Source organism: Caloenas nicobarica, chromosome 6, assembly GCF_036013445.1.
Source record: "Caloenas nicobarica isolate bCalNic1 chromosome 6, bCalNic1.hap1, whole genome shotgun sequence".
NCBI classification, from domain to species: Eukaryota; Metazoa; Chordata; class Aves; order Columbiformes; family Columbidae; genus Caloenas; species Caloenas nicobarica.
In genome coordinates, this window is record NC_088250.1 from 6,585,556 (window position 1) to 6,857,859 (window position 272,304).

Consider the following 272,304-nt stretch of genomic DNA (forward strand, 5'->3'; position numbering starts at 1 on the left):
TGAATGAGAGAGTTGTGGGTCCCAAGTGAACGGTAGAACCTCCCTGCAGGCCTTAGTGATGAGATGTATTTAAGACTTGCTCCTGTGCTCAGCATTCCCCACGGAGCAGCCACAGGCATCTGCACGGAGAACACGCTGAATTCAGGCCACTCGCCAGGCTGCCCATGACGGATCCCGTTCTGCCACATCCTTTGCCTGCGAACCTATTTGCACACTCTCCCATAGCGCCCTGGGTCTAAGAGTCCTGAATTCCCTTCCTGGGACTGTAACTGTTGTCTCGGCTTTTTATTCAAGCTTTGTCCCAAAGTAGATTGGATTTGTGAAAGGAAAAGCTGCAAGTACAAGCTCTGCCAGCTGCTACTTGTCTGTGAAATCTGAAAGTTGCTTCTGCTTAAAGGTGGTTGCTGCTCCTACAGCCAGACATTTTTATTTGCATGAGAAAGCTGTAACCGACTGTAAGACTGACTGTGATCTTATTTTAAAAGAAAAGGGTAAAAATAAGTTTAAACGTGTTCTTGCTCTGCCTCAATTTAGCAGCTAGCCATTCTCCTTTGTGTTCCCCACGTTTTTGGAGAGCTGGTTGACACTTATTTAGGTTGGCACAAACTAAATATAACCAAATGTGTGTGAAAGAGTGAGCACTGGGTCCCAGCTCCCGGAGCAGCAGAAAGCAGCATTCTGCCTTTCATTGCAGAGCAAGGGTGTTATGGGCAAAATACAGCTATTCTGAGACAGCTCAATGAAACACACACAGCCTGAACAAAAAGTAAGTATTCCATTTGACTTGTTAATCTTTTTTTTTTTTTCTTTTTGCCAGCTTTTACCATCCACAGCCTTCTCATTCAGTCTTGAATAATAGCTCTGAACTGAGCTGTAAAAGCTTCCGAAGTTTGAAGTCTTTTGACAAGTTAATTTAGCTGTATGGTAAAAAGTTTTTCCCCCAGATAGAATAAAGCCATCATATCATGAATGTAGTAGTCATCCAAGGGAAAGAAAACACCATTAGGATTAGAAATGATGGGCTTTATGGAGATAGTTTGTGGTTTAGTGTAATCTACTATCAATATTTCAGTAGAAAAATATTCTACCCATCATTCAGCTGGAAGTCAATATCTTCACTTAAAACCAACACCCAGGGGCCAGACTGCATATATTTTTTTATTAAAGACGTAACTTGTTGCTTTTTTGTCTTTTTTTTTTTCCTTTTATTTATATTTTAATTGTTTTTCACCCTGTATCATGATGCAGGAGGGGTTTTTTTTTTGGTGGTTGTGTGGTGCTTTTTTGTTGTAGTGGTTTTGTTTTTTTTTTTGTGGTTGAAAGAGACAGAATAGAAAAAGGAATCAATATTTCCTCTAAGCTTCCCACTATAGAGATACGTGTTTTTCTCCCAGCAGCTGCCATGGATGGCTTTTTTTTTTAACATTAAGGACCAGAAAACAATCACACGTAAATTAAGTGTATTCAACAATTATAGCCTCAACTTCACACAGATTCCATATTAATTTTAGGCTTATTTCTTGTTTATGTCTAAATTTAAGCCTTAATGTGCCACTAAAATTGACTGAACCAAAAAAACAGTTGAGGGGGAAAACAGATTTCTTTCGTACTCTTAACTCTTCAGTTTAATCAAGAGGGATGGTGACACTGAAAGAACTTTGGGACAAGGGTTTGCAACAGCTGCAGAACATTTCTTGTCTTGAACATAGCTGTTATTTCTAAATAAATATGGAGTTTACAATATCCAGCAAAAAATGTTCAAAGCAAATCATGGCAAGAAAACTTAAAAAATGTATTGTACTTAGGATAAAATGACTGCGATAACAACCCTATGTGTCTTCACTAGCAGTCTTCATATGCAAACATTTTCTTTTTCATCTTACATCTTCCTTACAGTTTTCAAACAGCAGCTATATGACTTTCCTTGCTGCAGCTCAAAGAAGCTCCTCCAAACTGGGGACAGGGGCTTGAGTTTGTCCAAGACAACAGCAATAAGTTGTTTCTTAGAGACTGGATCTTAATGCATCAGAATTTAAGCTTTTCAGTCTTTGAAGGATGAAGACTTGATGAACTGTTTGGTCTGCAGACAAGCTGGAAAATAGTTTCTTCAGCCAAATGCAGGCTTCTTCAGCCTCAACAGGCACCCCCTGAAGTGGAAGAGAACCACCCTGTTCTCCTTTACTGCTCGCATTAAGCCAGACAGGACTGCTCTGCACAGAAGAGACATCTCACAGCACAGCAAAAAAGAGAAGTCTCTCTCTGCAGGAGTATTATACAAAGGTACAAGGGGTCCCAGCTGAAGCAAAATTCACCGAGCGGGGGGAAAAAGGTTCTGTCAGAGGAAAACACAGGAGTGGGACAATGTAAATTTAACATTCTCTGTTCCATTACAGTCTGGTTGGTGGTGTGTTGTGCTTTGTGGTGTGGTTGCTGCTTTTAATTTTTTTATGGCAGAAAGGAGTAAATAAGTATGATGTAGGAAGGATGCAGAACAGATGGGAGTGGGAGATTAAGCAATGAAGGGTGGCTGTCAGGAGAGAAATATCAAAGGAGAGCAATGATGGCAACTAACTGATCGAGGAAAGAGGAGAAAGTGATCACCAGGTGGGAACTTGTGTCCAGGCTTGACCTTCCAAAGATGCAAGTGGCACTTGCAGCAGGTCTTCAGTGGCCAGGCTCTGGAGGAAGTTTCTGCTGGTTTTCTTGCTAAGTCAATACTCTTTTTCTCTGTCTTTTTTTTTTTTTTTTTTTTTGGCCAAGGAGGTGGTGGGAGAGGCAGCATTAGAGCAGAAAGCTGAGGCCCCTTCTTTTACTTTCACCAGATCCATGTGACTAGAGAGGGAAATTAGCTGGAGTGTTGTGATGGCTGTTTCCTGCTTAAGAACATTAACAAATGGAACCATTTCTGACAAACAAGACATAGAGTTCAGCTAAAGATGAGATGGATGTAGGCGGGAAGTTCTGTAATTGCATTTTATTTAAGTCTTTATGAATTAGCTCTGTCAAGTGGTTTTTTGTTGTTGTTTTTGTTGTTTTTTTTACTTCAAATGGCTTTTGAGTTAACTTTTCACCTGCAATCACAGTAAAAACAGACTATGCTATATACAGTTGGATTTAATATATAGAAAGAATACTTTTTGTTGTTAATCTGAGCTCTAATTTATATGAACAATGACAAGGTTTAATTTTCTGTCATTATGCACAGGTTAGCCTAGACTGGATATTAATAGATACGCATATTCACACCCACAACCACTAGTACTGCATCAATCAAATGTTGAAGATAAAACTTACGCTCCATGGCAACTTTTAAGGCACAATTTTCTGCTCTTGTTTCCTCTTTTAAAACTACTTCAGCAATGCAGAGAGCAGTGGCGGCAACTGACAGAGCCAGGCAAGCGGCCTCTGCAGTTTGTAACCAAGAAAATGGGTCCGCAGCGCAATGTTCAATCCTTAGCGTTGCGGGTAGGGTATCGCTGGGCTCTGTCATGTTCAGAAGTTGCACTGCCTGCTTAGGAAAAACATTATTTGTAACCCACATTGGTGACCAAACCATCTCCCAGCTGTACCAGAAAAGGGGAGGTGCAGGAGAGGGGCCACAGGTGGGTCCAACGCTGATAATCCATCATTAGATCCACCGAAGAACTTGTAGACTTTGCAACTATCACCTTGTCAGCTATGCAGTCGGCATTAGTAAACTTCTAGTCCTAAAGCACTTACACCCATACGCCTCTTGACACTTAAACGTAATTTAGAAGCTTATTTATACGCGCATATATGCACACAAATTGGCCCCGAAGAAAGATAGCAGAGCAACCATACAAGGAAACTTAAAACCTCACTGACCAAAGAGCAACAAATGAACAAGCCCACAAGCCAATATAAGGTAAAAATGTAACAAAAAAGGGCTTCAGCTTTATGCAGACGTGGTGCTCTTCGTGCCAGTGGTGTTCTTAGGTGCATATTAAAGGGAGAACATTCCAAAATTTCAGGCCTTCTCCAAGGCGGGCCGTGCTGCCTCTTTGCGCAAGCTTAGAATAATCAAAATGGAATGTTTGTTGTAAGTTGATGGTAATAAACTAATCTCTTAAAAATAAAGAGTGGAAAGCTGAAGTTAATGGGCTGCTACTGCTGATGGAACTGTCAGAGTAATTCTGACCTCTGCCCAGACCTGAGCATGTTGTTCACAGCATGGGAAAAAAAGCAACTGTGGGGGTCAGATCAATATAGCAAAGATTTTTAGGTGGGTGGCCCTTTCAAATGGAAATGTCATCTCAAAAAGAAAAAAAAAAAGGAGCAGTGTTTATATACTACCATGTATATGTAAATTTTGAGGGAGAGACAAAGTTGTTAACGATTCCCATCAGGTCCCAGAATTTATGTAAATCCAGATGGCTGAACTACAGGACTTCATTTTTTTTTTCTTTTTTTTTTTTTTTTTAAAGGAAAATCTGGAAGTTTAAAAACAATTTAGCAAGAGCCAATTAATCAAAACCACAAGAAGTGTGCTGGGATGGCTGCCTACAAATAGAAATGTTATGTTTCACATTGTCTTAGTTGAGGATGTCAAGAAACTCCTTGAAAGCCAAGTGGGAAGTCCCTCTGTTTTTAATGGGCCATGAGTGCGGTGCAGGACCCCGAGCCCAGGCTGGTACCATCAATTTTGTGCAAGCCAAAGATTCCACCGGCGCAAAGTCCAAGAACTACTCGGATGGGAGAGGTTTGGATGCCGTGCAGAGACCTTCACCTCAGACAGAATGTAACTGAACATGAAAGGGGTTTTATTCCTAGGACTACAGTGGTGGCTTACCTTCAAAAAAAAGGTGAACAGTCATCACAAGAAAGGGAGTAATATAATTGTATTTAATGTTGTGGCACTTGAGCCTTAGGCTCTCCTTGGGCATTGGGCATCTCTTCAGTGAAGCCTGAGATGGTTTTTGGTTCCTAATGCATATCAGATGCCTCACAGGTATCCCCCCACTACTCTATCTTCCACCAGCTAATACAGATGCTGAGATATTTTGCTTCCCATGATAAGCAACATTTGCAGTGTTGACTTCTCAGTTTCAGGCGTGGCGCTACTCAAAGGTAAACCAACAAAATGCAAGTGAAATGAGAATCATGCCAGCCCTGGGCTTGGCCAATGGAGAAACTGCAGCTAGAGGAGACTTGACAGTTCAATAGGGTAATTCTTTAGAAAACAGAAAAATCAATTAGATGTTGAATGGTTGCTAGGAAAACACAGGTAGAGGTGAGTATGCTGAACAATTCCTTTTTTTTTTTCTTCTTGGTAATTCAAGCAAAGATTTGGAAAGATTCTGAACTATGCTCTCCCGTTTTCATTTTTTGTATCTTGATTCAGCTCTGTGCTATTAAAAGCGGTGCATTCAGCAGCCACTTTTTATAGACAATACTTGGTGGATAAAAGAAATAAGCACTTCAGGGGTGGGATCTTGGATGCAGAAAACCGACAAAGAAGTTTTATATTCTATTAAAATACTGTATGTACTACAGCTTGCATTTTCTATGGTATATCTAGTCAATTCGTCTCCATTATTAAAAATCAAAAAACCTATAGTTTGGGTCAAACTACCTAAGAAAACAAAATAATGCACAAATTTGTTGCGAGTGAGAGAATTGACTTTAAAGGAATGCAGCACCACAGTCACCTCTCCGCTAGATCTCATAGAAAATTGATCTGTATTTGACTTTTTCCTTCCATCGCATCTCCACCTCTGAGTAGCTACAGGTGGAACTGTGGAGGAAACTATTGGCACCAGGGGGTCGGAAGGGGAAAAGGATCTTGTCGCACTCGCACGACTCTTCTAGAACCAGCAGGCCCTCAGACACACGGCGTTTGTTTGCGGCGCTGAGGTGAGGACACGGTCGCCAGCTGGGAGGCAATGGTGCTGAGCGAACGCTCCATCCCAGCCCTGGCTCCTCTCCAGCTGCTGGTGCGGGACTGAGCCCGCCTGGGCCCCCGGGGCTGAGGGGACACCCCGAACCCCGCTCCGGGTCCCACCCCGGGCGGGCAGGCCCAGCGCAGACATGGCGGACGCGGCCCGGACCCCTCGCGCCGTCGCCTGGGCGATGGGCCGCGGGGCGGGGCCAGGGGCGGGGCCTGATGGGGCGGAGCCAAGGGGCTGGAGGGGTGGGAGAGAAAAAGAGTGGAGCTGCGGCTATAAATAACCCGCGCTTCCTGATTGGCCGGGGGGAAAAATGGTCGCACCACGTGACTCGCCATTAAAAATTCCAAGATGGCGGATCCCGTCACGGGCTGAGTCCGTTGGTGGCGCGCGCGCCGCGGTGTCCGCGCCGGGGCCATCGACGTGCAGCTGCCTCCGCCGCGCCCGCCGCCACCCAGGTCAGTACGCGGCGCCCCCACCCCTCCACACACCGCCTTCCCCCGCCGGGCAGCGCTGCGCCGCCCTCGCCGCTGTGCACGGCTGGCCGCGGCGCGGCCCCTTTAAGGCTTTTCTGCCCGCCGGCTTTGAGTTGCGGCGGGGCCTCACCCGGCCGCCGGGCTCTTTAAGGCATTGGCGCCGCCGGGCTGTTTTCCGCCGCGCTCAGACCGTGAAGCGCGGAGGGTTCCGGGGGGGGGGGGGGGGGGGGGGGGAAGGTGATGGGCAGCTCCCGGAGCCAATCCGCTTCGCTTGTGCCGCAGTGGCGGGTGGATTTGAGCCGCTCGGCGGCTCCTGCCTCGCGCTGATAGGGCGGCGCGCTCAGCGGGGCGGGGCCGCCGCGCGCCATCACTCGGTATGGGCGTAGCGGCGGGGGTGGGCGGGGCGTGAATGGCAAGCGCTCCCGCCCGGTCCGCGCTCGCGTTTTTGTGAATGAGGAGGGTGGTGTCGGCGCTGCCGCAAGCCCCGCCCCCTCCCTCGCCCCGCCCCTCCTCTCCCGGTCGGCTGCGGCTCCTCCCCCTTCCCCCCCCCCCCGCGGCGAGCAGCGCCGCCGCCTCGGTGCTGCGCGGGGCTCGGCGGGGAGCGATGCGGGCGGCGGTGAGTGCCGCGGGCGGCGCCCGGGCCGAGGGCGCGGGCTGCGGCGAGGGCGTGGGCCCGGCCCCGGGGGCGGTGGCGGCGGCGGGGCGCGGGCGCTGGCCGGGGCGGGCGGGGCGGCCCTGCGGCGGGGCCCTGCGGCGCCGAGCGGGCCGCGGCTCGGGGTCGGTTCTTTCCTCCCCCCGCCACTCCCCGCCCCGGGAATAACGCGGGACTTGGGGAAAGTTTGTGTCGGGGCCGACTCCGCCCGCGGCCCCGCCGGAGCGAGCCTCCCGGGGCTGCCTGGCGGGGCAGCGGCCGCCGGGCTCGGCCGAGGAGGTCGCCGCGACCCCCGGGGCACCAACCCCTTAAAAAAAAATACTTAAAAAAGGGTTTATTTTTTTTTTTTTTTTTTGCAAGTAGGAGAGAACAGGGGGGATTCTCCCCAGCATCCCCGCGCTGTTCGGAAGTCCTGGGGTGACGCTGCGGGGACACTGACAGGTCCGAGCCCCGGCTGTGCCCGCCGGGCGGCTGCGCCCCCAAAATGTGCGATTTGGGGAGCTGGTGTTGGATAAAGTGCGTGTGTCGCTCCGAGGTACGAAGAGTGGGTTTGTGCAGCGATAAATGAGCTTATACCGCGTTCGGAGCAGCGCCAAGGGAGGTGTTGCCGAGCAGTTGTGTGTGGGTTTTGCTGCAGGAATTTATCAGGAAGGATGCTGTGCAATCCCTCGGCTCCTTAAATGTTATCTTTTGAGTGTTTGTGGCGTGGGGAACGCAGCGTGACATCTTAAGCAAGCAAATGTATTTACATAACAATCATTTGACATTTTAGCTCGGTGCTGCGAACCATTTAAAGGGAGGTAAACCTGCCCTTTATTGAAAACATTTGCGTAATGTTTTGGTGCAGGCATTTCATGATAGTGTAAGGTTTTTATTTTTGGTGGTTGTTTGCTTGTCAATAGCCGGCTCTGGAAGATTTGCATAAATTAGGCTTGTCACTGCAAATGCTTGTTATCTGGCTATGAGAGCAGATTTCATGTTACAGGCTTGCTTGATATTCCAGGCTGGATTGCAGCTCTAAAAATGTTCCTAAGAAGTGGGATCTGTGTTGGAAAGGTGTGGGTGGATTCAGGATGTGAAAAATCGCTGTAAATCTGGGATGGGGCGTGCAGCTCAGGGTGCTGGAGCGGGCTATAGATGCTCTCCCGTGTTCTCGATTTCTTCTCTAAAGGAATATCCAGGCAGCTTTATTTCATGCTTTTTTTTTTCCCAACAGCTGTATTCTGTTCTCTTCATAATGCTAATTTGAGCCTGAAAAGATGGAGCAAGTATTATTTTGGCCCTCTGTGCTACAGCGAATTTCACCGTTGAGTGAATAATCCCCTTGCCAATGCATTTTGATTTACTGGTATTATGTACTGTCAATAAATGGGACTTGCGCTGTATTTGCTGCTGTCAAAGTGCTTTCGGTTGTTGCCAAAAGCTACCTGGAGTTAATTATCTGAATTGGACTTTTTTTTTTCTTAACGGCAACATTTTTAAAAGCTAAGGAGCTCTGAAGTTTATATAATAATCTGGTTCTTGGCAAGGTTTCTTTTTCTTTTTTTTTTTTTTTAATGCAGTCTGTCGCGGCACTGAGTTTTAATCGTTTCTGATGTTTCCACCGCTGCTGTATGGAGTTTTCAGTCTAAAAGCTGCTGTTGTCGCTCTGCAGCCTCTCTGAAAGAGTTAAGAGGGCATTGAATTAAGAAAGCTCAGCTGCTGGTATACAAATATACAGCAATTACAAGGCAACAAAGTTATTGCAGAATCCTACTGTAACCATGGCAACATGTTCACTCAATTACATTTGGAAATGTAAAATGCCACCCAGTTAGAGTAAGTTTTAGCGACTGCAGATTTTCTGTATAAAGCAAAATGCGTAAGACGTGGCTTTCCAGGATTATATACTTCGTTTTTGGTCGGCATGTTTTAGCATGCGCATCTGACAGATTTTTCCCTTGCTGATATTAAGCTGTGCCCTTGGTTGTCCGAACTTAAGATAAAAAAAGAATCCAAAAATCCTGAAATGTTTAAAACTTAACTTTGCTATCTTATAATTTCCTTGGTTTTGCTTCAGGAGTTGGCTTTAGAAAGTTGAACCGATTAGAAAATGCATGAAATGCATTTTGAAAATTACCTCAGAATACCAGAGGAATTTGTCATTACCGAATGGGATGGAGGCATGAAGGAACAGCAGACGTATGGCACGAAAGCTTTTATTCCTTTGGGAGAAATGTTTGTTGAACAGTCTGTGTTCAGGCAGTGCCATGTCCAGCGGGCTGTCCTAAAGTAGAGGAAAACTGGCAGGTGTGAGCTACTGAACTTGTGGTTGGCACCAAGAGAGAGCGGTGAATAAGTTCTGGAGAAGCTCAGGGAGCGTCCAGCACCCCAGGGTGAGGAGACACCAAGGTCCCAATGTGCGACGCGGGTGAACTCCTTAGTGGAAATTAGTTTCATTTATTGCTTGCCTTTTGGTGGTGACTTACTAGCAAACAGAATAAAACCGAACAAGTAGTTTCTTGCATATGTTCATCTTTGTATTGGTCAAGATGCAGCTTTCTGCTTTGCTGTGCTGGTGTTTCACAGGCAGCATCCCATTAATGTAGAAAAGGGAAAAACAGCAACGCACTTAAAATGAGTTTGGTTTTTATTATTATTTTTTTTAACTAGGTGTGTTTATAGAGACCTGCAGGTTGTTGAATGTCTGAAGATGTTACCTAGTAACAGGAGCTGATAAGAAATATTTAGATTGCATGGGTTGTCTTGAAGAAGTTAATGCATTTTGCCCAGATCTTCAGTGCCGTGAACTCCAGTCTGCTTCCCGAACCCTTGGAGTGTCTGGATTGGGAAAGGTTTGCAGGTCCCATGGACCTGTGTTAGGTTCTGGATGGTTTTGGAAGGAAGCTCTGTCCAACCCATCTGGTTTTTCTGCTTTCACCATGAGCAGATAGCTTGCCTGCCACGTGGCTTGCACATCCCTCAAAAGCAGCAGCTTGAGCAAGTGTGATTTTCTGCTCCCATGGTGAGTGCTCGTTCTTCTCGTTGCATTCTACCATGGACAAAGGTGGAGGCCCAGGAGCTGGAAAGGTGGATTTGATCTCAGTCTCCAACCCTAAATCACATGTTGACCTACAAGGGTGAGGAGTAGGACTTGCTAAAAATAAAGGTTAAAATTGAGCAGGAGTCCATAGTTTTAGATTAAATTGCCTTCTTAGTCTCTTTTTGAAATGGCTTTGTGCTTTCAGGGGAATAAGAGTTTTTAAAGCCATCATAAGGTGTATCTGGGATGCAGAAACTTGGTGCAATGCCTGAAACTTGCCCTCTGCGATCATTCGTACGTTTCAAATCTGAGGAAGCTATGGACTTTCTATACATGAATGTGCCCAAACACATTTAAAACAAAGTGTTGAGACAAAAACTTGCCACCAATACGTAGTACATGATAGGGACAAATATTCTAGGCCAAATTTCTTTCATCTTCCAGAGCTGAGAATAGGCAAGAGCTTTTACAATGGATTGCTCACAAATGTGTTTATCAAATAACTTGTGCTAAGAGGAGTTGGTATATTGAGTGTCTCTTAAAACTTGTTGTGCAGCCTTACCTTAAGGAGAGCAAACTGGCAATTTAATGTGGGGTGTTTTATGTTCTAGATCAGCTAAATATTGGGCATGCTCCACAGAAAGACTACGGTCTTCATTTTTGGCACTGTTGATTGCTTGAAGCTTTCCTCTAATGCTTGTGTGCCATGCTGTGCCTTTGTAAGGTCACCGTAACTGGTTGTCCTCGTATTTTCTCCAGGGTAGCATGTGGCTGTCGGGGTTAAGTGGCGTAAGTGCGCGTTAACGTGACGTTCTCTTCAGGGTTTGAAAATCAGAATGCGTGTGGCCCAGCTGTGCCAATGTTATCTTGGGGTTAAAACATTTCTTTGATGTCCTCTTCCAGTTAAAGAAGTGATTGTACTGCGCTCCTTGATGTTGAATGCATTTGTATTTACTGGAAATAAACACTCCTTGGCATTGTGTGTGTGTATATATATATGCATACTATAAGGCCCCAAACCCTTGGGGACCATATTTTTCGTTGTCTTTCATCTGTGGTTGAGCGCACATACTAATATTACTAGAATAGTTTATTTGCTAGCCTGTTCCAAAAGGCAAAGCTTGTCACAAACCTCAGAGAAATATTAATTGGACGTGTTATTTGGACACTGGTAATGACATTCATTAAAAATTTACCAAATATTCTCAACTCTTCTGGATTTCTTCTTTGCTGGTGTCATCTTCATTGCTCTTCCAGTTTACCTTTAGCTTGTTTCCAGTTATCCCATTGCTTTTCTGTAATCTTTTTCAATCCTGGTATCTAGTCTACAAGGCTAGCCATTTGGTTTAAATTTTATCGGACTCCTTCTGGAATCCTTTGAGTTTGTGCTTTTGTAAAAACTTGTACTGGACGGCGAAGCTGACCAGGATGTGTCTTGTCACTGAATTCCAAATTCCTTTTCAGTTCTGAGCCTACTTACCTCATGGATAGCTTTTGTTTTCCATTTACCTTTGCTTCAAGTTTCCTCAGGTCCAAGCAATGAAAGGAACCTGGTTCTCTTCAGCTTACTTGCTGATCTCAGAGGTCTGGGTAGGGGAGAAAAAAAAAACCAAACATGAAAATATGTGGTTTTACCTCAAATTGTTTAAGCTGAGAAACAGCAGAAACACTAAAGCTGTCTGCTTTAATAATTAGAAATGTGGCGATATTGTTACCTAGTAAAAGGGGTAAACAGTCTCCTAAAAATTTAAAGTTGTGTGTGGTGGGGGAGGAAACGTGTCTTAGCGTTTTGATTTGATTTAGATTGTCTCATATGTTGTCTCAATATTTGAGTCCTTGGATGAGGGAACTTCACAGGCCGCGCTAGTAATTAATACCACTTGCATTTTGATTGCGTTATGCAAAAAAAAAAAACCTGGAGTGGGCCAGGTTTGCTTTGTCCTGCAGTGGACCGTGTTGATAAGGCAATATATAACAGATGATTCATGAAGTGATGCTTGTCATTGCCAGGGCTGCTTGAATAGCAAGCAGATTTTGGGCAACGCTGCTTCACCGGAAAGACTTGGGCAGTTTAAACCGAGAGGAGGAGAAGAGACAAATATGCGCTGTGTTTCTGGCTGTCTTACAGGAGCTGCCTCACAAAATGTAGAAGTCGGGAGAGGAGGGGGAATGGGTAAAAGAAGGGGGGTAGAGAAGCAGGAAAGCACACAGAGGTTGCATAATGATGTCGAAAAAAGGGAACAATTAGGAAAAAACCTATAAAATCTCTTGGAAAGCTTCTGTGGTTTTTTCTTTGCAAGGAATTGCAGCTTGGCCTTCCTCTATAAAAATTCAGGCTTTTTTTTTTTTTTTTTCATGGCATTCATTACTGGGCACATCTTGATCAACTTCATTTTTTTTTTTCCTTCATGTTTTCCTATTGGCTGCTACCTCAGAAAAGTTTGATTAAAATCTGCTTCAAACTGCCATGTACTAGTGCAGAGGAGTGTGTGTTGACTTGTGGTCACGGGCACACTCAGCCATCTGCCCTCATCAAATGGTGCAGCCTTTGTTCCCCGCACAAGAACTGCCTGAAAACCCAAACACTACCATTTCAAAATTGGATCTTAGGCTAGTAAGAAACCTCTTTCTGCTTTGGTCAAGTTTAGGTTTATTTTATTTATTTTTTTTTTTTTCACTCTGAGACAGCCATTTAGTTTGGTTGAGGACCAGAAAAGACCAGTGAGGTGTTGGGAGGAGCTGGAGGATGAAGAGTTGTATTGTAAGGGTTTTGGTTTTTTGCAATCATAGGATAAAATAATGTATAGGAGATTAACATCTCGGATTGGGCACTAGCAACGTAACAATGTCTTGTTTTAAGTGATCTTTTTAAGCTTGTCACTCATTCTAGTGAGCACTGACATCCAGTTGAACTTAACTCCATTTATCTTTTATGAATAGTGAAGAATTTTGATATTTCCCACGTAGGAAATAATTAATTTTATTAATTTTTCTGAAGAACTGTTGCTTTAATGAGGTGTCTGTCAGTAAGGCTTAATTACTGTTAAATTCTGTGAACATTAGTATACTGTGACTTGCTCTATGTAAAATAAAATTCCATTTGTCAAACGCGCACGACAGCATTAGTTTGCCGATACAATTTGCGCTCGCTGAAATTTGAGGAATAGCGGTTATTCATAACCGACCTGTCACTAGTACTGGTGTGCGTGGTTTTGTAGGGTGTCACACTTGCCCGACGTGCTGCTTTGTCCCCTCCACGGTTGCACGGGAGGATGCTGGTAGGAAGATGCAGCATCACACCTGCATCTGCACTAATGTCTTTGAGCGTTTCACGTCGAATAAACAGTTATTCAAATTTGCTCTTCAGGATTAAAGGTAGGTGAGCACATTACACTGTCCGCGGTTTCCTGCGTGTTTTCCAGGTTGTCTTCCCATTTGAGTTTTCATTTTATTTCCATAAAAACCTGTAGCTTTCACAACGTTATCTCTAGTCAGCGTGCTTGCACTGTGTTGCGTTTTCCTAATATGCTAAAACAGCTTATGTTGCATTTGCTCAGTAGAAAAACGTTCAAGTTCTGGTGTTGTGTTGACAAAACTTTCCGTCTTGTGTGCGTCGCTCCAAGAAAAGGATCCAAAATGTCATCCTGAAACAATGAATTAATTCTGGTGTGTGCCGTTCCCAACAAGTATTCAGAAAAGGCATGTTGTTCAAAGTATTAGGAAAGTTACATTTTTCCCCATGGGAGCTGCAGTTATCTAGTTTTTGTTAGTGTTTGTTCCAGAATCTGTTAAAATCCTGAATACATGTAGTTTTTGCAGTGAGCAAAACAAATGTCCTGCCTGCTTGCTGCAGGTTCATATGAAATGTAGAGCAGTGATATTTGCTTTTCTGCTCGAATAATGTGTACAAAAGTGAAGTGTTAAGCGAAGAAAAGCTGCATTATTAACACTTTTAAAGTGAGGAGGATTCTGAAAAATGGAATAGTCTGTGAGGTTTAACCCTGAGAGCTCGGTAGCTCAGGGCAGTGAGAAGGGAAGAATCTCCACCCTGGAAACACAGCAGGAGTGGGGCAGCTATTTGTGAATTTTGGTGAGTTGGGAAGGAGGTGGGTTGAGATGCAAGATGGGCTATTGGCCTTGGCTTTGCATGCGGTGGCTCAAACTGCAAACAAGTAAGGATGTAAAGTTTATTTAATTCTCAAGGACCAGTGGAAAGGGAAGACCTGTGGTGCAGATGGTCAGGCAAGAGGGGTCCTAGGAGGAGAATTTGTAGGTAAAACTGAGCTTTCCTGCAGGCCGGATTGTATTTTAAAGCACCGCATAGACGGAACTTGTTTCTTCAAACAAAAAGAGTTGCTTCTCCATCCAGCATGGACTTTAAAAAAACCCCTAAAAATGCCGTACCCAGTGCTTTGGCTGAATCTGGAGGAGACTTCTCCAAGTGATGGTATGAACAAGATTGTAGGACCCTGACACAGGTTGGCCTCTTGCAGCACAGCGGGACATTCACCCTGTGGGGAAAGCCTGGCTTGTTTCTTCAGACCATTTGGGGAAAAAGGGAACACAGGTATCTTTCTGGAATATCCCTGAAGATATCGGGTCATGTTTCTTGCAGGGGTCGTGTTGGATGGGATGAATGATGGCAATTCTAATAAAACTGAAGAAGGCAGAAAAGCCGTGAAATGCAGTTTTCCTGCTGCCTTCCCAAGGAGACGATGCAGTTTCCGAGTTTGGTTTGTGCTACTGTAGCGTCTTCAGGGGCAGTGAAAGACACGGTTCTGTATGATGCTAACAGCATCTTTACTGGGTTGGTGCCAAGCACAGCCCGTTCTTGCTCCATGTGCAAAGCAGAAAGCCTGGGCTGTTGCTGCTGTTTTCTGCTGTTAGTCAACAAACCAACCCCTGGGTTTCTGTAAACCTCACCTCTGCTGTAGGGGATGATTACTGTCACTAATTAACTCAAGTTCTCCAAGTTTAGTTCTGTTGCTGCTGTTCTTATTCAATGGCAGTGTGATGGAGCAAGGCCCAGATGTGTTTGGTAGTGAATATGCTCAGAACCTTGTGTCTTGTCTTTATTCTGTGATGAAGAGGGAAGGAAAGCAAGATGGAAGAGGCCACATGCAGCCAGGTGTGTTTGAATCTAGTGTTAGATATCCTGCTGAGTAACTGATCCTTCCAGTGGACTGCAACAGAAATTGGCTACAGTGATCTCCATTTGCATTTCAGTTTTTCTTCACCTACTTGACGTGCACGAGCCTCCTAAAAAAATTATTTTCTATATGGATTCTGTTGTGCACGTCTGTCCGAGATTGATTTTTCTGTTTGAATCTAATGGCAGCGCTTTGCTTGGGAGAAAATTGTGTTTACTTATTTATTTCCCCCAAATCTTACCTGGTGGAGGCTGAAGGAGGCATTTGAGTGAAGATGGCCTCTCATAGGATTTTTAGCCATGGTCAAGGGAGGAGAGAGAAGACTAGAAGTGAACAGCAGGATACTTATTCCATATCGAATGCCTTGTTGGGGTCTGTACTCAGTTGTCTTTCTGTTGGCTTTTTGTCATCCCTGTACGGAAGCTGGTGTTTCGCACTGCACTGGGGACGGGCTGCCGCCTCATCTGCTCCCTGTGCTTTGAGTGGGGCGTTCGATGGTGGGCTTAATCGTAATCGTGAGTGGAAATCTTAGCGTTAGGAAAAGAATTTCTTGCTTGAAGATCCGCAAAAACTACGAACGTGCGACAGAGAATGGTGCTCTTTTACATGGTAAATTATCGAACCTGGCACAGTGCAGAAGATTTCGATACTTCTGGATCAGTAGATGAAAAGGCTTATTTTGATGTACTTATTGATGTGATTTCAGGGCAAACTGAACTCTGTGTACAGTATACCTCGAAGAAGATGACTGTTTAAGTAGGAATCTTGTCCATGAGCACACACCATGAATCGTTGAAAATAGGAAAGACTTTTACTATGCAGTTTTATGAGAAATCTCTGGTGGTTTTCGGTAGATTTACACAGATTACATGGTCTTGTTCACCTCTGTGGCTGTATGTGAGTATCTTTTGCTGATGTTTCCTGTACTAGGTTTTGCTTTGTAAACAGAAATAGGTGGTGTTGGTACCTGATTAGTCTGATCCTTGTGTCTGGTTTGTGGCACTGCAAGTGTAAAGATACCTGGTGTTCTCTTTATGGGGGAACATCAAACCGTTCTCAGTGCAGAATGCTTGCACGTGCATGAAAAAACAGAGCACAGTCCATTCTTTTGATGGAGAGGTGAATGGTATGAGTTACTTTTGGGCAATTGTCAGTGACCGTGAAACTAAAGCGTCCTTAACGTCAATTATTGACAGTATTAGAAATCTCAGCTGAATTCAGTTTGGCACTGAAAGTGTGCGGTTTTCTGGTCTTTGCTATAAAAATGCTGGTCTAAAAATAAACTGCCATACAGGGATGCTGAAGGCAGGGGAGCAAATGAAGAACTCGTGCGCAGAACATAAGGCAGCTCGCTTGGCTGATCGTGGAGATGGTACCGTGTAGTAATGCTAACCGTGGCGTGAGCGAGGTCCAGGCAGGAAAGTTCTGCGCAAGGTAATAATTCCATTGTAAGAGGAGAAGGAAGTAAGAAAACTGAGACTCTGAGATAGACATCGACCTCTTCCATAAGTGTACTGGTGGCTGGACTGCCACACTTCAAAGGGTACATGCTATAAACTCCCAAATAGCAATTGGGTGAGGAATTTTACACTCCTGTAGTGTAGTAGCTAAACCGGGCTGTCCTTGTGCAGGGACTGTTGGAAATTTGAGTTAGGACTGCATAGGCAGCATAAGGAAAATTGCGTTCGTGTTTAATTAGGTATTTACCTCATTTAAAACGGCAGAAAACCCACGCAACTTGAGACGCGGCTGCCTAATGCTAGAAGTTAGAGCATCTTCTTTGCATGGGGCTTATCAGCCTTCCTCATGAGAAGGATATCCAGTTATTGTATACTTGCAATTCCTAGGTCTTCCCAAGTGCCATTATGAATGACATTCCCCACATTCTTTCCTTTGCTGGAAGGAGCTGATCAAGCCGGGAGGTTGGGAGCTGTGAGATAGCCCAGCAAACTGGAGCCTGAGCTTTCTGTTCTTCTACCGAGGGTTATTCCCAGCGTGGTACCCACCCCAGTCCGAGGAGGTTGGTATGGATGTCTCATCCTCCTTGCTGCCTTTTTGCCCCAGCCAGAAAAATCTCCAGTGTCTGCATTCGCTACAGCAACTTTAAAGAGCAAGTTAGGCTATGTTTAAATAACAGAAATAAAAAACAAGCACCACATTCTTGGCAATAATTTAGACTTTTGCTGTAAACCGTCTACATTCCCTGGGGGATGAGGTCTCCTTTTGTGAAAATCTGTTCTGGATTCAGTATGTTTGACAATTTCTCTGTGCGACTACCTTCAGTTTTTCATTTTGGTGGTGTAAATGAGCAGACTAACGTGTGTGCTTCTAAGTACTCAGATTGTTTAAAAAAATAAAATCAAAATAACCTCTTAAGTGTGCCGGGGACTGATGAGGCTTGCATTCCTAGTATTGCAACACAAGGTGTTCTCTGTTCTAGACTGTAAATATTTATCTCTTGTCAAAGCTGAACAGTTACTATTGGGAACTGATCTGGCATGTGAAAAGGTTTTCCTTTAGGAATTTGTTTCCTTTTATTTACAGTGTTATCGTATATTTAAATTCCAGGGCCTCAGTGTATAGCTCTGAGGCTCGTTCTTAACACCGGCAATGAAAATCTAAATTATCACAGGCTCTGAATACAGATAACTGAACTCTGGGCACATGCTGTAGCCAACCAAGAGGTGTGGGTGTGAAATTCAAGCAAACATAGGGAAAGGTGGGACTGTTTTCACGCAGGTGCAGGACTAAGGAATGAGAAGGACCGCAGGGAATTGTCACCACCTGCTTTCTGGGCAGCAGGGAACTGGTTCCCAATGCGGTGCCTGGGATGGAGAGAGCACGGATTGACCGTAGGCTTGTAACAGTCTGGCATTTTGCAATCGCTTTGTCGCAACCTTTCTTCAGGAGCTTCAGCGCTGTGAGTTTTGCTGGGTGATCTCTTGTTAAATTGCTATCTGTTACGTTTACCACAGGTGTGGGGAGATCTAGAGATGGTTTCCTGCAAGTGGTAATATCTGAATCCTCACTGCAAGTCCTGCTTTTGGACAGTTGTAGCTTGCTTAAATCTCTGCAGTTGCTTATATCTCTGGGTAAATTGTTTCTGTTGTATTGTGCCATCTGTAGGAAGCTTATTCATCCTGGAAAGGTCTGGGGATTTTTTTACATCTTCCTAGCTTTTGTATGTACTTATTTTTTGATACTGATAGTTGCTGAACTTCTCTGTGCTTGTTAGGTTGCTGACTTCGCCATGTACTTTGTCTCAGAAGAAAAGCCAAGGGCTGTCAAGCAGATATCCTGGTTGGAGTACTTTTTTTTTCTTCTTTTAGGAAGCAGGCTTGTTGAATGAAATAAGTTACTGAAGCCGAGTTCGATCCCTGCCATGGCAGGGAAGAGCTGCTTTTGCTCTTGCTTATGAAATGTGCAAAATGCATGTCCCAGGCTATATCCAGCACTGGCCTTTGAGCTGGTCTCTCTGATTCAGAGGTGGTAGGCATATAAAAGAAAATGAAAATAAGAAATGCTTTCTTTGGCTCTGGTGTCTTCATATGTATATATTTATTTCACATACATGTATTTCATATAAATATAAATAATTCATGTGTAGTTCATATTTTCATATATATATGTTTCTGCTTGGTGTGTCTCCCTCTCAAAACTTCAAGGACAACAGATGGGTGTCCAAGTATTGCCTTTTGAAACAGCTTTTGACAACTAAGTTTATCATCTGCTATCAAGTCACGGAAACTTCAGTTCATGTTCTGCAATATCTGTCTTTGGGAATGTGTGGTTGATATAGCCTTTATTTTCTCCTCTCCCTGAAATCTTGCGTGAAATTTGCTGTTTGTGACTTCTGGGCAACAAACTCTTTCCTGTTTTGTGGGAGGGTTTGTAACTGGTAATTGATGCAGCGTTTTCAGAGTGGTTTACAGCTTTATGAAGAGTTTTTTTGTTATAGTACTTCCAAATTAGACTGGTAAAAGGTAGATGTCCAGAGTTATTATAAATACTGTGCTATTCAAAGTTAAGCCATTTTTTTGGATAGAAACCTTTGTTTGGCATTTCCTTGAATGAGAAGTAAAGCTGTCTTGGCCAAAAGAACTCTTCTGTATTGTTCCGTGCTGGACTCGTCTCTCGCTTTAATGCAATATATTTTAGCAGAATGGCAGTGGATTCTTGCATTCTTGGTGGAAATGGCTGCCTCTTTGCATATTTACTGGCTTCTGTGCATCTAGATATGTCAGCAGCCTCTGCTCCTTTTCACTTGATCTTATCTCCCAATTCCATTGCAGGAAAAAAATCTTAACAATCTCCTTCCCCCACCCCAGCCTTGGAGGACACTTTGCATGTTTTGAGGTAACAGGGAGGCACGTTTGCTTTGCAAGCGGCTGCGTACTGTTGCTCGAATTTAAAATTGGTGCCGAAATGTAAATTTTCAGAGGTGACTGAAATGCAGAGAAGTTGTCTTTTGTAGTGCACTGTAGCTCTTTGCATTTTCACTGATTTCCTACAGAAAGGTGGTTGCCAGCATTGGCTATCAGGCCATTTTTTTTTCCTCTGGCATAATGTAACTTGCGTTACCATGAACATAATGATAAAGAAGATTCGTGCAGATCAACATTTAAAAACAACAAACCCAAAGATTTTGGAAGTATCTTGAATTCCCTCCTGTTGATTTATTTTGAAGCGTTGCAAGTATCAGGGGATAAAGCGAAAGGAGATTCTGCACAGCAGAACTTCGGTGGCTCGTGGCCGCTCATCTTGGAAGCCGAGCAATTCCTCCTTGTGTGGTAGCCAAAAATGTTAGCGTGAACTTTTCAGGAGGATATTTGGGAGCATGCAAAGGTGCAAAATCTAGGAGAGTGAATAAAAGACCCTAAAGTTTGGCCTATGATGTTTTAATAACGGAGAGAAGGCTGAAGATGGACAAAACCAGGTTTAAATTACTTCACTTGACTCCTACCCTGAAAGAGGAATGCCTTACAGGGAAGAATATTTTATCCATGCTGTTTAATGTGTAAAGCTGTAAATGGCAAAATAAATTTTAGTCTAGATCATAGAAAGTTAACAGAATGGGAATTGTTGAGTATTTAAGCTGGGGCTGTAAGGCTTCCTTGAGGATACAGAGTTGAAGTCTCTTCAGCTGGTGCCTGACAGAGTTTTAAAATCTACCGAAAAAACCCCCTTATAGCAGATACTGTATCAGTCCTTGAAATATGTCCCAGTTCATGTGGCTTTACAATCCGCTTTTCGTATTTCAAGAAACAATTCCAGTTTGTCTTGCTGTGTTCATGTTGTGCAAGGAGACAAAATGGGCTATATAAAATGTGGTCTAAATCATAAAGTAAATGGGGCTCTTCCTTCACCCCGGGTTAAAAGACAGCCCTGGTGTTGGAAGCAACACCTGGTCAATGAACTCTCAAAAGTTTGATGGCTTCTGTCTCTAAAGGTGACCTGCAAGTGCTGCTTAAAGGGTTTTGTCCTTTTTTTGCTTGATGGTGTTATAAAACAAATAAATAAAAACCAAGCCCAAACCCGCTGAAGTATGAGTAATGTCATTTGTTCCTTCCTTGCTTTTCTTGCTTGTCAGCTGCAATTTTGAAATATTTGACAAACTATTCTAGTTTTTATTAAAGGATGATATTGGTCATTACAGATTTAACCCTACTTAGAGTGTTTCAACATAGGAATTTACATTTTTCTGGCGATTGAGCTTATTTTCTATTCCAGCCGTGTTTGTGGTTTGGGAGCGTGACTTGTAATTTAAGAATGGAGTGAGGGGAAAACCTGGAACCCCCGTGAATGTAAAGGCATATACGTTTGTGTCAGCTTCCCATGGGGATTGTCGCCTGTTCAGTTACCAGCAGATTTGCGCTCTGGCAGATAATCTGGGGACCGCGGAGGTGCCCAGGGCTGCTCCGTGTCCCGAGGGCTGGGAAACCTCCATCCCAAAGCAACCTGTGTTAGCAAAAGGGGTTCTCTGGATTTTTCCAAAAGGAAAAAAAAATAATAATCACTGCAAACATATCACATATCATTTAAAGAACAAAAATCTAGCCACCATTTAAAATTCTTTACGTGGCAAAAAATAAATGTCGACTTAGCTTTTAATATTCTATCAGTTATCTGGATTTTGGTGTTTGACTGTCAGCTCTGTCACGCTTTTACAGGTGTATGTCAGCATCACTTTACATATGCTGCTGATAACAGGAGAAGAGGTTTTCCCAACAAATAATTAAAAAAAAAAAGTTATATTGCACTTTAAAGGCAAAGTTGTTGTGTGGGTGGTGGTTTTTTTTTTTTTTTTTCCTTTTTAATGCAATATTCTTTATGCTCGTATATAGAACTTTGGTTTAAGTGATGGCCTGGTTAAGACCCTACAAGTAAGAAGACAAACAAATACATAATGCGCTACAGTTATATGCTGTAACGTTGTTTGGCTGTAGGAAAACACGTACATTAAAAGGAGAAATGGAAGAGTGACACCACAAGTCCAGGAGGACCAGGCTCTGAATTAACTGCATTGCTGTGAGAAGTGCCGTGTTTTGGGAACAGTATTAGCACTCAGTGTATGAAAGAAGTAATAAAACACATTTGGATTTCTTTTTTACTTTTTTTCCCCATGCCAAAAAAATTTGGGTATCTGTGTTGCGGACTAAAAAAGCACAAACTGTTGTAATATCTCTCTTTCTGTGTTGCTGTTTTGCAGCAAACAGCAGAGGGCTAAATGTCTACTTGAAAATGATGCAACTTGTTTGTGGAGACCTTGAGGCATGTTTCTTTTCTGCAAAAGGTCAGAACTTAAAAAGCAGGGTGGTAGTCGGTGGGAATGGCAGTGCGGTTAACATCGAGTGTTTGAGAACATGCATAACGAAGTTTCTGGTTAAACTTAATGCTGGTTAAAACTAGAATTGTAATGTCAGTTCCAAGAGAAACTTGGGGAAATGTTTTACTAGACAAAAGAATTGCAGGAGTTATGTGACACGGTTGCTTTAGTGTTCAGACTAAATTATTTTCTTTTGGTAATCAGCATTCAATTAAAAAAAAAACCCACTAGACTAACTTTAAACAATGTTTGTTCTTTAAAAAAAGTCAATATTCTTTTTTCCAAGTTAATTAAGTAATTAACAGTGATTGATGAGACATGTACTCAGCTATTTTATGCTGGTAGACCAGATGGGTTAGGCAGAGCTAGTGACCAGTAATTTTGATTCTTTGTCAGAAGGAACAAGAAGTTCAGATGTGGGCTGTAACAGCTGAAGTACATAAATAGGAAAGGTAAATGTTTTTTTCTCTCTGCCTTTCCCTACCTATATATAAGGATTTGAAAAACAACCCCAGGTAAAGAGTTGTGGGTTGGTTGGTTGTAGCAGTTGAGAAAGGGTGAAAATGTGGTCGTCAAGCTGAAGGTTTTCAGTTGTTTCCCAAAGCTAATCACATAAAGGCGTCAGGATCCTTTTTTTTTGGCTATATCAAGTTCTTCTGAAAGAGAAAGGAAGATTGTGTGTGCGCGCACAAGCAGGTGAAGAAAATAAGACTGTTTGAAAGCTTCGCTATTGAGCAAGTCTACAGAAAAATGGTGGTTGGATCCATGAACTTTCTGTCATGACCTGATTTTTCCCCTGAGGGAGAGGGTTTGGTGAATATCTTCAGTACAGCACACTGAGGGCAGAGAGACCTCAGCGCTACTGAAATGCTATAACGGGACTTTAGCGATGCAACGGTAAGTTTTAAAATGTTGGGATACGTTACAAGTTACCCGAACTTTAATTTGTGCTAATTGTTGGGGTTGGTATCTCCGTGTTGAAGGGTTGTGTTTAGATCAGAGGCATCGACAGGCAGCTTCAGCTCTTGTGGGGTTTGCGTGGGGACGCTTCGGTCAGTGCAAGGGCCTTTCTGGGGATTTTGGTTAAAAAGAATATGCCATTTTTTTATAAGTTCTCAGTCAAGTATTTAAAAGGAGGTGGGGTTTTTTTGTTTATTTGTTTGGTTTTTTTGTTTGTTTGGGGTTTTTTTCGGTGCTTCTGAATTGTTGTAGTGAGGGTTATCTACAAGGAAGGAACGCAGAAATGAGACAGATGTTGTCCGTAAACTCCCAATATTCATTTACCTTCTGTCAAGCACTGCTTTCAGCTACCTGATTTGAACTCTTTCAAAGGCTGAAATGCTAGAATGGAGGAAAAACATGGGATGGGGGGGGAAAGAGGGCTTCAGAAAAAGCCGAGACAGTAGATTTTTATAGGTAACTCTGCCCAATTTGTACCGAGTCCTCCAAGGCTTTGGTAGCAGCTGGAACAGGCTCCCGAGGCAGACTTTTATCCTTTCTCCCTCCCACGCGGATCCATCTGTGAGACTGCTTGTTCTTGCTGCTCTTGCTGAGAAACTGGATCGAGCTCAGAAGCATCCTGCTCTTTCAGACCCTCTGCCAAAGTCTTGCTAGTCAAGGAGGGCTCTGTAATCCTGCAAATCTACATATTCCCAGGTTTTACACGCAGTCAGTTGCCTTTCTGAATCTGCAGCTCTTCTACAAGCTGTGTTCCTGCTTGACTCTGAAAAATTTTTCCAAGCTGTTGACCAGTTTAAATTGGAGCTCCCGCAGAGCAAACATGAGGTGGTATTTCCAGATTTGCTCAGGTTTCCGAAGATGATCTTTTGTTCAGAGTCTTGGATTGTGCATGGGAGGGTTTAGGCCCGCTCGTCATCCGCTTGGTTGTTCCCAAAGCCTTGGTTTTGTTTTGCTGCTGTTTGTGTTTGAGATACCTGCAATGCTGCCTCGACAGCAATACTTGTCGAGGTCTAATAATAGAGGAGATATCAGCAGATCCCCTCCTCAGCAATATTACATATTGCTATTGGTGCGAAATCTGTGGAAATAGAAATAATGTTAATACTCTTGTGTAGCAGGAGAAGGGCCACAAAAACTTCCGGGGTCTCGTGGTGTCCACCAGAAGCTCCAAGGTTTTACTTTTTAGGATGTGGAGGCACCTTCAGCTCTCAAAGCAGCTGTAACTGTTGATGGAGCTGGTGCTTGGCACTTCTACTGAAACAGCCTTGTACCCTTGTGTTTTCGGTTTGGGCAGGTGTCTCAGAATTTGGGTTTACGTGACCAAAGTGCAAGGGCTGCCACCAGGGATCAGCTTGAGCAACAGATTTGACTTTACACGATTGAAAAGGATCTGGGAAAGGCAACCTTACTTAAGGAATCGGCATGCCGTGGACATTAGTAGTGGTCTGTTTCTTGACGATAAGAAACAAAAGGGTATGAAACCGTAGAAAGCAATTTTCCTTGATTGTTTTTGTTGAGAATTTCTGCTACACGTAATTAGATTAATTATTTCTATATGAGTTTGCTACCCTTGAATAGCTGTGGGTTAGTTCCCCATTAATAAAGTAGCTCACAGTTAATAGTGTCTTGCTATTTGTTGCTGTTGTTCTTTTTATTTTTTTTTTAATGATGTCTGATGGTGACTTCAGTGCATATATAGCACTGCTTATATTGTAAAGGCTTGCTTAACAAGCCACTGCCTGAAATAATAGCAGGATTGCTCCAAAAGCGACTACCAGTGACTGTCTAGCAATGTATTATAGCCTTCCCTGAAGAAACTGGGTAAATACAGAGTAGGTATCGGTTATTCTTGAAGTCTTAATGTATATATACTGCAATTTAACACTTAGGACAAATGTGGTTAGAGATTGAATCTCTTTCCAAACGTTATACCATATAAAACCTGTCACAAAGTTAGAACGTTTAGTGTGAGTATACAAGCAATAAATCTTCACAGCATGTATTTGAAAGTGGAAGTTTAAGGGAGAGGCGGAAACATAATATTTGTTCTACTCTAGGCTGCCATGTGAGAGTAGCACTTGTAATGGCTGGCATTGAAATGTCAGCATTTGCTAAACAAATGTACTGCGTTTTAATTCCTTGAAGTGCTGGGTAGTGCTTCTGTATTTCTTACATGGTTAGTACATTTGAATCATCGTGTTGAGCTTCTGGTCTTAAAGGTAGGTACCTCTGGTTTTGCAAGATACGAGTATGGAAACAAGGATTTCAGCAAAGATGGGGTGCTCTGGTAGTAAGGGCTACACTGGTCAGTCCAGATCGGTACTGGCTGAGATGGGTACGTACCTAAATACGCTGTTGGTGAGAAACTATTTGTAACAGCCGGATTATCTTGGGTCTTCTGTTTAATTGTTAGTTATACAGTTCTAGCTGTAAAGAAGGCTTCAGATACTCAAACTGATTTTGCTTTCCGTTCTTCTTCCCTGTGGATACCCGAGTGCTGTGTAAATACTTCCACCTGCCACTTCACCCAGGTGTTTTCTTCAGCTTAATGAATGCAGGTGTGCTCACCGCTTGTGTTGTAAATAATTAAGAGTTTGGTATGTGATTTCAGTGCAATACAGAAAGTTAGAAGGAGTAAACTTTATATTTTGGAAGATGGGACTGTCATGTCAGCGTAGGGCAAAGAGTTGATTTGGTGTGGTGACTCTGCAGGTGGTTGTGGGGATGGGCCCTGGTGACTATTCTCCGAAACACTTTCTTGTGAGCCAGTGACTTGTCTCATGGGTTTCCTAGCAGAAACACTTAAATGTTTGTTCTCTTTTCTGAGAAATTTGTCCACTTGCTTTTGGAATTCGGGAAGACTTTTGTTTTTTCCTGCACCCTGAGTCAGATGTTCTTAGTGCAGCTAAAAATGAGTATGTAATGCTCTCTTCTTCAGCTTGCCTCTCGAAGTATATTGTATATTTGGAAATGGAGGGGCAATGTCTAGATTTACACAAAATAGTCCAGGTTCCTCCAAAATCATTAATAATACGGCAGCACATTTGGTGTTCTCTTTTTATTTTCTCTTATTGTCATCATATTCCACTTTCTCTTCTGTCCACAGCTGGGCATTAAGCCGATGGTGTATCTTGCAGTGCAGCCTGCTACTCCTGCAGCATGTGTTTAGAAACAGAAACACTGTCTACAGAGGCTTAAAGCTCTTTGACAGGATGCTTGATTATGTTTGAGGCTTGCAAATATGTTTTCTGGGAGATCTCTGTTTCAATCACTGAAACTGTAGGAAAACCAGCACTCGTGGAAGTGGACAATGCTTGTGAAACTTGGTCTCTTGGGACAGATTCAGCAAAGGTGTATTCTGCTTGAGAAGCAGGAGTTGAAGTGATGCCGAAGGATTGTGTGGGTCCTCGGGACTCCTGCCGCTGTTTCTGTCATCTTGCAAAGTGGTGGCTCAGGAGCCGTGGTCCCCAGAGAGAAAAATCAACCCAGGAGACTGTTTCGCACTGCCTCTGCTCTAAATAAAGATGCACTAAATAATTTTGTGGTCACAGTAAATTATTTTTTGTTTTCAATCTGCTATATGCCTCTCCCTCGTCCCCTCCTCCTTTCTTCTATAGATCCTAAATTGGCCGTATTTTATAAACAACCCCTCAAAAGCAAAGGCTTTTGCTTTGTATTTTTTTTTTTTTTCCCCTGCCGCTGTGGGTAAGATTCAGGATCTGTTGTCAAAGGAGAGATTTAATCGATACGCTCCAGAAGAGGCACTGCTGGAGGTCTGTGGGTCTGTGCAAAGCATGTCCGTGCTGCAGCATCGAGTCCTTTGCAGGCTGCGTTGCAAGTAGGAGTCCAAGCAAGCATCGAGATGATGTTGTCACTGTCTTATGTGGAGCACGCGGGATTAAACTTAATGCTGTTTGCCTGTTAATCTTTTCTTCTCCTGCTGCAAGGCAGCGTCTTCTGCAAAGCATTTTAACATTTAGGGGTATGAAAGACAGAGCAGCTTTCACTGCACCTACAAATAAACTTCACAGCGCTGTGGATCGTACGCCTATGGCTTACACCATGTTTTGATAGAATGAGTCAGCAGGCAGCAAAGTTTTGTTTAACTGAGGTTTTCAAGTGATCTCGTCAGCTGGCTGGAGTGTTGCCGTCTGGGGATGTTGATGGTATGTGCCCGAGAGGGCCTGCAGATGAAGTGAGGTCATCGATAGCTGGATATTCTGAAGCAATCAGACTGACTTGGCTGAGAACAATCTTGAAACTTCATCCTCAGGCCAAGATTTTTATCTTGGCTTATGTACCGTAGCAATTTAAGGTCTGAAAAATAGAGCTTCGTAAATAAAGCTCTACCATAACTGTAATTACTGGTTACTGCACATCTGTACTCGTGACTAGTAGAGTGGCACATCTGGAATGGGCTGAGAAGAGGAAGGTGAACATTCATACCATCAAAACGTTCATATGGCAAAATGTACGGAAATGGGAGACTGTTGGATTACTTACATTTCCTGTGCATAGGTGGTTTGTTGGCACATGTATTGACCCAACCTGTTGACTAATTTGACCCTTTTTTTTCTTTATAGCTTCTGGAAGAAGCAATTGAAGCGTCACAAAAGTATTTTAAATAGACTCATACCTTTCTTGGCATAAATGACGAAGGGTCTGCCTGCTGTATGGTTGAGGACCAAATGTGTTGTGTGATGAACTCACTGCTAATAGATGAATAAGAGAAGAGCTAAAATGACCAATAGCACCTTTAATCTAGGGAGGGCGTATAGTTAGAGGTGACAGTTTGTTCAGGCACCAAAACAACTGAGAAACAAGGGGCTTTCACTGAAACCGCAGCTTCTCAGTCTATCTCATACTGTATGGTGACTGCAGATATGGAGGCTTGTTATCAGCTGGTTACAAGGAGGTGACAGCACACTCAGGCTGTGGCTGCCTTCTGGACCTGGGGTGTGACGAGGGTACAGCTGCAGATGCACCAGCCTGCATGGTTTTAGGGAGCATGTGCTCTCAGGCATACCCTGGTAGAAATAGGCTGAAATAAATAGGCACTAATTTGCTCTTCGTGCTGGCATTCCAGAGTGTTTTAAACATCTAGCAGGGACCAGACTCTGAACAATTATCTCGCAAAGCTCGATCACACCACTGCGGATGCTCTTCGGCCACCCTTAACGCCTAGGGAAGGGCTCCATGTGAAGTGCCAAAGCCGGCACGGTCGGTATGCCACCGCTGCTTGTCTGCCAGGAAAATTCACCGGCAGGCAATCCTGGGGCTCATTCTGAGACAGCAGGCAGAGCAAAACACTCCCGTTGCAGCCACTGTCTGTCTCTTGTTCTGCTCAGCGCCTCCGACCACGAGCATGGGGCAGTGGAACCTGCTGCACCCGTGATCCCGCTCCCCCCAAAAAAGGAACGTGAGCTCCCTGTCTGGCCAAAATACTTGAAGTTACTCATGAGTGGATCCTGCTGCTATGAACAGGTGCTCATCCCCATTGTGTACGGCGCGTGTCTGGGTTAGCAGATGATGCCTGGGGTGGATTTACTGTTCTTACAGCTGAGATGTGCAGGCCAGAGGTGATCGTCTTTGTCTGGGAAGGCAGTGGAGTAGAACTAAAACATGCGCTTTCATCATCATCGTTGTTGTTGTTATTATTATTATTATTATAGATAATTTGCTTAGCAAACCCTGTAGACCTCCGAATACCCTAGGCCTAGGGGTAGGCAGCATTTTGCTTCTCTTAATTTGGGAACTGCTTTTGTGCGATAGTGGCAAAATGACAGACTTGCATGAGAATCGTTGCAAACAGGGTCTGAAAACAACTCTTGACCACTTTGGAAATGTCTCATTGGACTGCATTGAGATCCATGCAAGCGGTAACTGAAAATAAGATTTTGGTGGAGAAATAAGTTGGGAAATGATTGATGTCTATATCCTGGGCCGGTCTGTCTTGCTTATGCTTTATTCGGTCTTCTAAAAGAAATGTAGGAATTTTATTATTTTTTTTTAAAGTATAGGTGAACTGAATCTGTAGCTTGCCCAATGTGAGCATGGTTATTTTGTTGTCTCTCCTCTTCCCAGGCACTAGTGTTGCTAAAGCATGCAGAATTTTAATGTTCTGGAGGTCTCATGCCTGACTAAATTTAGATAGACCTTTGGGGGAAGAAGCGGGAATAGGTAAACTGGTGGTACTGTTAAATGGATTTGCTGCTAATGTTTCTGGCCTGTTTCTTTGGGAAATACATATGCGTCTTCTCACCGTTCATGTTCTATACGTCATTCTTGCACTGTGAAAATGAGTAGACAGAAACCTGTTAACTCCATTCCAAATCCTTCTTGTCGACAGCTGAGGTTGCTTATGTCATAACATCACCTACTGCCTTTATTGGTGATAAATGATGTTAAAGTTTTGCTAATACCTGGTCTAAGCTGACCTGACTCTCTTCAACAGGATGTGTGATTTAATGGAACTGGAAGAACTTGAACGTTTGGGATGGCAGAGACCTGCAGGGATTAGAAATGACACTTAAGTAATTTCCTCTTGAATTTGATGCATAACATGAAAGAGTGTGCCAGATCTCTGAAAATGCAAGATATGCTGAGGAACTTGGAGAGTAGTAATGCCGAGACACTTGGGGTAGAGAGAAACAGCCAATTAAATATATATATACACATATATATATATATGTATATTTTAATTAGTGAAATACAGCAAGAAAGGCCTCTGTTCAACAGCATCTGCTTGGGCGTTATTCTGCAACCTGGGCAAGTGCCATTATAAAGCAGGGCCCATCATAGTTGTCAGTGGTGGTTTTTAAGTCTTAGACCTGGTTTTGCTGCTGTATTGGAAAGGAACATGAATATCAGGGCATGGTAAGAGCTCTTCCAAGGATAGATGGGACTACTCGAAATGTGATGGCACAGATAAATTGTGGACAGATGCTGATTGTGCAAGCGGCAGTAGGAGTTACTACGATAATCATCCCCCTCCCAAGGAATATTGCTGTCTCTTTGGTCACCACACTCTCAGATCTGATGATTTTTTTGGTGCAAAGAAGGGAGATAACCTGTGGCTATGAAATATTTCATGTAAAGGACGCAATTTAATGTGCCTCAGTAGCCCTAGCTGGTAGCATGTATCAGTGGCAGGTCTTTCTGTCTATGTGTGTTAAAACATAAATCTCCCTGAGACACCTTGCCTGTAAAACATGGCTATTTAAAAATACTGGATGCCACTAGGTGTAGTGCCAAAAAAACCCCAGAACCCCTCAAAACTGACCTTCAGGACACCTTGCAGAAGGTTATTTTGGTGTAAGTGTTGCTGGTTGCATCAGAGTCACCATCTCTGGGGGCCTCTGAGGTGGGAGTTCCTATAAGCTTTCTAGTGTGTCTATTGATTTGATATTTTTATTTTTTGGGGGAGGGAGGAGGTTGCTAACTCCGTGTTGTTTTTTTTTTTTTTCCCCCCTCTCTTCTTCTTCCCTCTAATACACAGCTTAAAAATAATTGGGAACGGTGGATTTTTTTTCCCCTGGAGCAGTATGAAGTTGCTTCTTAATAATCTGTTGGAGGCTTGGGCAGAGTGGGAGTGCAATTGATTGTGTGGAGTTTTTTCCTTCCTGGTCCAAGAACCACTTCTTGGCACCAAGGCATTTTTCTTTGGACTTCTTTGGGGAACAGATGCGTGAAGTACAGTTACCACTCATACATATGGCTTTTAAAATATGGAAGTTGTTGGACTGAAGTGGCTTCATATGGTGCTGTTGAAGGATCAGAATTAACATGCAAGTTTGGGTTTTTAAGACTTGTATAGCTGCAAAGTTTTTTTTTTTTTTTTTTTTTTTTAAATTGTTTCTTTATGCTGTTAAATATTAGTCTGCATTTTTAAGGTTATTAAGCAAAATTACATCTGTATCTCTGAAAATTACTCTCTTTGCAGCCTTTAATGCCTAAAATAGTATTCTAGTTTAATCTTTTCTTCTGGGGACAAATATGTTACATAATGTGTAATTTAAAAGACTGTAAATCTTAATTCTCTAATGTAGACATGTTTTTTCTTTAATTGCAGGTTCCCATTTTGAAAGCCATTAGAAGATATTCTGCCACCCTATTGGATTACTTCCTATACAACTCAGCATGTCACTGTGCCCTGGATTTTATAAGGTGGCCATGATTTAATCCCCACTTCCAATTTCCATGTATTGGTGAAGCATTGGAGCTCTTTAGAGCTGCTGTTACTTGCGTGGAAACTCATCTGTCTCGAATCCCGTCTCCAAAGGACTAGACGTTACTAGCAATGAGCTCCCAAAGCCATCCAGGTAAGGGCAAAACCACTTTAAAATCTAGTAATGGCAGCAAAGCACCTTGTCTTTGTTGCATGAACGGACTTTTTACTATGTTGACGCGATAATCCAGTCCCTCTCGCTATACTACTACTTTGAAACCAAGACTTTGCCTGAAGATGGAAAATTGTGTTGCTGTGACTAGAGATCGAAGGAAATATTGCCATTTTAGGTTTCTAATTGTCGCATTACATCTCGCTGAATGTTGTAGGTATTTTCTAAGATGTTAAGCAGACGTTCAATTTGTTAAAACTATGCTGATAAGTCTTAATGGTATGTAGTGTACTTCTGAGCAATGCTCATGGTTCTGCTGGGGTGTCTTTATTGATACTTAAGAAGACTCTGACTTTTAAAGTACTTTTTAGTAGGAAAGAATAGTTTTACTGGAACAAGAGTTAATTGATCCATCTCAATGTTGTCTGGGGGATTATCCCTAATGTGCCTTGTAATTTAAGACATACGATTCATCACTACAAAATCACACGTTTGTGACTGTCAAGAGGGTCTGTAGATACTCAGTTACCTGCTTTCCAGCTCAAAGTTGTGTCATACGTTAGTGGGTTTTGGGTGTCTTTGTGTTAGGCAGAGCTTTGTGAGCTTGTGCTTTGGAAGAGGGATTTTAATAGTGCTCTGATCTGGCTGCTTTGACTGTTTGAGTTTATGGTGAAGAAAATGACTGATGGGAAGCAAGTAATCCAATGACAGGGCACGTGAAAGTACTTAGTTAACTATGCCTTTGAGAGATTACTTTTGTGACTTCAGTTTATTCAGTATTGGGTTAACAGTCAAATAAGACCGAAGTGCTAAAAGCCAACTAACAACCCCTAAGACTTCAGGAACTGCATATATGTGGGGTAAGAATTTTACATTTGCTTTGGAGTTACTTCTAGCAGCCCGCTTGTGTTTCTGAGGCCAGGAGCAAGAAATGCCGCGGTAAATGGGGATGCAGCAGTGTTGAAAACCTGACCCTCGCATAGGAACTGAAATGAGTTTATAAGTCTCTCAAGTTATTGGTGTTATCAAAAAGAAAAATTCTGGTTTCTACTTCCGTCACGTAGCATTCTCTGAGATTTTGAAACTTGCTCCTGGTACCACGGGCAGCTGGGAAGCTCACTGTGTTTGTGTGAGTCGAGTGCATGTAGTTAATCACCTGTGATGCATTTCTTGCAATGTGATGTTTTTTGAGAGATCTGTTCTTTGAGTAAGTGGATAGTTATTATTTTTGAATACTTTCCTGTCTCGAACGTGAGACTGAGGAGCTAATGGCTGCCTGCTTTTTTCTCATTTTGGTGGGGTAGGTTAAATATGTGCCTGCATTCAAAAACCAACAAACAAACCTGACTTGGTATTGCTTTAGTTTGTAAGGAGCAGCTCTCTAGATATGTGGGAAAAGGGGATGTCCTCCATAGAATTATAGAATTGTTTTGGTTGGAAGAGACCCTCAGGATCATCGAGTCCAACCATAACCTAACCTAACTCTAGCACTAAACCATGTCCCTAAGAACCATGTCTAAATGCCTTTTAAACCCCTCCAGGGATGGTGACTCCACCGCTTCCCTGGGCAGCCTGTTCCAACGCCCGACAACCCTTTCCGTGAAGAATTTTTACCTGATACCCAATCTAAACCTCCCCGTAGTTGGGCTGTCTGATGCTGGAGTGTTGGAAGCCCACTGCTGATTTGTCTTGTTTTCCTTTAATTCATCTGCTAACTCCGCCTTTTTTTGACTGGTTCCGCTACTTTTGCTCAAGTTCCGTGCTGATGGTGTACCAGGGAGTCACAAAAGAAGGGCTAAGGAAAGAAAACAAAGCAGCTCCTTGTGGAAGGAATGTTTCTGTAACGCTAAAAATTGGTTTGCACTGACCTCTTCTACCAGCTGTGTCTGGAGTGGCTCTCACCGAGAAGGCTGGTCTGAGCAAAACCTGGGGAAGTGGTGGCTCAGCCGGGTGGCTTTGGATGGACTTGTGTCATCTGCTGCTGTTCCTACACCTGCTTGACCCTTCTCACATAAGACCTTAAGAGTTGAGGGGTCTGGGAGGGCTCAGTAAGAACTGAAGTTGTGACTACTATATGAGTGTTTGGTAGAAAATAAGACAACTAATAGGGTAAAGTTTTGTCTACTCTGGTAGTTAGCCCTTTCAAACATAAACAAACTGTTGCAGTTTTATTATTTACAAACACAGCTTAGACTTCCTATTGACATTAACCCTTGAAGTGAAGGACATGTCACAGAAACTCAGGGCCCATTGTCAGCTGGTTCACTGGAGATCATTTAAAGGGTGGAAAAAAAAATTCATAGAACTGAAAAAGTGAAGGAGATGATCTTGTGCTATTTTTTACAAAGTGGTGGTTTGCAGTTAGGCTTTGTATGAAAACATTTTTGAACAGTGTCAACATCCACGAAGTCTTATTTCTTATCAAATGCCTTTTAGAAATTCTCCCTGTGCCCTTCCTAGGCATTGGGTTCTTATTTTGGTTGTATTTTCAAGTGTTGGGTTGAAATTCTACAGTGTGTCATGGTGGCTTTTTACCCTGGCTTACGCTGTGGTTTTCTTACTGCTCGTTTCTCTTTTTGAGTCAGTTTTATACTAATTGGTACAAATATTTTTCCAAAGCTTGCCAAAGATGACATCTAGACTTTTCATGTCAGTTATGATAGCTGTTTTGATTATATGGCTACAGGTAACTATTCCTAATGATGTGCATTGTTTAAGGGAAGGCTCTGGCTTAACTCAAGAGCCTATTAAACCTTGCTTCAGTGGATACGAGCTTTCTTCTCTAATCTTCTCCAAACCTATCACTAATGGGGTGTTTAGAAACAGTGCCATAAAATTGTTGCAGTGTAGATGAGTGAAAGTGGTTTGGTGTTTTTCCTTTTGTTTTTCTTCCACTTTCCAAAGCTCTCTTGTGAGAAATGTTGGGTACTGAAGGCTTCTCACCGAACAAGGTGAAAAATTTGGAGAAGACTAAGTTGTCTAAGAAAAGTATGACTTCAACCCCATCATTCTTCTCCCATCACTGCCGCTTCTTTTGTTCTATTTTGGAGTAAGCTTTCTCAGAGAATAAGAAATAACTTTTGGAGAAGTAAGAGTACCCATGTGGGAGAAGTTAATCCTCAAGAAATTTGAATGTGTAAGTCAATCTGTCTTGAGCCCTAGATATAGATTAAAGACCTTGACCTTTGTTTTCTGGGTCAAAGGCTCTCTCCGCAGTCTCTCGCTTGAGCTTTGGGTTAAGACCGGCAGCTTTTGTGAGCTTAACTTGCCACAGAATCTCGTGTTGGGCGCACAGTGTGCATGAGGAGCAGGAGGAGCAGGTGGGCTGACGGTGCTTGTGGCAAGAGGGACACCGTGTGCCCATGGTGGCAGGATACCCACCGCTCTGGAGGAACGACCGGCTCCCTGGGGGTGTCGGTAGGTTTTGTGGATTCCTGGGCAGGAATGAGTCGCTTTGGGTGGAAATGCAGGACGGGGAGGGTGGGGTGGCGGGAGGACCGGCTTTCCCTGCAGTGGCAGGAGGATGAAGCTGCACAGACCTGGTCAAGACAAAGCTCAGGGGCATCGCATGCCCTTTGGCTTTGGGCAGAGGAGTCGCCGCTTCTTCCAGTGCTGGAACAAAGTTGGAAAAAAAAAGCTGAAATGGAGCTATAAAAGAGCAAGTTGCTGCAAAGGATAATTAAGAAAATTAGGCTAATTAAGATAACATGTAGGATTATGACAGTGCTTGGGGAGGGGCAGGGGAAAGCATGTTTAGTTTCACTTCTTAACCTGTTACGTTGCCCACAATTTAAAGCTACTGTACGTAACCTGTGGTGCTGATGCTGCTCATCTTACCCAGGCTGGCTGGGTTGTGAGTATGTCTGGGGTTTATTTTTTTCTTTTATTGACCCTAAAAGATTTCTTGCCATCACCTTCTACCTTCCACCTTAATTTTCAGTGGCTTGAGTTTTGCTATCACTTGGTTCTTTAATCAGTAAATATTGTTCTGCTGATACTAGTTATCCATAAAGATCCATTTAAAAAAACAAAACACTTGAAGTTAATCACCCAACTGATTTGTATTTGTTTAAGGTTCACTTTCCTTTGTAAAAGCTGAAAATCTCCATGTTCAATGAAGCATTTTGTTTATGAAATGTTATCTTACAGGAATTATCCAGTCTGATTGCGAATGCTATATTCTTTCTTCAGAGCTACTCTTGCGGAGATGCAAATTTTATTTACATTTTGAAATGCTGAATGTTGTGATAATTAGGAATATTGAAGTTTAAGAATGAGCTGGAAAAATCTGTAGCAGCATCATTAAGACTCAGAGGAGGTACCAGAAAAGGCAGAAAGCTTCGTGATCACATAGCGCTGCGAAAAATGAGTTAGCAAGTCATGTGCTGTGATTTGCTAGATTGATAACTACTTTTGTACGGCGTCTTATCTACCGAGTGCAAGAAGCCGCTCTCCTTTCACGCTCCATGGCCCAATGAGGCGTGGAAAGCCATTTCGTGCAGTATATGTAAGAGCTTTCCCTGTTAGTCTCTCAAACATTTTGCACCATCCAATAAATATTTGATGTGTTCTCTTTTTAAAGATTAAGAAGTTTCTGTGGAGACGCATTTCAAACTGGCTTTAAATGACACTGACCTACTTTCTAGCGGTAATGAGTCTGTTTCTGTAAGTTATCTTGGGGGCAAGAGCATTCTATCAATAAACATAAGGACTAGAGGAGTAAATTCCAGTCTTCCTTCAGCGGGGCTGGGACACAACTGGTTCTGGAAGAACATGGTGTATCCCTGCTTCCTCCTGCCCATGGCTGAATTGTTCTAGGCTGGGTGTTCAGGCTCCTGTTTACAAGTAAAACGCTACTAGCGGTGATCCTTTCCAGCAATAGGGAAAGCATTGAGCTCGTGGAGTAGGAACTCGGTAGCAAGAGCTACCACCGTGCCCTGGAGCTGTCGCCCTGAGCAGTCTGGTCTCCCAGGTTTGGGGAAGACTTGGACGTTGGTTGAGAAGTAAACACAGCAACAAGACCCGGCAGTAAGAAGCTTTAGTTAGAAGAGCTGCAAACCCTTGCGGATGGGAACTGGGCATGTCTTCATTTTCTTTCTTCAACCTATGACAGGATCCCTACTCCACCTGTGTTCCCATTCTTGTCCATGCGTGAGCTGAGCCTGTCCTGGATTTCCTCTAAGAACAGTATCATTTTGAAGACTTTGAAAGTTTAAGGCCGCTACCGTGAAACCTGTGAAGTTTTCACTTTTTAGAGCATCAAATAGTTGAGGCTTTCCGTACAGGGTTTTTATTGTACCCTCTAAAGAGAAGAATTGTTTTGTGCTTCAACTTGGGGTTCAAGTTGAAGTTCCTTCTAGGTCAGTGTCCCTGCTAAGTACGTTCCTCTCATTTCTACTTTTTCTTTAAATGCAGTTCTTGCACTTTGGAATTCTTTAAAAGCCTGTTTCTAAAGTAAGTTTTTTAGCCTATGATATATCCTGCAGTGCAAAGATGAGAAGCAAGTACTTATAATGAGAGGCAGAGAACTCTGAATTATTTTGAATGAGGTGCAGGGTAGGAAAAGGATATAAAAAGATTGTACTTTTAAAGACTTTAAAGTTTGAGATAGTTCCAAGTGAGACGCAAGCTCTCAGGGACAGAGAGAAACCTTTTTCTATATGGTTACTGCATTTTTGTTATTTGCTTTGAGTCAACCTCAGTTTGACCCATACCGTATCTCATGTATACTTCCCTAAATTAAATTTGTTACTGGACTCCGACGAGGAGTATATTCTCAGCTTTTATTTTGAATTATTCAGCTTGTCTTATTCACTCCAGGCTCTCACACTGTTGAGGCATGTTTGCGCGCCTTCGATGTGGTCAGATCAATTAGGACAGAGCTGATGTTGAAGGAATGTTTCAGTCATCCCACTGATTCTGAAAGTGATTCAAGAGCAGGGACAGAAAATCCATTTATTCTCAGATGGATGTCAGCCATACATGGCATTTTTCATCCTTTATGTCTAGGAATTAGGCCGTCTGGATACCTGTGCTTTGACAGGTACTGCTTACCCTCACTGCAAAAGAAGAAAATTGCCTTATTTTTCAGAGCTCTTGGGCAAAAGCTTTTGGACGACTTTTTTTTTTTTTTTTTTAAGAAGTTTTGATATTGTTGGGTTGGGGATAAGAGTAGAGAAACAACTGCAATCATGTTTCTTCTTTTAGGGTAGTCTTTAGTATTTTTTTTTCATCTCTTAACATCAGTAGAAACTGACCTTACAATCAGAAATTAGCCAGGAGTGACTGAACATGGAGTACCTGACTGGAGAAGGAAGGAAAGGAAGGAAAAATTGTGGACGCTTTAATTCTCTGATCCTTCAATAAAGGCTTGACAGGTCCTCTTCCCCCCATAGGTTGCAATATACCATGAATTTCCCGTCACCCTTTATTCTTTTCTATTTAGGCTGTTAAGCAAGAACGGGCTGTGAAGTGCTCTGACACCTGCAAGGTTTGAGGTACCAAGTGGAGCGGTCAAAAAGTCTGGGTAAAGTCTGGAATACTTTTCTTGGCCAAACTTTTTTTTTTTTCCATCAGTTACCGGGAAAATTAGATGCTTTACCTGCAGGGCCCTTGTTTGCTTTGAAATATTCAAGAGCTCTTGGTGTCCCTCCCGGGAACTACTGTCACACTTTGGCTAAATGATGTGTGATAGACTGATGTGCTGAAATGTTGAAGCAAATTTTCATCTTTTCAAAAGGATGAAGCTAATATTAAACTTTCCACCTATTGAAAGCTGAATTACATACAGAAAAATACTCGTGGGCTTTTTTGAGATCTTTCTGTCTCTGATCTTTTTCAAACCGAACTAGATCGAGATTACTTAGTATCTTCTTTCAAACAAAAGAAATATGTGCTGACTGGCTCAAGAACAATTTAGAGATTTTTTTTTTTTTTTTCTTGGAAAAAAGGATGATTCAAGCTTAATTTTTAAATGGCTCAAGAACAGATAAGCGGTCTTTAAAAGCCCTGGAGGACTAGACCATATCCAGCAAAACTGTGGAAAGCGCTTAACTTCCCTAAGGGTGGTACAACGCGACCCTCTGACTGTGAATGCCTTTCCCTGTCCACCCGCATCTCTGGAGAAACTCCGCTCGAAGGTACCGCTGGTGCCACCGGTTTTTCTGGATGTTATCCCAGGCCCGTGAATTGGGGTGCAATGGAGCATCGTTAATCCTCCTTTGAACCCCAGCAGCACAGGCTTTGCCAGGGAATCCACAGACTAAACTTAACCTTCCCCGTGTTCGTACCTGGTCCGTGCAACTTTGATGTAGCAACATCAGATTTATTTTGAAGGTCTGAATTGCGGAGTCTGGGTGAATTCTGCAAGGATGGCTGTGCAAGGTGAGCCGGGCATCTAGCTGTGGGTGCTCGGGAAAGAGGATAAGAACAGGTGAGATCATGGCAACAGCCATTAATATATCCTCTTAACCTCTAGTCACGTGTGACTCGGAGTGTTTCGGGGGTTGAACATGGTCAATTTTACTCAGTGGTCCTTTTTTTGTTTCTGTCATCTGCCCGGTTGCTTTTTGAAGCTGCTTAAGCTTAGACATTTGCAGGGAATTGCACAGTTGGACCTTGCTGCGTGAGGATCATTGGGTTGTGTTCTTCCTCTTCAGAGCTTGTGCGGCTGAAATCGATGGTTTTTTTTGAGGGTCTGCTGCTTTCCACACCACTGAGGAGTGGAGTGGTGGCATCTGAGCTCTTCACTGTAAGCACCAGAGCTGGGTTCTGGGATACTAGTGGAGATAACTTGTATGAAACTCTTCTGTCAGTTCTGTTTTGCGGTTTTTTGGTTGTACTGAAGGCCTCATAATCCCAGCACTGAAAAATAAAATAAAATAAATCTTTGTGTATTGATACTTGTTGACTTGAACATGAGCATGTAGGATTTTGCCAGTGGCACCTTCTTTTCCAGGAGGAACTCCTAAGGATGGGAAACTCTCCCTTGTGCTGCAGCTGGGCTCTGTGGTAGGGCTGGGATCAGGATGTTGGAGAAATGACAGATGAATTCAAAGAAATCATTTAAAAAAAAAAAAAATCCTTACCCTTTCACTATTCAAGAATCTATGTACTCATTTTCTTTCTAGCTGTTGTGTTGCCAAACCACATAAATAGCTTTACAGGGAAAACTGGAATAGGAGTGAGGTCCAGTTTGTGAGCTCTGAACTGTGGGTCTTGGCTTCGGGTACCCATTTTGTCCTAAAAGGCGGCTGCTGTAGTTGTGTGACCCCATCAGCCTTCATGTAATAGCAAGGAGCTTTGGGGTTTGCTGCCTTCTCTTGGCAGTATTTTGGCTTTTTTTTAATAGATGTTGCTGTCCATGAACTCCTGTGTAATGACACTTTGCTGTCAGGTTTCACCTTCTGATTGATAGGCCGGGATCAATGCAGTTATTTGTATGTGTGGTCACTTTAGATACACAGCTGGTCAAGCTGGGTGCAGCTGGGAAATAGGTAATGCCCCTTTGGTTAGTTTATCTGTTGAGACATCAGAGGGGTTTTTAAATTTTTTTTTTTAATTTTTAATATTCTTACAAAGTTGATTCCAGTATTTTTGATCAATTGACAGTTTTTTAGGCAGAAAACTCTTAAAACCTGGTGATTTTAAGATAATCCACGGAGGAGGATTTTTTGCTATTCTGTTTAGGTGTTCAAAACTTGGACTTTCCAGTTAATTTTCCCTTTAATTGTGACATTTGTTTTATGCTGGCTGTTTTACACATCTTAGTTGAAAACCTTTTTTTCACACTAGTGTGTTTTGTACAATGCTTGAGCTGTCCTTGTGGGAAAACATAAAAGCCTGAACTAGTCCCAGCTAATACCCCTCTCTGGTGAAAAATAACCCAGAACAATAAGAAGACCAGAGCTCATATACCAAACTCCGATTGTCCATCCAAGCATTCAATCTTTGACATCTGTCACTTTAGGAAAAAAATCTCTGAAACTTCCAAGTACTTGCTTTATTCTAAATAAGGTACCACTGGTCTCATACAACCTTTGCCAGGAGAAGGCATGTGATCCTTTCAGCTTAACAAACCGAGAAGAAGGGCTTTGGCATCTGTTCCCTGCCAGCAGCAAGTATCTGATTGGCATTAGATTTTTTCTTTTTTTTTTTTTTCTTTTTTCTTTTTTTTTTTTCATTTTTCTCCCGTTTCCAGCAGGTGGAAGGCCTGTTCTGCAGGCTCGTAACTCTTGACAGGTTTATCGTGATGGCTTCTTGGCAGGTAGGGGTGATGCTGTTCGTTCAGTCTGCCTGGAAGATTTTTGGCTTTTTTCTTTAAGGTGTAGCTTCGTGCAGTAGTTTTTTTCAAATAGGTCCTACGACTTTTGCCTCTGGTTTCCTTATTTGTATCCAGAATTGCAGCAGGTAAAGCCAGTGACCAACTCGCAGGGTCAATACACCTTAATCATCGCGTCCACCTCCCCAAATGCGTTTGAGACAGGGTGATCTGAACAAATGTAGCATCAGTTTATGTTGACAAAAGTTTGGGAACACTCTGAATTGGTCTTCTCATGTGTTTTCTTTTTTACAAGGAAAGGTATGTATAATAATTCTGTTTGGGCACTGGCCTCTTGTCATTTCCAAAGTCTTCTTCCAAAGCTGCTGTGTGGAAGTTGCCATTTTAATTTTTGTTTGTTTTATTTAGCATTTTGTTTTATTTTGGTGTTTGTTTGTTTTGATTGCATTTGTCCTGCAAGACTTCAACTTGTTTTTAGCCGTTCACTGAAGCACTTTCTAACCGGGTGCTTAAAGAGAATTCCTGCTTCTCCGCTGATTAATTTCTGGCACGAAGCATGAAATAGCTCCTGCATCAATAAATCGTCACAACCTTTGCTTGTCTCTGTCAGCGTAAATACAGTTGGACTCTAACATGCCCAAAGTAGGCCAGAGATTGCTAATTTTGCAGCTACAAAGTGGTCATGTCCAGGAGAGCACTGGTGATGTGTGTGCTCAGTGGGGTATCAGAGCTGCTGCATTTCAGGTTACAAGTTGCACATCTTTCCCCCCCCCATTAATGTTTTAGCTTCTGGAATTGTGAAACAATATCTTTTTATATAAAATACAACTTAGAGCATAATGCTTTTAGGTGCATTTGTGTAATTTACTAGAACAAAAGTACGTGTTTTTAATACCTATGAGCAAATGCCTTTCTTGCTGTACCTCTGTCGCTTGGGTGATGTCTGTGCTAGTTGTGAAACACCGATCGCCAACCTGTGTCACCCTGGTACACCAGGCTTTGCTGATGTCTTCAGTGAACTCGAGTGCTCCTCACACCTATTTACCTCTTGCTGTGCTGGTATGTATCAGCTGTTTCCCAGCTCGGCTGGTGCAATCCTCTGCTACCTGCAGCTTGTCACATTGGAGACGCAGCCAAGCTCAGAAGAGCATCTGTGATGGTTCACGGCTCTTCCTGCTCCAGGATCTTCAGAGGGGCTGCTGAGAGAGCCTGAGACCTCGTTTCACTTCATCTCTGGTCACTTGGGAAGGCTCGCTTTGGAGCTGGTTGCTTTTTTTTTTTCCTGGTAATCCTGCAAAGCAGAACTGGTGTTTGCTTTTGTAGGGAGAATACAGATAGCATTGCACAAAAGAACAGGATGTTTTAGGGATAGTTGCTTAAAGTAATTGGGCAACAGTTATTTGATCTTTAGATATTCTTGCAATCTGATGAAAGAAACTTTCTACAAAGCCATTTGCTTGAACAACTGTAGTTGTGCAAACCATGCACTGAATGCTTCAAGAAATGGAAGGTAAGAAACCTGGTAAATGACTTAGCAGATTTTAAAGATAGGACAGAGCTTAATTTTGGGGAAATGTCTGTATTTATTAGGTAGGAGGAAGAAAACTTGGATTTAATTGCAAGGATGACAGCACATTTCAAGAATGGCATTCTTGAATTCTTGAATGGTGTTCTTGAAATGTGCTGTCATCCTTGCTATCTGTGTGTGATCCAGTGTAAGAGATCCAGTTGTAAGCCTGGGCTCATTTTAGAAGCAGGAAAGAAAGAATTACAACAGAAAAGTAAAGCAAATACTCGTCACCCATCTTCAAGTTGCTTTTCTTTTGCAAGAAGCACTGAGGTGTTTTTGTTTTTTCTCTGAGTGAAGTAAAATCCTTCTTTCCATAAGCTTACTATTGGTGGTATAGTAGAAATGACTCAGTACTATGAAATGTTGTCCTGCTGATTAAGGCACACTAACAAAATGTCTATAAGAGATAGACGTAGATTTAAAATCTTTTTTTCCCCCATCTCACAGAGCAGCTGCAGTCTGACTCTTTAGAGTCAGTCTTTCTGCGTTTTGGTTCTTGTAGAGAAGCTTGAGGGAGCTGCTCAAGAGGCCGAAATGATCCATGTACAGCTGCTCGTCAGCGTGAATCAGAGGTTTGGATGAAACCTGCTGGTTCCCCGACACTCCGTCGGTTTCTCCTTGGAGAATGCCCTCATGAAACAGCCTTTTGGGTCTTTCTGGAAGCATCTTCCTCCTCCCACTTGCATCACTGTACCAGTGCCCCCGCAGCTCCCTACCTGTAAATCGAGTAGTTGAGCAGACATGATGGACCAAATGGCAGAGAAATGTTAAGAATATTTCTGCGGTTTAGGTGTACGTTCTTTTTTTATTCTCATAATCTGTGTCTAAATACAAACAAAGCTGCTGGGGCCGGGGCGGAGGGAGGAATTCCTAGGCATCCCACTCCTGGATGGAAGCTTTTGAAGTTACTTTTGCTGATTTTTGAGAAACCACCTGTAGCAGCTATCAAACAAACTGTTCGTTTCACAATAAACTTGTGTAAATATTATTTCTGTCCTTTGAAAAACAATCTGTTGATCCTAATGCCCGTGTCAGCCAACTGCACGCAGGAGGAAGCCTGAAAGGGCAAGCCCTCCTGTGATTTGTACCTTTAATTACTTCCAGAGAAATAATACCTGTCTATTTGATGAGAAAACTGTCCACTTAAAGTCAACTTTCGTTGCCAGAAAGGAGAGTGTGGCCTGTTCTTAGCTCCAAGTAGGGATTTGACAAGCTCTGTCTTTTCTAGTACAAGAACATTGATCTTGTGCCAAGTGTTGGAGTTATAGCATCCATATCTCCCCTTTCTCTTCCTCTTCCTCTCTTTTAGGTGTAAAGTAATATTCATAAAGAGTTGTACATGTTTTGGTCAAGTTTAATGTGTATGTGCAGAGAATGTTCCCCCTCCCTCCCATTTTTCCTATTGGAGCTTGAGTCTTGAGAATGAATATATTTCTTTAAAAATACTTCACGATATAGTTTGTTTAGTCCTACATCTGAGATGTGTCTGGTGGCGCCAGAGAAGGCACAAGTTGTTGAACGTTGCAGGAAAAGGTGGTAATATCACCGTGGCTTTTTGACAGCCGCTTGTCCATACCTGTATTGGTGTGCAGACTGCGTGTGCTTTTCCTTCTTTTAATTCTAAAGTCAGCTGTTGGTAGTTATGCTTTTGTGCCATTCCTGTACCGAGAGTTGTGTCTAGCCTGAATTGGAGGATCTTGGCAGACAGTGTTTGCTCAGGAGTGCATGATGCTGTTAGGCTGTAACAAGGTGGTTTTGAGTTGGATCAGGGATGTGGGGTTATGTGCATTCATGTGTGCATATATATATGTCTGTCCTAACTCTGCCTTTGTTGTTAAAGTTTGACTTTGTCAAGGATTCTTTTGTTGAAGTTGATTATGGGGTCACCTTTTGGTTCAGATTCCACCTCTGCAGTGGGTGCAGGTCGGCTCCTGTTCACTAGTGCATCTGATGCTGCTGCGTGGGTACTTGTCTGTCTGTCCAGGTTCCTCCTGTCCGAACCGGCGAAAGTTTATTCCTTAGGGCTGTGTTCAGCTCAGGCTGTGCTTTTCTGCAGCATGATGTTGGATCAGGGTATTGTTCCCTGCTTATCATCACGCATGCACTCATTTTCCCTCTTTCAGGTGTCTGACATACCTTTAAATAAGTGGGGCATCAGTGTGGTGTGGTATGGATGATAAGTGATGCTGGGCTAAATACAGACTTCCTAATTGTTGAGTAAAGCTGTATGTTAAATCAAGGTGTGCTTTTCTTTTCCTTTTCCCTGGGAAATGGGCACTAAAGAGCTGGAGATTAAATACCCACACTAATCGGGGTGGGACATGTCATGGTTGTTTCCTTCCAAGGAGGTGAGGGTTGGTTCTGGGAGCTTTCTGGGCTGCTGTTTGAGCAGGGATGGAAGGTCCCCATGTCTGCCCATTACACGTTGAGTTGTCTCCGAGTTCCTTCGTGCCTGAGGTCCCACAAGGTGACCTCTGAGGAGTTGCTGCTGCAGCATCAGCTTCACCAATGCTTGTTCTTTGAGCATCCGACCTCTTGGTAGAGCCCATCACAGCATGCACAGAGCGTGGCAGGTTGCATCTAGCAACGTTTCATACATTTTTGGGTTTGGCCAGCTAGACACCATCTACAGAAACGCCAGCCTTGGTAAACTTAGACTGGAGAAGCAAGTTAAAACTGGACACACACAGTGTCGCCTTTGCGTAGCCAATGAGTTAGTAATGCTCTGAGTGTGCTGGTGTCCGAGTAAGGTAGATGATGCTGCTGCTGAGTAGGCGCTTTCATGCAAAGCCAGACCTTATTCTCCTTGCCGTTGTCCTGTTAAAGCTGTGATACCTGTCGGACCCTCAGCAGCTCCTCATCAATACCGAACTGGAGGGAGGGCAGCCCACAGCAACCCACCCATTGATCGGGACTTTTAGCAGGGGCAAGGGGCCTTTGTAGCCTAAAACCGTATCAGTTACCTTCCTCTGGACGAGCCCTTTCTCCTGGGGAGGGTGAGCTGGGAGCAGGGCTGGCACAAAGGACTGTGATTGCTGTGTTTTGCTTCGCTTTTTGAGCTCCTGAAGCCCATGGAGCTCTGCAGAACGAGCTTGTTTTTATATTGAAATGATGATGCTTGTAGTTGGTTTAGACACAGATGTACTTGTGGCTTTAGCGAGGGAAAGTATGAGATGTAGTTGTGTTGAAAGTTTTTTGTTGTGCTAGAAACTCCACTTTTGCTATTGTAAGAAACAAATATGGGATTATTTCTTTTGAACTGTAGTAGCTTCCCTCCCCAATATCTTAAACAGGAATTATTTTGTGCTGAGAAGTAAGTAATGTTTAGAAACTGTTATCAGTGAGATTGTAACTGGCTCTTATTTTATAAGAGGCAGAATGCTCGGTATTCACTCTCTTAATAGTTGGAGTTTTTTTACTGTTTTCCTGCAAGACCGTATTTTCATCATCTATGAGCTTGACTGTTTTTGTCACATTTGCAAGTTGTTAATAACATCCTGTTTTGTCAATATATTCATCATATTGGCAAATTTTAAGTGATTTATCAGCTTAGATCCACTTTATTTACCACTCTGCTGCTTCCAAGTTAGTAATTTTGCTGACGAAGCCATGCGGAGGGTACTTTTGTGCACAGGGAAGATGCGGGGAGGAAAACTCGGACCAGGGTGTTTCTCCTCCCTCCTCCTCCCGCGCTGAAATTAGCGGAGCCTGCTGGACACTTTTCACTGATCGCCCGCTGCTTCCTTTAGTTAGAAAGTTTCTGACTTGGAGCTTCCACAAAACGTGATTCATGCGTTAGATGCAGTCAGAGGTGTTTGAGCTGTGCGGCTCTTCAGCACAACTGAAACAGAAAATAAATTCCGCTTTACTTTGGGTGTTTTTTTTTTTTCCCCCCCTGCACTAGTATTCGACTTGTGAAATGCTGCTGTGGACCTCTTTCCAGGATAACGACCACTGAAACATCTAATTGTGGATGAGTCTCTCATTCCAAGCATCACATGCTTTCTGATGCGTGGTGCAGATTCTTCAGACCGCTGACCTTTGCAGAGCGCCCTTGGCTGTGCCAGCAGAGAAGCGCGCTGGCAGCTTAAAGATGTTTTGTCTGGCGTTTGAGCAGAAGCGAAAACTTATTGCTGGTGGAAACAGATGAGAGGGCAGAAAATGCAGCGTGCGCCGAGGTTTTGGATGTCTGGCATTGTCTGATGGTGATCGGCCGTGGCAGTTTGTTCTTCTGTGTTGAAAGGTGACGTTAATGTTGAAAGCTCGGGGGGGTTAAGCACAAATCGGGCAGTCGTTTTGAAAGCTGTGTTGTCAGTCGTGGTTTGCTGGCCGCATGCAGCCCTTTATTAATTGGACCGTCCTATAAATAAGCAGTTGTTTGCAGCCTTACACGCGCGACTGTTTGCAGTGCTGCTGCGCTGGGGCAGAGAAGCCAGATGTCACAACTCGCTCCCCATCGCTCTCAGCACGTAAAGCTACGGGAGGAAAACACCTACAGCTCTGGAAGACACAATAGCTGAGTGGAGGGAGCTGGGGGTGATGCGCGTGAAGGATGTGTGATTTGTGATACCGGAGGCTTAAAGGCAAAAATAGCATCATTTGTAATAGTAAAAGTGAAGGCTTCTGCACTACGCCCTTGCATTCTGCCAGTCTGTAATGAATGGAGGAGTAGTTTGCTTACAGATGACAAGCAGGAATGAATAAGCACTTAAAATTTTGGTGCTGAAGAAACAGCTTTTTCATCTTGGCCTGCAAGGAAGTCAGAGCTATGTAGCCCCTTTTCTCACACTGCTCTAAATAAAAATGTCAGGAAGCGTAAAATTAAGACTCTCTCTACATCCTTCATCCTCCCTGTGGAGTTCACTGTTCTGCTCTTGGTGCGCTCGAGGATTTGTTATGACTAGAGCTGTGTGCTGATTTCTTTTTTCTTTTTTTCGAGAGGAACCTTTTCCTCCCTTTTTTTTTTTTTTCTGCCCCCCATCAGCAGGAGGAAGTATTCAAAGAACAATCCACTGCTTTGAACTTCTTCACCAACTATAAACATCTCGTCAGCATGGGCTAGGAGATGATGTAGGCACGGTCTCATACTGGGAGTGAGTTACGGTATGCAAACCAGATTTGAGCTGGAGGATAACCCAAGTTAGGGACTGGTTTATCCACATCGAAATGTGAAGCTGTTTTTCCTTTTGGCTAGAGGGTAGTTGCCCTCTTGTCAATGCGACGGTTTCCCCTGGGAGTGCGTTGTGTGTTTGTCTCTAGTGTGAAATGTTTCACACAAAGGAGAGCGGGATCCATCATGGATTTTGCAGTCGAAATAGCAGGTAGTGTAAATGATGCTTTCCTTGCTGACACAGGGTGCTGGGAACTGGTTGTTAACTTTTTCCTACTCCAATAACACGTTTTTACCTGGATTACAAATTCCGCCTTGCCTAACTACCAAAAAACAGGCTACCTTTGAGTAATACACCCAACTGGTAGGATTTCTGAGATTTCTGTAAGAAAGCTCTTGCAGTTAAATTGTTTTAGGTGTGTAATTGCGACCCTGATGTGTTTTAGTAGATTGACATCTAAAGATCTTTTGAAGGTGAAAGAGAAGAATAAATACGTTAATTTTGATACTTCAAGAACTAAGTTGGGGGGGTGGCTTGTGTTAGGTGTAGGCAAAGCGCCAGAATATGCCATCCCTTGCAGTGTCCTCTGAAGGGCTGTTGGCTGGAGCAGCTCTGCTCCTTGCTGCTGTCCTCCGGGCTGATGCATCTGCGCTTTGTTTTCATGGGACCTCCTTAGGATGCCTTAGGTATCTTAGTGTTTGGTGTTTTGTAATGGGAAGTGGCATTGCCTTTTTGGTTTTTTCCCCTCTTTCCTAAGCTGCTGCTTCAAATACTTCTTCCTGGGCTTGCTAAGAACCTAGCGGGGAGATGTTCAGAGGGGAAAAAGCACCTCATGGTAAGACGCTGAATACAGCTAGGTACTGTCTTTTGTGTTCTAAGATTAATACTATTAATTACTTGCTTGGTGCTTCATGATAAACTTGTTAAGACATGGCCAGAAGTGATTCTTCTTCACTGGCAAAATACCCTTTTTGCTTTTGTGTTTGCCAGAGCTGGCAGTGGATACTTGTAGCACCTGAGGGATAGGCTTCTTGAAAACTATGGTATTTTGGAGTGTTTTTCCACTTGTCCACCCAAGACTAATGCCTTCAACATTTTTTCATATCATCTACACACCACATAATGTAAATGTGTGTGGATTTATGTAAGAAGAAGGTGGGGAGAAAAGCCATAATTGGCCTTTGGAAATCAGAAAGCATTAAGGTGATATCCATCAATGCTTTTATTATTTTTCATATTTGGCTCCAACGTAAATGTCATTAACCTCCTACTTGGAGAGGTCCCATCCGCAGGGAGCCTTGGCAGGCTTTTCCCAAACAAATCCTCGGCATCTTGTACCCGCTCTTGTTGGTTTGGTTCAGATGTCTGAGCTACCTGTTGGCTCTTAGGGCTTTCAGACACTGCAAGCTGCTTTTGTAGAGTACAGAAACTCTTTTATTTTTAGAAAGTTGCAATGATTTAAAGATGAGATTTATTCCATTTCCACTAACAGCAGTGTTAGATGCCTGCAAGCCTGACTATAGTTAGGTGTGTGAAGGAGTTAGTCACTGCATTTGTTTGAACGCCTTTTAGTAGGGTGAATGAAAGAGGAGTTGCTTGCAACGCGATTCACTGAAATCTTTAGGTATCAAAAGGATACCCATCCTGCAAAATTTCCTGTGGGTGGGTTTCTCCAGAGAAAAATGATAATTACTTCTTATAAGTGATTGTGCATGATACACAGTTAAAGGCTGCATGATAAGAATATGTGCCTGGTTTTATGCAATCTCTGCTGCATGTTAGGCCTTCTTTTCTCCATGCCAGACCCCTTGGTCCCCTTAAGGGACAAAACTGACACCCTCAAATTGTAGTGGTTGTTACTCTACTACTTTTATTCTTCTCGTGCAGGGTGGGTCCCATGTTCGCTTCTTTTAAGGACTTGCGGTGGGCCAAAATGGGAGGGTCTCTGCTGGAATTGGTCTTTACAGAGGCTATAATCCCATTATCGAGTGCTGTTCTTGAGCAGGCTGAAGGCATATCTAGCTAGTGTCCTGCCTGATAGCGAGCAGCAGGACATGTTTAGGACCACTGAGAAACCAAACAGAGAACCCAAGATAAGTATAGAATAATACATTACATTAGATGAGGATATAATTCTTGCCATTACGGTGCCTGAGAGCCTGGATACCTTTGTTGGCCCGAATCTTCTATCTCTGCTTTGCAGGACATGAACATGTGCACAAGTGCAGGTAAATAAGGCCACCATGACAACTTAAATACGCAGAGGGAAGCCTGGGAGCGACTTGCAGTTTGGGGTCACTTGCAGCGTGTTCTAATCACGGAAAATATTTTGTGGATGTGGATTTGCTGTGGATATGGGGTCTGTCAACGATTTGGAGTTGTTCCACATAAAACTTGAGCATCCCATGGAGAAAAGCAGAGGACCGTCACGAGCTGCAGAATTTCGCAGCTCTTGGAGTGTTCATTGCTGTGTTGTGTTTTGGGGAGGCAGGGATTCGTTTGAACTGGTAACAACGAGGTCGGGGGATAAAATTGCATGTTTGAACACATGGTTTAGAAGCTTTAGAGATGGTGTTGTATGTTACCATAACTCCACAACTGCATTCTTATGTCCTGTTTCTGAAATGCAGTGTACTCAGATGCAACTATTCTGTTGCACCTTACAGTGCTGAGGAAGGAAGCACGTGCAGGCACGTTCTGCAAAGAAACCTGCAATCTGTTCTGTTAAGTTATGATACATGTTTTACGTAGGGAAGACAAGACTCAAACCTTGCCAGCATGTGAAGATCACCTGTATTGGGCTGGATCAGCTTTATAACAACTGCACGGCTTCCTGAATTGCTGGTGAGGAAGGATGTGCTGTTGACTCAGAAGAAAAGTTTATAACGTGTGTCTAGGGACAAGGTCAGCAAGTAGGTGTCCGATTTCGGAAGTTACACATTTGCCATATGGCCTTAAGACTGGGAATCACTGCGATGGCAGAAGTCATTTTACAGGCCTAAGTTAGAAGTTGGAGGGGGGACACAAGTGATGTGGAGTTGCATTTCACTAGATAACGGGGCAGAGTGGAATTTGTGTTTGCATCATTAAATTTGGCACTTCGTTACCTAACTGTTATACCTGGGTGTAAACTCATGTGTTCCCTGTGGCTTGTTCCTATAAACTTTGTCTGCACAGCTGCTGCTGTGTGCAGATTCAATTTCTGAACTGGATTGCAAAATCAAATATTTTCTATATCGATTTAAACACCCCCACCCTCACCCCAACCCCCCCCCCGAAAAAAAGGGAAGAAAATGCAGTCTGTCTCTTTTTCCTTTGAAGACTGCCCGTTTGTCTTTGTCTGCCTCAAACACGCCTGTGTGTGTGGCATAGCTTAAATTTTTATGAACAAGAATGTAAACACCAAATCCGCACAAGACTTGCAGAATAACTCCGTAGCTCCAGTGCATCATCTGCTTGTTATGTAATCTGATATAATGGAAGCGAAATAGAAACCAGATGTCGAGGCAGAGCAAGTACAATTCTTCATCTGTGAGTATTACAGTAAATGTACTTTGTATTCTTTCCCCCCCTCCCTGGATTTGGAGTTGTATTTATTGGGGGTTGGGAAAGTGCTGCAGGGGACTTCAGAGCTCTCAGCGTGGTTCTTGCTTAAAGACTCTGTTATTCTGTGCTTGTGTTCTTTCATGTAATTAAGGTCTGTGTGCTACTCTGGATCTTTGAGTTAGAATATTTCCAATTTAAAATGAACTGGACAAAACTGTTTATCCCCAGGAGACCACCTCTGCATGTCAGGCTCTGTAGGTTATACAGTCAAGCTGCAGACTTACACTAAATTTGGTGTTCAAAGTGAAGCTGTTTTACTTACGATGTTTGATTAAGCTTCGTAAGAAAATCTATCAAAATGAGTTTGGTGCGGATTCTGCCATGGATTCTTTAGCTGAAGAAACGTTGGAGGAGAGCAGATGGGAGCTGCGGTTAGTTCATTTTCTCCAATTCACGGTGTGACTAGGAGGATAAAAGGAGAAATGGATAATCATTGATCCTTTCTGTTGGGGAAATGGATTCTTCCATTGCTAGTTTATCCAAGAGTTTTATCTCTGCTGCCTTCCATTAAATATGGCAACCCCTTGGTTGAGAGAGAAATCAATGCACATCTACTTTCATCTTCATATGCATCTTCACAAGTCGAGGCATATATATGATCTCAACGAGAGGCAGCTGATTTTAATTTTTCTCTTCTCTCTTGTTTTTTAACCTCCTTGTTTTTCTGTTGTTGAAGATATATATATATATTTTTTTTTTTTTCCCCTTCTGTGTCACCCAGTCTGGTTAAGCTCAGAAGCCAGCAGTGCCTTGCTGGTGGGGTTTGTGTGTGGAGAAGCCCATGGGGGCTGGAAATGCAGTTTTTACATGGGAGCAGGAGGGCGCTGGGAGCCGCACTGGGTGTCCTGGCTGCATCCCGGCACCGCTGATTTATGGCTCCCCTCGACACGCCGTTTCACTGATGGCTGCGAGTATATTATAGATGAAGCTTTCATGTTCTGCTGAATAAAAATCTTTCTGTTCTGCACTGACAGCTTTTTACTGGGTGGCTGCTGTGTAACATACCTTAGATGCTAAACAGGCTTTTACTTTCTGTGTGTCTGTGAGGAATAATAAGTCAGAAATCTTTCATGAAGCTGGTATCTTCATTTATCTGTTAAGTACAGATAACTTCAAGAAATCCTTAGATCAGTTGTATGTTTCAGCTGAAGCAAGCGCTGGCAGTGAATTAAAGATTCTTGCTCCTTTTAAACAGCAAGTTTCTTCTTTTAAAACCCAGCAAAGAATGAGGATAAGAGATCAATGTGAACACTTGTTGCCAGCCATTACAAATAGCTTCCAATCCGTACCGCCTCTCCTTTCAAGGACAAACCAGTAAAAGGGGACTTGGGTCCATTATATGTGGTTACTGCACAGCTCTACTAACACCAGGTAATGACTTTGGCAAGTTCCAGTGACAAGGGCTGTAAGCTCACCTGTGAAGAAGTTGTTAATATTTGTGAACAAACCACCCTTAGAAAACAAAATGGGGGATTCTTGCATTCCTGGAAAACCAGTAGCAAGATGGGCTTTGTCTCAGGGAGCGAGGCTTTTGTAGCTGGCACTCTGCAAGTTGCTGGAGTGTGGGAGAGCGATCTTTGGAAAATGAGACCATGACCATGTGAAATGATGATGAGCCTTGATAACAAGCGCTGGACCTGGACTCCTAGAGAGAAAGACAGAGGGCTCCAAGTACCCTATGGACATACGTGCTCAAGCTTTATTCTGTGTTGAGTCTGTACTGAGCGTGGCTTGAAGAGGGCAAACGTGAAGGAGACTGGATGGGATGGTGTCCTGGTTTTGACTGGGATAGAGTTAATTTTCTTTATAGTAGCCGTGTTTTGAATTTAATAGAGGAATGTTGATAATACACTGATATTTTGGTTGTTGCCAGGTAATCAAGGACTTTTGTGGCTTACCGTGCTCTACCAGGTGCACAAGAAACTGGAGGGAACAAAGTCAGGACAGCTGGACTAAGCTGGCCAAAAGGGGTGTTGCTTACTATATGATGTCATGCCCAGTATGTAAACTGGAGTTGGCCAGGGGGCAGATACTGCTGTTTGGGAACAAACAAGTTAATGGTGCTGTAGGTGGTAAGCAATTGCATTGTGCATCACTTGTTTTGTATATTCTATTATTATTATTTTCCATTTTCAATTCTCTCCTCCATCCCACTTGTGGGGGGAGAGTGAGTGAGCAGCCGCGTGGTCCTGCTTGCTGGTGAGGCTAAGCTACGGCCGATGAAAATGTGAAAAATGGTCTGTATTCCTCATATGCTCTTCAAAAAAAGAAACACAAAATCCTCTGAAAAAGTTCTGATGGGAACAGGGATTTGGCTGTTAAAAGGTATGTTTTTTTTCCTCCTGTAGTTTGAATCTGATCTGAATATTTAGATTCAACCTCAAAATACGAATTTGCCATGTGGATTGTATTGTAACTTTGTGTAGCCTGCCTCTCCTGTCCTTTGGCCAATTGTCTCCTGCTGTTGCCTCCAGTAAAGATGAGGCTTCATGACTGAGCCCATTCCCCTAAACTGGAGATTTCACTATTGAAGACACTTTCTTTCCCCCCCACATGAAGCATTTATAGAAAACTTCACAACTGCAGGGGAGCAGCAAGGCCTCTTGCACCTACGAAGTCCTTGAGATGGCAGTGAAGCCAAAACGAAAGGCAGCATCGGGCATTCCTGGTGGAAATTGCTTCCTTTCTGAATGGAGACTGCGGAGCCCAGCCTGAGTCCCCAGGGTCACCAAGGAGAACATTGTCCTCCAGTTAGTTATGGTGGACATTTGGCCAGCTCACTTACAAAGGCGCCTTTCTGAAGGTTATAATGTTCTTCTCTCTAAGCTGGTGCTCTGCAAGGCCAGAAGCTCTGTGGCTTGGTCCGTGTAAACGCTTCTCACACCGTGCCGACTCTCACGTTATTCCAACTGGACCCTCTGGTAATGGGGCTTGAAACTGTGGAAATGCGTAACGGGAATGTTGGCCAGAGAGTGCTGGTAGACAGAAATGGCTTTTTACAACGCGAGTCAGCGGAGGGTTAGTCTTAAGAAGGAAAACAAGTCAATCAAGTAGGTGCTGGGCTTGATGTCTCTGCTGTGACACTGCCGTAGTGGTTGTGACCAGCCTCCGTGACCTTAATTCTCAGCCAAGGGAACCTGGTTGTGCTGCGCGTTTTCTGGGGACAAAAATACCAGCAATAGCGAGTCACATGTCGCCAGGAGCTCTTACTATAAAAACAGCAGCTCTGCTGGAAGCGACCTTCAGCATGGCTGTGAACGTTCGCGGGGTTATTTTTAACCTGTCTGGGTAAATTTCCAATACAAATGCTAGTGCCAATCTGATGTGTGTGCGTGTGGTTTCCCAAATCCTTATCTTCTGCTTTCTAGTGCAGTGACGCATCGGACGGAACAGCCAGTTTTGGCATTGGGTGTAGCTTTGCTTTTATGTGTGCAGTACCAGGCAGAAATCAGCCCTGTTTTACTGCTGTATAAAATTTTTTATTTTTTTATTTTTTGTTTTTTTAAAGACAAGCTTTAATGATATGTGTGTTTTGTTTTGTGTTTTTTGTTTTTTTTTTTGCTAAAGAAAGATACATTAACTAGAGTTTAAAAATAGATGAAGGTTGTACTTTGATTAGCTTGCTGTGGCACTGACGTCAGCGTGTGACATTTATCTATGTACAGATTTGTCACCCTGTTGACTAAGGTTGTATTTACACAAACGGGGAAGGTTTCCACAGTGAGGGAAACGAGGAACATCTCTGCTCAAGTTGTGTCCTTACCCTTAGTATTTATTCTATGAAGCCTGGCTTTCTCTGCTGTTGCTTGATTTTTTTATACTGGGATGGCAGCAGGGTTTTTGTGCGTGTTGGGGGGTAGTTTCCTACCCAGCCCATAATCACACAGTTCATCAAATGACTGTGCAGCCCCCACATCAGCTCAGAGAAAACCTCTCTGTCTGATCACAGCTTCCCCACACCTTATTCTTTCTAACTGGAAGCGTTAATTCAATAGTGTCTTGATATTTGCTGGGGTGTTTTGGCATTACCTTTCTAGTAACTGTGTGTGGGGTAAAGGATTCAACACACCTCCCGCTGTGAATCTGTGCACGATGAGCTGTCAAAATGCTGCTGGTTTTTTTTCCCCCTTCCAAAGCAGCCAAGACATACCATGCATTTTGCACACAAGAACATACAACCTCCAGTGAAAACAGGCAAGAAAGTGCAATTTGAGGGGTTGCATTTGATCTGATACAGCTGGTTTTCTGTCCTTTTCGTTTATCCTATCACAATATCTGTTATTATCGTACAAGATCTTAAGGAGACTTAAACTTACATCAAAAAGCTATAAAGGATTTGTTAAATATCAAGGAAATGTACAGAATTTTACTTCTTTAAAGTAGCATCGAGTCAGCTCCTCTAATAATGAGGATGTATGTTTGTTATCTGCTTTCGTAAGTCTTGGCCTTCAAGGGAGAATTGTAGCTGGACTAAGAAGAAACGTCGAGGGGGAGCTGCTTCGTGCATCGCTATTGAAGGGAGCTGTTAACTCAAACTGCTGATTCAAGTGAGGCAATTTTTCAAAGCCGGTGTCTCCGGCGGATGGTACTTTAAGGCCTGTCAGGTTCTGCCTACTCAGACTTTAAGGAGAGCATTAATTTTTGCAGCAGTCAGTCTCCAGCTCTGGCTGCCAGTCTCTTACCTCTGGACGGCATCAGGAGAAAACCCATGTCCACAGGCAGCAGCTGAAATATCCCACAGGTAGGAGAAGCTTTCGTGTATGCGTTATTGAAAGGCGATGGCATTATTTGTACTTGGATGTACATCCTTTGCTTGTGTGTTTGTGAGCTGTGCTGCAGAAATGCAGAGATACCAGTGGTGATGAATCTCAAAGATGCTCGTTCTTATGGGGATGCACTTGGCATCTTTGTCGTAACTTTTAATTTGTCCTTGACACTGAAAGAATAATAAAGGAAAACCACTAGAAATGGTCTTGATTAAAGGCTGATACAAATTAACTTGCAGACTTTGTCAGTTTATCGTATTATTACAGTTCTGCAGCAGTCTATTTTAAAATGAAATGGGGGTTTAAGTCCATAAACCTTTTCAGCCCTACAGAGGAGGGGGTAGCTGATGTCTGCTCAGACATGGAATTTGTTTCTGTCTTCTAAAGCTGTGAAACGAAGTGTTTCGCTCCTTTGTAATAGGCACTGAGTCACACATTTAGCAGATTAATTGCCCTGACTTTTGCATAGCTTTCACCTGGCCCTTGTCCTTTGGCAGGAGAGAAGGGAATACTAACTAATGTCCTATAAACAGAGCCTGCTGGTAGAGGAGTAAATTTTGCTGCTGGTTTCAGACAGTGGATAATGTGCTTGTGGAATATTTCCCCCAAATTTCATAGTGGATGAAGCCCGCTGAGTAAAATGCCATTATCTCCATTGCTAACCCTTATACGTTTGGGTTTATTTTTTTTTTCAAATAGCAATTCTTAAGCCTGCACTCACCTGCAGGGTTGCGGCCGCTGCGAAAGATGATGTTTTCTTTGAGCCGAAGCATGGCACCGTCAAGCTGATCATTGCACATCTTGCCCTGAGGCAGCTGCTGGTTTCTAAAGCTTTGCAATCTTCCCCCAAAAAGACAAGGGAGCTCAGAGGAACTCCTCTCCCATGGCATCCATGCTGGGGAGGGGGCTTGTTCTCATCCCTTCACCACCTTCCCCCCAAAATCCAGCTTCTCCAGTATCTTGCTTGATAAGTGTCTGGATGAAAGCTGTGAGATAAGTCAATAACACACCATTTTGGGGACGTTAGGCAGACTAGCATAGCGGTAAATTTTTATGATGCTGAAGAAGGGGTTGGGGCCACATATTCCAGACAGCTCTTAAGGATACAGGGCTTCCCGTACCACTGTCTTTTGCTTGAGGATCCTCGTGCCTTGGGCTTGCACGTGGTGGGGCTGTCATCTGTGCTTCAAATACCTGTGGCACACCTGGAACAGGATGATTTTGGACTGTGGTGTGTGCTGACGGAGTATATTGGGGAGATGTCATAGCGGGGGAGTAGCTAGGGATATTATCCTGTGAATTTTAGAAGATGAGGTAGTACTGTCTTGGACCAGTGCTTGTTTAGGCTTTTGTCCTGTTTTGCATCTCATGGGGTTTGTTTGTTTGTTTGTTTTTCTTAGAGATATAATGTATTGCCCGTGTGCACAATCCTTGTATTTATACATTTCTTACTCTGAGCGTGCACGGAGTGCACGTGCTCATAAAACAGACATTCACGTCTTGAAAACTCCGCTTGCATGTGGTGAATGGGAAGCTTTCCCAGGTAAGCTAGCACTCGCTGTAGTTGGTCCCTGAATAAATGAACCTTTCATCGTTTACATGAGGAGAGGGGGAAACACCACCTTGCCGTGATGAGTGCAAAGAGCATCTTCCGAGCAAACGCGGCTCCGTCTTCTCTGCCGCCGAGATCAGGGGCTTGAACATTTGGCAGCTCCCCACAGCAGCTCCTCGGGGCAGGTACCAGGAAAAAGGTGTGGGATAGAGCAGTTTGTTGGTGTCTGTGCAATCTGTTTGGCAAATGCAAGAGTCTGTCTGAATTGAGGCATTATCAGTGGCTAATGGGGTTTTCGTGATAAATGGGAATTATTACTGCTGTTAAATACGCTTATATATTAAAAAAATGTATTGAACATGCATATATACAAATGCATATACACATCTCAGGTGCAGAAACAAGCATTTTGTCTCTGTACCCCGTTTGCCCAGAGGGAGACAGCAGTCATCGGTGACTAGTGCAGGGACAGCACTGGTTAAACAAAAACCTTAAACGAAAAAGGTATTTCGCATTCAGTCAGCCGGGGCTGGCTTGAGCTTGTTCCTTTTAAAGGAAAAAAAGCCTCCTCGGCACTTCTTGTTCAGGTAAATGCTGCGAAGAGGCGAATGACGTCTCACCTGCTGAGGCTGCAGCAAAACCTTTGTGGAGTCTGCGTTAGCTTGGAGGTCGAATGGTTTATGGCTCGTTGGGAAGGCAGCTTTCAGGCTCAGAGGGTGTAATAACAGATATTTAGGTATTTCTGTTCAAGCAGGCCTGCTGTTTTAGTGCCAGCTGGTCCGCTAAGATCCTCTCGGTTTTAAAGCAAATGCTCGGGTGAGAACCTTGTGGGGCCCTGAAAGACATCAGGGGAGCAAATGTATGTTCCTGAGTAACGCAATGCTCTTAGTTTAGTTATTGTGTTTAAAATGGATGAAAAATAGCCTCCAGCTTTTATGGGCGATTTATGAATGTCCAAGTGATCACATGGTCCCTGTAGAACGTTGTTCTTCCCTCATTCGTTCAAAGGCACTTTGGTGTAACTCTGACATTACTGACGGTGGGTTTGGGCACCGGACCTCGGACCCGTCCTCTTCTCCATGGCCTTGCAATTTGGCATCTTGGAATAAGCTCCTGTTGGAAGGTGTTTGCATTTGGACTAATTGCAAGAGAGCCTCCAAATTTTTTTCCTCCGCTAAGCTAATGTAGCATACTGCTGCCTTGACTTGAAGAGGTGAATTTTCTCTAGTAATAGCCAGTATTAACCTTCCCATTTGGTTGTTTGCGAGCGTTTTTGTATGAATCCCTTAGAAGCTCTATCAAATACATGTCTCAATCAGCCGTGTTGCCGCAGGGTAGAACCAGGACTTGATTTAGCTCTGTGGGATGGTCGTCCGGTCTCAAGGCATAGCAAAGAAAAGATGTTCAGCTCACTCTCTCTGCAACGTTATTTTGGAGCAGTGACGTCCGTGGAGTTCTGCAAAGGCCGGTGCGCTTGTTGCCAGGGTCGGGCATGATGTGTGTGCTCATCCCAAAAGGAATATTCGCAGTTAAGGACCGCAAAGCGATTCCATAAAGGCAGAGAAATGAGTGGCTAAAAGCAGAGCTGAATGCTGGTGCGCAGGGCTTTGTGTTTATTGCGTCTGGCCCTGCAAACGGTGTGTTCCTCGCTTCCCTTCTCTGGTCCTGAAGAGCAGAGTTGGGTTATCCGAGCTGAGCCAGGGGGAGCTTATGAGGAGAGGGGTATTCCTGGGGGTGTCATCCCCTGCTCTCGGCTTTAGTTGCAACATTTATAGACCATATTGCTCAACAGGCAGGGAGCTCTTTAGGTAAGCATTGATTTTGCAATGCACAGCTAGCAAAATTAAACCAGGTAAATCACTGATGAGAAAGCAAAGGTTTGGTGTTGGTTTTCCCCCTCTCTTCTAGCAGCTTCTACCTGTGATGAAAGCGAGTTGCAGAGCCCCAAGCTCTGAATATAGGCTCACCAGGTTCGAGCCTTGATTCTCTTCTGCAAGTTGTCATTAAATTTTAAAACTGAAAGGTGATAAGGAATCTTTGTGCAGGGGACACTCCTCATACTACAGAATTAAACTGCCACTTTTGGGTCCTGCCCTGATGAAGCTCTGAAAAATCTGATTAACCTGAAAGAGATGAGGTGTTCCCTGGCTGATGCCATATAAAACAGAGCGCTCATATGTGCGGTCAACAACTTGATTGTTTAATCTCGATCTGTTTATAGCAGCTTCCCAGCTTTCATTTGCTCTGATATTGTTGTCGGAGAGTGCAGAAGGGTCACAGCAGCAGGGGCAGGTGCTCTGCAGAGCTGTCCTTGCAGAAGATGCATCTCCAGCTCCGTGTCCTGCTCCTCCTGGGAGGATGGCCATGGTGGGTAAGGCAGCTGCCAGCTCCGCGTCAAGCTTGGCGTGATAAATAGGTGCAAGAAGACTTGTTTTTTATTTCTAGAAGGGCTGGCGAGGAAAGAGAGGTTGTCCGCAGTTCATTTTGTTTGGGGGCTGGTGTTAACTGCTTAAAGCAGCTTTAGCTCCAGTTTGTGCACATATATTCCAGCACTAAACGTGAGCTATTGCTGCAGCGAGCTGTGTTTATCACGTACCTTTGACCACCTCACCCATTGATCTCTGCCCGGTCGGTCGCCAGCTATTTCTGGCACTCCCAGCCCGAGCGGCAGCAGTTCCCAGAAGGACGCTGTCTCGCATGCGGTGCTTCGTCTTCTCTCTGCCACAGTGGATTTTCCACGGTCCTCAGAAGCGAAACGCTTCTCTCGACGTTCGAGGGTTGGTCCTGCACAAGACTGTTCAAGGCAAGCTGGTTCGCAGCCCTGCAGAGCGATATGTTGCAGTCCTACAGCTCTGAAAAGGGAGAGGTGGTCGGCTTCAGACATGCTGCCCTTGCTTCCAGGGCACGATATAGCTGTGTCTTCTATGCAGAGATGCAGAAAGGTAAGAGTAAATTTACAGAAAATGGTAACCTATTGAAGTAGAAGTAACGGCATTAAAAGAAATTGGATTATCTTTTCCAAAACCGGAATCTGGCTACCCAGTCGCCAGGAAAATATTCAAAAAGTCTAGTGCAGATATGCTTAAACAAGGATTTCTAGCGACTGAAACTGAGAAAATTGGCTTTATGGGTGTGTGGTGTTTTTTTTTTTTTAAAACTGCAGAAGAATAGCATGGAAAGAGATTACCGCTCTCTTCTGTGTCTGCATACAGCTGCGTGCCAAGGCTTCGCAGCTGTATTTTGTGAACATCTTTCCAAAACTCACCTAGAGTTCCCGGTTGAAGACCTCGCAGCTGCTCACAGTTCTGCCGCTTGAGAGCAGCTGCCGTACCGCCGAGCGCGGTTTTATCATGGGAGATGCCGGTGGAGCGGAGATGAGCAAAAGAAGCAACTGTTTGTATAATCTGCGCCGTGTAGATCAGTTCTTGTGCAAACGAGCCCTTTGCTCGTCTGCACCTTGAACCCCGCTCACCAGAAATAGCTGCAAGGCCGAGCAGCAGCGTCTTCCCAGAAGTGCCGGCTCGAGAGCCTTTGTGCTCTCCTGATGTGAGCAGGGACGTGCTAAACTGCTCTTTTAAATGGGAGTAGTTCCCGCCGTGGTGAAAGCAGGTGCTGTGGGAGTCTCTCTACTCCTGCTTGTTTTTCTGGGGTGGTTGAAAAGTTGCCCCTTCCCTACCTGTAACTCTGCTATACTGAGCTTGATGCATATGCAACCCTTCGTCCTTCTTTCTTCCCTTAATTGCCAAACTGGTATTCAAGCAATATAAGCAATTTATCAGCCAAAACTCTTCTGGGACTCTTGCGGCAAGTCCTATTCCTAGTGCATCTAGAAAACTCTTTCCAGTTTGACATTAAATATTTGGAGCTGGTGATTCTTTAAGTCACGATTAAAACTGCATGTGTCAGGAAAGTGCTTGAGATCAGCTCTGGGGATATGTTTCTCCATGGCGTGGGCAATATTTGCTTTATTTAAGTGGTTGATGTCTTTGTTTTCAGTCAGACAATTGTTGACAAGTGTGCAAAAAAGAAACAAACCGGTACTAAGAGTTTCGGCTACATGAAGTGGGGAGGAGTGAAGGTGTTGCAGCCTTGAGCCGCAGCATTCATGGCGATCCCTGATTTTTAATTGCTTCATCCTATTGCTTGGGTAATTTGCCTCCCCAACAGGACTCTGGCGATTTAGCAAAACCAAGTTTCCATTCCATAACCGTGATTTCTTATTCCTTTCTCTGTTCCTTCTCCTTTCTGTTTCTAAAGCAGAAGTTCTCTAATGTCAGAGAAAAGGGATCAAGCAAAATCTGTTTGCAAGGTTTTTTTTTTTCCCTAAATCTTTAAAGGTTTTCAAGCATCACTACTTTGGATTTTTGAAACAAAACCAAAACAGCAACCCATACCTCTGCTTCAGATCTGATGATTTGAAACAATCCATGTGCAGGTCTTGCAGAGGTGTGAGCACAGTTCCTTGTACCGGTGTCTCTTTCATCTTGTTTGCTGTTCTGAGCTATCTCATGTGGCAATAAATCATCTAGTGCTGCCCTTGCTGCTTAACCAGTTCTTGCCAACTAATTAAGGTGTGTGGGGGGGAACTCCCTAAAAAAGATCCGCACTCTGAATATGCTTCTCATATTTATGTAGCGTGCGTTTTATTGACTTTAGTTTTTTAAGTGTGTCCGTTATTCACAAGTGGTAAAGCTGTAAGAGCCGTCCTGGTCATGCTAAACAAGTGTCAATAAAACCTCCAACCACATTACTTGCTAGGTGCTGTAATTTTTTTTTTTAACATTCAAAACCGTTAGAAAAAAGATATTTGGGAGAGAGGAAGGCAGGTTGTTACTGCGCAGGATTTAAAAAGAAGAAAATCTCTGCGAGAAATGAGACCCTTTCCAAAGAAACAAAGACAGCTTTTTTTTTTTTTCCCCCAATTGTAAACTGAGCTTGTTGCCATAACCTTATTACTGGTACCGAGCTTTTTGAGTGGCCATGGTTGTGAACAGTGATTCTACAGCCTTTATTTTTTTTTTTTTTAGTGTGCAAAGCAGCTCTCCTGGCAAGAGTACCAGGATTTGTGGTGAGGGTAATGGGAGGTGTGGCCAAGCTTGGGAGAACTATTTTTGAATTCTATTCCTCAGCAGTGTTAAACTCTTGTGGTGTAAGCCTTCAAAAAAAAAAGAAAAATTCAGGAGGAATCACCTCAGTTTGTACCATGTCTTTTCTCTGTTGCATAGTAGCTATTAAAACAAAAACAAAAAGTACAAGGTTTTAAAAAGTGAAATGAGTGAAGTGGTTTTAGGCCACTCTGAACTAGTTTGTTTGCCCAATAATCCTTCCACATACTTTAAAGAGAACAGCTGCAGCTAGCAAAGCTTTTAGCCTGCCAGGCATCCCTTAAACTTTTCTTGTTTTTTAAAATCTCTCTGCAAACAATGTTCCCTAAACTGTTCTTTGTGGGGGCATGTTCAGTGGGGTCTCAACCGTAGAGCTTTGGAGGTATCTGCATATGCTTTAGATGGTTCCGTAGGAAGTTCCCAAGCTGGACAATGTTGTGGATCCCCAATTGCCTCTGGCTTCTCAGAGGGAGTCTGGGGTAGTTCACAGTAGCACTAGAGCCCCTTGAAAAGCTGATAAAGTGAGATATTTGACGTAAGAGTAAACAAAATGTGCAATAATAATGCTCTTGACTGGGAGGGAATGGGGGACAAAGTCATGGGGTGATCCTGCAGAAACTGTTTTAGACTGGGGGTAGGCAGGACTTGAGGTCTTGAAGCTTAAATCATTATATTAATGGTATCTGGACTTCCGTCACTCCCTGTCCATAAGCATAAATTGTATGGTGTTTAGATGGCAAATAGGGGGAAAGTGGTTTAAATCAAAATCACTTCCCATCCTATAAAAATCTTCAATCTATTCAGATACTTCTTCTAATGCTTGTAAGTGGATTGCATCAAATCCTAAAAATGTTGAGCAAAGTCAGAATCATTATTGCCCAACGATATTCCTTTTGAGTGTGTTCTTGCTGGTTTTCTGAGTTGGAAGTCATAATTTTATTTGTGATATAACAATACATACTGCCCTTTATGACAGTCATTTTTCACAGCAGTTAATCTTGATGATGAAAAATCTGTGGTCCTGACTGTACAAAGTATGAAACTTCTGATGCAAAATACTAGGAAAAGCTGAAATACAAAAAGGTGATGGAATTGCTTTGAAATAATTTTTTGGTCTCTTTTCATGAGGTGTCAGTGAATGCTTAAGCATTCTTTGCAGCTGGGAAAAATGTTTTGTTTTTAATTTTAGCCCTGCTAATAAAGTCTTGTCATGTATGTCAATGAAGCAAGAAAGAAAATTACTACAGAGCTAACTCTAGGTTGTCATTAAAGCTGATTTCCTGCATTAAGCCAAAAACAACGCAAGATTTCATTTCTGGACTTCCTAAATATGTTAGTCATGCCGATGGTTTCCTAAACCCCAAACCCGAAGAGCTATAGAAATTTATCATGGGGACTATATTTGGAACTATTTATTTGCTCTTGTCTGTCGCCTTGTCCTGATCTTCACATGTTGATCTCCTGCCTTCTCTATTTTTAAGATAATGTGCTTTGGCTTCCAGCTGTTGATACTTCCAGACAGCTGCTTTGGAGGGTCCTGCCTGAAAAATCCCGTCCTCTCTTCCTTTCGCCAGCAAAATAAGAAGCGATCTGTTGTTTGGAGAGCACAGCTGAAGTTGCATCCTGCCAGATTCTTGGGCAGCAATGTAACGGGGAAAAAATCCTGCCATGGCTGCATGGGCACTTACTAGTTTGCAAAGAGTAATTGAGAACTCAACACTACTTGAAAAAAAAAAAAAGTCTTCCAACCAGATAAGTTACTATAAACAGAGAAAGAGGAGTATCCTGGGAGCTAACTATAAAAAATAGCAATTCTTAGGTTTTTTGAAGCTCAGATTAAATACTTTATTCTAGTGCTGTTCCTTTGATAGCACCTCATTGTCTGCAGTCTTACTTGCATTTTTATGTACTCTAAAGTATGATCTGCCAGAACGTTTTTGGACATCAGTTATTTTAGTGGCTTGTGTTACCTGGAGCTCTAGAATGTATTCAACTCTACTGGCTTGTATATTTGACATAGTACTTAAAAACAACATGGGACCTAATGTGTTTACAGTGAAAAATATCAAGTCAAATTAGCTTTTTAATTTCCTTTTCAGCAACACGCTGCAGTGCTTCATAAACCAACTTCTTGAGTGTTTTGTGCTTTGAGTTGTGGGTTGTTTTTTTTTTTAATGATGACTAAACCAGAAACCAAGGAGTGGTGACAACTGCGGTACTGCAGTATTAAACTTGCTAGAATTCACTCTTTTGTGATAACGTGTTTCTGAGAAATCTTCTTTCCTTGTTTCCTGCCTCCCCTCTCTCTGTTTTCGTCCTGGCGAGTTAGATATGATATTCTCATGTTGGTGGAATGACTTCCCCTTAGGCTCATCCTAACTGCAGTAATGCACAGATGTTGAACTTGGGTGCCTCCAGCCTTTTAGACTTGTTCCTTTGGAGTCAGCTGGAAGGGGCGTGTTACACTGAAAGCTCTTCTAGTCCATTAGATGTGCTCCTGGAGTATCTCTCCTGGGTTAATTTTTCTGCAGAGAAATCTCGTTTGTGTGCTGAAATGTCTCCGAGATACAAACCAGAACCTGTTTTAAGCGGTGTGTCCCAGGAGATGCCCTTCTGAAGTGCACTGGCCCAAACTGAAATGCTGATGTGGAGGTACCCTGCGTCTGAGGTACTTGCTGGTTTGATTCCGTTTTCTCCCAGGATCCTGGATGCTGCTGCCAGCTTGGCTTAGTGTCTTTTTCCGGCTAACTTTAAGAAAATGGTGGAGGAAAAGTGAGCCTTGTGGGCTTGTGGTGGCGGTCACTTCCATTGCTCAGCCTTTTCTGTACCCACTCCTGAATGGAGCTGGTGGAGCCACTTTCCCTGGGTCATTGCACGGCAGCAGGATCTGGGCTCCAGCTGGAAGGAGAAACGAGGGGCTGGAAAATGCAGGTGGTGATGGAGGAGGCCTCAGAACACCAGGAGCTGCAGGGCTGTGGGAGACACGTGGATCAGGAGGTCTCTTTTGGGAGCTCAGGTGCAGAACATAGGCTTGTACCAGCAAAGCCAGCTCAGGATCCAGAGGCTTTGGCTTGGACTGCCATGCTCGGAGAACTGGAGGTTGGGGTGCGTAGGTTTGGTGCAGGCCATGGGGTAGATCTTGCCACCTTTTTCCAGCCCCTCAGAAGGAAAGATGGTACCTCATTTAGGGAGACTGCTGGAGAAGAGGTCTGTGGTGTTCCTAGGTACCTTGGCAACCTGAGTATCATCAAGATGCGTCTTGGATTTAAGAGTTGCTTCAGAAGTCATGTTTATATGTATCTTCGTACTTACAGTCACGTTTGTCTTGAAATGGTTTACGAAAAGATTAGTGTCAAACAATATCTTGGTTTTGTGTTGTCAGCAGGAACTTTTTATATTCTCTTTTGTTTCCTAATTGTTTGCAGCAATATAACGGTGTCATTTTCATGAGTTAACTGTGGCAGAAGTTTGTGTGCTGTCTCTGTGTGTGGTGGGGAGAGCTACAGCAGCACAACCCCAACCTCCTGCTGGTGGCTGGGACCCTCATTCCCTGAATTCTCACCCTCTTCCAGCTGGGAGGAGAACTGAGCTCTTTCAGATCTATGCAGTTTCTCCCAGATTTGCAAACCCAGGTGCTAGTATGAAGTTCTGACCTGGTTCAGTGCTTTTGTAAGCCCTGTGGGTGCAGTGGCAGGACACCCATCTCAATTTTTGGGGCAGATGTGGCCTTACTGAAGTAGGAAGTGTGCTTTTGACTCAACCCTCTTCCTCCAAAAGTGTGTCAGCTCCTTGACGAGAAGGCTGCAGCTGTCTCATGGCTCCAGACTGCACACCTTCCGATTGAACCGCTTGGAGGATGAAGCCATGGAGTCAGGTCCTGTGCTTTTCATGGTGTCTCTTCTAGGTAAGTTGGACTGAGATGCGTGGAGAGTATAAAAGGATCCTAGCATGATCTGCATCTGCGAATGCCCTATGCAGAGCCTGCGTGAAGTGCAAGGAAAGTGGGACCAGTTCAGGGTCAGCAAGAAGAAGAGCTGTAGCTTGGGGTTGGGTCAGATGCTGCTTTTGGCTCTTTCCTGATGGCATCCTTATGAAATGGGGCAAAAATGTTTCTGTCCCCAGCCACAGACCTGTCTGGTCCTGCTCTTCATGTTCCTCTGAAACTCATGGGAAAGAAAAAGAAAACATAAAATGTTTTTGCCATAGAGAGAGAGGGGCTAGACTTAGGTTGGGAATAGAAAGGTCAAAATACGTGGCTGGCAGTGGGGCAGCCCTGCTGTCAAACTCCAGGAGATCAATGGGGTCTGGTTATGGGTTATCCCTTAACTCCACTGGGATTATGCCTTAACTCTCTTTGACATACTAATCTTTCCTGCCAAGCTGTGGGGAAGTACAGCAAGATGCCAGTTACACATTTATGCCTGAAGTTTTATTACAACTCTGTTACCTAGGAAAATCCAAAATGTCTTTGGGGGCTGGGGGGGAGAGAGAATAAAAGAAGACCTTATCGTGAGTGGTCTGCGTTTGACTCCACTGTCTTTCATGACAGTGCTGAGCGTTTGAGTGCATCAGCAAGTTTGTCCACATGCTGGTTTTTATGCAAGTGTTACGGTCTGACAACTATGAATCACCCGCTCAGCTCCTGATTTGCGTCAATCAAACCACATTTAAGAGAGGCTTTGTTTGCAGTTTGGAACACAAGACCGAGGCGGGTGTGCGGGTGACTGCTTCGAGCAGATCCTCTTGAAACTGGGTTCAGTGGTCCAGGCTCAAAACGCTGGGGAGAGAACCTGTGGTTCCAGTGGGAGATGAGAAGTTGATGTTCTTTTCTTTCCACTCCCCTAGACCTCTCCCACTGGTATGCTGAGCTATTACTGAACTCTTCGAATCTGTAGGTTTGGGCTGGTGTTTGAGAGACTGATACATGCAGGTTTCTTTGTGTAAGCACAGGGTTTACCTCCAAGATTGCTGTGATGAGTGTTTTTATGTAAAGGAGTACAGGTTTGTCTTTTTTTTTTTTTTAATAAGAACTTAAATTAAACTCATAACAGAATAATCTTTCAGTATCTCCAAACATGGAAGTACTTTCTAGCAGAATTAGCTATACTTTTATACGGTAAGTCTGTACTTTCTGACCTAGAAACTGGGACTGCAGCAGGATTGCAAGCCAGGCGGTGTCAGTGCCGAAACGGAGCTCTCACCTTGAAGCGGATTGCAAGCCCACAAATAATTCTGTTTGGCAAACTCAGCCTTGGGGTGGGACACAACTTGATGCTGCTGATGTGCAGAAAGTCTTTTGGAGAGGTATTACAAAAAAAGCAACAACCCCAAAACCCACAGGCATCTTCATTTAAGATCTTTGGTACCTAGCTAGAGAACTTTAAAATAGTTACAGAGCTGTTCCTGGAAATACACCGAGGTTTTATTTATTCTGTTTTGGAGCCTTCTTGCTGACGCTTTGCCGAGCAGCCAGGCAAACCGTAAGGTGCATGCTGTCTTGTATGCAAGGTCCGCTGTGAATCCTCCTCCTTTTATTCCATCTCCTTTCACTTGTAGGTGAGAGCAACCGTTTATCTCCCTTTCATCTCCAGCCTTCAGGACCTATATCTGAGGTCCTTCTGAGCTCTGTTCCTGTGCAAGAATGCTCTGCTTTCGCTTGTCCTAAACCCACCCTTGACCTAGTTCATTCTCAAACCACTTCCCTGCCTCCTCCTCTCTCCGCACTTTCAGCTCACTGAAATCTCTTCTCCTCCTTCCCGTCCCCCTCTGGCACCAGTCCTCGTGCTCATCAAAACATTGATCTCATGGGCTGTAGGCTTGCCAGCGTAATAAGGCCACTGCTCTTCCAAGCACGTTGTTGGTTTTTTTTTTTTCCCCCCCCCTCTTATAAACACAGAAACAATTTTTCTTGACTTCATTGGCCTTGCTCGCACTATTTTTCAGACTGAAATTAGAGGATTAATTCTTGCTATCCTGCTGACAGTCGTGGAAACACGCTAATTTCCAAGTGTCGGGATGCTGATCCTTATCTCCCTCAGTTCCCAAAGAAGGTAGTAAAATAACCAGGAGAATAAATTGCTGTAGCAGATGCAGTACATGGGCATATGGCAGTCTATTAATTTCTTGTGTTCTACCGAATTTTTAAAGTAAATCAATAAATGTTGGTAAAACACTAGAGACTATGCAGGGTCTTCTTTCTCATATTTTCCTCCTCTGGACTCTCCGATTGTAAATTTTGGCTGGTTTTAACTGTCTGATTTTTTGGACAACCTTAGTGTTTCCCTGTTGAAATGAACACTAACAGGCCTGCTTGCCTCTTGTTCCAGACTTGGGGATGTCATTCCTAGCTGGTTTTAATCCTCGGGGTAGACTAGCAAGGAGGAGGTAGCTGTTCTATCAGTCCATTACATCATTTGCAGTATGGTAATTCATAGCGTCTATGAAATTACTTGGAGGTAGAAAGGAAACAGTCTTCCTGAATGTTGAAAAGAGCCCTCATGTGCCCAACCATTATCACTTTTTTCCTTCTGCAAATTATTCTTTTTGAGTTGTTACAACGCTCGTCCCCATGTTCTTCCACATCCTTATACTGGTCAATGTGATGGACTTTTCTTGCCCATGTGTGTGGCAGAGGAGAGTTCCATGCACTTGCTTACTTATGAATTACATGACTGAGAAACCTGCTGTTCTTTATATACTATTAACAAAACAGAAGTAGGTTGGTTGAAGAGCCTGGTCATACTACTCTGTCTGTTGGTCCTCCAGGTCTAGTGATGGCAGAGCTTTGACGTGGGCAATGTTGGTGCTTATTGTGCTGCTGTTGTCCAGGGACTTGTTCCCTCTGCAGCATTTCTGCTACTCAGACTCAATTATTGCATATAGGAAAGGTGAATGTAAAATGGGTAAAATTAAAAATTAAATAAAATTTCTCTTGAAAGTGGGGGAGGTAGGTCCTTTCCCAGTTTGAAGTCTTGTATTGATCCCTTCTTGATTAAAAATGTGTCGGAGGAAGTGTTGGGGAGTGCGTGGGAACTGTATCCTATTTTGAGGCTTTTAGGTGACAACATCCCATTTAAATATGCTTAAGGAGGACAACTTTAAGGGACCTGTTCTATCGTTGTGTTTTATCGCAGACAACCACATAGAGAGACAGCTTTTATATAAGGAAAAGAAAGTGTGTGCAAGTTGCAATGTTAGTTCCACGTTGGTGCTCAGGAGCACTTTGGGGAGGTGCACTTGTAGATGCGTGGGGTGGGATACATGACAAATGTCAACTGGAGTCAGGCTGTACCCTAGAGCAGAAATTTTCCTCTGGTTTGTGGGGTATTTGACAAATTCCAGTTGTTTGATGAAGTAGAGGGGTGGATTCCTAGCGCTTTCTGACTCTCCTCGTCATGCAGGTCTTCACTGGGTGAGCACTCACTCGCTGAGGGGTGGCTGCTTCATCTCTGGTGCTTCCATGGGTACTTGGCCACCTAAATCTACTTTTGCTGGGTAACAAAACTCCAAGGATACAGCCTAAATACAAAGAGCAGCTGGTGATACGCCTAGACTGATGCTGCAGCTAGAAGGCTATTTGCCCGCTAAGAAGTTACTGAAGTTGTAAAGATCATCGGTCACCAACCGCAGCAACTAAAATTGCTTTTAAGCGCCTTTTGAACTTTGATTTATGAACAGCTGCATTTCAAACTTAGGAAATGGCTGCACTAATGAGTGAGTACAAGGGCTGTGTTACAAAAGAATTTGAGGAAACTCCTCTTTGACTTAGAAAAGGGAGTACACACAAAACCAGCATAGTACGGGGCTAGATTTTTTTCAGGCTGCATGTGACTGGTTCATTGGTCTGTCTCCAAATGCCTTTTACCCACGCAAGCTTTCAGATGTTTAAGAACGCAGGTCTTAACCCGGCAGCTGCTTTATGATGATGTGTATTTCTGATTTGGCAAACGGTAGGTGCAGTTGCACAGCGTCGATCCCCTCCTGAGTGTGTTTCGGTGTCTCTGCACTGTGAGCTCAGCTTTACCGGGAGGTGAGACGATCCAAAAGCAAAGGGAAAGCTGCAGTCAGTCAAACCATAGTTAACTTTGGCACTTTGTGCTTCGTCCCCTTTCCTAACTGTATCCTGAGCAAGCTGAAAAAGTAGGAGGGGAAAAATACTTTTTCCTTCCTAAACCAAAGGAAAGCTTTTGGTAGTACTTCAGTGGAAATTAAAGTCAGATCTTTCTATTAGCTTGACTTAAGTGGAAATTGTGAAGTACTCCGGGATGCTGTCGTTCTGTAACCTAAGACTGCAGCTTGAAGTTTTTCAGGATGTTTTTGTGCTTCACCACCTTTCTGAGTCCTTGAGTTGCTCATCAACTTTTTGAAGATCTTCGCAATGAAAAGTCTTCATGTTGTGGTGGTTGGTTGGGATTTTTTTTGACTTTTCATAAGTAATACTTCTGGGCTGAACTGTCAGTGTTAACACACAATCTATAGGCCAGTGCCTCCTGGTTTGTGCTGTCTCAGTGAGTGAAGTTCGGTTTTATTAGATAATTACATAAGTTTCAAACCCCTTTTTACGCTTTGGCAGCGTAGCAGCCGAAGTGCTTTCAGAGTGCGGTGTCGAGCCTGGCTCTTTGATCTCCTTGGGGATTATGCAGACAGAAACAGGTAGAAATTGTACGCGTGTGTGTATGATGTGAACTTCTCGCTGGGGTTTTGACTTTAGCTGAAAGTGTTTTATTCTGGAATAAAGCCTGTAGAAGCTCGGCCCTTTGGAAATATAAACTTACCCTCAGTTGACTTATTATCAGTTAGTAGTGCCTCAAAATATGGGTCTTATTTCATATTAGTGTATATTTTGTTTATTTAATCCACTTGCTGGTCTGTTTCATGGTGTGTCTGCAGGAACAGTTGTGCTTCAGCCAACAAGGTAAGCGCAGAGGCAGGAATGAGATGCAGGATCAAGATGGGTAAGGAAATGGGACCTGCTGAAGCGGGTGCTGATGACAGAGGAGATATTGGTGGTAAAGCCAGTCAAGCAACTCTTGAGCTTTCTGCTCTGGGGCCCTGAGCTCCACGCATGCCTTGAGCGTGGCTTAAAGGGTGGCTGTCCTGTGGGGGAGAGGAGGCTGTAGCTTGGCTTGTCATGCTGGCTGTGGCCCTATGGTAGAAAGGGTTTGCAGTGGGGCAGCTTTCATTCTGCCTTGGTATTTATTAATGACGATAAAATCTTAACCCTGAATCTTACTAGGAACTCGAGTTTCCCCTCTTAGGCTTGAGTACTGTCAAACTTCAGGGTGAGCATCTTTTTATTCAGTCCCTATTCGTATCCGCATGCTTCCCCTCCCTTTCTATGGCAGTCATTGTCTGATAAAACACTTGGTGACAGAAACGAAAGAAACTTCTCTTCCATACCACTCATTGCTCTAAAAGCCCCAAGTGTTTAAAAATCTTCCTGCTGTGTTTTCCTTATTCTGCAGTGCTATTTTTCAAAGCAGGTCTTTGTCTCCGCAGCAAACATGAATGCATGGCTGTGAATTTGTCAGTTATGTTGTGCATACTGCAGGGTTTTTTTGGATGAGCTTTACGTAGTTGCATCCTAGGTTATGCACACATGTGGATATGTTCGGTGGTTTTTTTTATAAGGGACAGCACTGCGGTCCCATATGACAAGTGTGTGTTGTCCTGTGCAGAGGAGCTGCTGCTCAGCGATGCCTGGTGGTACCTACATAAAAGCTTGGTAGCATAATGCCAGCACCAGATTAGTGCAATGTCTCCTTAAGAGGGAAGATTCCTAAACTACGAGTAAACAAGAGCCCTATTGATCTGTGTGTTTCTAAACTGCAGGTTCAAAGTCCTTTTTGATGACTTTTATATATAGCATCTACTCTCGAGGACAGATAATAATGTTACATGCGTAATAAAAAAACCCACTGTATTGCAAGAGATGGCTTACATTTCTGATGGTGTCCATGAGGGTAAAAATAGCTTTGCCTTACTTTTTCTTATGAATCGTTTGAAAATCCCTGCTCATGCAGTCTCTTCCTCCTGGTGTTTCTTCGCTTTATCCTTCCTCGCTTAGAGAAATACAAGGCTGCTCTTTTCCAGTGCCCTTGGTCGTGGTGGTGCCCACATGGTCACAACTGCCATCGACACTTACAGAAAACGAAGCCACAAGTTTATTCTGCCTTTCGTTGATCCCAAGTTGCTACTAGAGGTTTTTAGTTGCGGTAGTTCAGCTCTCTGCCTTGCTAAAGCTGCCTGTGGTTCTGGCTTTCGAGTCTTCTCCCATGGCAAAGCTCTGCTGATGGCTCTCACTTCTTTAGCTACCTTGCTCAAGAGCTTACAGATATTGTAAACTCCGCGTTTCACAAGTAGAGCTTTCTAAGAAATCCTAAAAGCAAGCTGGCTTTTAGCCCCAAGCAGGGTTATCATGGTGTTTTTTGTTTATTTGTTTTGGGGTTTTGTTTGTTTGGTTTGACTTTGTTGGTGTTTGGTGGTTTGTTTTTTTTTTTGGTTGGTTGGTTTTGCGTGTTTTGTTTGTTTCCCCAGGTGTATCCTGTTTTCCTGCTTCTTTGCACCCTTCCCAGAGTCTCGTGCTGCCCATCTCTCTTCTTACAGTAATTCTCTGTGCCCTGTGAGCTGTCTCTTCTGCAGCCAGCTATCAATTTCTTACCGCTATCTTTACCTTTTTGCTGGATTTTCGTGGCTGACACTGACCAGTAGATTTTATTGATGGAGGACAAGATGAATAGACTGTGCAAGGTAGTAGTAGTTCAGGGAAAAATTGCTGAAAACAGAGGCAAGTGGTTCTGATTTGTAACAGCGTTGTGTGTGCAAATTTGTGTCTTTTCTGTGCAGTGTACAGTGCTGGGAATATCAACAGGTAATGTAATATATTTTAAATCTCACTGTTTCTTTATACATTGCAGATGAGTTTGTTTTGAGAGAGAATTATTTTGAGACTGAGCGTTTTTGTAGGAGGCCGATCATTAGCAGGGTGTTAAACTACAAAGTGAGGTGGCAGGTCCAGGGTGGGCAATCTGGAGCAGGTGCTCAGGGGATGCTGCTGTTCCTCAAAATTAGCCCATCTCTTCCTCTTCATGCTCTTCATTTTCAGTGATAAACATGTTAAGAAATGAAGTGCGTAAAAACGGTTAACTTGTTATTAGTAAAGTGACTGACCAAGAGGGTTTCTCCCCGCCCCCCATGAAAATTCCTTCATGTCATAACTTTAATATTAGTATTGATGGTGTCTTCTCTTTTGCGTTCTTGGTGGAGCCCCTTTGGATGTGGATGCTTTATACCACCGAAGAGCATTTAGGACTGAGAAGGCCTGATTTCGGTGATACTTTGAATAGTCCTGCCCAAAGATCTTGTTCATCTAAGAGGGTTCATCATTATCCAAAGCTGGTCATCCTTACCCAAGAGCCTGCACTACTGTGCAGCAGATACGGTCCCGTAGGGTGGGAGCACTGGTAAATTCAGTGTTTTGGTGTATTACAAGGGGTCGATGCTTTAGGAAAAGTGTACATGCTTCCTGCTTGGGGCTGAGGGAATTCACAGCCTGGGAATTCACTATAACCCTGTGTGGTATTGAGGCAGCTGGATGGAAGGCGTCTACATAAATTCAATATGCCATGAAAATAAGTACGGCATGTGCAGCACAAAGAAATGTGAGGCTGGATATGTGATGGGATGCTTATGGAAGTAAGTGCCTGGCTGTTCTTTGCTTGGAAATACAATTGCTGGTCTGCATTTCATTTTATTTTTCTGCTGCACTCTCCATTTGGAGCATTGTTTGTGCTCCCCTCGAACATCAACTGCTGAAGCCTCTTCACTTTGTGTGGGCAGCTGTGGAAGTGTGTTTTCCATCTTTTGGAAGATTCCAGCTGGTTAGGTTGCTTTTGTCATTCAATTTTCTCTTGTTTACCATACAAGCAGTGTGTGTTTTGCCCTAGGAAACATCAGAAGTCTAGTCACCATTCCAGAAATTCCTCTTGGTTCATTTTTCTCTGTAACAGAGCTCACAAAGGTTCTGAATGCTATAAAAGTAAATCCGAAAAGGTCAAACCTCCTGTATGCCAGAGACAGCAGTACAGGATGACAGCGATGCAGGGGCACGGATGAAATTTTAAGTGTGAATTGAGAACAATATGCTTGTGGAGAACTGTCAAAGTACATGGCTTGGGTATTGAAAAGGAGTTCAAGGTAAAGCAGTGAGGGTTTGTCTTGCATTACTCGATGACTTCTTAACATAGAACAAAGAGGGATAAAAACACAAGATGTCTGGCTAGGAAAGGGTAGGAACTGCATGAACTGGGGTTCTTCTTTGCTTCCACTTGCTTTGCCTGTGGGATCCTGGTGGCAGAGCAGATCCTGGGGAAGCAGCACGTCCAGGGGTTTTCCCGTTGACCCAAGTTGTGTTGAACGTGCCCTTCTGAGTATGGCTTGATGCAGAGCTCACAGCTGAGACACATTTCTGTTCTGTGGGGTCCATTCACATGTAAGCTTGCTGGTTTTGTGCTGAAAGCCTGTCCGAAGTCTTCAGTTTGGATGAGATCTTTCCTGTGCAGCACTTCACTAATGGTGGGATTGGCTTTGCCTTGACGCATCTCCAATTCGGGAAGCGAAAAACCATACACAGTGCGAGGAGAATCTCATAAAGAGTAATAGAATTGACAAACGTCAAGCGTTTTCAGCTGCTCCTTTGCATGTGGCGTACAAAGGATGAACAATATCTGCTAGCTGGGCTTTCGGCATATGGAAATGTGGGCCAGAATTGATTTTTCAGGGAGGCCATTGATGTGCGCTGTGGGTTTGACGGGGCTGTCACGGCAGCGCTGCCTGCGAGTGCTGCTGTGCCAGCAAAAGGCAGCACGGCGATGTATGAGAGATGGACAGGGCTGCTTTCTCCATCACTGGACGGAGGAAAGGAAAACAGAAATAGCTGTCAGTATAAAACACTGAACGAAGTAGCCAAAGCTGATAGAGACAGTTGTCATTTAGCAAACCATGGAATAATTTTTTTTTTTTTCATTTTAAATAACGTACACATAGGATAATGTGCTCAGGATAATAATGTGTACTATAATAGTTCCAGGAAACGAGAAACCGAGAATATGAATGTTTCCTTAGTTGGGGAATGCTTTGGAGCCTGGGACATGTCGTCAGGCTCCTCTTGCCCTTTTACAAGGAGGAAATCTCATACTTAGGGGATTTGAGTCATTTTGGGGAACGACCTAAGCTAGAAATGAAGGGTAAAAGGTGCTGGGGAGCGTCGTGACTACCGGGAGCTGGCTGGTGCCTCTCCGGGCAGAGGGATGGGCGCGCTCCCCAAATGTGATGGGAGATCGCAACCCTGCGCCCCTGCCTCAGCTCCTGTTCATATGTGGGTTGTTTTAGGGCTGTTTGTCTGTATTTGGTGCCCACCTTGGGCTTTCCTCCCACAGGCTGTGTGCCGTGCATAGAATTAACGTCCCTATTACATTAGGGAGAGGCAGCTCCTGTGGGTCACCAGTGAGGAGGGAAGGCAGTTTTGTAGTGGTAAACCAGGAACCCACCCTCTAAGGAAACTGCCAGTTTAGTCACTCCTTCCCACCCTAAAAGAGTGAAGGATGAAGCTTACAGGAAGGTATTTCCAGCTGAAACACCTCCAAATAAATCCAGGTCCTCTTTATACTATTTTTATTTTTCCTACTGTTTTTTGGTGCATGGTGCATTTGCCGAAAATGCCGTTACTTGATGTTCGTGTAAACTAATGGAATATATTATTCTATTAGGACAATAATCGTATATGTAGAATCATAGAATCATTCCAGTTGGAAAAGACCCTCAGGATCATCGAGTTCAACCATAACCTAACCCAACTCTAGCACTAAACCACATCCCTAAGAACCTCATCTGAATGCCTTTTAAACACCTCCAGGGATGGAAGTGCAATTACATGCATGTAATAGATACGTATACATTGATATATATAAATGTGTTAATTGGTGTGATAACATTGTCTTCTATATAATAATCCTTCTATTTTATGATCTTCAATATATGTAATATGAATTTGGAAAGGCGTTATGAAGAAAGAGGCATTACTTTTCAATTTATTTAGAGAGAGAGTAAGTTCAAGGGCCATTATGCATTAAACAAAAATGTTCTTTAAAGAAGATATTAGCCCGTAGCTCCAGGCAGCATCTGTCTCCTCTCCAGAGAGTCCTACTTGTGAAAGCAGCATCCCTTGTGAGGGAGAGAATCACTGACTTGAAAAGGACTGTTATTTTGTCCAATCTGCCCTAGTTCAGAGCCTTTTCATCTTCGTGGCTATTTAGCAGAGCCAGAAGCATAAGCCAGACACTCATTTCTGTGTTTTCTGCCGAAAAAAATCATCTCACCAGCAGCACAGCAGAGGAGCGAGTGCTCGGCCTTGGCATGGACACTTCTCGTTGCACCGGTCTGGGGTTTCTCCATGGTTTTTCTAGCAGCTCCCAATTATTATTGAATTATTATTAAACTTGCCGATTTCAAGCTGCCATCTTCCTATGTGCTTCCCTCCTGCCCCGAGAAGCCTTGAATCAGTTTTGTGGCTTTCCCAAATGTACGTGTAAAGTCACTCTGGCCATTTTAATGTCCATAGGGCTTTGGCACAGCTACCCACCAAATCAGAGCAGTGGGATGGCCCCTTCCACGCGCTTCACCTTGCTCTTTGAAAACTTATTTCTTAGTATTATGAGACATTAATTTTGATTTCCGCACTCCCCGATTTGCTGGTGTTAGTTTTTCAGTGTCTTTCCCCTTCCGTGGCAAAGAGGGAGCCCTTGGCCGGGAGAAGCTCTGATGGACTTGTGATGGCTTTCTGGGAGGTACCGCTTGGCTTTTGGTTGAGGCACAGGGAAAACTGGGAGGCTTTAGGATGAGAAACGGGAGATAAAGAACCTCAGATTTAAAAAGGAAAAAAAAAACCACAACAACAAAAACCCAGAAAAAAACACAAACAATCCTTAAGCAGAAAAACAAGTATCTTAATTTACACTTTTCTACTTGCAGTCATCAAACAAAAACCAATATAACAAGCCAGGAATGGCTTAAAGAAACCCCTTGACTTTTTTTTTTTTTTTTAGATATTTTTTGGTTACTCAGAATGATTACACTTCTTGGCATCGCTGTTTTTACAAGTTGGCTCATTGCGTTGCTTGCAACTCTTGGTCTTTGTTTTATTTAGCTGTGGTTTTTAATTTCCTGCTTGTGGCAGGGGACGTGTTTGTCAAACACGCTATAGCGAGTATCGTGTGGTTTCCCTTTCCACTCACAGTTCCTGGGTTTCGGCGGCGTTTGCTTCACAGACCGTTGGCGTGCGAATTGACAGCACGTGGCCGTATTCAGCGTAACCTGCAGCATCTCCTGTCAACTCGTATGCAACTTAAAGCCTGATGTTTTCAGTGGTCATAAATCAGTGGTTAGTTTTGCTTGAACTTGGGAGTGAGCTTTTAAATCAAAACCGTATTCTTACTAGTGCCTTATCATCGTTGGGTCAACTTGGTTTTGGAACTAATGTATTAATTTCATTTTTAGAATTTCTTCTCCTTCCCCGACAAAGAAGAAAGAGGGTTGGGAAGACCCTTAGGGCAACATAAGGAGTCTTCCGATGGTACATGGGCTGTCGGGCTGCTCTACTCTTCCAGACTTTCCTCACCTGGGAATGGGGACTTCACCATTGGTCCCACACAGTTTTGGTTGCATGATGTTCAGGTGCCTCACAATACGTTGCTTGCAGTTCATCTGTGTGGTTTTCCTGCTTATGAAGGTGAAACCTGGCTGCTGAGTAGTGCCTTTGATTGATAAAGCGTACAGTAAACCTTCCACCTGTTGTGGTACTTGGACACCTCTACAGAATATTTTTTTAGAACTTTTTTTTTTCTTTTGTAATGTGGGAAAAATATTTCATCATGCGTGATGACTCTGATTCTGCATTCAGAGAAACCCTCATGGATTTCACACCTCACCTAGGTGTTAAAACTCCTGAGATTTCTTATTGTGCATTAACGCTGTCTCCGGACAGACCTTGTGCGCCGTGCACATCTGGGTGCCCGTGGTATTTACCTAACCGTAGTCCATGGGGTTATTTGGTGCTTTTTAGTCCCCTGTGAGACTGCATGTTGTGGGTGAAAAGCCTACATGCTCAAAGGTGAATGGGCAAGAAATAAGCAGGTGGGCGTTTAGGCTCTGTGCAGTCGCTGAACAACGTTAACCTTAAAGTAAAAGGGAGGGAGGATGGTGGACAATATTATTTTGCACTTCCCTGACAGTGAGGGCCTGATGTTATTTTGAACATGTGCAAAGTCCAGCTTTTTGGGTTGGCCCCGTGGCGAGATGGACTCACTTCTCCTTGGCTTGGAAACAAGAGTTGCTCCTCAAAAGACCAGGAATTAGAAATTTCTGTTTCAGAATGTGCAGTTCTCATGTTACTGTGTAATGCAGTTTAAAATGCTTTTATTACAGCAAATCTATATTACTAATATTTTCTAATATTGGCACAGAAAAGTGATCCATTGTGGTAAAGTGATAAGAAAAATGCTATAACATGAGCATTCCAGCTCATGTTAACCACGTATTTGCAATAGAACAGGAAAATAAGAAATGTTGAGTGCCAGGGAGTTGTCAATTGTACTTTTCTCGTGGCGTTGGCAAGTTTTTCCTCTGCCAGAGCTTTCCGTTGCTTTCCATTGTCTGGGTAAGTCAAAGCAGGTGCCAAGGTTGGGTGTTGGGGCCTCTCTCTGGGTGAGTCACGGCTTTTTTCCCCAAGGTGCAGCTGAAGCTGGTTTCTGTGAGCAGGCTCAGTTTCAGGAGAAGAATACTTTTACTTTCCTCAACAACGAGTACTGACAAAGTGTAAAAGGGCTTGGGTTTCTCCTAGACAAGAAAATATATCTAGAGTCATCTCAGGCTTGTGAGGAATGCAACAGTTTGGAGACTGAGGATAAAGATTTTGCACTGTTTGAAATGCGCGCAGTTTTTCCAAATGGAAGCTTGCGTCCCAGCGTCCTGGGTCCAACTGGTGCGAGTGGAAGAGACGTTCCTTGTGAAGAATGCGGGGAGCAGAGGGAATTGCTGCAGCCTGAGCTGGGCAGTCAGAGCTGGAAGCATGCAGGGTGAAGCCCTTGTAACCTTGTGGATGAAAATCACAGGTGCCTAGGGTATAACGCAGAGGAATGCACGGCAACACCCTGCTTGTGGCATCCAAAAACCATCTCTTTGTGCTTCTGGTGCCTTTGGTTTTGTACCTTTTCAGTTGGCTATCGTCGTAGCTCTGCTTTCCTTCCCATTCGGATTTCTTTCTTTGAGTAATTCCCAGGACCTTCTCCAATGTCCAGCTCTACAGCCCGCTGTTAAAATAGTGCATTTTGTTAGGAGAAGAAAATCTGGAAGCAAGCTGAGCACCTTGTTCGAGGGAGCTCCTGGATACATTCCTATGTGATCTGCTTTAGCAGGTGGGTTGGACTAGATGATCTCCAGAGGTCCCTTTCAACCCCAACCACTCTGTGATTCTGTGAGCTTGTCTTTGGGGTTGGTTATCAAGCTGGGGGAGCAACCTGGGCTTGCAGTGCGAACCATGTTCAACAAGAAGGTCAGGTACTCAGAAGCTTTCTTGGCCTTCAGTGGTTGTGAGGTCATACAAGTTGCACTTTTTGTGTTGGTAAGTAAGGTTTTCAGAGTGGTGATATTTATCTTCCTTACTTGCTGGAGGACCTTGCTCTGAGTTAATGGCACAAGGCTGGAAATGACTGCCTGATGCATGTGCTGGTGACTAATGCAATAAAAGAAAACATTAGATGCTTTCTTGGAACGGAAGTTCTGCATGTTGAACACTGCTTAAAAACCAAAACAAGACCTTCCATAATCCTGGAAAGATCTGCAGCAGCTGTGGTGTGAGCTGGGAAGAGTTCATTTATCAACTCCATTGATGGACTGCTACCAAAATTCCACCACAAGCAGTTCAAGGAGTACATTGATGCCTTTGGGATTTCTGCCGTTCTGACAAGAAGCAAAAGGCATGTTCTTGCTGTCAGTGATGTCCTGACAGCGTAAGGAGTCCTTTGCCATCCTCCTCTCGCGCGATTGCAGACACGTACACCCTTACTTGTCTAATTGGCTTCCATGGTCTGTACAAAGCAGGTCCTGAGCACCCTGAATTAGTGTGCTGGGAGAGGAGATTTTGACCTCCGAATGTTGGTAATTTTTGGGTGCCACATGGCAGCTTCACCCAGAGCAGCACCATCAATCCGGTACTTAAAACCTTGGAGACTGACACTTGTGCCTTTCACGTGGACTGTCCCTTCACATGCTGATCGTATTGCAGCTCTTCCTCACTGGACTATTTCTGGTAGCGACTGTTTTGTCTTGATAGTCAATTATATGACTGCGCAGAAATAACTGGTCCAAACTTTATACACCAATTTCTTAAATATTGATGTGCACCTACTTGAAATACGAGCAAAGCAAGGAAACAAAACTCTCTCCCTCTTTGAGAGAGAGGATGGCATTTTTAACGTGATTGCTGTCTTCAGTGGGCTTAGGCTGATTTCCAGTTTGGGCTGTTAGTAAGCATGGTCAGCTTGTCTCTAATCCTTAAAATGTTTGACCGAAAGGATTTTTCACTGACGAGCAGCAGATTTTTACGCTGTTAGGGTAACAGGCTTGGATGCAAAGAGCATACCACACGCGAAGACGAGTTTCTTGGGAAGTTATAGGTACTGCTGGCTCCTAACCCATACAGCTGTACGAGCTGAAATGAGTCCCTGCCTGCTGTAGTTCAAATATATATTTAAATCTAAGTTCTTAGGATGAAGTATTTGACCTAATGGATAAAACAGGTAACAGGTACAAGGAAGCGAGGCATTTGCTTTCACACCCAATCGAGGTAGCCCTGGCACTGGGTATAGGGAGCGGGCTGACCTCAGGATGGGTTATAATTATAAATTCTGCCTATTTGGATTTATGTGAAAACAGAGGGAGCTGGGTTTTAAACAAATAATACTAGTGTCCTACATGATCCAAGCCTGAAGGAGAGGGGAGCTGTGGCTACTGCAATACGTGGGCGATAAAGATGCGAGGCACCAGCACCTATGGAGCTGTTATTGTTTCTGAGTGTGGTGTCCTGATGCACATTGAAGAAGGCTGGTGTGACAGCAGGGAGCTGGTAAGAGCCCTCTCTGGGGTCTCGCTCAGGCTGCTGGAGTTGTAGGTCTCTGACCAGCTGTGTGTAAAGCGGTCCAGCTTCCCTGACCATGCTGTTTGGTTTTTTTGCCTTTGATTGGAAGCTTTCTTAGATCTGTGAAGGATATTTTCACTTGTGCGGGCTTTCCCCGCAGTATTTTAGCTCTTGTTTTGTAGAAAAGTGGCTTGGTGGAGCACTCTGAAAGGTTCAAACCTGAAGCCTTGCACTCTGACAGCCACCTGGGACCGACCCAGCAGCTCCATCAAACCCAAGTCCTGCTCTGTTTGCTGCCCGTTCTGTTTCCATGTCTCCGTATTTATTTTCCTCAACGAAAAATTCTCCCTTTTTTTCCCCTCTGCTCTTTCCAATTCTCTCATCCACTCAAGAAGCTGCAGCTTGTAAGGCGAGAAGGCGTCTGGTTAGTAGTGAAATGGTAGATGGTTCCCATTGCCAGCAGTGTCCAGGGAGGAATCTGAGCATCAGTTTCCTTTGCCCCTTTTCTCCCTGCCCGCCCCTTCATCCAGGAATTTTCCCTAGTTTAGCCTGCTTTCTGAAAGCTTTACTGTAATGGGTTGCTAAGTAATTATTAGCGCTTCCTTTTTCTGCTATGGAAAGGATCGGAGCCTTTGGACACAGCCTGCGCTGGAAATAGTTTCATGGACAAGTCTTAATTTAGCGTGCACTAGCAAGATGCAAGGCTGAGGTAAGGAAGGGAACTCATGCCGTTTGGTTCATGTAACGTGCAGTTTGTTCTCTATTTAACGAGGCAAGTCTTTTTTCTGCTTGCTATCTTATTAGCTTGAACACAGTGTCCTGTGAGCGCGTGGGCAGGAGCTGGAATCTCGTTCGAAGCTGCAGAAGATCCAGGCTATCTTTCAGTTCTTTCAACTGGAGAGAAGGGAAAATTAAGCAGGTTATTCAGACTTCTCTCCTGCCTTTAAAATGTGCTTCGCAGGTCTCCTCCTGCTGACAATTGCAGATAATTTCAAGGTTTTTTTTTTTCTTTCCTCGGTTCGTTTTTGTATCACCAATCAGTTTTTAAAACCTGCTGAAATATTAGTTTTGATTAAAGAGGCATTATATCTGTGAATTTGTAGCTATCAAACGTGAATTCATGTGTTCTGAATAGTCGGTGATTGTGAGATGGCTGGGTGCCAGCAGCACCTCTCCTGCTGAATGCCAAGGGAGTCCTGGGGAGTTTGTGGCTGGTTTTCTTTTTTAGTGTGCTGAAGTTCGTGGGATCTGTCTCAGCAGATTAGGCACCTCGCAGTGATAATGCTGATCTCCTGTAGGAATATTTGTCTGTGGTTGTGGAATATTGGCTTTACCCCGTTCACCTACCTAGAAGGATGGAAAGTTTTATTCGCTTTCTGTAAAAGGTTATATTAAAACTTAAAAAAATACAACACAGCATGCCGTTAGCAGGGAACAGGAACATTTTGCAGAATGACTCTTGAAAGACTCTGTTGGTTGAACATGATATTCCAGAGTTAAGTTTAATGCTCGGACTATGCTAATTTCTTGAGGACAGTCACCTTTTCAGATGGATCGCACCCTGCAGATGGTGGCAGATTGTACCCTCCTCCACTCTTGCCAGGAGCCTGTGCTCACAGACAGAATAAAAGCAGAAAGGATGAAGCTATCTGTAAGAGCTGATGAATCTCTTGCCTTTAAAATTGAAGTGCTTTGTTTCAGGGAAAGTATCTATGAATGTATTTATAGTAATAAACAGCGTAGTCTCTGCTCCTTCATTGCGAGCAGGGAAATTGCTGTTCCACCAAGTCTGTGAAAGTGGAAGCTACTTCTAGATGCCTTGAAATGGTAGTTGTTTTTTCTCCAGGATACAAAAATATTTCAAGTCCAAATTTTAGAAATCTATACATTGACATGAAGCTATTACATACTGACTATCTGAAGCTGGTAGATAATGGCTGATGTTATATCAGGAATAGGTAGACTGGGACAATTTTCCTTCTGCCAGGTGTTGATGTTCTATCGTATAGGGCTGGATAATGGGAAGCGCTGTGCAAAGTGCCGGGTGAGTTCTGCTTGCAGCATCTCACCTGGGACGGCTTTAGCATCAGGACGTGGTGGGATCCTGCAGACCCCACTCTGAGGAGACAGGGCCATGGTGATGTGTTTATTCTCCATGTGGTGGAAACCCTGAGTTCTCCTGTTGGGACTCGAGGCAGCGCTATGTGGGAGAAGGTGCTGGATGCCCACCACCAAATACCTTCTGATGTTGGCTGCAGAAGAGAGACTGCGGGAAATGATTGGGTAAGCTAAGCCTAAAATAGAGCCAGGTCTCTGATATAGTACTCCCGGGGTATAGCATGCTTCCTGGTGTATGTAATACGATAGCAGTTTTTCCTGCCTGTAAGTGGAGAAGTAAAACCGTCGGGCATTCGGAGTGACCAGCGGCTGCATGCAGGAGGAGATGGTGCATGAAAAGTGTTGGAGAGCTCGGCTGGAGGCTGAGCCAGCTCCTGCCTTAGGAGTCGGAGTACGTTTGGGGATGATTGGGATGCTGGTGTTCAATGCACCTTCGTGGTTGGCTGTGTTTGCTGGGTAGGTGTTTGGCGTTGACTGGGAGCATGTGTATTTCTTGGTTTTCCATCTTGCCGTGAGTAGGACTGAGTGATCGCTCAGACTGCCAAGGTGTGTGACGAGTGATCGGGACATAGGATACTTGTTTTGCTTCTACTGCAAGTGCATGTTCGAGCTTGTCTGTAGTTGGACCTTGTGCTTGTTTTCTGCATACCAAATGAGCTGATTTTGAAACTTGTTGCAGAAGAATGGAATGAAAAACACAATTGAATGTGGATGTTTTTGGCTTAAAAAAACACAGAAAAACACAGATCAGAAGTGTACTATACATGCTATTTCTTTCATGTGGTAATTCTTTCCCTTGTATTTTATTTTTTCTTTACTTAATGCTTTGTCTGTCCAGGTGATGTTGGAAAGGGTGGATGTTGGGGGTTCTGGCTTCCCTTGCCCAAAGTGGGAGGCAAGTCTGCTGAAATGACCAGCTCCTCCTTTTTGCTGCAATTATATCAGACCATTTTCAGTGAGCTTTATCTCTTTGATCTAATGGGTAGGTTACCACAGACCTTAGGTTACTTGCATTTACGTGTAGAGGGTTATTTTATTACTGTGGATTTCCAAAATGACATATCTTTCAAATTTTGTGCAGATGAAGTTGAGTCTGCTGAAGAGACTGAAGATTGTCATGTTTAGTAGGAGTTGCATTATCCTCCCACTGCAAAGAATTAAGGAAAATAATGGTGTAGGAAGTAGAACGCAACGCTTTTACGATTAGGCATTTGAAAAGTAGTGTATTGTCACTTGGATATCAATCTGTAAACACCTTGAGGACCACAGTGGTTCCTGTTTAAAGCATTTTTGGTGTTTGGCTTCTAGGATAACTTCCTAGTAATATATTAGTGGTTGCTTTTATTATTAGCTGTTGCTGAGTGTTACTTTCACCTTGGTGGTAACCAAAGTGGAATCTGTTGGATTTATCTTTGTTCTGGGTGGGAAAGCAGTGCGAAGCTCCTGTAGACATTACGCCTGAGTATTGTCTGACTCTTGTGAAATATTCATGTGGGTTATAATGCAAAAGAAAGCTTTAAAACCCATCACAGTTCTCGCGAGGCTTCAGCAGAACACTGTGCAACCTCCGCCTGGCATCTGGACCTGCGAACGTCTCTGGAGGAATCACTGTTGTCAGAGGCATGAAGGAGGTTCGCGATTCCACATATGTCAACCTCTTCTTGTAACTGAGATGGACATCAGCCTGACCTAGTTTCTGTTGCATCGAAAGTAGGAAGGCAGAATTATGGCATGCTGAGTGTGTAACATTATGCATTATGGCACTCACTGGCGATGGAAGGTGGGTAACTTGGGTATTAGAAGTAGTAGCAATAGTAGTAATAATGATAAGAAAAAAAAAAATTGGATTAGCTTTCATCTACATGGATAGTTTCTCTTGCAGGCCAAACGCCAGCATATTTAGAGCCCAACTTATATATATATTTTCTCCTCTACTTCAGTCTCCCATTCTGCCTGTGGATATCTGCAGTGTTTTATTTTTACCATCCACCTTTAAAGTATGAGTAAATAGTGCTGACATACTACATTTGTTTTTGTTGAATTCTATAGGCTGTTGCGATGCACTGTTTTGTGTGTTGTTGTTGGTTTTTTTTTTTTTTTAATAGCAGTCACAGTTAATTCCAATTGAAACCGTAATTGGTATTTCGACTTGATAGCTGCTGTAAATCTCAAAGAAGGGAAGAGAAGGATGCTCTCATTTTGTTAGGCTGCTTCTCTTTCGGATGCATAGTGCATCTTCCAGCTCTCTGGGCTAATTAAAATGCCATTACAGTACATGTGGTGCTACAATACAGTCTAGGGAGACTTCCAAAAATAGATTCTTGAGTGCAGACAAATTAGAGAGGAAATATGCACTGAGCATTTTCTCATAGGTTTAAAGAGAAATAATCCATTTGCAGCCTTAATTGCTTTCTTGTAAATGTTGAAGACTTTTTTTCCCTGTAAATTTCAAATGAGTAGACAAATAAATAATATGTCCGTGATAATAACTGTTCTCATTACTAATATTTTAACTTGTTGTTACACACCATAGCTGTTAATATGCAAATCAGGATGGTTTTTACTGGACTGTGCTTAATGGTCAGGGACAGAGACTTTTATTCCTCAGCAATCCTATTTTAGCTGCCTGGTATCCCAAGGCTACATGGTTAGTGCTTGGTCTGGTTTTAGAAATACAGCAATACAGTTGACCAGAACCACCCACTCACCCACCCCAAAACCTGCCAAGAAGTAACTCTGATAGATACTGTTTGCACATTGTTCTGCAAAACAACCCCCCCACTTGTGTATAAAATACAAAACACTTTTTATAATGCGACTGCAGTACGTATATGCTGATAGCAGGGGAAAAAACTAGATGTTCTTGGGCCTGGAAGAGGTCCATGAAATTGCTGTGGGCTTACATGTGGAAGGGAGGCAGTGCATGACTCTGGGCAGTGCCAGCAGGAGTGAGGAGATCTCACTTCTGGTGTGGACCTCCCCATAAGCTGCTGAGAGCAGCCTGGTGACAAGGGATGGGGCTGGTGCTGGTTTGGAGATCTCCAAGCAGTGAAAGAGCTGGGAAAAGGTGAAGGCACGAAGAAGAACAGCTCATGACTGTGATGGCAAGTACCATGCAGAGGATCAGCTCATTGGAGCACAGCAGATGATGCTAATGAGCTATACAGGCTGTGTGGGGTGGTTTTGAAGCTCGCTTTAGGACTGAATTTGGTCCAGTCCCCAGACATGAGTCCCCATTAGTGGTTGGAGGGTGTTAGGTGAACTAGAGGGTGTTTTGGGTTGAGTTTGAGGTGTATTTCCCCCCTAAAAAATCAGTCTGTGTACTCAGACTGCTCCGTGATGCAACCAAGATACGCAATGTGGAAGAGTATGGGAGGCGGGGTGGCCAGGGTCTCGCTCCAAGAGCCCACTCGGAGTGTAAAGCGAAAGCTGAGCCTGCCAACACTCCTCTGCATATGGGCTTTGAACCTAGCCCTGGTCAAGTGCGCAATAATCATATAACAGAATCATAGAATACGAGGTTGGAAGAGACCTCAAGCATCACCTGGTCCAGCCTTTCTTGGTAAGAGCACAATCTAGACAAGATGGCCCAGCACCCTGTCCAGATGAATCTTACGTGTCCCATGTTGGGGAATCCACCACTTCCCTGGGTGGGTGATTCCCCAACATCTCAAACTCATCTTTTGAGTGAAGATGGCTGTGAAGCTGATTCTGTCTTCAAGCTTTTCTCAATCAGTGTCATTGTGTCTAAGTGTCTTTTGATTGTACCCCGAAGCAGATGGGGAAGGTGGAATGGTTGGAGAGAAGGGGGTTGGATCTCTCTTCTTTGTGAGACAAGTTCACAATTGTTTTACTAGAAAGCAGTGAGGAGAGTAAGGTAACTCAGGAATAATTGATCCAGAAACATCCCCTTCCTTTATGTCCTTAGCAAAAGCTTGATTTTAAATGTGGATGGATGGAAGGAAGGATGTGGTTGGGGTGGTTTCATAGATGCCAACCGATCGCTGTTTATCCTGGGCTTACTGTCAGCTGCCTTGTTTTGCCTGAGGCTTTTTATCGATTGGGTACTGAGAAATTAGAGCTTCTTTCCCTTTTGGTTTGGAAGGCATGGGGGCAAGCTTTTGAGCTGTATCCTTGTGGGGAAAAAATAGCCAAAATAATCTGGTAACTGCCTTGCCAAGTGGTTTGATGCAAAGAAACAGTTATCAAATTCATCACCAGTCACTTGGACTGTTGCAGATGTCTCACTGGGGTGTCTTATTGCTCAACAGTTTTCTTCTTTGCTCCATTTTGTTATCTGGGAGGTGGAAATATATAAACAAGAGGCTCTGGTTCCTGCTGTATAACTGAGGTTTTGCAATTTGTGTGCCAAGCCCAGCCCAAAACCAGCTGTGAATGGCAGTAGCTGCCTCACATGGACAGCACGAACGTGGCAGTTCAATAGCAAGGTCTTTGCTTTTGGGACTTGTTGCCTACAGAAGGCATGATTCCTTGCCTTGTCAGAAATATCCAATTATTGCTCTGTAGTGCCATATTGTCCAGAAAGCGTATGACTAAAGTAGGCCAGAAATGTATTTGGTTGAGCTCTCAAACTCCCTGTGTTAGCTGTTAATTGCTCATCCTGAAAAAGCCACGGAACCACTGTATCGTCTTTCCTCAGCAGAAAACCGGATCATGTTGGAAAAACTACCAAGTTCTGCAGACCATCTTATTTTTTAAAAAAATCTTTTCTCAGAGGTTTCTCCTTGATTGTCTACAATTCATCTTCTGGTGTTGAATCTAAACCTAAGGGCAGCACTTTGGCCATGGAGGCTGTCATGTCCCTTTGCCAGATATTTCTCATCTTGTAATTGTACATTTGACTATTATTATTATCATCATGATTAAGGTGATAGGGTTTTACTCGTTTGTCATTGAACCTTGCATCCATCCATTTTCCAGCTTGTTGAATGCTGCCTCTCGTGCTCCAAAGGGGCGTCTCTGTGGTGTGAGGACACACCTGAGTTTTAAATAAGTCTTTACTTCTTTTACCAGTAAATGGTGAACTACCACAATAAGCTGGATATGACAGATCCAGAAGCAGATGATGACTGAGTGGGCTTTTTAAACCAGGTGTCTGCTTGGTTTAGGGTGATTTATGCAGGCCTGATTTTCTTACTGATATGCCCTATGTAGCCCCTCAATTTTTTTTTTTTTTTAATAAAACTTAGGTAACATTAAAACTTTTTTTTTGCGAGTTTGGCAGCCAGATATACTGCCAAATAAATAAATCAGTTGCCTGCCTTCAACTTCACCTTGATGCATCTGCCTTGCTTTTCCTGTTACCTGGTATTTGTGCTGCCTTTTGACTATATTTGAGAAATTACATCCTAGTCAATAATGGCTATTTTGTGTACCTCTCGCTCCTGCCTTTCTCCCCTACCTCTCAAAGTTTTACTTCTATGGCTCTGTGGGACTTTTCCTCTACTCTGGTTGTCCTTTAAAGGTACTTGTTGGTTCGTCACTTTCCTCAAGGAGTTCGAGTAGGCCAGGGTGATTTGCATCAGGTTGAAAGATCTGAATACATGGAAGACTATTTAAATAACCTCTTCGTTCCCAGTTCTGCCCTGCATTTTTAAGCTCATCAGAGTTAATTATAGTAAGGCCGCTTGCAGTTTTCTGTAAGAGCTCACTGAATGCTTCCAGCTTCTGTTTTTGTTCATTATTTGTCTTGGTTTTTTTTTAAGAAAGCTGAACTTTTGTCCTCCAACTTTTTTGGTTTTGTCTTGGTGATGATGACGTTCATTTTGTTGCTTTATTTTTTCTGAGGGTTTGTTTCTGTGCATGTTTCTGTCTTATTCTAGAGTGTACTGTAGCCAGCTTGTCTTTGTTTTGCTATTTTCAACATGCTTAAATCCTGCAAACCCAACTACTTCCAAACCTGTCCCGGCTATATTTTTCAAGTAACTTAAACAACTCTTTGGAACAGACCATGCTTAAAAATTCAAGTTCTTATCAATGAATAATGGCTTCATCTTATTAATTAATGAGTAGGAATACCCAGATCTGTAAACTAAGCTATACTGACTGTTCTCTAACTTGAAGCATGAATCAGACGGGCTGGTGTCTGCCTCCTTCCAGGCTTGATGGACGGTGCCGTTTGTATTTTGTAGGCAATCTGGTTTGTCTCAGTACTATTCAAAGCAGGGTCTGTGGCTTATAAGTCAGATCGTGACTGCGTGGTTTGACCTTTTTTGCACTTTCTTTGCCTGTCCATGGCAGTGAGACAAGGGGCTTCCCGTCCCTGTCTGCTTTTTGGGGACTGCAGAAGCACCCCTGGGATCCCTTCTAGGCAGTAACAAGGATGAAACTAGAAAGCACAGATAATTTTAGTGTCTTCTGAGGGTTTTTCTTAAATTTTGTAATCGCCAAAGTTTTCTCTGTAGATACATGGTGAAGTGTGCAGAGGAAAGGTAAAGGTAGGAGGAGAGGGCAAAACTGTTTTGTAATGGAAAGTGGTTGTATTCCTTTCGGCATTTGCAGAACCAGGCTGCTCTTGGCGCTTTCAAAGCACTGGCAAAAACCGTTGTGCTTTTCCCTCGTCACACAAAGGTCAATTATAATATACATCAATTGATTTAGGGGAGAGTCTCCAGTAATGTTTGTTAGAAGAAATCCTCATGCTGCAGCAGCAGAAAACACGTTTTTCTTGAGGCTTAGATCCCCCAGGTGACCAGTTTATTTTCAATGTGATGATGCAACAGGACCTGTGAAGCAGCGTGGTTGAATATGCGAAACATGGGGGTTTTGTTTTTCTATTTTAAAGTTGTATAGAGCACATAATCACAGCCCAGGACTCCAAACCCCTCCAGCTTTCAGTGGTCAGTTCTCAGGGCTGTTTGTTTGTTTTAACAAATAATTCTTTAAAAGTTTGACATCAACTAAAGGCCCCTGTTTGAGAGGAGGAATCAATCAAAGCAAGCGCTTTTGTGGGCAGCAGTATTGCTGAGCAGTATCCTGGCATATTGGGCGTATGGATTTTAGTACTCGATCAAAGTTTGATGTAGCACAGTGATGATTGTAAAGCCTTCCTTCCAGTGTCCTTTCGGAAGATTTAAGGTTTTTGGCTGGTTTGGGGTTTTTTTGGTCAGGATTGTGGTGGCAGTAGGTATGACGCTTCATTAAATGCAGTGGTACTTCAACTCCTAACAAGCTGATCACCTAGTCTTTTGAAATGAAAGGATTTCTTTGCTTCTTTGTAGCATTTTAAGCTTCTTGTAGGAAGCTGAGGAGACTACAGGAATGTTTAACTGCTTCAAGAGGTGAACGTGTGTTTGTTTGCAGCCACTTTAACTTTTTTTAATCCATGCTAGTAGCTTAGGAGAAGAGGTGCTGTGTACAAAGGTACAAATATCTCCTTATGAAACCACCTTTTATTTTTTTAAATAAAGATTTTTTTTTTAATCACTCAATACAGCAAATATAGAATCTCAGTCTTACGTAGTTTGGTTTCACTTCCAGTGTTTAAGGTGTCAGTGCTTTAAAACATGTTCTTAGATGTTCTTCTGTGATGAATCTGTTACTCATTTTGAAACAAAGATTGAAGAGTGGTGTTTGTTTTTAATTAGTTGAAAAATGTAGGTACTTTATTTCTTAGAATTAAAAAAAAAGAAAGAAAATAATCCCCACTAACTGACAGTTTTGTTAGTGATCTCTGATGCACTGGAGGGACTGAAAATTCAAGTCCACGGGCAAGAAAAGGCTTATATCTGTTTGTCTTCGAAGCAGGTGAACCTGCCGAAATCGCTGCTGCTGCAAACTCGCGTTACAAACCAGTGGGCTCTTGTGAGTTGTTCTGTGCCAGCAGCTTTGTACCGCTGGAGATGCAGGTTTGATCCGTCGCTTGGGCAAAACTGCTGGGTTTAGCACGAGAAAGGGCACCTTTGCTCCTACAGCCTCGCTACAAGCGGGTGTTTCCATCAAAACTGACCTGGATTTGTCTCGCGGAGCACCTGGGCTGCTGGTTACAGGGCTCTGTTTTGTTCCTTCTCTGAAGGCACAACTTGGTCTGAAATAGCTCGGCGGAGCAGGGCGGCCGCTGCCTCGTTGCTAGGAGAGCCCAGCAAAGTGACATATATACAGAGACATATATACACATATATATATATATTTTTTTAGGCCGCTGACAGGCTGAAGAGATGAGTTGGGAGCTTCTCGTGGTCCCTGGGTGATGCTGGTGTGTTCAGCACAGAAGCACAGCAAAGGCTTCAGCAGCAAGTGGGGTTGCAGTTCACCAAATGAATTAAAAAATTACTAATGAGGGCTGAGACAGCAAATGCCTGTCTTGTAGAAAAAACACCACCGTAAAACCCAACCTAACCAGGGAGGATCGTATTTTTTTGCTATCCGTTTATGCTCTTTGATCTGCAGTGACCGCTGTCTTGTGAATCTGGAGAGGCTGATGGCTGAATGTTATGTAAAATAGCGATGTTTTGCTCTACCCCTTGAATCTCTTTGCCTCCTCATTTATTGCCATTTGCTGCTGCTTGTGCAGGTGAAGCTGAGATGGCCAAGTGTCTTCCACCAATACTGTAGGGTGGCCGCTCCGGTATAGCAAGCCCAGCTGCTCTTTTGGCTCTAGAGGTTACAAACCAAAAGCCAAGAAGATTATATTATGAATAATCTATATTACTTGTTTGAGAAGGAGAATTCAGCATGGTTATAGTTTAATTTATTGCCATATTGTCTGAGGCTTGGGTACGGTGACTGGAGCTAAACCCACACGAGCAATGGAGAAGACCCAACTTTCTCTCCAGAAACCTGGAATAGTGAAAATAAGGAGAAGGAACTAAAGCGTATTGGGTTTTTTAATTTTTATTTTGTACGGGTTTTAACCTTCCACTGACATCTTAACATTTTTATAATACTGTCCTTTGCTTTGACTGAGATGGGGTGGCTTCTTTGATGTCTCCAGACAGGGTTTGTCTTGATCGTATCTGTGCTGCAGAAAAGCGTTAGAGGAAAACAAGGGAGAGAGAACTGGCAAAGGTGGAGATATTCATGGTGGAACAAATGGGTTTGAGGTGGATTTTCTGTATTCAAGTATTTATAATCTAAGTACTGAAAATCTAATTTAGCATTTTTTGCTTCAACTTTTATGGAGAGGCAGATACAAGGGGAATGGGTGACTAGAAAAGCTGGTCTGGCAGTCTACAGCAGTAGGTATTTTGTGCTGTTTCAACTCTACCTGAATGCAAGATACAATCTTAGAAAGATTTTAAATAGAGAACTGCTTCAGCAAGATGGATTTCTGCATATCATTTACAAAGTATGTTTTTAATGCCTTTCTGAAATCCAAACTTATGCAAAATGGGGCTTGTTATGCATGTCTATGCATTTTAATCTCCTGCAGTGATTTGCCAGTTTTCCTTAACGTCTCCCTTGCATATTACAGCCATTCTTCAACTTTGCTTCACAGGGCTGTGTTTCTGTCTTAACTCACTCAGTTCTCCGAGCAAGGAATGAATTGCAATTTAGTTATTTTATGGTAAGGTTTATAGGCTGATGTGCCTATTTCCTTGGGTTGGGATTACTACCAGTTTTGGATATAAAGACCCGGAAAGCCTGAGTGCGATTCGGGCTACAGTATCTTTTATGCTTTAGTGTAAGCAGTTGTTATGCAGCTGTCCTGTTAATGTTCTTCTTTCTATTGATTTGTGCTACTTGTGTGTTTCTGTTTTACATTGATAATTGGTTAGATTTTTTTTTTTTTCAAATTTCTGTTTGGAATGTCTAAAATAGCTCAGCTAACCAAAGAGTTGATGTGATATTTTTTTTCTCTTTCCAGATGGGCTTTCTGGCAGAGACCAGCCAGTAGAGCTGTTGAATCCACCTAGAGTGAACCACATGCCTAGCTCTGGTAAGAAGAAACTTTTATTAAATGTTATTCCTATTCTGGGAATGCAGTAAAATATTCTGCAGCTCTGCCTTGCAAGTGGGAGAGCAAAATGCAAATGTAAAATGCTGGAACAAAGTGTGTTAGAACTTGCACGCCATCTACTTTCCCAGGCTGGGTGAGTGGGATTTGGGAGTGGAGGGAGGATGGAGCAGCCTCAGGAGTCCAAAATATCTCAGCCCTTACCCTTGGCAGGGGGCTAAAGGGAGCCTGACCTGTCTAGAGCTGCCTATTTTTCCTCAGAAAGGAGAGGACAGCAGAACAGAGCAGCACCTTACGAGTCTTTTTCACACTGGGCTCTCGGCGACTTGCTTTTCTTCCCTCTTCTAATGGCCCTGCTACGGCGTCTCTTGGGTCTGGTCCTTCTAGCATGGAGCGAGCACAGCAGCCGGAGTGTTCATCCCGAAGACCGTCTGCTCCTCGTGCAGCTGAGAGAGAACTTACGGCTCACAATTGCAGCTCTGCAAGTGGTAGAAACCAAAGTTCTGGTCACAGTACTTGAAATGCTACAGAAAGCAATCTGCTGCTGTCTTCTGTATTTCCCCCTTCTCTCTTCCAAAAGTGTTTTGTTTCCAGGTGCAAACAGATAGAGATATTTATACTAGGGATGACAGGATGTATGAAGCATTATCTAATTTCCAGGTAGGAGCTCGAGTTTTCCAAAAACCCAACTTTCCCTTCTCTGCTGCCTTCCAAAATGCCTTCAGGTCCTTTTATATTAAGGAAGAGATCTTGCAGAAGATCTAAGCGCTTTTGGTAATGGCAAGTTGGAAAAATGTAAATGAAGCTTATTCAAAACAACTTCAGTAGATTAGGGGGAGGGGAAAAATGGGCTGTGACCCTACCTAGATTTTTGTGGACTTAAATGCGTATCTGGGGAAGGAAACTTTTAAGGGGCTAAAGCTATTGTGCTGGAAAAAAAGGATGAGATCCTCGTTTACTGGCTACAAGCGTTTGGCTTTGGATTCTGAGAATTCTCTTCTCGCTCTGTGTGTTCCAAAACTCATTTGTCAGGTAAGGGAGGTTGTATTTTCCTAACCCTGAGAGAGATTCTTATTTTAAGACTACTGTGGTAACACAGGTCAACTTTAAGATTTTATTCCCCATTTGGTATCCCTGTGCTAGGTTGAATTTTGTGGCTCTGCACAAGAGGGGTCTCAGTCCTCTTTTCTGGCAGTAGCTCCATGGCCAGTATTGGGAATGTGGTGAGTTTGAATCTTTTACTGTTTCCTTTTGAGATGTTTCAGGACAAAGGCTGATGCTGGTTAACAGCTCGAGCAACCTGATGGTAGAGTTCTGCGTGCTCTGCTTTCCCCCAGATTAAAAGAGGCTTTTTTTTAAGGTGTTACGGACTCATCCAGGATTTATGAAATTCTTACTGTTTGGACTCCATTTTCAGTGTTTTTAATAGCTCACCTGTATGGCTGCTGGACAAGTAAACAGCCAGGCATTGCTGGGGAGCTCTGTTCATGCTAAGAGGGAGGGATGTGAGACACACAGCGACATCTCTGTCAAATTACTTCTGTCAGCCTTGTAGCCGTGGGAATTCCTGTCTCGTGCTGCAAAGTTCAGGCTGGTTGTGCATGTGATAGGCAAAGGGTAGGACTGACTAAAATATGAAAATGTGACCTTATGTGAGAAACAGCATTGGCTCTAGGCAGTGGTCACCCAGGTACTTGTCACTTGAGACCCTCCGCTTATTCAGTTTCTGCTAAATTTTGGAGAAATCTTTTCAGCCCTGCAGTGCATACACAGGCTGGAAATGTCTATCTTATATTTTGGTTTACAGGACAGTAATGAAAACCTGGAAGCACAGCGTTTGGCAAAAAGCAAAAAGATGTTTTTGCATGTTTGTAATTGCAAGCAAATCTCATTGATCTTGGAAGTGGCTCAGCAGCTGTCTTCCAAGCACGGCGCCTGCCTATACCTATGTATCCTGATGGGTTGTTAAAATTACTGTTAGAAGCTGCTGTCAGTTTGAGGGAGTTACCCACTCAGGCAAACCATTGTGTCTGGTTTTTATCACTATTACCTTTAGGACTTTGCTGCAGATCCTTCTGAGAAAAGAAAGGAGTAGTAGTACCAAGTATTGCTCTGGAAAAACAAGTTATGTGTGGGTTTGTGGGGTGTTGTTCCAAGTCTCAGGCATGGCTGAAATAATGGTGTTGAAAAACAGCTTAAGGAAAAAATTGCTTAATCGTGTCCTGGGATATTCCATTTGAAACCTTATTCCATCCTGGTTATGGTAAAGCGGCTCATTTGTAGCCCTCATGATGAATAAACTTAGGTGGACAATGAGCCTTTATCCCAGGAACTACATTTCTAGTTAAGATAAAAATCATTGTGGTGTACTTGTAGGAAACCAAAATGTTTTCTCTTTGCCACAAGCCGAGGGAAGAAGTTTTTTTTTTTGATCCTTGTTGGTTGTTTTTCTCTGATGTAAAAATGTGAGAAAGGGATGTGCAATACCCAGGTCCTAGACATGCTCTGTCCTGTGGAAGCATCTCTAGTACAAAATATAAACGTTTAGAGCGTTTTCATGAAATGGTTTAAGGAGTGAATTGGATTAAGTAGAATGGAGTTCAGTCATTGGCAAGGTGTGTTTTTAGGAAAATTATTCCTCTCTCATTTTTGAATAAATTAAGGATTAATTTGAGGAAGGGAAACATTTTCTCTTTGCAAAACTGTATCACCCATAACTGGTGCTTCTGAGTGTCTTAGTTGCTTGTAAAACAAGACAAGACCCTGACAACCCACATCTCGCACAGGAATATAATCATCTGTTTGATAATGCTGCTTTCTCTTTTTCTGACTTCAGAATATTACTGCATCTTTGGCCTGGGGGAGGAAGAGGGTAAATTGTTGAGTTTATTGCGCAACGTTGCTTTTACTTGCTGAATTCAGAGATCTTCAGAGCAAGGACCACACAGATTATTTTTAGTTAATGTTATATGGAAAAAATCTCATTATGATTAAGGGGGCATAGTTAGCAGGAGAGAGAACTTCCCAGATACGGGAGCACAGAGGTGGCCACTGTTTGGTTTTGATGGGTGGCAGCAGATGGCTTGCGGAATGGTGGAGGAGTTGTCCTGCAAGGTAGCATACTGGTTTTAAGTATTTTTTGTGTTTTGCGGTATTTTTCTTCTTTTTAGCAGCAAACTTAGCTGCAGTCTGCATAAAGAAGACATTTATATGTAAGGAGGGAAGGACAGAGCTCTCTTGTCCCCGTACTTTTTCTTCCTATGCTTTTAAACTAGAGATGCTATGCCTTAAAGACCTCTTAATAACACCACCTGTGTACTGTTGATGCTGTCCTTAAGATTTATAGAATAGATCTTCATTAATCATACTTTATAGAGTGAGTTTTCTTTCTTTATAAGACTATGTTTACAGTACTTCAGATAAACAATCTCCTGTTAGCCTTTTCAGTTTCTCTTGTCAGTATCGAGGTGGTAATTGCTCCTTTTGTTACAAAACAGTCTTAAGCGATTTCTTTAGTATTAGAAATGTGAAAACAGCGTGATATCTGTGATATATAAGTAAAATTAGAATTAAATAAGATGGAAACTTGTCATTTTTAAACTTAAAAGCTTCAAGTAATAAAACTGCAAATTTGGGGGAACAGTCTCAGCCGACCAACCGTGTTCCCCAATATGCTGGTCGTGGCCTCATGTGAAGCTCTGGGGATATCTGCGTACAGTACAATTACTGAATTAGCGTAGAAATTCCCCTTCCTGTAGCATTTCCATTGGCTTTTCAGGAACGCGTTCCCAAGTTGTGATAAAAATAGTAACGAAATCATATAACTTATTGCTGTGGCTGAGGGCAGCTGAGAAATAGGTTGCATTGGGACATATCCATTGCATGATAGATGTATAGAGAGGTCGAGGAAAAGAAGTTGGGCTTCTTGCCCCTAAGGTGAAGACCCTTCCTCTGGCTGCTGTTGCAGATCAGATGGGAGGCTGCTACACGTGCCTTCTTGGGGCTGTTCTCCGTGTGTCATCTGCCAAACCGCTGGTGGTCTGTGTGGCCATCGGGCACATTAAAGAAGTGGCTGTGCCCCTGCTCTCCATCCAGGCCGCGGTCTTTACCGTGGCGCTGCCGCTCAGCCCTTGGGACCAGCACCGTACCGGGCTGCTTGGGACCCGACGCCGGCAAGAGCAGGGGCAGCCGGAGGATTAATATTGCTAGGACTAATATCGTTACACGATTTTACAGGCTTTTGAAATCGGAGATTAATCCCCGTCTCTAAGAAGGGAGCGTTAGTTCAGTTGGTCTAACAGAGCCGAGTACCGTGCCTTTGTTAATTTATCCCTTCAAAGGAAGGGGATGCCCTCTCACTTCATGTTTTCAGATAACTCGCCTGCTTTCTATAGTGTATCTGCTTCAAAAGCTCCTTCAGAAAGGGACCAAATCAGCGTGGCACAGTGCGACTTTGAAGCGGGTTCAGGTCGCTGGCCGGTCAGGTGGGATTCGGGGCTCCCCACAGTTTCGCGCCTCCCCAGACAGGAGCCCCTTCGTCCTTGTTCACGCTGGGACATATTAATACGGGAGCCGTGTATGGTTTTATCGTGCCCCAGAGCTGTAGCTCGCATGCAGAAAGGCTAGGCCTTTAATGTTAAAAATATCCTGATCTATTCTCCATGGAGTCTGGGGCAGGGGGGACTCACCAAAAAAAACCCCAAAAACCAAACAACAACAACACCACCCCAAAACAACCAAACCAAACCAAAACAAAAAAACCCCACCCCAACAAACAAAAATTAAAGTGAGTTCTTGAGAAATCATTTTAATGTCACAACCATACACCAAGCAGATTAAATCATTGTTTTGCTTATTGTCCTACTGTTAGCTTATTTAAAAGCTGCAGCTATTTTTGTCAGGCTTAGCGTGTTAATTTTACCACCGTTTAGATGCTCTGGCATTAGATAGCGGAGAAACCACAGGTTAGCGTAGCTTAGAGCTTCAATAGTTAAACTCAGGTTAACCTTATATTTACTGCAACAGGTATTATTTCCAACCCTAAGCTAAACATACAAAATGTAGCCCATGTAATGATGATAAAAGAAGTGTTTTACCAGCTAGAGACACTACTAATGCTCACCTTTGTAACTTGTTGCTCAGCAAGGACAGCCTTGTAGAACGATTCAGCCAGCTCCCCGATTTCCATAGATGATTTGTTGTATTGTTGTGCTTGTATAAAAAGCCCTTTACAGCACGCCCAGAATATGATCAGCAAATTTGGGGTTATTTATGCAGGACAGGGGAGGGAATTGACTCATCTAGAGACTCTGGGCAGCTCCCTGCAGAGTAGCGGGGAAGTTCAAGCTTCAGGACCTCTTTGCTGGGCTAATATTGCACCCAAACTCAGGATTTGTCATTCATAGTCATAGGACAGGTTGATGACTCTCTAAGTCTATGTAAGCACGTGCCCGTTGCAGGGTTGTGTGCGTGTGTAGGGACGTATGCAAGAGGGATGAGCTTTTTGGCCAGCCTGGTGAGGCACCATCTCTTGCCTGAACTTCAGCGTCTGCGTCCTGCAAGGAATTAAACCACTTCTCTTGCTGAGCTGGGTTTGCTGGAGCAGGGACCACTTTGCCATCTGTCCAGAACATGGTCCGTGGATGTCCTAGTGCTGTGGGGTGGGAAGAGCAGGAGCCCACGGCTCCTAAACTCTATTTTGTTGTGTTTTGTCTCAAAAAATATTTAGCTGTCACCTCCTTTCTTACCCACGAGCAAATGGTTATTAAACGGAGGAGGTGGGATGAATTATTAATGATTTGTTCCTCTTTTAAAAGCTGTAAGCAGCACTTAAATCTTAAGCACTTGAATACAGAGCTGTTTTCTTAGGTGAAAGGTAACTGGCAGAAAAGTTTGCTTTACTGCAAGACCCAACTTGCTGTTTTTCTTTATTCTTCTCTTACCTTGTTTAGTTTATTAATTCACACTGATCAGCTATAGATTTCACTGGATTCGCTTAGTCCCGACTGTTCACAAAGTGTTATTCTCAAAATAATTATTCTGCCCGATTTGCCAACCAAAGGAAAGGTGGTTTTGTGCTTTTGCTTTTATATAAAAGCAGGTGATGGAGGGAAAAGCCTTTGAATGCACGGCAGTATTTACGTTCAACTTTCTGACTTCTTAGGGAGGGAGGAGATGGCACGATATGAGCAGACATTTAAAGGCTCCCTTGAATTGTTAATCAGTAAGCTGTTCCCATTGCCTCTGACTCTTCTAAAAATAACAGTACCGTGCGATGAATGAAAAGCCATAAATATTTCATGAAAAGTTGATCATGGATCGAGGTGTTTCTCAGTAAAAATATTCTGTGTGTCTCAGATGTGATGTTTCAGTGACTGTGCCATGTCCTGTTTGCCATGTATGTTTCCATTCTGGGTGTTTTGCCTGGATCTGCAACCCTAAAGAGGTAATCAAGATGAGATCTTTGTTGTTTTGGTTTTTATTTTATTTTTAATTCCCAAGACAACGCTTGTCTTGTGGCTGGAACGGTCCAACACACCCTGTACTCGACTCCTCTTTTCCACCAGCTTTTCCTGACGCCTGGTAGATGGATGTGAGTGTTTGCCGGAGGAGCTGCAGACGCCTGTTTCATCAGGAGCCTATTTGCTTTGGTCCGCGTTCCCTTTTTATTGGTGTGCTCTGTACTACGGAGCTCTCTAGAGTCCTTTATGCCAAAATTAACTTCAGTTTATCGCTGAAGGTGAAATAGATGCCGTAGGTCCGTGCTCAGCAGCCACCTGCATTCCTAGGATTTTAGGAATTCCTCTTCTGACACAAGGCACGTTTCTCAAGATCCTAGAGGCTCTTCCCCAGCCTATATTGATTTTCAGGGCTATATTTGGCTCAGTGGAGGGAATATCAGGTGAATAGCTTGTGCAATGATGCCTAAAATATTGTAGTAGTCTCTAGATGCTGACCTGGAGAATTGCTGTGAATTGATTAAATAGACCTTTCCTCTCCCTTTTTGTCGCTTCCCCTCCCCTTTCCCCCCTCCCACTTCTTCTGTCCCTCAAAAGCCTGCTCCAAACCCTAAAATTGTTCGGGCTGAGACATAATTCACCTAGTATACAAATAAAAATTGTAAGCCAGCTACTTCAAGCTGAAAAGCCCTAGTAGCACCGACCTGCCGAGTTAACGCGAGAGTGCTGCCAATGCGTGATGGTTTAACTTTGTTTTGACTTCTCTAGTCGTTTAGGCCCTGACAGATGGGACGTTGCCTTCAGCAAATAGGGTCTTTTGAGAGCTGGATTGCAACGCGAGCACGTCAGCTTTACTGGTGTGGTTTTCTTCTGTGTGCACGTGCTTTTTGAAATCACAAACTCTCCAGGCTTCTGGGAGAGGGAATGTTCTCCTCCGTCCTCAGCTAATTCCTCTCACCACCAAGCAGAAGTGAAATGAGCATTTTCTGTGCCTCGGATGCAGCAGTAAGTGTGTTCACGCTACAGCCATCTCGTTTACATTTATGGTTAGTTCTGGCTTGGTGGTTGAGTCACCATCTCTGGAGGGCTTTAAAAGGCATTTAGACAAGGTTCTTAGGGACATGGTTTAGTGCCAGAGTTAGGTTATGGTTGGACTATATGATCTTGATAGTCTCTTGCAACCAAAATGATGCTATGATTTACGCCTTGAATGGCTTGATTTGAGGTCTACCTTAAACCAGTGTCTCCTCTAACTTGAAACAAGTGGTTATAATTAAGTATCTACTCCTTTGACTTAAATCTTGTGATTTAAACCACTCAATCGTTACTACTTTTCCATCTGTTTTTCATTCAAGAAATTATGTCATATCAGATGATTCATTCATATTTGATTAGAGATTTCATTATAAGCTGGTCTTAAGTTTTTATGATCTAATAAAAGACTTTGGAGTCCTTGACTTGGAACTGTAATTGTAATATACAGAATAAATGTACTGTACATTTTAATGATACTTTGCTATGTATTCTTTAAGCTGTTATAGTTCTTGCTAGTGAACTGTAAGGTGAATTTGTGTAAAAGTTCCTAATGAAATTCAATGACTGACCTTTTCCGCTGGAGAGAGGAACTCTTCACAAACTATTGTAGCAGTTCTCCAGGTTGCACAGAAGACCAAACTGTGGGTGAAATTTAGGTCAAAACCTGCTTTCCTTAGCGCGTTTGTAGACCTATTCATAGCCGGTCTTGCCCTAATGATATTAATGAAGGTCTTGAAGATCCTGAGTTGTCAGGGTATCATGTACATTGGTTAAGTGACATACGAAAGGCTTTTATTTTCACTAAGGAGAGTGATCTGCCACCTGTATGTAAATTGTTTCACAGATTAAATAAATGAATACATTTTTTTCTCAGTTTCTTCTAAAAATAGATTCAACTGCTACAGTAAGGTAGTTGGGGAAAAAAAAATATTGATGGGGAGACTACCTTTATTCTCTACTTTTTTCAATTCTAAAACTGCCTTAAGCTCTTAAATATTTTTTTTCAATTGCATGTAATAAGAGCTTATTTTTGTACTTAAAATATTTTGGGAAACTGTTTTATTTGAAAAAATATCAGACCAAGTTATTTTTTGCCGTACTTTTCTCAACGTTTGCCTGCCTAATGTGTTAGAAAAAGAATATATAATACAAAACTAGTCAAAGCAAGCGTATCTACTTGATAAGGTACTTGCGAAGGAAGCATATCCATGTTCTGATTGAATGATTTCCATTAAGTTTTGCTGGGTAAACTGAATTCCTCCAGTCAGGGAATGTAAAATCTCTCACGAATGAAATTAGCAGTTTTAGTTTGTTCATATGTTTTTGGGGAGGAGAGGGACCAGGGGAGGGATAGACAGACTTGTGAAAGTTTTGAGGTGTGTATTTTCAAGTTTATTTTGCATTTGAAAAATAATGGCACCTCGTGAGTATCATTCTGGGTGAGCTAGATCCTGTCTTAAATGTTGCCAAAAGCTTTCGTTGAAATCTTATACAGTAGGATTGATTTTAAATTGGCTCTTTTGACTTTATGAGGGTAACGAGAGAAGCATCTTGTTCAGTGATGGTGCTTTTGTGTGACTGTTCTTCTTGTTGGGAGTGGGCAAATAACATACAGAGGTCTTTTCTTGCACATCTGGCTGGGGATCAGGCCTGGTCCCCAGATGTACCAGTGGTCGCAGGGATGGAGAGAGCTTTCCAGCTGATGTGCAGATGATTAGGAGGTAGGACGTGGTATGGTTTGCACCAGTAAAGATGAATTTGGAGATGATGGAGCTCGAGTGTGGGAGGGTTCTCTGCAGTCATCTAGGATTTTGTGGTGCTTTGTGTTAAAAGGTCAGTTCAGAATCACAAACAAGCAAGACAGTTCCTTACCCGACTTAGAAGACACCCCTGATTCATCCCAGTGGCTCATTGCTCAGGAATTGGGAGGCTCTGCGTCTGCTGCCAGCTTACTCTCTGACCTTTGGCAAATCGCTTGGCTTTTCTTCTCTGCCTTCCCTTAAAATTGGGTAATAACTGTGTTTGCCCATCTTCGCAGTGATGTTTTACAGTGGTCACCTACCTGCTCAATACCTGCAGTGGACAGCAGGAAATTAAAAGGAATTTGGTCAAAATGAGGTCCTAGTCATGGCCAGGTGATCGTCTGATCCCTGGTGACCCCAAGATAGAGGTGATAGCACGTCAGTCTGCTTTCCATCTATGAAAACTCAGTATCTTGATTAGAAATCCAAAGCTTAAATTGTTGGTTATCCGACAAAATCAATTATTCCTTATTAAGCTTCATATTAGCATCAGAGTTTCTGTGCAGTAAGGACATTTCCCTTGCCTTTTTTTTTGCAGGCTTTTGCTTTAATATAATACAGATTCTGGTAAACTTATATGTTGACTATTGCGTTGCACAGTTGTATGCACCTACGGAATGAGTTGCTATTGAGCAAATAATGTTTTGTGAGAGTGAATGAGTTGGATGGAGGAAAGAAGAATTTGCAGGAGATAATCTGGCTTCTGAAATATTGGAGATACCAAAAGCAGGAGAATAACAAGAACTGCAAAAACCCCCTTGTACGGGGATGAAAGCCATGACAGCGTTTGGATGACGTGTAGAATATCTTCGATGCAAAATCAGCACCATGGGAGTTTTAAATGGGGAAAAGTTGAAATGGTGGAGGTGAAGGAGAAGTGTCAGCGGTTTCCTGCATTTCAGTGTGATGATGGGTTTGTTTTATTTTTTTTTTTCACTTTTAAAACAGGCTGCCTGAATTCCTTGTTCTTGCACTCTCTTTGAACTTGGAACATTTTGACCAGAGCTCTCCTGATAGTCACCATCCTTAATTGAAACAGCCGTAACCTTGCTGCCGTTTACGCTTAGGCCCTGGGAGACCTGAACCAAATATTGTGCTTATGCATTATTTTGGCAACTCAATAAGAGACTAAAGCTTTGCATCTCACAACTGATTAATCATAACTAAACGCAGTGGGTGCCATCCAAATTTTATTCTAATGCCCCGGGTCAACCACTGCTAGCGAGCTTTTACTTTTTATTGAGTTTCCAATAAGCTGCCCTGTTTATAGCTGGCCGCAAGGAGGACACGGTGTTGCTTTGCTGCAGATGGGTGAACATCTGGATTGTACTTGCACTAAGGGGTGCAGCAGCTTAGTGCTGGGCATCAGGTATTGAAGAGCAGACATCCCTCGTCCGTGCTGCTCTTCAGCGCAGTTGGGGTTTTTCAAAGAAACACATGAAAGTCAAATGTCAGAAGTCCTATCTGCTTGATTATCCTTTGCTCTCTGTATTGATGATAAATATTTATAATACAGAGCTGCTTGCTTTCTTTGCCACTGCACACAAAAATAAAACATTGCTTAATCCTCATGGTCATGAATGATGTTCTTGTTCACTTTTGACCTTGCTAATCCACGACACCTCAAAGTGAAGGCACTGGATTTTATTCCGTTTTGCATGCTACTGTCATAGCTTTTAAAGCTCTTAATTTTTAAACTGATGTTTTCTCTCATTCCCTAGGAATACAGAGAGGAATGACTGAATTGTAATAGAACCCTTCAAAAATTCAGTTGCAAAATCGTTAGCATAGGTATCATTATGACCCTTTTTTAATTTGTAAGTTGTCTTTTACTGGTAGGAAAGGGGACAAAGGCAGAGCAGGACCCTTTCAAATGTCATGCGGATATTGTAGAGCTTGCGGGATGGCGGAAAATGGGAGCAAGGTGCTGCTTTTGTCTTGTTCCGAGCAGAGATCTCCTTTTAGGAGGAGACAGTACGTTGCCATCACGTAACACAACTTTGTCTTGCCAGGTCTCGTATCACAGCAAACCAATTAATGTTTCTGCTAAGTGGCAGACAGAGTTGAAGGCATTTGCCTGGAGAATGTTTGGACTCCAGTGCCCAAGATACAGATCTGGCCAGGTGGGGTTTTGTTCTTCCATTTCTGAAATCCTTCTCTGATGAACAGTGGGTTTTTCTGTTTGTTTTCTGTTAGTAAAAGGTGGTGATTTCAGGTTTTGGGACCAGCAATAGGTTTGAGAAGGTGTTTGTGAGGCACTGAGAGGGGAAAAAAAAAGTGAGCAAGACTAATTCTTGTTCTTTCGACAGTAAGCTAGTGCTTTTCATTTAAATTAGAAGTTTCTTAAGATGGTATTAGACCTGCCCCATCTGTCTCAGCCCAGGTTAGATGACAAGGGATTTTGCTTAACCGAGCAGTAAAGTTCTGCTGATAAAACCCAGCTTCAAGAGTGACAGTAATTCCCTTCACATAACGTGCTGTTGCACTCAGACATGTTACCCTCTTAAAACGTGGCAAGTCTCGGTCCTGGGGTCCAGGAACACGTTGACTTGATAGCTGCAAATATTCAAAAAAGATCATGATTAAACAAGTGGCAGATAGCTTAGAGCATCAGTGAAACATCCCTTTTTCTGTGGGATTGTGTATGCTCATGTACCCGCACTGAAACACAGCCCGAGCTGGAAGCGCTTCCTACCTCTGAATACACACAAACAAAATAGGAATCCTGCTCTCAATTATATGAATTTGCTTAAAATATTTATTTGGGCAGACTTTGTTACTGTAGATGCTGAACAGGACCGGCCACGCTGTGTAGACAGATAGAAAAAAAAATTCTTTCATGTTATGTGTAAATCCTTGTCTTGAAACAGTGCTAAACAAAATTTCATTCCCTGTCCTCCATCCCTGGCTGTGTGTTCAGGCTAAGGAGCTAAAAGCCCGTAGGAACTGGGGGGTTGTAAGATAACACTGTGAAGAAGCCAGAAGGAAAGGCTGGAGGGGAACAGGACTGAGTCAGGGCTGGGTCAGACATATCTTGGTCCAAACACAAACTGAGAGAAGCCAGAGAATCATCTGTCTTGTATGAAGTGGACAATACACGGTAAGGGTGACTTTCCACCTTGGCCCAAGCTACCGGAGTGGCAAAGCCCCAAAACTGCTTCCAGGTGACATTACAGAAAAAAAATGGGCTGGATTTGATACGTCTAATGGAATGCGAATTAACATAAGTAACCCTTCATGGCAGGGCCTTTAGGTGCAGTCCTTTGGAGCAATCAGCATTGTATAAGAAAAAAACCACGACACCTCTTTGCTGGATACTTATTATGTGCATGTTGCACTTCAGACCCTTAAGTGGGGTGAAAAAAGTACTTTGGCTTGAAGCTGCTCTGTTGTGACAGGGTGAAGATGAGTAATTTCCACCTGCAGCTGATACAGAGAGAGCATCCTGAGGATCAGAGCCAGAATTCTTTGTCTTTAGGTACTTAAACGTAATGACATTTAAACTTAAAATTACCCACATTCTCACTAGTGATGTGTTTTTTTCTGAAGCGCGCTGTCGTTAGTGGTGTTTTGGGTAGGGGAAAAAGTTCGCTGCAAAGAGAGTTGAGTTCCCAAATTATTCCTTCCTTATATTTCTTGTGATGTGTTGTCTGTGCTCCAGGGCGCTCCGTGTGGGAAAATCAGGTCTCTGCGACTGACGCTTATCTTCACGGTGTGGTGGTAGCCTGTAGGCCACGTTGCGGGGTTATACATCTGTTGTGATTATTTTTGACTAACAGAAAAGCCTGTTGGTAGTAGGATTAAAGATGCTGCAACATATTTTAACAGAAGAGTGTTTTGGTGGCCATCAGTGTCTCCTCCCGGTTCTGAGTTGTTTGACAGAGAACTCGTTTACTTAAGAAAGCGAAGGTAAATTTGCAGAAAGTTAATAGCACCTTAGCCGATACTGAAGCAAGTATCTTTCCACATGAACAAAATGCAGGTCGGCTGTTACACCAGCACTAATTTCTTTCCAAGGTAAATATGAGCTGTCTAGGGGCAGAGTACATTTCAGACATGCTACCAGTACACCATCGTTTGTATTATGTTGGTGGTAATAGTAATTAAAAAAGGTATGTATCATTAGTGCACTATAAATCACGGTAAACACACAGAAGGATATCTTAAGCGTTTAGGGAAAAACCTAAGAGGTGCTTTGAGTAACGAGAAGCATGGTTTGGGGCTGCTCTGACCTACCACTCCGTGCTATTTCAGATGGGTAAAGGTACAGGTGATCATTGGTATTCAATGACCAAGTTGCTGACCCTCGGAGATGATGCCCCCAAAATTTCTTAGGCCGTGTGGAGCACTTGGGACAACTGAACTTTACTTGGCGACTGGCTGAGGTCTGTCTTACCTAATGCTGCTAAAATTAAATAAATCGATTTTGGGACCTTGAGGACTGTGGTGGCCATACCCCAGGTAGGGAGGCATCGTCATTGCCTGGTCCAGGCTGCAGCACAAGGATGGTGGTGTCTACTGCGAGTGGGTGAAAAGCATAAGGATTTATCAGTTTGCGGCATTTTCTTTCCAATGATTTGTTTGTTTGGTGTTTTGTTTTGTTTTTAGGGAGTAGAGGATGTAGTTAAAATGGGTAAATTAGTAGTGAAAAAGAATAAAGTAATCCTTGAAATTGCAGAGAATGAAATTCTCTAGAATTTCCTTCCTAGAATGACAGCATAGGAAAAGGCTTAACTTCTGTTTAGACTATTGCTTCGTATAAGCCTTGATACATGATATGTCAGTGTCCAGACGCTGATAAGAGATGGAAATAAAATAGCAGGAAAGACATGCTATGTTGACATAAATATCAAGTATCCTGAATAAGCGGCCAAGAAACTTCATCTAGTTTGATGTGAAGCCAAATATGTATGGTATCTGTAATTGGATTTCTCTCATTCTGAGGCAAAGTGAGAGCCACAGGGTCGTTTCACTTTGTTTAGCCTAACAGGGAGCTGGGGAAACCACCACAAAAATTGCCAGTTTATCTTGATTTGGGAACACGTGGATTAATCCACTGTGCTTTTAATTATGCGCTCCTGAAGCAAGGTAATGGGGACCCACCGTTCAATATGAAAAATAAAATAATAGTAAAAGAAAATAGCCTGCAAAAAGGGTAATTTCCCTTTTGCATAGGACAGATACATTCACAGTAATGGCACAGAATATATATCTGGGGCTGTTTTCCAGAAAAGTGTTTGTATTTTGAGCAATAGCATTCAAGTTAGATCTCAGGAAAAGGCTTCTGCTGTCAGACTCTGGATTTTACATCTGCAGATGCTGTTCTGCCTTCCCAGAGCATCTTGGTGAACATTGGCTTGGGAGACCCACGGCACGGCTCAGGCTTTAATTACAGCATTGTGATTAGCACCTTCTACGATGCATAAAATTTGCCAGGGTTGGATGCCTGGTGGATTCCTGTTTCTGGCTTTCTTTTTTTACTCCTTGTGCTGTATCCTTTTCTCGTACCATCTTTGCACTTCTTTTAACAGCAGCAGCGCTTAGCGCTGCTTGGAAAGGGACACGAAGCGGTACGAGGGCGACTGCCTGACCCGCTTCCCAGCAAGTGCTGCTGCCACAGGTGGCAGCTCAGCAGCAAAGCTGTGAAATGTTCTCCTGGACTCATCAGCAGGTGGGAGATCGCGGGCTTCCTCGAGATCTGCCCCTCTGCAGACCTGATGCCCTTGCAGAGATAAGGGAGCAGCAAAGCCAGCCTGAACTGGGAGCCCGGTTTCCCTTTGGCTCCCGTGCCAGGGTTCGGCACAAAGCTGATGTTGCCACCATCTCTATTCTCAGCCATGTTGCTTTCCGTTCAAAGTGTGAACCAAAGCCTTCAGACTCCATGCGCTGAGAGTCATGTTGGAGCATCGTTCCCACCTGTTTTTCACCAAGTTCTTGCTCAAAGAGGGTTTCACTTGACCTCTGCAGCTGTGGCTCAACCTAAGTATGACATTTGATAGCTATTGCAAGAGCATCCTGGAATTCAGTTCACCTTCCTGACAAGCTTTCTGCACCCGTTTGCAAAATCTTGTATGTAAGAGAGCCCTCTTTACTGAAGCTTCTGAACTTCTTCGCAGCTGTCTGGATATTGAATATCTGCTGTACAAGCGTTGTGTGGCCTCTGTGTGCTGTAGAGGTGCCATCAGGTTGCTGCTGACAGCCCTGAAAGCCATTTCAGGTAGGCAGGGCAAACCAAGCTGTCCTCTGCCCTAATCTGAACGGGAGATTTCAGGACAACTTCATTGAAGTTGCCATTTCCCTCCTTTCCCCAAGCATTCACTTACAGATGCCAGTTGTAAAACTTCAGGGTCAAAAATGTGATTTACTCATATTTAAGGAAAAAATATTTGTTGGATAAACTCTTTTTTTCTTTACGAGCACCCATTTTCACCACAAATTGTGTTCTTTTGTGCAAATGGAAATTGCTGATGCTGGTCAGGATAGGGTGCAGGAGCCGCATCGTAGTTCTGTTGCACAAGAGAAAAATAAGTTTTAAGTGAAGTGTGTGAGGTGACAGGCGAATAAGGATTACACGCGATGTAAACGTCACCATAATACTAAGAAAAGTTCTAGTTCTTTTAAAGCGGCTTTAATCGGTTTTTTCAGACAGTCCTAGAGCACGTTTGATATTAAGTTGGTGAGTGGTTTAGAATGCGCTTTACCCTTTATCCCAGAAAATAAGTTCTCGCATACGACAAAAATTTCATCTTCTAAGTAGCCATTATATAATACACAGCATTATTTTACACCTTTGAATTATAACATTAAGTGCTATTTTATACCTAAATGCTGCTTTACATCCAAAAGACTAAGCTGTGCATCACTTCGTGACTGTAGCTGTCTGTGAGTATTGAGGACATTTCTAACTGCAACATAGATGATGATGATGAAGGTTAAACCCTTCTTAAATGTGCTACCTAGTTAATGGATTCAACACCATCAATATTATGATTACAGTTGTGGGTTTCTGCCTCATTACCTGCCACTGTCTATCCTGTTGAGTAAAGCAGAGCTGGAACATCACGAGTGTCCGCGTTATCTGTCTGCCTCAGGTGACGAGCATCTGGAAGAGTTGCGGTCAGAAAGCCGTTTGCCTTCCGCAAGTGAGATAAACTGGGTTATTGTTAAAGCAAATCCAAGCATCCGGGTGCTGCATTAAGGCTGTGCCCAAGTGCGGCACTCACGGTTTTCAGCACTTTCCTTTTTTCCTTTAGCTACAAACAGGTTTAGACTGCCTTGGTAAAGCAGTCTTGGAGGAGCAAAGGATTTTAAATTAAACTGAACTTTTTTGTACTTCAAGATATTGCAAGCCAGATCTTAACGAGTATGCTAATTTTAAGACATTAATTTACACAAGCATCAGATATTTAGTTTTGCATGCACCAGATGGGTTTCCTGCTGGCATCGCTTGTGAGATTATGGTAAAAACAAGGACAAATTGGCTATAAAATTCCAAGACCTTACTGAACAATTTTGTGTTTTCCTTCCCAAGGACTAGCTAGTTGTCGTATTGCCTTATTTTTGTTGCTGTCAGTAGGGCTGGAAGAGCATCTTCAAGCATCTGAGAGGAGAAATCTTGCAGTGATGGATCTCTCTGACTATGGGTTTAGTTTCGTATCGTGTGGTGGCGCATAACTGCACAGGCATTCTGTTCTGACATGCATTTTCTGATTAAAAACTGATTTACGGCAATAAACATGCAACTGCCTATAGAAGACTCACATATGCTAATGCAAAGGTATCTCCAGTTGTTGTCTTAAAGATTTGGGGGAAGCAGGCTAATAAAACTGGAAGCAAATACAGGGAATAGATGCGTATAGTGGGAATTGGTTAAAATTAATTTTTTTTTTTTTAAAAAAAGCTTTATTTTTAAAAAAGTCCTTGTAGGGCATTGCTAAATTATTGTGTCGGCTTTGTCCAAGTCTACCTCTGTGCCCTTTCTGGAAGCAGAGGGTGGTGCACGTCACTGCTCTTCTGCCTGTGTCCGTATGCATAAGCGTTGGGTTTAGGGTAAGCTGCATTGGCGTCTGGTTTTATTTATAGCCCAGGACTAATATTTTCAGCACGCCATGATGATGCTAAGCTTTTAAAAGCTGCATTTGTTGAAGTTCTGAGCACTATTAACGTAAAAATGACGCTGCGTGTTTCTTGTGAAAGGCTGAGGGTGTGCAAACCTCGAAAGTATTTTCTGGGAGAAAACGTTAGATTTCTGATTTTTGTTTTAACTTGGGGATAGTCTGCCTATGTCCTCAGTGGTGGGGCTCTCCAGGGATGGGTGCAGCAGTGGTTGCATGCAGGTCATTACGTGCTGCAGGAGACGGTGGTGGTGAACAGGACCCTGGGGTGTTCCCTGGTGAGAGACTGTCCCCAGCGCTGGCCCTGACCTTCAGATGGTCCCACACCGGCCTTTCCAGGGGAATTTGTAATCATACCCTCACCCCGTGAGGCAGGCACCACTAACTGCCTTTGTACACCTCTCGCGCAAGCTTTCAATGGTACCTTTTTCCATTAACCAGGAGTGTTTACGTTGAGATGGTACAAAATCACAGCGCTGCTGGTTACGACATCTTCACAATCGTGTATGACACGAGGGGTTTCAGAAACAACGCTTTTCTTAAGAATAAATCAAGGCAGATGGTAAAACCAAGTGACCTACAAAACATAACAAGTTTGCTCACCAGAAATGTACAGTACAAACAAATGTACTGTCACCTAAAAATACCGAGATGGCATTTCTGACAAAGTGATGATTGTACGAGGAAGTCAAAGTTTGTTTAAGGCCAAGAATGAATTTTGCGTCCTCTAAATACACACTGCTGATCAAACCGACTGTAAGGTGTTTCAGCCTAATGTTTCTTCGTTCCTGTAACATCGCTTGACTGGATTTATCTAGTTTTGTTTTATCTGTAAACCAAGTTAACCTTCTAAAACTGCCAGAACACGCCTGGTAGGAGCTCCTTGACCCACCCAGCCATTGAAGACATGAGGGAGCCTCATGCTCCTGCACCTTCATCCCTCTCCCATTTACTGGGCCCATTTCTGGCCCCGTCAGTGCTTTGTGCACGAGCGGTGAAACCTTTAATAAATTTCCCAGGTTCTTTGCGGGGCTGGGGATCAGTAGAGAGGAGCATGTTAGATATTAAGTTAGATATTAAGAGAGGAGCAGGTCCTGTCTCCCAGTACCCACCAAGGCAGAGCTCTGCAGTTCAAGCCCACTATCTTGAGCGAAGCAAACTTGAGGCAAATTGACTGTGAAGTGGAAACATGCAAATTAAAGCAGGCTAAATCACGGGAGGATTAGGCTGTAGTGATTTAAGACAGCTTTATTTCGGTATGGAAACATTGACGCAGGATTTAACATACTTTTAAGTTCTGCTCGTTGTCTTTGTTGTTAAGACGGGTGGTCCGACACTCAGGCAAACACAGAAATCAGTCTCCTTCTAGACCGTTCTGTATATTAAAAAAAAAAAGAAAAAATTGTAACGATGGCATTTTGGTGCTGGTTTTTGGGTGGGCTGTTGCGGCTGATCAGCTGGGAGAGCAGAGGGGCTTTCGCAAGCTCGACGTCCTGTGCGGCACCGGAGTTTCGTGAGGCCTCCAGGCCCGGGCTTCTAGCACGTCAGGAGACGCGTGATCTGGGATTTGTCCGGCGGCTACAAATATACACAAGCAGCCTCTCACAAAATGCCATTAGATCACCTCGCCTGGCTTTCCACTGCCTTTTAAGCTAAATGCCACCCAGAAACATTTAGGTCAGTACTTTGTGTTTTGCCAAAGATCGTCGTCTGGCAAGACGGAGTTGTGAAATGAGAGGGGGGGGAAGATCCGCCGCTTCTCTCGGTGGTTATCGTGGCCCTTAATTATCTTGACAATTAGCTTGGCCTCGCTTACACTTGCTTCCCACAGCTGAAAGAGGGGCCTTTTAGCGCAGCCCTGGAGCCCACAAGCACCTGATATTTCCTTATGGTTCCGTGTTGTAACCCAGTGGTTCTGAGTTTTTGGTGGACTCATCCAGCTGACATACTTTGCGGTGTTGTATTCCCTGCTGTCTTCCAGCCGCCGTGGCCTTACTCTGCGGTTGTGCCAGTTTGTCAACGCACGTCTTAGAAACCCGTTGCTGGAACTTTAAGTTTTTATCAGTGCTATTTAGAAGTAAAATTCACTCTATGCCCTCTGTTTTTAGGACTTATGAGCACAAATTGCATTTTCAGAGGATGATGCTGTAAAGAGAGCTAAGCGGTTCGTTTTCACACATGCCATTGTGTTTTATGAGTATTTCAAATGGTCTGGCTTTCCTTGCACGGATGACTTTTTTCTGTAATCTTTTGGGTATACATTTTATTTGATAAATTCTGTGCTCTGTAAGAAAAACGAAACAAACAAAAAACAACAAACCACATCATAGGTTCAGAATTTCTTTAAATGACTTAGCTCATTAAGATAACTACACATTAAAGAGAAGTAACTTTATAAAATATTTACCCCGATGAAAGAAGATGTTCCTGACTTAATGTTTCCCATAACTTGCTGTGGTTTAGAAACAAAAACTATGGTGTTGGTAGCTTTAAAACAGAATGACACCACAAAGGCAATAGGTACAATGACCCCCAAGCGAAGCGAGGCCCCATACGAGTTGCAGAGGTGCTGTTTGCCTCTTCAGCAGCATCAAGTGTTTTGCAAATTTGTGTTGCACAAAAGAATAATTACGAAAAGTGATGGCGTGCAAATGGATTTCTAACATTTCTTTAAAACATCAGTTAAGGATGGGCTCAGACTTGACAAATGAAGTTGTAAAACACACACTGCTCCATTAAGGTGACCTAAAAATGAAATACCGTTTATGTAAGATGTGATTCTCTTGATGGAGAAGGGATTAATTGTGTATTGGTATCAAAGAAGAATTTTATCAAAAGAAGGTTTTGGTTTTCATAGTGATTATCTGTTTAGCTTTGGATACCTTATTTGAAACAATTTTCTGCATAGGAATGTTTGAAGTGAACGCAAGAAGAGTGTCCCATTTTGGTCATGTTTCGGTTTTTGTAGAGTGCTGTAAAAAGAGAAGAGAGGGTCTGAAGACAGACCTTCAGGAGCCACATCATCATCCCTGTGGCCCTTTGTGCATTCCTTAATCTGAGGAGAGGTGCCTTCCATTAATTTCCGAGATGTGTTGCTACCTGAAGTGTTTACCAATAAAGATGCTAGTTTTGAGAACTCACATAGAAGGCTGTGCTGCCTTCTCAGTTTCTTTAATCCAGAGGTGTAGATTTGGGTGCTGTCGTCACAACATCACACCCTGGCAAGGCACAACTCCAACCACTGATGGTTTTGTTTAAAGAAGCGGGAGAAGTCGTCCAGCTGGTAAAATTCCAGCTGGTGATCTGGGGTTTTCCGAGTTGTGCGTCGTGCTGGTCGCGCCATGGATTGAAATTGCTGGGAAAGACTTGCCATATCCACAAAGTCACTGTGTCGGGCTGGTTTTACTCTACCAGTTTTGCTTACGTGCCCTTTGCCTCCTGCTTCAGGCTGGGACCTTCTGTGCGTGTACCCAGCTTTGCTCTTCCACCACCCTGGCTTCTCTGTTTTCAAATGGTTGCAAATGAGAAAGGGGGCGTTCATACTAATCTTTCTCCGAAGTTTTTAGGTAAAAGGGGATGTGAAGGGAGACATCAGTGCACGTTCTGCCTCGTGGTCAACCTCATCCTTGTCCTCCTCCTCGAAGCCTCTTGTTGTCAGCTGAGAAGTGTTTCAGGGCTGTTGTTGGCTCCAGCCAGTTTTGGTGTCTAGCACAAACGTGAGAGTTTCTGGAAGGAAACCTAATGCAAAAATGAGTGTTCCTTTGTAGCCCTATTTCTTGATAATAACAATGGTGTGTGCTATTTCAGGGAAGCGATAGGCAAATCGTTTCTATCTCTACTTGTCTCTAGTTATCGCTAAATCAACTTTAACCTTCTTGAGCTGGCTTTTAAAAGCCTTCCTCTTCGGCTTACCTCCTGTAGTTGCTCCTCAGTTGCTTTCCTGGGATGTCTTTTTAATCTTTTTCTTCCAGTTTTCTGAATACTTTTTGTCCATATTTCCCCTTCATAACCAGATGTCTTCTTTAGCCTCAGTCAACTGAATCTCTGAATCTTCTCCAGGGTCTTTCCAAAGTTCTTTTTTTAAATGCTCTGAACACTCAGGCATTGTTATTTTAGATAAGGATACGTATAAGATCTCTATCCTTATATACATTTTAAGTCTCTGACCTTTGGGCTTCTTACAGCATCCCGTTGGTTTTTGTGGAAGAGTCAGGCTACAGTCAGCCCCCAGGCAAAGAAGTTTGTTGCTTGAAAGCCTTAGAAAACATATGTTTAATTTTTCCTTGGTTTTGCGCAATAGTGTTTGGTAGCAGTGCTCCTTAATCCAGCTGAAGGACAGTCTTTGGGGAGACGGGAATAGCCATCTTGTGCTCCATCTTATAATTAAACGTGGATCTTAACTGCTGCATTCTTGTGGATCTGTTACGTTAAAACTCACGTGTTAAAACTCCTCCCTATGTCACTGTGGCTCTCCACACGTGTAGGAAGCGGTGCCTGATACTGATAAAAGAAAATGATGTTCTGGTCTTCACAGGCAGTGATATTTTCAGCAGAATGAGCGCCGTATTTCTGTTCCGTGTTTAAAAGGCCGTGCTGATGTCAGGGGTTTGTGCATAAATGCCAAGAAAAAGCTTAGTTTGGGTGAGAGTCATCGCTGTGATGTTGGGAAACCTTATCGTGCGTGGAGTGCTGCTGGGATGGGGGATGCAGGGAAAATCTGCCGTCAGCCTTCGGGGTTTCGGTACTAGCGGGAAAATGCTAATTCTACCTGTTAGCCCACACCTGCATTGATGGGCTTCCCTAAGAAAAGAGGTTTGTGATTATTCTTGGTCTTTATCAGCCTGCTATGTTTAAAAATGTTCACTTCATCTGATGCAGCTTTAAGAAAAGAAAAGGAAAAGTTTGAGGTGTTTTAATAGAAATCTTATGTGCGTTTCTCATATTGTTTGTGTTAAGGAACTGAAAGGCAACACCTGCGTGCTTTGCAGAAATGAGAAAGTGCTTTAGTGTAATTTCACTGTGCTATCGGGGAATCTGAATATTTTGAGGTTATCTGAATTTTTCTAGAAAACTACTTGTATTTAACATTCTCTTAAAATAGCATTTTTTTTTCCTGTGCATCTTAATCATTTTGAATGGATAACAAGTAACATCCTGGGTCCTCATGCAGTTGAGGTACCTGAGTATACCCGTTATTTCAAAGCAAAAGCCCTGAGAGAGGGGGCTACAGAAAGCTGCTTCTCATCTTGGATGTGAGTCTGCATTTCTAATAAACTGCTGAAAATACTGCAGCCTTTCAGCAATGCATGAGATTTTTTGACAGCTGCCGAACACTTTCCTATTACAGTTTGCTATTTAGCTGCTAGGTTTGCTGCTTTTACTTTTTTTGTTTTCGTGATGGAGGAGATTACGTTGTATCTTTTGGGACATTTTGTACAGCTGGGAGTCCCTTGACTTGTGGCAGAAATGAGTTGATTAGTCCGTTATTGATTACCATCCATCTATTTGCTGTTTAAAATGACGAGACTGTGTTTTTTCAGTAAAACTGTGGGACGGGTGATTCCCAAGAATATTGTTTCACCTTCTCTTTTGATTTTAGAGAGTTACCGTAGCATGGCTTAATTTCTCAATAAATCGGTCCGTTAGATCTCGAGCTGTTTGTTAAAGCTCCTGTTCTCCTGGAGCCGCTGAGCCCAGACCCTGCCGGCCACCCCTGCTCTGCCGTGCACTTTTCCTCGGTGATGCCCAGACCTGCCTGCAGCAACGTCCGTGCTGCTGCTTTTTCTCCCTTTAACAATGACTGTTCCCTTCCCTCGCCTCACAGCAGGGGCTGGCTGTGGGTTCTGCGCGTGGTTTTGGCAGAGGACCAGCCTTCCTTCTCAGCAGCAGATAGGTGGCTTCGATCTCTCAGCTCCTCTCGAAGTCTTTAGGAAGCTGACGGCGTTTCCTCGCAGCCATAACTGCTTTTATTGCGCGACTCCTTTTCGGACGACCTGGCCGTTCACCACCTGGCACCATCTCTACTCGCAAGCGAACCTTCGCTTTGGTTCTCATCACATCATCTTGCCCACTCTGCCCCAGGATCCCCTCCGTCTACGTGAACGGCACCACTGTGATTTGATGGGAGTTATAATGGGAAAACAATTCTTCCTTGATGCATCTGAGTGAGGAGGAGATGTGATGCCCTCACCGTTTAACCCTTGGCACTCCTGTTCCATCGCTGGTTCATTTATTCTTGCCAATGTAGAGGTCACTGCTTTGCCAAAAGATCCATCCAAGATGCTCATTTGCTCCCGAGAGAAAAATGTAAGAAGGTCCAGGCATTTGTGGAACCCCAAGTTTGCAGTGTATCCCCCAGACTCACCCATGCATATCTTGCTGGGTAGATTTTTTTTTTTTTCCCCCCTCATGGGGAGTTTTTCATGTGATGAGACTTGCAGGCTCCTGCTCTCTTTTCTAAAGCATCACTTTCCCTTGAAGGAAGCTCATGGTGAGATTAGAGAGAAGCATATGAGAAATCCATGTGGGTTTGTCTCTTCAGAAGTATATCAGATCTTCCTTCAACCTACCCTTCTGTCTTGGGTGTCTGGTAAGGTGAGGAGTTTCTTGTACCAACAGCAAGACAGATGGATCAAAGAGGTTCAATTACTGGATAATGCTTGAAACAAGGAGGCAGGGGAAATTATGTTCCCAGGAATGCCTTTTAAGAAGGGATATGTATTTTTTGGTTTTGTTTCCTGGTTTTTATTATTATTTATTTAAACGCTTTTGCCTGTGGAAACTCAGGTGGATTTTGGTTAGCTACCCCCCAGCATGCAAGGAAAGTCCAAGGAACACATGAAAGGAGAGGCTTGCCGCAGCTGTATGAAGTCTGAAGTGCAAAATAGTCCAAGCTGGCTCTTGATTCCATTATCTTTAATTGCAGTAAAAGCACAGGCATCATCCAAGATGCTCATTTGTTAAAAAGTCTTTGATTAAAACAACAAGACAGAGCAGGATAATGATTGAAAAGGAGGCGGTGAAACCGGAGTGTCTCCCTTTGGAACTCCGGATCCTTCACAGGCTCATCAGCTGGAGACAGCTGCGCAATCAAGGTTTTATTCCTGGCCTTCTCACAGGTGCTGTGAAATGAACTCTTCCCATTCCTGTTGAGGGCTTAGAATATATTTTGTGTGTTTGGCAGCACCCTGTTTTATCTGAGAAGTGTTTGGCTTCCCTGCCATAATGCCGAAGGTGCTCAGGAGATGGGGCTGATGCTCCAGCCCCTGGTGCAAAGTGTTGAAGTCTTTTCTAGTACTTCAGATGAGACCATCAGAAATGCAGCTGGCTTGTAAGATCCAGATATTTAGCCATGAAAGTTTGTATTTTTTCTAAACACTGTACTGCTCTGAGGCAGGAAAACACTATAAAATGTTACTTTCTGTCTATCGTTGATGGAATTTGGTGATTTTTCTTTTTCTTCAAGTAAAGAGACATTTTTTAATGTTTTAAATCTAAGATGGAGAAAGTAGGGTAAGTGGGCTGCTCTTCAAGTTTTGGTTTTCTAATAGTCCTGAATAAAATTTATGTGTAGGTCTCTCAATAAATGCTAATGAGATCTTCTTGGGGAAGGTATTAGAATCAAAAAAGCTGGTTACAGAAATCCAGAATCACCGCACCCTTATTATGTCTTCAGGTCTCAGTAGTAATCAGCAGAAACTTCCTCTGCAATGAATGAGTGAGTGACATTTAAAGCTCCATCTGTTGCCTACGGTGTGATGTGTTTCAATGGGTGATGGGATGATTAATTTTCGCTCCCATTCATGCTGCGTGAAATATCCTCGTAGCGGGGAATGACTCCAGCCCTGGCTGAACTGCAGCATGTGCAGTGCTTGGAGGAAACCTCAGCTGCTGTTTGCGCACCGAGAAAGGATCCGGGCTGCGTTTGCATTCAGCCGCGCAGCTCTGTAGCGGGCTGTGCAAACATATTGGCGACTGCCCCACTGTCCCAGCTCTGCACAGCCCTTTATTTTGCCCTGGTGTGGTACAAATTCACGGAGGAGATTGACAGGGCTGTGCCGTGCCTTCATCCTGCCCCTGGATGATGCTCAGATGCTGCAGAGGATGTTGGTGTCCCGGCTGCTGCCACATCGACACCTCCCGCTCCCACCACCTTGTCCCGGACAAGTTTTGGTGCTTCTCTGGTACAGCCCGGTGAAATCTTTTTCAAGAGAATAGGCTGCATATAGATGGTAACGTGTATTTTTTTTCCCTCTTACCTGTTAATTTCTGCTTATATTTGGGGCATCTAGCATGCTGTAGATTAAAACCAACCAAATCTCAGGCGCTCCAAGGGTGCTGTGATGCATCTGCCTCTGCTTCATGCCGCTTTACACACAAAACACACTTCTTTTATCCTGGCGCTGCAGTCAGATACTGCAGTAGCTCGTTTCTATTAATAGCTCTGATCTCACCGTCTCGTAGTGTTTTGGTGAGTTTTGACATTTTTGGAAGTGGAAGCCTTTGCTGGAAAAGAGTGCCACGGCTGGCGGAGGGGACTTAATTCATAATAATCTAGCGCCACTGAAATAACACGAGCCTACTTTCCAGAATAAACCACCGCAAATGCTCCCTCGGCTGCGCCTGGAGTGAGTGGTTGCTCCTTTGCCTCCTTTCCAGGCTGATTTCAAGCAAAATGAAGGCGACGGGTTTTAGAAACTACGTTTCGTGGCTTTGAAGCCCGCCTGTGCCGTGCTCCCGATGCACCAAAGTCATCTCTGCCAGCAACAACCTGGTATTGGAAGGCGTCGCAAAATACAGGAAATCTTCTAAAAATCAAAAGGTGTTGCAGGAAAGTGGGGGCAGACCCTAAGAAACAGAGTTGGTGGAATGTTTTTTGCTTCTGCCCAGGGCTGAAAGCAGCAGAAAATAATGCTTAGAGGGGGCGGTCCGTGCACACGCTTGCTTCGTGTCCTGCGAATCGTAGAATTGTAGAATCATTTCGGTTGGAAGAGACCCTCAGGATCGAGCCGTGCTGGGATGGTGCTGGTTCCGCGGGACGGAATGGGGGTGTCTCCGACGGCCGCGTGAGGAAGCTGAGTGCCGGCTCTTGCTTTTGTATTTATTTTTTTGTGCGTGCTCAAAGGCTGACGTGCCGCTATTGGCAGAATCTGTCCGGGGGGCAACGCTTGCATGCCAGTAATTAGAAAGCGAACTCGCTAGTTAGAAAAGCACCAGGGACTACAGAGTTACTATAGGAGCCGAAATGCTCTTTTATTGGGGTTTTGCGCGCTCTGGCTGTGTCACAGACACGTGGTGGTATGTCTGTCCTTTCTATACTATTTGGGCTGGTGGGGGGTGCTGCTTTTCTTCCTATAGCCTTGACCAGATGCTCATCCCCAGCATTTTGCAGCAGGTTTGGGGAGGTCGACGCGATTTATCCCTTCGAGCCGAAGGGAATTGCCAAGGAAAGAGGAGCAGGGTGGCTGGGAAGAAGCCGTGCAAATTCAGTGGGAATTTGCTCCGTTTCTTGGGGAAAACGTTTTATGCACTTTCTGTTTGAAGGTGCCGTTCTATTTAAAATGTGAGGGAGGCAGCTTTCTGTGCTGCTTAAATTTAAAAAAAAAAAAAAAAAAAAAAAAAAGGTCTTTCTGGTAACAGCTTTTGATTAAAAAAAAAAATGTTTGAGAAATATTTTTAAAGTTCAGCTTAAGTAAAGGTTATGTTGAAACAAGATTTGAATTTAAACCTTTGCTTCAAATATCCCATGTCAGTCTCATACTGAAATTTTGTTTTAATGTACATTTCAGTGTGTTTTCAGGACTGAGTCCTTCTGTATTTTAGCCCATTAAGGACTAAAATGGAAATGCTGCATCAGAGAAGAGGAAGAAAAATACAGTTATTATTGTTAGTTTTATTTAAATAAGGTAATATTTAAGTAGCGTCACCTTCCCCTAATCCCATCTAAAATACTCAGTACTTGTAGAGAAGTTATTTGCCATTTTGGAGCATGGAAAAAACTCAACGTATGACTGATCCGATAACGTGTTTCTCTGCAGCCTTTATGTGAAATGATTTTAATGTCGCACATTTTTTTGCTTTCAAGTTTGAACTTACAAGTTTATTCACAGCAAGTGTGTTTAACAACTTAAATGTATCTAGGACAGCTTCAACCCAGCGGTGTTACGGGCAGCCTGCGAGATGTCGAGTTGACAATCTCAACCACGAGGCCGCTCTGCGCCTGCAATCGATGGGGATTAGAATGCTTTAGGTCTTAATTAACGTACAACACGCAGGCAGTCTTTGATGCATTGCCTTGAGGGCAAAAACCAGCAGAGTGTTTCTAACTTGGTATAAAAATAATGGTAATGTGACTGTGAAAAAAAAATCCCTACATGCCTAGGTTTAAAAAAAAAAAAATATATATATATATATATATATATGTATGTATGTATGTATGTATATAAATTTCCTCCTGTTTCTCCTTCTGTTCCTACAGGGAAGGAAACTGCAGGCAGAACATGAGATAGTTTACTATTCATAATCGCGATCTTGTCTTCTAATTCATGGGTTTGGCATTTCTCATTAAAACTCTGAATATAGTCTTTGTGCTTTTGCTAACGTCATGAATCTGATTGTATTAATATGTTCTCAAGGCAGAACCTATAAAAGCAATTTTCTAGTCTACCATAAAATATTCATAAGAATACAGGCTTTTTTGTGTTGATGATGTGTTCATTAAGCAGAGAAGGTTTTATTGTTTTCGGGAGGGCTCTGTAGGTCAGAAGCACTCGCCGCTTCTGTCGGGAACTCATGGCATTTGAAATAGGGAGGGGTTTTTTTGAGACTGAAATAGTAAAAGTCGGGGATGACGCAGCCTCTGCCGAGACTCTGAATGGGGATTGTGGTCGCGGTCTCTGCAGCTGGCGCCCTGTGTTGGGCGTTTCGGGGGGGACGAGTCCTTTTGGGTGGGAAATGGGATGTTTGTCAAGTTTTCTCGGGACCATTATCCAGCACAGTGCAAGTTAAGGCTCTTATTAGGGAGTAGAGCAGGAGTCGTGTATCGCAAGACACAATCACAAGTAGTAGCGATCGCAGATACCAGTGTACACCTTCTGGCTGAAATTGGATTTATTTTAACAGGCTGGAAGCTTTTGCATTCTACTTTTAGGAAACGCGGTGTTTGGATCATAAAGGTGGATGTAGGAAAATGCACGCGGATTTCAAAGCAAATTGCGTTTAGCCTAAATAGTGTTGACAAATTCCGCGAGCTGTATTGAAGATAAACAGATTTACGTGGAGACCGGGAGTGAGTAACTGCTGCCTCTGTATTAGTAACGCTGACCTTTAGTCCACATGTATAAAAGATGGGAGATGTTATTGCCAGGTGCTCAGAAATCTTTGGCTGGACATAAAAATAGTCAATGCATTTAAAAGGCTTGTGATTCACAGAGCCCGCCGTGCTGTTTGGTTTACTGACTCACTGGGCTTGATCCTCTAGGATTAACTGTTTCGAGCTCTCCTGGAGCCTTGGGTGGGCTATAAAGTTGCATTAAATCATACTTAAGATTATCTTTGGGGGGGGTTTTGGAGCTCTGGGGTATTTCTTCATAAATTTAGGAGGGGGAAGTAATAGGAGAGCTCATGTCCACTTGCCTGGACTTCATTTCCATGTGGATCCTGTGTGTTGCTGATGATCAGGTGTGTCTGCGTCCGTATGTTGGAGTGATCACTATAGGTTTGATTCAGTGGGGTAAGACCGAGCCGAGTTGTACAGTTCTGTTTTGGCTTCTTTTAAAGGTGGATCTAATTCACATTGGAAAGCTGCTGCCCCTGGTAAAATGGTTCAGCAGCCTGTGGGGTTCCCATGGATTTGCCACCTGATAAAACTGCTGCTATTCCAGGAATAATCACTGTTCATCTTTTGTAATATACAGTAATTACATTAGTCATACTCAGGGTATATTATCCATATGCATATGGCTGCATTGGATTTTTGATAGCCATGGTGCATCACATTCTCGAAGGGGGATTGTTTTGGGGGGTTTCTTTTAGGTTTTGACCAAATAGCTGCAAACACCTGGATTGCATTATTATTATTATTATTTTTATTTTTATTTTTATTTTTATTTTTATTTTTATTATTATTCCTCTCCCCAGTTTCTTTAAAGATTCAACATAGTACTGGGATTTTTGCTGGCATGGAAAATTTACTCTTGTAAATTTACTCTTGTAAATTACTCTTTACCTTTTCTAGCACACATCACAGTTTTCCACAGTCGCTGGGACACACGATGGTTTCACATCGCACCTCTTGCCCCGTACACTGCGCTGCTGGGGCAGGTACCGTATAGATATAGGGCCCTTATGGGATTGACTGAGCTTAAGCAGTGCCGGAGGAATCCAAGCCATTCTGAAACACTGAAATCCTGGCAAAGCTGGATCTAATTTAAAGCGTCGCATCTGAGATGAGAAGTTTCTGAAGCGATAGTCCGCGAAACGAGATATCCTCCACAGGGCTGGCTCCGAGCTGTCAGCTCCTACTCACTTGCAGGGAAAACAGACGAAGGGTTTTATTTCTGTGCGAGCAGTTGCCATAGGGTTGCTCTGTGGGCAGGAATGGGAAGGGGTGACCACGGGACCAGCCACGCAGGAGAGCATCGGCCGTTCCCAAGGAGGGTTTGGGAAGACACGGAGGTGAGTTTGAATGGTTATCTATAGGTGAGAGCCTATAGAGCAAGGAATCCCAGCTCTGGTCCTGTGGGGGAGAGAGGGGAATGGGGAAAAGGCCACAGGAAGGAAAACAATAGGGAAACAGAGGGAAGAGCTTGTGGGTTGAAAAAGAGCAATACTTCCAGTAATGTGACCTTTTGCAGAAAATGTTTCCATCCTCCCCGGCACAAGCTCTCTTTTTTCATCCTTATTTTCAAATAAAAGCAATGGTGTGTGTGTATATATATATTTTTGTTTGTTTGTTTTACTGCGCTTTCTACTTCCTACACTAAGCTATAGTTCTCTGCTAAACCATATTTCTCTGCTTTTGAAGAAGTGATGATGTTCTCTCTGAAATTGATCTCGTGCAGACCGGGCAAAATTTCTACATTCATCTCATGGTATGTGATTCTTGGGTTGTTTGTTTGTTTTCTCCCTTCAGCTTCAGCAGCATTGGCCTGGCTGTGGTTTGAAAACCCCACAACTTTACTCAACAGCCCCGTTCCCAAGGAGCTGCTGTCTAGGATGGAGTTGCCTTTCCCATGGTCCCTGTCCCTGCATTGTGACCTTGCCCTTGGCAATGCATTTTGGTTTAGATGGGGCCACCTTAGAAAACACCCAGATCTTTCTAAATTACTCCTCTTTTTTATTTTTATTTCTTTTTGCTGCGCCTCTGTGTTTCATTAAGCTTCAGATCTTACCAGCATCAACTTCTTATGCATCAGTTACTGGCAAAAATAAATAAATGGATAGCATTTGGGGAAAACCCTATTAAAACTCTTTCTCTGGGACTGATGATACTAATGTCCTGATGGAGTTTGTAACGTTACGCGTGGCTTTTTGCCACGGATCGCTGTGGCTGGGGTTTGCGTGACCAGGGCTGTGCGCCACGTTCAGCACAGGGTCCTCATTTATTTCTAGCAATTTACAGTTGATTTCAGGTGACCTCTGAGGACAGGCTGCTTGGAAGAGCACAGCTGTGCTTCTGTCTCGCAGAAGCCACCTCCTTGAGGAGGTGGCTGAAATCAGACCTATGGTTTAATGATCACGGTTGAAGTGAAATACGAGTTGAATTTTGCGTAAGATGAAAGTTCCTCTTCAAGTAGTGTTTCCACGGGCAATGTGACAGGTGGTGAAAGCTAGCGGGCTGTCTTAGTAAAACTTTTCCTTAAGCCTTTTGCAGTTCCTAAATGTTTTCCATGCTGTTTCCTTTTGAATTGGAGTTTGCTTCAGCAGCTAGTTCATTTGCAGATGGTGAGAAATTAGCTTTTGTGTAGTAAAACTGCCTTTGCTTTTCCTTTGGAAGGATGTCTGTCCTGCTGGGACTGGCCTCGTGGTGGCTTGTACTGATGGTTTTGTAGTTGGAGGGCATCTCTACCCCCCTCAGATCTCGTAGCCCCGTGGACTCCCCAGCAAACCCAGGTCACCCTTTAACTTGGGACAAGTGTCCTTTCAGATGTGTGACTGATCCAGCCTCGGTGATGCTGCTGCCAATCCCTCCCAACCTTGCACAAACTCATTTTAAACGTTGAAAAAGAAAAACACTACTTAAAATAAAAACCCCAACCAAGGGAAAAAAAACCCAACAACAACAACTTTCTTTTCCAACTTCGTTGAAGCTGTGTTTTTGAAGGGTTGGCCTCTTATTTTACAGATGATGTTCATTGAAAGGTATCAGAAGAATTATTGACTGATTGCCTTGGAGAGTGAGGCATTCAACGTGGCAAACATACAGAGTACATGTGAAACGCAGAACTGTCATTCAGGTGGAATTTAGAAATTTTTAGTCATTCGTGGGGTGGCAGTATGCTTTTTTTAGCAGAAACAAGCCGAGTTCAGTTATTGCAAAGATGTTTTTTGTAGATATCTCTTGCTGCCCTGTATTGTGACAAACCCGTTGTCTTCAGGGAGACGCTTTCTGCGTAAGCAAAGAATTGATCTTTACTACGCAGATAATCAAGGTGATAGCTTTCCTTTTTTTCTCCTCTTAGCTTACATCTCTTGCAGTGAAGCTGAGTTACGGGTCCTCTTGGTACACATTACTGTTCTCTACCTTAGTCTTGGCTGTGCTTCAGGTTTGTCCCACGTGGAGTCCGAATGACAGAGGCAAGTCTTGGCATGGTCACCGTTTGGGCGCCTGCTCCCTATTGCTGCCCACTCTGCAGCGTCCCCGCGACACCTGCGAGACGCCTTTGCGCCTTTCTGGTGGTTGCAGCGCGTAATTCTAGTCTATTATCAAAGCACTTAACAATTTTTCGTAGATACTTTGCTACCCGTTTGCTCGTGGCTAAGCTCCTTATAAAGTATACAGCACACAGTGTTTTTCTGCATAGGCTTTTTAAAGTGGGAGCCTCATGTTCCTGTCCATAGGAGTCCATCAGCTGATCCATTGTAATTCAAGATTGTTCCTTTCTGTGAAGTCTTAGATTAGTCTTTATCCTTCTCATTTCAAGTGATACTAGAAGAGAGAAATGGAGATTTATGTTTTGGATACCCAGATGTGGAATGGGTATCAAGAAGGGTCATGCGCAATGTGTCGAAGTCTTTGCTTTTAGAAAACACATGTATTTGTAGAAGGTGATAGTTGGAGGAAAACCGCTTGAACTCTGAATTCCTGTAGTGCATTTTACAGTTAATAAATGTTGCGAGTTTAATGGTGCTGTTCCCGATTCAATCCATGGATCATCATGTCTTTGCTGGTGGACACTGTATAAAAACTAGATCCCTGTTGTGAACGAGGTACACGTTAATCTCTACTGTTGTGTTTTCATCTTGCAGTTGATGTGACCACAGCACTGCCCTTGCAAGTTGCGCCGACTTCGGTCCCGATGGACCTGCGCTTGGACCACCAGTTTCCCATGCCCGTGACGGAGCCAACGCTGCGGGAGCAGCAGCTGCAGCAGGAGCTCCTGGCGCTGAAGCAGAAGCAGCAGATCCAGAGGCAGATCCTCATCGCCGAGTTCCAGCGGCAGCACGAGCAGCTTTCCCGGCAGCACGAGGCTCAGCTGCACGAGCACATCAAAGTAAGTGACGTGTTGGGTGGCGCGCCAAAGCGTCCCCTCGCCAGGAGCAGATGCGCCAAGTAATTTATTTTGGGGGTGGAGATGCGGTGCTGGACGTGGTAACCCCTGTTTAGAGAGTAATCTTTTGTAAAGGGGCGCGAGCACCAAAATTAAAAGGGGAATAACGTGGAGGAGAGGAAGCTGGGTAAGCCGGTGTCACGTTAATCCTCATCCACTCATCTGTGTCCATTGAGAAGTCCCGTGCCCCACTGCCAACTGGTGCCTTGTAAGACCTACATCTGGATTTGGAAAACTTACCTAGCCTGATTTCAGTAGAATTTAACACAACAGGAGGGCTTTTAGGCTACCTTTTACTAATATCGCATATTTGTGAGTCAGGTGGCATTTAAACTGCTCGCTTGGACGTATGTTGGCGGCATAAGATGCCAACCAAACCTTTGGACCTCGTTGTCTCTGCATGAATAGGGAACGCAGATGCAGCAGGTGCAGGTAGGTCTGCACGTGGTGAGATTTTTTCAGAGTCACACGGTGTAAGTTGAGCACCGACCGGGCGCTTCGTGCCGCTCTGTTGCACGGGAGGGAGAGGAAACGTAACGCACAGTATAAGTGGGAAGTATAGTTTAGAAGATGGCTGTTGCATAGTGAAAACGTTAGACATTATATAAATATTTCACAGTGATAGACTATTGCTATGGTAACATAAGCTTTCAGAATTGCTAATACGCTCTCTTTTCAAAGGGGGATTAGCGCTGCACATGGTAAATAGTATTAATGTAATATTAAAAAGCAACCTCAATTCAACCTTATATAACTTTCATTTTAATACAAAATACATGTCAGAGTGGGGAAGATGGGATTAAAAGTTAATGGTGTATTATTTACAGACTTTTCAAACAGAGATACGAACCTGGGTTTGTAAGAACAGTTGCTGTTTTTAGACTGACAGCGTCTGCGTCCTTAGTGGGTCCTCTCATGTGCTCTCTTCAGGACAAAGGTGTGGGGAGGTGTATGTGTGCAAATACATTTATACATACACTCATATGTAAGCATAATAAGTGCATATATGTGTGTATATACGTAGTTATGTATTTATAAACATGTTTCTATATGTACACATTTGTGCTTGAATAGCGCAAGAACAGTTACAGCGTCTGTGGTTCATGTAGTACATTGAAGAGGAAGGGATGGGAAATATGTGACAAACATTTAGCTTATTTCCTTGTAATTGTGTGTGCCTTTAGGTATTTGTCTGATAAAAATAAGGAAAGGTTGTTTAGATTAGTGGGCAAGCCCAAAGCTCTGATGATAGGAACATATTTGCTCTCATTTACATTAAAGCTGTGACTGATTCTGGTCAAAGTCTGCATTAGAAGGAAGTTGAGATCTAATTTTGAGAAGCCTGTTAGTAGCATGCACAGTATGTCTAGACCATTAGGTAATGAAGTTCTTCCTCTAATGTATAAGCTTGGCTAGGTGAAAAACTTAAAATAGGAATTATATAATCCTGTATGAAAAAGGATGAACTGCAAGATGATCTCCCATAGTAGTAAGTGTGTCATCGTGCCCAGATTTGCTTTAGAAGTAAAACAGCACATTATTGAAATAAACCCCGTGATACCTCACAAAATAAACCCAAACCCATACGCTAACATGTCATTATGATGCACTTTTTTGGGGGGAAACATACTACTTAAGTTTGTGGTCATAAGTCAGCCCACATTTAGGTGGCTCTTATATTAAACCAACTTTCAGAAACTGGCAGCTGCGTTAAGTGCGGTGACTGTAGGTGCAGGGAAGCTATTGTTTGGTCCAGAGAACTAAAATTTATAACCTTGTATGTGGACTTTGAGCCATTCAGCTCCTTTATGGCTCATGGAAAAAGCAGGGGGGATATTAAAGCAAATAAAAGAAGTTTCATCCTTTGTAAGTGGAGCATTAGGGTTGGAACTGTGAAATTTGGAATAGAAGTAGTCCCTAAATGAAGATGCAGAGCATTTCTTGGAGGAATTCAGGCGTTTTTTTTTTAAAGACCAGCTGCTCGGGGTGCATAGTACACGTCCCACGTGCACATGTGCGTGCGTGCACACCCGCTGCAGAAATCGTTTAGGCTGAGCCACGTAGTAGATTCTTCAGCTGAAAGTGTTTCATTGCCTGAATTTACAGTATTGTAACGAAGGTGTCACGATTCCATCACTTTTACAAGCTTTTATTCTCAAGTTTCTTCCTCAGGCTCACTTAGGGTGAGAAAAGGCTTGGGAACTTAAACCTACCTAGGTTTTTGTTGATTGAGATTATATGTGACGGCTAGAGTGAGCTTGCAGTGCACCTTACTGCCATGCCAGGTTTGGTTCCTGGGCATCTTCAGTGTCTTCCCTGACATTGGGTTTTAAATTCAGAAAGCAAACTTCCAGCAGCTATTGCAAGGTGATTGGTATGTCTTGCAAACTTAGTTCCTTTCCAAAAATTTGGAGCTCCTGCAGTTTGGTTAGAATTTTCTGCATCAGCATGGCCTCAGAATGTAGTGAAACAAACTAAAAATTAAAACTGCAAACATCAAAGCTCTAAACTTACTCTGATGTCTAACAACATGGCAGTTCTTTGACTTTCTCCCTGGCACTGGTTGCCTTGAAGGTGATCAGGGCATTCGTTAATCATAATATTAAATACTCCAATTGCTTTGTAGGCTATTGCTGCCAAGCAGGAAGAATTTCTGCATCTTTCTGTGTCTTGTGTATCTAGTACTACCTAGAATAAATCAACTTGGCTTTTTTCATTACAGCCTAGCATCCACCATTTTAATCAACACGTGCAAAGCATTTATTTGTTTGTGTACCAGAGCAGCAATTTCTGCGCTTTACCCAGTCTTATGCCTTTTGCTTATAATTCCTGGATTGTAAGCGTATTTTGGATATAGCAGACCAACATCTTCATATAGTTACATACGCAGAGCAAACATTGCATTGGATCCCTCTTTTGTCAAGACGTTCAAGTTTAAGTACCTTTGCATTCTTATGCTTATGGATGTTGAATAGTTTTGTCGACAGGAATTCAGTGGTTGAGCATCTGCTGATAAAAGTTAAAAATATTTTTGAGGCATTTCTTAAGCGGCTCTTCTGTATTTGGGGCAGGCGTACGTATAGCAGCATTGCTAAGTTAAAACAGACAGCATTTTGAAGATTTTAAAGAGCTTACTCATTTTAAATGTTAAATCGTTAGCTGGTACAAGAGGAATCAGATTTTGTGTTTGTTTCTTTTATTACTGTGGTGTCAGTGTGAACAGAGGAACTGTTCTGACTCAATGTGAATTAAGAGGGGGGAATATCTCTCCCTCCCGCTCCCCAAACAAAGCACTTCTATAAGAAACTTCTTCTTAAGTAAATGAAATTTGAAAAATGCTGGTGTGTCTTTCTTGTTTTTCTATTCAAGTAGATAGCTCTTTCCTGTTGAAATCTGAAGTTTGGGCATTTTCCAGAACTTGGTTTTATTGCAGCAGCCCAGTTTTAATCATCTGATCTAGTGCAAGAGAAGACGACGGGATGGTCACGGTGCTTCTGCCTGCACATGCAATTCCTTCACTTACGTGTCCCCTCCGCCCCGAACAGTCCTTGCTTTCATAGATATTGTATTTTGGAAGAAATGGCCTCCACATAAGGATGGCAAATTCCAGAAGATCGTGCAATTTGGAGAACCAGACTACGAGCGAAATAATATTTGTGGAAGTATAGTGCACTCGGAGCTCAGCGCATGGAGGGAGCGGTATCGTCGCACGCGGGGAGTAATGAGAAAACCCTGACATGTTTAGGGAAAATAAGCCAAACCTTATGAAGACTTCACACCATATGGAAATAGAGAAAACTGTCTTTCACAACTACAGCGCAGCTTTGCAGATTGCCGAGGCTTGACATCCGAAAGCGGCACGGGAAAGGGAGCGGAGCTGGTTGGAGGCAGAGATGGTGGCTCCTTTCTCCTGTAGCCTCTTACCTTCAGCGAGATGGATTTTCCACTCAGACGTGCCTCGCCAGATGCGCGACAATATTTATAGCCTTCAAATCTGCCCTCCTAAACAAAAACAAGGATGGAATAAGGAGCCTGGCGCCCAGGCCGTTGCTGGTGAGATGGTAGAAAACCTCTCCACAGGTCCCTTTGCTTGACCTTTGATTGCGGAGGAATCAGCAGCGAATTTTTTCCTTTGTGAGTCACTCATTCCCAGCCAAGATCAGCTGGAAGTTACCAAAAGCTTTTCCATTTGCCTTCTGGTCAAAGGCCGGAGCGAGATGATTGAGGAGAGGCAGGATCCGTGCTTTGGCAGGACCTGGTGGGTAATGCAGTTTAATCTCTTCCGTCCCCGCGCTGCCCGAGCTCGGGGGAGGACTCTTCCCAGCTCTTGCTGTTTTATAGCTAATGCCAGAAACTTATTCAGGATGCTGACGCATGTCAGCGTTAGCACGTTACAGCAGTCACCAGGGCAGTCGTGATGGCCATGGGAGAGCAGCTGAGTCTCACATCTCCCTGTGAACCCGAAATCCTAACCTGGAGACACGCAAAGGTGTTAGTTCTGTCATGCAATGCTATTTATTCCTGATTTTCCAGTAGTCTGAGAAAAGAATATTTGTGTGCATCAGTAGCAGAGGGAGTGCCAGGCTGTACATGCGACGTATCCAAGGTGGTCGGAGAACTCATGGGCTTGCACATGAGCAGCAACAGCGAAGGGAGCTTTGTAACCATGTTCACTGAGGGGTGATTCTGGATATTTTTGGTTTTATCCACACAGTGATTTCCTATGCTGACAGTATGCAATGCTGCTTAATGGCTTTATGCCAATAAATAAAAATATGTGGAATGTTTTCAGATATTGGCTACATATATGTATATAGTAATGTTCAGATAAAGCCTGAGGAGATGGTTTCGTTAGTTTTTGGTGGTTTCAAATGACATTTTAGTTATCAGTGTAGTTTCTGAGCCCTGATTGAGAGGTGGTCACGCATCCAGGGTGTTAGCCACTTCTTTGGAGACATGGGGTTAGACTCTGGCCATTCCTTATTTTAGTTTTGGAGGATAGAAATCTTTCAGGGAATCTTCTGGAGAGACTTTGCAATGCTGTAAAGACAAAGTAATTTTTTTCCTAAAGATATCTACATTTAAGGTATGTCATGTCGATGCTGTAATAGGAAACTGCTCTTTGCTTTCATTTGGAGCCACCTGCTCTTGGAGCGGCAGCTTTGCCTTCAGGATAGCTCACTGGGCACAAATGATATTGTCCTTCAGTATAGCCCCTGATAATGCCTAGAGCCTCTTTTTGGTAGTGTCAATTCCTACATAACAGGAGAAAATGTGCTTGTTTCAAATCTGCCGATGGGGTTGGTGTCATCTGCTTCTCCCTCGCAGCCATGCTGGCTGACACCTTCCCCATGCCCCTGGGCTGGGGACACTGGAGGTGACACCTTGGTTTCTGCAAACCATCCCCTTCCCCCTGTCGTGCTCCTCACGTTGGACTTCGGGAGGACAAACTTCCATTTTACACCCCTGTGGGGACCGAGGGACACCCTCCGCTCAGATTTGCGCCTCCATTCCTGACAGCCGGCATCATTTTCAAGACAAAAAGCCCGGAGATACCAGGCGTCCTCCTCTGTCTGTATGCTGACATGATAGGATTATTCATCTTAGAAAACTGCAGCTGGGTACAGCCGGTGGTAAAAAAACCAGACGGCACATTTTGTGCCTTTTTACTACTTGAATGCATTGTACTGTGCTCTCTTGCTGTTTCTAGACGGCTTCCTGTTCTTTTTCGGTGACCTTGCTTCGTTTTTCTGGTACACAGAGCAGACTCTCAAGACTTAGACCTGGATCCTGCAAAACTTAACTTCTGATGGAAATAACCCTGGGGAAAGCTTTTGCAAGATCAGAGCATTTGCTCTCTTTGAAGGGTGGGGGGTGACTTTCCTTATGCTCAAAGTCAAGATCTTTTCCAAGAAGGATGAAGACAAATCTACACATAGAGGGGTGGGTATGTCAACAAATTCCTATAGCAGCTTGGACACCTGTAAGCCTCATCTCTCGGTTGAACAAGTCATGCAGCAGACCGGGTTAGTTTGGGCATCTTACCACCTAGCGTTGGTGGTTTCTGGACTGAAATTGGATTGTTCAGCCAGGAAGGTTGTCTGCACTGGTCCTTACGTTAAAACTGATGAAAGAAGCATGTTTCCTGTCGGCTGCTTGCGAGATGGACCACCGTTTGTTGTATGGAAGGAGCAGAATGAGAACTCCAGATTTTTCCAGCTTTGAGATGCATAAACCAGCGTTTGAGATGGAAAAACCTCAGTCAAAAGTGAAGTCACGGATCTCACTGTGGTTAGTGGATGTGGTGGTTTTCATCTGTAAGTGCCTGTACCGGTGTCCCTAGAGTCTGCTGGTGACAGTCAGCCTTGTCCTCCTTATACCATTACTCAGTTTCTTTGCATTGGGGTTCCCAGCTTTCCAGCAGCATATGGAGATTTTCTGACCCATCAGCGGTGGGAGATGAAATGCCTGTTGCCCCCGAGCTTGACTGCTCCACGTTGCTTTGGCGAAGCCAAGGAAGAGATGCTTACCCAGTTCATTTTCTTGTTACTTTAATCTCCTGAAGTTGGACTTAAATTTGGCTGACCTTTGGATATTCTGAAGGCTGAATGTCTGATGTAAATGACAGAGTTCGCTGGTTGACAGGTACAGGATCTTTTTTAGTGGAAGCACATGCTCGCTTTTTCTGTAGAGTCCAAACAGCTTTTGAAATGGCTAAATTTGCATTCTGCCATCTTTTATAGCATGAGTTTGTCTCCCAGTAAAATGTGTGTGGGGCACAGTGAGAGATATATATATATATATATTTTAAAGCTAGAAGCTGTATGGGTTCTATTCAATTTGGAATTTGAAAATAAATAGCAGAAGAAGGAATGTTTTGCATTTCACACCTCTAACTTTTCAACTCCAACTTTATCTTATTTTTGAACTAGACAAAATAGAATGGAACTAGTCAAAGAAAACATGTAGAGAATCAGGACAGGAGTAAAGAAATACCCAGGTGAATTCTGCTGTTACGTCAGGAATATTCACCCATTAATATAGACCATCACTGATAGATTAACATTCATAAACTTGTAATTCCTGTTGCTGCCTGTGGTCTCTTAAGAAACTTTAGCTGTTGAATGGAAGAATGAAGTTGCATTTAAAACGTAAATAGTGTTGTGAATAACTTCACTCATATACAAACAATACAAAACAACTCTTTGGATTATTCCTGTGTCGGCAGTCATGCTGTGGATGCAGGTGCTCTGTCCTCACTGCTTTTTCCCCACCGTTTTTCCCTCGGTTGTTGGAGAAGCCCGACAGGAACGCTCCAGTGAGATCTCCCTTTGCTGCCGCTTTCTGGTTCGGTTGCTCTTCCTTCAAACAGGTGATGGGGAATGGTGGGTCAGTGGACACAGCCACACTCCTCCTTTTCTTTATTCGTATTTCCTCCTTTGAAATGACCCAAGCCCAGTGGTGGCTCCTCTTGCTGCTCCCATTTACAGGATCACTTTGTCCTACATCCCTGCTCCTGGCGTTGATTTTAGCGTAACGTTCCCGTTCCAGCTACTCTGCTCCCTGAAACAGTTCACTCAGGACATAATTATCTGCCAAGGACTGAAGTCTGATCACTTATGACATGATAATGTGTAATTTAGCGTTAAGCATCTGAGGTTTATGTTACTTGACAGTTTATATGGTTCTTCGATGCACAGAGATCCCCTGTTGCCATCCGTGGTCGGATGGATGTTCCCTGCTCCTGGTGCAAGGTAAATGGATTTGTCCTCCCCTTCAATAATAACCATGTAAAACACAGCAGAAGCGAATGCAAAGGAGTTTTCTCCAGCTTTAGAGGGGAAAATGGCAGAAGGAACTGGAGATGCTGGATACTACAGATGGAGCTCACTGTGTTCTATAAAGGCCCTCAGATACTCTGCTTCTGGAGAAAGGGTCAAAACTAGACTGGAGTGGCAGCCAGGGAGGAAAAGGCACATACAAATGCATCCCAGCCCTATACCTTTGTAGATATTCAGGGCTTAGAGGGCCGAAGCTGCTGTGCAAACTTTCAGCCTTTTGGGAGAGATGAGCAGTAATGGGATGGGAAGGAAACTGCGATACAAAATTATATATCCATATATAAGCTGCCAAACTAATAATGTTGGGATCTTTTCACCTAGAGCTGGCGATCAGGGAACATAACCATCGTTCCCTTTCCTGGAGACATTTGAGCCTCATAAACTTGAACACCAGACGTTCTCAGCAGGACATGTCTAACCAAGGTCAGTCTCTTGCCCAGGAAGCTGTCGGCTGGGAAGGATCATTTCCCTGCGTAGCAAAGAGGTGTTGGCACGGGAGCTTCTGGCTCTCATATCCCGGTATAACTGATTAATTCAGACTAGCCTCCGGTGCTCCAGGAGATATCTGAAACACGCCGCGATGGAGCCAAGAGAGCGAGTCCTGAAACTAGAGCCACAGCCCGAGACTTCAGTAAACAGGATGGGGAGAATATGAAACACAGAGTCCGGCCAAAGGAATGGCCAGCTTTGAGATTGCTCTAAAATAACCGAATACAACAGTTATCCCAGAAGTCTGTTGACGTCTGTGCTTTGCTTCCACCCCTAGCTAATGATTTTTCCAGGGGTGATTTGATGCGTACATGTTTTGGCGAGTTCTTTTGTGATCATCGCTTCTGATTTTCCTTTATTTTCACATAATCTGAGCTCCAGATCCTTGTAAATACCTGATTTAACCCACTAAAACTGTAGAATTTTGCCAAAGACAGTGGCAGATGTTTGCCTTGAAAACACTATTTGCACCAAAACCCCGGCCTTGCTGCCTGCGAGATGAGAGGAGAATTACACAAAACTTCTGAAAGTATTTATTGTATCATGCCTTAACTCAGCCTTTAACCATTGTTCCCTTGTTCAGGGAGTGCCGAGATCATCTGCTTTGGGTTGGTTTTTGTTTTGTTTTTTTTAGTATTGTGTAGCATTACATTGTCGCTTTTGAAGTTCGTACCTTTTAATCTGTTTCTTATCCCTGCTGCCTTGTGCTGGAAGTAGGAATCGCCTGCAAACACGAAGAGCAGCACAAGTGCTCAGGCCGATGTCCCACCATGCTGGAGCACCTTCTGTAGATGATCTCGGGCATAGATTGAGATGCAAGTTAGGAGCTGGACACGACATTAAGCTGCCTTGGATCCCAGGAAATGTTTATCGGAAATAAGCATGTCAGATATTGTTCACCCAGACTTGCATGCGTGATTATCTGCATGACTAAGGGTGAGCTGTCTGGGTACAGATAGTCTTACGCTGCCTTCCACTAATTGCAGTAAGGTATTCAAAATATGTATGATAAAAACCTAGGAGCCACAGTCAAAGCTTCAAAACTTCTCCTGCTTTTCAGATTTTAATCAGTTTTACTGCAGCGTGTGAAGTAAATGGCAGAAGCACCTTTAAAGTGATGGTTGTAGGGGAAGGAGGCAGCAGAGAAGCGTGGGCAGAGAGTGGTACCTGGCTTCAGAGGAAGAATTAAGGCAGTGTCTGCAGGGAAGGGCCCGCGTTCTCGCTACTCATTTAGCAAATTGAGGAGGGGTTATGGAAGTCTTAATGCAACGCGTGTCCATGAGGTACGTCCTCCTTCTCTCCGGTCAACGGGATCTTTGCCGTCAGCACCACGTGCTTCCCGGGAGCGCACCGGCTGCTGGGCTGAGCCTGCTGGTGGATTTCGGAGCGCTGCCTTTCTACTGGTGTATTATAGCAACTAAAGGAAACCGGTTTAGCTCCACTTTGCCTAAAAAGAGGTCTGTTTGTGCAGTGGAAGTTGACAGTGTGCTCACTGATAGGGTGTCAGTCTCTGTTCTACATTGACCTGCTCGAGAGCTGAAGACAATTGAGGAATGTGATGGCAAAATCCACTGCACCACTGAGTCCTGGTGGCTAGCCGACAGTTGATAAATACCTGGAAGTGCTCTACATTCTCCTTATTGCATGTATTAATATTAATATATGCTAAAGGAGCACCAGCAACACTTAACTACAGGTACAGTTGAACATTTGTGCAGTTTTCGTAAAGAGTGGAAGCAGTGACATTAAACATATGCAAGAATCCCCATAGTTACAAATATTTCCAAATATTTATTTTGGCAAGAGCACCTAATTCAGACGTTCCTAGCTGCACTCCCTAATACAGTGTGCTTGGCTGTCACACGGCATGCACCTCAAATTGATAGTTGAATTAGTCGGAATGCAAGGGATTTCCCTTGACACAACCCTTTGTATTTCTCAAATATTTAAATTTCATTACATTTGGGGGGAAAAAATACACCACTTCAGCTACTCGTAGTTAACACACGGGCATTGCGGAGTCAGAGTTGATTCATTTCCCAGCAAGGGAGACCTAATGTATTATGTGGTACGTGAACACGGTCTTGCTCGATAATTAATAATCCTTATCAGAGCCGCCTAAGCGTCTCTTGGTACGCCGTGAATTGCCGTTCAAGAGATGCTTATGAATTCCTAACTCGGGCATTTTCCGAAAGTGGGAGATTGCGTCCCACTCGAATGCGGCACTGAAACATTTTGCTTTTAGACGTCAGTAGGTTTTTGGTGGTGGGTGGTTGGTTGGTTTGTTCGTTTTCCTACAGAGATACTCAAGGGTTTTACCTTGGCCAAAGTCGTTCAGTGCGTGGCACGGGAAGGGGTAAGACCACATTGCAGTTGACCACACATGGGTCTGAATGCTCCCTACCTGTTAAGATTTGCCTTAGTTGCTTCAGCTGAAGCAGAAACTCATATTTTTCTGAAGTTTCAGTTTATTTTGTGCACGGGACAGCTGTTTTGCATGTTACCAGGTTTCCTGCTTCTCCTGATAGTTGCTGGTGGGTTCTCTTGGTGCTTATGGGTCTTTTTTCACAAAGCAGAAAAAGCCATTTTAAAATAAGAAAATTAAATTGTAAACCCCCCAAAATATAAAATCGGGGCACAGAGCAAGCTTTGAAGCTTACAGTTTTCAAGGTAAAAAGGGCCTTGTTGCACGGAAAAGCGTGGTACTTATCTTCCCTCCGGCTCTAATATAACAAGGTGGGTACCAGTAGCAGGACGAGCAACGAAGCCTCACCTTGGCTCAGCACCCCAAATTCTTGAAACTTGGATGTGCAGCGGGATGGCCTGAGCTGGGAAAGTCACCACGTCGCCGCTGCCTTTTGCTGAGCCTGCACTGTGTATTTTCTGTTTGTGTGGTTTGTTTTCAGCCCTAAGCATGGAGAAATATTCCTGCTCTAAGGAGACATCGTGATTCAGACAGAGCACTCTAATGGGTTTTCTTTAGTCGTTTTCTGAGGCCACGACAGATACCAACAAAGTAATTTATTATCGCTTTTCATGGGTGTGATTGGAGAGGTTGCTTCGTTATTTATTTTTATTTTTTCGACTTTGAAAAGATTTGAAAACTATATTAAGAATAGACTTTGTGGAAACTGGAGTCAAAATCAGCAGAAACAATACATCTCTAATGAAACTTCTATAAGCCATCCAGATACAAATTGGTCTTTTCATTTACATTTCACTACAGATGTCAATGAAAGCACAGTTCCTTCTAAAGCATCCTAATGTATGTAAACCATTGCAGGAAGCATAGCATGCAAACTTAGGAGACTGCAGATGGAGAGAAAAGGCTCCTGATTTCATAAAAATAACAAAACCTGTTTTAACATATTGTGCATTAAATATTGTTCATTTGCATACTTTCTATGGCTAGGTTATAAAAGCCCACCATGTGGTGGACTTGTTGGAAGTCTGAAAAGATAGTCTTTCTCCAAATGGAGATGTGTTAGTGGAAGCTGCTGCTTAATTATAAAACAAAAATAACTAGTTTTCTGCAGTTTTTTTTTTTTTTATTTTATAGGTTTTTAGAGTCTGGATTTTTTTGTTGTTTACATAAAATTCAATAGGATTAGGAAGGGAAACATAGGTGCGATCACCGCAAATTCTACTAACTGGGGTTTGGTGTTTTACAACAATCTGCCTGCTTGGAACCGGCAGCAGCAGGGACTCCTCCATCAAGAATTTCCAGCAGATAGCCAGGCAGATTGTAAAGTACCTCTTAGATTTTTTTTTTTTTTTCATCTTTATATAGAATGGTATAATTTTATGTGTATCGTCTATAATGTATCCATGGCTGAAGCGTTGGGTAGTACAAATGTACAGTACCACAAACTAAAATAAGAGATTGCTGTCAAAAGCATAAATAGGAAAACGTGCAAAAGGAGAAGGAGAAACCGGTGTACGCGGGGCGGGAGTCTTGCACACAGACATGCTGCCAGGGTTTGGAGAAGGATGGAGTGAGACACGTTCTGGGAAGGAGCAGGTTCCCTGTTTTCAGGAGCCCTGATCCCCTTCCACAGACAGGATTTGTGACCCCGGAGCCATGGGTGGTATCTGAGCACAGCCACCCATTAAGCCCAGTCTCGGAGAAGCCTCATCTATCACCAAGAGCAGTAAGGGGTTTGGAGGTTAACGTTGCCAGCTTAAAAAAAATCAATCTGCTAGTTTATAAGCTGCCAACGTAAAGAGTGCGGCGTAAGGCGATGGGGGCGGCGGGGAGCTGGCGTGCTTCTGCCTTCAGGGGGTTTTCAAGGCTAATCGGAGCAGCCCAAGTAGGTGGCTTTAGCACGTATCTCACTGGAGAGTGTGCAAATGAAATTGGGAGGTGGTAAATCTTAGTTTGAGCTTTTTTTTTTTTTTTTTAAAGACAAAGTGATTTTCAGTGGAACTGAAGGGAGAAGCCCTGCGCCAGGGCAAGCGCCTTTTTGCAAGCCCCATGGGGATCCACACACACACATAGCCAAGTTGCTGAGACTTGTCATTTGTCATCCGCATTTCCGCAGCCCAGCTTGTCTCTGGCCAGCTGTCCAGACATGAGATGTTCTCTGAGCACCGACAGGTACTGCCACGGGACCTGGCAGATCGAACACCCTCTGCAATCCCCGTGAGAATCACCCCTGGACCCAAAAAGGATGTTCTGGGCTGGGGAGACCCACCCCAAATATCCCAGGAGGTTGGTGCGTCCATGCACGTCTTCCAGGTACCAGGATTTGGAGACCCAAGGCGGGACTTGCACAGTAGATGTGGGCAGGAGCCTTTGGTGCTTCAAGTCTTGAACACCCCATTGGATGGAAGCTTTGCAAATCCTGACCTTATTTAGGCAGCCTGTCTCTCAGTTCTTCCCGTGAACATGTGCAAGTCGAGAGGTCCAGGGTAAATCCTTCCTTGAGAGATAATTGGAAATTTTTTTTTATAATGCATCAATTCTTTTATAATTAGGCTCAGAAATGGGTGATGATCATGCCAACAAGAAAGCCAGTGCTTTTGCATTTAGCTTAAGGTGTGATATTTGCACAGCAGACGGGAAGTGACCAGCGTTTGGTGAAGTTAAAAAGATATAGTTGTCCTAGTCCATGGGAACTCTACTATCTAGACAGAGCAAGAGAAGGACTTTTGGAGAAACCAGAGTGCAAAGTCATATAATTAAAGGCTTATGCAAAAAAGCATAGGTGCAAGGGAACTGAACTGGTCTTGCAAAGCCCATGTTGATGATTGTGTGTTTTACTGCAAGTGCCTGACTTGATGAGCTCAATGATATTCCTTCAGCACAGGATTTGTACAAGGTAAACATATGAGTATTCATAATTAAGGTGTCCTAATGGGGTTGTACTTAAAACAGGCGATGGAGGGAAAATCAAGGTCCAGCTGGAAAAGCGGTTTGCACTGGCTCGGCACGGGATCTGGGCACCGAGCGGCGGTGGCAGTAGACGGCTTGTGGAGCAGAAGTGGGGACCCAGCAGCACTGGTTCCTCCAAAGTGCTTGGGGAAGCTTGGGCGGGAGCTTTTTGTCACTTTCTTAATTTAGATGCTTTCTGAACAGGATGCTTGTGCTTGTAAATAGACCGTGCCCTGAAGCCCGGAGCATATAGTGCCTGTGGTTTAGCATAAGTGCTGTCCTGAACTAGAAACGGGGCTACACAAAGTACCGGTGGGTCTTAGTGCAGGAGCCTCTAGACAAGGAAAATGCCACTTTTCCTTTTTTGATGAATTAAGCAATGTTACTGTCAAATGATAGCAGCTTCTGGTTTAGCCCTGGGAAGTCCATCTGTGTTAATTTGCTCTTTTTCCCCCCTGTCCCTTCTCCGCAGCAGCAACAGGAGATGCTGGCGATGAAGCATCAGCAGGAGCTGTTGGAGCACCAGAGGAAGCTGGAGCAGCACCGACAGGAGCAGGAGCTGGAGAAGCAGCACCGAGAGCAGAAACTGCAGCAGCTAAAAAACAAAGAGAAAGGAAAAGAGAGTGAGTAGCAAAAGCTCACTTGTTTCAGTGATGACAGGTAGAGCAGATGAATGGAAGCCCTAAAGCAGCTTTATAAAGCTGGAGAAACCTACATGATCACCTCTCTCCAGAGCTCTGCTGCACAGGGAGCTTATTATGTAAACTGTTAGGAGGTATTGAGGGTAAGAGAGAAATGTATTTCTATGCTTTATCTTCATTTTTGTCTGACTAAATGCCATTTTAGTGTTTTTCAAAAGGAAGCGTATCGCTTTTTTACTTGATTTAACATTTTTTGAAGTATTTTTGGCAGCATTCCTAATGGAGGCAGAATATTAAGCCCATAAAATACACCAGATGCACACTGCATTTCTTTCACTTTTCTTAATTTCACTCTTTTAAGATGTAGCCGAGTTCTCAGTTCTTAGCTTTAGAGTGTTTTCATTCAGAAAGAACTTCTTTCACGAGGTTACAGATTGTGGTTGGCTTTCCCACGTGTCATTATGCACTTCACGAGATTCAGTAGAATGATTATGGCCTCACAATTTCCCTTATCAAAGACACTTTGGTTGCTTGTTCGGTTTTCTTTGGGAAGTGAATGGGAGGAAAAATACCTCTCCAATTTGTACTATCAACTCATTAGGTCTTAATTTCAAATGAAATAAAGAAGATTGTGATGGAAGGAGTGGGGAGAGCTGAAGGGTAGCAGGAGATGGGATGCTGTCTGAGGACCAGGAACAAGATAAAGCCCCAAGGAGAATTTTTCTAGTAGGAAAGGACTGGGGTCCAGGAGACTAATAAAAAAAACATCTGAAGGTTGAATTCCCCGCTCCCTGCATGTGGCAGACATTAAGCTGCAGCCAAAATGAGGGAACGCACAGACCTACCCCAGTATCTTGGCAAAGCTGTTCGTAGGAGGTCAAATGTGGCTGCGTGTGTTTGGTTTGGGTTTCGTTCATTTTAAATACTAGGAGAAAGACCAAAGGATCAGAATCTACTTAAAAGAAGCAGTTTGACATTCAGGAGCAAGCAAAGGTGATGGTAATGCAGGTTTGCTGCTCTGGTGCCTGTCTGGCTACCACGTGCAATGCTTTTCCCTTGTCCTGTGGCTGCTTTGTGTTATTTTCCGAAGTAAAGGCAGTCGGTTTGGGCTGGATAGAAGCTAATAAGCACTTCCGCCTCACCCTGCTGTTCTTGTTAACTGTTGATATTGTATCAGTGCTTTGCTGGGCCTCTCTGCAAAATTGGTATCTGGCTATTCTCATTAAAGTAATTTGCCAAGAAATAAAAATGCCCGAAATCTCTGTAAAATGGCAAAAGCACCTTTTGGATGAAACACATAGGTGTAGAGGAAAGAACAGAATTTGGGGATGTTAAGTTGAAGATCCTGTTCCCATGGATACAGTTTTATTTTTAAATTACTTTTTATTTGAGAGGTACTATGGTGTATAATCATTATAGCACCTCAGCTCTTAAGAATACTTAAGTTATTTTTCTCGCATCAGAAAATTTTGCTAAGCGCAACACAGCTAAAATTGTCCTGATCTGAAAAATGAAGAGTGCGTAATAGATGTATAGTTCATTCTCCTTCCTCTATAACTGTAAGCCAAATGATATTGTTTTGTACCTTTTAGTAGGCAAATCACAAATTGGTTTAGATTAGTGTAATATCAGGTCCTTGTGTTCTCTTCTCAAGAGCCTTAACTGTCCTGCATTAACTGGTATCTGCTGTCACAGAGCTTTTGATCGAAAGCATGACTTCCACAAAAGGAAAGTGAAGGTGGTTTTTGTGCAGGATAAGGAGCAGCGGGTGGTCATCCTGTCTTTCCACGGTTAGGACTGAACCTAGAACCTTTGCATCGGTGTTTCCAGACACTTCTGGGCGTGGACCATTCAATTCCTTGCTGCTCGGGCAGCCTGGAGCCAAGGCTTGATTTGGACTTTCTCCGACAAGTTGGCCAGATTTGACCAGCCCACACTAGCATTAAGGGCTTCCTCTCGTTAACTTCCATTTGTTCTGCTCCCCTGCTCCTCCTTCCAGCAGGAGCTTGGTGCTGCTTCTTCCCTCCCTTATCCTCTTCCCCCTACCCCTGCTTTTTCCTATATTTGGATACTATTTGATCCTGGGACAATACGTGACTTGGTTTTGCCTCTGTGGTAGCAAACGGGCTCAGTGTTTTGACTCTTCAGAGCCATCCTCTCTGCGGTACTTTGCTCATCGTGGCTCGCTCCTGTTTGCAGTCTCTTATCAGTTGATCTGCTCTTTGCTCCCTGCTCTTCTCAGGTGCTCAGGCCCTCTGAAACGAAGGGTTCCCCACCGCACCCAGCTGCTCCCCCAGCCAGGGCTGCTGCCTGAGCAGCTCTCTGGTTCCTTCTACTCTTCTTCTACTCTTCTTCTACTCTTCTTCTACTCTTCTTCTACTCTTCTTCTACTCTTCTTCTACTCTTCTTCTACTCTTCTTCTACTCTTCTTCTACTCTTCTTCTACTCTTCTTCTACTCTTCTTCTACTCTTCTTCTACTCTTCTTCTACTCTTCTTCTACTCTTCTTCTACTCTTCTTCTACTCTTCTTCTACTCTTCTTCTACTCTTCTTCTACTCTTCTTCTACTCTTCTTCTACTCTTCTTCTACTCTTCTTCTACTCTTCATCTTCTTTGCTTATACCCCTACCTGATGTATACTGTCACACATGTGACAGGTCATCCCTTTCTTCCTTTGGCACCCTCTTTAACATCTTTACTGGATATTGCGCTGTGCTTCTGCCTGTAACAATGTGACTGGGTCCAAAATAACCCAATATAGTATAATAAAAGTAAGATTTTTGGGTTTTTCTTCTTTTGATCTTTCAACTCAAGGGTCAAGAGCTGTAAATGGTCAGAACGTCTTGCATGATGGCTTTCTCCATGGCTCTGGCGTTGCCCAGGGAAGAGGAAGCCTACACATTTTTATCTTGTTAAGCATATATGGGGCCTTTCAGCTTCTAACTAAGGAGGAAAATGTGCCAAGGCAGCTTTTGTAAACCTCCAGGTTAATTCCAGGTCTTCTAAATCACGTTAGGTTTCTCCAAAACTGAGAGAACACAGCCATGATTGATTATTTTAAAGGCATTAGTAGATTAAAGATGAGACTACTTGGAGAGAGAAGGCATTTAAGCATGAATTTGTCACCTGTTCTTGTCTAGCTGTGTGTCTTGCTACACTCGTATGAAATTGTCCTGAGCTCCTCAGTTGAGCTTCACATGAGGGTACACACCAAACCTATGTTTGCGGAGCTAATGAGAAAGGTAGGGCTCCCAAAAAGGGGATTTTCAGGCTTTTCAATGCTGCTTTGGTGATCAAACAATATTACATCTTCAGGCAGTGCTTTATAGAAATATTGCAGTTTTCTTCTCTTGCAGAGATTTAAAAAATTGTTTCCCTGGTCTGTCAAATGTCATTGTTGAGTGGGATCCAGGAGACAAAAGATCACTCTGTCATATTTTAAGTTTTTATTCCCAGTAGAGCAGACAGTTTTCCTGGCCTTTTCATTTTCTCGTAGCCTAGATATTTTCCTTTGGAATTCTTTGCTTTACACCGTGGTATAGATGAAGCATCATTTTCCACGTGTTCTGCTTGCCAAACTTTCTATGCGTTACTCCATCAGGAACTCTGCCTGCGAATCTGTTCTGTCAACCAAATGGTAATTTTAATCCATCATTGCAGTAAAACAGACTGGTCTCTATTGTGGAGGAAATAATGATTAGAAATTACATAGTTGACATTTTAACTCTACGCTACAAAATTACTGACTTTCTTCTTTAAATGTTAGATTTTCTATTTGAAGAAATAGATTACACACTTGTAAATGAATTGGAATATTATGTAGGTCTTATTGTACACAGATACTTTTGAACAAAGAGGTCCCTATTTACAAGAGTTTTCAAGACAAAATCTACATATGAGACATTTGTCTCATTCCCCTTCTGCTTGCAGATGTGACATTTAAAAACTTGAGTGTACACGAGACCCTTTTTCTTAAATACCTTTGATTAAAAGCAAGCTGGAATACCTAGTCCAAGTGCTTTATTCTAAATGTACTTTTATGCAAGTGTAAAAATCCTCTTCAGAAATCTTTTACAGTGAAATGATAAATCTCTGATTAAATCTGTTTTTGAACATATGTTGTGATTATATGCAAAGCTAAAGACAAAAAATAATAAAAAGAGCTCCTTACTGAAGGCGCTTTGTTCTTTTCTCTTTGAAAGAAAAGTTCTTCTTTTGGACTGGAAATCAAAGATTTAATTTGGACTCTTTTTAGAAATTTAAATTCCTTAAAGGATGTGAATTGATTAAATAACCTTTTTCTTTTTTGACATTTCAGGTGCAGTGGCAAGCACAGAAGTAAAGATGAAATTACAAGAATTTGTCTTAAATAAGAAGAAGGCATTGGCACACCGGAATCTCAACCACTGTATATCCAGTGACCCTCGCTTCTGGTATGGGTAAGTGGTACTGGGCTTATCTTTATGATTCAGCCGGTGCCACCTTTTTTCACAGTTGCTGGAGAACAAATATGTGGGGAATAAAATAAATATGTGGGGAATAAACCTCATGTTTACTGGATGAACCAGAACAGTGATAGAACCAGGGTTTGCTTTTACTGTACATGACCAAAATGTGGTTTTCAGTGTGAATAATTTTCGTGTCTTCTGTGATGGTCACAATATTTTTGTGAGTAGAGGTCTTTGTAGTCATCTTTAATCCATGATTATTCGAACTACCATCAAGATCAACCCTAACAAGTTCTCAAGCTTTTCACCCAGGATTTTGTTCCACCAGGTGTTGTAAAATGTGAACTTTAAGAACATGAGGAAATTACTTTTCATGTTTAGTGAAGTACAACTCAGGATAGTTGAGCTACCATTGCATTTTTAAAGCCTTTAATGCTCATCTTAATCTCTCAAAGTTGGAAGTTTTGTTTACTCGTCTCTTCTCTGTAAACTGTGAGAAACATGAAGTGCATCCTCTCTGTACTTCTAATCACTATTGCCCCAACATTTGTATTTCAGCTGAAAAATTTCAACAGAAAACCTAAGTGTCATAGGGAGTGAGACACAGGAACAGAGAGCAACTTCGATTAGTTTGAATGCACCAAATAGCAAATATAAGCAACGGTATTAGAATCGAGGTCCAAGTATCAGTTCCAGAAATCCACTTCTTCATTGTATAAATGTAAATCAGAAGCTTTGAGATGATTTGAAGAATTTTCACTGCTATAACATTGTAAATATAGATTGTATGTTTTTTTAAAGATAAAATGTTTTGGATGTTGTCTTTAGTTACCCTAAAATTAAAGAAATTTTGAATGACAGAAGTCAAGGAAATTTTGCTGTTAAATTTGTGTTTAAGTTAAGTATCTGACAGTATTTTAAGTCTTAAAAAATAAACATGTATACAGGGATGATGAGGTCATAGCCAGATGACGTTTCCAAATTCAAGATATTAAGCTGAAATTCAGTTTGAAAGATACTGCAGCTATGCGCCAGTACAGAAATGGTGAAGTGTAGTTAGCAGAAAAATTCAAACATTATTCCACTGAGGTGAGATTGAGCAGTTTTAATACATCTCTGAATATCTAATCTGAGAGTTGAAAATTGTGTAGTTATGGCGTGGGTTGAAATAGTGAAATGTTGTTAGTTTCAGCAAAGATAATATTTAAGGTCCACTAGGTCAGTATCAAGGATAGTAGAAGAAATAGGAGAAACTGAAGTTCAGTCAAGACAACATAAGTATCTTTTTTAGATAACTGGTTCTCCACTGGTCGTAACTGAGACTCACCAAGAAATTGGAGTATTTTATTAAAAGCAGTTGAAGACACTCTGAGCCGCTATGTTCTCCATTTTTTCCCAGTTGGTTAAAATGCCTGTTAATGCGAAAGTACTAGAAAGTCAACTGGAATTAAGGATAGTGAATAAGCGCTTTCTTCCAAAACCTTTGATTCTTTGGCCCTAGAGAAACCTGGCATAGAATTCCCATCACAGGTAGGTTTAGAAAAGTGAAAAATAAATTTGGGAGTGATCTGAATTCCTTACGTTTTGCACAGTTTTCAGTTAATTGCTTTTCCACTGAGAATCCAGCATTCAGAGAGGAATCGGAGAGCAGTTTCAGTGTGTTTCCTGCTTTGTTTTAAGCTAATGCCGAGAACTTTCTGAGCACAAAGAGATTAAGTTTATTATGGCGTATGTTGATCAAAACGTCCCTTTCCTGTGATGTTCCAGGGATGCCAACAGATAGAGACAAACTGTTGCACAAGGGCCCGTCCTTTTTCGTATGGATTTCACAGACCCCTCGTCTTCCCTCCGCTTTGTGGTGGGGAGAGGATCAGTGTTCTGGCTTCGAACACAAGATGTGAAGAGGGACGAAAGCGCCTCCGAGGCCCCACAAATCTTTCTGAGGGTCTGTCTCGGTGCGAAGCTGCCGGCAGGAGCTCGTTCTGCTCCGTTTTGAGGAGGGCAGATGGCACCAGGGCTGCGTCACTCTGGTGTCTTGTCTTGCGGTGGAGGATTTTTAAATTCACCCTTCGGTTGCTAAGGCAGAAGTTGAAGATTTTTTTGCTCCCGTTCTATTTTTTTTTTAAGAGAAAACCTTTAAATTAATTGCATATTAGCATCTATTTATATGGCATCTCATAGGTTACCAGTTCAGTTATAGAGATATTTATGCACGCACATACTTCTAATGTGATTCAGTTGGGTAGTGTTTGGATTTAACACACGGAAACGAGGTTTGCAGAAGATAGACGAGATGCTCCTACTGCGAGCAGGCAAGCCAATTAAGTGGTAACAGATGCTGAAATAGTCTTTTAAATGACACGCCTGCTTTTAAGCACTTCCTTTGGTCTTATTAAGGTTTGTGAATTCCTTTTTTTTTAAAATTAAGAAAAAAGCATTTATTGGAAAAAAGAACAGATCTCCTAAGAGTACTGAACACCATAGTGGTTCTACATTAGTGGCTCTGACATGAAATACATTCCACTGACATATGAAATAGCTGTTGTTGCCCTGGGCCTTCGGGCCAGGCTTTGGTTGTCCACTGAGATGTCCAGATGCTTTTAGCTTCAGTATCTTGTGTCTGAACTTCATTCGACACTGTTGGTTGCTGGTGCAATATGGAGTGTTTATAGTCAGTGAATATTTTCTAATTGATCACTGATGTTAAAGGGCATTGTCACAAGCGCGGATCAGCCCTTGAAATGAAAAGGGACCAGTTTTGGAGGCTTTGAAGAATATAGTCGTAATCCCAAGGATCTGCTAAAAGAAAGAAAGGAACTTGGTAATACTCAGTAATGTTTCTTAGGGGCTTTCACAGAGGCCTTGCTTAGTCTTTAGCTCTACGGTATTCAAGCCACTTTGTAAACTCTGTTTAATATATACAGCTCCAGTCTATATGTAATTGTTTAAAATAGCTTTGCGGACTATAATTTTCAGATTACGTTGATAGGCAACAACAGAAGAGGTTCTTTTGAATTGCGCTGTCAGACTGTCCCTCCCGTGGGTTCCGAAGCCGCCAGACAGCCCTGCTCCCAGGAGGTTTTGCTCTTGAAGAGACTTAAGAAAGAGTGGCTTAGCAGGAACACAGACAGAGCACCTCGGGCTTAGCTAACAGGGCTATTATTTCCCTAGGAAGTTGTCACAAATGCACTTAGGAAGTAGCCACTCAATCCAGTAGCAATCATGAAAGAGAGCTTGAGTATTTGCCTGGTGAGGAGCTAGAGAGATACAATTATACATTAAATTATTCCAATGTACATAGGTGTCTGCAGTCTCTGTACACGAAACATTCTAGCACAGATACATATGTTTGAATACATATTCAGTTTATGCTGCACGAATATGTTTGAAGTATCGTGCGTGCTTTGCTGCACGCGTGGGTTTTCGAAGGACCTCGGAGCTCAAAGAACAGGGGACGTGTTATGCGAACGTATGTGCTTCCAGGAATGCCTGCAAACTTGATTTAGTATACAATTTCATTTCTTTGAAGACCTCTGAAATTCTTGAATGGGCATGCAGACTAGTGCATTTCACCCGAAGCAGCGTAGGTTGTCGGATCCCAGTCCTCGAGCAATATAATGTATTCCTGTTTGCAGAGTTAAATATCTGTCATTCAGCAACCCCGAAGCACATCTAAACAGGCCCTTTGAGTTCCTGCGTGTTCCCTGACAAAGTGATGAAAATAGCTTCAATGTACATGATTGTGCAGCTTAGGTCACGATTTTTTAAAAAAAAAAAAAAAGCCTGTTGCCTTTATAGGCAAGAGCAAAAAATGTCATTGTGTGACGTGGTGGGTTTGAGGGCTCTTGACTTGCAGGGTCCTGGCTGTGAAACATCTCTCTGTGCTGCCTTCCCATGGTGCGAGCAGATGCCGGCAGAGAAAGCGGCTTCTGTTTTCGGGAGGGCTTCAAATATTTTTCAGTTTGGTTCTGTTTTGATTTCAGGTGACGATTAAACTTTGCGTGCATGTGGGCATTTATTGGTGCGAATGTAAAAGAGTACACGGTGTGCGAGAATGCTAATGAAAAATACAACTGTGTAAGAACCTGAAAAATCATTCTGCCTGTTGTGTGCGGAGAAGTTTGGAATATAAAGGGGGGAGGATTAGGAAACCACAGTGAATCATACTGCTTGGTAAGAGGGATGGGTATAGAAAATTTTGATGTTCAAATAAACTTTTCAGAGGTTTTCTGTAGCAAAATCATGTAGAAAATTTGATGTATTTTTCTGATGTTTCATTAGCCTCTTATTCTTTGAATTATATAACTTGTAGTGGAATTTATGTTGTGTATCTCACCAAACAGCCTACTTTTGATTTGAGCTTTCAAAATGTACCGCTCAAGGAATTGGATGAATTGGTGTAATTTTCAACTGGGAATGGCTCATTTTGGTTCCTTTAAGAACCTTTTGTAGGAGAATATTTTTTTAACCAAAGTCTCCAAGAATGCCTGGTTATTAGGCCATGTAAAATTTAAAATCTTCACTTCTTTTGAGAAAGTGTTCAATTTCTGTTGTCTCACAGAAGTAATCCAGGGTTTAAATTATGTTCATTTAAACTGAAAAGGTAAGATTGTTTGATAGCCTCACGGCTGTCACCTGCATGGCTAAATCAGTCATTCTGTTGATGTAGCTGCTCTGCAAATGTGTACAGTCTGGAACCTTCCCCAAGTCTGTTCTCGTCGGGGTTGGGAGAGCTCCTGAGAAACAGCGAAGCTGGGCACAAGTCATTAAGTAGGAAAGATGCAGCCAGCAAACTGGTAGGAGGCTTAGAAAACTCATTCATTATTTAATATCCTTAGCAAACAGACTGTAATTTACTTCCAGCAGCCTGCTCAAACAAAGCTATAAATCATTGGCTTCGAGAAGTTAATTTGGAAAGGTGTCGAGGACTGTCGCCCTTTCTCTGCTCCGCACTTGGGTCAGGAGGCAGCGAAGCAAAAGGCAGAAGAGCACCTGTGCAGCATGGCTGCTGTTAGCCAATTTAAACATGTGGCACCTAATGTGCTCGTCCTTCAGTTTTATTTCATCCTTAGACTCTGTCTGCTATGTCTGAGTTTTATTCAGTGGAGGGAAATTGTTCATTTGTGCTACGGCTGCGGGGAGTAATGACACCCATGCTTAGCTTCAGGGATATGACTTACCAAATCCAGCCCACGTACGTGCTTCAAATTATACTTATGGTTAAATAACTTAATGAGTTGAGCCATGCTCGACAGGCAATTCTTATACTGAAAGTTAAGTGTATGTTTAGTTTAGATTTCAGTGTCTTTTTTGCATGAGTGCCTAGAAGGAGAAAGCCAGTACCAAGACCTTTTCTATTGCACCGTTCCCCACTAACTAAGGTAACAGACGAGGTGAAGCTGTGCTCGTTCCCTTTGTGTGTCACTGGTGTAAAGCTTCTTCCTTCTCTTTCCCTCTGTGCAGGAAGACACAGCACAGCTCTCTGGACCAGAGCTCCCCACCCCAAAGTGGCGTATCCGGCACCTACAATCACCCTGTACTGGGGATGTACGATTCCAAAGATGACTTCCCGCTCAGAAAAACAGGTGATGCTCACGTTCGTTTTCTTTGTTACCAAAAAGCTGTATTTCACGAGGTGATTTATTTAACAAGCATCCACTCCGTCCTGCTCCCCGTTCATCTGTACACACTGTGTTCAAGGGAGGCTGGAGTTGCTTTGGGTGTGCGGGCTTGCAGAGCTGCAGGCAGGAGACAGAGTTGTGTGTCAAAGTTTGTGAGATGTTTTCACAAAGTCAAAGTTAATACAGAGATCTGGGTGTCTGAAGTCGAAGTATGTTTTGCTGAGTGAGAGAAGTACCAAGAAAAGTTCATTTCTTCTGGGATTTGCATTTTATATACAAGTTTATACTTAAATAAATATGTTTCTGCCAGTCAAAGCGTCGGGACTTCCTGCAAGGGTTTTGCTTCACACCTAGACAGTTATTTCTCAGTTAGGTTTTTCCCTGCACGGTGGCTAAGCAGGTCAGTTATTTCTCAAGTATATATTATGTAAACCAGGTTGTTTGGGTTGGCTGTGGTCCTCAGCTCCATATTGCATGCCTAAGCCAGCACAGCCTCAGCTTCTAACCTGGCCAGCTCCTGATCCTCGGCTGCTTCGTTCGGGGAGCAGCTCAACTTCAATGAGCTTGTCTCGATTTGGGGACCAATGCTGCTCACGTGGATGGTGCAGACAATGCTGCGTGTTGGAAATCGCTTTAGAATAGGAAGAAACTTCTCTGAAAAGATGGATGGGGTGTAAGAGGAAAGCCAGAAGTGTGATTGAACTTCATACCTTCTGCAGGTGCTGCCGAGCTCGTTTTTAGGTATGCTTTGTGGATCTTCAGATGTGGAGGGATGAGCATCGGTACTCAACAAGTGTGACATCCCTATGATAAGGTGTTTTAACCAAATCTCCCTGTGGGTTTACTACCGTCTTTGCTCAGATCAGCTGCCCTAAATCAGTTCCCAAGAGCTGGCAGCCCTTCCTTTTCCTTCTGGGAGGGATGTAAGTGTTCTCATGGCAGTTCTTCTTCTGATAGAAGTAGAGCAGGCCTTGGGTACAGTGAGTGGTTTAACAAAGTTCTCATTACCTTTGTAAACTTCCTGGTTTTTTCTCCTTTTACCATCTGATGAGAGAAAAATACACCTCCACACTCTGTTGCCTTGTGCTTCGTGCCTCCCGGTTCTGTTCACCGCAAGATAGTTTTGGGAACTTCTCTTTCTGGACCGTAGCACGTGGACGGATCTGCAGATGGATTCCTATCTGCCAAGTCTGTCTCCCCACTCCCCAGGCACGGTGGGCTGGCTGGAAAGTGCTGAACACTTCAGCTGCGTAAGAAGTCGGATTCCAGGATATGGGTTTTTTCCTGGGTGCACCCTGTACCTTTGGTTGGTATAGTTTTAACTGCTTCCTTTCTGGAGGACTCCAAAAGCAGAGCTTAGAAAACTGGATTTGCTGAAGAGTGGGCCATCCTCTAATCTTCTGTCTCTAGATAATGAAAGACCGAATACCCCATTAGGTGTGGTAGAAGCTTCTGCACCGTCAGTGCCCTGGGACAGCCGAGGTGATGCTGTCCGGGCTTCAGAACTTGGCCTTTCGTAGAAAAGGTGAGCGCTGGTGGAGGGCTGCCCTCAAAGCAGATTTCCTTCAGCTCTAAAGCTGGCAAAATGCAAAGATGTGCTTGGTGTAGATGTCTGTATGGGAGGAGGAATGCAAGCTGGGCTGCTAGCAGCCTTTGCTGCAGTTTACTTCTCCACTGCTGAAGGCTTTCAGGCTTCTCTAGGAAATGGCAGCGTTTCCAAGTCCCTTGGCATCGTACCTGTCACTCAGGGCCTGTGGGCAGTGTGATTCCAAGAGATTTTTAGCTCTTTCCTATACCTTTTGAAACCAGGTGATCCATTTCTGGTGTGTTAGCATCCCCGCAGCATAAACGGGCTTTGACACGCTCCAAAACCTCGCTTGCTCATCACTTCAGAGGACCCTCCTTGTCAGGTTGAGTTTGTGGATCGGTTGGCCTTCTTGCTCCCCGTGTTACAGAAGGGGATTTCTGCAGGAGAAGGAAAGCATCCGCACGTCTCGCCCCTTGGCTGCTTCCCACACCAAGCTCTCAATAAGACTCTGGCTGAATAAAAGCCCTGTCAGACAGGGCGAATTAAGGATGATAAATGTATCTAATCACATCATTAAAAATGGAATAGCACCCAAAATCATTGTTTTAAAACAGGAAGATGTTGAACTGATTTTGTTTTTCCAGAACGCCGATGCTTGTTCTCGTTGGGCACCAGAGTTAATCTTTTGGGAACTGGTCTGGTTCACTTGCCAGGTTCAGGGAAGAATTTTTTTGTTGTTGTTTTATTTTCCTTTCGATGCAACAGCACGTCAGGCTCTGGCATAGCGATATTCTGCAGAAATCCCATTGCCAAGAATGTTAAGTTGCTTGGAGAAGAAAGGCTCCTGAACAGTCTGGTGTAAACAAAAGACAGGGAAGGCTGGAGCCCATCCTAAATAAAGTTCTTTATTACGAGTGAGCTTTTCAGATTTTTGGCACCAGGCGAAATTCTGGCTTTGTGTTTGTAATTTAAAACCACCATATTGTGTAGTCCAGTTTTATTAAATTTGATTAAATATTTGCAGTTTAAATAAGAGTCCATCACAATATAGTTCTGATTACCAGGGCTGGAATGTGACCAACATCATCATCAGGGACAGGGTGACATAGGGGGCCGCAGGAATGCAGTTTGAACGATCCTTTTTTGCTAGGCTGCGTTTTAAGCGCTCGCAGCTCGTCCTGCGTGTTGAGAAATTTTTAGGAAAAATAAGTATGTCATTGGGCTGGATTTTAAAAATACTGCCTTTCTTTACTCTTACTTAAAGCATCATGATGTGGTAACAGGTTTTCCCTCTGCGCACACTTGAGATAACTTGCTAGTCGAAAACTCAAGTCTGAATGTTATGAGAGAGACATGGTGAGCCGGCCACGCTCGCTTTGGTTAGAAGGAGACGTGTGCGTGAATAATGTTTGCAGAGTGCTTGAAAATGTTCAGCATGGGAAACAGCGCTTGCAACGCGCTCCTAATGCATCCTGTCCCCTGAAATCCTACCCGGTCTGATTTGTTTTACTGAATTATGTTCCAGTTTCTTGGCTGCTTGGTTTCTGCATGAAGTTGTTTTGCTGTCAGGCTGCTGGCTGGTGCAGTTACTAATTGCTTGAATCCTGTTTTTAGACTGGCTGGGGGATGCGTTTCACTTGGTTCCCTCTATCTAAACACTTTGCAGCTCTCCCTTTTTTAACTGAATGGAGAACAATTCAGTTGACGCTGCTCACGCTTTTGATGTTAAATACCTGGATTCACACAAAAATTTTTATTTCTCCTTTTTTGTAGTTTCGTATATTAGAAGTATTTTTCCTTTAGTGTACACATTTTGTTGACAGCTTTTGAGAGAGGAAAATATAAGTGACCTTTTCTGCCCTTAGATCAAGATTAGTGTCTTCCAAATTTAATGAAGCTTCATTATGTTCTGTACTGGGACCCTCTAAGAGTGATTTTAGAGGCCAGGTTGGGGCAGCCTTTTGTAGCCTGTTTTGATAACCCCAAGAGTTGTTTGTCAACAGCTTTCTTGGAAGTTATTTTTAACATAACTCTTCAGTTTTGCCTTTCTAAGGAATATGATGTCCTCATTTTCTCCCCAGGAAAACGGTTGTTCGTGGTGGTCTCTGCTTTGTGCAATTGGAGCAGTGGACATATTAAAACAGGCACATAATTAGAAAGCTGGCACAACCACCGTCATTGAGATTTGTAAAAAGAGAAAATTTTTAACTTTTTAACGTGCTTTTCCTCTTGCTTATGTAGGGGTTTTTTTGGGTTTGGGGTTTTTTTACATCCTGTGCAGGGCTGGACCGTGTCCTGTCAGCCAGTAGCTTTCCCACTTGCTCCTGCATAAGAGGTAGGGTAAGGATTCCTCGTGTTCATTGGGACTTGACAGCTAATCAGAATTTCTAATGAAAGCCACAGCATTTCAATTACTTGTCATTAAAATCAGGAGGTTCTGCCAAACTCGGCACCTGCTAAACTCGCCCGGCCAACACACATTCAGCTCGCTGGGATGCATGAACTGGAAAAATTTCCCTGTATCTTTGTTTAAACCTGACCCCAAAGCGAGAAAAAAACCAGCTCGTTTCTTTTGAAATACTCGTAAAAGGCGTTCTCCAAAGTTGTAAAAATGGCTGCGTCTGTAGGACCTGTGTGGGATGTGAAGCAGGCTCGGATCTCCTCGTGGTCTTAGTCCTGTTCCTGAATAAAGCAAACCTTTCCCCAGACGGCTGCTCTCCTTTGACCCTCCTTGTGCCCACGCAGGAGGATCTGTGCCTTTCCTGCTGCTTAGTTCCTCTGCCCGGGGCTGGCTGCCGGTCTTTAAACCTTTCTCCTGACAGAAGAGGGATTTTTGACAAAACCGATGTTATAAAAAACGCACTGCTGTTCCGTTTTGTCCTTTTTTTGCTTGTGCTTCTCGACCCTCTGGCGTTTCCCAAACCGCTGTGGTTTGTCGCGCACGAGAAGGCCTCCTGCATCCATCAAGAGCAGCGGACGGGTGTTTTTTGGTGTCTTTGGCTCGATTCCTGGGGCTCCTTGGCCCACGGCTGCTACAGCCACGATCACTGTTCTGTGAATTGTCGCTGAGGCTCCAGGTCCTGCCTTTTCCTTTCCCTCCGTTATCACAGCTGGCTGCACTGAGGAGGTGAAGATGAGAAGGACGTTGATGGGCGTGAAGATTTTAAGGAGGCGAAGGATTCCTGTGGTCCCAAATATGTGTTCACTGCAGAGCTGTGGGATAGCATCTCAGGGTTGTGAGTTTCCACTATTTCCAAAGCTAGACTGAGTTGAGTGCCAGACTGGGAGCTTACAAAGACATCTTTGGCAAGTATCTGTCTCTGAATTTCCTGCCTAGATAGTAAATGAGTGTGTGTGTGCGTGTGGTATGTACTTGGGGAGAAATGACAAGCAGAAGGTGTCACAGACCCCTCTTTCAGCTCCTTTTCTCTGGGGACCAGGGGAGATCAAGTATCCTACCCGAAAACCTCCCATCCCAGCAATATCTCTTGCCTTCTGCACAAGTCATAACAGAAGGAGAACTGGTTATAGGTCAAGTACTGTGTCTTCAGGCTTGTGGTAGTGGAAAAAAAAGAAAAAAAAAAAAGCCATCCTCAGTGTTCTCAGCCCACACAGCTAAGAACTGGCAGGAAAGGTCCAAGGAGAAGTTTTTTGCTCAGCATCGTTAGTCCATGGCTTGTGCACCTCTTTGCTGCAGTGACTTCCCTCAAGGAGTAAAGGAATGCAAGGAAAAGGAGGCGTCTCCTTGTACCTGCCCGTATGGGGTACAAACAGGCAGAGTCCAGCCCATCTGCCACTTGGAGGCCTGCCCTGGCCAGTGGTTTTGCAGAATTTTGCCACCATTTTAGGACCTACTGCAGAAGGGATCTGGCAGATACGTCACTGGTGCTGATGGTCCTGGCAACCATTTGAGCTTCCAGCCCACCAGCCTCCTAAAACAAACAGAAGAGATCGATGTTGTTCTTCTGGCTGAATCAAGCATGAGCAGATTGGGAATGATGACTTCTAAGCCCCAGCTTGCACTTAGATGGGCGATGCTGAGATGTACCGAGGCTGCAGTAGCCATCTCGTTTGCTAATATTCTTCTTTTTACACGCAAAAAAGAGGAGCCCGAGGGAGGAAAGCATCCAGCATCCCATGATTTTGTTGGTTTCCTCGCAGTGTTGCAGAAGCACAGGCGTTGTTTGACTATTATTTGCAGCTAAGCAGGTGAAATTGTTCTGAACTTGTTGTGTTTAAAATAAAGAAAAGGGAAAATGAAAGGATTTGTCAATAATTAAAATGCCGCATTTGTCAAGAAAGGCATAATACCTCTCAGAGCTGGCTCTCATTATTGGAATGTTTTTAAGTGGTTTGTTTTGTGACAAAGGTTGTTTAGAGGAAAATAGAGTAGGCTGAAACCCCGGTGTAGTGTGGGAGTATAATCTAGAGAAAATCTTTGAGCTTTGTACGACACGGAGTGTCACTCAAGTTCGAGAGCGTCTTTGCTTTCCCACCCCCGTTGTCCTTCCAGCTGACGTGGTTAGAGGTCTGGCTTCCCCGGGTGGCTGCTGAGAGGGGCCGCTGCCCCCACTGAGAAATCCTGATTGTTATAAATACCCTTTCGTGCTCCAAGGGGAGGACGTCAGTCTCTCTAATCCAAAAATAACTTATTAAAGATAAAAATCACTTTATTACTGTGATGTTGTGGAATAGCTCTTCAGAGCAGCCCGTTGAAATTTCAGAGAGCAGCAACAAACCGAAGTGAAGCTGGAGGACTAGCAAATGCTCGCATGAGTCCCTCCGTTTCTTCCGACAACCAGGTCTAAATGCACACTAGGGAATTCTTTGCTCCTTCGTTTTTCTTTGGCACAGGCAGTGGCTGTGAACACAGCCGGCATTTGTGAACCATGGTGTGTGGGTGCTCCTCTCTGGCGCTGAGGAGGCAAAAGGAGGGGGCACCCACTTTCCTTGCTCAGGGCTCCGGTAAAGCTCATGCATTTTTGGCACGAGAGCTGGGGATCCATGGGGGAAAAGCTGGCACGTCCCATCAAAACGCTTCTTGAGAAGTGCTGTCAATGGTGCATCGAAGGGGGAACCTCTTCCAGTAGAAGCCTAAATGAAGTCTTCTGGTTTAGTGCCACCTTTGGGGAGCAGGGACCTACCCCTCAATTGCTCAGTGAACCCACCCTTCACCTTCTTGGCCCTCTCAGCTCTGTCTCTGCCTCACAGAGACTGAGTGTGCACAGTTTCACATGTGCATATATATATTGATCTATATGTCTCTATATGTACATGCCCAGGTTTGTTCTGGCCAGAACTGAGACACTTGGCATTTGGGCCACTGCATCTAGCAGAAAGGAGAATCAAGTCTGAGCTAGCAGAGCATGATAAGTGTGTGCATGTCCTCTGTGGGACAGCCTTGACCACGAGCACCACCTGAACATCATCCAGGGTAGTAACTTGGAGTGATTTCTCCAAACCAAAATGCAACAGCCGAGCTCTAAGGAAACCGTGCATCGCTTGAGCCATGTCCTGCTGCCTTCTCAGTGCACTGTTTCCCCCCTTCCAGCTCTCAACGATTTGCAGCTGTGTGTGACAGTGTGAGGTTGATTTATTTGGTTTATTAACTCTGATACAGTTCCTTGGAAGAGCATCCAGGACAGGGGGAGGCTGGAGGGAACGCTGGTCGCTCCTTCCCATAGGAGCAACCCAGCGACAGGCAAGGGGACAGGATGTGCTTGTGGGACAGGGCAAGGAGGAGGAAAAAAGGGCAAACTGCCCTGAGCTGGCAGGGCAGGGCATAGACTCGGTCATCACGGCCGTGGCAGGAAGGTTTCTAGGTACAGAACAGGTTGCATCTCATAAACAAGTGCTTGGTTGGTCCATGAGACTCTGACAAAGGATGGAATGGACACCACCGTGCCTGTTTTGACCCATCTTGGCCTTTCGTATATTAACAAGTTATATTTCAGTAGAAATCAGTGCAGTTCTTGAGTTTAAAATGCCTGTAGGTGTTTTTGGGAAAAGCTCATTGTAATGTAAGGAGATCATCACCAAAAGTTGTGGCCACCGTGAATGACTCACTAGAGTCTCCCTGATTTTTGTAGCTGCTCCTTGCCCTTGGGTTCAGGCAGCTGGTACTGCAGCTTTTTAGTTGCTATATGGAAATTACACATTTTTCCTACCTTCTGCATAGCTCAGTGCTCTTTTAAGCACTTCATTGGAGAAACTTGCTTGTAGGACCTCATTTTCTCTTTTCTATTCCTTATCCCCTTCCACATGTCTCTTATCTTTCCTCTCAGATAATACTTTGAATTGTGCAAAGCTGCTGTCTTTATTTAGGCTTTGGAAAGGGAAGGACAGAGATGAGATGCAGCATTTCCACGTGTTTGTTTTTCTAGTCCAGCTTTGGCTTTTCACAGCGGAAACCTTTGTGGTGCTCCGTCACGCCGTGATTTTGTGGGGTTTTATAGTCAGGCAAGCAGATGATAGTGAAGCTGTAAAAAGCGTCAATATTGCGTGCCCAGTTTAATGGGTGCTAAAGCCTTCTTTCTAGTGCTGAGATGCTGTGACTACTAAACTTCAGCATGAAAAGCACCAAATACTGGCCTTTACTAAGTTTTCATTTTAAGGATACGGTCTTCCAGAAATAGCCCTTCTACAGAGCTCTTACACAGTGCTCATGCCAACACAGTTAGGAGAAAAGGAAGAAAATCCAGCAGATATCTTTATCTATCTCTTTCTAATCATGTACCTATGTTCCTAGATGTATTATTTCAGGTGATGCCATCCAACATGGTACCAAGATCATAAAAACCCATTTGTTTCTGCAGAAGAGCAGGATGTTCTCTTTTTATTCTTGTTGTGCTTTCTAGTTTGGGAATTTTCTGCTCCCACTTTTGCCCTGTGGTACCTGTCTCAACTGGTTACACTTTTGGGCTGCTATTCTTCTTGTCCTCCCCTGTGCTGATGCCTGCAAGTATTGAAAATCAAGAACTTCGACTGCTTAGGCTTCAGAGCGATAAACATGAAACAATTTTCAATCTTTTTGTTTGACTGTAGGGGAACTTTGCCGTGTCCAGCTTCACCAGGTCCTCCTGACTACATAGCTCACAATCTAGAAGCTGCAGTGTGGGGAGTAAATGTGCAATTGCAGAACCTGCAATGTTTCCAGCTTAAGCAAAAAATAATTTATTAAAATTTTGAGTTGTGCAAAAGGCCGGTTTCAGACAGCTGTCTCTCTCCCTCTCCCACGTGTCCTCATGGGGTGACCTGGACGTCAGAAGAGAGACAAGGTAGTTGTGTTGTCCTTTGCCTGCTGGGTGAGGCTTAGTATGTAGCTTAAAAATAATTTTTAAAAAGGAATAACAGCCTTTTTTTCAGTCCCCGGCCACCAAAATTAAGATGTGCATGGACTGGGATTGGGGTTTTCATGGTGCATTGTTTGCGCTTTTTTTCATAAATGTAGATGGGTAATGGGAACGGGGCAAACTCTACCCAGGACTTTGTGTGTTTTGACTTGCACAGACTTAATGTCGCATTAGTTCAGCAGCTTAGTGGATGCAATTCTAGGAAGAAAACAATGAGAATGACATAAATGTTGAAGAATTGGATTACATGGGTCCTGCTGTAATAAATGACGTACAAGAGGGGTAACTTGGGTTTGAGCCTGTGACAACTAGGGAAGCTTTTGGCTTATGTTCTAGTTATTAATTTACTTGGAGGAAAACAAAATATTCTTTGTATAAATCCTTATTATAGGCCAAATAAAGTATGTCACTGCTTAAGAAATCCCACTGGCTTTGTGGAAGCTGACTCACACTTGGGCATGAGCTTCGTTTGTTTGCTAAACAAGAATCAAACTGATTTTTCGATAGCTTCATAGCGTTTGTTTAAAATACTTCACCTTAAGATGTAGAAGACCAGTAAGTTTTGTAATTTAGTCTTCAGTTCTCTTGGGTTTATGCTTGTTAGCAGTGATGGGGAGCAAGGCTTTGTTTGGGCATGTTGCCTGACAGGTAAATATCGGGAGATTTTCAGTGGAATTGGTGTTCCTGAGAGAATATTGAACCTGTGTTGACTGGTGTAGATAGTTATGTGTTGGTTAAACTCATATTTCATACCTTTGAAGGACAGCTCTCTTAAGTTTAACAATTTTTTTGTTATATAGTAGTTTTAAAACCATCTGGATAAGCTTAAGTTATTGTTCTGAGTTTTGGAAATGCTTCTGTTGACAGCTACATCTTTTATTATAAAATATGCTATATGTAATTTTTTTGAATTTGAGACTATTCTGTGTTGTCTGTGCTGAATTTTAATTCACCTACTTTGGTCTATATAGCACCTAATTAAATGCATGTAGGTATTATGCTCTCTTGAAGACATATTAGATTTGGGATTATATCTGGGGGATAAATAGAACAAAATCAGAGTGAACGGAATAAATGTAGTTCTTTAAACAGACTTTTGGTGTTTCAAACCTTGATCCTCCAGCCAAGGAAGTGAAGGAGAAATATACGGAATAGTTTTGCCTAAAAATAGTCTTATCTGAGAAATTATAATATGCTGCTTTCACCATAACTTATTCTCGAGGTGTTTTTTAAGGCTGTAATTTTCTACGTTCTTTCCCTTCTCGTTACATGGAAGGATGTTTTTATTGTGGCTTTACATATGGGATGTATCTTGTAGTGTTGGGTAATCTGTAACCCCAGATCTTTTGTTTCCCTGCTTATTTTAAAGGTGTTTCTAACCAATTTGTTCTCTGTATTTGAAAGCCATGCAATTACTTGTCTGCTCCCAGCAGAAAACATACTTCAGATGAGCACCATGCAGGGTATAAATTGCGTATGAATAAAATTTGCGCTGAAGTACAGTTTTTATTGTCATGTTTTTCTTAGTCAGAAGACAGATCCTTTCAACAGCTGTGGCATAGGCTTATATTTTATTTGCTGGTTGGCAGCGCAAATGTATCTAAAATGGATGTATCGGCATCTAGCTGTGACATGTTCCCATTTGTTCTATAAAGTCTTGACCAGAGCATCTAGACAGTTACTAATACTCAATATTTGGAACAAATCTAAGCTGTGAATCAAAGAATGTGGGATGAGGTACCGAATGTTCACATACCCAGCGACTACTTTTAAAATAGTAAGTCAACTTCTGTTTAGAAGAGAACTTTATAAAGTAGCCGGCTGGAGCTGCTTGTATTTTAACTAGTCCACTCTTCTAATATTGCCCTTTGAGCAAATGACGGATTCGCATTCAGTCCCCTGACATTTTATATGCAAATGCCCTATAAGATGATTCTTCCTTTGCTAGTGCACTTCATACTGCATTTTAAGCATCATCTTGAGGAGCCTGACACATTTTTTTAGTGTTCCCTTCATCTCTTGCTGGCATTTTTCTGTCCAAAACATTCGTGAAAAGCTCTTTTTTTTTTTCTTTTTTTTTCTCACAAAAGTTTCATCAAAGAACTGTTTTGATGGCTTAACTTGAAGCATTTGATCTTGAATTCATCAGCCTTCTGATTTTTGAGCCCTGCAATTAACGTTGTCAGGCTTGATCTTTTACATGACCCAGTGGTCAAAGCCAACTGTAGGGAAATGTATCTGTAGCCAGACGTAGTTAATTCAAATCAGTTTGTAAACCCTACTTTAATGCTTCTAAAGAAATGCAGATTATTGGCCCTGGAGTGTAGGGAGCCGAGTGTATCGGTAGTTAATGGTAAGAGCACAGGATTTGCTGGTTCAAAGGGATTAAACTGCAGAGTTGTTAAGAGGTTGAAGAAGGGAAAATATTGGGCCAGTTCACACATCTCATAACTGTCAGGAGCCCTCAAGCGCCAAAGCAGATATTTCATGTATACTCAAGAGATGAGAAAGTTTGCAGAGAAAATCATCTTGCAGGAGGAATCTTGACTTAAGGCTTCATTACCTGTATAAAAACTTGATAAGCTATGCCGTGCAAACGTGTTCGGTGTTGCCAGCTGTCATCAGCCCAGAGGCATTAGGGGTTCACAGGAGCTCTGCTTTGAATTCTGGAGAAATTAACTCTCAGTGTTTGGTACAGCAGCAGTTTTTAAGGGAGTCTCTCAAAGGTGTGGTGTATACAAAGCAAGTCAGACTGTGGTCTCAGGAAATACATGTGCACCTCCCCTTGGCAGCGCTGAATTTTCAAAGTATTCGATGTGGGTTTAGATATGGTCTAACTTTGTGGCTGTGATGATGTGAGTAAGTTGCTCCCCAAATAAACAAACCTTCTCCTCCCTGGCGTTGGCTTTGACCTTGGCCACACTCTTGTGCCTTTTCTCTTGAGTTGACACTGGCTCCAGTTGACACAGACTCATCTGACTCCAAGGTGAGTTGCTTCAGGGAGGTGAACCAGCAGGAAAACATTTACCTGTGTTCATTGTGGGTTTTGATTTTCAGAGTTTCTTTCCCCCTCCCCTGGGGTCGGATGACTCCAAGGGTGTGGAGCTGCCCGTTTGAACAACGCATCACAGATAGCGTCTCAACCCCGTGGTGATGCTCCATCCTGACCAGATGGCACCATCTCGGCTGTCTCACCAATTCCTGGATTGATTTTTTTTCGATCCCATAAGATAGGTTTAACCACTGGTTTGGATGCAAGTTTGAGTGGAGGTGGGAAACCAGGGGGTGAGATTGGTGCTCTCTGCCCTAGTCCGGATACTTCACAGCAGATTAAGTCTGTGTCTTCACGTGAGAGAAGACATTGCAGGATGATTATTATTTTTTAATTAAAATGCTGTTGACTTTCATTGCCAGTGAATTCAGATATCACATAGGCCAGGACCTGTTCATTATATTAAGAAGTCTTTGTTCCAAATATATGGTATCAAATGACTAATTTTGTTTAGGCTTCTGCAAATGCTGAACTGCAACCCAGCCTTTCTGTTGACTAAAAAGCTACTGAAATAATATTAACCAAAACACTGTTCGCTTTTCCTTTTTCTGTTCAGCGTCTGAACCCAACCTGAAGTTACGATCCAGACTAAAGCAAAAAGTTGCTGAAAGACGGAGCAGCCCCCTCTTGCGCAGAAAAGATGGTCCGGTGGTTACTGCTCTTAAGAAGCGCCCGCTGGATGTCACAGGTATGTCGGGTAAGCGACAAATCTGTGCTGGCAACGACATAATGACATGTCCCTTTGCAAAATGAACTCCTTCATCCGGCTCATTGTGCAGTCTGGATCTCTCCTGTGCCCCTCTGTGTTGGCAAAGCCTGGATGAAGTTGGCAGAATTCAGCAGTGGGTGGTGCAGGTTGGTCCCTTGGGTACCCATCTATTGACACAGCATTACCGACTCAATGAGCTTTTTTGTGGTTTAAGACTTGCATAGACAGATGTAGATGTGCCACCAGAGTGCTGGTTGTTTGCTTGTTTTTCCCAAGCATTTCTATGATCTTCAGCAACAGGTTGTTGAGAAATAAAGTTTCTCAAAGGTGATCCTGTTAATATCCATGGGGAGGCCATAATTCATGGCTGTCGTCCTCCAGCAGTAATGCTTTACAACCCCTGTTTGGTTTAGGCTTTGGGCAGGCTGCCATAGCTCCTTGTTAAGTAATTACGGCAAAGTTTTAGAACATGTAAGGCATTTTTATATATATATATATATATATATATATATATATATATATATATATATATATATATGTAGCTGGTATTTCTGACTACTTATTTGACAGTTTCTTGTTGAAAAATAATATTCTTCTGGGAGTAGAGTTTCTAAGGATGGATCAGAGTAAAGCAGATTATATAGATTACCGTAAAGTTAATTCTTAGCACCATCTAGGGATGCCTCTGTGTAAGTACCGCTACATGACAGCTTTTCCAGACCTGTCTCGCTTTTAAGGCATGTTACCATCATTCAAACAAACTCGAAATGAGCTCTCTTTAGAGAGCCAGGTGGTTTAGGGGCAGCTGTGCACCACTCTGTGTCAGAGCCTCTCAGTTTGCAGAGGGAGTAGATTAATTCAAGAGCTAAGCATAATTTTTATCAGATCTGAAAATCAAATTTGCTTCACTCCTCATATGTTGCTTTATGACACGCAGCTTTGGGGATAAATCAAGCCCCAATGGCTGGCTGTTTGGTCCCAGTAATGCCTTCAGAAATGTCAGTGAAAGCTCCAGCTTCTTACTGAGCATGGACCTGGTTCAAGAAGCCAACCTGGAGCCTGGCTAGAAAAATATCTGACTTGTTACAGTAAGAGGGGGCTTTTGAATGGAAAATTTGAAAGAAGTCTCCCTTGAGGGAACAGAAGTTGCATTTAGTCCTTGAAGTATACATCTTCACAGAGTCACAGTTTGAATGTGCCAGGTACTTTTCCTCTGTCTAGGTAGTATGCATGAGATCTAATATGTTGCATTTAATGACATGGTCCCAGAAAAAGCACATATTTTCCAGGCAATCAGAATATTTTTTCAAAACACCTAGACTCTCCAAAGTTGTTTTCCATGGAGAAGTTCGTTGTTAGGTGCTCAGCTGGGTGTTATTCAGTGCTGAATTTCCTGATAGCGAGATGCCTCCCCAAATGCACAGCCAACAAAAAGCAACAAAGCTTCCTTCTTAAAAAAAAAAAAATAATAATCTCTTTGCTACTGTGGAGTATTTGCAAGGCTCAAAATAGCAAAGTAGTATGTACAGAATAATGCCACAAAAGAAATTATCTTTAAAAATCCCCCAAACTGTAACAATTGGCTTTTATTTCTACTGGGGCATCCTGGAGCATTTATGAGACTGCTGCAGCCTGAACCATTGCAGCCGCTGGGAGATTCTTCTGGCATTGGGCAAATGCTGTGCTTGGGGAGGAGGAAAATTCAAGAAAAAAAAGTTTTAATGTTATTTACCTTCCAAAATAAAAGGAGAAACACTGGAAGCTGTACCATACACCAGGTGAGAAATCTTCTGAGGAAAGTTTTCTGCCTGTCGCCATTTCATGCACTCTTTCTGTTTGTTATTATTTCTGTATCATTAATGGAAAGGCTTTGATTTCAGGCTGGTCTCCTCTGTGGTTTTGGTTAGCGAGTTCATAGGGAACATCTTGATAAAATATACAAAGCTGAGAGGATTTTCTGAGTGGTCAGGTGATAACAGAATTATTTTGGGGGATTAACTCTGCCTTGGGTCTTTCCAATGAGAAAATTATTTACTCCCTGAGTGGAGAAGACTTTAAAAAAAAAAAAAAAAAGCAATGATTTGAAACAGATTTACTGTTTTGGACCCTGTAGAGTTTTGCCTGATTTTTGTAAAATGTGCTCAGCTATGACCATGGCCAATTGTCTGTCCCATCCCACGTCACTCAGGCAGCTTTTAAATCTCTTAAAATGATTTAATTTGCCATCCTGGCAAAATATCATCCTCGGCAGTCGGTCCCCGGGTGCTTTTTGGGAGCTGTTGTGCTGTGTGAAGGGCAGCTCAAGACAGGTCATGTTTCTCGGAGGACCCAGCACGGTGTGGGCACTTCCCAAGTGATGGGGACAAGACCATCACACGTGGCCACTCGCCTGCACTGGAACATCTTGGTGCTTTTTTGGAAAAAGCAGAGGTCAGCTCTCATACGCGATCAGCGTGAGGACTCAGTGCTGGCGGCGAATTTCCAGTAAATCCAGATGCACCAGAGGCCTGCATGGGAAAATGTCAGCGCTGAGATGGTTCTCTGGTTTTTCTAGCGTGGAGTCTGATGCAATACGTGGCGAGAGGGTGTTGTTAGGAGGGTTGTAGGCTAAAGAGGGTGAGAGAAGGACTTCTAGAAAAATGAAGCAGGACAATCCTCCAGTTTGGCCTCTTCAAGCCTTCCATGTCTTTTATTATCTTCCAATCATATTTAAATTTATTAATACACTATAAGAGAAATCCCCTTGAGGAGAAGACATAAATATGGTAAGTAGGTACTTGGACAGACCATTTGAAAGTGTTTGTTAGTTATTTAAGAGCCCTGGGAAGATTTAGGGGGGACAATGGGGAGGAGGAGGATTGCTTTCCTGCAAAACAAAATTCTCGAGGGGTTGTTATCTCTCTAAATACCATCGCGGAGATTGTTTGTAACGCTAAAAGTTGGTTTTGGATGTGTTTTTAGACTCTGCATGCAACAGTGCTCCTGGATCTGGTCCCAGCTCTCCAAACAACAGCTCCAATAACATAAGCGCCGAGAATGGAATTGCAGGATCAGTCACGAGTATTCAAGCAGAGGTACAGAGCCCTTCCTCACTCTGATTTTTTTAGTGCTTGGGTTTCTCATCAGTTTTTGCAGTGTTTTAGGAATTTAGGCTCACAAACTGGCGCACAACACACTAAAAAAAGAAAGACGAGATCGTGACTTGGAGAGGACTTTGGGAATTACCTCTCAATCTGGGCTGACAGGATGCATTATCCGTTTATTAAATCTAGTTTGAGCCAGCTCACAAGCTGCTTGTGGTAACTTGTAGTGGTTTTGTTGTGAGGAGAGAGTAAAAATAAAGTGATTAGCAAGGTAAAGCATGAAGATAGTTTCCTGGTCAAATGCACGTATTTTAAAATTTGGGTAATCTGTTGTCATATATCGTATATAGGATGAATTTGTTCTGCACAGTAGGTTAGTCTAAATATGACCAAACCAGAACTGGATTAAAAGGGACCAGTTTAACCTTTTCCTCTCCACTTAGGGATTTGAAAGGTTGGTGCCTGATGCCATTTGCTAGTTTATAAGCTTATGAGCTTTCGCCATCACTTGAGGCATCTGCTATGGGTGTCAAGGGCAGGGTGTTGGGCTGGGTAAACTGGGGTTTGGCTCAGCACAGCAGCTCCTGTGTTCAGGGTTACTGACGCCCACCTTTTTCTAAGGGCAGATTTTGGGGTGTGGGCCGTGTTAACTGACTCCCACTATAAACCTTGCATGTAGAAAACCGGTGTGGTTGTGTAATGTTACTGGGGCATTTCTTTTTATCCCGCTTACCATTAGCTGTTCTCCCCATGAATGTGGTGTCTGTCTTAACATCAGGACTGTAAAAACAGGCCTGGGCTTGTTCTCCCCAAATTGTCATTTAGAATTGAAAAGGGCTTCTGATGATATAAATGTAAGCCCTTATTGCTTTCTAGTTTTGTAAAGATTTTCACTTTATTTTTATTTCTAATGTAGTGAAACAGCATTTAATATGGGGATTATGCCTCTACTCCACCCTCTCCCATGCCAAATTTTCCAACACACGTCTCTATCCACTCTAGTCTACTGTAGACCTTACAAGATTTAGGCAATTATTGTAAAGATTAAGACGGTGTAAGGTGGAGTCTTCGCTTGGCACTGACAGCTGAAGCTGCTGCAAAGAGACGTGGCTTTTGGAGCAGACCTGGGAAGAGGTCTCTTACGTACAGGGTCATTTATTGGGTTTGCAGAACTGAAGACCGGCTGAGCCGAGGGCACATCTTGGGTCCGTTTGTGTCGGCCCCAGGGGGACGAACGCTGAGTTACCGGTTTTGCTGATCCACGAGCTGTCAGTCTTGTCTATACTTAGCAAACTGCAAATCCCCAGTTACTGCTGGTGGAAAAACTAGAGGATTTGACAGTTTATTGTGGTGGTATAAACAGAGCAGGCAGCTTTCCCGCAAGTCACTGTTAGCTCATGCAGGTGAATGGGAAGCTATAGTACTCTCCTTAACCATATTATTTTTTGGCTAAATAATTTGTGCTAATCATCTATGACTAGACCACCAATACCTAATAAACCAGACAGAGAATATAAGAAAAACTCTTTTAATCAACTGCTCGTAATGCAGCAATTTTGTAACTTGGGCTGAGGTGCGAGCGGTGCAGACAATTTGGAAAAAAAATCCCTGTACTGCCAAAGCTGTTCCCTGGGAGTTGTCTTTGCCTCTTTTTCAACTGTACTGCGATGTGCAATTCACAGCGGTGCCACAGGAAAGAAGCATGTTCATCTGGAATTTTTAAAAGAGCAACATTAGATGCATTATCTCCAAACAACCTATGCAAAAGGGAGGAAAAAAAAAAAATCTAGTTTGCATTTCCCTGAAAATAATGTCTAGCCTTCTTTTCACCTTTTTATAATTTTTGGAAAATAGGAAAAATACAACATACAAGTGATTGTGCCGTTCCAATTTTAAAACTGCCCAGGACTGTGTCAAGTATATTGGCTCATTGCCATCACAGAGCAGAATGAAACATAAATCACTGTGTGATGGCAAACAGAACATTGATAACCTGTTGCACAAACTGTTCTCCTCCCAGCGTTTCAGGCGTACTTGAATGGCTTAGCAAAATGTCCTAGTCCTTTGCATTGGCTTTTGGGGAAAAATAACTCTGCACTTTGTTCCAGCATTTCATGCTGTGTAGTACTGGCTGATCCATTTGCCTGTATAGGTTCATTTGGTAAAAAAATAACTGTTCAAGGTAGGGGTTTGGTTTCTTTAAAATCTTCTTCAATAGAAGTTGTATTACCTGGTAGCCCAAGTGTTGGAGATTTCTTTAATACCAGTTTACCGGCTTTATCACATTCCTACTTCTAAATATTTAGAAGTATTTAAACATTTGTGAAAAAATAATGTTGCCAGCTTTGTGTTTCATCTTACCTTCATATTTTACTTCAAATGAGAAATATGTCTCTTTGCTTCTTAGTTTGCTAGGTCACCTCTAGAACCATTTCAGATACATTGGAAGATGTTATCTGAATTCATTAAGTTTCAGTGCTTGACTTCAGTGTGGAAAGACTACAGCTCTCTGCCTCTTTTTAAAATAGACAGTATCTATTTTTAAATACTGTTTTTTTAAATCTAAAGGTTTTTCCGTCTCTGAAAAGTACATGATATTCATTGCCGTTGCAGTTGATACAAGAGTATAAAAAGTACTTGACTACAGACGAAAATTGTACATGCTAAAATTGTTCTCTTCTGTGCAATTTAAAAAAATGTTTGTGTACCAACTCCTAGATGGGATCTATATGTTTAAAGTGATTATAATGCTCTTAATACTATATGCTGATAGCGTCAAGCTGCTGCTTCTCTGTTTTTAAAACAAATCCCCAGGAGATAGTTTGAGGCACAACTATAGAGTATTGATTGCTCAAAGAGAAAATGGATGTAGTTTTGTTCCATTTATGATATCAGTAAAATATTTCATTACTCTGCTGGCAATAGCTATCTTATTCTCAATGTGGCATGCTAACATTATGTAATTTAAATTAAAGCAAAATTGCTAGTAGTGCTCAAAATTACTTGGAAGAAGTTGTGTGTGGGTACGTACAGTCTCGTGTCCTTACCAGGTACCGCTCAACAGCAAAACGCTCCCTACAAATTTCCTCCTTTGCGGCAGCAAATTGTGAACCAAGATCTTAAAAGCAGATTTACTCTTTCTACGGGAGAACTGTTCTGTAATATATTTTCAGTAAGCTTGAATGACATTAATGAAAGCACAAGAAGGCGAAAAGAAGTAAGAAAAAATTCACTCTGCAGATGAAATTTTGCTGAATGTCAGGAATTTAGACTAAGTTGGACACTGGGAAGATGACTGGAGAGTTAGTGGCACATCAAAGAATCCTTTAGAAAAGGCAGCCCAGTGCCTGGTACCGGTGACATAGGATTGCTTTTGAAGATTGTTTATTAAAAATGTTTGGTTTTCAGTATTAGTTCTTTTTATTTTTTTTTTTTAAGTTTCACCTTAGAGACTTTGAGGGAGAAAAATAGGGGTTTATTATCCAGGGCTGTTCCAGCCCTGTAACCAAGGAAATAACCTGCAAAATCTCATTGACTTACGGGACTATGAATTTAGGTCTAAAATGTATAAAGCCATTCTTCAGATCTCTGTTACATCAATATAGGTTGTTCCATAGTGTAATATTAAGTTAATCATAATCCATTTTTTCCACAATAGCACCCAAGTTAAACAGTAGAAATTCTATAAAATGTCTTTTTGAAAACTAAACTCTATTTAAGTTGTAAAATCACTGGCAGAGAATTCAAGGTGATCGGAACACTTGTTTCCTAACAGGAAAATCAGTCATTTTTAAATAATCCAATTTTTTATAATGGGTTTTCTAGCACATATTTCAATTCAACCTTGTTTTGAAATTAAAGGTATTTTTACTTAAGTGTTCCTGCTTTAAATGGCCATAAGATAATTCAGTAAATCTCGCGTTTCACCCTGAAAATGATGAAATAGCTACATAAATGCAACTTTAAGGCTTTTTGATGAAATTTTGAAGTCTGATTTATTCTAAAGCGCACTAGCAAATAGCATAAATTGTCTGTGATTTGCTAAAGCGAACAACAGCCATCGTAATGCCAATTTTTTTTTTTTAAGTAATCTATTTTAACTTTAAAAGGGCACGTACTCGAGATGGACAAGTAAGCTGTTAAATCTTCTTTGCAAAAGCTTTTTGCGGTGGCGCTGTGTGAAGCAGAGTGCTGGCGAGGACGCAGGGGCGATCGTTAGTCTCCCAGAAAGATCAAATAAACTGGGAAAGGTCTCTCTGTGGGGCAGTAATGCTGGTGTCAGCTGCAGAGCGAGATCGTCCCTGTGTTGGTTATCCCGGTCTCATCACCCCTGTGCGGACACGGCCGCAGCGTTCAGGGCAAGCACCTGGCCTGCGCCTATTTAGGCTGGATCTAAAGCACAGCTTAGCTCCCCCATTCAGTATTTCCAATATCAGCAGCGAAGTTACACACTCTGTACATTTCTGATGTGTCTTCACAGCAAGTGTACTGTGTCTTCGGTTTAATCTGTGGCTGCTCTCTCACCAGGACAACGTCTTTGATTTTATTTGCAGACCAGCCTGGCTCACAGACTTGTGAATCGTGAGGGCTCGGTAACGCAGCTTCCGCTGTACACGTCTCCGTCTTTGCCCAACATCACGCTAGGACTGCCTGCAACTGGCCCTTCCAGCGTAAGTGATGGGGGATGCAGCCTTTGAAATGTTGCTCGCGCTACTTAATCTCATAACCCACCATGCCATCAATTGTGCATTTGCAGGGAGGCTCAGCACAGCAGGATGCAGAGAGACTGACTATCCCAACCTTACAGCAGCGGATCTCTTTGTTTCCTGGCACTCACCTCACTCCCTACTTGAGCACTACAACGTTGGAAAGAGATGGGGGAACTGCACATAACCCTCTTCTGCAACACATGGTCTTACTGGAGCAGCCAACTGCACAAACACCCTTAGTCACAGGTGAGCGCTCTGCAGATAATGTGCAAAACGCAGTCCCAGCTGGGGAAAGACAGCAAGTGACATCTATTGTGGCTTTTTGTAAAATCTGTCCCTTGTACAAAAGAGGTACTGCATCATCTGTACGTTCTATAGGTATAATATATAACCTTCAGGATGTGTTTGTTGATACGTTGGATAGTGGCAACATTTTCAAAATCAGAGGTTGCCCATCTCATCCAGAAGAAGCGGGGAGCTGCCTTGTTGTTTTTGCAAAATGAAAAGAAGTAGTATTTATTTCCGTAAGTAAAGCATAAGTTTGCAGGTCACGATTTAAAACCGTATAGTTAGAGTTCTAACCACTTTAATCTGAAGTGGAGACAAAAATGTTGTGTCTTGTGATTACCCTTCCTGTTTATCACGAATGGTTTCTGTTCTGTAGATGAAAGGCACGCATTTACACAATCTCAGATTAAAATACTTGCTTTTCGTCATTATTATAAATGGCAAAAACGTGGCAAAATCAACGGCATCCAAACAGATTGTATTTGTTTGTATATGTTACATTCGCAGTATGTTAATTGCTTTGAATCACTCCATGTGTCATATTTTCAGAATTAAATACCTGTGGGAAGGCATATTTCTATAAATAGGGTTGATTCAAAGCAATAATCCCCAGTAGGATGCATTTCTGTTCCACAGCGTATAATGTTGGGACAAAGGATGTTCTGCATAAGTTGTAGACGTGTTGATTTTTATTTCTTTCATTCCATTTCTAATGGAAACTCTTGAGAGTTGTTGTCCATCACTGAAGCATTACAGCACTGCTCACTGGTTTGGCTCGTGTCTGATTTTACATTCAAATCCCAGGAATATACGTGGGGTTGTGAAAAGCTTGTAAGCATGTACATATGGGGAAGCTGAAGCATAGAAGTGCGGTGTTTAGCCAGCACTCTCGGATCCATGAAATGGTGTGTGCAGGTTCCTTGAACCTTTTTGTAATTTTCTGTTGCCTCCTTCTGCCACGGTTGCTGTGGCATGACAAGGTTACCCAGAGTCGTGACATGCTCTTCACCAGTTGCCCTTTGCCCAAGGTCTGTTGATGAAGAGCCATTGGAGAAGACTTTTCCTCTTAGCCTATCACCAAAACTTTCTTCTCTGTTCATGATGGCTTTAAAGCACACGTTGGAAGAAGTGCTGTTCTGTTTCCTATTTGACCTCTCTCAAAGCTTCCCTCAGTGTACAGTGTGCCGAGTTTGCTTCCAAGTGTATTCCTTCTAGTCCACCTGCTAGTGCGGTGTTTCCAGAGTGAGTACAACATGTTATAAACCAACACTTAGGACAAATATTCACAACGCAACAGAGCAACAAGAAGAAACACACGTTCCAGATGCAGCAACTGAAAGAGAGCAAGCTAACACGTGGTCTCAAAAGCCCTAAGTGGACTGGCTGCCAAACTACAGTTAGTACTTCTAACTTCCTTGGAAGCAAAGTGGAGTTTGTTTAGTGTTCTGCTGGTAGCCTTCAGCTCTGGAGATACTCTCCTGACGGCCACAAAATGATCAGGCACGATGGCGTGCTCTTTCTGTGCAGGAAGGTAGTAGATGTGGGGGTTCGAGGAAACAAGAGCAGAATTCCTTAGGTCTGCTGATCCTGTTGTGACAGGTTACTCTGGGTAACATCCTTCACGTTGACATATATGTTCTGAGTAGGAACAAGACATCTCCCTGGAAAGCCTTCTCACAGGGGAGCCTTGGTGATTGACTTGGAGGAAGATAGTCTTCCAAGGTGTCCTATGCCAGCTGTGTAGGATCCCTTCCTCTGCTGTTTAATTTGAACTTTTGGGAAGAGGAGCTTGCGCCATAACAGAGATGGACCACATCTTTCCAAATTATTCATATATTCATACATGCAGAGACATGTGTGCATGTGTGTATATATATATACACACACAGACATTTATAAAGTAAGATACCCTTTTACATGATTGTTTTCAGAAAAGCCAAGGGTGAGAGAAACTCAGACGATTTTTCCACAAGGAGAGAAGCTTTTAAATTAGGCAGATTCTTCCACGTAGGGCAGTTCTGTGAATCACTGGGAAAAAAGAGGTAAAGTCTTGGGACAGAAATGTCAAGGTGTTTCTAAACTGCTGTATTCAGCTGGCTGTAGATTTCTGGGCAGCTTGTCCCTCTTTTCAACCAAAGACTGAAGAAAGAGAAGATAGAACTTCTCTGACCCTTGAACTGAGCAGTATTTCTGAATGTTACTGACCACTTGCACAGTCTAGGTTTTTTTTATACAATGACATAAAATAAATGAGTGGTTTTTTTCCTAAAAGTGCGTGCAGCCGTATCTACATTAGGGAGACACCAGTGATGCCTTTCTACCCCAAGGTGTAACGAGCAAAAGCAAAGGCTTATCCTTGGCTTTTAACTCTTGGGTTTGGGTTTGTGTTGAGCATGTCTGCATGTCCCAGCTTTCTATGAAGTATGCGTAGGTGTGTTTTCAGAGAGCAGAGCAAGAACTGGCTTACCCCAAGAACAGCTGAAAGACAGGCTCTTCCTAAAGACATGCCCTTACCAGAGCTCAGATGGGTATTTCACATGGTAGTCATCAGAGACACCTAAATTGCCAAGGGCATGTGAGTAACACAAGTTATCCCAAAATAACCCTATGTTTTCGTCACATTACTAGCATGTATACACAGGACGGTGATGGAAACAATTCTAGGTATTTGTCATCTTGGCCTCGTACCTTTCTTTCTATAGAAATAACCAAGACTGATGGCTCCTATATTCCTGAAATGCTTCAAGGGAGTGCCTTTTTCCAACACAAACCTAGTCAGGGGTTTATCACGTGGAAGTTTTCATCCCTAGTCATTTCTATGGGACGGGATGTAGCTCAACCAAGGGCAGGCGTGCTTCCCTACATGATCTAGGGTGGGAAACAGCTTCATCAGCATCCGTCATCCCTCAGCCCATCCAGTGAGCCCCCTGTAAGGTGTAATTGCTGAACGCTGCGGGGTGGCCACTTGGGTTGGTACTTTCCTAGAAGTGAACCTGGGATTACTCCCTTTACCAAGGCAAACTGTAAGACTTTAACTTCTCCAAACTACTGCTGTGATCTTAATTCATGTCACCCACCACATGATGGGAAGGTCCATAAGGTATTGCTGATTTTAAGAAAGGAAACATTTCCCTGGGGTCTCTGACTAAACAGGCAAGTAATTCAAAAGAAAGCAAAGTTTTACTCCATCCAATGGTAATTAATTGTTATCTGTTCTCTTTTAAGGATGCTTCAGCTGTAACTGGCGAGGTGGCTGGTTTTAACGTTATATATCATTGTCACCATCAGCATTACTCAACAGCCATTTTCTCCCTTCCTTTCTTCTTCCTTTTTTTCTTCTCTGCTGTTTTTTTTCCTCCATATTATCTTCAGACTGGTATCTTTCAGGACTGCCCCTCCATGCACAGTCTCTGGTTGGTGGAGAACGGGTCTCCCCTTCAATACACAAACTCCGGCAGCATCGCCCGCTGGGGCGCACGCAGTCTGCTCCCCTTCCCCAGAACGCCCAGGCCCTCCAGCAGTTAGTGATCCAGCAGCAGCACCAGCAGTTCTTGGAGAAACACAAACAGCAATTCCAGCAACAGCAACTGCACATCAACAAGGTAGGCACAATGCTTTTGAAGTCTTTTTCCCCATACAGCACCGATACCAACCTTAGCCAGCACTATTTCAGAGTTTTTTGGGCAGTAATGTATGTGGTCTCTGCCTCCATAACCAACTGGCCTTCATCCTTGAACCTCTTTTTCATTATTTTGAGAAATACATCACCAAGACAAGGATCAATACTTCTGTTGCAGACAGTGGCAAGGCAGTACAGTTCAAACTTCTGGCTTTCCAGTAATACTTTTTAAATTTGTCATTTGCTGCCATTCATCTGCATCAGAATCTTTTGTGAGTTTTGTAGCAGAAAACATAAAATGCTGTCAAGGAATATGGGGAAAATATCTACTGTCTATATATTCATTTTGAAAGGGAGAAGGAGCAGCAATATGGATTTGAGGGGGAAAAAAAAAAACAGGCAAGGGATTTCAGGCATGGCAACACCAGAAAATAATTGAAAGGGGAGATATTCACGTTTACTGAAGCATTTTTCACTGGAATTACCTTTGGAAAGAGAAAAGCTGTTCCCATCTCCAGTCCAGATTCTCTAAACCATGGCCCGGTGTAAAGCATTGCATTGCATCCATTTCTTCTGAAAGTGAGGAAGGTATTGCTGTGCATCCTGCAGAGGTTGTTTTGAAGATTAATTAGATGTGATTTGAAAATTGCTTTGAGGAAAGCGAGCACTATGTTTATTATCTTGCTTTCTGTAAATCTCTTGGAGAACATCAGGTGAACGTTGCAAAGCACCATTCATCAGCGCACAGATTTTGCCATTGCTGTGCAGCCAAAATCATCTGTCTGGGCATCCCAATATTACAAAGAAGCTGAAACAAAGCTGCTTTGAGATGATTGCATTGAGTATGTCTTAAAATAGACAAAAATCTATCCTGATCTTTTAGCCTATGGGAAGGTAAAAATTGCCTTTTAAATGCAACAGGTCTGATCACAAGTGGTTTGGATGGAGCTGTGATGTTTTACCCCATCTGAGGTTTTCTCCCAGGATTTCCAAAGGCACCATCTGTTGCTAGACTTGCATTATTAAAAGGTTGTTGGAGAGGGGGGGAAATCGATTGTAATCAGTGTGATATTTTCCTGACTCAGATTTGTACAGTTTTGAAGCTTTCTAAAGATTTTCTCAAGGAGTTCTAGTGTTGGCTTTGTTTAAGAACCAGGCAAATCCAGCAGTAGGCTTCAGGCTCGGGAGCACAAGTTTGGTGGCAGGCAGATCTTTCAGTTTAATTTATGGTGGAGATTTCTCCAAATATTTTCGCTGTTCCAGTCCTATGAGAAAACACAACTACTGAAAGCTGGATTTAAAAAAGAAAAAAAACAAACACCACCACACAACCCCCTCAAAACTTTGTTTATAGACCCGAGCTAAGGCAGGATGATTACACAAGTTACTGACGTCAATCCTGTACTTCTGGATTGCTGCCACCACGCAGCGCCCGTGCCAGCCCTGGCCTCGTTCAGCCCCGCGCACCAGGGTGGTGGGGACCTGCTGCTGCTGCCATAGAAATGTCCCTCACCCCCCGCTCCAAACACGCTTCGTGACCAAGATCGCCGGGGCACGGGGCGCTAGGTAGGGTTTCTTTGTTCAGAAATAAAGGTCAGCTCGGCGGTTTGTTCGTTTGAGGCTTTTTCAGGCTTTCCCGTTGCCAGTGCTTGCGAGCATCCAAAGACCTCACCGTGACGTACCCGCTGAATTCATTCAGACTTTCGCTTGGACCTCCCAGGAGCTGGAGAAGCGTCTGTGAGCGAGTCCTCCCGCAGCGCTCTGAATCTCCGCTTTGTTCGGGCTGTGATCTATCGCATCCATAGCAGAAGCAAGCGGGGAAAGTAGGGGGGGAGTGTAGTTAAGCTGATTGCACAGGGGTGATTTCCCTGTGTTTGATTTATATAAGTAATGAGTTAAAATGGTTTCGGTACTAGGCACTGTATGCATGTAGCAAATTTATCCCATGGGATAGTGTCCAAGTGCTGACATGGAAAAAGACTTTTCCCAGACGCATAGATATTTTAAGACCCTTGTGTGTAGGAGAGTGAGGACACAATTAAAAATAATGTAATAGATTGCTGCCTTTTAATTACTAGCATTAAATTATTATTTAATTATTACGGATTTCCTGTAAATAATAGGAGACTGTTTTCAATTGCTTGTGATTTTTCCAAACTTTAAGATTTTGGCCTTAAACTTTCTCTGTTAGGTGTCTACATCAGATGAAATTTTTGAGAAGATTGCAGCCAAAACAAGTCTTGCTGTTTCCAAGAAGGCAACTTAGGAAAAATATATTGTTTTGCTCCTGATCGAACATAAGAATAATAATCATCTGGGGGGATTTAAGCTGTGGTGCCCGAGGCTTTGGGGCAGTAACTTGCATTCGGACAAATGAGGACAGGGCGGGTGTCTGGGTAGGGAAGGAGAGAGCAGAGGGATGGGTTGGGTGGGACAGGTCCGAAGGAGGGACAGGGCTCCTTGGGGTGACCGGAGGGGAATGTATTCCCCAGGGTGTGATCCCTTCCAGCACAGGCTCTGAAGTCCGTGGTCTGCCGCTGTCTGCAGCAAATTGGGGATTGCTTGAGTGTAGGAAGCGCATGGTTCATCCTGCTCCAGAGCCAGCTCGCTGAGAGTGACTCTCCTGCAAAATCAGGGTCCCAGCCCTGCTTATCTGGTGTTCTTGTTATCACCCGATGGTGACATTTGCATTCAGGCCACCAAAACCGGGGCCAGGACAGACATGCATGAAAGAAAAGTGCATTATTGAAGTGCCACACTGAGGACTCAAGCTAGGACACGTTAAGTTTCCCATGCAACTCCTTCTCACTTTTTGATCGAGTTTTTTATAATCAAGTGGTACCTCTTTTCCAGAAACTCTCAGTGTAGTACAGAGAAGGGTAAGAGCGAGGCTGCTCTCCGGTGGCGTGCTGCCTCGTTTGCTGCAGAAATCAGAAGACACGTAAGGAGCGGAAGAGGGAAAGAAGGGACCTTAGGGCTAAGACAACTTGATGCCATGGCAAGGAATTGTCTTTCTCCTCTCTGTCGTGTCCCACGGGGCGGATGGGACCCGGCCAGCAGGCAGCTTGCAGCAGCACGCTCAGCTTCCCCGGGCCGTTTGCAGGACTGGGAAACGGGGCTGCGAGCTGCAGGGGCGTTGCTCGTATGTCTAAAACACGTCATCCTCAAATCAGACATATCATATTGAAACCCCCATCCAGTGGCGTTTCCTGATCTCTGTCTCGGCTGCGCACTCGATGGCATCGAGCCACTCCCTGCCTGCTGTCGAGTCATTGTGAACACAGACGTACTAATATAATATTTGCAGAGCACTCGTGCTCTAGTGATCACACTGCGAAACCCTGTGTGGAAATCAGCAGCTCTTAATCTTGAGAACCAGGGTTTGAGACATCAGATAAGGCTCTGGATAAGATACCGGATCACTTCTCATTAACTGAGCTCTGTGCAACCTTTGATCTGAATGAGGTATGTACCCTAGAAGAGTAAATACTAAACAGTCCTGAAAATAAAAGCTATACATTAACATAGGTGCACGGGAGAACAGACCTGAAATTGCACAGGTGACGTGCACTCCTGTTTCCCAACTTTCTGCGTGTTTAACGTTCAGACTTCAGGAGTGGTTTTTCAGAGGAGCTCTGCTGGGTGAAGTGGATTTTTTTGCCATACGATAAATATATGCAGCAATCCCGACATTGTTTCATCTTCAGCAATTACAATTTATCTGCAGACTTCAGTCTCTTGTAAGATGTAAACTTTTGTGTATGAGAGAGAGGAGCCGTGATATACCCTGTGGCGTTTGGGGAGGTATTCTTGTGGTGACAACAAACCAGGTGAAGTCAGAGCGTGTTTCTCTGAGCAGACTCCAGGTATTTTGAGTTACAGGTGATAGCTTTTCAGCATGATACGTCTTGAAGCAGCGATTCTCTTTGTAAAGAGAAATATGCAAGTGAAATTTCTGTAAATTCTGTGCCAGAAAACTCAACTTTTTACCTTTCCGTAGTGAAGATGAGTGTTTTGGCTTCAGTCCCCTGGATGTATAATTCACAAAGCCTTACTAGAACAGATAATCTCAATTTTATCCCTGAATTGTACTGTTAAGCAGATCAACACTCAGCTTCTGTGGTCTAATTATGGTTCTTCTGAGTAAACCCCATTTTTATCACACTCTGGAAAGTGAGGTGTTTCTCCTGCTGTGGCATATATATGGCAACGTATATATACCAGACTACAGTGCCTCAACTTGTCTGGTACAGCAGCGTTGGGTGGATACATTTTTATTAACACCTAGAGTTTAACCTTGCTATTTCCTGAATTTCTTTTTATTTATTTTTTTTTAATTTTCTGGAACGCGTTAACTGTTTAGCCTCAAGTGACTCCTGGAGTAGCTTTTCATATGTAATGTTTAATTTGTAATATTAGAAAAATACAGTGTATTAGGTTGTATTGTGTAGCATTCAGGTAGGGCTGTTAACCCTTTGAACGTTTTAAGGGAAGTCTGTTTCAGAAACACCCAGACATAACTTTAGATATAACAAGTATTGAAAAAGATCTCCGGAAAACCTACTTGGGCGTCTCAGTCGGCTGAATGTGAAATGCCATTCAGCAGGGTGTGAGACACTTGGCATTCGTGTCCTTGTGCATTGTGACACCTTTTACTGCGTAGATGCCGTTTGGTGGTTTTGGCAGGAGCCGTTGTTCTGCGGGGCATCTGTTGCTGCAGGTCTGGCGATATGTAGATGTGCACCTGATAAAATCAAGCTCGTAACTCCAATTATATGGGAGACAGTGGAAAGGAAACAGCTTCTGCTGGTGCCAAGGTGTTCTCTTCTCGCTCCCCCTCCTTTTCCCCTCCAGGCAGTCCCTCTTCTTTGATTCATTACAGCTGGGTCCAGTCTACAAAAGTTAAAAATTAGAATCCAAAGGATACCTCATGTGGGAAGAGTCGTATCGATAGCCAGAAGAGCGAGGCTTGTGCTATTGTTTCCGAGTAATTAATGCAAGCTCCCAGCAATATGTTTTCGTCTGCGAGCGCTTGTCCACATGTCCACTCCCCTGCGGATTCTCTCTTGCCTTACACCTCTCTGCTAGTGTTTTTCTGTCTCCTGAGCATCCCAACCAACATACCCACTCCACACTGCCACCTCCCACCTCTCGCTTCCCAGCCGCATCATTGACTCGAGACCGACTCTATTTTTGGCTGTCTCAGGATGTTTTTGGGCGGAGTGATAGTTATTCTAGGAGCTTCTCAAGCATTTTTCTACTGGGGACTCTTAATTAGTCTGTGATGAGTAAGCAGATGTTTCTAGCTGGTTTAGCTGTGTCTTCAAAGTTTTTGGTGTCCTAAGAAAGTACCACTACAGAGAAGGTATCATGGAGCAGTAGATATGTCATATCTGGTAGATGTACCAGAGTCCACCTGACATGAAATTTTATCAGCAAAGAAATGCAGCCTCTTTTCCTTATGAAGCATTCCACAGAAAAATGGTGAATTCTTTTTTTCCCCTTGTATTGTGACCAGACGTTGCTATGATTATTTTTTCTTTCTGTTCTTTGTATTTCAAAGCTGTAGATAAGAAATCTTTCCAGCTCTATCGAGTCTTTTAAAAGCGCTTGTGACTAGAGATCTATAGTTTCTTCCGTACTGAAATAGTTAGCTGTCCGAAGCTGGAGAGGCAGCATGTTTAACAATGTTTTATGGTGGCAATACATGATAGCCAGAGGCGACTGTGTTTGAAAATAGAGGAGTAACCTCCTTGCAAAGGATGCAGGAGAGCTAGTTAAGGGAAGGACAAGTTATTTATGGTGGATTGTTTAATTGCTTACTATTTCAGATATATTTGTAGGAGTTTTCCATGCTATCTTAACTTTTTATTTATTCCCTTGCACTTCAGTTACCTTAGACTTTCTTAAATTACGTGAGCACGGGTTCATAAAATTGAAAAAAAGAATAAAGATTTTTAAGGAATTTTAGTGGGCCTGGGATGCACTTACTCATGTATTGTATGGAATATGTTCATAACAAAGTGCTTTCTTTGCAAAATTGTCCTTTAAGAAGAATAGGGTTGCAGCAGCTAGAACAAATGACATACCAAGAGATTCACGTTATATTAGGAGAGCAAACTGAATGTTTGAAATGTCCTTGTCATTGACCGCTTGATCTTTCAACCTTCATTGTAGCATTTTACACATGTGTTTTTCATTTAATTCTTACATTTTTATGGAGTTGGAATAATTTAAAACTTCTAGGGAATTACACTGCTTCTCATTTCCATTAGATTTGACAATGACATTGTAAGTTATTTTCCCAGCAATTACCTTGTGTAGTTCATAAGTTCAAAAGGTATTAAGTTCAAAGCTTGAGACCTTCGACTCAAGCAGGGGAAAAAAAAAGTAGCAGAAGATGGTTTATGATGATTTAATTATCTTTAAAACAGATTATATCAATCAAGCCTAAGAGAGCTTGAAGAAAATTGATGGAAGAGCTACCTTGATCTTAACGTGATTTAGTTATCCGATGCGTATTACAAGTAATGAAACCGAGGAGATCGGGGAAGGTGGGGAGGAATCTCACAAAAATCCTTGAGAAGTCTTGATAACTGAATCTTTTAGGTCGGCAGGAACCTCATGAGATCATTTAGTCCAATATCCCTGCTCAAGCATGGGCAGCTAGAGCAGGTTACCCCGGACCTTATGCAGTTGAGTTTTGAGTATCTCCAAGGCTGGACACTCCCTCTCCCGTCGTTTCTAGTTTAAAGCTCTGACTACCAGCTTGGCCAGCCTCTTGGCAAAGGAACTGCTTGTTCCCTGTTTAGTCAGGTGGATCCCGTCTCTTTCAATAAACTGTTGGCTCTGAAAGATGGTCCCACGGTTGTAGACACTGAAACCCTCTTGCCAACAGCAGCCAGTTGTCAATCAGTACAAAAATACTGGCTTTCGTCACTAAGAGGGATGTGCTGCAGCCACCGTCTGTGCTGTTGGACCATCTCAACCCCAGAAGGGTCTTGCCTGAAGCTGCTAGGCAAGATAATGCCCTTCTGCATGTCCTGCTTCTCTCAGGAGTCGAGACATCTGAAATACAGTCATCCACAAAGTACTGGAACGCTTTGGCCCTGTGTCCTGGTCCTTGTAGTGCTCCATTTTTAAAAGCTTTGAGCCCGAGTTATTTGAGATCTTCTGCTGTAGTTATGAGCAACCTCTTGCTGTCCCTGCCGTGATACTTGCAGGGAATTAATCCTCTATATTATCTTTGCCTAAATCTGCTTTGTATAGGTTTGCCTAAGTTACATGGCAGAGCCTCTCTTCCTACATTTAGGGAAAAAGGCTTAGTTTCAGGTTGGAGCCACTGTTCTTCAAAGAGCAAGTTACTTACAAGTAGTTGCTCCTTCTGCATGTGTTCAATAACTGTGTTTTGATTTAGCTTTATTAGATTTAAAATCAATATTGCTTTTCATACCAATGACCTAATCCTTATTAAAGCTCTGCCCTGACAACTTTCAAAGTTCAGCAGTTTCTTTATAAGCCTATGAAACGGGTACAGCCAAAGCTCTTTTAAGGAAAGGAAATAGATTTATTTACCTATGCTGGATTTGAAAACAGTTCGCTTTATTTTTTGTTCCAAATAAAAATCATAAGCAGTCGGAGATGGAGAGCTGTGAATTTTATCTTGCCAATGAACTTTCAAAAAGTCTGAGCCTGTGTGAATTACAGTGAAAATTATATTGTTCCCTTTGTTTTAGCAGCCGCTTTCAGAAAATTTCACTATCTCTAGTTAGGATGGTCTCATCAGAAAGATGCTCTTCTTGCAGTTTGCTTCTGTACAGGTGCTGTAAGTTGAATGTCCTCAGTTTCCTCTTAACTAACTTCAGAAGAGTGCAAGTTTTGGAGAAATCTTTATCACAGCTTCTCACTTTACAGATAAAATTCAGAGGGTGATTCAAGAACAAGCTGGGTAAACAAGGTGGCAGAAACCCTCTTAGAGGACTTGTGTCTCTCTTTTTTTCAGAATTTAATTGCCAAATGTATTGATGGTTGTTGTGCTTCTCCCCTGTGGGTTTGTGAATGGAGGAACATCCATAGGTGTGTAGGCACAAGAGGCTCTTACTTCTTCAGAGGGAAAATCAAGTGCAAAATGAAGGGTCCGTCATTACTTACTTAGGACACAGGATTTCATGGTGCTTAATGCCAAGGTTGACTTGACCTCTCCCTTGAGTGGTTGTTTTGGACCTAGTTTATAAGATAAAAGCTATAATTTACAATTGCTCTTCTCATGAGGCTGGTTCTTTGAGGAGAACATAGTGAACTTCACTTGTGATGAGTTACATGTTATTTATCGGTTAACCTCTGGGTTGTTTTCAGATTATATCAAAACCCAACGAACCAGCTCGCCAGCATGAAAGCCACCCTGAGGAGACAGAAGAAGAGTTACGGGAACACCAAGCCCTTTTGGAGGAGCCATACAGCGACAGAGTCGCGAGCCAAAAGGAGGCCCCAGGGTTGGCCAATGTGGTGCAAGTGAAGCAAGAACCCATCGAGAGCGATGAGGAGGAAGCGGAGCCGCAGCAGGAGCTGGAGGCTGGGCAGAGGCAGGCTGAGCAGGAGCTGCTCTTCCGTCAGGTGAGCTTGCAAAATACCAATTTGGGGGCTTAGTTGTTTGTAGAAAATCGTTTGGTTCTTGGTAGTCACCTTATACTACTCTAAGGGGGAGAAGCTAGGGGGAACCAGGTCTTGAGGATTTGCTACGTAAAGAAACCTGCAGGTAAGATCCGTGCCGTCCTTCCCAGGAGTCGCCGTGGGCAGTGGACACTGGAACAGGCTCCCCAGGGAGGTGTCACAGCCCCAAGCCTGACAGTGTTCAAGAAGAGACGGGACAGCATTCTCAGACACATGGTGTCAACTGTGGGGTTGTCATATGCAGGGACAGGGGCTGGACTCGATGATCCTCGTGGGTCCCTTCCAACTCAGGACATTCTATGATTCAACTCAGAAGTCTCAAGGAGGAGAATCTGGATCACCCGCACAAAACGCGATCCATCTGTTTGCAGCCAGTGAACCACTTTCTGTTTGTTTCTTTGAGAAGACAAAGTGTGTTTTAACAGTTTTAAGCGCTAAATACTGGCAGAGGATTTTATGTTTTAGAACAAATTGACTGCCCCAGAGAAGGGCTGGATAAGGGAACGAAGGATGAGATTCATTGGAGGGAGTTCCTTCTTCAGAACTGGAGATCCCAGAGGTTGCAGCTGTGCTCACTTTTGAGGGTAAACATCAGAGGCTTGTGGATTGCAAGTAATAAACCCAGGAACAGCGTAGCATAGCATAATCTTCCCAATTCCGTGGCAGTCTCCCAGAAGCTGCCTGTTGTGGTAAAACTAACGAAGGTGAGAAGGTTGCAGTTCTCCTAAGGCATCAGCACTCAGCTCATCCTTTCAGCCCTTAACACTCAGGATCTGACGGTACCTACAGCCGTGTGTAATCCCTGCACGGGATCTGCAGCCAAGAGCAGATTGCTGTAGCCATGCCAGGGTGTAGCTCTGAGTAAATCCACAGCCCTTGGCTAGGGAAAGCGGGCTCGTGCCAGGTTTGCAGTTGCCGTGTCTGTGAATCGAGTGCAAATTGGTTGCTCCCCGAAGGCATGTGCATCTCGCTGCTCGCTGCCGTCTCCCCAGCCCTGCGGAGCTGACTTGCACGTCCCCTGTGAATGTCGCTGGCTGTTGTTGCTCAGAGGCTACATTTTCAGTTCCTTATTGAGCGGTATTATCTTCATAACAGCGCTGCCTTGGAAGATCAGTGCCATTGCCAACCGCGCTTGTACAAAGTCTTATTTGATTTATACAGTCACATCTGAGCCTCATTGCCTAAGTAAATAAATAAAGTAATTAAATGTAACATGCTGCAAAGTGATGGACCACGGTGATACCGTTCCTCTGAAACTGCAGCCCCACCCACCCTAGTCCTGGATGCATGGACGCATCTGAGGAGTCTTAAAAATATTATGTCCTCTGCAATTATTTTGCCTCGAAGAGGAGAGGGAATAAATAGAGGAAATGGGAAGGTCGTTAGGCTGTGGTTGCAGTGTGGCAAGGTGGAACAGCCATTCCTTCTGACCAAGAGCCTGTCAGCTCATCGTGTGGCTGCGCAGAGAGCCGACACGGCTGAAAACTGCTTCTCATGCCTGGGGTCTGGTTGAGCTGGACTCATTTCCTCATCTGGTGCATCACACTGTTAAATACACCATTGCAGCGGTGGAGAGGCACAGGGGGAGGAAGATGTGGCCAGACCCAAGGCGAAGACCTTCTGCTAATGACCCTGCCAGCCTGCACCAGCTTCAGGGCTGTGGTTTAACACACCGCACTTGCCTGACTTTGCTCTAGAAACGTGCACATCTTCATTTGCTGCACGTGCGTGCGCTTATCTATCAGGGAAAAGAATTCAAGCCTGCAAACTTCCAAAACTCAAAAAAACCCCCTCTTACGAAGTCACCACATGCACTTTTAGCAACTACCTGCTTCTCTTCCCTGCAGCAAGCCCTTCTGTTGGAGCAGCAACGTATCCACCAGCTGAGAAACTACCAGGCGTCGCTGGAAGCAGCCGGCATGCCCGTCTCTTTCGGAGGGCATCGGCCTCTGTCCCGTGCACAGTCCTCGCCCGCCTCGGCCACCTTCCCGATGTCCGTACAGGAGCCACCCACTAAGCCAAGGTTCACAACAGGTGAGGTTTTGCGGCACTGGAGGCTGAAGCTGTGGAGCTGTGCTTACTGTTTTGTCTTATGTTGTGCTTTTCTGCCCTCTCCCTGCAAAGCCACCTGTTCGGGAGCTGCGTTTGCAGACTCCGTAACGTTCTGTCTGCATCAAGGATGAGATTCAGTCGTCTTGCAGCCTGTTGTCCTGCTTGTCCCTTCCGCAGAGGGACAGACAACCTACAGTCCAGACAGAAAATAACCTGGAAAAATCAATAGAAGCATAGCACAGTACTTTAATTATGTATCTCCAAAAAAAAAAAAAATAGATGAGTCAAATGCTGTGACAAAGCTGATTTAGATGCAGAAAGAGGCAATGTTATTGAAAAAGGACAGTGTGCCAAATGCAGTGTCTGTCGGCTGTATTTTCTGCACCTTCTCCAGTCCCTGCACAATCTCATGCCATTAAGTTGTCCTCTCTGGGCTCTGTGCCTGCCTCCCTCTCCTTCTGTAACACCATCTCTGACCAGGAGTCTGTGCCCCTAGGTTAGGAAAAATGAGTTAAACTGGTTATTTCAAGTTGTGTTCAACAGACAGACTGAAGAGTGTTTTCTTACCCGTTCAGTCTTCATCTCAAAGGAAAATTATGAGCACAGTTCTTCATTTGTCTAGTGAAAACCACAAGTGCAAAAAAGATGTTAACTCCCCACAAAGCTTAAAGGCAAAAAGTAATTTTTCATCCTGAATCCTGAAAACCAACTTTTTTTCCACCAAAATCTTTTCTGTCTTTACTCAGTAGCCTTAGTAACAAGTGAAAGTTAGTTTATGTGCAACTTTTCAAGTTCTATTTTGGGTAATTAGGCGGACTTCTTTTGAAGTCCGCCTTCTTCCCCAAATGTCAAGCTCTATTTTGTGAATGAACATTTTGCAATGTGATGTGTGCCTTGGGAAAAAGAAGGGGAAAAAAAATCCAGAACGCCCAAATAAGAGCAACTCATGATTTTGTTTCTCTTTCACTTATCCATTTATTCTTATCTAACCCACACTTTTTGCATCATTAAACTCAGCACTGTGAATCGGGTTTATTTTCAGACGCTGATGATATAAGAATAGGGATATGTTAAATATGACTTTGTTCTTCAGCTGTTAGCTGCAAGGTGGGAAGCATGTGTGATCAGCTCTGCAGAAGCCCAAGCAGTTATCTCATTTTTGCAGATCAACCCTTGAAGTCTCTATTCGTCGTTAGTATTGAAACCTTAAATTTCAGCAAAACTGCATTTCTAATGCAAGCAGTTATAGCAAGATTACTGTAGATTTTGGCTTTTGCCAAAGATGCAAAGAAGAGTAGTCCCCTGGCTCACGGTCAAACCAGGTGAAACTTGAGCATCTAATACACTTAGATCCAAACCTTGGTGCTTCAAAAACAAGGAAGCCTGGCCCTACTTTAAGAGATTATTCATTCCTTCTCTTTCTTCCCTTCTCCTCCTCCTCCGGTATTTAAGTTGCCGTGTCAATCATAAGCAAGACGTTGAACATACAATAACGTTTCCTACCAGAGGATATATATACATTTGACTCAGATATGTGCCTCTAAATTTCATTTAAAATTACAGGTGGCAGTGAGAATGCAGATTATGAGAACTGTGCTGCACTGAAAATACACTTTTGCAATGTTATGATTTATTTTCCTTGGAGGCAGGCTTAAAAAAAAAAAAATAAGTGGCTTAAAATAAGAGGCAGAATATCACATTGCTTTTATACGGCACTGCACAATCCAGTGCGATGATATGAAGAATGCTTAATGTATTTCGCCTGTTAAATATCCTTTTCGCAACATTTTTCCACGTTAAGACTCCAAGGCCTTGATTTGTCCATTGCCTTCTATCTGGTTCAGTTCTCTACATTTATGCTAGTTGAATGGAGGAGGAAAAACAAAATAAAATGGTGTCAAGGGAGGGAGTGTCGTTGGGCATCTACTGGCACTAATAAGGGGCAAAGCATTAAAGGCGAGACCATTATACTAGTCTTTCACCTTGCATAAAAGGTGAACGACTAGTTTAATTGACTGTTGGTGTCTGTTTAACAGTGGCAGGGAAAAAAAGAGCCTGCTACTCTATGGGCATGCAAGCAGAGAGAGGAAAGGCACGGATTTCAGCTGTTGAGCACGTGTGTGTGAGTTAGATTGCTAATGTTTTCTTGAAGTTGTCCACGGTGTGTCCGAGATTGTGTTTTTGGAGGTGGATACTGAAGCTTAATCACTAGGATTGAACTGTTCTTTGAAAGGCAGGAAATTAAAGTCTTGGGTGTTTTTCAAAGCAAGCAGTGCCGGAGTGCGTTGGGTTTCTTTTTCACTAGGAAAAAAACATCTGTTTGGTAAGTGACTGCTTTGGAGACTGATTCTAGCACGATCATGCAGTTTGCATTTCAGATAAATCAAGATTTGAATTGTTGTGTTCATTTTGTGAGAGGGCTGGAAAAAACAAACCTCATTCAACGGCCCTAATGGAGCCAACCATGATCACTATAGACAAGGAATTGTTCATCACTTTCACATTTGGGATATTGTATAGAAAATGCTAATGCTTTCTCTGGACAGAGTTAGGACCAAACAGCTGGAAATTCTGGGTTTCATGTATAATTTATTTTCCTGTCTCTCTCAGTGACCAGTACCTGAGACTTCAAAGGCAGAGGGAAAGAACAACATAATACACCTCTCAGACATGATGTGCATTACTCCACATGAAAATGAAAGCAGCGCCCTTCCTGAATTTTTCAGGCAATCAGTTTTATGTCCCAAAGCATGACATTTAATTTTCCTTCCTACTCGCATATAAAAGAAAGCTAGTCCTTGAACTTGCCCTCGGTAGCACAAGTAGCCCCTTGACTTCAATGAATAGTTCTGCATGCACTGTTCTACACACTTGAATAAGACTTCTCAGGTTAGGCCATTAATTTGCATAGCTCCAATTATCCAGTCTCTGATCTCCTGTAAAAATGGTTCCACAAATTATTCTGATGTTCTGCATTAAAGTATTTTTCATTTCTGATGAAGGCATTTATTCTCTCCTGTGCAGAGCAATATAATTATCTGAACCTCAAATCATATGTTTGTTCTGCCAAGAAAAGCGAGTCGGTTATGCTTTAGTGCTGACCTTTAAAAATGATTGTTCTCATGTCTTAAAGAGTATTGCTTCCAGCACCACTTAATTTAACTTGTAATGGCCAATGTAGTTTCGTATTTTAAGTTTAAACTGCCAAGCTTTCCTTTGTGTGTGTGTGTGTGTGCATGTGTGTCTTCATCCGAGTGTCCCCAACCACAGGAAGGAGCTTACAACAGTTCCCTTCTTTTCAGTGCTTTAGTTTTTAAAAAAGAGAAAAGTTGTGTGACACGTGATTACAGTACAGAATAACTTCATTGAGACAATACTGTTATCATTGAATCTTTGTAGATCAACCCAATTCCATAAACCCCACTGTAGTCTCTGCTAACAGCTAGACGAGTAGGCGTCCTACCACCCCCTTTTGGAAAACCTTTTCTTTAACCCCTTTGTTGAATAGGCTCAGTTACCCAACATCATTTTAGATGCATGCATGCATGTATTTTAAACATGTGTGGCTTTCCAGCCCTTGCGGATGCAGACGGGGAGATGCTGGTTCCTGTGGCTGGGGATCTCACCCACAGCTGCCCGCGTTTGCTCCCATTGAGTAGGATGAGCTGATAAACACCCCTGTCTGCTCCTGAGCTGACACCAAACTTCCTCCAAAACACCTGGGAGATACCTGGCAGATCTGCTGCACTGCAGGAAGACAAAGGAAGAACAGAGGAATACAAGGCAAAAGCAAGAAGCTGGCTTTTCATTTGCATTTAGCTTTGGTTTGGTCTCTGTTGGCTTCTGCCCTACCACACTCTATGGTGACCCAGGTACAAAATAGAGATGAAGGCAGAGACTTTTAATCTGGCTAGGCATTGCTTTACCTATGTACCTAGAGTGGCATATTGATAGTTTTTCAGGAGTTACTGTTTAAAGGTTAAAGACTTGTGGAAAACACCCTTTAAAAAGAAACTCGCAACACAGATTCACATACTTGCTATTTAAGTGGTCTGAGACCCCTTCCAGCTTTGCAGAGCAATCAGTGTAATCCAGTCTCAGGTTATGTCCAGCTCCCAAATAATGGAAAGATTTGTTAGAGCAACAGCATTAAGCATCGTCTGGGAATCCAGGAGGTGAGCAAGAAAAGGCTGCTTAAAAAAACACTGCTTGAAAAGGCTTGTTTGTTTTTGGTTTTTTTTTTCCACAACGTTACAAAGGTATGGCCTGAACTAGCCTCAGATTTATCTCCAGGTTGGAGTGTCCTTTGTAAATGAGGTGCAGCTTCTCGTTCATAGCTTTCCTATGCTATATTTTGCTTCTCCTGTTTCCATTAGTGAATTCTCTGATGCACTCTCCTGCCTGCACTCCATGCAGTGTGTTTTCCCATCGCCCTTCTCTTTGGTCGTCACCTGAATGCCTCAGTTGCACCATCATTTAGTCCTTGGTCTCTAAGGTGCTGTCAGCAGCAGGGTGCCTGTGGGCTGACAGGTCAGCAGCGATCTGATGAATGACTTGCTGCTTGTACTTCTTTTTGTTTGAATTCAAGGCTAGCTGTTGACGTGCAAATATATACGTTGAATAGATACCCATGCACCTTTTGGCTTTAAATCTATGAAGCCAAGTTTTAGACCCCGTAGATATGTCTGGATGTCTGAGAAGGCAAAACTGCCTTCTTGGTTTGTTTTTTTTTTTTTAATATTAATGATTTAGCCAAATCGAATGTAGTCACGTGTGGTCTAGGAGGACATCTGTATGAGATTCTTTTGGGTAACAAACACATCGTCAAAATGCATGATGTCCCCTGAAGATGCGTTTCCTTCAAAAATAAATGAACCTGGGGTGAGGTTACCACAGACCTTGCACTGGTTTAAATGAACTCAGACTGGGGAGTTCTCATGGACAGCCAGCCTTACCACTGTGCTGCAGCATCTTCGCAGGTGGCATTTATAGTCCTTGCCTTTGCCCAGCAGCTAATGAAGTCAGATGCTGTGAATCAAACATGGGAGACCTCTACAAAGCTTTGCAGCACGATCTTATTTAACTGAACTTTGGCTAACCCAAAGGCAGTCAATTAATCAGTGCTCTGTTCTCTTCCTAGAACTGAATGTGGTTTGAGTTTTGTTGTTGATTGTGTGGGGTTTTTTTCCTTCGCACTCACCTACAGCAAAGCAAGGAACTGCCAGATACCTCCCCTAAGGCTGAATACCTGAAAGTGTCAGTGCCAGGATTTGCCTCAGAGGGGAAAGCCAAATTTTTTAGTGACGGAATATGCCTACACTCAGTCAAAAGGTGTGAGTGCAGCTGGAGCCAAGCTTGGGTACGCACGGCGCTCAGCTCCAGGCTACGTGTCCGTGTATGTTCTCAGAGTCTGGTTTCTTACAAGCCCCTTTGAACTCCACGCAGTTGGAAATTGTGCTGTTTATCGGTACTCGAAGTGGCAACGTGAAAGTTCCTCGAGCTGCGTTCATGCCGCCCGCCACAGCATAGGTGTGCTCGTCCGGGATTTTGGGGGAGGGATATCGGTTGGAGTGCAGACCCTTAAACGTCAGGATCTGGGAATAGCTCCTGCCTTCGCTGATAATTCAGAGGCTTTGGATTCTCATCAGACTTTTGATTTACAGCTTTATACTGTGCTTTCAGACATCTATTTCTTGCAAGAAAACTTATTCCTCGGGGCCGGGGTGGGGGGGTGGATTCCAGCCTCTTTTGTTCTGTTTTCTGGAGCTTCTGGCTGAAGGGAACAGTAGATTTAAACATTTGAGTATATCTCTCTTGTTTAAGTGAAAAAAGGTCTTTTGTCCCCAGGACTGCATAGCTGTGGAGGACCTGCTGTTTTCTTCCAGTGGAACATTGGCTATGAAATCATAACTCCCCTTCCAAAAACGTACCCAGGCAACTCTGGAGCATGAATCAAAGTCTCCTATGCTGTTGTCATGCCATAAATACTTCGTAATGCAAGGGGATTTAGCTGCCTGACTCCCACGATCAAATGAAACAACACTGCTAAATACCTACATATCGTGCTGAATAATTATGCCCAAGTGTGTGCTAATAGCCTTAATTAGCATGTTGTCAAATAATGTTGATGCAAAAGACTTCAGCACAAACTATTTTATGAAACATAGTGCCTGCTAACGACTTACTCCTTCTGGTTTTTAATCCCAAGCCCCTAGAGTCATTTTAGCAGCAATTATAAAAGTACCCAGCTGAGAAGTTGCAAGTCAGTCCCCTCCTAGATCTTGTTCCTCTGGACTCATCCCGATGCTTTCAGTTGTCACCTCCTTCTGTCACTCTCACAGCTTCAGCTTGCAGGGGCCTTGGTGGCTAATTTCTTTTCCATATCCACTGAGGATTTCCAGAGGAAGGGATTGTTGCAGGTTTGGTGGCGTCTTAAAGCAGCATCTTGAATTTTCATTTCATGGAGCTCTTTGCCTCCTTGTAAAACACACAGTCTTTGTCTAGAAGTGTGCAGTTGAATATAAAGTAGTATAGTAAAAAAAAGGGGGTTTTTTTTTCCATGTAGCTGGCATTTTTTTTTTTTTTTTAACTGAGAGCAATTTTGTAACCTCTGCTGCAGGCCTTGTATATGACACCTTGATGCTGAAACACCAGTGTACCTGTGGAAACACAAACAGCCACCCAGAGCACGCAGGGAGGATCCAGAGCATCTGGTCCCGGCTCCAGGAGACGGGTCTCCGTGGCAAGTGTGAGGTAATAAAAATACCAGCGAAGGGGGAGACAAGGTGGTGGGCCTGGGAGAAAGAGAGAATTTGGATTTGTCTGACTGATTCAACTGCTGGCTTATGAGCATTTTCGAACCTGCAGGTCGGGCTGTTGATTGCTACCTGGATGTGCAAACTTTATACTGCATTCTGGCTTGAGATTTTTTTTATAGCTCCAGCTGTTGTCAGTGTTTTGCCATATGTGGCCTAAATTTAATCCATTCCTAGATGACTGCTTATGCTTATGAGTGTGCATCTGTCAGGAGTACTTTTCTAGCAATCTCATTTCACTGCATTGCGAGATCTGTTAGGAATTTCGTGAAACGCTGGAGAATGCTCTTGCCCGATGTTGCAGTGAAGCTGCTTCTGTAATTTTCAGTCATATTCGCTGTAAACTGGAAGTCCGTACCACACATTGGATTTCAAAGCAGTCAAAGATAAGAACAAGATGTAAAGTAACTCTTATTTGTTATCACTCCAGTCATAACAACAGAAGCTGTGGAGCAATAAGTTTGTATTTCTGTGGCTTAATAACTTTTTAAATACTCTTTGATAAGTAGCAGTCAACCTATAGTGAAGATACTGTATAAGGAATGAGAGTTGGAGGATGTAACTAAGCACTATTCCATCACGAGAGGTTAAATTAATTGCATTGGACATACATGTTTAAGAGCAAGGCAAACTCAGAAAAAAGCTTAGATACTGAAAAAAAAGACTAATGCTTAATAATGGTGATTAATAATTATTATTAATCATAACAGCACTGATAATAAATTAATGGTAGCATGTGTTCATCGGTTCTTTGAGCATCTGAAGGAACTGAATCACACAGTATGGTTAAACTATGTCAGCACCTAGAAATATTTTCTGAGCAACCAGAAGAGACATCCACGTGGTGGCAGCATTGCCGTTGGCCAGAGTTCCCCATCCTACGCTTATTTATCCCCAAAGAAAGCAAGGAAGAGTTTCAAACCTGTTTCTGTGTACAGAAGCCCATTTAATTTAATTTGGGGATTAGTATTTGGGAGAAAAGAAAAAAAAACACCAAACACAGAAAAAACCAAAACAACACCACCCACTGCTGTCTAACTCCTCTGCTTAGAAGCAGGAGTTAAATCATGCAGGGCTAATTGCCTTGCTTCCTAGATTTGTGTTTTCTAATGTGTGAAGTTCTTCACTGTGTGATCCCAGGTTATTTTCCTTCATTTGTTTTTTTTTCAGTTATTCTCACAATTGGAGTTGCTCTTGATGTTCACGTGCTTTCCCATCTGACCACTGGTGACATTCAACCTTATCTTGACTCTTCCTTTCTCAGGAAATGATAAATATGTGGTGTTAGCTTTCTGCCTTAATTCCAGTGTTTTCTTTTCTTATGGCTTTCATCAAGGTTTGAGTTGCTATTTCAGCAGCTCTAATTGCCCTCGCTTTTCTCTCTGCTTAGCTTTCCTTTACCCCCACCATCTCCTACTCCTGCCCAGACCTGGGCAGTTTCCTTCTTCATCTTAACTTTCCTCATGGCCTTGACACGCACAACCTTTCCCTGTTTCTCCATCTCCTTCCTACCTCCACCTTTCACTCTTCTGTTCATGATTGTTTTTTTTTTTTCTGGAGCCACTCATTTGTTTTCCACCGTCCTTGACTGCTGTAGTTCTTTTCCACGCTGCAAAGCCTTTTGGCCACTTCCCTGCCCTTCAGAGTCTTTCTGAAGCTCCTCAGTTGGACCTGTCTATCAGCAGGCAGAGGGGAGAAGGACCACGTAGGGTTTTCCTTCAGTGAAGATTATCTCCACATCAGGTGTACTTGCATGGCAAGGGGACAGCTTTATGGACAGGAGTGATCTCTGCTGCTCGGTTGGGCATGAGCTGTTGGCATTGCCTGGGAAGATGGACTTGTCTCCTTACCGCAAGGAAAGGAGTGCTGTAGACTTAACACATAGAAAACTTCATTCCGTGGCACATACTCCATCATATGATCAATTTAAAACGTATTCTGCAGTCCGGCCTAATAATTATTGTTACTTTTAATAATTATATTACTTTTTCAAATCCCTGTTGCCTATGCCAGAGCTCCATGCCAGTCCTCTATCCCCACCCCAGAGCAGCGTGTACGTGTGTGACACGTAAACTTTAACGGAGCTCTTTACATGAGGATGGCGACACTACCACTGCAGCCTGCTAGATATCTACCATTTTTTTTAATGCATTATAACTGCTCCATCTGCGTAGCAGCCGTACAGGCACTCAGAAAGAGGTGAGTGTTTTCAGAATTAATAGAAGGTCTGCAGTGAGTCAGCAGCAACACCTGGATTCTAACACTCAGTACACTTAATTTTTTGCTGAGCTCCGGTTTTATTCTATATTTTTTCATTAGCTGATCTTGCTGAGAGACACATCTGTACACGCTCATTGTTATCTTCACTGTTGCAGGGTTGTTGTCCTGTGCCTCAGATGTTATGAGCCAGTTAAGTAAGCCCAAGGGCCCGATGTGAAAATTGTTTGTGATTATGTAGTTTAATCCATTTCTTACAACTTATATTCGTAAAAGGACAGTTTGAACTGTGACATTGCCTTATCCTTACGCTTCCTCGTCCTTCCTTAACAGCCCTTTGCTGTGGTCCGGGCGTGGGTATAGTTTGATTCTGCTGGTTGCAAGTAGTTGCTCGACACAGATTAGAAACACAGCGCCCTGCGGAGTAAATAATCCCGTCCGTGCTGTGTGGGATCAGATGAAGCTCCGCTGGATCCCTGTCCTCTTCCAGGAGGAGTTTAACAGCTCTCGTTCCCCCCACGACTGCACGCTGAAAATAAATCTCAGCTCTGCTTTCTCATGCAAGCTCAAACAATTCTCACTATCTGTCTCTTGAAAATTTTCTTCTGGTGTTTTTGTTGCACACATGGCCCAGGACAGAAAAGGGCTCGCAGATAAATATTTTTATCATGCATACAAACAAATATTTGCTTTGAAATTTCAGAAATGGACTAAGTGAAAACTTTTCATCAGGCAGCCCAGAGGCTCCTAGACAACCTGCCAAGTGCTGAGTTCCTACCATTTCTCTCAGAGGCAACAGAAGTGATCCAGAAGGGGCAAAAATATTTTTAGAACAGAAGAAAGCCACGTTGCTTCCCCCCCACACACCTCTCATTTTTCAGCAGTGAAACAGATATGTACATGCTAAAGTTGTCCAAAAGCCGTTTTACATCCAGCTGAGGGGAAAATGTGCACCAGATTTGTGGTGTGATAGGTCAGAGTCTGGCAGAATCACACAAGTTTAGAGATGACCCTTTGGAGAGAAAGCAGTTGTCCAAACTTAATGACAGCTGCAGTTTAGAATATTGCTTGTTTAATTAAGTTAGCTTTATAAAATACAGCAATTACTCTGGTGTACATTCAGAATTTAAAAGCAACAATTATACTAATTGAGGCAATCTCAATAAAAGACTCTGCCTCCCAAACGAATACCCACAATCACGGTATAGAGTTTTCCTCCCAGCCTTCATCAAGAGCATGAGGAAATCAATAGGTTTTGCTGCGTCTTCAGAGGGAATCGAATCCCCGGGCTGCGCAACCAGGATGAGGAAGAATGAGTTCCTCAACCAGGGTCAGTCTCCAGGCACATCTTGGCAGCAATCCCGCGTTGTGTAAAGCGTGAGGACTGCTAGCCCAAGGATAATTGCAGCTGCGGAGGACTGACATGAAAAACCAGACCCAGGTCTGTAGGAGCAGAGCTGTGTCCATGGCTTTTCCTGGCACAGCATCGGGCTGGAGTGCAGGATGGGTCCAGGCGGCGAAGCCTCCAGAGAGCCCAAGGTTTCCCATCGCAAAACACTGAGGGCATGCAGGAGGTGGTGGGGGTGGTACCTGGGAAGTTGGTCTCTGGAGAGTAGCCTTATAGCTATTTTCATGGCTCGTTGTGGCTTTTTTGAGGCAGCAGTTGGGACAAGATTGGGCACCACAGGATAAAAAAGATATTAACCTACTAGAGAACGTCCAGAAGAGGCTATGAAGCTGGTGAAGGGTTTGGAAAGGAAGCCATATGAGGAGCGGCTTGATTTGTTCAGCCTGGAGAAGTGGAGACTGAGGGGCTTCCTCACAAGGGGAGCAGGAGGGGCAGGCGCCGAACTCTCCTCTTTAGTGACCAACGACAGAACCCGAGGGAATGGCAGGAAGATGTGCCAGGGGAGGTTTAGGCTGGACATCAGGAAAAGGTTCTTCACCCAGAGGGTGCTGGACACTGGAACAGGCTCCCCAGGGAGGTGTCACGGCCCCAACCTGACAGTGCTCAAGAAGAGACTGGACGACGGCCTCAGACACACAGTGTGACCTGTGGGGTTGTCCTGTGCAGGGACAGGAGTTGGACTCGATGATCCTTGTGGGTCCCTTCCAACTCAGGACATTCTATGATTCTATTATAAGATCTGGCTTGCAGTCTCTGAAGATTTGTACCCTCTCCTGTTGAAACATCGTGGGGTGAAAGGGTGAATAAAATGGAAGCTAAGAGGCTCACAGGTGGTTTTTTTTGTTGTTCAAAATGCAAAGGAAAAGCTGGCTCTAAGGAAATGGATGAAGAGCGCAGAAGGACACGTATAAAGCAGTGGGACAGCAGAGGTGGTGGTGTTGCAAAGGTCAGGTCTTGTGCAGAAAGGGGCACGAAGGAAATGGGGTAAAGAGCAAACTAGTTCATTGGGGTTAAGAAGCCACCCCCTGAGCTGAAAAGCCAGGAGTTTAGACGAGAGGAGAGTGTAATACGGAGTGAGCAAGCTCAATAGGCAACATGGAGCCTCAAAGATAAGAGCATCGTGACTTAAGAAGAAGAATTGTTCAATTGAGGAGCGTGGATGGGAGGCTGAGCCGCAGACTGAGGTACAAGTCGTGATGGGTCTAGAAGCAGAAGTGAGGAGTATGTTTTGTTCTCCAGCTTTATTTTTGGGGGATTGAATTAATTTTCTTGGTGTCTGTGTTAGAGCCGAGAACAAAGCTTGTGGTGCATGAGCTGGGAGATGAGATAGGTGCAAAAGCATCTCAAGAATGTTTCTTTCTAACCAGGCCATGCTTGGTGATATATTGTGATATATGTTTCACTAAGTAGTAGCTTTTTCTCTTAATGTGTTTTACTTGCAGCACAGAAGGAAGTTATGAATCCACTCGTAGTTTCCATTTGGTTGTGGGTATCATGTGGAGAGGAGGGTGGTGTTGGTACCCTCCTAAAGAGCTCGGAGCTTGGAAGTCTTGGTGGGGCCACCTACTTTAAAGAGGAGCAGCCTTTCCCCATCCCAGGGAGCTGAAGCTGTTCTCCTCCATGGAGGAGCTGGCATGTTATTGCAACAGGCTGTCATTCTCCTAGTGTCTCCCCGTAACGCCAAGAAATACAAAATGCTATTTCTGTACGTCCCCTAAATGTAGCAGCTGAAAATGGGTCAGTACATCTTGTTCGAAGGAAAAGAGCTGGCATATGGGCTAGAGGGAAGCTGTAAAAGCCTGTAAGAGGGGACCAAGGCAAGCTTACCATGAACAAAAAAGGAAGACAGGATAAAAGTTCAAGGGGGATTTGCCAGATATTTCCATCCCTTCTGGGTCTAGCATTTTTGTGATTATTGCCTCTTTAATGGGATGCTGTATTTTTGCCTCATCATTAACCTCAGGAAATGCTAGGTGGTGGAGCAGAGCACGGAGAAAATGAAGGAGGAACTGGAAAGCAGAAATGCCAAAATTAAGAGAGACAGAGCGCATGATTCAATTTCTGCTTTGATTTCTGCTGCCTTACGCCTCAAATGGTTTTACGAAGTGATTTCCTGTGCTCTTTGCAACACATGATGGAGGCTTATGCCGAAGATTTAAGAGCAAAAAAGACGAAGAAAATCCCTCACGTTTGTTCCGCAGGCTGTGTTTCAGAGACGGGGGTCCTGGAGTCGCTGTGCCCCCGGGATGCTGCACCCCGGGCTGCAAACGAGACGGCGGCGTGGTGCGAAAACTGGCGCTGCTGGGCTGGAGGTGCTGATGCCTGTGGAGCATCTTGTCTCTAGCACCTCTGCTGCAAAGTCTGCGGCACATGGCCGTGCTCTCTGAGCAGCAGCAGCTCTCGGGAGTGAGAGACACAGCTTGACCTTCTCTTCAGAACAACTTTTCCATTTGACACTCTGTTCTTTTTAGGAGTGTGATTTCTTTTTTTCCCCTCCCTGTTTTTCCTTTAAGCTATCCTTTTTGTTGTTGTTGTTCTCATTAGAAACTCTGCTTCTCCAGGAAGCTGGAAATCTTAAAAAAGTAACTGGCTTCAACAAAGCCAAGGTGAAGGCTGTACAGGAGGTGCATGCAGTCCTACATGAGCTTTGCAACAGGATGCTCGTTGCTGAGGCTCATGTCTCAGGTGACCCTGGGACCTCTCCAAGACGCTTTCAGAGTCTTCCAACATCTGGCTGTTAACTATTTATATTTTAGTATTACTATAGCAGAGAGAAATAGTCCTACCGTCCTTCAGTAGGAAACAACCCCCCAAAATGACAACTCCTTTTAAAGTGTTTTAGTCCAAATCATAACAAAAAGTCATGAAGTAATTCTAAGCTATATAAAATGCTTCTTTGTTTGTTTGTTTTGGAGGGGTGTATGCGCATGTTTCTGAAGCAAAGCAATCCTCATTTCCAAATAACTCCTTCCCCTCTCTCGTGGCCACCTCTCAACTTACCCCCAACCTCAGCACTTTCTCAACTCACTGCATATTTTCTCTGCCAGCATTTTGGATGCAGTCACAAGCTCTCAGTTAAAAAGGTGAGGTGTTTTTCCTGCTGCCAGGAATTGGTTGCCTTCTCTGGTACACCTGATATCCCCCCAGCACTGTCTACTTTTTGGGGAGAGCTCCCTCTTCCATGAGAATCCACGGCATGGTCCTTGGATGCCCAAGATTTAGCATCTCCAAGTAGCGCTTTGTTCTTACAAACATACTTTCCATCATAAATGGGTGATGGCAACAAAAGATAAACCCCAGAGGTATGCTGGACCCCCATGACAAAAAAGGGGGAAAGATGTCCAATTTCGAAAATGTGAAGTTGGGTCCTGCAGACATCAGTAAAATTTTTGCCATGATCTTCAGCAAAGCCTGGGTTTTGACTTTGGTGTGGGCTTCTGCCCTTCTGGGTTTCAGCTGCCAACAAAAGCAGGGATGTGCATATTTGCTACAGTACTTCCAGCTCAGCCTGCATCATCGTATAAGAAAACAATTTGCAACAAATTGAATCTAGTGGGATTTCCAAGATGGGTTTTACAGCAGAAAGTTTGCAACTGACTCCTAATTGCTCAAAGGTTCAGTTTGGAAAGCAGTGTATTTGGAGAAATTTTTAGCTTAGCTTAATAATTGTGGTGGTGATGTTGGAGGCTAGTTTGGAGGGACACATTCTCACCAGAGAATCACTTTTTAATGGCTCATAACTGAAATCCTGAATATTCAGTAGTTGAGCAACACCTGTGTAATTTAGCAAATGCTCTGTGGTATTTTTAAAACAAACATAAATCTGAAAATTATTTTATATGTGAAGCTTGTATTTTGAGTAAGGGATTAAACCAAAATCTGTCTTGCAGTTAATTTTTCCACCTAAGAACCCATTCTGGTGTTTTGCTCAATGTCTTTATGATTTCTAAGGAAAAATAAAAGTTCTTTAATGAGAGCTAAGCAGTTAATCAGTGATTTTGTCATCCCTCTTCTTTCCTCTTTCAGTGCATTCGTGGAAGAAAAGCAACTCTAGAAGAGCTGCAGACAGTTCACTCAGAAGCCCATACGCTGCTGTACGGCACAAACCCTCTGAACAGACAGAAACTGGACAGCAAGAAACTTCTAGGTATCATTCCCTGGGGTGGGGGTGGGGGGGTCCCCTTTTTGACCTCCAGCACTCCTGCTACTGTCCTCAGTCGCTGAGCAGTAGCAGCATGATCGGTGGGACATGGGGCTCCTTCCATCCTCAGCTTTGGGCAGTTCCCAAGAGAATTCTTCCCACCTCTGTTCAATGTCTGCTTGAGAGCGGTACAAGACACGTCTCCCTTTCTTAAGGTAGATTCCTAAACCCTAGATAGCTAAAACATCCTTTCCTTTGTCTTAAAAACCTAAAAGGAGGTTTCTCTGAGGAGAAAAGGTAATTTAGACATTTTTTCCTTGGACACTCTGCTCTGCATGTTAGAAACTTATCCATTGCTAGGTAGGAACACGCTACTAAAGACCTGGGTCTACAGCACCAACCAGCTGCATAGACATCAACAAATAGCTGTCCGTTTTGTGTGGACAATCTTTAAGAGAGGCGCAGAGGCCTCTTGGATAGTCTTACATTAGTTTAATTTGGAGTGAGATTGTTTATCCATTTCACTGGAGTCTGGATCTTCCTGAAGCAGGGCTGGATCTTCCTTAAAATATAGACATTTTCCCTGCAAAAAAATCCGGAGAGGGGTTGTTCAGATAACCAGCCCCCCATAGCAGCCAAACCACATTGATTTTAGCACCTTACCTCCATGGAGATATCATCATCTCCCTTTACTTTGTGCCTTTTTGCAACAGCAGGTGATAGGCTGGAGGGGCAGTTTAGGAAGTTCTCATGTGGGGATCAGCAAACAGACAGTTCTGGAACCTGGAAGCTGAGAAAGTTTATTTTGGGATTAGCTTGACTTTGGGTGATATAAAAAGAGGATTAACTTGATGCCCTGTATGATGTAGTAGTTGCAGCAAAAGAGCTGGAAAGATTTTGGAACACGTTCAGTATGTACATTAGATCCCCGAAGAGGAAAGCTATTAGCCAGTTGTTTAAACATGCAATTAGCGCTGTATTTATAGCTAACTTACCACCTCTTTAAAACCCAGAGAAACGAAAAGTAGACATCTCCGGCTGAATGATAGCGCAATTAGTATGTAAAGTTTAAAGGATTTATGATGCCGAATCCTCGGTAGCGTAAAACTCTCGCCTTGCATAAGGCGTATCCACCAGGCCAAAGACATGGCTAAATCTCAGAAGGCTCCTCGTTTGCAGCTTCACCACCTTCACACTGACGGATTTCTCTGCAAATTCTTGAACCGTAGCAGTGAAGGAAGGGGTGGACGTGTGTCCTGACCATCTGCTGTGGTGGGACCCAGGCAGTGCTCCAGTATCTGACCCGTTGGCTTCACCAGCCTGGAGCAGGCAGGGTTATCATCTGCATGGAGGGGCTGAGCGGGGAGTGAGTCACCCTAACCCCTCTCCTTTCGGGGTTACCCCTTGCAAGATACGTTTTTAGTGTGGACTGTGATAACACCAAGTGTTTCCTGCTCATTCAAATGTCAAATCCTCTTGAGATACTTTTCCTCTCCCTCTTTGACTCTTGGTACAATCTGTATCTATAGTTCCACACGTACTTTTGGAGATACAAACAGTTTATTTGGTTAGTATTAGATTTGGGGATACCCATGTTTTGCTGAACCATTCCTGATGGTTTGTTTAGAGAGCCTGAGGGAGGAGAAACTCTTGCTCTGCTCTGAGTACTGCTGGTATTTTTGTTGTGTGTCCCTCATGTCTTTAATCACTCATTTTAAAATGTGTGTAGAGATGAAGTTTATTCCTATAATGAAGAGAAATAATTTTAATACCTGAGGGTATTCCAGCACAATATGTTGCCTATTTGGGTGTAATTTGCAAAGAAGACCAAGTTGTCAAAGAGCTGCAGCCGTAGGCAGAAGGTCAGGACCTCCAGTAGTAAGGGCTTTCTGGTAGCTCTTGGCTGAACTTAAACCTTGTTTCCTAAACCCAGTTGGCATCATTTTAGCCTTGAGCTGCTAGCAGTGGGACTCGCTGGCAGCCCAAGTGTGAACATCTTTGCCCAGACAGCAGTGTGCTGCCTCTTCCCATGGCCTGGCTGTCTTCCCATTGCATGTGGAGCTGTGCGTGGGCCGGAGATGGCACTGACACTGGTGCTGGGCACCAAGCTTGGAGAAAGAGCAACCAGCTCCACTGCTCGGCGTGGCTGCCAGTCATCGCACCAGCACGGCGAGCCAGGACGACAGGAGGAGTGAGCCCGGCTGGGATGGCTGCACAGCACCCAGGAAAACGTTCTCCCTTGGGAGCAGGGCAGGAAGGGCTGTGCTGGCCCTCAAACCAGTTTCTTAGCTTGATGGCTTCACAGCGCTGGGCCTGAGCACGAACAACAGCCGCTGATGCGTTGGGAAAAGCTCCCTGGAAAACCTCAGAGCGCACGTTTGTGCGTAGAGGTGAACAAGCCTGTAAGCAGCCCCTTCTTCAGCCATCCTCTCCTGTTGAGACTTTAAAAGGCTTTTAAATTTACAGAACAGCTTTGTGGGGTTCTTCTCAATGTGTTAAAGGGTAAATGCATGGCAAGGTTGCAGTCTGAGACCAAAGCTTTGTGTGAGGCTCACTTATGCAAATGCGAGTTTGTTAGACCTGAGTGTCCTGACATGTGTACGACTCCCATGGCTGACTCTGTGTAAACTCTTTGCCTTTGATATGTCTATGAGGAAGAAAAAGCACGAGAAACCTCACGCTAAAAGGAAGAGCTTGTAAGGCTGGGGGATGAAAACACGGCATGTTTCTTTTTAAGCTTCTGCAAATGGTGAGGGGGATGTCCCTTCATCTGGCAGTTCTTTAAGAGAAAGAAGGAAGAGGGTAAATAGTTCAGGTTTTTCAGAACTGTAAGCGGGCAACATGGTGGCTCTGCTGATGACTTTCACTGCGGTTGTCCTGTAGCTCTTCACTTCTGAGTCTTACTCCTTTCTCAAGGAGTGCCTTTTTATTTACACACGTAGAAGAGACTTGCAAAGGAAGCCCACCACTGACGTTGAAGTCATTTTCCCTGGAGGACCCCGAGCATCACAAAGATTTGCTTTGCCGTGTTTTATCAGGCAGGTTTGAAGGTGGTGGCCTTCAAGGCAGGTTACACAACTCTACCCCTGGAAGTGTTGCTAAAGCTCTTGGAAGTCTGAGCATGAAAAATACGAATCCATCTCTCGTTTGACAGTGTAAAGCTTTGGAACCTGTTGAACAAGCTTAAACTTAGGCAAATAAGGCTGCTTTTAATTTGTGGAGAGCAATCATAAATTGTTGTCAAGAAGATAAATATCAAAATAATGGGTAGATTAGCAGTGAAAGATGTGACAGGAGGTCCGAGGCAGGATGATCTGAGAACTTTCATGTGGATCTAATCAAAGAGTGAATCCGGCTGTGCACTCAGATTAATAATACAGATGCATTAACTCCACTTTCAGTCTGAGGGGTAACGTATGTGTCTGCGATGCGTTTGACACCGGCGTGGTCCTTGGTAACGTCTGTCTGCCATTGTACCTAATTCACGCTCTACAAAGCTGGTAGTTAGCATTGAAGGGAATTTATTCTTTCAGTGCAGACATGACCAGAAGAAGAATCTGGTTTGATGGAGAGAAAAAAAAAAAAACCCAACCCAGTTTCTTTCACCTTTAGTTTTCATTGACTTTAAATAGGTCTCAAACAAATTAATTTGATCACCTGCAAGCCCAGAAAGTGATGTTAGAGTTCGTACAGATGCAGATGCAGATACAGAATTAACCCTACAGATGGTTTTCTCAATTTTTCTCAAATTCTAAGGATGCTGGGTTTGTTCTTTCAGTCAAAACACATGCTCTGTTTGCTCCCCACCGGTTTATTTTTTGTCTCCCACTTTTATGAAGCTCGTGTGCTCCGAAGTCTTCTAGTAACTGTGGAGATGACTGATAATTAGGGCGTTTTTATGATTTCCTATCCTCCTTCAATTAAGAGGGATTAAAATGCTCATCTGAGAAGACACGCTGAGCAGTTGTTGGTAGCGTCTCAGTCATTTACAGTCAGCACGACTGCTTGAAATGTAGGACAGCACACAAACCTTGCATAAAAATAAGTGATTGACAGAGGATTTTTAGATTGGAAAGGCTTTTGAGCAAGCCCAAGTGTGCACATTGTGTATTTATCTATTGTAAGGGAACAAGATTCGCTGCGTGTTTTCTGAAAATTGCAAGAAAACCCCGGTCTGTTAATGTGTTTGGAAAGGTTACGGCATTGCCATAAAGTTTCACCAAAATCTAGTGAACTTTGACTTTTTGACTTACAGGGTCCGTGGTTTTTTTTTTTCCTACAGGTTCTCTAACGTCGATGTTTGTCAGGCTTCCTTGCGGTGGTGTCGGGGTGAGTACTCTCTTTAATGTGTAAATAATGTCCTGTTTGTTCTCCCAGTCCTATTGCTAACAAAAATTGTTGCTTTGCATTCCATCAAGTGGGTAATCACAACCAGATGTTACCCATAAACAGGGTCTGCCTGGGGTGCGGGGTTGCAGCGACAGCCTCACATGCCTTTCTTCAAAAGCAGTGTGAAGATTTTTAAACTATTTTGGAGAGCCAAAGTGTGTGTGATATTCATAGGCATGTTTCGTCTCTGACTTTTAGGAGGAGAAACCTCATTTCCCAGGCAGTGTTGTTTAATGGCTTAGAGGTTACTACGTTTGAAAGCAACCCTTGAATCCAAAAGTGCTTTCTACGTAGAAAGCAAGATGTGCTTTTCATGCTGCTCGTGCTGTGTAGGTGTTTCATCTTCAGTATTTGTACTTCATAGCTGCCTGCCTCTTGTTGCAGGTGGAAAACATATTAATAAAATAGTGATAGTGAAGGGACAATATTTGGGAAGTTCCTGTAAATAGTATTTTGCCGTATTTGTGTCTGGGCTACATAGTTGTCCTCGAATGAGAAGTTTCCCAGGTTACGCAGCGCAAGGAAATTGCAGTCTTCGGTATTTGACATCTTTCATTTTTTGAGCTCTGGGACAATTGTGTAAATTCTGAAGGAGGTGACTAAAATAACCCGCCATCTGTCATGGAAACACTGAACATTAGTTTTCATCTGTCAAGATTCCCTATAATAAAAAGACTCTTTGTTGTTGTTGTTTGTTCCCATAAGGCTGAAAAAGAAAACACAAATACCATTCGAATACCTTATGTTGAAAGTTTGCACTGTTCTTTTCCTTTGAAGCCTGAAAATTTGAAAGTTTTCCTTTCAAGTCGGACTTTCTGTTCTGAAGTTTCTGTGGAGGGTGACAGTACTGAAAATCTCAGAGAACAGGAAGGGAAAAAAATGAGAAGAGACAATAAAAGGCATTGTGTTTGAAAATTCACAGTGGTAGTTCTTATGCATAATTGTAGCTCGTGAGGTTGAATTTAGAGGTCTGGATTCTGTTATGGAAATGAAACAAAATTGTTTTCTTCCTGAGTCTTTGCAAAATCGCTGCTTTGAAAATTATCCCGTAAAGAAGAAAAAAAAAGGAGAAAGAGAAAAAGAAAAAAAAGAATAATCGGCGTTTATTCATACCGCCACTGCTGAGCACTTGTAGAGATATTTTGTTTTGTATTGCAAATATGCTGCAGTCTCCTAATTCATGGCAAATTTTTGGCTGGAGTTTAAAAGGTTTGGATTTACTCTGCCCTGCAGTCAGGCATGCCATTCAAAGCAAAAATTATCATTTGCAAATGAAGACTGAATGGTAACAAGTAGAGACAGTGCCGGAGCATAGCGTGGTCCCAGAAGTCTTGCATTAAATCCTGAATCAAGGCAGGAAGCAACACAGTGCTGGTATACCATTATTGATACGCTCGTAATAAAGACAGCGTTTGCAGTTAACTTACTGGTAGGATGTCTCCACAGACCCTTAAATATTAAATAAAATATTTGCTGACTCTCATACAGTGTTTCAGCAATCCCAACAGATATTCTTATATTTTCTAGGAAAAGCTTTTTAAAACCAGTAATTTACTAGTAATCAACTACGTGAAAATCAGATTTTTCATAAAAATTTATTTTTGTTGTTTTGCTTGGTTTTCCTTTCCAAGTTACCTCAGGATACAACGCTGACTATTTGTATACATCGGCTGCTTTTGTGGCTTATGCAGGAAAACACGGTCTTGACTGCTTTGGGGATGCATTTCTAATTAGTATATACACCCCAGCCGTTTATTTGTAGGGAAAAAGAGCCCATGGTACAGAATGATTATAGCGTATTAGTCGCTTTGCACTCATACGTGCTCTGGACGGGTTTAAGAGCATCTCCTTTGGGGTGGGAGAGACGTACGGTGATCTCACGAGCTCCTTCCAACCCTGCTTTCTGCTGTCGTTCAGAGTGTGAGTTTTGTCAAGAAAGCTGCTTTTAGTAGCGTGGTGTGTTTATTGAAGAAATAAAAGGAAAACTGTAGTCTTTGTTAGCGTGTCACTTCTGAGAGGTGACTTGCTCTTGATTCAATTTGCTACAGGAAGCTGTTGGCAGAAGCCGTGTGGTGGGATCTTAGCCGGGGCCACCAAGCGCGCCTTTCAGTAGCAGATGAAAACCGAATTATTTTCTGCACCAAAGAGGATGACAAGACATTTTTGAGATGCACGTAATTTTTTTTTTTCCTGAGGAAATCAGAAAAAAAGTTATTTAAGAAAATCAGACACTGGGGTAAAACATCAGTTCTGAAGAATTTTAGCGTGAGAGGCGGTGTAATGTAATTCTGAGTTTCAGCATGTGAATATTGCTGGGAGACTGAGTCCTTGTTATGGTATAATGGAATTATTTCATAGTGTTCTACCAAGAGAGCTTAAGGGGTGTTGTTCTGCTGTTGCTTTGCAGGCTGCGAGGTGGCCACAGAGCTGTATTGAGTGATGAAGTTTTATTTAGACTCTCCCTTGTTCGAGGTTGCCAGGTTGGCAGAACATTACTCATCGCTGAGCAGTAATTAGTCTCTCTTTTATCTTTTTCTTACAAGTTGAGAAGGCTGTGGAGAGGCAGCCCTGGTGCTGTAAGAAGTTTGCGTGGGCTCTGGTCACTTCATCCTGGTGAATTTTTTCCTGATGATGAAGGAGCATCAGGTGCATGTGGCGATCAGAGCACCTGTAGGATATCATCTTGACTATGCCCTTTCCAGGGGGCAAACATGATGTCATGGAGAAAAAAGGAAAGAAGTTTTTAAAAACTGGTAGAATAAGGTGGGACTGGTCCTCTTTTGGATTTATTGCTAGTTAGAAGGTAGGAAGCAGCGGTCAGAATTATAATTCCCCAGAAATCTGTGTATTCATTGAAATGTTGCAACGGAGGGGATGTGTCATAAGTGAGCGCCCTTCGCTGATGGTGTTAAATTTATTTGGGGCCATCAAAGCAAAAGCTGCATGGAAAGAAGTACAGATGGTGTCAGGTTGACAAGAAACTAAATAGTAAAGTAGCACATGAAATTCAGTGTTTGATGCAAAATAATGCCTGTGGGCAGGAGAGGTCTGGCCCAGAGCAGGTGAAAGCTGCATGATTGCTGTTCCTTATAATTCAGGAGCTGAGCGTGTCAGATGAAATTATGGGCTGGAAAGCTTGAAACCGAGTCGTTTTTCTGCAAACAATTGAATGCAATTCTCTTCCGTAAGGGATGTTATGTAGATTAAAAGAACAGATGGGTCTGAAAAGCGATGTGGAGCAATTTATGGGGGAGAAGTCCATGACGTGCTGTTAAACATAAAGGAGAAGGGTGAATTCTGGAGCTTGGGCAGCCATGAGCTGCTCTTACCGGCAAGCAAGACAAAGTTAAAGAGTGAAGATGTCTGATTGTCACGGAAAAGGATGAAAGCGCAGAAGCACTTATCTCAACAGATGTGAGCTCTGATTTAAACAACAGTAATTTATTCCTGCTGAACTTCAGCAGCATCCGTGAGTACAGCATGAGATCTTTTTACTGAGGACGTTACCTTCACTTCTCGGCAGTGCACACTCTTCTTAATACATGACTTACATGCTCCAGAACACTACATAATCCAGGATAATTAGAAGAAGATTTTGGAGACAGGAGTTTGAGCTTTGAAAACCTGCAAAATAGTTCCAGCATACTTGCATCCGAATTCTTCAAAACAGTCAAAGACTTGATCTTATGATAGCTAATAACTTTGTTTTCTTTTGTGTGTAGTATTTTCTTTTTCTGTGCACGTTCTAAAAATATCTAAAGATCTAGGGATTTTAAAAATGTTCTTAATGTTTATGACCCCTTCTAGAATTTGATATTCCATTTTCAGCTGTAAGGTCTTGATTAGAGCGTATAAAAATCTTTACCTGTGCAAGCGAAGTACGTTATCGTGGAGCAGAGACAGCGAAAAGGACATTGGTGGAATGTAAATGAGAATGAGCTAATTAGCAAGTCCCAGCAGAACAGAATGTGAGCACGGTTATTTAATCAGTGCTTTAGAGCAGTGGGAGACATGGTTAGGTAAAGACAACTCGCTGGCAGCACAGACGATGTGTACTGCTGTCACCCAGGCACGATGAGGGGAGAGCTTTGCAGAGTCTGGAGCTGCTGTGCAACTTTGCAACTCTGCCCATCCCTGTGTTTAATTTCTTTTCTGCATAGCTCTTCCACTAAAGAAAAGATTAAAATAATGAAACCTTTTAGTAGACCTTCCTCATTTCATTTTTAAATAGCTGCACGTTACTATGTAGCATAGGATACAGTATGAGTAGGAACCTCATCATGTGTATTAGTAAAAACTTCAAGCTTATAAGGAAGGAAAAACTCTTTCAGCTTTCACTCTGAAACATCTTAGACATCACTCATAGACGAGAGCCTGTGTTGAGCTGATGAGCCTTCTTCTTCTGCATTCCCTCGTCATTTTCTAATAACAGTACATGCTGTGAAGGTTAAGAGCCTGCAGCAGGTCCCAGGCGCTGAAGTCCCTCTCCCCACCTCTAAAGGAGCCCTCTCTTATAGGCTCACCTAGCAGAAACGGCAGCTTCTTTATTGGAATGAGCACAGCATTAATATTATTCTCAAGCAGACACGTGCGCTGAACAGGACAACCACTCCTCATCCAACAGCAGCAGATGTGGAAGGCTCAGTATCTTTGACACAGTTGTATCCTCCAGTTCGAGAGAAAAAAGAGAAATATACGCTGCTGGATCAACAAAAGGCAAGAAATATGCTTCCTCTCTCCGTAAGTCCTTCCAGATGGTGAGGCTTGATGTACTGTCCCAGCAGCAACTCCTGTGATGGCAGCTACATCAAAGAGCTCACAGGCAGGGAAAGCCAAATAGCGTCTCCATGTAATGAAGTTCAGAATTCAGGAATGATGGAAGGGTCAACAGCAGCCCGTGCACCAAACAGCAGCAGCTTCAGAGCTGGAGAGCAGTCCAGCTCAGGGCCACATTAGTAACATTTTCCACCATGGCAGAGCCTGCGCCCCCCTGCTGCAGAGCACTGATGGCTTCAGTGGGGCTGTTCAAACACTTACAGTCACACAGATGATGAAGTGCTGCCTTGGAGTAGGGCCCGGTGGCCTCCAGACATCCGTTCCAGGGAAGGTGGCTGGGTGTTAAATCCTTATCTTGGAGATGTTTGCACGTGGGATGAGGCAGCGGACATCTCTGGATCCAGTCGTCCTCCCGCTGGGGTGCCGAGTGTGGGGGCATCGCAGCGTCCTTGAGATTGGCTTCCAAATCACGGGCGGCGTAACCTTTACTAAGTACTTAATTTCTTTCTGCAGAAATAATAACTCTTTAAAACCACTCTGTCTTGCCCTCCTCATTCTTCTTGAAATGCTGCCAACGTGAGCCCAGTTTCTGGAGGCATCCAAGGGCCTGAACACGGCGGTGCTTGGCTCGGGCACTGGTGACTTCTGCGTGCGTTATGGGGAAGGCTGGCACGAACAGTCGTTTGAGGAGGTCTAAAGGTCTGATGGTCCCTTAGGTAAAGCCGTGCTTAGGACATGCGAATTATTTTTTAATTTCCATTCCTCTGGTGTTCCCTGCTTAGATATGCTCAAAGATGGGTTAGATATGCTCAGCCCAGAGTGCAGCGTGCAGCTGTGTCTGACTTGAGCAACGAGACCGAGGGCGCTGGGGTGGTCAGCTCTTAGAAGAAGGCAAGTAAATGTTTTCTGTTGCTTAAACCATGAGTGTCTCACACCCACGGGTACTGGGGGGAGAGGATCTGAGCATGAAGACTGCTGGATGCCCTGAGGGAATGTAGCAGTGATTGCAAAGCAGCTTGACCATCCCATAACATTTTTATAGGGCTGCTGATGAGGAGCTCAAAGACGTGCCCTCACAGAGCACTGACGCGCTGGTCGGTGGGTAGGAGAAGCAGCTTGGTCTTCTTCCCGCCTCGCTAAGGGCTTTTGGAAGGACGTGATCAGATCGGTCCCATCTCTTGTACGTTTGCAGTACTGATCCGTGGCACCTAGAGGTACCATGCATCACTCAGACCCCATCATGCTTCTGTTCCCATGTTACAGCCCAAACCTGTGGGGGTCTGGGGGAGCTCTCATACCACAAATAATCACTGTAGGGCATTTCCACCGATGCAGTGGCCTTCTGCAGAGTCTGAGACGGTTCATGTATTGGCAACATTACTGCACAGAGATGTCTTTTTGGTATTCTCCACATGCTTTCTTGACTTACTGTGACTTCAAAAGCATCCTCCGGGGAGATGCTGCCAGAAGTCATCCCTGATAACAGGCCTGGGATGGTTTCCACTGGCTTTTGCACAGCCACGAAGGAGCTGGATCAATCTCACGTGGGGCGACTTGCATCTCCCCACATTTCAGCGAGCAGACTGGATGCCAGACCAAACAAATAATCCCTTTCTTTCCTTCTCCTCTGCCATTGTTTCCATAAATAAGCTCCACACAGAGTAAAATGTGAAAAATAGCCGGTGATCCTTCACATGGAGAAATGTTACATTTATCCTACGATGTTCCCGGGCAGCTGAGCTGTCCCGACGTGAGACAAGTCCCAGCAGTCTGGCTTCTGCAAAGGTTGTGACTGGCAAGAAGCAAACGTGCTTGGCTTTCGTCGCTGCCTGCAAGACAGCCGGGGGTGAAGCGGAGGAGATCCAGAGCTTCAGGCTGGACACAGCCGCCCGGGAGCCGTCCTTCCCCCTCTGCTCTCTGCAGAGTCGCCAGCCGAATGGCAGTAAAAAAAAAATGAACAGGCATTTCATCACGTGTCTGCAAGCTAATCCTGTCTCCATATGGTTGTTGGGGAGAATGTGGTAAAAGCCAGCGCTTCTCACTTTTTGTTTAAATTAGGACGTGATTAGGTCTTGTATAATAATGACGTGGGGATGTCTGCCTTGCTTTTTGGTCTTTTTGTAAAATTTCAGGGGGAAAATATAGGGGATGCTGGTCCTGTCAAATATTTAGCACTGAAGGAAATGTCTGTAGTTAGCAGCTAGATGTTGAAGGTGTGTTGTTAGCTTTGATGAGACAGGGTTGATCTTGCAGTTCCCCAGGGAAGCTGCTGTCAGCATAACCTTACCCTGACAGTCCTGGGCAGGCATCTTTTAAACATCCACTATTAAACATCTTCTTTATTGTGTTGGGTTTTGTGTTTGTTTTGGGGGGTTTTTGTTGGTGGTTTGTTTGTTTGTTTTCTTTTATGGAATCATTAAATGATTTCATAAACCTTTTTTTGATTTCATCTGGGATCAGTTCCCTTCAGCAATTGAAAGAGCAATACTGATACCGTGGTGTTGGTAGGAGAGTTGGTAGGAGACACTTGCAAATTTACAGTGCTTGAGGTGCTGAATTTGCTCCTCTGTTATGGCACTTGACCCTTTAGCGTTGCAGAGCCATTGCAGTTGGACATCTCCTGAGCATCGTTTGGTTGGATGGACGCTTGATAGCGATGATGTTAAAGTCATCAGCGGGGTCCGAGCAGTCCCAGCCTCTATACTGCAAAGATCAGTTCTACAATTTAATGCATTTAGAATTAATGCATTTAAATGTAATGCGTAAATATACATTTATGCATTTAATACATATGAAGAGCTTATTTACAAAACGTGGCTCTCTGTTTCCTGGTTGTCCTCATTGCTCCTAAATGTGGCTCCTGTGTGTCTCCGTTAGGTTGACAGTGACACAATTTGGAATGAAGTTCACTCATCTGGTGCTGCTCGGCTGGCCGTGGGCTGTGTCATTGAGCTCGTTTTCAAAGTGGCCACAGGAGAACTGAAGGTTGGTATGAAAATAACACTTGACTTTGATATAGGGTCTGTACAGGGCTCGTCTCGGGGCAGTGTTATGCAGGAGGTCCAGTTAGCTTCGTTTTAATGGCACCATCTGGCTTTAGTCATAAAAATCTTTGAGGATATCAGCAAGTGAACAACAGACTTCTGGTGAATGTTCTTATGCACTGATTAAAAGGAAGAAAGAAACCAGAGCAGCAACTGAAATCACTATTCCAGTGTTATCTGAGGGTCTTGCTGTTGCGTTCAGCTGGGCCAGCCTGTTTGCTGTTTCGGTGACCTCGCAGAATTTTTTTTTTTTTTTTTTTTTCCCTGAATGGAAGGAAATGCTGTACCAACCAGTTTCCATAAAATTCATGTGGACTTTTTCCCCCCCCTCCAAAACGAGGGAGAGCATCGTCCACTGCTATGGTCTTGCGAGAAAACCATCGAGAACAACTGCGTAGTTCCAAAGCAGAATTAACACTTCTGGCTGCTACTTCTGCATCCGTCTTGATGCGATAAACCTTCCTTTCTGTCTCACTTCTCCGTTTTCTTATTTTTTGCGTGTAGAATGGATTTGCTGTTGTTCGGCCTCCAGGTCACCACGCAGAAGAGAGCACACCCATGTAAGTATGCATATGTGCTTTATCAACTTGCCTTGGTCTTTGACTGTTGTGTGATCTGCAGCTGGAAACTAGAAAGGTAGTTTGTTAGGTTATTATTTCAGAATGTCTTGCTTACTGATAAGGCAAGACAATATTATATTCAAAGATCCCAGTAATTCTCTGGAAGATCCTGCTTAGTGGTTTTGGGTTGGTATTTTCTAGCAAGATTCAGCGTTACAAAAAAAAAAAAAAAAGGCACTCACTGATGTTTTTATTTGCTTTACTTTTGTGAATTGTTTTAAATTAAATGTTGATGGCTCATGCAATGTGAGGAAAGCAAGGACATGCAACTAATAGTAGCAATAGCAAACATAACTGTGTCCTGGGGTAACAACACTAAATTAGGAGAGTGTCGGAGCGGGAAGCCTTTGCAAAGCAAAAGCTGAAATCGGGCATCTTGCACATGTTTAATATAACAGGGACTTTGCCACCGAGCTGTTTTGAAATCAGGGTGCTGTGCATAAATCATGTTGGCTTTGTACATCTGGCGTAACGTGTACTGGAGTTCTGTGTCTTGGGTGCTTCAGCGCTCGCTGGTGGGAGGTGAGCGCTTGCTGGCGAGTTCCCCTTGACCCGGCGTTTTGAGGCCTCTCTGAGACGTCCGCTCCCTCCCAGCCGATGTACCGGAATGCTCCAGCCCCGGGGCCTTTCTCCTCTGTTCCTCCTCACCGCGTCCTCCCCTCGTCCCCTGTTGTCCCCGTCAGCGCTGGAGGGGCCGCGGGCAGCTGGCACCGAGCGGTATCTCGTTGCGGCACGTTTGGGCGAGGGTGAAACGTTCCCCATTTCCAGAGAGATCGTGAGACACCTGCTGCTGCGTGGCTATTTTGTGTCTCTACTAAACACACGTGCATCTTCCAGGGAGCAAAGAAGAGTGAAAGCAGAAGAAATTTCTTCCTGCTGTGTAATAGCTAGATGATAGACGCATTGGGACCAAGGAACTCTATAATTAACACCTTTTCTTCTCTTCTCCCCCCTCCCATCATCTCCAGGGGTTTCTGCTATTTTAACTCTGTGGCAATCGCAGCCAAGCTGCTCCAGCAAAGACTGAATGTTAGCAAAATCCTAATAGTGGACTGGGTGAGTAAATGCTGGTTCTTACCCTTCAGGCAAGCAGGTGGAACTTTTTCTGGATTTTTTTTTTTTTTTTCTTCTAAGAGCAGCACTAATTTTGTAAGTCAGTGCAAAAAATGTTGCCTGCGGTCTTCAAGCCAAAATTGGGGGGTTTTTAAAGTTGGTTTGGTTTTTTTATTAAAGTGTTTTAATGAAAGAAATATTTCTTAAAGGGTCCATAGTTTTCAGAACAAAATTGTAATTAATGAGTATTTGCTTTCTAAAACAAGCACAGAACACAGTCTCAAGGATGGATAGCTGCAAGCCGTGCTCTTTTGGTTTTGGTTTCTTTTTTTTTTTCTGAATTTTTTGACCTTAACTGTTACGGTCCATCCCAGCTTTCTTTTCAAGATGCGAGGAGTGGCTACTGAGGGACAGGCTGTCTGGCACGGCTTGGCCGTCAGTCTGGATGGTCTCTAAGTCCTGCCTCTGGGCGAGCGCAGCCTCTGTGCGAGTGGGCACGCCGTCAAAAATGATCTCTAAATTGGAACAGGACAGTGAAATATTCTGCAGACAACACAGCGGAGTTGGGAAAGAGCTTGTTTGGGGTTTTGCTATGGGTGATATATAGATTTGAAAATGTGCCTGATTGATTTTTTTTTTTTTTTTTTTTTTTTTTTTTCCCCTAGATTTTAAGAATGTATTTATGTGGCTGTGAAGTCATTTGTGTTGCTGGGTATCAGCCAAGAGTTTTGATTATATTGCCACAAATCTCCCATGGGCTAGACCCACAAGTTAAAATGGATAAATTTGTCTTTCTGACCTACTGGATGGAGAACCTTTTCCTCACTTCCCACCAGCTGTTTTTATGTCAGGAAGGGGCATTTTGAATACTTGTACTGCCACAGACTGCATTTCTGCACCAAATAGCAATACAGTAGGGGATTCACTTAATGGGTTTCTGTCCTTTAACCTTGTTGAGTCCAGCACAACTTTGCTGGGCACTTATATCAGTGGTCACCCCATAGACCAATTAAAGATGCAGATTTGGGGTAACTAACACAGTCTCTCCATCCCCCAAGATTGGATATAAATCCGTTTCTCTCCATCCAAGCAAACTGATTCCATCCTCAGCTTTGATTTATGTTTGGGACTGTGTTTACCCACTTTATCCTGTTTGTTAAAGGAGTGTAACCTGAAGCCAGTTGTGCAAAGCAGGGTACTCTCATTTACGATAAACTGCTTCAGCTAGGTCAGAGAACTGCAGAAAATAAAGCACCGGAGCAAAGAAACCCCTTCCAAATCCCAAGTTGATGGCTTTATTCTGCATTTTTATTATGGTACTAACCTCCCTCATATAATGCAATCTCTTTCCCCAAAGGATGTTCACCATGGGAATGGTACTCAGCAAGCTTTCTACAACGATCCTAATGTTCTTTATATTTCACTACATCGCTATGATGATGGGAACTTCTTTCCAGGCAGTGGTGCTCCTGATGAGGTAAGAGCGTGGATCAGCATGGCATCCACCCGTGTCTGATAGGACCTGCTCAGGGCTGTGATTCAGGTGTCCCTAAAATCTCGGGGAACCTCTGCAAGGCAAGGCTTGGAGAGAAGCTCCTGCCACCGCTCCTACGCTCGTGCTTGTTAGTGCCCTTTTGGGAACGCATCGCCCGGGGTTTTGCATTTGGTGCCTTCTCATCCAAGTCCTAACAGCCATGGGCATTGTGTCCTGCCCTGCGAGCTGGCAGGAAAACACACACCTTGGCTAACGAGCAGAAAATGAGCCAATGCAATCAAGGAGAACCTGTTCCAGAGGAGCCTTTTGCCAGGTGTCCCAGCACTCTATGTACTTCTGAGAATTCCCCCCTTATAGGCATAGGTTGTTTCTTAGATGCAGGAGAAACAGGTTGCCCATGGCCGTGTCACTGGTGCTTGGGTTTCCGGTCACAGCCTCGGAGTCCGTCTGTCCATCCCCCTTTCTCCTGGCCCTGCCGAGGCATCGCTCCCCGTCACTGCCGTGTTCGCATCGCGCAGCCCGGGCAGTGGGAGTTGAGCACCAGCTGCTGATGCTGCTGGACCAAATCCACCGGTTCGTGGTGGTGTCGTCAGAAGCAGCAGCAGAAGGGTGAGGCCCATGGAGGTGGGAACCCTGTCACTCTAAACCCTGGGTGGATGCTCCGTCACATCCTTCCTTAGGGTACCGACACGTTCCCTGCTCCTCCACGGGCATGTGGGTGAGCTCTGCCTGGCTGGTGGGCTGGGCAATTAAAATGCAGGTTACAAACGATCACTGTTTGTATTATACAATCGATAAAACCTTCGCTGTCCTGTAAGGTCCATTTGAGCTGTAGCTTTGACTTAAATTTGAATTTAAAATGGGTTGTGCCTAATGAATATTCAGTCATCATCCCTCATATGTGATTTATCAAAGGGAAATTATATGGAATACTTAGTTTTGTGAACTCTGAGGCACTCCAGATTACATCTGAAAACTCCTGGAGTTCTTACTCTGTCATTTTTACATTTTCCCTTCATCAAACATTGAGGTTGCCATTTCGATTTCTACAGAAACATAATGCGATACTGCTGCTTTGCCCTGTTCGTGCATTACTATTGTAGTGAATAAACAGCAGCCGTTTCCATCAGGCTTAGTTTCTGCTTCAGGATACACGAAGGTCACAGATGTACTTTTTTTCTGACCTTTTAATAATCTGTTAGTCTGGCTTACAAAGTATCTGATATTTTAAGGAAGCACCAGACTATACCATCCACTCCATATTTACCATTTATAGTAACTTTTGGATATGTCATTCCAGACCAAATAAAACAAAGAATACAAACAAATTCAGTTAAAGCCACAGATGGATAAATAACCCACTGTGGATGAATGACCCCCCCCTGTTTTTCTGCCAGCAGTATTTGCACCGATACAAGAAAAAATGTGAAATAAAAGCCCTGCAGCTTTATCTAGCCTGAATTATCTGGCTGTGTATAGTATAACACATCAGTCTGCGATATTGTTTTTTCTTCTTGGAAATCCCTGGTTTATTTTTCATTTTTGCCCTTTTTCAGCTATTTGCAGTCAGTGCAAGTGTGGACATTTGCAGTACATGTACTTACATTTACCACCCACGTGTCCCTCAAGCAGCTAAAATCTCTTCTCTGTGAATCATACTTTTCCCCAGCAGAGGGGGAGCTCGCTCTGATTAAAACCGGGTTTTTTCCCCCAGTTGCAGCTGTAATGAAGTACCACATATGCTTCTGAAAAAAGCTAAAACCAAATTAAATTAAGAAAGATATTGCGGGTAATGCACTCTCCTACAAAAGAGGAAGAGGATCCCCTTGATGATGAGGTGTTTTTTGGGTGAGCAGCAGTCAAACACCACCGGTCCGCTGCTCCCGTAACAATCAGAGCATGGAGGAGCTTTATTTTCGTTCTTGCCCTGGGGACTGGGTCAGTCTGGAGAAAATAATTAACCTAGCTACCAGCAAGGTATTGTAGCAAAACCCATGTTCAACTGGAAGAATGGCAAGACGGCAGAGATGTCTTGCCAGAGTTCATTGTTTCCATTTGTGTAATTGAAAGTACAATCTCCCTTTTGCAGGTTGGCACAGGAGCAGGAGTTGGTTTCAATGTTAACATGGCCTTTACTGGTGGCCTTGATCCACCGATGGGAGACACAGAATATTTAACTGCTTTCAGGTAATATTGAAGTTTTCCTCTTTCAAATAAATTTTCCACCTAAACTGGGTTTCTTTTTACTCGTGCAGTCCTCCTCGATCTTGAGTTTCTCTCTTGCTAAGTTTAGAAATACAAGATTTACATGGAGTTGCGGTTACTTTCTGAGTACCATAATAAAAATAAAGCTGAATCAAGTAAGAACTGGGCGTAAGGAGTGTGCCTGGGACATTAGGAGATTGACATACTACTCAGCACAGATTGATGGATGAATGTAAAGTGTCTGCCGATATTAATAAGCTCTTCTGGTTTTGGCTAAAAATCTTTCTGCCTCTTTGGGGTGAGTATTTCTATGAGTAAACCCACCTAGGTAGGGAGGAGAACCCAGAAAGACTTTTTAACAAGTTGAAATTTGGAAGCGCAGCTGCCCCACGGCTTGAGACATCGTTACTGTGCTGCAGACTATGGTACTTGACTTTTGAGCAAGTTGGCTGTGCAGTCCCTCCCTTGCAAGAGCTCTGCTCACGACTTGCTCCATAGCTCACTCCCAGGTGTACCTAGCAAAGCGACGTGGGCTTGTTTTGATAAGCTTCAGATTTTATTGGTTTTCACCCAAGATATCAAATACTCGTGTTCCAACCAACTGGAAATTGAACCGACTGTTTGTGCTTTTCTTACTGGGTTCTGGTTTCTCCCCAGAAGCAGCATGTTTTGTGTTATGAATAAAAATACAACCTTCTCCTAAATATGTGTTAGTCATCACTCGCTGTCAGTGTGAATGAAGGTAAGCAGAGCTGTGGAGTTGAATTGATGCGTTGCTGGAATATCCTCCTTGAGTAGCAGGAATAGTAAATATAAACCACTGTAACAGTAAATATAAACCACTGTGCTGGGTTATATAAGCATATTCCAGCATGCTCAAAAAATCTGATCTCATTTGAGTCTCCAAATGGAGCAGGTAATGAAGCCACTTGTCTATGTCCTGCTGGTCTTACGGCCCTGCTCACAGAAGTGTATGACACCTGGAGATCGCAGAGAGGTATCTGCAAGGAATCGTTTGGTTTTACCCTTATTTTCTTCCTTGTATCAGCATCATCAGAAGAGGTGCATGAAGCTAAACACACGTTAGCTGATTCGCAGTCATGCACACCCGGGTTGCGGTGTCTCCATGTGGCGTCACTACGGGAGCACTGCAACAGTGTGGGTTGAACATCGCACCCCTCCGAGCAGCTAATGGGCAAACTACCCCAAGGGGGCGATTGTATGTCACTGGCATTTTGGAGACTTGCTGTAAGCCTGGAATGATGCACTTGCCTCCCAGAGCTGCAGAGAACGGGAAAAGGAAGGTATTAAAATTAACTATGGAAGCAACAAAAGAGCAAGGTGAAAGGAAGGCAGATCTCTGTGTAGAGGAGGACTTTAAGTAATGCAGTAGTGAATAGAGACCAGTATGAGACCACACTTTAATTCTGGTATTCTTTCCAGGAGAACAAATATAATTCTCTGACCTGCTGGAGGTATAGGCTTCATTTTTCTTAAAAACTGTCCTGTTCCACCCCCTGCCTCCCCCATGCTGTGGGTCCATCCTCCCCATCTGGCACCTTTTTTAACAGTTCCTGGTTGAAGTGGTTTTCTGTCCTCAAACCAGATCCAGTGCACTTCTGGCGACCACCCCACATAAATTCAGGAAGACACACACTTGCCAAAACACGGGACATGAATTTCTGGCGACAGGCAGATGGAATATCACCTTCATGGAACAGCGTTAAATCTGGGAGCATTATTTTCTGTTCTTCCCTGTGCACGTATTTGTATTCCGTTATACTGAGCAAAAAGAGCTTTTACTCTTCAGCCTGCCATTAAAAAGCCTTCCAAGAATGTATACAATTTAAAATAACATCTAGTCAAATAACTGTCATTTGTCTTGATGTTTTATTCCTGTTACAGGAAAGCAGCACTTTCCTCCAAAGTGGAAGTCTGTTTACCCCAGCAGTCAACAAGACTGATCTCTTCATTATAAAGAGAACCTGTAGCTCGCGATGGAGTGACATACTTGCTATTAAATATTAATTGAGTTTCAAGGCTCCTGGAAAATTACTCAGTCTGCACAGTAGGGCCTTTGCCAGCTGTTCCTTAATAGGCGCTGGGGTCTTTTTGCCCAGAGACTGCAGCTATTTGAGGAAGATATTTTGGAGCAAGTCACAGCCATTATTTTGACGGAGTTTTGGGACGTTGTGACTCGTCCTCCTAGGTAGCACCTCCCGTAGCCTGCCCCATGTGCACACCTTCAGTCAATAAGTTAAATTGGAAGCTTTTTTTAATCTCCTGCCAAGTTTGGTCATGATAATACATTATCAAGTGACCTTTTTGAATCTTAAACAGCTTCTTTGAAAAACATTTTTTTCCCCTGAATCTTTCTATTGATTTTAATGTAAAATAATGCTTTGAAGTTTGCAATTTATAGTCCCCCAAGAGTTAGAAAGTGAAGGGAATGGGTCATATATCCTTTTTTTTTTTCCCCCTCTTCTTTTCTTGTGTTAGCCCCTTGAGACAATGCATGCCTTCAAGGCAGCACCTTGTTATTCCACCCCATCGAATGCCACATTGCATTTGCTGGGGATCAAACCTAAGATGAAGAAAAGATAAGAAAATTGGCCATAATGAACTCCAGAAGCAGCAGGCATTTTCACCATGAACTTGGAAACTCACAGTGGAGAACGGAGCTTTAATTCAAACCAGTCCAAATGCCAAACTGTGAGGCTTTGAAGTCTGTAGAGGAATCAGTGGAAATCCTTTGAGCTAGGCAAAGATACTGATATACTTTTTTTCTTTTTTTTTTTTTCTTTTTTTTTTTCCCTTTTTCAAGCCTTAACTCTTCACATGCTTGTCTGCTTTTAGGGCAGAAAACCCTCTTTCCACATAAAATGAGCAGAAGAAAAATAAGCAACGTTCTTTTCATTTTTTTTTGTTTTACTTCAGGATGAGCTGGTGTATGGATTTGATAAAAGCATGTGCTCTAATAAAATAATAACTGAGATAATTGTCCTCATAAATTAGCCTTCTGATGAGTGAATAAATAAATCCCAATGAAACCTGTCATCCCCGCACTGAAAACTTATTTCAGTGTCGTTTTACTCTTCCCGACGAAAGGTCGGTAACTCGCATCAATGATTTTTCTACTGAGAATTTCTCCTCTGAACCTTTGGCTTCCCCTTATTTGCAGTAGAGCCAGGATAGCCTGACCTCTTGGTGTTTGTTAATACCGCCGAGCCCTTTCAAAAGTGAGAACAAGAGTTAAAAATGCAAAGCGGAGAGCAGCTCTTTGTCGCTTACTGTCTTCGTAACCGAGGGCTGAAATCACCGGCTGCCCCGTCTCAAGGTTGGGGTGATATCATGATCGCTGTAAATTCTTTTTTTTGGGGGGGGCGGGGTGGGGGGTGAGCAGGGTGGAGTCACCATGGTCACTAATAAGATGTGCAGAAGGGATTTGGGGAGTTTGCTGCGAGCTTTGGCGTTCGTCCACCCCATCGTAGCGGCGGCTCTGCCTGCCCGAGACAGCCTGACATTGTAATTTAGCTGACCGATCGCTGGGCGAAGGTCCCGCGCCTGAACTCACCGCCAAAGTATGTGGGCAATACAGATTTCACAGATTAGGCAGAAACGTGTTAAACTCTTAACGTGAAAAATGCAGGGCACACGATTTTAAAAAATCCTTAACTCATCAAAACGTTATTGGTGTTTATTGCTGTTATTCCGTAGTTATAGAAACAAACGCTTGTAAAATTTGGGTTTGGTTGTTTGGTTTGGTTTGGGTTTTTGGGAGGATTTTTGGGTTTGTTTTGTTTTTTCTTTTCCTGTGGTGGTGGTGTGGGTTTTTTTCCTTGTTTTATTTTGTTTGATTGGGGTTTTTTGTTTGGGTTTTTTGTTTTTGGTTTTTTTCTGTCAGAGTCTGTTGTTCCCTAACTTGTTATACAAGCAGAGATCTTGTTTGCTTCTATAAATCCTCATGACATTTTCAAAACCATAGTGTGCAAACCCAGCTAAGAGACCTGCGGAAAAACATGCACAGACAGTGGCTAACTCCTTATTACATGAGAAGAATTACTTAGTTAAATTAGAGTGTATTATCCACAGGAGTTTTCCCCTGAATTTACTGCAAGAAAGTTTCCTTGATGATTCTAGCAGTTGTGTTCTCTCATGCAATTTTTTTTCCCTACTCTGAGGTCTCCTGCACAATTTTAATTCCATATAGAGCTTGATTCCGTGTTAGTTTTATTTTTATTTAAAACACCTAACCCAGAAGCAAAAGCTGGGGTTGTGTTTGAAAAGTCCCTCCTGCATTTCTTGGAAAGTATTAAATGAGTTCAGGAGGCAATTTGGAGGGGGTAGATTTTGTTTGTTCCTTTGATCCATAAACCGTATCAGGAGTGAGTAAGAGGGAGAGGGGGAAGATGATGATGTTTTGCCTGGAACAGTTGTTTCTGTATTTTAGATTTCATGCTCTCCCGACACTGATTTCATCCCCAAACTCCTAATTCCTTTTGACATAGTAAATGACCACGGAGATGGCTGCTTGGAGAAACAAAGACCCGAGTCTTCAGGAGACTGATTAGCCTTAGGAGCAGCAGATAACATGTTGGTTTATATATATACATACATATATAGAGAGTGGACAGTGGGAAAGAGTCTCTGAAAAAAGTGCTCAGCCTTCTAAGTTTCACCAGTTTCCTCACTTCAATTGAGTATTTAAAGAAAATTCTCTGTAGGATTATTTAATCCGCCTGTCGTATATTAGCCGTTTAATGGGTGTATTGGCTAGTAACAGACTAAAAATTATTCAGTCTTCTGGAATATAGATATAAAATTGTATTTTTTTTCCTCCCCCAAATGATTGCAGAACATGATCACTAATTTCTACTGTTTGCAGCTATCGGTATTGACTAATGCATATCTGTTCAGCTTAGCTGTACTCTCGGGGTGAAATGAAAGGATTTACTTTGTTTTAAGCAAGAAAAACAACCCTCTAAAATTTAGGAAATTTGAAGGTAACCCTTCTATTTTAAAAAATTTTGCATGACTTGGATGAATATTCAGTCTTACAAAGCTTTTCATTCCTTGGTGAATAAGTCTACAGCCACTTTATCCATTAGTTAAAAGATCCAGTTCCAGACAAAACTGCTCACCTTCTTGATAGTAATTTTAACTTATGGCTTTTTTTTTCAGTACTATCACCAGGGCAAACCCATAGGATTGCTTGCAGTTTAATTGTAGCTTTCTCTTGGGGACTTAGCATTACTGTGATGGATCTGAGCGAAGAAGCTGTTTTCATCTGTGCACAAGAAAAATCAAAAAATAAAAGATTGGGTTCGATGCGTCTGAAATGCTGCCCAGAGGTGAAGTCTCAGAAAGATCGTTTGAAAGTGGTTTGTTTGCTTGAGTCTTAAATATTCAAATGCGTTGGGTTTTTTGGTGGTGGTTTGTTTTGTTTTGCTTTGGTTTTTTTTACAATTAAAAAGGGAAAAATGAGGGAGCGCCAAGAGTCAGGAGGGGTTTGACCCTTCTGCATCAGGTTTTATGGCCAAAGATACGGCTGCTTACGTACATGGTGAGCATCAAATAGAGCCGGGACTGCAGCTTTGGAGTGCTGGTGTAATACTGGGATTAAGAGAAAGGCAGAAGAAAGAGCAGCCCAGGAGTGTTTGCGTAGGAGTCCCAGGTGAAGGAAAAGGCTCAAGTCTGGATTTGGGAGTGTTCCTGAGTTTGGGTTTGTGATGGTCGAGGTACCAAAAGCATCATTAGCTTGTTTCTTGCAACAAAAATTCACTGTGCAGACAGAGCACCACTAGCGATTGCTCAGAAATAAAGATGCTTGCAGGGGTAACCAGTTGTGGCCACGTGGTCGCGTTGTCCTGCACCGGAGAAAGCTCTGGACATCCTCAAAGCAGCTGCTTCTACCTGTTGTCAAATACCGATTGATTTACTTTTAAACAGCGACTGCTGCTTTTTCTCTCCTAGAGTTTATACAGGCAGGGTTCACGGTTAACGCGGCGCCGCCTGTGTGTTGGCTGTGCCGCTGGAGGGTGTCTTCAAACCGCTGTCACCATGTGGGGACCTTCAGCCGAGCATCACCAGCACCATCACCAGCTGTCCCTGCCCCTCGAGTGCGTTTGGGCTTGGGCATCAGCTGGATGAGCCCAACGGACAAAACGTCACCAGTTTGGGGTTGCGCGTGTTGCTCGGTGCTGACAGACCGTGCACGCAGCTCGGGGGTGCAGGTTTAGGCTTGCTCTGCGACTGGCTTGTGGTGACCCCACGCATCAGTTGAGGTACTAGGAGCTCCCATAGTATCATAACTTTTGAGGCGGAGAGGTGGAGAAAAAACAAACCTGATGACTTTAGCAGTTTTCCTTTGGTTGGAAATTAAAGAGCTCAGCAGGACTTCAAAGCTCAGGAAAAAAAAAAAAAACAACAAAACTCTGCCACGTGCACTTGCTTCAAAACTGCTGCTTTGGTCCTTTGTGAAGGAGGTGGTTTCTACTTAAAACGTCTGTGGGTTTCACTGAACAGATTTTGTCAACTGTAAAGCCATCAGCAAAAACTGCGCTATTTTGCCTTTCTTATGTAAACATCTCCCTGAGGACAAAATGTATATGGCAGTCACGTCGTTTGGGGAAAAAAAAAAAAAAAATAAAATTCCTCTTTCCGATTTTGTAAGAATTAAAATAAGATCCTTTTTGCATAGATTTCTGTGTCCGTGTGCACTGAGGCTGGCAGGCAGGAAGATTGCAGGAGGCTGTTAGGTTACTGCAGCAATTAGTTGGCAAAAAATTAAAGCTAGGTGGCTTTTTTTTTGGACTACATGCTGTTCGAGTGCCTTGACCAGATCTGCAGTGTGCCTGGTGTCCCTGCCTGCCTGCTCGGTGGTGGCAATGGAAACTACTTGATGGGTTTGACCAATACTGGAAGTATCTCATTGCGTGGTAGATCTTAACACTCCATCAAAAATAAACTGCAGAGGGCAGAATGGCATGAGCTGAGATCGGTGTTGTGGCTAATACAGGTTGCTGACACGAGCGGATGTCTTGTGGCTGTTTAACATCGTCGTAGCAAGAGATGTGAATTTTTATGAGTGTCTTGATAGCACTTGAGCAATCTCAGCACTGAACAGACTTCTGTGGACTCTTTCTGTTTTTCGGAGCATCACGTAATGACAATGGTCGATAAAAGTGACGTTTTCATGTATGCAAAGATATTCAGAGGTTAATGCTTTGGTATATGAACAACTTCAATTCATGCTTTAGAAAGTTAACCCTACCAGTAGCTGTTCTTAGGATGGGGAGATGGGGAATACTGTTGTCTTCAGTACCAACAAGGGACGGTGTTGGTCAGGCTGCCTTAGGGATACATCCAAGATTCAGTGTGTACATTTATTATGGAAAAAAAGAACATATTTTGGAAAATACTACTTTAGATAAAGGGCAACCCTCTGTGCACATCCTTGCTTTTCCGGCATTTCCTGCAGTTATCAGAGCCCGATGGAAAACTTCAAAACAAGTTTCAAGCCCATGTCTGTGGGTTCCCCAGAGTGAGCTGCAGGCATGAGAAGGTGTTTACAGTAGACTGAAGAGAGAAAACAGAGAGAAAATCGTTTTGCTGAGAAACCACAAAGATTGACCTCTTATTTCATTCAAACACTAGCCTTAACAGGCAGCAGTTTACGGATGCTAAGCAGTCCAGTCCAATCTTTTAGCAAAAAAAAAAAGTCAGAAGGTGGGGAACCAGAGTTTGCAGAGGCATATTTGGGTGGGGTATTTGCATATTAAAGCTTTTTGCCCCATGCAATATCCCCAGCGTTTCATTACGGTAAATGAGAAGTGCAGCAGGGAAAAACTAAATGGCTTTGCAGATGCTACAAAGGCTAACGGAGATATTTAGAAGGAGCAAAAGGAGACAAGTGCCACAAACCAAGGTCACCGTCAGACAGGTTTCCCAGGTGGTTTTGCAGCCTGCGCCAGATGATGCCCTCTTATTTTGTTATCTCCTCAGTGTCCTGTATGTGAAGCAAGACATGATCAGAAATGGAAGACACAGCTTATGGCAAGTTATTTCCTTGATCAAAACTTGAGGCTGGTGATGGAGGAATTAACAGACGTTACTGGAAAAAATAGCCTGAGATTGACTTTAAAACTGTGCTGCATGGCGGTGCAGGGTGTTCTGCCAGACTTGTAAGAAAACAGGAGATAGGCTTTGCCACCGTGGAATAATAGTACAAGGTTTTATAATGGGTTTGTTCAGGATGGTTCAAGTGTTCCTGCGTTTGTCCAAGAGCCAAAGTAACACGTCTGCCATTGTTAAATTTTCATTGCAGAACGGTAGTAATGCCCATTGCCAACGAATTTGCCCCAGATGTTGTGCTGGTGTCATCTGGTTTCGATGCGGTGGAAGGCCATCCCACACCTCTCGGAGGATATAATCTATCAGCAAAATGTAAGTTGTGAATTTACAAGAGCAAAGATCAGAAACCGATGTAAATTGCTGCTGTCCTAGGGACTAAAGTGCAGGTTTTACCTTTTGGTATCTATCTTGAAATCTTTCATTTCAATGGCAAACTTCTCAGACTTTTTGTTGGTGCTTTCATGTGTTTTGTCACTGCACTGTATATATTTGGGTCTGGCTGGAGCCTTCATTGTCATGAAGCATTGGAGATTACATTTTCAAGTGCAAGTAAATCATGTAAGGAAATCAAGTCCTTTGTAGTCACTTCTCTGCGCAAGACAGCTGTTGTATTAGAGTGTTATGCATTTTTAATGCAAAATTGCAGAAAGAGACAATGTCAGCTATAAACACTGTACCTGCTGTTAATACCAGAAGTTGTCCCATTTTTCCTCCAGGATACCTTACTAAAAATTTGAGCTGAATATTTTTGTTCTCCATCTTTGAAGCAAGTATATAGGCCCACAAAAACATCCCTTTTGCTTTGAATCCATGATGTTTTGCATTGCACTGGAGATACACTGAAATTTTTTTCCCTCCTTGGTTATGCTGGGTTTGTCTGGCAGTGTTTCATTCAAGTCAATTGACAAGACATTTTTTCTTGCAAAAGGGTTTTTTTTTTTTTCTTTTTTTTTTTCTTTTTAAGAGTATGCTTCAGCCAGGAAACTTATTCTTTACAGTGAACTTCAGAACCCTGTAAGGTAGCTAAACCTATAAACTTTATATAAGAATAAAGTGAAATAGATTTACAAGACACAAGTTATTTAAGATATCCAGAAACACTTGGTAATGAGAAGGTCTTGTTTACCTGCTTGTTGAATTTCCTATGTTCTGCTACTCTCACAAAACAGTTATGGAATCAGCCGTGAATCTTTTTATCTGACTGTTAATTTGCCAATTTGCAAAACAAAAAGCAGGGAGCATGGATGGAGGGTTGAATTTTTTTTTTTCAGAGGGGGAAGGTTGCTTTGAGGACACGTTTTTTAAATCCTCGCAGCTTGGTTCTGTTTTGTTTAAAGGGTAGAAATGTATTGTGTGTCATATGATCAAAGCCCCGGGTGCCCCAGGAATTTTTATAGCATATTATATACGGGAAGAAACGTCTGCTAAGAACTAGATGTCAGATATCTCTGGGGCACTGAGATGCTGCTATCGCAACTGGAAGCACTGGCAGCAATTTTACTGATTTCCCCTCCTCCCTCCCTCCCCCGTGACTGCTCTGACTTTGCATCTCACAAAGCAGGGCAAAAGCTGCCTTCTTCCACCCTTTATTTCCTCCTTCCAAAGGAGATATTCGCAGCTAGATTTAATTCGGGGTGCAGAGGGGTGGCGGGGAGGACGGTGGGGCCTCTCACCTGGGATAAACTCCAGCGAAGCGCTCCTGGGGAAAATACGGCTCCGTCCCGCAGCGCACACGGGGAACCGCGGCTGGGATGCCGCAGCGAGCGCATTAGAACCCAACCTGGCTTATATTATGCGTTGAGTCCTTTCAGATCCCTTGTGGTTTTTTAATATGATGTAATTCCTCTCTATAATTCTTTGATCCCTCGCCAGGAGCCTGATTCCAGCCGCAACCTTTGCCCTTCTCCTGCATTTCCTCTTTTCCCTCGTTACAGGCTTCGGGTACCTGACGAAGCAGCTGATGGGCCTGGCCGGGGGTCGCGTCGTCCTGGCTCTGGAAGGAGGCCACGACCTGACAGCCATTTGTGATGCCTCGGAAGCGTGTGTTTCTGCTTTGCTGGGGAACGAGGTACGGAGACGGGCAACGCCGGGGGCCGCCACCTCCGTCCCCTCTTGAATTTGGGCATCTCATCCTCCGAAACAGCCGATTTGACAAATTTTCGTCATTGTTTTGGGTCCTTTCGACACACGTAGATTTAAAGAGTACATGTATAATTTGTTTAAAAACTACCTGCGTTTGACAGTCCGTATTATAAGGATGGACATAGCTAAGAATTGAATTTGGATTTATTCTTTGTGCAAATAGCTTGCTTTGTGCTCTTTGGAAAACAACCAATTAGTTTAGTTTTTTTCTGAAGCCTTCCCTTCTCTTTGCAGACCCCCTCTCCAGTACTACAGCCTGTACCAGTTGCACTGGGCAGCTTGCTTGACATTTTTTTCAGTTGTGTTTTTTTTTCCTTTGACATTATATTTTGTATGTTTTGCAAATTGCTGTGTCGGAAAAGCCTCAGATGTGTCACAGAAGTTGGCCAGAAAGGCCAGAGTATGTGATTGCAAGATAAGAGCAAGACAGACAACTACATGAAAGAAATATAGTTTTTGGTTTCTGGGGTGGTCAGAGTACTTTCCTATAGAGGTAGATACTTCAGCTTTTCTGCCTGCTTTTATTTCCTTCTCACTTTTACTCTCAGTGAGATTAAGGAAGAAATTATTCCAATTCCCTGTGCCCGTTTTCCTTGATGCAGCAACTGCTGTAGCTGGCACCGAGTGAGCAGCTCATGCCTACGTTTCTTCCAATGTGGTTGATATTTATAAGTTCAGTGGTGGCATTTGACACGTCTTTGGGCTCGGGGAGTTCAGGGTCACGTCCTGCAGAAATATGGCAGCAAGGAAATACAGAAATCAATTATTGGCAGCGAAATCCCAGACTGGGGCTCTCGTGCATCTGCTATGTGTGTACCCTTTCATACTCTTCTGTTCAAGAAGCGTATTTCTGTATAATTCGTGGGCTTTCGAGCGTCAGCAACTGTTTAGTTTGGGTCAGCCCTCCCTCCTTCTGGTTCATTCCTCCTTTTTGGACACCTGTTCTCCACATGGATGATGACCACAGTCCAAGTGGTTGAGTCTTGGACGGGCACAGCAGACGGCGAAAGTGCCTTGCATCCATTTTCCACCTCGCTCAGCCCGCAGCCCCGGGCACAGTCCCTGCTCGGTATCTGCTGCAGCTGTCCTGGTATAGCAGGGGCTTTGGGGCTGTTCAAAACAAATCATTGAGGGCTGACAGCACAAATCCATCAGCATGGAAGCAATGGATTTTTTATTGCAGCACCCATCTTTAAGCTGACAGCTGATGGCACTGTTGTCACCGCAAACAACCTTTGGGTGCAGCCGGCTCTAATGGCAGGGTGACTTTGAAGGGGAGACAGAAGAAATGACGGTGAAGGATGTCACTCTTCTGGCTTAATGTGCTCCTGCGATGCAGGCAGGTGGCGGCAATGCGGTGTGAGGGTCTGCGTGCAATAAATAAGCGCTTGATCCAAGCCATGGACGTGTTTAGAAGTACAACGCTTTAGGGAGATCCCAGCACTCGCAATAGCTTGGATGTTGTCAAATGACTGAGTGTTTTCATTTAGCAGAGTGAATATTGTTCCTTAAAGGTAAAAAAAAATATATATTTTTTTAATGTCTGAATCAGGACAGCTATAAAATACTTAAAGATGGCCCTATTCTCACTTTTCCTAGGTGGGCTATAAGACTGCGCAGAAATCATGATAATGTTCTCTGACTTGCACATCAAAAAGCAGGAAACGCTAGTTTTATCAAGGTCTTTCATAAAACCTTTTTTAATGCAAGGAAGTCGGAGGGAACTGCTGTTGGCTTTGTCCCGCGGCGCTTTGATGAGGTTTGATATACAGCGTGTCAGGCGATTTTCGCATGCGTGCATATGGAGGGGCAGCTGCGGCCGGCGACGGGCTGCGCAGGGGTTTGCTGGCTGGAGGGCGGTGACGGAGTTATGCGGGGAAAACGGTAGGAAATGAGGGGAACGGTGCCAGTCCCCAAAGCGTCTGCGTGCGCTGACAGAGATCAAAACTCCCGCTTTGGAAAAAAAGCGTTGTGCAAAGGCAAAGGCCGGCTTGTTCCCAACTGTCCAGGAAATTAAAACAGGGCTTTAGCTTTGCAGCAGGTTATTTTAATGTGAAGTGAGTTAGTGCCGGGCAAGGTTGCTTGAAATTGTACGTACCTTGCTTTAGTTATGAATTTTAGTTGTGCAAAGCTAACACAACTTCAGTTGAAAAATCAAAAGCGGGCACGATGCAGGGAAGGTCTGGTGATGGTTCGGACCAGTAAGAGGGTGATAATAAGCCATTGCTTTAAAACCTTTTCTTAGCGCCCAGGGGTATTTCCTTCCTTTTCCAGAAGAGCAATGGGTGAAGCTGTTGTCTGTGAGTGTTATTTCAGGAGGAGGAGTGTGCAAGAGAAACAGTTTGTCTGTGAAATAGCACATGTGTGACTGGGCTGTCTGGTGTTGCGTGCTTTATATCAATATCAACTGAGAGGCATTAGAAAGCTCTTAAAGATTTGTCCAGGAGTTGCTTTTGCCTTCACTTAATGTCACAAAGAAGCCAGTATGGGCCAGAATTCTTTTTAGAATGGAGAATTTATTAAAAGTGCAATCCATAATTATTAATTCTGGAATGGAGCAGTTTCGAGTCCTGATGAAGGACCTGTCAAATGGCTGCCATGTGGTTGCAAGAGCAGATCTCTTGGCTTTGAACAACAGAAGTTGCACTTAAACTTTGCCATAGTTTTGTTTTGTTTTTTTTGTTAAACTGCAGCTGTTGCTTTGCTGGGGAATATCTCTGGATGAGCCTTGACTAGCATTTTCAGACACAGTTAGCAGCTGTGGACATCTCTTGTTTTGGATACCTGACTATCTTAAGGTCTTCACTGGCTCTTAAAAAAAAAACCAAAAAAAACCAAAACGAAACCCCACACACAACAAACTAATAATAACTGTGGATTGGTTTTGAGTCCCAAGTTTCTTGCCCAGTGGGAATTGAATCAAGCATCATAGCTACCACAATAAAAGGTTAAATAACTTCATAAAGGGCAAGGGGACAGTTTTAGCTTTTCAGAGGACAGTCTTCTCAATGTGAGAGAAGTAACCCAATTGAGGAAGCTGTTCCCCTGTTCTTGGGAGGAAAATACCTCCTAGAAAATAAGAGGAAACGCTGTCAAGCAAGGAGAGGGCATTTATCTTTTTCTCCCCATTTTTCATTGATCTCTTCCCCTGCCCTGGCTGCTGGAGCAGTTTTAAATCTCTAAAAATAAATGGGAAAAGCGATGTCCTTCGTTGCTGAAGACAGGGCTGGAGTTATTGTTGGTCACCGTAGGTGCATCTGTCCATGCTGAGGCAAAGGTGAACTGGATCCCCTGGTAGTTTTGCAGACCGAAAGGGCAGCTCTCTCCTGGGTGGTAGCTTGGGAGAGCTTGCATCCAAAAACAAGCCATACGTGCACTTAGTTTGGACGTTAGTTTTCTGTATAGCAAGCCTCAAGTCGGCAGAGCGCTGAGGAGGAATTTTATTCCTTTATTTAAAACAGCTGTGCTGATCAAAGCGTGGTCTCAGCGGTCTGTGCTACTGCTGATAGCCAGCGCTGCTCGGTCGGCAGAGGCGCGTGCTCCGACTGATACCGCTGGGTCTCCAGGGGACTCTAACAGAGTCGTAGCTCTGGTGGCAAAACCGCCTCCTCGCTGGCCCAAGGAATCACCTCCTTATTTCACACCCGTGGGCTGGAGTAGCCTGTCCTGGCAGCAGGGTGGGTTTGGAGGTGGGAACTGCGTCCAAACCAGCACTTGGCCATTACGGTCCTGCAAGGCAACTCCATCAGCATCGTGCTGCTCACATCAGTTTCACAGATGGGATTTTGCAGGTAGATCCACACCACAGAGCTTTTTTCCCAGTCTTAGAGGAATAACTGGAGAAGGACTTTCTAGCAAAAACAAGATACTCTTATTGTCTCAAGTTCCTTATTAACTGTTATTAGTTCTTTGGTATTTTATTGCTGTTAACAGCTGGTAACAAAGGCAACACTGCCATTGTGAGGGTAGAATGTATGTTCGCGCAAAACAGAAATCATTGACATGCCATTTGCATTTACAGCATAAAAGCAGCCAAGCCCAGAAAGACACCTGCTTGTTATGTGCATTTATATTGAACATTTTTGGGGGAGGCTTTCTGTGCCATTTTTCTAACTCAAAGTCTCGATACCAGCAGCGTGCTCTTGCTGTCACCTTTTTGCATAAATAGCAAAGGAAAGAAGCCAGCATCAAAAAGCCTAAATTTTAATACCCAATTATGAGCCTTACCGGTAATCTCAAGGCAATTTTTTTTTTTTTAAAGATTAGCCGGCAGATCAAATACTGCTCTGCCCTGGCAAGACTAGCCCAGCAGCTGGTGACAGGCATGGATGGTGACTGAAGTTATAGTCATGCTGAGTGTGGCTTTACAGCAGTGTTTTGCTGTTTCTCTGTACCAGAATTAGGCTGCTTACTCTTTGGGTACATATTTTTTCAGTTAAGACTTAATAAATACACTGGATTAGGTATTTAGAAGAATTAAAAAGCTACCGCTTTTATTTCTTTAGAGGAAAGCCAGAAGTGTGGCTGTTACCATATTTTTAAGTCCTTTTTATTCGCACATTATTTTGTTTTAATAGTGAAAACTTTGCAAAAAGGTAGATCCAAGTGACAGTTCATAAAGACCCATTGTGAAAACAGCCTTATTTTTGTGGTCTGTGTAATAGTGTCTCTTCATAGTCTACATCAGTGGCTGCAGCAGGTTCTTTAGGAGTAGCCCCTGTGCTGAGCAGCTGCTGAGCCTGGTGGAGCTTCAGCATTTTGTGTGTGGAGCAGCATCAGGCAGGAGGATGCTGCACTGTGTCACAAAAGCACTTAGAAAGTCTGCTTATTTTGGATATTTATCTAAAGATGGGTAATAGGAACCAAGGGAGTGGAGTGGAGGCTTGATACAGCAGGGCCGTTTGCTAAACCGTGCTTAATGCTTGGACCCTAACTTGAGATAACATTTATTCAGTGTTTCTCTCTCTCTCTGTCCAGCTTGAGCCTCTTCCAGAAAAGGTTTTCCAGCAGAGAGCAAATGCTAATGCGGTGCATTCAATGGAGAAAGTAATCGAGATACACAGTGAGTATTGCCCCATTCACCCAGCTGGTTCCCTCTTGGATTGCTCTGTGGGACCACCCGTTTGACTTCTCCATCATCCCAGCAACTCTGTGTTCCCTCATCCTAGCTTATGGTGGTCACTGCACTGAGAACTGGATTTGTGCAGCCACAAGCTGGTCTTACTGGGCATCCAGCAGCGGATCAAGCGATGCGTGGGGAAAAGGGAAACACTTGGGCACTTGAGGAGGAATTAGTATTAAACTCTCTAAAATCTCTGTAAAGGACAGGCTGTCCTGCACTTAGAGTGTGCCCTTATCTCTTCAAAAGCCATTCAAGTACCTGCAATTAACATAAGTCTCATCAGGTGGTGTGGCATCCGTTAGTTAGGAATAGATGGGGGTGAAAGTTAAACAGAGTATTGCATAAAGTTGCTGATATTGTGAGTTTATTTAGCTGGGGAGGTTAAAGTAATTGTGGTCGGAGCTTTCCTGGAGACATTCTTGGGTGACGGAGTGAAGGACTGACTAACATGGGAATCCCACTGCCAGGTCCTGCCATCTTCCTGCTTCAAATGTTTGAGGGCTGGAGCAGCATTCCTGTGAGGACAGGCTGGGAGAGCTGGGGTTGTTCAGCCTGGAGAAGAGGACGCTCCGGGGACACCTTACAGCAGCTTTCCAGTGCATAAAGAGGACCTACAGGAGAGCTGGAGAGGGACTTTTTACAAGAGCATGTAGTGACAGGACAAGGGGTAATGGCTTTAAACTGAAAAGGGGTAGATCTAGATTCGATAGAAGGAAGGAATTCTTCACTGTGAAGGTGCTGAGGCACTGGAACAGGCTGCCCAGAGAAGATGCGGATGCCCCATCCCTGGAAGTGTTCAAGGCCAAGCTGGATGGGGCTTTGAGTGGAAGGTGTCCCTGCCCACGGCAGGGCTGTTGGAACCAGATGTGTGATTCTGTGAAAACCAAAGGGGCTCATCTCCATTTTACAGAGTGAAAATGGAGCTTAAAAGATGCCGAAGTATTGGGTTTTTTTCCCTAAAAATGCCCAGTGGCTTTAGAAATTTGAATTACATTTCCAAAGCTGCTCTGTAGAGCGAGTATTTGGCTCTAATGGGACACCTCAGCAGCACTTTGAGCCAGCCAGAGTTGGTTTTTTTAATAGGCACAGCAAATTAAAATGGACTTTGAATAAGACCCTCAGATGTGCTGCCCAACACAGGAGAAGCAAAGATGTTTGAAAACAAGTCTCTTCTCCCCATCTGCTGGTCTCACTGTACAGATCCTGGCTTTCAGGCTTTGCTTTGGCTTCTTGGGTACCAGCAAATTCGGTGTGTCGTGCCTGAGGCCCGAGAGAACATCCTTTATTATCTCCTTCTGAAGCCTTGTTTGTGCTCTTTTCACTGGAAAAGGTTGTTTGGCATGGCAAACTGCAGACATAAAAAATAAATACGACTTAGACTGTCTTCTTTAGTCTTAGGTGATTTGCTCACCAAAGGATAGCAAGAACCTGGCAGTCCAAATCTGGAATACACCGTTCCCTCTTGCACATTTTTTCCTTAGGTCTAAAAGTTCCTGAGGATTTTGAAGTGAAAAAGGAAGCATAATTTTTTTTTTAGCACCTAAGTGTCTGTCGCCTTTCATCAAAGCAGAGGGATGCTTAACACCTCTGTGCAGCTTGGATCCTCACCTCCAGCATTCCTCACGCATTTGTCCTTTTAAAAATCCAGTTTCCACCTCCCACCTTTCTTCCCTAGCCAAAGAAGAGCATCTTTCATTGCAAGACAGGGATTCAGCCCCAGTTTGACATCCTGGGTATCCTTAAGGGATACGCAGGTGCCTGCTTATCAATGCCCTCAATACCTTTTGGTATTTAAAAATTTTGATTTAAAACCCAGCTCTTCAAGACAGCAGCATCTATTAATGCCCTGGTGTGGCATATAGGTCGCAAGGGTCTGTCTGGCCTCGCCTCGCAAGCCAGGGCTCCCTTGGCGCACGTTCCCAGGATCCCGCTTCCACCGGTAGTTCCATCCACAGCCCTGGGACCTCGAGATGGTCCTTCAAGTGAGAGGGGGCGCAGACCAAGGTCGCACATTGCGTAAGCACGATGAGTCTTCTGCACGCAGGTCTCGGCCATCAGCTGGGTCTGGGAGAGCGGGAACACGGTGCTGGACCCATCACGGTGCACGTGTCCTAATTGCCTCTTCTCTCCCCAGGCAAGTATTGGCATTCACTCCAGCGTTACTCCTCCACGGTGGGGTACTCCCTGGTTGAGGCGCAGAAGTGCGAGAATGAGGAGGCGGAGACGGTAACGGCCATGGCATCTCTGTCAGTGGGCGTGAAGGCAGCTGAGAAGAGGTGAGTTGCTTTTCTTCCCATTTATCATCACATCTCAGAGTGTGCCCAGGCTGGAGGAGCTGTACTGGGCAGCTTTTTGGGTTAATCCTCTCCTCGTAACCATTGCATGGACATTCCCTGCATCTCCTGCCCTCCGTGGGTTTTCTCCTGACCTCCTGGGGTGCTGGAGAACAGCAGTGCCACAAACCTCATGTGTGACCTTAGCATGGTGCACGCTGTGCCAGATCCCTCTGCTCCAACCGGAGCTGAATGTGGTTTTGGACCGCGAGAAGAAACGGAGTTCTGCTGCAAAAAGCGTTAAATTTGCACAAGTGAAAGCAGGTTGTCTAAAAACCCTTCTTGATGGAAAGTTCTAGTTGCAGGTGAGTCAGCTGAGCACAACTGCCTGGGTGCGAAGGTGATGGGAACATAAGGCGTGAGACTGAGCACCACAAATTGTCCAACTCTGTCATGCTTAACAGTCTTTTCTCTCTTTCCCCCTTCCCATCCTACCTGGCCATGAAATCGCTCAGACCCGATGATGAACCCATGGAAGAGGAACCTCCCCTGTAGCATTCACCTTCGAGCTGGAGTTCTGTTTGTTCGTCTTCGTCTTGAAGCTCTGCCAAGAAGCTTTCTCTTGTTACTCCTGCGTCCTGTCATGGTTTTTTCCAGAATACGGAAGGACAACCAGGTGTAAAACAAAGCAACCGAAAAATATCTCACTCATATCTATATGCGTCTACAGTATATATTTGCTGAAAAAGAAAAATGCCGGTGAAGAGCAGTAAAGGACTGACAATGCTGGGCACTCTTCCTCTGATCCTCACTGGGAGCAGAAAGGGGAACGACACCCATGAAGTCTTTGGCAAAGTTGCCAAAAAAAAATCAAAGATTCAACAACGCATACGAAAATAAAACAAATAAACCTTAACATAGAACTGGTGCTTACAATTTGATTACCCACAATTCAGCAATCTCCGCTTGAACCACTCGACCCATCTTGTAGTTTCATTTCTTGGACTTTTTAAATGGCTCTTGCCTGCCTGTGAGTCAACGACATTCTTGTCGAAACCAGAACAATGGGAGATGGTGCGTTTTTAACGGGGAGGGACAGGGAAAGAGGGACTTGTCTTACATCTAAAGGAAAGGGAAAGAGAAGGGGGGAAATGGTAGCCCAGATGGAGTCGGCTTTATTGTCTCCAAAGCCATCTGAAGATGAGTTTGTGCCTTTTTTTTTAATTGATGGATTTGGTGCAGCTGGATTTTCTGAAGTTTGAGGAACAATGCCTTAAGTAAAAAAAAAAAAAAAAGAGTAAAAAAAAAAAAGTAAAAAAAAAAAAAAAGAACACAGCAGTTCATGAATATTTTTCCTCTGATTGGGAAAGCCAAGAACTGCCATCAGGAAGGAAGACTTTTGGCTTGTGCTGGCATGATGGTGGGAAGCAGGCATGAGCTGAACAGAGCGTCTCCAAAAACTGTCTACAAGTTTGGATTTGTTTTGTTTTCTTTCATTGCTGTTTAAAAAAAAAAAAGAAAAAAAAAAAAAGGAAAAAAAATTAAGGTAGTTGCCAAGAAAGTGGCAAATACTGTTGGGTCTTTGAAATTCAACCATTTTTCAAATTTTCAAATGTTTTCTCACTTCTACATTATGTAGTAATTGAACTTATCAATTTGGTTGTTGAAGCATGTATTAGACACAAATGCAGGTTTAAGACTGGAATGCTTTTTATTAAAAGCAACTAGCATGAGATATTGCTTAAATTGTTAGGTATAAATATATATATGTGTATAATGTATATTCCAAATGTATTCCAAGCTTAGAAACCGGATTCCTATGAATTATTGATAAAAATATTTATGATGCATTTATAGAAAAATATATGTAATAAATGCACACTATAACAGTAGCCATTGGAAGCTCCCTAGGGACAGATTTGTGAATTGGAATGTAAAAGGTGCTTTTGGAAAAGGATCCAGGTTGAAACTTGAGGACTTTCAGACAACAGGTTGGGAAGTTTTTCAGAAAGCCAACACGTTAGCCACTGGGCAACTACCCTAAACATTTGTATTTTAATTTAAGGTTTTTAGTTTTGATCCTTTTCTAACAAAAAAAAAAAAAAAGAGTTTTTTATAGCGAAGACTATGAATTTGCTGTTAATTTTTATATTGATATTTCACAAAACCCTCAAGAAGCCTTGTTTGTGTGACTCTGACATTTATTTTCTATTTGGCAGGTTTCGTTTCCAAATGGCAATAGCGTCTAAACCTTTTTTTCCTCCCACTTTTCTTGCTTGTACGTTATTTTCCTTTTTTTTTTTTTTTTTTTTTTTTTTCCCTTAAGTCTTTTGTACAGTGAGCAGCTTTCTGCAGACGTAAGGAACTGTGGCAGGTTGTCAGAGTTTTATTTTTCGGACAGGGTGCGTTTTTAACGAGGAGGAGGGAACGCAATGGGCTCTTTTGTATAATGTTAACCGCCGACTGTATATTTCCTCCGTTCTGTTATAGTAGCTATGTAAAGAAAATAAGGAGTTTTCTTACCTTTGACACAGTAGTATCACAACGGGCGATGTCTTTGTCCTCTGCGCGGATCGTGGCGAGGATTCCGGGCGGCTGCAGCAGCCGCCCACCCTTGGGAAGGCTCGTCGGACACTCGCTGGCATTTTTCTCTCCGCCGGACAGACGGACGCGTGCACACACCTCTCCGCATCCTCTTCCTCCCTCTCTTTCTCTCCTCTCCTTCCTCCCGTCGCTGGCAGGGTTGGAGAACTTTTCCCAAAGGTGATTTTTTTACCCCTTCCGCCCCGCGGAGCCGGATGGGTGGGAGAACAGCAAAGTCCTGCCGGGAGGAGTCGGAGCAGCTCGGAGGAGACCGGGTTGACGCGCGTGCCTTCTTACCGCAGCGTAGGATAGCGCACACTTCCTCCAACAACAACCAAGGGTAGCTTATTTTATTTTTTTTTTTTTAATTCTTATTTTATTCTGTTACGATGACGACTGACGGGGTCGCTTGCAGTAACTTATTTTTTTCCAGTTCTCGAAGCGGCCGTTTTCATTCCATGCAGGACTCGCTCGCAGGAGGAATTTGAAGCGTAATCGTACGCGTGGGCAAATGCAAGAGGTTTTTGTTTGTTTTCCTCAGTTTATAATGCAATTTAAAAACCAGACACTACTGTATTTGAGTTTTACAAACCCAAGTACGTGTTAAAATTAAGAATAGCTTCGGTCACGTAGGACCATCCTCAGCATATACTAAAAATAATCTTCCCGTGTGAAAACATGGTGTACCTGGAGATGTTGTGGTTTGTTTTTTGTTTTGTTTTGGGTTTTTTTTTACACCAACCACTTTGCTGCTGTGATCTAAAATTAATTTGGCTGCCGAATCTGGTGACTGACTTTAAATTCTCCTTTTGCCGTGTACGCGCTGTGGGCGGTAACCACGTTTACACGATCGCTTCTGTCGTCAGCTCCTCCCTGGTGGGTTTTTGCATTTCTCCTCTCAGTTGTGGCAAAGCTTTTTATTTCATTTTTGCGTTCCTGAGAGCCGCTGGCTGGCCGTGCTGAGCCGGTTTCTTTTCTAAAAATCGGAGGAGCTTGTCGGGACGCTGCCTTCGTTTTACAGCGTTTCGCTCAGCTTTTTGCCAGGGACGGGAAGATTTTTCCCAAGACATCGGAGCTCGTCTCCTCCAAACTCCCAGTGACGGGGATTCATTTTGCAGCAGCTCCCGCTCCCCGGGCAAGGCGGGGATGCTCTTTGGGGGCGAAAGAGCCCTCGTTTTGAGGCTCACCGGGGGTTTTTTTCACATTTTGAGCTGTTAGCTTCTTCATTTCAGATGACTTTGCCGTAGGGCGGGAGGTCGGGATGGTCCTGCATCCCAGCGCGGTGCTGCCCAGGGCATCCTTCACACCTGCTTGGAAAGAAAGGAGCGTCTTTAAATCCTCTTTACAGAGAAGCGAGGCCCAGTTTGCAGTACACAAGTGATCATTGGGTTTTTTGTTGGGGTTTTTTTTTAGTTGTTTTATTTTGGTTTTCGATACAAAACATTCCTTTTTTTATTAGTCGCAGTCATGTATTCATTCCATTCTTCCTTTTTGTAAACTTTTTTGGGCCCACATCTTTTACGGGCATTGATATATATAAATATATATATAAATATATATGAATATATTTTTTTAAGTTTCCTACACCTTGAGGTTGCATGGTCTGTAAGGTTGGCATGTCTTTATATTGTATACAGATTTTGCACGCCAAACTTGGCAGCTTTGAAAATGAAAAAAAAAAAATTGTGGTTTTGGGTTTTTTTTGGGTTGTTTTTGTTTTGGTTTGGGTTTTTATTGTTTTGTTCCGTTTTCCTCTCGTGGCATTTGCGGAGACTAAAGGTTGGGACGTTGTTGTCACACACACGCATGCACCCACAGAGCTACACACAAAGGAAGGAGAGTGGGAACATTTTTCACGTCTTACTGAACTTCATAAGAAATTGTGCTTTTTATTGTTTTAAAAAAAAAAGAGTGAATAAAAAGGACTACTTAAACATTTCTCATTTTAAGAAGACGTTTATCTAGCACTTGTGACTTACCAATAATAGAGTTTATTGTATTTATGTGGAAACAGTGTTTTTAGGGAAACTACGCAGAACACACAAAGTAAACTGCCTGTGTCATCATTAATTTTTCTTTTTCCTTTTAATTTGGGTTGGTATTCTGTTTTGATTTCTCGGCTGGGTGGGGAGGTTGGATGCAACCCTTTGTCAACACATGTAGTTGTTAATTCTAAGGAGATGAATGACGAGGACTTTAAAGAGTTAACTCTTCAGCACAGCTGTGTTAACTTTTTTAAAATTACTTTTACATGATGTATTATTGCTTGGTTTCACTTTAAACAGTCGTGTACTGTGCAACACTGTGGTTTAAAACGAGACTTTACATCAAAAGGAAAACATGTTTCTTCATTGTCATGAAGTTGAGCTCGTTCTCAGCTCATCTTGACTTTGTCTTTGATATTGATGAAAAAGTATCCTATTGAAAGAAAATAAATTAACACTTTTCTGTGCTCCATAGTGGAGGCGCTATTTTCCAATTTATGAGGATGACAAACTTATATATATAATATATATATAAAAGTGGGGGGGAGGGGTTGAAACATTATTCACCCAAGAGCTTATTACAGATATGTAGTATCAAAAAGTTGTAACTATATTATATTCTACTTTATACCTATACATGCTCAGTATGACGTCACCATTGGTAGCAGCTACCGGTTTACGCTGTAATTTAGACACAATTTCACTCTTATTGTATGGACCCTACTTTAAGTGATGGTAGCATTCTTTGTGCTAAATTTTCTGATGGTCCTTTCTTTTACTTGGTGGAGTTGGAATATTTTTTTTCTCATTCTTGTTTTTGTTTGGGGCTTTTTGTTTTGTTTTCTATCTTTTTTTTTTCTTTTTTTTTTTTACTGGCCAATGGTGTCTTTCTCTGACAGTACCAACTTCAATTTCAACTTTATTAGGAGTCCAGTATTTTGTACCACATTATGACAACTTGTTATTCTTGTGGTGTAAATAAAAAGAAGAAGTTAATTATAGTACCACCTTGGTTTCTGTTGCTGATCTTCTTTTCATCTGGTGCCTTTGGTGTGATGTTGTATTTCGTCCGCTTTAAACAAAACAGTTTCTGGTTTCTTGGTGTTGTGGAAGGGGGGTCTCGGTGCCAAAGCGGCTTTTTGGTCAGAAGATACCTGGGCATATGTTGGGATGTCCATGGTGGGAAAATTGTTAGAGTCGCTACCTGCTTCCTCGGCAGCTCCAAGATGCGTGTTGACAAGTGCCTGCATGTAGGGACTGTAGAATATAAACAGATTATCTCCCACTGAAATTGGATTTCCAGCAAGAAATCCATGAGAGCGGCTCAATTCCCCCCTCAAAAGCCAGGACCGGGTGAAAGCCAGGAAAATCAACGGAGGGAAAAACTAATTTTTTGTGTCTGGCTCTGTTCTGCCATGTGGAGTTGTTAGTGCTTTGCTTCACTTCGCTGTAGCCCAAGCGCTTTGAGGACGGCCGGGTCTGCGCTCAGGCTGGTTCTGTAGGGAACCAGACGCGAGTCCCAGAGATCCCAGTTGCCGTTTCACGCGCTGGCTGTGTCCGTGGGGCTGTGGTGTGTCCCCGCTCCAGCAGACGTCCTTCCTCTGCGTGGTAAGTCCCATTTCCATTCCTGATCGTCCGGTTCTGCTCTGCCCGGTTGTGCGGGCTGGCTGGGAGGCTCCCCCCCCGCCCCACGGATCGTGTCCGTGCCCCTTTGGAGCAGACCTTCCACACTTGCCCACATTGTCTGTGGCTCATGAGAGGTTCCCAGTGTTGCCCTCAAGTTCTGATGGTTTAAGCAAATCCACTCTTTTTCCATGGTTTTGTTCAGATGTGGTTTCCCTCTATTTAGCCTCTGTATTATCCCTGGAGCCCACTGAGCCATCTACAATCAACTTTCTCTGTGTTTGTCAACTGGAAGCATCCTCTGATCAGAAGGCAACCAGCTGCACTTCAGTTCTGATATCCTTTCACTGGGTCCTTCCTGGATGGAGAAGACAAGTCCTTGGGGCTCCTGTTTAGGCTAGGGCTCATGTACCTCTGCAGAGTGGACTTAATCGTATGGGAACTGCTGCAGAGCAACCCTGGCATGAAAGTGAAGAAGCCTGATGCCATCTGCCCTGCAGAGCAGCCTTCAGCTTAGTGTCCCAGCCTGTGAGTAGTGTATAAAGCAGGGAACAGGTGTCAAAGATAGTCTAGGGACCCACTGATGTCTTCAGTGTCTGCTAGGCCACTGGCAAACCTAAGCACTTAGCCAAGGAGAAAAACACTTCTTCTACAAACCTGGTTGCTTGCTTCTTGCTCACGTTGAATGAGCCATCTGTGCTCAGGGACCGTCTCCACAGACATCGCGTTGGCTCGTCTGCTCTGCAGGGCAGTGGGAGGAGCTGGGGAGCCTGCCGGGCTGTATGGACTGAAGGTAGAAATAGCAGCTTGATGTTTATGGTCTCCGCAGGGAAAACTTGTGGTCTTGGGAGCATGGTGATTCCCTTGTGAGCGAAGCATCGCTGCCACCCCGCGCGCTGGCTGCCATCCTTTGCCTGCGTGGGAGCATCACCCACCGAGGTGCTCTCAGAGGCTCGGATCCCGGGGCAGGGTGGCCAGGGCGAAGGTGCAAACCCACGATGGGTCTGTGGTGCACAGGGGCAAAGCTGTCCAGATGCACGTGCCTCTCCTCTCGGGGAAAGGGGCAAAGTTAATCGTGGCCAAAGCCTGCCCGAGCCATTGCACTTAAAAATGGCAAGAGGACCAGAGCTGTGATCTACTTCACTGTCCTGCTTGCACGTGTGAGCCCCCACCCCTGCCCATGGCAGCAACGGTGGCACCACCCCATGGGACAGAGAGCGTCCCCTGTTGCTCCAGCTGCAGGCTGGGAAGGTCTGAACAGGCAGAGCCCATATTTCCAGGCCAGGTGACAGCGCTGGGATGGGGCTTGTTTTGGGGACCATAAGACATGCAGGGGTGGCAGCTGAACGTAACATGTGCCAGCACGGCTGGGAGGGCAGGTGCAGCTCCTTTGGGAAAAGGCGCGAGGGCTTTTCTGGGCAGGAGGTTGGGAAAGGTCTTCCAGGAGCTGCGAGAGTTCATCCAGTGGTGTGAAATCCCACTGCCGGGTGATCCAGCCCAGCTCTTACAGCCTCGAGAAGAGGGCTTGTTTTGAGGGGGTGGGGGTGCTTCAAATACAATTCCAGTTTCTGTGCAGTGCATTTGTCAGAGGCTGCTAATCCTTTAAGAAGCCCCAGGTCTCGCTCTGCGAAGCCAAATGTGCACTTTGGGCTCTGATAAATATTCATTGCTGAGAGGTGGTTTTGAGACCTTACACATTAGGATGATAGAGGGAGGCTGTTTAAAAGTGCTGGGCTGGATGTTTTGGAGGGCAGCCTGTGATGGGGCTTCCCTCGGCGTCCCCAGGACCGCAGTATCTGATTATCTGTGTCTGTAACAATACTTTTTCCTTCTCCAAATCCACCAGCTAAAACCTGCTGGTTCAGCCCCTTACTGGGGAGCAGGACCTGGTCCGTGAGTGTTGACATGTCAGGCCTGCAAATGCATCTGCGGTCCAGAGCTGCCTTAATCATGCCTGAAATGCTCTGGACTCGCGCCTCGCCACAAACAAGCGGACATAAACCTGACACAATGCAGCGGGGAGGGTTAAACTCAATGGCGTGACACCTGCGCTGGGGTTTCAGCATGAAATAATGTATTTCAATAGCTGCTGCTTTAGCCATGGAAATTTTTATAGCCAGAAATCTGTTAATCCTAAAGAAAATAACGTTGTGCAGCAATGAACATGCCCCAGCCCCTTTGAAGGTGGTTCCCTCCGATGGGTGCCCATGGCTGGGTGTGCAGAGAGGATGCCCGGCCAGGCACCGGGGTGGGTGCTGCTCCACACCCCTCCCAAGGGTCTTCCAAGGTTATAGAGTTTTTTTCCTTTTTTTCTTTTTTTTTTTCCCTTTAATTTTATTTTTCAAGGGAGAAATAGTCTATTTCTCACTCTGGGCAACAAGTCAAGTCTTTGTGCTTTAAATGAATGTCTCTGCAGCACTGGGAGCGCTGCAGGGGAAAGAGTGGGGTCTGGTATTAAATATACAGCCTGAGCGTACAGGGGGCAGGAGTTCAGCCTGTGCCAGCAAAACGTCCTGCTTTTATGATGGGATTTGGATCTGTGCTGAGTGGAAACTCTCTCCTAAAGCTGGCGCATGGTTGATCTCTTACGGGCTGCTCTGAAGATCACCGAGGGAGTTGGGAATTCATTTGCTCCCCCTGCCTGGGTCTTACATGGAGAAATGTTGGTGTGATATGCAAAGCTGCCCTGGAGAGAGATCCCCGTGGGCAAGCTGCAGGGCTCCCCGAGGGGCTGCCCCATGGGGCTGGCTCCAAAAGCTTCTTTGTCTCTTGTGGTCCTTTGCCAAGAATCTTGGATGCATTTTTCCAGGTAAAGTTCAGCTTAGGGCTTTCTGCTGCAAAACCAACTGTTGCTAAGTGAGGAAGAATTATTATCGAAACTCAGTAAGTGGGAACTGAAATGCACTTGGCATTAAGTAGTAACGGCCTTAGGGAAAACACAGATTTGGTGATAATGATGCTGGAGAAAACAGCGTGTGTGCTAAAAGCCTCAGGGATGCTGGTTCTCTCGCAGCAAGGGGACTGGACTGGGCGCTCTGGGACGCTGCAAGGAAAGGACTGGGATATGAGCTCCAGGTCCTGGTGGGGAGAGGCTGGAAGATGTTTCACACCCTTTCCCCTGCAGCAAAATACTGTGATACTTGATGGAAGGGTGCAATAGCATGATCATGTCTGGGAATTTAAGAGCTTTCTGCCTGAGTGTGGGAGGAAAGGCTAAAGCCTGGCCGAGGTGGCAGAAATCTGCTCCCCTGTGTGCGACTGCCATGACTTCCTCAGCATTAAGGAAAAGCAACGACCTGACATCCTGTGTTGGTATGATCACAGTAACACATCAGTGGGAGGGCACAAATTGCCATTTTCAAGAGTCTTGTCCCCAGATAGGTGGTATTATAGCAAGGGGATGCTCTTCAGGCCACTCAGGCAAATAGTGGGAGCATGAGAGTGGTAGATTTAAAAAAAAAAAAAAAAAAAGAGAAAAAGAAAAAAAGAAAAAAAAAAGGCAAACCTGTGGGTTGCTGGTGGCTGAAGCGGATGGCAGTGACCCAGACGAGATCTGTCAACAGCAAATCCAACTCCAAAGAAACATCAGGTATGAAAGGGATTTAAAACAAGAAATAATCAATATATTGATTGGTATTGGTCAGTCTGTTCTCAAACTGGCAGATTTAGCTGTGATCCTAAAAGCAAAAAGAAAGGGCGGTAGGAACAGAAGTGTTGAAGGAGAACACCCAGAGACCCCACAGTAACTATATCAAGAGACAAAGACTTTTAAATGGCATCAAGTGTTTGCTCCCAGGTGGAGCAAATGCAGACAGTGTGCAGAAAGTCAGTTTAGAGACTCTGGAAAACCTGGTGCTGGCCAGACGAGTATGTGGTGTGGACACAGCAATGGAGTGGAGCCGTTTTGTGCATAAATGAAACAGCAATTGCCCTCAAAGCCTACCATGGGGTGTGGCTGTAAAAATGAATGTGTTTCAGTGAAAATGCCTGATGCTGGGAGAACAGAGGTAGGATCAAAGTGAAAAGAAACGCCTTACAGACCATGGCTGCAAGCAAGAGTTGGTCGACTTGTCCAGTGATAGGCAATAGATAGATAGTCAATAACACCGGGAATTCTCCAAGGGAACCCCAAAGATTGATAGTGTCTTCTGCTAAGACTGCACACTGGGATGTACTGGTGTCTGCAGGTCTTAACGAAGATGTGAACAACCTCATGTGAGTCCTAGATGTGCCTGGTGAGGGCAGGTTAGGCAGTACAGCCGGTCCCCCATCCAGGGACCTACAGATGTTAAAACATATTGTTATGGGTTGACTTTGGCTGGCAGCAAAGCCCATACCCAGCTGCTCGTCTGCTCCCCAGCAGCAGGATGGGAGAGAAGTGGAAGCGTGAAAGTGAGAAAACTTGTGGCTGGAGATAAAGGCAAGTTAATAAGTGAAAAGGCTGGGAGGGGTTGAGCTGCAAAGGCTTGGCTAAAGGGCATTGCAAAGCAGGAGGAGGAAGGAAAATCTGAGGAAAGCGATGGCGAGCCACCCCTGAACAGAAAGCTGCTCTGGAGGCGCATGAAAACCAGGGTTCTTCAGCAGGGCTGTGCAGTGCTCTTTGCAGAATAACAGAGAATATATTTTAATAATTGTGAAAGTGCTAAAAAACCCCAACAACTCCATAGGTTGCGGGGAAGTCACAGTCTGCCTTTTTTATGTCAGCATAAGTTAGCAAAACCAGTTCCTGCTGAGGATTGTGAATATATTTATATTTCACAACTGTGCAAATAGTGTCTCACAGGCTGCGCTAACGAAAGGCTTCAGCAGGGACAAAGCAAATCTAGGAGAACTAATTACAGCCTCTGAGAAAAAGGGATCATCTCTCTGTTTACTGGGGGGGCTCATCGGGTTGGACCGTGGGATTTCTGTGTGATTATACGGATGTGGAAATCTGGGAAGCCACCTGGGAGGTGATTGCACGGGGCTTGGGTTTGATTCTTGAACTTTGTGTCCATCCTCTTGCACTATCCAAACCTGAGAGCGCTCAGAAAACCTGGGGCTACCGTAGAAGCGACCGGTGCTGGACCAGGAGACCCTCAAACTCTCCACAGCTGTCAGACCTGAGACCAGCTTCTCCTCTGGGACCAGCTTGAGGGTGGCACAGGAGCAACAGCAGCAGCGGTGCAGGAGCGGGGCTGCCACGCGGTGGGCAGGTATCATCCCTGGGGGTCACCTAACGCCGGGCTGCAGCATACCACCATCACATGCTTTACTTTCTGAGCTCGGAAAGGGACTACGAACCTCTCTGGGAGAGCCGTATGGTTTTGTTCAGGGTGGTGGGAATGGCGGGAGTCTGCTCTCCATCGTGGCCACCTGTGTGAGGAGCCAGTCCCCGAGCATCCTGCGCATCCCCAGCCCAATGTGACACGGCAACAGCCGCAGCCACCCAGCACTCGCGCTTGAAGCAGATTTTTTACCTCTGAAAGGGGAACGGATGGGGCTGGAGATGAAGCAGGGACAGGAGGCTGAGTATGGGGAGGAGCAGGGCTGCCCACAGAGAGGTCCTGGTCTCGGCTGAGGGCACCAGCTCATAGCTGCCCTCCTGGATAAGACAGTGCCCATGCTTCACATTTTCCAGCTTGGAAACAAGTCTTCATGCAAGAAACGCCTCTGCTATTCAGGCCTGGGGGGACTGCCACAGTGGGCCAGGTGGCTTTTGGATGTAAAAGCAACCCTCCCTTCCCAAATTCAAAGCACATTAAGTGCTTCAGTAGCAATAACAAGATGTAACAGGCCAGGTCCTGAGAAGAGGTGGTGGCACGTGTTGTTCTCCTACTGCAAGACCTCTCTACCTGGCCAAACTGCTGCTACTCTGAAGGGAGTGTAGGAGGATTTAAACAAAACCACCCCAAAAGCTCACTCCTGCATTGCATGCATGGTAGCAGTGGGGAAAACATTTCTTCCCGTGTAGGTCTGATCAGACAGAGTATCAGCGTGCATTAGCCACAGACATGTGCCCTTTACCTGCTTTTTTATAGGCCCTTTGAGTTGTTTTCATCTATTTTTTTCACTTATTCATTCCCCCACCTCAAGGGTGAAAGGTTTGGAATCTGCAATTTCAATGCATTTAACACAAACAGAAAACGGTTTTTACTGTATTTGGAAGGAGCTGGGGATGCATCTACAGACAGCATCGTGCATTTGTGTTTGTGCTCTATCAAGGCAAAATTATCAAGTGATCAACAGTTTCGGAGGGCCTGCATGAATGGGAGACCTGTTTCCCATTAAATTAGAAAGGGAATGGGGAGCAATTCCTGTGCTTTAAAGGAGATTAAATACCCAGAGTCCTTGAGAAAGCTTTCAGAATTTCATTCTTCAATTATGTGTTTTAGTTTGAAGGAGAACAAAAAAAGTTAAAAAAAAAAAAAATCCTTCCTTCCCCACTGCATAGAGCAATTTCTGAAATCCTCCCCAATCCCCATGAATAATACAGCCAGCACAAGCTTAGCAACTGCCTTTTAGCCGGCTGGGTTCATTCAGTGGTGAGCGACAGGAATTTCTGGAGCCTATTTATCCAGGAGGTGGGTCTCAGCTCTGATGAGGGTCCCCGCCTGGCCCCCAAGCCAAGCCCAGCCTTGGTAGGGCTGCATTAGTCTGGTCTCAGATTGTTTTCTGCGGCGCTCTGGGAGAAGGAAGATTGCAACTAAAGGGGATAAAATATGTCTTTAGGAAAAGATGGAGAGAACATTTTCTGTGAAAGGGAGGAAAGTTGAAGCGGAGACAGTGGAAAAGCTCCGCTGGGAGCCCCAGGCGGTCCCAAGCCCATCAATAACCCTGCCAAGTCCGGGGAGCACTGGGCGAACGCTGGTGCAGCCAAGAGGAGAGGGCCTGCAGAGCCTCCCCCCAGCTCATTTTTGGCCTGGGTGCCTTGGGATGTCTGCAAGCTGGGGTCGCCAACCCCAGCTCCAAGGGATGCGGGTTGGGAGGAGGATGAGGAGGAAGAGGAAAAGGAGGAGGAGGTGCGCACAGGGCTGCCGAATATCTGCAAACTCCAACCACAGAGTGGCTTCCCATAGCTCGGGCTGGAACCTGAGCAGGGCTGCTTGGTTTCCTCTGGGCTGATTGATGATGGCTTCTAATACGTTGATATACTTTTCACGTTTTAGGGGACGCTTGATGCGTAGCATGTGGTTGGTGAAATGGCTCTGCGTTCGGTGCTGTAACAAATTGTCTTGGCCAGGTTTATCTGTTGGGCTGCATTAGGGACCTCCGTTGCGCCAGATTCTGGGGGTGCTGAAAATGAGACTTGAATTGAGTTATTCCTTGTGGGTTGCAGGCTAATTCTTCTTTCATCTAAAGCCTTTTCATATTTGACCTCTCTCCCCCTTATCTGCGACGGGTAATTTGATTTGCGCTGTTATTTCAAAACAATTCCTTTTGCTTCCCTTTGTGAGTCAAGGAAGGCAGGACTTAAGGACTTAAGTATCACAGGCTGCTTCCAAGCTCTGTTTTGAAGAGGTTTGGATGTGTGGGGGGGGAAGGAAGAGCAGTCCAACCAGAGCAGTAAAGTATCTGCAGATTCCATTAGGGCTCCTCTGAATCGCATCTCGGATTTGCTCAGCGAGAGAGCTGGCGCGGCGGCGCGACGGATCACGCCACGGGCTGTCAGAGCCCTTGTTCCTCAGGATCCCGGCTCAAGGCGATGGTGCTGCTGGTCCGTTTAGCAATTTATTCCTGGTGCAGCGCCATAACGCTCCTCTAGTTAAACCATGCTGGCGTTTGTTTCTGGAGGGAGGAAAATAACATGCAAACACGCAACTTCGCGGCTCCCGACCTCCCCTTAGTCGAAAAACACGGCGCCTTGATTTTTGTCTTGGGGTTGGATGTAGCTTTTTTCCTGGGTTCATTGGCAGGGCAGCTTGCACAGCCCTCACCCAGCACTGCCAGTCGAGTTGTCGAAGTGCCGTTGGCATATGCTGAGTAGTCTGGGGAGAGGCTGAGCAAAGCCCACGCTAAAACCCCAAGGTCCACCCCACCGGCATGGAGATACGGGAAAGACATGCCTGGGAGCAAATGACTTCTCAATAACAGGCCTCCTGCCTAAAATCTCCGATTTAGAGTAATGGCAAAAAAAAAAATAAGGCAAGCTGCAAGTCACATGCAGCTTGCAGGAACAGCGAAGATCAATATTATTGCTGCAGCGGTGAGCCTCATGCTCTGGAGCAGGGACTTGTGCCAGGGGAGGTTCAGATTGGATATTAGGAAAAACTTCTTCATGGAAAGGGTTCTGAAGCACTGCAACAGGCTGCCCAGGGAAGTGGTGGAGTCACCATCCCTGGAGGTGTCTAAAAGATGCATAGACGAGGTTCTTAGGGACATGGTTTAGTGCCAGAGTTAGGTTATGGTTGGATTGGTGATCTTAAGGATCTCTTCCAACCAAAATGATTCTATAGGCAACCTGCAGAAGCTGGGGAGAGGGATGGTGTGGAAGGCAGTAGGACATTTCTGGAGAAGTCCAGGCGAGAGAGTTTTTGTGCTTCCCCCTTCTCCCTTGTCCCACCACAGGGCAGGTTTCTTCTTTTCCCTTGCCCTGTCTGAAGGAGATTTTGCTTGTCTCATCCTCAGCTTTGGGACCTTGTGGAATGGAGTTTCATGGCAGAGCAGCTCAAACGAACACCAGATTAAACAATTAAACATCACTGCAAAAATACTGTGGAAAATGCATTGTTGACAGTGCTTAAAGGCTACTCCCAAAGCAAGAAAATCTTTCTTGAGAAACTTAAAAATGAACCCCCAGTTTGGGTTGTTTGGTTTGTTTGAGGGTTTTTTATTGTTGGTTGGTTGGTTGGTTGGTTGGGGTTTTGGTTGTTGTGGTTTGATTTGGTTTGTTTTTTGTTTGGTTGGGGTTTTGTTTGGTTTGGGGTTTTGTGTGTATTTTGTTTTGTCTTCTTCCTTGGGCAAAATTAAAGATGTCAGCTGAAATGAACATATTATATCTTGGCTGGTTGCTGGAAAAGTTAAGTGGAATGGGAAAAGGCACATTGCCTGCCACCAACACCATCTGTTGGCTTGAGCAGCCTCACACTTGCCCTGCCGGGTGGTTGGTGAGAGCCAGCGTACAGTTCACATAATTTTCGAATTTTTAGTTGAATTTTCTTCTTTTCCAGACAACTTGGATTTCACTTGGAACCTGTCTGGCAGGATTTGGCTTCCAGCCTTCTTGGAGCTGGGGGCCGTGTAGACTAATGACATGGAAAACGAGGAATGCTGACCGTAAAACTCTGAAGTTGTGGGAAAAAGGCAGCTTAGAGCCCGCCTCTTGTGAGGAGGCCTGCGACTTGTTCTTGGATGGTGTTTGGAGAGGCAAAGGCTCTGGCAGCTCTTTCGGGGCAACAGCCTTATATTTAACATGTGTGTCTTTAAAGTCTGACAGCCCCTCTCGTGAGGGCTCTGGAGTGCCTCGAGTACAGCAAGTCCTCTCCTTCCCCTTCTAAAGGGTGTGATCCATGTTTCCGCAGTTGAGAACACGTTCACGAAAATACAGGACAGCACGGGCTGTGGCGGGGGATCAGCCAGGAACTCTGGTCTCTGGTTACCTCTCCTGATGCTGAGAGGTCACATCGCTGTCCTGGGCTTTCCTGCTTGTCCCCTACGTTGTGAGAGCCGTGACAGGCACCTTTCATCACCTCCTGAGGGTTTTCCAGGGATGTCAAAGCCCAGGACTGGAGATGTGCTGCTGCTTCGTGAGATGCTGGAAATCTCCAGTGTGACGTGGCTTGGTCATGCAATCAAGGTTGAACTGGTGATGGGATGAAGGTTCTCCTCCCAATTTGGACTGGCAGGGGGAGTCAGGCTGTTTGGGGTATCTCAAGGAGCAGGACACAGACATCACCCAGCCACGTTGTCTCAGCTGGGGAACAGGGATTCTGGTGGTGGCCGTATCTCTTGGGTGAGGGTGTCTCTCCAGACTGGCTCCACCAGGTCTCCCAGCTGCAAGCAAGAAAAGCAAGTCATCCCCCTGGCACAGGAAACAACACAAAGATTCACCTCAAAATCACCTCTCATTGAACACTGATAGGAAAGAGTTAGCGGGCAGGGTTGGAAAATACCAGCGAGCAAGGGTTCTTCTAACACTGGTCATGGGAAATTAGTGCCTTACGAAGCCACTGCCATGCGGCAGTGATGCCAGCCTTGCTTTTCTTTGAGAGCTACAGGGGGAAAACTGCTGAAATTCAGGTTCAAAAGCCTATTTGTGTCCAGACAAATGGACAAACCAGCTCTCCAATGGTAATGTCCTGTGGGTAAATTGTGCATCCCTCTGGTAGACAGGTATGGATAATTCTAAGCAGGGAGAGAGGAAACTCATTAGTATTACATCTGAAATTTTCTGTGAGCCACTGGGTCATATGAAACAGAAATATGTGGGGCCATCTGGACCTCCCTTCACCCTGGAGTAGAGTGGGAGCCTGGGATGCCCAGGTTACATGTTTCTGCCTGTGTTCACATGGGCTTCACCTTCTCCAATGATTTGACTGCCTTGCTCACAGAACAACAATTTGTGGCTATAAAACAGGATGATCTACACAGAAGACCCAGCAAACCCTTAATTGGGGGGGTGTGATACGTTCCTCTACAGGCTGTGACTAGAATTAGCATTCTAAAACCTTTAGGCAGCAGGAGCAGTGCCTGCGCCACTGGGCTGCTGCCAGACCTCTTGGTTAAATGTGAAAAGAGAGCCCTTCAGAAGTGATAGTGCTAGGATCCTTTATTCATTACAAAATTCACCTAGAAACTCATTTTAGGGCTTCTTGTCCCAGAAGAATGGGCTTGGCCACCTCTTTCTGCGTCAGGACAGCTTGGTCACGGCCACACTCTGAGATGGAGGGATGGGAACAACGAAGCTGAGACCGTCCCTGGACACCTGGTGCTGGGCTTAGCAGCCTGGTGCCACCTGAAGAAAGCAGCTCCATTGTTCAGGTGAATTTTAATCCATGGAACGTGGTTATTTTCTGAACTCCTAGCCTGAAGAGTGTTCCTTCAAAAACAATTGCAGCTCCACGGGTATGTGTTTGCAAAGGGTGGAAGGTTTGAGGCGGGCGCAGCAAAGCTGGGGAGGGGATGCACAGTGCAGACGTGGGATGAAGGGAAAAGGTGATTTCCACCTGTTTGGGTTTGACTTTCTCCTATGATGGGTGAAATGAGGCTGCGAAGCTATGTGTCTGAGCCAGAGATGAAGGAGCACCAGTGCAACAACTCAGGTTGTGCACCACACAGCTACTCGAAGGCATTTGGTCACTTTGTACCCAGGAGTTCTTGTGCTTGTTGCCTGCCCAGGGCAGCTGTGTCCTCCAGGACCTCCCTCTCCCCGTGTTCCCATCCCATAATCCCAGTGGAGAGAGAGAACCTCATTTGTCCCACTCTTCTCCTAGAAGAAGCATGCACAGCTCTGAGCACGGGTGGTAGGGAGCAAGCCCAGAGCTGGTGCAGAGCATACGACTTTTCGTTTTTCTGCTGCAGTTTCATTTCTCCCAGGTCCCTGTTGCTGCCAGCCCCTGGTATGGAGGCTGTTGGCCATCCCTTCTGCAGCACCAATGCTGACCCATCCCTGCGCATGGAGACAGGTACGTGGTGATGGGCACCCCTCTAAATCTCCCATCTGTGTTTCTCAGCATCCTGCCTGGACCTAGGGTAGCGGACACAGGCGTGAGAAAAATCAGCACGGCAGGAGCTTGGAGGCCAGTGATTTAGGATGCTGGCACCCACCCCTTTGTGATCATGACCCTGTGATGACTGGCCATGGCTGCGGTGGGGGAGGAGGGACAGGACCGTTTTGAAGTCCAAACCACCCGCCTCTCCTTTTCAGCCTGTGAAACTGGGGCTGAGCTTGATTGAATTAGTGTTCCCTGGCTGGAAGCGGGGCGAGGGCAGGCTGCCACCAGGGCCAGCGGTCCCATGGCATGTCTGTCATAGCCCCCATAGAAAGCAGCGCCGCGGAGCATCCCCACCCTGGAAGGGATGGGTGTGGGGTTTGGTCCTTTGATTATTTCCCTTAACCCAATCCAGGCAAACAGTAAAAAACCTGAGGAGGAGGGAAGATGAGGATGAATGGGTCTTTAGATGGGGAAAGGCGGAAATCACCTGGAAGGAAGAAAAATATATACATGTATTTATATTTATATATATATATTAAAAATATATACATAAATATATATAAAAGTCTGACCCAGCCCTGAACTTTTCTGGCAGGGAAGTGAAATTCATGAGGAAATATAGCACAGCCTGCAATTCCTCATTATATCAGTGGGAGCGATGTAACTGGGGCCAGTAAATCTGCCAGATGGCAATGGGGGGATTAGGTGGGAAGGTGGGACCTGCAGGAGGGTGTTGCGTATCCCCTCCCCCAGCTCCTGTTCCACCCCCACCTAGTTCGTTAAGGCATGTTAATTGTTCCAGCTCCCAAAGTCCTCTCAGAGGTTTGTTTATAATAAAATATTTATGGTGCTTAGAGGTTTGATTTTTTTTTTTTTTTTTTTTTTTTTTAAATTTTTTTTTGCTCTCTCTTTTCCAGGATGGTTGCGTGCAAGGCTTGGGAGGGACAGCAGCTCAAAACAATGGTCCTGTAAGTATCCCTGGGATCTCTCCAGCGACAAGAGACTTGAGGTGAGGAATGTCCCAGTGGTGCTACATGCTCCTGGTGTGATCATATGGACCAACATTTGCACTGGCACCAGGCCGTGGTTCCCTGTTCATTAATATGAATGCATGGTGTGACATTCATGGTGTGGCATCACACGGCAGCATCAGTGCGACTGGGATGAGTGGAGCATGGGCTACCTCCCCCCACATTGTCCCGAGCATCCCACAAGCCCTTGGTGGGCCCCAGTTTGCTCATCAGGTGGCTTTTGCCACGCTGGGGTAAGCTGGGCTGGGCTCAGCTCCACATGCCCGAATGCTGCTGCCCATTCATCTGGCGCAACATTTTCAAGAAATTTTCAGGAATTTAATCTTTCCGACGTTACTGCTTTCATTTAGGTTAGTCTGCATGCAAGGAATGGGCTCAGAAGTTATCTGGAGGGCAGGGGAAAGGAAACAACCAGACAGATACATGCCTCATAATCCCAAAAGCTTCATTTGCTTAAGTAACCTGACCGAGGCAGCCAGGTTAGGGTCAGTCCCAGCTGGGTGTTGGCTGCCCCATGCTTTGCGGTACTTGGGACACGTCAAGGAAAAGCCTTTTCAACACACGCGTCAAAAAACAGAGAAAAATAAAAGATTAAAAAAAAAAAACAAGTGGCTGGCAGAGAACTCAGCTGGCTCCTTCATCCCCGGGATTGTTTATTTTCCGTAGTTATCGAGGTCGTCCTCTCCGCACCATCGTTCCAGGAAAAACCATGGCACAGTCCCCTATCCCCAACCCTCCTCCTGCTTTTTCAGCCTCGGCTTCTTCCTCTCCCTCCCCGGCATCCCATGCAAGCCATGAAGGATGGGCCGTTCCTCTGGAGGGGAGGAGGGAAAAAAAGTGCTTCCCCCAGGGCCTGCTGTGATTTCTTGCAAGTGTTTACAGGATTCATCCTGGCAAAAAGCAAACAGGCAGGGGCTGTGCCAAGGTATGATATCATGGGGCTGACGGACTCCAGAGCTGCTTGGACAGATAGGGGAGAGATAAAAGGGGGAAGCTCTGATTAGACCAGAGCCCCAGCCGATCACCTTGAGAAGATATATGGAGTAATTTTTTTTTTTTTTTGGGGGCGGTGTGGGGAAGTAATAAATACAGCAGTCCAGAGAGGTGATGCTTTGAGCTACCATAACCAAGCTGGACCTCTTCAGAGCCTGCTGAATTGCGCTATAGGGTGTATGTTTCCATGACCTGGGGAGCATGCATGCACATGAGCAAAATATTGACCCCTTTGCTAGTGATAAAGCCAAGCAACCCACTGCAGAGCTCTCTGCTTCCTGACACAGCCGTTGATAAAAGCTTTCCTCCGTGGGGGGCTTGTAAAGCAGAGGAGCATGGCAGGGCTTGTGTGCAAAAGCCAAGCATGAAATCCTGCTTTTTTTGTGGCTGCCTTTCCCGAGGTGAGCTGCCAGCGGTTCCTCACAGGCTGTGTTAGCAAGGAGAGCGTGCTGGGGAGAGCATCGGGGACAGGGACGTACAAGCACAGTGCTTGCTGGGAAGCGGCATCCTGAAGCAAAAGGTCTTTTTGTGCAAAAATATCCTGAAAATGAGTCTCGCCACATTGCCCCTTCCTCCAAATAGCGCATACTTTGCTGAGGCTGTGGTGCAGGGCCAGCTCCTGGGAGACCCCCTGGCATTTCCTGGTGCCATAGAAATACCATATTAACTGGACAACTCTCCCTCCCCACCACATTTCTGTATTTGAACAATTAAGCATGTTTTTTTGTCTTAATATCACGGTTTATTAATCGTTGCTTCATTTTAAGGTGGGGACTCAAGTAGGATGCTTATAGGATGGTATTGTTTATAGGATGATATTGCTTACAGGGCCCGGGCAGCAGAGGCTCAAGGAACTCTACATGATAAATAGCAAAACGTCGGCAGCTTCAGGTGGTTTCGATTTTTTTTCAGCTCTATGACAACTGATACGATGCAGTATGTGCGTGCCTGCCTGTATCACTGCGGGCAGTATATCCTGGGCAATGTATAGATAAAGCATCCCAATAGGCAATGAGACTGTTAGCAGGGACTTGGGCCACCTGCTCCTTGGTGCCCTGCATCTCCTGAAGTAGGAGAGATGCTGCCGGAGACCCAGCAGCGTGCTGGGGACGGGAGGTGCTGTCCCGTGGCGTGAGTCAGAAAGCAAGGAGGATGTGGGGAACTCAGAATCACAACTCCTGTGACATGTCCCAGTGGAAAACTCTGCCAAATGGATGTTACCAAACTCTTGTTTTGGTAAAACTCCATTTTTTCCAACAGAAAAATGGTTTATTTCACAGGTCGCCAGGCAAAACTACTGGTATTTTCTTCACTTAGGAGGAGGATGGGTGAAGGGAACCCAGAGAAGACCTGCAGTTTCATCCTCTCCTGGGGCGGTGGTGGGTCCCTCTTGCCCAAAGCAGTGTTTCCTCCCATCCAGTGGTTGCTCCACCTCCGTGGCCTCCCAGAAAACACAAATCTTGCAGAGCAGCTTGATTCTTATCTCCACAACATGACTGCCCTGGGCTTGCTGTGCAGGATCACCTGCTTGCAGGCTGTTGCTATCTCTCTGGAAGGGGATCGAGGCATGGGTGATCACATACATTTTGAATTAGGTTGCCTTTAATGCCTTCTCACGCTGTCTGCGCTGTCCCATCTCTGCATTTCATAACTCTTTCTGTGGCTGTCCAGCCTGTGGTTTGGTTAATTTTCTCTCCTTAACAGGAGAATCCCAAGGTTCTGGAGAAAAAGTTTGACATTCCATGTGGTTCCTCCAATTTGAAGGCGGCTTCAGCAGCGTGCTAGTGCTGTGGATGATGGGCAAAAACCTCCTCAGGTGGATGCTGTGTACTTGGAGTGCAGTGGACACCCATACCCTGGCCAGAACTTTAGAGGTCCTCAACCAACCCATGTCCATGTTTTCCAGGAGGACACAATAAGAGCAAATCATCTTCTCAGCTAGTTACCTTCCACCCCCCTCTAGTGGTTACGGAGTCCGTTGGGTCTGTGGTGGAGTCAGGGAGGCAGAGAAGAGCACAGCATTGCAGAGTAATGTCTTGTTAATGCCTTGTTTCATTGATAATGCTGTCGGAAGGCCACAAGATGGGCTCCTGCTTAGGTCCAGAGGTATGCACACCCATGTGAACATCCCTGGCATCACCAAGCTGCAGTCCGGGCCAGGGTGGTGGAGATGGGGGTCACGCCCTGCAGTTTCATCTCTTGCTTTCTTTAAAAAAACTCTCTAGATATTTTTTTTAAAGTAATTATCTTTTCTCCCTAAAGAAAAAAAGCTAAAGAAATGAAACTACGATTGGCTACAAGGCATTAAATCTGTTGTCCTCATGCACCCCCTCCCCCAGCTCCCCACCTCTGTCTCAAGCCTGTAAGATTATGGGGTTTTGGTTTTATTCATGAGCTGAACTAAGTCAAACATGTGGCCGAAAGCCTGGAGAAGAAAGATGTTGTTAATCTGATGCTCTGGCTTTGGTTTCTGATGCTGTCAGCTTCTTGGAGAGTTAAAAATGAGTAGATGAGAATGGAGCTGGGATGGGATAATAAATATCAGGCAAGGACCCCCCTTAGTTTCTCCCCTGTTGCCCTGAGAGATGTTTCAGAGCTGGCGGTAATCATTGCTTAGCAAACATCTGTGTGTGTGTGTGCTTCTACTTCTTGCTAAACATTGCACGAACAGAGGAGAGGGAGCTCCCCACCATGCAGGAGCCAAGAGGGACGCCTGAGGCTTGACAAGGGGTCTGCGACTTTGTTTTTCCCTCTGTGACCTGTCAGACCTGGCCTTCATTCAACCCAGAGCTGGTGGGCTCCATCCCTGTCTCTGCAAGACCTTGGCTCCAGCACCTCAGCTGGGGTTGGCTTTGAAAGCCAAGCAGCACCCTGGCTTGGTGACAGGGTGGTGGTAGATGCAGGGACATGTAGCAATCCCCCAGCTCCTGCCCGCTTGTGTTTCACCACCTGGCAGAAGGATTTTTGGGTGTCAGGGAGGAGAAACATCCTACTCAGGGCCTGGGGCAGGTCTCACTGATGTTGTCTTGTGGGCATCTCTGCTGGGACAGCAGCATCCCTGCCTCCCTGACACTGGGTGATGGTTTTAGCCCTGGGGGAAACAGCTGCACGGCTGGAGAGATGCTAGGGCAAGCCCAGCCCCAGAGAGGCACCCCACACCCCGGTACCCTTCTCTCCCTATTTCCCCATCCTCCTGCCAGCCCTCCTTGGGAACAGACCGACCAGCAATCCTTCCCTTCCCCGCAGCCACGTCTGCCCCGACCTTTCTCCCAGCACGGGTCCGGGGACCGTCGTGGTTGCCTGTGCACTGAGATTTGTCTTTTTTTTTTTTTTCTTTTTTCTTTTTCCCTTTTTGGAAGTTGGGCAGTTTCCAACATGAGTCACTGTCCGCCTCTTCTCCATAATTAGTGCACTGGGAGTTACAAGTATGACTTTGGTGTAGTCTACTAGAATTAATCAAAGTATATCTTACACATTTAAATGCAGTAAAACCATCTTCCGGCCAAATCCCTCCTGACTGGCACAGCCCTAGCCCTGGTCTTCTCTCCCTCTGCTCTTTCCTCTTTTTTTTTTTTTTTTGTCTCTTTTATCCTTCCCTTTTAGCACTGTTTCCCACAAATGCTCATAACCTCTTTTCCCCTTAACTTTGGCAGAGTCCTTCTCAGAGAGGTTTATTTTTTTGTGTGAGTTTTGAAGCCCATTTCTTTGTGTCCATTAATGTTTCACTGTGGTCGGGTGTTGGGAAGTTGGCACTTTGGTCTTTGCTTGCTTGCTTCACAGGCTTTTGACACCTTAAGTAAGGGACCAATTTTACCATTTGACAATAGGAATAAAACCAAGTGAGCCTCCCTACTGATTCTTTCAACTCCCTATTAAAGTCTCTTCATTTTTAGTTGATTTCAGGAGTGACCAAACTTTTTAAGGACCAAAAAACTGTGATTTGGGCTTTTTTTCCCCTCTCTCTTGGCCATCTTGTTGTATAATAGCCATATGGGTGGAAAAGCTCTGGTTGCTTTGCTGATGTCAGCTCTTTGCGTGGTGAAGACCATCTCCAACGCGCTGCCTGGGGGTGCACATTGGAGCAGCAGCCCCCGCTCCAACCTGCTCAGGGGTGGGATGCTCAGCGGTCGTGGTGCCAGCGTCTTTTGGAACAGTCTTGAAGCTGCATGCTCGGGCTGGTCTTGGGAGGCAGGGAACCAGATCTGACGGTGGGGCTCACCAAATGAATTTGCTCAGCCTCTATCTTGCTGAGATAAAAACGTCAGGTTTAATTCACATGAAGCCCAGCATCATCTTTACTCTACCATTTGCACCCGAGGGCAACGCTTGTCTGGGGAGATGGAGTCAGAGCCGCAGACACCACAGAGCATCTCTGGTCGTCTGATGTCTTGGACTGGAGACCTCACCTCAAAAAGGCAAGGGTGGCTTGCGAGAGGGAAGCTCCAGTCATCCACTCCCCATCTCAGACACCTCCTGTGAGAACCACGGTCTGTGGGTTAACGGCGTAACTATGTTAGAGATGAGTTGAAACAGAATGTAGGTTTTCTTTCATGCAGAGTTGTGCTGCTGAGATAAAAGGCGTGCTGTGGAAGAGGCGCGATTTGAGGATTTTGCGGTGCAGGTAGGAATGCCGAAAGCTTGAGTTGGCTGGTCTGATCCCATATTTTTCCTTGTAACGATTGAATGTTTCTTTCCTGGAAGCAGAGTACAAATTCTCTTGTCTTTCGATACCCACGGTATCTGCCATAGCTTGCATTCCTCCCGGATGACTGGTAAGTTCTTAAAGACAAACTTTGGAGTTGGACTTTTGCATTCCCTCTTTATTTACCCAGCTCTGTTTTTCAGTCCTCAGGATTTACATAGATATATGAGCACTGACTTTTCTAGCAGCAAAATTTCGTAAAGTTGAAATACTGATTTGGGATAAACTGAAAAATGAAATGTTGGAAACTTCTGGCAAACCAAACTTAGGAAAAAAAAAAAAAAGATATAGTTGTTGTCAAGCAAGATATTTGAGTCAGCCTGAAATGAAATATTTTACTTGGACATTGACCATTTTATACTGTAAAACTTAAAAAAAAAAAAATTAATCGAAGTCCTCTCAGAGCTCTCGTTTAGAAACATTTAAAATATGCCTTCCTGCTTTTTTTGCCAGATTTTGTTGTAGTTAAAACCAAAAGCTCTGTGAAATTTCTGCAAATTGTTCTATTTTTTAAAACATCAATCCAAAAAATATCACCCACCTCTACTTAATCTGGCTGTTTACCCCTTCCCAAAGCCCCAGCCAGCAACCCCAAACAATTAGCTGCTCTCTGCAATCTAGGAGCTGCACATCTGCAAGCCAAATTTCACCTGTAGGTGATTGTCGATAAAGCCGAGGACAGAATCTGAGAGTCTAGGAGTTAATGAAGAGGAAGATGGTTTTTGGCACCAATTTGGGAAAACATCTCAGTCCAGCACAGGCCTGTAGCATGTGCTTAGATGCAAGTGTGCGCGTAAGTCCTATTTGGCACATGTTTGAAGCGCTTTCCTGAGTCAAGGCCTTCAGTTTCAACCTCCTAAAAAGTTTTGGCAAACCATGAAATGTGCTTAAAGACGAGAAATGAAAACACATCGTAGTTGGCAATAACCTTTCAGTTTTGAGGGATGCTCATTTTATAGGTCAAAGACATATGGGAAAAATTCATACATTTCCCAAATAACAATGCATAGCATTGGGAACAATTTAATCTGAAACAGCAACATGGGGTTGGGTCATTAAGGAATCTTGGATGCAGTCGTCGATGTGCTGCAAAACCCGGCTGGAATGGGGCGCCAGCTAGCTAAAGATGGATGCGCCGTGACGGATCACCAAATGAGATCCCACCTGCACCCACAGGCTGGTGGTCCGATCCACGGGTTGTCCAGGTGCTCAGGGTTGAGTGACAGCCACCTGCGTGTCCCTCACACCTTGTCCAAGGAGGTCCCCAAGGACCAACTCTTCCAGAGCCAAGATCCAGAGCTCCACCAGAGCCATGCTGGCAGACACAAGGTGCCTGCGGGTGGGAAGTCACTCTGCTCCAATGCTACGAGTGCTCTGCAAAGACCTTGGCAGTGTGAACTTGAGAGGAGCCAAAAACATGACAAGGGTGGACAGGCACAGGGTGTGTGTGGGAGGCGCAGAGGTCAGTACGGAGACACAACTGCCTCCTCCGAAGAGAGGGAGGCTGAGCAGTGCCTGGACAGGGTCTTCACATACTTCCTCTCCTTCTTGTGGGAACCCAGCTTGTTCCCCCGCTCCTCGCCCCAGAAGGAGCGAAGCGTTGAGTCGGGACAGGTTGCTCTCCATCGCAGCGGATGGGGTTTTGGAAGGAACCCATCAGATTTCAGTGCTTTATTCTGCAAGATAACAGGAACATCCCAGCCAGCAGGACTTGGCTTGGGATTTTGACTATACAAAAGAAGCTCCAGCCTCATGATTCGTTATCCCCCCTGCTCGTCATTTGGCTCTGTTTCAGATCCAGCCTGTAAAAGGCGGTGGAAAAATTACATGAAGGAGCTTGATTGCACGTCCACTGCACCAGTTGACCCCAGAGTGACAGGGCCCCATGGACCCTTTATTTTTATCCTGGGCTGGGATTGCTTTTCAATTTTGCAAGAGACTTGGAGGCTGGGGACTGTGTGACTTCCAGGACAGGATACGAGCCCAGAGCAAGGAACCCACCCTCTGCCATTAGCCAAAATCCACAGCCTGATTTTCCTTCAGGTTCAACAGTATGTTTGTGTTGGTAGATCAGACAGTCCTGGAGATCCTGGAGGGGATGATACATGCGTGAGTGTGTTCCAGCCCCACTTCCAAACGTAAAAGCCTGAATAAGGTAGACTGAGTATCACTTGCAGCACTGTTTCAGCTTCTTGGCCTTTCGAGCACAGCAGAGATCTTAATCTCAACTGCTGCTGCTTTCATTAGGGCATCATCTGGGAAAACTCCCTCTGAAGATCTGCTGTCGGCACCTGGAGATGTTCTAGGGTAGATAAGATGCAGGTGACACGTGCTTTTGTTGTTATTATATTCATCCAACCTGCTGGAGGAAGCAGCATGATCCCACTTAAGCCCATTGGTACCACTAGGAAGGAACTAGGCTTAGACTCTGACTTGGACAATGCCAGATTTGTCCTTTTCCCAGCATTCTTCCTCCCACCTCTCCTCCTCCTCTTCATTGCAGCTGTATCCACACGATGGCACCAACCCACAGGCACTGTCCTTCATGCTGAGTTAGGCTGGGGAGGTGAAGATGATCTAGTCAAGGGAAACTTTCCTTAACAGCTCTGGCCAAGTGGGCTGGAAAAGCAGCGATGGCCGAGCTGGGTATAACCCAACTCAAACCAGGTAGGAACTGCACACATTTACTTCTTGTTGCAGGGTGGATTTGTATATAATGTCATTAGCAAGTTCATCATTGGTTGTGATGGGCAGTTATTCACATTGATTATGTCTCACCAGGGCACGAATAAAAACATCAGGCTGTGCAGGGATTGCAGCAGCTGCTGAGCAGACATGCACAACAGTTTGGTCCCTGGCCAGGTTGATGCAGGAAGATGTACATCCCTAGCCTAAAGCTGTCGTGAGATTTCAGAGGTGTCCGACCCCACAGCTCAGAAATCGCTCGCTGGTTTCAATCTGTCCCATTTCAAGTGTGGTCGATGGTAGCTGAGACCCAGCTGAAACCACCAAACATGTTTTTAACCATGACCTCCTGTGTGGGATGTGAACCTATAGCTCTGGGGCAGAAAGTTCATGCAGTTCCAGGCAGGGTCACGTTGTCCCAATGGGCTTTTCAGAAGCAGCTTTGATTTAAGCACCAAAATCCCTTAACCTCTTTTGAAACTTGTAGGGTAGGAGCCAATTTATTTTCCCACATCAGATGAGCTCTGAAACTTTCCTCAAAGCAGGATGGTCCTGCTAGATGAGCAAGCACCAAGAATCACCACCGAAAAAGTGCAATAAGAGAGTGCAGGATTTGTAAAGCAAGAGAAAGGCTGAACCTTTTGGGAGACTCCAAGCTGTCTGTGGCAGCAGAGGGCAGAGAGGTTTTGCAGTAAGCACTGTTCCTCTCCGGGACACGCAGTTTCCCAAGGAGAAACACAGATGCTTTGCGCTTTGGCTCGTGCAGTTTGGTTTGCTCTTTGACACTGAGCTTTAGCTGGTCTCTAGGACATGAATAAGTGCAAGCAGCAACCTGAAAGCCCACTGCATTTTCTGCTTTTTTTTCCTTGTTTTCTCTTCAAAGCAAAGTGAGCACGTGCATTTCTGACAATGGGGTTTGGTTTTGCAGTTTCCAGCCCCTCAGCATGTCAAACGGGGCACTGATTCTGTGGGAACACGAGTGGCAGAGTCATTGAAACCAGGCAGCATGACTGCTGATATAGAGAGAGACAGCCACAAGGTTTCATGTCTCTGCCACTTTTATTTTTCTAGCAGTCCTGACTGGCACTTTATAAATTGAAGCGAAGAGCAGGATACCAGCCAAAGCTTCCAAAATACCTTGGGAGTCAGGGTAATAAGTGACTGCCCTCTGTTTTGGGGCAATGAAATATCCTTCTTGTTAAAGAGAATGTAGGGGGGAAAAAAAAAAATCAGCTTGGTAGTACTAAAGGAAAATTTATGAGCCAAGCTCTTTGAGGAGGAAGGTAGAAAGAGGCGATGGTTTTGTTTAGAAGTGAAATCATCGGCTTCGAGCCTGACCTTTGGCCTCTCCTGACCCCAATACTAATGAAGGGGAAAGGGTCTGGTCGCATAAACATGTCACAACATGAGGTGCAGTGGGGTAAGATCTCATTACAGCCCAGCAGAGCTGTACCAGAGGTAGCTGCTCCCAGTCCACGCTCCACTGTTGCACTGGGGCCAGATTCACCACATCCCACCTCGAGTGGCTGCCCAAGCAGGGCTGAGAACATGTGTGCTGCAGCCTCCTTTCAGAGAGCTTTTGCCTCTACATGTCCTGACCTTTCTTGCTTAATACCCAAACATCATCCACCGTGGGGAAGGGGGGATGTTGACAGAGGAGTCCCTCTGCACTGTGGTGCATGGGACGGGAGCTGGAGCATAGGGCAGGGACACATCCACTGAGGGCTTCGGTCTCGCTCATCCCAGGTGGTCGCGGGAGTGTGTGGAGTGAGGGCTCTGCAGATCTGATGGACATTTTGAAGAATTTCTTGCAAAGGACTAGCAGGAAAGAGCGATTTTTAATAACATGAAATATCTTCTCGCTCCTTTTAGTGGGAAGAGATTGCTCCCGCAGCATTTGCAACAAGTGTTGGCATTGTTGATTTAATTCTGTTTTAATGCAGCATTAACAAGCATGGACTTACAAAGGCAGTGCTGAAGTCCCAGTGCAGAGAAGCAGAGTTTAGCATGAATGAAACTATAACCTGAGAATAACACTTGATAAATGGAAAATGGGTCTAAGGCAAAGCCTGAATGAGCCATCCACCTCCACACTGAGGTATTTACATGTAGTCCATAAAAGCAGGCAGGTCTTTGCTTACCTTCCTTTCTGCACTGCATGTTAATCATCATCTTCCTCTGCACCTCTCTCTCCCTTTGCACTTGTGGTTCCTTTTCTGTAGCTGCAGAAGGTAGCACTCAGTGTTGTTTCTCCAGAAGGGACAAATTTCACCCCAGCCCACTGCCACACTCTGTGAAGGCTGGGACTCAAGATCTGATGGATATTTATTTTTCTGCTGGGTTTTAGGTGATATAAGCTCCTGCAGTAGCTCAGCTTACCCTTGCATCCTGAGGAGACAAGGATGCTCTATGATGGCAACTGGTGACTGAAGAACAAGCCTGAACCCCAGTGCAAGTGGGCCATGGACCATCAGATGTCCCCAGCTGTGGCAATGTGCCCAGAGATGCATGGCAGTGGCACCGTTCATGATGCCTGGACGTAGCTGATGGCAACGATGTAGCCCTGTTGCTGCTGAGCAAGGGGTCACTAGGAGACCTCCCTGCAGGAAGAGCTAGCCAGGTAATAACTCACGTGAACATCCCTCCAGCCAGCTCTTACTTCATGTACCCTGGGAGGGAGATGGGGGCAGAAATCAGGTGGAAGGAAATGATCTTCCCTTCATGGCCAAGATGTTAAAAATTGAGTGCAGGCAGAACCACATCCACCTGTCTCTGAGCTGGAGCAGCAATCAGCATCCCTGTGTTCTCCTGTCCCCTCTCCTGGCAGCTTCTCTCCTGGCATCCCACCTGGGGTGCTTGGCATGCTATGAGGCCACCAGGAGACCACAACTCCTTAGCTCGCATCGCTCCCACCAAACTGCAAGGAGCTGGCTGAGGTCAGACATCCCTGTGCTCTCCAGGAGCAACAGAGCCCACCGGGTCCTATGGCCTGGTGACATGTGTCTATTGAAGGGAAGGTGGCACTGGTGGGGCTGGGTGGGGGCCATGGGGTTGAATGGGTGCTGGCTGTGATTGTCACTGCTGCACAGAGAAAGCTCTGATGAAGTGTGGTCTGGTGGACACCAGTGGGGCAGAATAGAGATGTCCAGGGGAAAGCAATGGAGAAAAAGCAGGAGGCCAGAGGCCTCATCTTGGGTGGATGTTGTGGCTAAAGAGGAGCCAAGGTTGGCCATGTACAAGGCTCATGCCTGGGTGTGACAGATGTGTGGCTGGCCCCACGGATGGGATCTGCCAGCTTTGGCAGGAGCCACACAAGCATGGTGAGAGGGGTCGTGCCCGTGGAGCTCCTTGCCCTGTGTTTTGGGTCCTTCGCCCTGCCTGCCGCTTGGATGGAGATCCCCACACATCCCCCCAGCCTCTGCTGAGCGCCCGAAGGGGCGAGGGGGAGGAAGATGCTCAGCCGGCTCCTCATGCCATACACGAGGAAGCAAAGGGCTATTGGAAAGAGAAAAGTCATGGTCAAAAAACAGCGGTGCAGGTGCCGGGGCCAAGCCCTGGCACCAGACCCAGGCAGGCCGGGGGATCGTGGCGCGAGTCCCCACCTCCCACGGTGCTCCGCGAGCCGCCGTCTCGCGCATCGCCAGGACCAGGCCAGCTGGTCCCTGGCCCAGTTCCTGCTGAGTTTCCACCAGATCACTAATTTGGGAAAGCAAGCTGCAGTCTGGCAGGCCGCTCTTGAAAGAAGTTTCTGAAATAAGGGATGTTAGGAAATTTCATTATGTATCTTGCAGCCATGTGCGAAGCAGGAGTGTTTTTTTTCAAATAACTACCCGGACAACTCAAAGACGTGATGAACTGCAAATGACCCACGGAGCCCATTGTTTGTAGTAGCTGGTGAAAAAGCCACAGGGACAGAGGCAGAGATGTCAGACCCGAGTTGAAAACAATGCTTCTTGAAGTGGTGGCATGAAGCTGGGTGGGAGAGAAGAGTCCCCTTCAGCAGCGTGACTTAGTGCAGGGAGGACACACGACACTTACAATAAGAAAAAAACACCCAGAGCAAACTGTGCAGGTCCCCAGCCTCAAACTACCTTTGCACAAGAGCTAATTTAGGCTAGTGTGCCATGCCGTCGAGCACGGTGCGAGCACGCCAGCATCGCAAAGGCTCAGCTGGAAGCACATGCTCCATCCGTAGCCATCATCCAGGCTGGAGCACGAGTGAGGGAGGCTAACCCTTTTGTAAGTGTTGGCTGGAGGAAATATGACTTATCTTAAAGCAATGAATCATGTTTCAGCAAATGCTTCCTGCAGAAATATTTTTCTCACAGCCTTTGTTTGGGGTTTTGGCAGATCCGGAGTTGCTGGCGTTAGCAAAAGCCATCCCTCCCGCCCACTGTTCTTGTGGCTTGAATAGGAAATAAGAAATAAAGGCAGAGGGTACGTGGAAGGCTAAATCCATCACCACTTCTGCTCTGCTGCAGTAGGATATGAAGCTTAAAGGCAAATTTCAAAGGAGATCCCCAGATAAAGTGAAGAAGAGCTGTGTGCTTGGCTGCTCTTGCAAAGGTACCTGTGCTGGGCAGTCAGCTTGCAAATCTGCCTTTACGGTCTCATACAAATCCCTGTCAGGTGCTGAGGTTTGCTGGAAACCAGACCGTAGTTCCCTATTTCCTGAAAGTTAGCATTTTGGGAAGGGTGATAGGGGCTATCTCCTGTTTGCATTTCAGAAAAGATGTGGTTCACCCCAGGAAAAAAAAAAAAAGAAAAGGCAAGCAGCTATGTTTTGACTTGCAGATTGATGGAATTGGTCCTTAGCTCCTTATTTCCGCCTGCACGGAGAGAGCACCACTTGGAAACGTTGTTCAGGAAAGGAGGGAGGAAAAAGTCCATCTTGATTCTGAAGAACTTCACATTTTTTTCTTCCCAATGGTAGGGAATTTTTCATGGGAAGGCAATTTCATTCCTCTGCCTGGTAGGCTCACCAATCATCTTAAAATAGACCCCCCTTGGGGAATAAGGCCTTTAAAAGCTTCATTTGCTCCCAGTCATTTTACACAGTAACCCAAGCTGAAGTGAAAGATCTTTATTTAAATATGAATTAAGCTCCAACCTTACTCTTTACTGCATTATTTTCCTTTGAGGTTTACTTTGATATTATTTCAAAGTCTTGAAGCTAACAAAATGCTGGCCAATATTTAAAGTGACAGGAGAGTTCTGGAAAAAGATTTAGGAGGCAACTAAAGTCTTTCAGTGCAGGGCCCTGAAACAAGGCAGGAAATCATAAAAGGGCTGAGTGCACTTTACCATGCTCAAAACAAATTCTGAGACTACAAAGGTAACTGGAATGGCATCAAAACCACAAAAAGCATCAAGATACAGCTGAAAAACCTACATCAGCTTGAATTATTCCATTAAAACATGGGTGAAATTCTGGTAATGTATGGCATTTGCTTCTTATTGGGGTTTAGATGACCAGTTTATGGTTACCGATTTAGTGCTAGAAGTGGGAGAAAGGGTTAAAGATAAGACATAAACTCGTGTTTTTTAATGTATTGTGAAGAGAGCACACATGGATGATAAGGGAATAGGTTGTGGAAGAGGTTCTTCTGCCGTGCTTGACCTCTCCTTTTGCCTTTTGTGGCTTCCAGCAGTCCACCTGCTAGGAAGCAGTTGCTGGAAGAGGTTTTGTCTGCCTGAAAAAGATGGAGGAAAGGATCTGTTCCTCCCAAAACATTCCGTGTGTCAGCCGGTCGGGTGAGGCTCAACGCGGACTCCCAGGGAAACACTGATGAAGCTTTCTTGGGCGGCGGGCATGGCTTCTTGGCACCTGTAATTGTAATCTCTCCTCTCAGTGAGTACTTTGAAAGGGATCTCCAAAGTCCAAGCACACAGAAGTCATGTGTGGTTTTTGAGATCCAGCTTTGGTTGAATCCAGCCAGGATTCGTTCAAAATACCTGAGGGGATTTCTGGCCAACGCTGCAATGACCACCTGCAACGCTTTCCTCCTCAAACCTGGCCAGGTGATGTGAAAGATTAGTTTCAGCAAAAATCTTGGGCAACAACACTTTCACATCGCTTGTGATTTCTGGGTACAATTTTTATCTTTGTTTAACCCCGATAAAGGCCACTTTGTCACTTTGCGTCAAATCAGCAGTAAACAGAAGATGTATCCTTATCCTGATCATACAGCTGAGTGCATATGGGTGCTCCCAAAGGCTCGTGGGCTCCTTCCTCTCCCAAGTTTGGGTGGGATGCACACTCCCCTAGCTGAGGACTCAGAGCCAAGACGATGCTAACCCACACAGACCTCTCTTTGCAGTCACCCTTTGAGGGGGGATGAATTCACCACCCCAGAAACGGTGCCTGGGTGGTCCCAGCCAAGCGAGGGCTCCAAGTTTACAAGCATCCCTGGGAAAAAAACTGTCAGCGCTCCCCCCATTCCCTGATCCCTCCTTGCTGTCAGTGTTCTTCAACCGCGTGAAAATGGGGCGGCCCTGGGGGGAGGCCAGTGAGAAAAGAGATCCCAAGTGGTGGAACTAGGGGTTTGGATTTATTTAATGGTTTTTTTGGGAGCGGGGGAATTATTATTTATTTATTTGGTCTATATCAGTGACTCTAGCAGAAAATGTGAGTGGCAGCTGAAGACTTTTTTCTCCCTTTTGAAAATGGGGGGTGGCGGGGGGGAGGCGCTGGCAGTGCTAAGCTGAGTTGGGGGTAAAACAAAACAAAACAATCAGTATGCTTTACATCACCAACTCATTGTTTGGCTTCTTTCCAGTTAACGTTTTGCTTTGTTGTTAGGTGGACGCCTGCACAAAATAGCATGTTCTGTAGCCCTCCATTTACGCAGAGACCAAAGGGTCCAGAGGGGACATTTAGCCAGGCTCTGCATGTGGGTGAGTGCTGCCACGGAGGAGAAACCCTGTTGTCAGGAGCTATTGCCCACTGCTGAGCCTGCTGCATTTAGGAATGTTTTGGTTTTACTCTCTTTTGGCCAAGAGTCTGTCCCTGTCCTTGGGCGCATCTCTTAGTCTCTCACAAGGAGCTGGGGTTTCATGCAGGAGTTGGGATTGGGAAGGACAAATTAAATCACATTGGGAATTAGGGTGAATGATGTGATAAATGCTATGGAAAAAAAAACTCGTAGAAATGAAAAAGAAAAGTAAATTGATCTATGCCATGTCCTGCGCATGACAACACAGCCGCAGTTTTAGGTTCCGAGTTTCACCTTTACTTTGTCTTCTTCCTAACTGACCCACAGTGCTGGCTATGGGCAGCAGCTCATGCAAGATGAATTTAACATGATGAAAAGCCTTTTCAGCTGCTGATTGAAATGCATGTCTCTCTATTCATCAATTCAAATGTGTTTTCTGTTAAAAAACTGTTATCGGGAGAGTTCACAGCTAAGCTCTCAAATTGTCAGGACTTTTGGAGCATTTGATAGTCTCGGTTCTCCCCTGGGGAACCGAAACCATTCATCCCAGCCCCATCCCATGGCGGTTTTCTGGCTGGCCTGGCCAGCTTTGACACTTATGACTTTTTCTGCCTGAAAAAAAATGTTGTATCATATCTCCAGGCTCCATATCTCCTTTCCAAGGCCATTCACCCACGGGAGCCTTGGATAACCCTCAGAATTCATGGAAGCGGTACCAACAGGTGCTTGTGGGCATTTACTTTCAATAGTAGTTGCTAGTGCACTTTGCAGAGAGAGAAAGATCAAATGCTTTGATTTACCATGACGGGTCCTTAGATGCATGGTATTGGAGCAGGTGGTTCAGCAGCCCTGACCCTTTGTAGCATTGAGAAAGGCAGATGGCAATGATGGTGGCACCACCATGGCTTGAGTTGGTCTGACCATCTCCTGGTCCTGGTCATGTCCTGGGAGAGCACAACAGGCTCTTCTGACAAGTCATTGATAAGGCTGAAGTTGGATTTGGGTGCTCATGCTTGGAAAAATGTCACTCCTTGTAGTGAAATCAGTTTGGTGCAATCCGAAGCATTGTTAAAGATTCATAAAATTGCAGAAACTAACCCACAAACATACATACCCTAGAAAAAAAAAAAAATTCTGTTTGCTGCATTGACGTGCTGCGTTGCATGACATCTGTTAAATTCACCTTCTTAAATGGTATTTTTGGCTCTGCTGGTACCAAAAGCCCAGACTGAGATGTCATTTACTTTTAAGAAAGAGCTTTTAATGGATGTGATGTATTTTACTCTATGCAACTGCACTTGTTTTAAAATAAACATTTGACGTTCAAGCTCTGAAACCTTTCAGACAATTAATGCATCAGATACACACATGAATGTTCTTGATCTGGTATGTTAAAATGTTTTTCTATGAAGCTGGTTTAGATGGAATGACATGATTTATTCTTTAATGGCTCTAGACACCACAGTGTTGCTTTTTTTTTTTTTCCCTAGAGTTGATTATTCCTCACCATTTTTTCTTCCCCCCCCCAGCAATACATCACTCCCTGCCAATTCCTGAGCAGACCTTTCTTACAAAGATCTGTTTCGCCTCCCATTTTGCAAAGCTGGGATGATAATCCCAACAACGTATGCTGAGGCTCCCAAAGCGCCCTTGCCATAGACCTGCCCTTTAATCAATCCCTCTCTGTCACTTCGATGTTGCAGCCCAGGTGCTCTCAAGCAAACCTGCATTGTTGTTAATCCAGCAAGGAAAGAGTGTGAGAATAAAAGGTCATTTGGGATAATTTAGCCCCATGTTTCCAGATCCACCATGGTGGTTGTTTGAATGATTTTTTAATTATTATTATTTTTTTTTCAGAATGGATTCTTTTTTAAACATGTTATTTATGACCTGGAAAGTGAAACCTGGCTTCAGCATGTGTATGACCAAGGGTCTGACGGGCCTCTGCAAGGCAGTGGAGGAAGGTTAGTGAGCATTAGCAAAGCCCTCCCGTGTTTGCTCGCAGGCTGGAGGGTAAATAGGAAGGAGGAGCAGATCAGCGACTCTGGGCGACCATTTCTGTAGCACAGCTGGCTTTTCTGGGTTATGCATCTCTTCTGGGCA

The 272,304-nt window shown here is 44.0% G+C and overlaps 1 protein-coding gene and 1 pseudogene across 9 annotated transcripts; both read left to right on the forward strand.

The window, feature by feature from the left end:
- Positions 1-6,265: 6,265 nt before the first annotated feature.
- Positions 6,266-237,349, forward strand: HDAC4 (histone deacetylase 4). 9 transcript variants are annotated; one of them, XM_065637251.1, is made up of 27 exons: positions 6,266-6,364; positions 31,064-31,313; positions 93,455-93,526; positions 126,422-126,666; positions 140,900-141,050; positions 145,386-145,500; positions 150,979-151,100; positions 163,625-163,765; positions 166,739-166,851; positions 171,414-171,530; positions 171,617-171,815; positions 175,230-175,459; positions 183,832-184,089; positions 185,994-186,180; positions 192,818-192,951; positions 200,665-200,785; positions 205,062-205,108; positions 212,822-212,929; positions 213,493-213,548; positions 214,577-214,664; positions 216,019-216,138; positions 218,246-218,343; positions 226,688-226,806; positions 228,429-228,562; positions 233,614-233,698; positions 235,893-236,034; positions 236,547-237,349. In XM_065637251.1, exons 2-27 carry the CDS (start codon positions 31,292-31,294, stop codon positions 236,584-236,586), a joined length of 3,264 nt encoding a protein of 1,087 aa, XP_065493323.1. In that variant the 5' UTR covers positions 6,266-6,364; positions 31,064-31,291; the 3' UTR covers positions 236,587-237,349. The 9 variants fall into 9 exon arrangements, with proteins under 9 accessions (XP_065493323.1, XP_065493320.1, XP_065493326.1 ...); XM_065637248.1 differs by having other exon boundaries at positions 145,386-145,506; positions 236,547-237,348; XM_065637254.1 differs by having other exon boundaries at positions 145,386-145,506; positions 175,245-175,459; positions 236,547-237,348.
- A 13-nt stretch (positions 237,350-237,362) lies between these two features.
- Positions 237,363-241,888, forward strand: LOC135990143 (uncharacterized; annotated as a pseudogene).
- Positions 241,889-272,304: the final 30,416 nt, after the last annotated feature.

What these genes read in the sequence shown, in the direction of transcription:
- HDAC4 (XM_065637248.1), top strand. Translation starts at nt 31,292, where the DNA reads ATGAGCTCCCAAAGCCATCCAG. An exon ending in CTGCAACTGGCCCTTCCAGC is followed by an intron (nt 171,531 to 171,616) that starts GTAAGTGATGGG and finishes GTGCATTTGCAG; the next exon opens with GGAGGCTCAGCACAGCAGGA. An exon ending in GGACAGCAAGAAACTTCTAG is followed by an intron (nt 200,786 to 205,061) that starts GTATCATTCCCT and finishes TTTTTCCTACAG; the next exon opens with GTTCTCTAACGTCGATGTTT.